This window comes from Bos taurus, chromosome 16, assembly GCF_002263795.3.
Source record: "Bos taurus isolate L1 Dominette 01449 registration number 42190680 breed Hereford chromosome 16, ARS-UCD2.0, whole genome shotgun sequence".
In the NCBI taxonomy this organism is placed as follows: Eukaryota; Metazoa; Chordata; class Mammalia; order Artiodactyla; family Bovidae; genus Bos; species Bos taurus.
In genome coordinates this window covers 48237292-48525649 of record NC_037343.1, presented here as the reverse complement: position 1 = coordinate 48525649, position 288358 = coordinate 48237292, and the positions used below count along the sequence as shown (strand labels likewise).

Sequence of the window (288358 nt, the reverse complement as noted above, 5' to 3'; positions counted from 1 at the left end):
AACAGTTAGAACTGGACATGGAACAACAGACTGGTTCCAAATAGGAAAAGGAGTACGTCAAGGCTGTATATTGTCACCCTGCTTATTTAACTTATATGCAGAGTATATCATGAGAAACTCTGGGCTGGAAGAAGTACAAGTTTGAATCAAGATTGTTGGGAGAAATCTCAATAACCTCAGATATGCAGATGACACCACCCTTATGGCAGAAAGTGAAGAGGAACTACAAAGCCTCTTGATGAAAGTGAAAGAGGAGAGTGAAAAAGTTGGCTTAAAGCTCAACATTCAGAAAACGAAGATCATGGCATCTGGTCCCATCACTTCATGGGAAATAGTTGGGGAAACAGTGGAGAAACAGTGTCAGACTTTATTTTTTGGGCTCCAAAATCACTGCAGATGGTGATTGCAGCAATGAAATTAAAAGATGCTTACTCCTTGGAAGGAAAGTTGTGACCAACCTAGATAGCATATTCAAAAGTAGAGACATTACTTTGCCAACAAAGGCCTGTCTAGTCAAGGCTATAGTTTTTCCAGTGGTCATATATGGATGTGAGAGTTGGACTGTGAAGAAGGCTGAGTGCCGAAGAATTGATGCTTTTGCACTGTGGTGTTGGAGAAGACTCTTGAGAGTCCTTGGACTGCAAGGAGATCTAACCAGTCCATTCTAAAGGAGATCAGTCCTGGGTGTTCATTGGAAGGAATGATGCTAAAGCTGAAACTCCAATGCTTTGGCCACCTCATGCGAAGAGTTGACTCATTGGAAAAGACCCTGATGCTGGGAGGGATTGGGGACAGGAGGAGAAGGGGACGACAGAGGATGAGATGGTTGGATGGCATCACTGACTCGATGGACATGAGTTTGTGTAAACTCCAGGTGTTGGTGATGGACAGGGAGGCCTGGCGTGCTGCTATTCATGGGGTCGCAAAGAGTCAGACATGACTGAGCGACTGAACTGACCAATATATATGTCTCGACTCTATGTATCTTCATCTATATATGATTTTTAAATTATCAGATACATATATCATATATGTATATCTCTATATACATCTATCTCTATCTCTATATATGTATATTGTGCTATGATTAGTCTCTCAGTCATGTCCAAGTCTTTGTGACCCCATGGACTGTAGCCCGTCAGGCTCCTCTGTCCATGTAACTCTCCAGGCAAGACTACTGGAGTGGGTTGCCATTTCTTCCTCCAGTGGAATCTTCCCAACCCAGGGATTGAACCCAGGTCTCCCACATAGCAGGCACATTCTTTACTGTTTGAGCCACCACCTTGGAGATACACACACACACACACACACACACACACACACACACACACACACATAATACCTATTTATATAAATTGGCAGCAGGAAGGGCAGGTGGGGGTCTCACATGGGAGCTTCAGCCCACAGGCAGAGCTGCCTCTTGCTCAGGGTGAGTCCAGTTCTAGTCGTGAAGGCTTTCAGCTGAAGGGACCAGGCCCACCCAGAGCACAAGGGCCATCTCCCTGATGGAGAGTCACCTCACTGAGGGGGTCAGGGAAAGTCTGGTTCTGGTCATGAAGGCTTTCAGCTGATGGGACCAGTTCCACCCAGAGCAAAGTTCAGTCTCTCTGATGGAGAGTCACCTCACTGAGAGGTCAACCACACCTACAAGACGCCTTCTCAGCAGCACTCTGATTAGTGTTGGGTTGAATCACTGGGAACTTCCACTGGAAACTGACCATCAGACTACCCATCACAGGAATGAATAGCTCTCTCATTAGGCTAGAGAGAGTGGTAGGTGTGTTGGAAAGTTAATTATGAGAAGATAATTTGGGGAAGAATTTCTATTAACTTTGCAGAATATTGGGTGTGTTACAGATATCTCACTAAAATCAACACCAGCTACCCAGGAGCACAGACCCGTGCATTAGTCCATGCGTCATGACTACCCACGCATCAGGCACTAGTTCATACACCCACAAACCAGCCCATGAACCACACACTCACAAGTGAACCACACACATCCACGTACCCATGCAATATGCACTAGCCTATGCACCCACACTCTAGCGTGTTCACCGTACACTCACCCACGCATTATGCACTAACGCATGAACTTACATGTCACACACTGGTCCACGCACCTGTGTGCTAGCCCATGAAACACACACTGTCCTGTGCACCACTGGCCCCATCCTCCCCTGTGCTGCCTGTCTTGCTGAACAACCCACAACTCTAGGAGGGTGACCCCCTTTCATCCCCATTTTCCTGATGAAAAAACACAGGTACCGTTCATACTGTTCATGGGGTTCTCAAGGCAGGAATACAGTGGGGTCTTACTGAGGTCTTGCATTTAACTCGTGACAGAGACAGGACTTGAGTCCAGTGTTTAATCTCCCTTTCTAGAGACTTCCCAGTGATCTCTGTATTTTGAGTCAATCCTGAATTATTCTTGAGAGGTGGTAAGAGTCAGCGCCGATGTTGCCAACATCCACCTGTGAAGTCTGGACACGTCGGTTTGCCTCCCCAGGCCTATTGCATCATATGGAAAATGGGGGCACACACTCCGTTTTAGCCAGTGCCTACTTGCTAGAGAGCTTGAAAGTCTAGAAGGCATCTCATATGCAGATATATTTCTGTAAACTGTACAAAATGGGAGGGATTCATTTTCCTTATTTCTCATCTGAATAATTTTACTAACCACTCCATCTGTGTTCAGCTTGGCTTGATGAATTGCCCTGTGTTAACAGGCAGCAAGAGTTCCACGGCACATGCGCACAATTAAAAAAATGCCATCTCTAAAACGCCTTTATTTTCAGCTAAGGTTGGAGAGAAAACCTCCGCCATGCACTTTTGGGCTCTTTCCCTCTCTCCCACGTGTCCTAGAACTAGGGGCTCAGGGAGAATCCTGAGCAGAGCCTGGTGGCCTTTATTACTTCTTGTCCTGGCTCAGAGCCCCATTCCTAGGAATCTTCCCTTCCTGAGCTCAACCACAGCATCTTGCAGAGACCCCTGTTTAGAATCTCACCATCAACAGGACTTGTGGGGATCTTGTCTCCACCATGCCTCAGGGAGCCTGCCACCCTTGGGTTTCCCTCTCCTGGGCTTGGAGCATCCCATGTCCAAGGTTTGGGACATTCCCTCTTCTCTCTAGTCATAGTCTGCAACATCTCCCCTTCCTTCCAGGAGAACACAGCCCCGCTGGGCTTCCACCTTCAAGCCTGCTCATGCTAGCATCCCCCATTGCCCTCCTTCACAGGACTGCTCCTCAGGAGAGGAGCTGGCATCCTTAGAAAAGAAAGGGATGCTTTCTCCTCCTGTTTCCTTTCCTCCTTTCTCTCTTTTCTTGCTTAGTCCAAAACACCTCTTCTTTTCTTCAGTGGGCAGCCCACCCTGTCACATCTCTTGGCGTAGACACACAGGCGTAGAGAGCTGCAGAGGAGGCAAGGTCTGCTCACACGCACCATCTCTCACCCACGACGTTTGGGGTGGAACCTGAAAGTGAGGATGAAGCCCAACTGAGGAGTTCTCTGAGGAAGCCTGTTACTATGGAAACTCCAGCTTGGCTTCCTATGCAAATACCTGTCTCCCTTGAAATCTGCCTGACAGTGATGCTCAGCAGAAAATGTGAAACACGGTGAAACGGCTTTGTAACTTTCATGGAGGGACCGTGCGAGCCGTGCCTGTTAATCATGCACGCACACTCACAGGTGCGCCTGGTGGACACGTCTGCAGGTAATGGCTTTTCGACAAATCCCCTTCGACTCTTATTTTTTTCCAAGGGAAGCTTTTTTTTCAATAAATAGAATAAGAGGAGGAGAGGCAGTTTATTTAGAGCTGGCTGCTCCGGGCACCCATTAGTGGAGCCCTCACTGCAAAACTTCTTTCTCCTCATTAGTGTGACGGGAACAAGACCTCGGGTGCCACCTGGCCTGCCTCCTGGGCTCGGGTAAATCCCTTGGGGCCGTCTCTAATCAGTGAAAGGCATGTCAGGAGCCCCGTGTTAGCACGAGCCACTCTCCCTGGGGGCTGCCATCTGAGACCCCCTGGGGGCTCGCCAGGAGGGAGGGACCAGATCCGTGTTCAGTCTCTGGAAGGGAATCTCTGCAAAGCTCAGAGACATGGGACATGGAGTTTAGGTCCTGAGCCCCCCAAGGCTTCCAAGGAGACAGAGAAGAAGCACCTGGGGCCAGATGACCTCTCTGTGCAAGGTCACTGAAGTTTGTCACTGCGCTAGAGGAGGAGACCAGTGAAGGGGGGAGGGGCGTGAAATTTTAGGGAACAGAGTGGAAATCAGCCAAAGGGAGTGACATAAACAGGGGAGCTCCGAGGGCCTGTCCAGACGGAGGTGGCTCTGTCATCAGGACCCTGGGCACGCCCTGGTGAGGAAGCTTCCAGAAGTAGGCTGGGACGCACTGGGGCCTTTAGGCCCACCCTTTAGGGTCTGGGTCCTTCCCATTGGGTGAATAGAATGTGAAGGCATAGCCTGCGGGGTCCCAGAGTCTGAGGCAGTTCAAAAGTCAGACAGACAGGAAATGTGGAGGGGGCTGTGGGGTGGATGGCACAGGGACCTGGGTGTGGGGGCCAGGGAGGGAGTCTGCCTGGAGACCAGGAGGCAGGTCCCGGCAGTTCTGCGAGTCTGTGTCATTCTTGCACTGACTCTGTAGTGTGGTCCCAGATCCGTTTACGGATGAACAGACTCAGGCTGGAGGAGGTGGGGGCATGCCCTGGATGGAAGAGAGCAAACAGCAGCAGCCCTGGGAACCTCCCTAGTCCTTCCCTGAAATCCCCTGGGACAAAGCAAGGGGGTGCTAATGCCTGGGAAGGGAGGGGCCGGCCCTTTGGGAACCAGTTAGCAAGATCGGAGCCATTGCTGTTGCTCAGTCACCAAGTCGTGTCCAACTCTTTTCGACTCCATGGACTGCAGCACACCAGGCTTCCCTGTCCTTCACCATCTCCAGGAGTTTGCTCAAACTCATGTCCACTGAGTCAGTGATGCCATCCAACCATCTCATCCTCTGTCAGCCCCTTCTCCTGCCCACAGTCTTCCCCAGAGTCAGAGTCTTTCACAGTGAATCAGCTCTCTGTCAAATATGTCCCCCTCCCACACAGGCCCTAAGCCTGCCCAGGCTCCTCTGTGGTGAATGAAGTGGCAGGGGTGGGTTACCTTGTGGGTGGAATTGTGTCCCCCCCTGAAAACTCACATATTGGAGTTCTGACTCCAAGGACCTCAGAATGTGACCTGACTCGGAGAAAAGGTCCTTGCAGATGTAATTGGTTGAGTTAAGATGAGGTTGTACTGGAGTCAGAGGCTCTAATCCAGTGGAACTGGGGTCCGTGTGAAAGTGGGGCTGGGACACAGATGCTCACACAGGGAGATGCCGCAGGAATGTGACGGCAGACACGGGGTGTTGTATCCACACGCCAAGAAGCACCGAGGATGCTGGCAGAGCCCTGGGAACTGGGCAGGGGGGAAGCTGGGCCCAAATCCTTCCTCACAGGCTCAGGGGAGCCGCCCTGTATCTCGGGCTTCCAGCTCCCAGAGCTGGGAGGTGAGTTTTCTCAGGTTTGAGCCACCCATCTAGGGGACTCTGCTGGAGAGAGCTGACATGAGACCTGGAATGAACCCAACCTTTCAAGGTTGGTGGTTGGACCACAGTTGCGGAAGGACACGCTGGCATCACTAGCCATCCCTGCCCCCCAGTTTCCATGGGGTTAGGAGTGGCAGTAAGGTCACAGGCTGGGCCTGGGGAGGAAGTGGGCAGCCAGGCTGCACATTGCTCTCTGGGCCCCCAGGACTCCACAGGTGACCATGGACCATGGTGCTCAATGGGGCTGTGGGCTCTCTCCCAGCATTTCCCCTTTGGTTCTCACCACAGCGTGGCAATGCTGGGAAAGATTGAGGGCAGGAGAAGGGGGTGGCAGAGGATGAGATGGTTGGATAGCATCACCGATTCAGTGGACATGAATTTGAGCAACCTCCAGGAAAAACAGGAGCCTGCTGGGCTGTGGTCTGTGAAGTCGCAAAGAGTTGACTTAGCGACTGAATAACAGCAATATGGCAAAGAAAACAGAAAAAAGTGATATCATGAAGACCCGAGGGCCTTGCTCCCACAGCCGCAGAGCAGAGAAGGGATCCTGCCTTCTAGGGGTGCAACAGCCACCCCCGGCACATCACACCTGCCACTCTGCTCTCCCCAGGTCTCTACTGGAAGGCGAGAGCCTTACTCAGTGACATTTCTCCAGGGGAATTTCAACTGATGAACTGTTTGGTAGGTAAAATTCACTTCCTCCATAATTGAAAACCCAAACAGAAGTGATTATAGGCTGATTTGTAGCAATTTGGCAAATTTAAGGAGTGCACCATTCTGCTGGAACAGAGGCTGGCGCTGGGGGCTCTGCCTGCTCATGATGGACTCAGGGACTGCTCCAGGGCCAGTCTGGATGAGAGAGGTGGATTCCTGGAGGGCGCCGTGTGGCCCCCTGGCTGCAGGATTCCATGGTTAGGGAGGTGCTTTAAAACTCAGAGCCAAGACTGTGGCTACCATGGACACACAAAGGAGCTGTCTTCAACCACACTGAACACCCAGGGTTTGTTATTCATACCTCTCTCTGCCCCCAAACACATACACACTCACCTGTGCACACTCACACACATACATGACACACATATGAAAGCCCACATCATGTACATGCACATACCACACCCCAACCACACACACACACACACATACCACTGCGCACATCATATACATGCACACAGACACACATGCACACACACACACACACACAAACCCCATCACACACACACTCATGCACACACACCTCTTCTGCCTCCCTGCTCTTACTCCATGTTGTTCCCCCACGATATTCACTCAGCTCTGTGGGATCAGGACCCCCATGTGGTCCCAGGGATGCAGGGTGCTGGTGGCATGGCCTCAATTTACTGGGTGTTCCTCACATGACCAGGACTTTGTCACATCAGCTTGCTTCAGCCCTTCTCCAGGAAGACAGAGGAATCTGTGTTTTTGAGATGCAAAGTGGCCTGTCCACGGTCTTGCAGGGTCGTTCAAGGTCAGGCAAGGTTGCGCACCTCCTTGGCCCAGTGCCAGGATCTGCGTCCCGTCAGCCTACCTTGGAGTGCCCTTACCCTCCAGGCTTGCTGAGTCCCCAGGCCCATCCTTCCACTTGTTATTTCAGTTTTCCAAGAAACATTGCTGGGGAAGCCAATTTGCTCTTGGGGCTTGGGTGTTTGGTCCCTACTGGGTCCCATCCCAACTCTTGGCTGGAGGGGTCACTAAAGTCTCACGTTCCTGCCTTGTCAGCCCCAGTGGACTCGGGCAATGGCATTACTTCCGCAGTGTTTACAAGTGTGTCACGAGGTCATGGTCTAAAACCGAGAAATTAATCTGTAAGCAGAGAATTCTAAGTTCCGAGAGGCCTGGCCATAAAGTCTGGAAGACAATGGTTGATATAACGACTGTAGGCCTTCCTGTCTAGCTCCCAGTATTAGAATACTCTCACTCCAAATGGTCCTCCTTCTGGGCCCGCAAAGGTGCCAGGCCTTCGAGCGTCAGTGCTGTCCCCACGTGCCCACCTGCCTACAGGCTCCCCAGCGTTCCCCCAAGATGACACCCTGCATCATTCTCCTTTTTCAACCCAGGATGCCACCTGGAACCAGTCCCATGGATATTAGACCCTGCCTGTCACACATTTGGACAGCAGTATACTAAGCATGTGCCAATCGAGGGCACAGAAGTGATTAAGAAGAGAAATCGAAGTGAGAATGATTTTTAAGAGCTCTGCATTGCTGAAGTCTTGGTCTTCAGTTTGGTTTCCAGTATATATTATGCAAATCTCTCCCTCTCTCTGTCCCTCTAATGGAAGAGTCTGGCTGGGTTCGCCTGGATTTTTAAAGTGGAAATTTAAATACAATATCTGAAGCTTTTAGCCTTACTTATGGCAACACAAAAAAATCCAATTATCAATTAGAACTGATAATGCTTTATAGACTGTTCTCTTTATTAGAGCCATATTGCAGCTAATTCAAGAGAACGATTTCTCGGAAATGTCCCTGGGTTATGGTTTCGCTGACTCCATTTTGCAGAAGATTTAAGATTTCGACAAGAGCCAGCCTGAGCATGCAGCAGGGCCCTCCACCACCATCCTTGGGTGGCCTGGTTGGCTCCTGACTGGGGCTGGAAAGGCGACTGCAGACGGGCCCTGAGGATGAGCCTGGCCCTGAGGATGAGCCTGGCCCCAGTTAGGTGGTTCAGCAGCCCCTGTATGTGTTTGGTTTAGGTCTTCCATCACTGAAAGGTGCACCCCTAAGTATCTGCCAAGAGTCTACAAAAACAGGAGGAAGCTGCATCCTTCCTGGCTTTCCCACCAGCATCTAGGACACCAGACAACTACACCCAAGCTCTCAGTGGGACACATCAGCAAACCCACCATTCCCAGCCCCTCTGCTAGGCCCACAAGAATCAGTCTCACAGCATGTGGCGCTGCCTCTGAACTTCTCCCAGCTATGCTTGTCTTCCTGTGGGCAAACCTAACTCAGCACCGGGGCCAGCAGCATCTGCTCTGCACAGGGTCATCCTTCTAGGATGAAGCCATCGGGGAGAATGGCTGGTTTACACCCCAAACGCAAACCCTGCTGGACCAGTGGACAGAAGCAGTAAGAAAGGAACTTGTCTGGGAGCCATGCCTTTTGGGAAGACCTTCCCCTTGCCTCCTTCCATGTTGGTATCTGACACATCCCTGGCAACACCCAAGGGTACGTCATTCCTGGTTTCTGGTGGAAGAACCCTTAGGAAGGCTCAGAGCTTGCTTCGGATGTCAAGCAGGACTCAGACTCACATTTTCTCTGCGCGGAGTCTGGACTCTCCCAGGAGGCCCAGATGCTGGCAGAGATGATTCCCTTTCTGAGCGGAGTGTTCTGCTCATGGCACCTCCGTACCAGCCCCAAGGTCTCGGCTGAGCTCTTGGGTGACCCAGAGTCACGTCCACATGTCTATAATCATCGGCGCTGATGGCTTTGTCTCCACTGTTGTTACATGACTGATTGGTAATTAGGCCTGAGCTTAAATTAACTCACTGTCCTCAAAGCCCCGCACAGCCACCCCTCTCCCCCGCCCAGCCAGCCTGGGCTCATTGGCTGGTGGGTGGTGGGTGAGTCAGCTTCCGAGGGGAGACAAAACTTAGTTCATTCACTCACTCATTCATTCAACACACTGTCACTGTGTTCTAGGTCGATATAACCTCTGTCGTTAGGACCCTTAGAAGGTATGAAGTGTCATCCTGCCCATGAGGTATAAGAGGGGCTGAATCTTGATCTGGGGTTCTCCCACCTCCCCAGGTCCCCCACCAACCCCCACGCAGGACACTCAATGGTGGTGGCTGTGAGGATGGTACAAAACCTGATCTACTTCAGCGGAAAGGGGAAGTTGTTAAATTCAGCCAACATTGGCATGGTGTGCTGGGTGTGGCAAAGCCAAGATCAAGACCAACCCCACCTTCCAAAGTGATAGGCTGAGGAGGGGACCCTTGAAGACTGTTACCCAGCAAATTCCATGGTTGCCCAAGTCCAGGGTTGTTTCCTGTGCAGCCCTGCAGTGGGATCTCCACCAAGGGGAGGTCTAAAGACCATGCCCCTCTTCCTGGGTAGTCTGTGGTGTGGTTCTCTCCTTGCTGGGGGGCCCAGGGAAGACACTCAGACTTTGGCTATTGGCAGTCTTAGAGGGCAGGAATGAGAATGAGTTTGTTATTATTGAAGCTTCAATCTTAGGCAGGTCCCAAGGAATCTGAGCGAGAAAGGAGGGGGCATAGGGAGTCTGGGTGACAAACTGCAGAACAGGAGGGGTCGACCAGGAGGTGGCAGTCCTCTGCTGCCACAGATGTGAGCGCCCCCTCCCCACCTTGTCCTCAGTGCTGGTGGGGCTGCTGTCCCTGTGATCAGGGTCAGCTCACTCACCAAGACCAAGGGGGAAAATAGACTTAGGCCTTGGGAAGTGTAGCGAGAGGACACACACCTCTTGATCACACATCAGTCACACACCTGGCCTCACATAGAGCAGATGGAGAAAGCTTCTGCATGTGGAATGGAGGCTCAAGTCCTAAGGGCATTTGTTCTAGAGGACCAGCCAGGGTCGTTCCTCCAGCCTTTGGAACTTTCCTTGGAAAGTGGAGAGCAGAAGGATGCTCTATGCAAATCCTGCTGTGTTTCTGCTCAAGGCAACCAAAAAGGCACTTTTGCCTCTTAGTGAAAAAGTTAGTAGTGAGGAAGGAAGTTGGTGCCTGAAAACTTGCCTTCAGTTGATGGAGAGCTTCATGCATGTTCTGAAAACTCCAGAGGTGAAGCCCTTTCATATAAATTTTCTTTGTGAATTTTCCACAAACCCCCCAAGCTGATCCGGCTCTATCCCAATGGATTTTAGGTAGATCTTCAACTGCCCAAGTTCTCTGAGCTGAGAGGACCTTGGGGGCTTCTATAAGATGGGAGGTCATGGCAGGACCAACGAAGGAAGCCCTAGTCTGTGAGAAGATGGGCTTTCTCTCTCTTTAGCCCAGGGGTCTGTCCTGCTACAGTGGTAACATGCCCGTCAAAGCTTCTCCTCTGAGTAAACACACACCACTTAATAAAGAAAATGTGGTACATATACACAATGGAAAGTTGTTGCTGAATATTGTCGTGTCTGACTCTTTGTGACCCCATGAACTGCAGCCTACCAGGCTTCTCTGTCCTCTATTATCTCCCAGAGTTTGCTCAAATTCATATTCATTGAGTTGGTGATGCCATCCAAAATCTCATCCTCTGTCGTCCCCTTCTCTTTCTGCCTTCAATCTTTCCCAGCATCAGGGTCTTTTCCAAAGAGCTGGCTCTTCACATCAGGTGGCCAAAGTATTGGGGCTCAGCTTCAGTATCAGCCCTTCCAATGAATATTCAGGGTTGATTTCCTTTAAGATTGACTGGTTTGATCTCCTTGCAGTCCAAGGGACTCTCAAGAGTCTTCTCCAACACCACAGTTCAAAAGCATCAATTCTTTGGTGCTCAGCCTTCTTCATGATCCAACTCTCACATCCATACATGACTACTGGAAAAACCATAGCTTTGACTAGACAGACCTTTGTCAGCAAAGTTTTAATACACTGCTCTTTAATACACTGTCTATGTTTGTCATAGTTCTCCTTCCAATGAGCAACTGTCTTTTAATTTCATGACTGAAGTCCCCATCTGCAGTGATTTTGGAGCCCAAGAAGATAAAATCTGTCACTGTTTTCACTTTTCCCCCTTCTGTTTGCCATGAAATGATGGAACCGGATGCCATCATCTTAATATTTTTAGTGTTGAGTTAAATGGAATATTATTCAGCCAGAAAAGGAACAAAATATTGCAGCAATATGGATGGACCTAGAGATGATCACACTAAGTGAAGTAAAGTTATGACCAACCTAGATAGCATATTGAAAAGCAGAGACATTACTTTGCCAACAAAGGTTTGTCTAGTCAAGGGTATGGTTTTTCCAGTGGTCATGTATGGATGTGAGAGTTGGACTGTGAAGAAGGCTGAGAGCCAAAGAATTGATGCTTTTGAACTGTGGTGTTGGAGAAGACTCTTGAGAGTCCCTTGGACTGCAAGGAGATCCAACCAGTCCATTCTGAAGGAGATCAGCCCTGGGATTTCTTTGGAAGGAATGATGCTAAAGCTGAAACTCCAGTACTTTGGCCACCTCATGTGAAGAGTTGACTCATTGGAAAAGACTCTGATGCTGGGAGGGATTGGGGGCAGGAGGAGAAGGGGACGACAGAGGATGAGATGGCTGGATGGCATCACTGACTCGATGGACGTGAGTCTGAGTGAACTCCGGGAATTAGTGATGGACAGGGAGGCCTGGCATGCTGTGATTCATGGGGTCGCAAAGAGTTGGACACGACTGAACGACTGAACTGAACTGAAGTGAAGTAAGACAGAGAAAGATAAATATCAGATGATATCACTTATATGTAGAATCTAATTTTTAAAAAATGATACAAGTGAACTTATTTATAAAGCAGAAACAAACTTACAGATTTTGAAAACTAACTTATGGTTACCAAAGGGGAATTGTAGGGGGCAGGAATAAATAGGAGCCTGCGTTGAACACACACAAACTACTCTATATAAGATAATCAACAAAGCCTTACTATATAGCTCAGGGAGCTCTGCTCAATATCCTGTGATAACCTATATGAGAAAAGAAACTGAAAAAAAGTGGGTATATGTATACATACAGCTAAATCACTGTGCTGCATGCTAAAACTGACACAACATTGTAAATCAACTATATTCCAATAAAATTAAAAACAAAACCCAAATTGAAAAGAAGGGAAAAGAGTCTGAAATTGCAAGCTCATGGCTTTCAGGTATCACAGGGGACCTGGGGGACTTCTGGGCACAGTGAGTTGGGGGAGGGGCCTAAATGGACACAGACCCTCAAGGCAAGGAAGAGGGCCATGGAACACACCACACCTGGGAAGGGACCCACACGTGGCCCACAAGCTGTGGTCAGAAGGGTAAGGGAGCCAGGTTCAAACCAGATTCATCACTTGTAGTTGCAATGGCAGCTCTCACATCAGCCAGTAGAGGATGAATAAATAACCCAGGAATGCAGAAATTCTGCATGGAGACCCAGTGGCAGTTTCATTGCCTCAGGATTAAGGGTAGAGGTTCAGGTAAGGCAGAGACCAGGGTGTCTCTACCTTAATTATCATCCCCCAGTCCCCAAGGTCACAGAGGTTACATCCACCCATTTTCATCTAGAGACAGTTCCAGAAGCCAGATGCTAACAGGTGAGTAGGGGAGATGCCTTTGAAGGGCTCCCTAATGAAGACTTCAGGAGCTGTTTTTATTTAGAAGTGCAATTCGTCTGATCAGGCCAAGGAGGGCCTGGAGGCAGGCAGGCAGGGCATCATTGCTCCCAATTACTGCATTTGTTCCTTTTAAGCTGGTGCTGGGACCCTGACTTTAAGCGAAGGTCAGAACCTTCAGTCCTAAGAACCTCCCAAGACATGCCCAGCAGGACAAGAAACTCTAATGAGCTTGTGTTGTTGTGTCTTATTCACCAGGAACAGAAGTCATTTCATTCTCTCCTTCAGGATCAGGATCATTTGAACCCCATCTCTTGCTTCCACGTCCCTCCTGGGGGTTCAGAGATGCTCTGAAGACTGGCTTCTTGATGTGGAGATGTGGGGCTATTGGTTAACCTTCTCCCCAGGTAATGTGTTTCTTTGTGTTGAGCCTGGGCAATCTGAAGAGCATGTGGTCAGCACTTTCTCTTCATGACTGTTTGCAAGATAAGTGACTATAGGGAGGGTCAATGGAGGCTCTTCCTCAGAGTCAGCATGAAAGCATCAAGGAGGCAGCATGGAGGTGGGGTGGGGCAGTGAGACCTTAATTTGACTCAAAGGCCTGGGTAGAGATGTGGAAAAGCCAGTGCATCCTCCACACAGACACCCTCATCCTGGCTATTTCTAGACATCTGGCAGGAAAGCAGGTTAGAAAGCGCCCCTCTTCCAAAGCTGTGGTTTTTCCAGTAGTCATGTATGGATATGAGAGTTGGACCATAAAGAAGGTTGAGCACCAAAAAACTGATGCTTTCGAATTGTGGAGCTCAAGGACTCTTGAGAGTCCTGTGGACTGCAATGAGATTAAACCAGTCAATCTTAAAGGAAACCAGCTCTGAATATTCATTGGAAGGACTGATGCTGAAGCTGATACTCTGATTCTTTGGCCACCTGATGGGAAGAGCCAACTCATTGGAAAAGACCTTGATGCTGGGAAAGATTGATGGCAGGAGGGGAAGGGGGCGACTGAGGATGAGACAGTTAGATAGCATCACCAACTCAATGCATACAAATTTGAGCAAACTCTGGGAGATAGTGAAAGACAGGGAAGCCTGGCATCCTGCAGTTCATGGGGTCGCAAAGAGTCTGTTGTTAGTGACTATATAACAACAACTCTTTCCAAAGCCAAAAACAAGACGCTGAGACCTTGAGGCACAGGGCTAGCCTGGGGCCTCTGTGCCTTACAGAGTTTTGAGGCTAAGATGCTTGATCTCCAGACAAATGGATTAGTTGTGCCTTTCTTATTGTCTTAATTTCACTTTATTTGAAATGTGGACTAACGGGACCCAACCATACTACTCTAAGGTATGGCACCTTGAGATACTGAACATTTTAAGAGAAGAAATTTGAGAAACACCAGGGATATAAAGGACTCTCTGACCTCCCCCTGAAGCAGGTCAGGAATTCCTCCTGTGCTATGTGCCCTCCCAGGCTGAGACTGGAATGTCTTCTTCTCCAAGACAAAGAGATGTCAGGAGGAATCTGAAGGTGCAGAACTCCCTAAGGCCCCCAACTGGTTCCCTCCCCTGAGCTCAGAGCCCTTCATGTTTTCAATGACGTCTTAGCCTTCATTAAACCTGGTATCTTATACTCAGTGGTTACTATGCACGTGGATCTTCATTTCCTCACGGAGGTTGTCATGTCACATAATACTAATATTATGCACACTTGCATGCTTTTCTCTTGTTAATCTTCATTCAGACCTCAGCCAAGAACCAATCTAAAAGATAGAAGGAGGTTTTTTTTTTTCCTCTCCTAGGAATGTGAAGTCAAGTGGGCCTTAGAAAGCATCACTATGAACAAAGCTAGGCTCGTGGAGGATATGGAATTCCAGTTGAGCTATTTCAAATCCTAAAAGATGATGCTGTGAAAGTGCTGCACTCAATATGCCAGCAAATTTGGAAAACTCAGCAGTGGCCACAGGACTGGAAAAGGTCAGTTTTCATTCCAATCCCAAAGAAAGGCAATGCCAAAGAATGCTCAAACTACCGCACAATTGTACTCATCTCACATGCTAGTAAAGTGATGCTTAAAATTCTCCAAGCCAGGCTTCAGCAATAGGTGAACCGTGAACTTCCAGATGTTCAAGCTGGTTTTAGAAAAGGCTGAGGAACCAGAGATCAAATTGCCAACATCTGTTGGATCATCGAAAAAGCAAGAAAATTCCAGAAAAACATCTATTTCTGCTTTATTGACGATGCCAAAGACTTTGATTGTGTGGATCACAATAAACTGTGGAAATTTATAAATTCTGAAATTTATAAATTTTTGAAATTAATAAATTCTGAAAGAGATGGGAATACCAGACCACCTGACTTGCCTCTTGAGAAACCTATATGCAGGTCAGGAAGCAACAGTTAGAGTTGGACATGGAACAACAGACTGGTTCTAAATAGGAAAAGGAGTACGTCAAGGCTATATATTGTCACCCTGCTTTATTTAACTTATATGCAGAGTACATCATGAGAAACACTGGGCTGGAAGAAGTACAAGCTGTAATCAAGATTGTTGGGAGAAATATCAATAACCTCAGATATGCAGATGACATCACCCTTATGACAGAAAGTGAAGAAGAACTAAACAGCCTCTTGATGAAAGTGAAAGTGGAGAATGAAAAAGTTGGCTTAAAGCTCAATATTCAGAAAACTAAGATCATGGCATCTGGTCCCATCACTTCATGGGAAATAGTTGGGGAAACAGTGGAGACCGTGACTGACTTTATTTTTCTGGGCTCCAAAATCACTGCAGATGGTGACTGCAGCCATGAAATTAAAAGATGCTTACTCCTTGGAAGGAAAGTTATGACTAACCTAGACAGCACATTAAAAAGCAGAGACATTACTTTGTCAACAAAGGTCTGTCTAGTCAAGGCTATGGTTTTTCCAGTGGTCATGTATGGATGTGGGAGTTGGACTGTGAAGAAAGCTAAGTGCTGAAGAATTGATGCTTTTGCACTGTGGTGTTGGAGAAGACTCTTGAGAGTCCCTTGGACTGCAAGGAGATCCAACCAGTCCATCCTAAAGAAGATCAGTCTTGGGTGTTCATTGGAAGGACTGATGTTGAAGCTGAAACTCCAGTACTTTGGCCACCTGATGTGAAGAGCTGACTCATTGGAAAAGACCCTGATGCTGGGAAAGATTGAGGGCAGGAGGAGAAGAGGATGACAGAGGATGAGATGGTTGGATGGCATCACCAACTCAATGGACGTGGGTTTGGGTGGACTCCGGGAGTTGGTGTTGGACAGGGAGGCTTGGCGGGCTGCGATTCATGGGGTCACAAAGAGTTGGACGTGATTGAGCGACTGAACCGAACTCAATTGAATTGATAGGGCTAACTGTTTTCCTCAACCAAGAACCTATCTAAAACGATAGAAAGAATACATATATTTTTTCCTTCCCTATAAGGCTCCATGTTTCCCTCTCATTGGTTGTTTATTTTCTCTCTCTCTCTCTCTTTTATTTTTACTGCCCAAGAATCAAATCTGGGCCCCCTGCATTGGAAGCATAGACTCTTAGCCACTAGACCCCCAGGGAAGTCCCAGGGTTATTTATTCTCTTAAATGGTTTTTTTGGCTCTGTCCTTCCTATAGCTGGGATGGATGCCACTTTTTCTTAAGGAGAAGGACCACACTTCATGCTCAATAGGAGGTGGCCGTCATGCCAGACAAAGCTGCACACACCCTGAGAAGCCAAGGTTCCCATCACAATAGGCTCCTCACTCAGGTGGGGGTCTGCGGGAGCATTACTAAGTTCCTCTGTCCCTTGTGATCTCACACACTGTGGACATAATAGCATTAACCTGCATCTCATGGGTCTATGTGGAGTTAATGAGCTAATGTACCGAAAGTATTGAGATGCAGCTTGGTGAGAAGTGGGTTTGGGTTTTTGATTATTGCCCTAAGATCGGACAACATTTAATTAGCTATTTTAGAAACAATTGATGCACGCTAAAGAAAAAGATTATTCTGACACTTGTTAAACCCGTAAGGCAGACTTTATGCAGAATCATTGAGAGACAGTTCTAGGGAGCTCTGCCCTGGGGAAACTGAACTCACCTTGTAACACAGGAACCAGATGGGGGCAGTGGGTGGTGGGGTCCATGGTGGAAACTTATTAAGAGGGAAGGGCAATTCTCTGCAGAATCCATCTAACAGGATTCTTGCTGAAGGCAGGCCAGGGTGAGCAGATATCACTGGGGGATGAAGAATGTGATTAAAGGTAGAGAGTGGGGGACCTGGCTAAACCAGTTTGATGGGATTCTTGCTGAAATTGAGTCCTGCACATCTTGTCATATACATGATATTCTTTGAAACAATTTGATGGCTTCCCAAAGTCCTTGTAATAAAGATTAATAACTCCCCTGCCAATGCAGGAGACATAAGTGACTTGGGTTCAATCGCTGGGTTGGGAAGATCCCCTGGAGAAGGGCATGGCAACCAACTCCAGTATTCTTGCCTGGAGAATCCCATGGACAGAGGAATCTGGAGACTAAAGTCCACAGGCTATCAAGGAATTAGACAGGGCTAAAGCAATTGAGCATGCAAGCACATACTGTGGAATATTTAAGTTGTTTTGATTTTTTAAATACTATAATTAGTGTTTGAATGAGCATTGTTGTAGCTAAAAAATAAAAAGATAGGAAGTTCCAAAGTCATGACCTCATTGTAGGGAGGGAACAGAGGGGCCTGCTGAGGCCTGGTCAGAGGGAGATTCTTTGTCAGACAGAAATCTGAGTAGTTATCACATATTTCAGAGCAAATACTTGGCATCAGCTCTGTGCAGCTCTTAGTTTATTTTGTAGCTAATGATTCTTGAGTACCGCATTGTTGTTCAGTCACTAAGTCAAGTCCTACTTTTTGCGACCCCATAGACCAAAGCACGGCAAGCTCCCCTGTCCTTCACTAACTCCAAGTTTGCTCAAATTCATGTCCATTGAGTCGGTGATACTATCTAACCATCTCATCCTCTGCCAACACCTTTTCCTTTTGCCCTCAATCTTTCCCAGAATCAGGGTTTATTCTAATGAGTCAGCTCTTCGCATCAGGTGGCCAAAGTATTGGAGCTTCAGCTTCAGCATCAGTCCTTTCAATGAATATTCAGGGTCGATTCCCTTTAGTATTGACTGATTTGATCTTGCAGTAGAAGGAATTCTCAAGAGTCTTCTCCAGCATCACAGTTCAAAAGCATCAATTCTTTGGTGCTCAGCCTTCTTTATGGTCCAACCCTCATGTCTATACATGACTACTGGAAAAACCATAGTTTTGACTATATGTACTTTTGTTGGCAAATGATGTTTCTCCTTTTTAATACATTGCCTAGGTTTGTCATAGCTTTCCTTCGAAAGACCAAGAGTCTTAATTTCATGGCTGCAGTCAACATCCACAGTGGTTTTGTATCCCAAGAAAATAAAACTAGTCACTGTTTCCACTTTTTGCCATTTATTTGCCATGAAGTGTTGGGACCGGATGCCATGACCTTAGTTTTTTGAATGCTGAGTTTTAAGCCAGCTTTTTCACTCTTCTCTTTCACTCTCATCCAGAGGCTCTTTGGTTCCTCTTCACTTTATGCCATTAGAGTGGTATCAACTTTATATCTGAGTATCATCTGCATCTCTTGAGCACCTACTGTGTGCCAAATCCTTGCTTGAGTGCAGCCCTGCTACATACATTGGCTGTTTGCTCCTCTCTGAACCCCTGGAGGCAAGTCCTGCATGGTGATGTCAGGAGACTGAAGTCTGAAAGGGTTAATTCACATTAGAAATAACCTGGATTCAATCTTCCTGATCTGAAGTCCTGACTTGGAAAATCAGACAACCCAGCAGCCCTTCCTCCTTCTGACCTGGTGGACTTGAAAATAGGTCTCTGAGGACCTGCAGTGTGCAGGCCAGCTGGTGACTGCTGCAAAGAAACAGGTTTCTGAGATCCCATCCTTTTGGAAAATGCTGGACTAAACAGAGCTCTTTGAATCACATGTGTATTCACCTTTACTATCCTAAAGAGCCTGGGAGAGGGTTGAGATGTGGGGTTTTCATATGGAGTTGACTACAGAACATTATTCTTACGGGATCACCTCTTCACTGACTTTCAAAGGAAAATGGTTGGAAAGTATTGTCCTGAATGCCCTCAAAGGCCCTCTGCAACCATCAAGTCTTTTTGATCTGATAATTCCAGAAGACTGAGTAGCACCGTGCGCCTAAGGAAGTATACATTAAAAAAAGAAAAGGCCTTTCTTGCCTACAGACAGCATGTGGGTATGTGTGTGTGCTCAGTCACTCAGTCATGTCCAACTCTTTCAGCCCCATGAACTGTAGGCCACTAGCCTCCTCTGTCCATGGGATTCTCCAGGCAAGCATACTAAAGTGGGTTGTCATTTCCTTCTCTAGGGGATCTTCCTCACCCAGGGGTTGAAACTGCATCTCCTGCACTGCAGACAGATTCTTTACCATTGCACCACTTGGGAAGCATAGATGACACAGGGAGGGTAAATGAATGATGGTCTTTCCTGGTCCCTTCAGTGTGTCTGAATCTGGGCAGACAATCCTGCAGAGCCACCACCTCCTGTCACTCAGACAAGATCCATCATCCTTGGCATTTCAGCCTCTCTGCTGGGCCTTTGAAAAATTGGCCTGTGCTAACTGTTAGAGGCTACGACTTCCGTCCTCTTCCCCCAAGCAGAAGACAAGGGCAGTTGCCTTCACTTCACAGCAACAGTTGTCAGAAAGAAAGACAGCTCTTCCCCAGGATGCGGACTCTGCCTCTCAGGCCCCAGAATCTTCCATCTACAGGAACCACTCAGAACCATTTGACAGTTGAGTGCCTGGGATCTCAAAGAGAAAATCTGCTTGAGCTATGCAGGATGGAAAGACATTTATCATTCTGGCAGGAACCCAACTATGTAAATCAGGAGGTGCTCTGCCCAGACCCTTTGTTGTTATTCAGTCGCTAAGTCATGTCTCGCTCTCTGTGACTCCATGAACTGCAACATGCCAGGTTTCCCTGTCCTTCACTATCTCCCGGAGTTTGCTCAAATTCATGTCCATTGAGTCAGTGATGCCATCCAACCATCTCATCCTCTGTTGCCCCCTTATTCTTTGCCTTCCATCTTTCCTGCCACCGGGGTCCTTTCCAATGAGTTGGCTCTTCACATTAGGTAGCCAAAGAATTGGAGCTTCAACTTCAGCATCAGTCCTTCCAATGAATATTCAGGGTTGATTTCCTTTAGGATTGACTAGTTTGATTTCCTTGCAGTCCCAGGGACTCTCAAGAGTCCAGCAGCCTTGGCACACTACAGAAAAATAGATGAGATGATGAGGCATAATGTATGTGTGTTAACGTGCATGTGTCTGTCAATCAAATTAGAAGTGATCACATACATTCCTGGTAACCAGTGAATGAAATAACAAGCTTTCCTCATCCCTAGTGGCCATATAAACTGATTTGGTGTGGGAGTCAACTGATAAAGATTTTATAAAACCTCATAAAAAGAACAGTTAACATTTATCAGTCACCAGGTTGAAATCTAAGTGTTGTAGACACTTTGAAGCAGGGACTCCCTCAAAATTTCTCTACATGGTGGATATAGCGTCATCTTTATCCTCACCTCATGGATAGAGAGACAAAAGGAAAGTGTTCAAGTAATTAATTGGTCTGAGGTTACACAGCTAGTAAGTGACAGACAGAATTTGAACTCAAGACATATAGCCCCATCCACCTCACTCTACTGCCCTGCGTGACTCACTCAGTGGTTCCACGTTTATGAAGAAGCCTAAATACATATTCATACGGCTTATTTGACACTAAGATGTTCATCGGCTTATCTATGATAGTGAAAACTCAGAAGTAGGTCAATGGAATAATGCTCTTTCATTTTTTAAAAATCAAGATTTCAGGTTATAGAAGTCAAAATGTACACAAACACATTCATCTGCAGTGCTTGCTTAAATCTTACTGAAAAGGACAGTAAGTGGAAACTCACATGATTGTGAGGACAATGAGAAGAGAAAGGCAGACAATACATTATTCTGGATCCTGAGAGGCAGAAAGAAGTGTTTTTCAGCTCAGCCATCCAAGAAAGCAGAATCCAATCAGCATTATAGGAGTCACATAAGAAAATACGGAAGACTGATGGGCATTGTAGGACCTTCAATGGATACAGGACAGAATGCTCCTGAAATTGCAGGAGCAACATGGAGGTATGTTGAAGATGAAGGTTGGTTGATGGTCCATTTGAAAGTGTTTGAACCACTCCCTCACCCAGAGCTGCCTCCCGCAACTCAGTGTGCTGAAAGACTGATCTCCACCACCCTGGCAGGAGACTAGAGGTCTATTTTTTAGATAGAAGCTCAATAAAAGCACGAAGATGCAATGAATGGCCAAGTTAAAAATGTGATAATTAACTGGATATTTTGCCCTGGTTGAATTCCTGGGATCCTCATGGTCAGACCTCTCCCTTCCAGGCAGGAGACTGGAAGACTATTCTTTGGGAAATCTGACCAGCTGAAGAGGAAAGCCCTAAAGACAGTAACAACAGAATCTCCTCAGTGAAATCCCAGGAATATCATGCCATTGCAAGACCACAGTTGACAACTGCCACAATTACTTAGATTTTCCACTCAGTTTTTGAGGGCTTATCTATTAAATATGAAAAGCTTTCAAGATCACCAAATATTTGGGAAAAGCTTGTAATGTAGACAGATACCAAACAAGCCAACAGTACCCCAGAAGGGAAACAATTATGTAAGACAATGAAAACCAAAGCCAAATAAAGAGGAAACATGTCAATAATATCCCCAGGGTTATAACAGAAGATGCTACATCTATGAAATAAGAACAGGATGCTATTAAAAAGGAATATTTAGAAAAGAGAATGAAACAAAACAAACAGTGTTTAGGAGGACATTAAAAAGATAAAGGCAAAAATCAAAACTCAGAAGAAAACTTCTAAGATAAAGCTAAATAAATCTGCCAGAAATGAGCAAACTGACAAAGTGATTAAAAAAGAAAAGAAAATTGAAGACACAGAAATAGAAGGGAAAGAAGGATGAGAAGGGAAAAGGGGAGGACAAGAGATGGGGAAGGAGGAAGAGGGGGGAATAGAAGGTAGCAGGAGGGGAGAGGAAGAAGAGGTTAGAGAAAGAGAGGACAGATCGAGGGGACACTAAATCATAAAGAATAGCAAAGATACTGGTAATTATGTAGTAATTCTATGTGCCTAAAACTATTCCCAGAATTGCCTGTTAACTTAATAATTAACTATTAACTCATATAACTGTAACAAAACTCTTGTAGTAGACATTATTTTTATCCTATTTTAGAAATTAGGACACTAAAGCACAGAGAAGCTAGAAGACTGAGTACCCGAGGTCCCTTAGCTTGTAGAAGTCAGAATGAGGATTTGAACTCGGGCAGACTTACTCTCTCATCGAAGCTCTTAACATCCTGACAAGATTGTCTCTCAGTAAAAAAGCTTCATAAAATTCAAGAATTACTTAAAGTTGTTTTTCAGATCTGATGTTTCCAAATTAAAAGGACCTTTGAGTGTCTGTGAAAATAGGTAAAAAATTATCCTTGTTAATTTATAAAATCATGGCACTGTGGGACTTCAGAACCCTGAGGAAAAAGTTGAGATCCTAAAAGCTATGAGAGAAAAGAGAGAGGACAGAATGAACTGCCTGTATATCAAAGATTAGAATGACATCTGACTTCTGAAGAGCAATACTGGAAATGAGAAGAGAATGGAATAATGCAACATCTTTCAGTTCAGTTCAATTGCTCAGTTGTGTCTGACTCTGCAAGCCCAAGGACTGCAGCACCACAGGAAGCCAGGCTTCCCTGTCTATCATCAACTCCCAGAGCTTGCTCAAAGTCATGTCTATTGAATTGGTGATGCCATCCAAACATCATCCTTTGTCATCCACTTCTCCTCCTGCCTTCAATCTTTCCTAGTATGAGGGTCTTTTACAGTAAGTCAGTTCTTCACATCAGGTGGCCAAAGTATTGGGGTTTCAGCTTTGGCATCAGTCCTGTCCAATGAATATTCAGGACTGATTTCCTTTAGGAAAAGTCTGTCACTGTTTCCCCATCTATTTGCCATGAAGTGATGGGACCAGATGCCATGATCTTTGTTTTTTTGAATGCTGAGTTTCAAGCCAGCTTTTTCACTCTCCTCATCTGTAATTCTGAGCAAAAAATAGTGGAAGAGCAGTCTATACTCAGCCACATGGTCAAGAATGAGTGTAGGGTGACATTTTTAGACACTGAGTCTCATGTCCCTTTTCTCTGAAATCTGCTAGTGGAGGTGCTCCATCAATAGGAGGGAGTCAACCATACAGAAGACGTCATGGTGTCAGGAAATGGAGATGGACACAAGAGAGGTGGGTCCCTAGGGTGTTGTCCCCAGGATGACAGATGTGTGTCAGGACAGTGTTAAGTTAACCAGAACACGCTGGAAGACTGGGAAGATGTCTCCTAGAAGATGAAGGTCACCAGATGCGGTTGAGTGAAATGGCAAGAGATCGTGAGAGATTTTCTATAAGAGAAGGTGGAAAAGTAGACAAACCACAAAAACCAAGAGACAGCATGGAAGATAATTAACTCTGTTGAGAACAAACAGTTGTTTAGGAAAAGAAAAATCATCTTCTGGTGTTCAGTGTATTGGGTTCACACCTTACCATTCATACTTGCATGGATGTGAAGATGTAAATACTGAATGTGGATCTAAGCAGACTGTAACCTCATGGTGGGATGATGAGTAATGGAGGGGTGGGGAGTGGATGTGTGTGGGAGTAAGAAGGATGAGTGGCTGAGCATTTCTTTTTTTTAAATTTATTTTTGATTGGAGGATAATTGCTTTACAATGCCGTACTGGTTTCTGTAATACGACAATGTGAAACAGCCATAAGCATACATATGTCCCCTCCCTCTTTTTTTTTTTTTTCTTTTTCCGGAGCACGAGAGCGCGGCCGAGCGCAGAGCCGGAGTCCCCCGCAGCGAGCCCGGAACTACAATCCCCAGAATGCCTCGCGGATTCGAGACTCGCCCTCTGTCCCCTCCCTCTTGAAACTCACGCTCACCCCCCACCCCATCCCACCCCTCTAGGTTGTCACAGAGCACCAAGTTGTGGTCCCTGTGTTATACAGCAACTTCCCACAGCTATCTATTTTACATTTGGTAGTTTTACAATGCTGCTCTCTCAGTTTGTCTCATCCTCTTCTTTTCCTGCTGTGTCCACAAGTCTGTTTTCTATGTCTGCATCTCTATCCCTCCCCTGCAAATATGTTCATCAGCATAATTTTTCTAGATTCCATATATACATACATTAATATATGATATTTGTTTTCCTGACTTACTTCCCTCTGTGTAACAGGCCTGCTTCATCTACCTCACTAGAACGGACTCAAATTTGTTCATTTTTATGGCTGGGTAATATTCCATTGTATATACGTACCATAACTTCTTTATCCGTTTATTTGTTGATGGACATCTAGGCTGCTTCCATGTCTTGGCTATTTTAAATAGTACTGCAATGAACATTGGGGTGTATGTGTCTTTTTGAATTATGGTTTCCTCAGGGTATATGCCCAGTAGTGGGATTGCTGGGTCATGTGGTATTTTATTTCTAGTTTTTAAGGAATTTCCATACTGCTGTCCATAGTTGCTGTGTTAATTTACATTCCCACCAGTACTAAACAGGGATTCAGTATTTCTTGTTCCTAGTGGTAAGGCAGTCAATAATGATTCAAGTTGAAAAGTCAACAGGTATAGATATGAACAGGTACAGATATTTATGAACATAGGAATAAAAACTAAAAGAAATTGCTAAAAAATGATAAATAAACTTGGGAGTGAAAAGTGGGCAGGAATTTGATTATTGATTTTAATAATAAATCTTATGGAATTAATAGATTTTATAGCCTGGGTCACTTGCAACAATAAAACTCAATTTAAAAAAAAGAAATATTGATTAATATGAATACTATGTAATAACATAAAAAAACATGATGTTGATTAAAAAGCAAGATCCCAAAAGATGTGAGCAGTATGACTGCAACTTTGTGAAAAGTCATAGGAAATGTGGTTGAAGGAAATACACCAAATACTGAGGGTGGGTGGTGAGAGAGTAGAGTATTTTAAAGATTACTTTGTCAGTGATTTCCGTATTTTCTGTACTGTGATGACATCCCTTTTATAATGGAAAGTGGAGAGGAGAATAAGTGGTGTCTGCTTACTTATACACTGCTGGGCGTGGAGTAAATAAGGTCGCTGGATTTGCTTGGAGCCAGCAAAATCCTCTTCTTTATGAAATCTGATGATATCCATGGCAACTCGCTGGCCAAAGGAGCCAAGAGCTTAAACACCTGGGATGGCAGTCAGTACATAGACCTGAGAAGAGTTGGCAAAGGAAAAAGCTGTGACAAAGAATCAAAAGAGAATGCTATGGTAGGTTGCATATGCTGATGACACTTGGCTGGTACCCACCTCCTCAAGTCCTCCCCACTGCCTTGGACCAGCAGAAGCTCCTGGATGTGAACTGTCCTCTTATGTTGCTTCTGGACACATCTTTACTGTGAGAGGACCAGTGTGGGGCAGTCAACAGTGAGTCACCCCTCCCTTCCCCTTAAAGCTTCATCCCACACTCCTGCATCTGAGAGGGGCTGAATCTAAGAAAGACACCTCATTATGGAATGTCTAAGGAGCCTCACCCTCATGGATACAGCTGAAGAATCCTCTTCCACTGACAGGTAATCAGCTCTACCTCCCTGTCTCATCTGTTATGCTGTTACCTTCTTGGGAGAAACTGGTTGATGTTATACATATGGGAGAGACACATTAAAGGAGCAGGTCTGACCTCAGGGTCAAATGGCAGATGAAAATTTTCCAAAGCAGTGAATCTGGAGAAAGCAGATGCTTCCAGTGGTGGCTGGGACGAGCTCACATTGACCTGCAAGGACTGATGGTGAGCATCTCTTGATGTCCTGTGGGTAACTTGGAATTAGCCAATTAACTGCTTGGTGGGAATATTTACACCAGTGTAATGGGGAAACACTACAAGTAAGCTCCCAGGTCCACTGGATTGCTGGCTGGTAAGTGCTCTCTCCTATTATCACTGTGGATCTGGACCCACTTACCTGATGGCCATGAGTGTTTTTCTTGGAAGCAATCAACAGTCCAGTGATGCTGAAATGGTTACACTGTTAGTCCAGAAAGCACGCCAGGGTCTGGACTCAAGCATCCAGAAGGACTTCTTCAGCTGGGAATTGTTAAGAATCTTTATATTTGAAAGAATTGGAAAGGTAAGGAGGGTCTTTACTCCCTGACCATTCTGAGACTCAACTCAGGTTTTTCAGGAATCTCAGCCATAAACACGAGAAAGGGTAAGGAGGAGTGTAGGGTCCACGTCAATTGTCTAATTCAGTGGCAGGACCAAACAAACATTCCACAGCAGACTGTGGAAATTCTAGAGAGCAAGTTTAAATATTGCAATATTTCAGAATTCTTTTTTGTGAGTGTGCTTGGAAGGAAGCTGCAGATCACAGACTATCCATCTCTGCACCCCATTGCCTGGTTTAAATTTTTTTTTTAATGTGGAAAATGAGTCCTGGGTGGAACTGCCAACACAGCAATATAAAGATTGATACCCTCTAGGAGTTTTCATCTCAGAATGCAAATGTTGTCTCTATGAATCCAAAGTATAATCACAGTAAGTGAATGGACAGGGCTAGGTGTAAGAAACACCAAGTCTTGGAGTCAGGAGTCAAGGGGTTCTGTGGGAGACTTTAGATACTCAGGAGGGCCAACCCTGGTGCTTTTGAACCCCAGAATTGAGGCATTGACTAGGTCTCTCAAGGATTTCTCCTTATTGACAGAGGTTCACAATAGTCATGCCTTGAGATAACCTATCATTCATTCATTTTATTCAACAAACACTTACCATCACCTACTTTTTGCCCAGATTTTCTGCTGGCTGTTTCTACAGCAATAGTCTTATTTAAACTTTTAACAGCTCCCTGAGATGGGTACCACACACTCAGGACAAGGAGATGGAGGCTTTGAGCATTGCAGGCCAGCTGACTGACCTCCTTCCTCTCCCCAGGGCATCCTCACCTCCCTCTTCAGCCTCCAGACATGCTCTTCTTTCTATGCTTCATGCTCCTGTGCTTCATGCCTGTCTCAGGGCCTTGGGACAAGCTCTTCTTTCCTTCAGAGGCTGTGTTTTTGCACAGCTTCACAGAGCTGGCTCTCAGCAGAGCATTTGCCCCCTCCAGGCTCCTCCTCCTTCATAGTCTTTCATTCACTTACTCTCTGACCCTGCCCTCCAGGGTATAGACCTTCCACCAACACACACCTCTGCCTCCCCAGACCCACCTGCAGGAGTTGGTAAGGAGAACACACGTGACTCAGGCTATGTTGGATGCACAGTCATGTATGACTCTTTGCAGTCTCATAGACTGTAGCCTACCAGGCTGTGCATGGTCTTTTCCAGGCAAGAGTACTGGGGTGGGTTGCCACTTCCTACTGAGGGGATCTTTCTGACCCAGGGAGTGAACTGGTGCCTCTTCGGTCTCCTGCATTGCAGACAGATTCTTTACTGTTGAGCCACTGGAGAGGCCCCTGGCCCTTCCTGCTACTGCTAAGTCACTTCAGTTGTGTCCAACTCTGTGCGATCCCATGGACGGCAACCCACCAGGCTCCCCCGTCCCTGGGATTCTCCAGGCAAGAACACTGGAGTGGGTTGCCATTTCCTTCTCCAATGCATGAAAGTGAAAAGTGAAAGGGAAGTCGCTCAGTCGTGTCCGACTCTTAGCGACCCCATAGACTGCAGCCTACTAGGCTCCTCCATCCATGGGATTTTCCAGGCAAGAGTACTAGAGAGGGGTGCCATTGCCTTCTCCAAATTAATTATTCAATCATTAATTAATTATGGCCCTTCCTATCCCCTAGTAAAACAGCACATCGTCTCTCAAATCCCACCCCTCCTTGGGTATTCACCTTTTCCTGTGCTGCCCCTGCACATGTCAAATTAAAAAAATGGACAAATGTGCCTGCCTTTTCTCCCACTAAATCTGTTGTCAATCTTAATTCACAGGGTCTCCAGCCACTGAACCTAAGTAGGCAGAGAAGTTATTCCTCCCCTGTGACCACCTATGTGTTGAGAAGTCAGATACTGGAAGCAAGAAGAGAGAGTGTGCAGGATTAAGAAGCAGGGCCCAGAGGATTTTATTTGGTTTGTTTGTAAATAATTCCAGGTTCAACTAAAAGCACTTTGCATCCACATCTGACTTCTCCCCAGTGAGAAGAATCCCTGTGTATCCGGCTCCCTTTCCTCCTCTAGCAGCTCACAAAAGCCAGAGCCTGTGATTTATAAGGACACGATGCTTAATGAGGCCAGAGGTGCTGAGAAGCCACACTTGAACTGTTCGCACAGAGAGCAGGAGGCCAGTAGCGGGCGGTAGAGATGGCAACCGCTGTTTTAACCATCAATATTAGTTAAATTTAATAGTGGGGTCTTATTGACTCTAAGAGTCTTAATTATCGGGAAGAATGGCCCTGTCTGTTAACAGCAGAAAAATGATCAGAACTGAAACCACATAAATTAAATTGTTTGCTTATCCTTTTATAAATAAGATTAATTGGCTAAATGGATCCTATAGGTTAAAAAGGATAAGTGACTGTTTTTTTTTCTCCCGACAATTGCCTTCTTAATACTCTCAGACTTCTGCTCTGGAGGTTTGATGAGGAAACATTCATCAAAGAGTGTTATTGTTATTATGTTTTAATATGTCTCTTATCTGAATTTCTCCCATCTCAGCGCTTTATCTGCTGGTGGGTAGGATGGGGTTTAATGGGCCTGTGGGCTATTAGAATAGGATATTCTGAGGAGGTGGGTGTTATGGAAGTCTCCATGGAAGCTAGCCCCGCAGGTGTGCACACCCACATCCTTGTGTGCACGCGTCCTGGCCTGCACACATCCTAGCCCACACACCTCCTGGCACACATCCTGCCCACGGCCTCGACCAGGATGGGTGGAGCCTGGAAAGACGTAAACCTTTTGTGTGAGCAGATCAGCATCCTGCTGAAACATCCCCCAAAGAGGAAGCCACGCAATGCGTTCCTCCGAACATAAGAGCTGGGACCTTGCTACTGAGACCAAGCTCGTATTGCTCACTGAAGAGAGATGAGGTGGTGGGGCAAGAAATAAAGATACTGTTTGGAAAGGCAGAAGACTGAGAAGATGGTGGACTAGTGATCCAGAGAACCGTCTTTGAGAACTGTCTTCAGGCTTCTAGTTCCAGACGACTAGAATTCAGGTTTTTCATACTAAAAGGGAAGTGGGTGTGGTTAGGTTATTACAAACCTTTTGGTGTTGGAATTCTTTGTTCTCACAGCTCTCCACAGGTCAGATCACCATGTTCCTTTAAACCTCCAGAAAGACAAATGTTATTCTCTATTTTCCAACTTTGTATCTCTCTATGAATGGAAGTGTTATACCTTTAAAAGTCAAAGGTCAGAGCTTTGTGGAGTGGCTGACTTGTATATTTCAGGCTATAGACAGCATTCTTAACTTGTAGCAAAATCAACAGATACCAAGGTTAAAGTGAAAGAGACTGATCTGCTATGGAGTCAGATTTGTTCCTCCCTATTACAGCATTAACTGTAGCCATATTGCTGGCCACTCAGGGATTCAGGTTTTCTGTTATTGCTCTTCCCCATGAGACACCATTGGAGAAGGGGACGACAGAGGATGAGATGGTTGGATGGCATCACTGACTCAATGGATATGAGTTTTGAGCAAGCTCCAGGAGTTGGCGATGGACAGGGAAGCCTGGTGTGCTGCAATCCATGGGGGTGCAGAGTCGGACATGACTGAGTGACTGAACTGAACTGAATGAGACATCAGGTGTTATGACTTGGATGGTGTTCCCCCAAATTTGTATGTTGACAGTTTCAGTCCCTTGGAATGTGACAGTATTTGACGAAGGACACTTATGGAGGTAATCAAGTTAAAATCTGATGCCCTTATAGAAGAGGAGATTAGGATTCTTACCCAAAGGGAGGACCATGAGCAGACATAGGGGAAAATTTGTTATCTATAAGCCAAGGACAGCCTGGCTCAAAAAACTAAGATCATGGCATCTGGTCTCATCACTTCATAGCAAATAGAAGGGGAGAAAATGGAAACAGTGACATATTTTATTTTCTTGGGCTCCAAAATCACTGCAGATAGTGACTGCAGCCATGAAATTAAAAGATGCTTGCTCTTTGGAAGGAAAGCTATGACAAACCTAAATAGCATATTAAAAAGCAGAGACATCATTTTGTCAACAAAGTTCCATATAGTCAAAGCTATGGTTTTTCCGGCAGACATGTAAGGATGTGAGAGTTGGGCCATAAAGAAGCCTGAGTGCCAAAGAACCGATGCTTTCAAACTGTGGTGCTGCAGAAGACTCTTGAGATTCCCTTGGACTGCAAGGAGATCAAACCAGTCAATCCTAAAGGAAATCAGTCCTGAATATTCATTGGAAGGACTGAAGCTGAAGCTGAAGCTCCAGGACTTTGGCCACCTGATGAGTCATTGGAAAAGACCCTGATGCTGAGAAAGATGGAAGGCAAAGGAGAAGAGGGCAACAGAGGATGAGATGGTTAGATGGCATTCCCTTCAATAGATGTGAATCTGAGCAAATTCCAGGAGATAGTGAAGGACAGTAAGCCTGGCATGCTGTGATTGCAATGAGTTGGACATGACTTACCCACTGAACAACAACAACATAAGCCAAGGAGAGAGACTTCAGAAGGAAACACCTCTGCCGACACCTTGATCTCAGACTTCCAGCCCCCAGACTGCAAGAAGTAAATGTCTGTTGTTTCAGGCTCCTGGTCTGTGTTGTTTTGTTGCAACAGACTGAGCCCACTAGGCCAGCAGGTCCCTTCTGATCTCCGCAGGTTTTCTGACGCAGAACTGCTGGGTCCACAGGTGAGGAGGAAAGCAGGTGGGTCCTGCCTGCTTCTTGTCCTGCTGACTGTCTCCTGTGGTCTCAAATTGCAAAGCATTTTTAAGGCTTAGAAAACATTCTTGCCCTTAAATCAAAGCATTATATTTCAAAGGCAATTTGATAAAGCTTGCTTTTGTAGCCTCATGGAAATGTGTCTATGCAAACATAGGAGATCCTTGTCTGAAAGTAATTCTCTCCTGGGTCCTTCAGCCACCAAGGGAATGAAATCAAAAGCTGGGCAGTGGTTCCGAGCTCATCATTTGTCAAAGCAAGGTAGAGCTCAAAGTGGCGGGCTTCTGTGTCCCAGGCTAAATTTAGCTAATCACACCTCTGAATTCTGTTCTCCATCAAGGACCCCCGGCATCCCCTGTGAAAGGACTCACCATGCTGTCAGCAATAATGATAGTTTGTGCTTTTAGTTCCTTGCTCCAGACGATTTTCAAAGAATTCATCCACCCTACTCTGCTCAGGTAACAGTGGTGATTCAGGACACAGCTGATTTGCAGGCTCCTGACCCATCACCACAAACTTTGCTGAAATGGCTCACAGGTAATGCTGGGGGTCTGTATATTTGGTAATGACGGGATGGACAGGGAGGCCTGGCATGCTGCAGTCCATGGGATCAAAAAGAGTTGGGCACAACTGAGTGACTGAACTGAACTGAACTGATAGGCATCACGGAGAAAGCAGGCAACGTGACAACTGAAGGCAAAGAGAAAGTAGATAAAAATACCATTAATTATCTAAGTGAATCAATACAAAGTGACCACAGCAGCTACATTAATTTCAGAAGAGTGGGGTGGCCTTTTCTTTGCTACTTTTCCTTCCATTCTGCGTGTGTATTTTACGGGGGAGTATGGAAATTTCTTCTCTCCTGGTGTTCCCTTTCATAGTGACAGGTAGAAGTGACCTTCTCCAATATGGACTCAACCTTAATCCTAACATCGCTTTTTAATTGTTTTAATCATTTGAATCATTTCTTAAATGACTCAGAATATAGGCAGGGAGAAATATGATATTCAGTGTTCCCCCTCCACCACCACCAAACACACACACTGTCATTCTCCCCACGCATCTCGACTCCTATTGTGCGGAAGTAAATGTGGAATCTGAGCTCTGGTTCTAGATATGTTTAATTATCCGTGTGTTTGCAATGATTCTGGCCAAAAGAAAAGTGTTTTACAGCCTTAAAATCTAAACTAAATGTTTCCAGGGACTGGAGGATGTGAGCTGAGGCCTCAAGGGAGACTCAGGTGACCTAGGGGGTCAAAGAAGTCTCTGGAGCTGCTGCCCAACCAGTGACCCCAACTCCTCTGCCCCCACACTGTGGCAACACACACCAAAATGATATGCAAGGGCAATGGAGATGTCTGTGAAAGGGCATGTGGGTCCTGCGTGTGGCTCATGTTCAATCCATCGAAGACTCCTGTCTGTCCAGGGACCTGACAGCCCCCAGCTCTACGGGCTCTGAGTCCTCAAGGTCAGGGTGACTGTGGCCATGCCAGCCAGCCCACACAGGCACCCTCTGCAAGGGGCCACCGTCCATTTGCCAGTTTCTTCTCTCAGCAGTTCTAAGCTCCTGCATGGTTCTGGGGATGTCAGGATGGTGGAGATTCCATCTCCATTCTCAAGAAGCTCAGCGACCCATGGGTGGCAGGAAGGATGCATGTCAGGGGCGTGATCATGGCTCCATGGCTGTGTCTCAAGGTCCAACCTGGCCAGGCCCTGCCCCTCCACTCCCCTGTGGTTCCCCGGCTCCCTCTGTGCAGCCACTGGCTTCTCCCTACTGTCCCAGGTACCTCTCGCTCCCTCGGTCCCCAGAGGGGCTCCTGGCCAGCCCCCTCCATCCTCTAGTCTTGGGGTTAGATGTTCTCTTCTCAGTGACCATGATGCAGGTCAAGCTGTCATAACAAGCATCACATGCTGGGCAGCTTGAACAACAGAAATTTATTTTCTCCATTTCAGAGGCTGGGAGTCTGAGATTCAAGTGTGGCTAGGTTTAGTTTCTTCTGAGGCCTCTCCTGGGGATGCAGATGGCCGTCTTCTCCCTGCGTCCTCACATGGTCATCCTCCTGTGTATGTCTGTGTCCTGCTCTACTCTTCTTATAAGGACACTGGTCCTATTGGTTTAGGACCCACTCATATGCCCTCATTTTACCTCATTGTTGTCCAGTCGTTCAGTCATGTCTGACTCTGTGACCCCATGGACTGAGCATGCCAGGCTTCCCTGTCCTTCACTATCTCCCTGAGTTTGCTCAAACTCATGTTCATTGAGTTGGTGATGCTATCCAACCATCTCATCCTCTGTCACCTGCTTCTTCTTCTGCCCTCAATCTTTCTCAGCATCACGGTCATTTCCAATGAGTTGTCTCTGCATCAAGTGGCCAAAGTATTGGAGCTTCAGCTCCAGCATCATTCTACCTTAATCACCACTTAAAGGCCCCATCTCCAAATGTGGTCATGCTGGGGGTTAAGTTTTTGTTATAAGGATTTGGGGGAAACTCAAGTCTATCCATTACAACCACGTGATGCACAGATAGAGCATCACTGCTCGGGCACCCCACTCTCTCATCCTAGTTCCCCTGCCCCACTGTGGCCGTCACCCCTGATCTGCCGCACGACTCCCTTATTTGGCATGTCCTGTTCATGGTCAATCTTCCCGTGTGTGTGAGCTCCAAGAGGGGAGAGGTATTGCCAGTCCCCTCCCCGCCCCCTCTTCCACCCCCTGCACTGTGTTCCCTAAGCCTTTCTCCAGGGTTTGGCTGGTAGCTGGAGCTTAAAGAATGAAGTAAATGCACAAACTCTTTTTGGAGAGAGGAGGCAGGCTTACTGGGAAGCAGACTCAGAAGAGGCTCCTTAGCCTGAGTATCCTTGAAGTCCTACAGACACCTGCCAGAGGAATCGTGAGCATTTAGAACAAGAGGGCAACTTGACCCTGAGAGGAAGGATTGTAGAGAATGTGCTGGAAATGTGGGGTTTGGCACAGAGACAAGACGGGGGCCCTGGGGACCTCATCAGCAACAGCCTTGCACCCCTCTCCTGTCCCCTCCTCTCCATTTGAAACTAAGCCCCTTTAGAGTTGGGGAAGGACTGTGTGTGGGATTCCGGGAGAAACCCTGAAGCGCAAGTCCTGATCCTGTGAGTAAGCCAGGCTTTTCCCTCATTGACTGACATCTCCGTGAAAGTGAGCGGGGACCCTGCAGGGCTCCTGGGCACAAAAGTCTTTGTGTGCCACTTCTCTTGATTACAGGAAATAGGCTTCAGTCTTCATGACCTTCCCTGAGTTCCAAAGGGCAGGTTAGAACAGTTGCTAATCAGGGAAGGGAGAGGATGCAGAGACAAGGGAGGAGCAGTCAAGAAACAGTAGTGCAGCCTTGGGGCAGAACCTGATTCCCCCTCGAGGGAAGCACACAGCAATATCTTTGTGCTGTTTTGCAGATACTAAAACCCCCATCAGATGGGAGAAATCACAGACCCCAGGTTGGTTGGAACCAAAAGGTTAATGGTGCTGACTTCTGACTACCTCACCTCCAGCCAACCTCACCTCCAGCCAGTCTGAAGAATGTCCACAAGCTGATTATGCCCTCTTTAACCATGACTATAAAGCTCCTCACTACCCTCTCCAGGCTGGGACTCGCAGTTTTGAGGGCGTTAGATCTCTATGACCCCCTTTTCCTGGCAAAGCAATAAAATTGTCTTTTCTACTTCACCCAAAACTCTGTGTCCAGGAATTATTTCAGGGTTGGGGTACAGAGGCTGGATTCAGCTTCACCAGGAGACACCACTGTCCCTCTGCAGAGGGCAGCCAACTGGGATCTCTTGTGGAGCATTAACTGGGGTGGTGAAAAGGGAGAAATGAAATTAAAGTAAAAAGCCTGGGAGAAATCAGGCCACATATCTACTTACTAGCTTGGCAAATCTTTTGAAGCCTCAATTTTCTCATCTTTAAAATGGGGATACATTTCCAATTGAGGCTTTTGAATTGCAAAGGCTGGAGATGACTCATGAGAGTCCCTTGGACAGCAAGGAGATCAAATCAGTCAATCCTAAAGGAAGTCAATCCTGAATATTCATTGGAAGCTTAAGGAGAAGCTCCAGTACCTGATGGTCACCTGATGTGAAGAGGTGACTCACTGGAAAAGACCCTGATGCTGAGAAAGATGGAAGACAAAAGGAGAAGAGGGTGGCAGAGGATGAGATGGTTGGATGGCATCATGGGCACAATGGACATAAACTTGGGCAAACTCGGAGATAGTGAGGGACAGGGAGGCCAGGCGTGCTGCAGTCCATGGGATCGCAAAGAGTCGGAGATGACTTAATGACCGAACAACATTTCCACTTGTCAGTTATCCATTAAAAATGGATGACATGAGTAACATGGAGATTTACAATACCATATGTAAAATAGATAGCCAATGGGAACTGGCTGTATGACTCAGGGAACTCAAACAAGGGCTCTGTAACAAGCTAAAGCATGGGATGGGGAGGGACATGGGAGGGAGGTTTGGGAAGGAGGGGACTTAGGTGTACCGATGGCTGATTCTTGTTGATGTATGACAGAAAACCACAAAATTCTGTAAAGCAATTATCCTTTAATAAAAAAGTTTGACAGTCGCTTCCCAGGTGGCGCTAGTGGTAAAGAACCTGCCTGCCAGTGCAGGAGACGCAAGAGACACGGGCTTGATCCCTGGGTGAGGAAGATCCCCTGGAGGAGGAAATGGCAACCTGACTCTAGTATTCTTGCCTGGAGAATCCCACAGACAGAGGAGCCTGGAGGGCTACAGTCTATGGGACTGCAGAGAGCTGGACACGACTAAGTCACACACACACACGTATACTATGTTACTTACCTTCCCCCATAAATCGGAATGGAAGCACACTCTAGTGTATTATAGTTTGGCATTTAGCGTCTTTTATTTACTATTGTGTTAGTTTCCTCACTAGTTAGTTTTCAAACCACAGTTTAAATGGGAACGTCACTGAAAGTTTCAGCTGTTTCTCTATCGCTGATTACACGGATGAGTAGTGGGTGTTTTGTTTTCCCAAGGGATGCTACTGCGAGAACCCACCAGTGTAAGTCTTTGCACAGATAAGAACATGGCTTCAGGATGGATTCTCAGCAGGAACCTGCCAGAGGAGATCTTTCTGCTAAATGGTCTTCTACAAAGCGTTCGCTGATTTCCATTCCCACCAGCAGGGCACGGCAGTGATATCTCACCCAGGCTCTTCAACACTGAATACTATTTTCCTTTTTTAGTTTCTTTGTTTGTTTTGGCCAATATAAGTAAAGATTCGGTGATCCTTTTTCATTTACTTTCCTGCAGACTTCCAGGGGTTCACAGAACTCAGTGACTGGACCCGCCCCCGCCCCCCACCCCTCGCCACCCTGCTTTGCTATCCACTGCTCTCTGGCAGTGCTGGGCATTCTTAAGCATTCTGGCACCTTCTAGGTCCTGTCTAGCATCTCCACATCTTAATGTTGCTTTGAGGGTTCTGAACTCTATTTTCTGCTCTCTGGCCAAGTCTCTGCTATCTCCTTGACTCAAGCCCCCTCTGCCCTTCCCCTGGACTTCTGCCATACTTCCTTATCCAGGTGCCCACATCCATCATGCTGGCTCTCAGAGCAGCTTTCCCCTCCCCCACTGCCCTGTTGTCTACCTATAACACAAATCTTATAGCATTTACAAGCCGCTGCAATCAGCAATGCTTCCACTTTGCTCCTGGGCTAAAGATGAATCCTCATGTGTCCTCGTGGTCCTGCAGTCAAGTGCCTCCTCCCTTCTCATTCCTGCTTTCCTTCAACCCACCTGTTGTCATACCCTCCCGCTCCATCTCTCTCCCACCATGCTCCTTCCCCCTCCCCCACCACCACGTCCCTGACTCCATCCTCACTTCCGGTCCAGTGCTGCCTCCATTACATGTCCATTCTCAAGTTAACTCCCCACTCAGTCCTCAGGTTCAGCTTGGTACCTGGCAGATGCTTCTCTCCTATTGGTGAGTGAATAAATGGATGAGTAAATGAATTTCTGGCCTTGATTATGTGGTTGCAATATATTGCACCACAAAAAGCACCTTCTGGTGCTTCCTCAGCTACCAGAAAGAAAAGCCATCTCTTATGGGTTGAATTGTGTCCCCCCGAAAGATATGTTGGGGTCCTCACCCCCAGGACCTCAGAATATGACCTTACTTGGAGATGGAAGATGTAACCGGTGAAGATGAGGTCATCCCAGACCAGGGTGAGCCTAATCCAATTTGACTGATGTCCTTATGAGAAGAGAAAACAGACCCTTGGAGGGAAGACGGTCATGTGAAGATGGGGCAGAGCCTGGAGTGACGCCTCTAACAGCCCAGGGATGCCAAGAAGCTGCGAGAGGCCTACAGATGGACTCCTGACCTCCTGAGTGCTGAGATGACCCATTTCTGTTGTTTCAGGCCACCTAGTTGATGTTTGTTAGGCTGCCCTAGGACTTTCATACCATCCTCCCTCAAGTGGCCATGTACACATGTATTTGGGAACAAGAAGGCCATGACTGCGTTCGGGTGCTGGGAGGGGACCACAGGAGTCAGGGCAGGAGGGCCCATCTCTGGAGCTCCTACCAGGAGATGGAAATGAAAACACAGCTGGTCTGGAACAGAAGGTTGACCGGGTCACTGGGGGCCCAGGGCCACTTCCTTCCAGAAGACCGGGGATCTGTCCACTGTCTCCAGGACCCTGGGCCTACAGCCTGCGAGACAAGGGCTGTCTGTTCCCCCTTGAACGCTGGAGCTGGCCCCGGTAAGGCTGCCGGGCGGATGCAGAGGACAAGGCCCATCACTGTGCCTCCCTGCGCCTCCTTCCAGAGCGGCGACAGGCGGTGGTTTTATGTCTTTGTGCATTTGCATTCACGGATGTTGAAAGAGCCCACTGCAGAAACGCATATTTAACTGCTGCGCACAATGTGTTTTATTGGCCGTGTAGGCCCTTTTGTAATATCCTCTGGAAATTCATATTAAAGGAGATTTCAAACCCCAATGACTGACCTGCAGCCCTATGGTCCCTGTCTGTGAGAAGCCTTTATTTAATAACAAAGCGTCTTATTTAAAGTCGGGCCTATTGATGAGATAGCCCGGGAGGCGCTAGCGTTTCGGGAAGGCAATATTATATGTATTATTGGCAGAATCAACCGCTGTGCCTCTGTCGGGCCAATTTCCCTTTTATGTTCTGGGCGCTTAAAAACCCTTAGAAGACTCTCGTGTACTTTCCAGCAAAAGCGTGTCGCAGATTTCTGCCACTTTTGAAAACCTGAAAGTCTATGTAAATCATGTCCTGAAGCAGCCCTTCAAGCTGAAAGTGGAAATAATGCACATTTGGTTAGAAAGACGTGTTCTCTTAACTCAGTACAAGACTGTGAATGAGGGGATGGAGGTGAGCCGGCTGCAGAGACTGGTATCCACTGGCATCAGAGGATGCCCTGATGTGGGAAAATCCTACACACATCCCGTGTCAGGAGAATAGAGAGGAAGGGCAAAAAGTGGCTTCCTCTTACAATATGGAAGGAAGAATAAGGGGGGGTGTAAAAAAGGGTTTCTACACAGTTCCTATGACCCTGCCCATGAAGCCCTGGTGCTATGCACAGAACCCTATCTCCCCAAATTTATATAATTAAGTGCTAACCCCTAAAGTGTGAACTTGGAGACAGAGCCTCTAAGGAAGAATTAAGCTTAAGTGAGATCATAAGGGTGGAGCCTGAACTCAATAGGATCAGTGTCCCTCTAAGAAGAGACCCCAGGGACTTCCCTGCTGGTCCAGGGGTTAAGACCTCACTTTCCAGTGCAGAGGGTGCTGGTTCGATCCCTGGTCAGGGAATTAAGGTCCCACATACCTTGTGGCCAAAAAAACAAAACATAAAGCAGTATTGTAACAAATTCAATAAAGACTTTAAAAATGGTCCACATTAAGAAAAAGTCTTGAAAAGAAAAGGAGAGACCTCAGACAGTCTTCTCCATCTGCCCCCATGTGAGGACACAGTGAGAAGACAAGCTATCTGCAAGCCAGGATAGCTTGGAATCTACCAGCACCTTGATCTTGGATTTCCAGACTCCCAAACTGTGAGAAATAGAAGTCTGTTGTTTAAGCCTCTGGTCTGCGGCATTTTGTTATGGCAGCCAGAGCAGACTGAGTGATGCCAGGTCAGGCCTATGGCCCCCTCGCTGGTGCCCACCCACAGGAAACCGGCTTTAATCCCGACAGCATGCATGGCCATCCTTGAGCTCTATCCAGGACCTCATCTTGGGACCCTGCAGCAAACAGAAGCCCCCAGTAGACACAGACGGTGGGGTGAGATTCCACAATTAGAGCCTAGCTTAGCATATCCAGGACTTCTGTGTCTCCTTTCATTTGACTGAATACAGAAGGGGTCTGGCCTCCAGCAAATGCCCTTCCGTTCCTCTAAAAGGAGTTTGTTTAAGCCCAGAGAGTCAAAAAGTCAACAAGGAAGGAAGCAGAACCAAAAGGGCATGAGGGCTGCCGGGCTCTTTCTCTATTTCATCTTTTCTGTAATTATGCAGGAAAGCGATGCTGTGGGCTAAGGCTTGGTCTGTCCTGAATAGTTAATAATGCCTGTGATTCACCCTCCCTGGCTGCAGTTTAAAAATGCAGAGTATGTTCAGGGACAGTGACCCCCTTGACCTACTCGCCAACAGAAAAATGAGAACAAAGTAAACGTAATAGAAACTCCTGCTCCAGCACAAGTCTTCCTTGTTCTGAGCCCAGATCTTGAGCTCTTGTGTGATCAGGGCTCTTTGATGAGAGTCTTACTGATGATGGAGGCCAAGAACCCATTTGGGCCCTGCAGCATCTCACCTATCAGGACTAAGTCCATGGGGCAGGTGTGGGTTAGAGCTTTTCCTGCAGGGAAGGTAATAGTTAGCATCAGTAATGCTATCTTAATACAAAGGCCAGGACACAGGGTTGCTTGATTATGGGGCTCTGAAAAGGGAAAGTGTTAGTCGCTCAGTCGTGCCCAGTTCTTTGCAACCCCATAGATTGTGGCCTACCAGACTCCTCTGTCCATACAAGTCTCCAGGCAAGAATACTAGAGTGTAGCCATTCTGTTCTCCAGACAGGATTCTATGATGAAATAAAAAATATATTTCATGTTTGTCTTTGGTTCTTGGCAAGCACTTTAGAAATCTCTGGACTGTCTTAAGTGAAAGGAGTTTGGGTTTATAATGAGGTGATGGAGGTGGGCCCCTGGATAGTTTCACATAAGGACTGGTCACCAGAAAGACCAACCAAGTGATTAAAGGACTGGGGCTTTGAATCAGCCCAGCTTCCAGGAGGGAATGATCCTGGGGATTGCATTTAATCATGGGGCCCATTATTTAATCCATCTGTTCTATGTAGCAAAACTTCAATCAAACCTCTGGGACACTCAGACTCCAGGCAGCTTCTTAGTTGGTGGACACATTGATGCACCAGTTGCAGGGACACACTTGGACTCCCCAGGGAGAGGGTCCAGAAGCTCTGAGCTCTGTCCACAGACCTTGCCCTTTGGGCCGCTTTAGCATGCTTGTCCCTCTGTGTGTCCTTTTACAATGCAGTGCAGTGCTTTCTTGAGTTCTTCCACTAGTGAATTATCCAATCTCCTCTGAGGAGGGGTCTCAGAAGCCCTTGAACTCATAGCCAGTCTGTCAGAGGTGCGAGTGACCTGGGGAATCCCCTTGGAGTGCATTTGAAGCTGGAGAAAGCCAGCCCTTCATCTGTGGGGTCTACGCTAAGCTGGATGGTTCGAGTCAGAACTGTGTTGCTTTCCACCCAGTAGGGGTGGAAACAGTACAGACTCAGAGAACAAAGGAAGAAAGAAAGCTGTGTGGGCATAAAACACAGAAGGGCTTGACTTCTCTGAGGGGCTGCTGCCCTCCCTCTTGGGGGTCTTCGCTCTGCAGAGAGGGCGGGGTTGCCTCTCTGCCATTTAGGAAGTCATCAGCCATCATGTTTCCCCCTTGTCTGAGCCGTGCCATTGCAGGGCAGGAAAGTCCTCAAACTGTTGTCACAAAGAAACAGTCCTGGAAAACCAGTTCTGCCCCTGAAGGCAGGAGGCGGGACAAAGAGAGACAGTCTGTGTCTACCAGCCAGTGGTCCTCATGGGCCCTGGGAGCTGACTGTCTGGATGACACTTGCTTCTGAGGGTTTGGGAGTGCAGACAATAAGTGCTTGCCTGAGGATTTCTTGTAGAATTTTAAATAACAAATATTTAAACGTCCACCACTGCATAGGGGCAGGTCGTTGCTTACAGCTGGGTCGAAGCCCAAGAGGGGAATGGGCGGGGGCTTATTCCTGACAGCCATTGTGGCTAAGGCTGGAGCCAGGCAGCTTCGAATCCAAGCTCTGCTTTTTTGTTGCTGATGACCTTGAGTCCTGCTCCGAACCTCGGGGCGGTGGGGGGGGGGTAGGGGGCAGGCCATATCTAATCACTATAATGTGGTCAGTAATAACATCTCTTACTAAGTAGTGTTTTTTCCAAGACGGGGTGAGATGACAAGAAAAACTTCCAGAACTGGCCTGACATACAGTAAGCACTCACTAGATGTTTTGCTTGCTTTGTCTTTGTATTTAAACCAGGAAGCCCATATGGTCATCCAACTCTGCATCTCAGTGTTCAGCTACAGAACTTGTAGCTGAAATACAGAACACGCCAGCAGAGCACAGAGAGCCCTAGGAAATGGGCGGCTGGTTCCCACATGACTTCCCACAGCCGGCAGGAGACATTGAGGGCATCCATCACTTTTACTCCCTCTTCGAATTCTTGCACGAACACTCCCCATAATGCACCCGCCGTTTGAGCTGCAAGGCGATATTTACAGGTCCAATAAAAGCTGACAGAAATGGAAGCCGCGGCAACAGGTGCAGACTTAACCAGTTCGCTGCCAGCTCCCTTCTCCTCCTCTGGTTTCAGCCCCGAAGCTCAGGGAGCTTCCTCACTTCACCTCTTCTTTCTGGGCAGGGACTTAGCTTCTGGGGAAGAGCTGCCACCTGAGGATTCCTGAACCACAGGCCAGGGTGACCAGTTCACGAATTCCTTCACAGTCACAGGGGAGAGAACATCTAATTCTTTACTACATCAATAAATTCTGTGTCCGATTTATCTTCCATAGGGCCAACATTAATATTTAAATCCTCCATGAATCATAAATCTATCATCCATCAAGAAAAAGCAGTGCCAGGAAATCAAAAAAGACCTCATTAGCTGAGACAGAATGAGTCCCAGGGACCCTTCACGTGGTCAAACAAACCATCTATAGTCAGATCATTGTTCTAATGGGCCCATGGCGGCCTCGGATCAGCCTTCTGAATCTAAATTGGCCTGTGATGGGCTTGTGATCACCATCTGGAATGACTGGGGCAAACGGAGACTCAAACTATCCACACAGGAAGATGGGTAAGGAGGTGTGTGAGAGCTGATGAGCTAGAAGGAGCCTGATTCACAGCCCGGGAGCTTAATGGGTTCTCCAGGTGGGTCCTCCAACCTTGCAGCTAAGACAGCATAGCCCCCACCCTCTGCTGGGTACCTGTGCAAGAGAAGGCCTGGCTGGGGGGCCACCCAGTGGGATTTGCATTCTCCTGGGAATGGACCAGAGCAGGTCCAGTGAAACACTTCCATGGGGACTCAGAAGAATGATGTCAGGTGTGGTCCATGCAGGAGGTCCCATCTTTGGGAATTTCCCCCAGAGGTCATGGACCCTTTCCTTGGATGCAATCGCCATGACAACAGAGCTTCAGATTTTCACACTGGTCTTGTGAAATTAGGCCAAGACATCCAGGCTGATTGTGGGGAGGAGTGGGTAGCTGGTTCCTGGGTTACCTGTGGGAGTCCCATATAGTGAGTCAAAATGTACCATCTGAATAGAGCATGCTGGCCTAGTTTTCAGGGTTGATGGAATGGTCAGCCCAGACCTAGGACCCTTCTGAGAGTAGCCACTGAGTGTTGGGGAAATCAGTCCTGCTCATCTAAAAAGCGAGATTTGTTCTTGTCTTAGGGACTTCCTGCTTCCAATACCTGCTCACAAAAGTTCAAGAAGTCCAGGTTTTCATACTTCAAAATACGTAAATGTTAATCATGAAATTCCAGCAGGCACATTTACACTAATGGAATGAAGTTGGTCACACCTGGAGAAGTTATTATTTGTGGTTACAGGTATGTGCTCAACTGTGGGATCATGGCCCCCTGAATAGATTTGTGATCGATCTACCTTTCAAAAATGTGATATGAAATGATTATCTGCCGTTACTAATAAATATTCCCCCAGTTTTACTGAAATATGATTGACATGTAACATTGTCTAAGTTTAAGGTGTACAATATGAAGATTTTATGTGTATATACATTGCAAAATGTTCACCACAATAAAGTTAGCTAACTCCTCCTACTCACATAACAATCTTTCTCTTTGTTGCAAGAATATTAAAGATCTCCTCTTTTATTAAAAGGACTTTGCTGATAGCTCAGTTGGTAAAGAATCTGCCTGCAATGCAGGAGACCCTGGTTCAATTCTTGGGTCAGGAAGATCCCCTGGAGAAGGGATAGGTCACCCACTCCAATATTTTTGGACTTCCCTAGTGACTCAAAAGGTAAAGAATCTGCCTGCAATGCAGGAGACCTGGATTGAAGCCTGGCAAGCTATAGTCCCTGGGGTTGCAAAGAGTCAGACATGACTGAACAACTTTCACTTTCACTTCTATTAAATAGCAACTTTCAAGTATCTTATACAGTATTATTAACTATAATCACAACACTGTACCGCAAATCCTCAGAACATTTTCATCTTATAACTGGAGATTTGCACATTAGCCCAGCGTACCCCAATATCCCCACCCGCTCACACCCTGGTAAGCACCACTTTACTCTCTGTTTCTATGAGTTCAGCTCTTTTATTCCACCCGTAAGTGACACCATATAGTATTTGCCTTTCTCTGACTTATTGCATTTAGCGTAACGCCCTCAAGGTCCATCCATGCTGTGCAAAGGGCAGAATTTCCTTCCTTTATGGAGTAATATGGAGTAACAATATGAATAATATTCTTTTGGGCTTTCATGATAATTCTGTGGCAAGGAATTCACCTGCCAAACAGGAGATGTGAGTTTGATCTCTGGGTCAGGAAGATCCCCGTGGAGAAGAAAATGGCAACCCACCCCAGTTTTCTTGCCTGAGAAATCCCATGGGCAGAGGAGCCTGGTGGGCTACAAGTCATGGGGTTGCAAAAGAGTCGGACACAGCTTAGTGAGTAAATAATGAAAATATTCTATCATATATAGAGTTCACATTTTCCCTATCCAATCATCTGTTGATGGTCACTTAGGATGGACACTTATCTCTTAGAGATAGTGACTTTGGTTCTTGTAGGTAAATACCGAGAAGTGGGATTGCTGGACCAAATGGTCTAGTCTCTTTCAATATGACTCTTCTCCCAGGAGAGTCACCCTGAATACCCATGGTGATAAACACAATTTTCTGGGGGGATGCTCTCCAGCTTTCACTGGACTATAAAGGCCCTTACTGTTTAGACTTTAGGTGAACATACCTAATAAAAGAGATGTAGGAGGTGCTTACTCACAGGTTAAAAATAACAAAAATAAGCGACAGGTATTTACTGTACAACACAGGAAATTATGTCCAATATCGTCTAATAACCTATAATGGAATATCACCTGCAAAAAAAAATGACTCACTATGCTGTATACCTGAAACTAATGCAGTATCATAAATCAATTATACTTCAATAAAAATTAAATTAATAATAACAGCAAAGGAATTGCTAAATACCAACCAGGGCCCATGACAGAAAGTAAAATAAAATCACAGGTGAGAAATGAGGAAGGAAGTCCAAGGGAACATGGGGAGAGTGAGAGGGTGCCTTTTGTGGGGCTAGGACCAGAGCCTGAGGAATGGCATTTGGCATCCTCAGGGAGTGTCAACTTAGGAAAAATGCACAATGTGAGAGCTGCAAGTTTTATTGGTGGCAAAATGAAGAACAGCCCAGGAGACAGCACCTTTCACACAGCTCTGAGAAACTGCAAAAGAGGCAGGGGGAACAGTCGGAATATATCTGATTTTGGTGAAGGGGGAGTACATTCAACTAAGCACATCTTTTTCCAGAAAGTTTCTACTAGTCTCGTGAAGCCTTCGCTAGTCAGAAGGAACAGTGTCACCATGATGGATTTTAGTGCCTTTCTAGATATGAGGAGATACAAGAATTGGGCTCATAAAATCAGCTCCTGAGATATCTATCTGAAGACCTGCCCTGCCAGTTTTCCCTGAGCACAGAGTGCCTCATCTCTGGTGCCCACCCTGAACTCCTTCAGGGAGTGTTGAAATCAGCAGTTGCAGCTGCACCTGGTTAGTCCTTATGGAGGTAGTTGACAAGTGCCAGTGTGTAGTTGACAGGGGCATCAGAGACTGTGCTGTGCGGACAGGACAGGGGCTCCTGAGTTTGGCCTGGAGCCAGGAAGCCTGCCAGCCCTGCGGAGGGATGAGGAAGGTGCTGGGACTGGACAGTAGCTGGAAAAAGCAGCACCAGTGAACACCGAGACCCCCAGACCATGGTCACACAGGGTGTGGTGTTCATGTGCACCCTCGGTTTTGTTGCAGACACCCAGGGAGAAATTAATAGAACTTTCCGTCTGGGTCTGAGTGGGTAAGGGATTTATTTGTGTCACACAACCAAAAGTGGGGCAGGAGTGGCCACAGTGGGTCATCGGGAGCCCAACAAGATGAGAGCCCACTCTCAGATGTCCCTTACCCACCCATCTCTGTCTGGGTCTGGGTGGCTGGGCCAGTGGCAGTTGCTGGCTGTCTGGGAATGAACATGCTTGAGAGAGCTGATTGCCAGCAGACCTCAACCAAGTTTCTGCTGGTAAAGAGAAGAGAGGGAAAACCCAGCAGCCCCACCAAACTCCAGGGAAAGATCCCCAGAGAGAAGAGACCCGGGTCCAAGACCAGAGCCTGCGGGTCCGATGAGCACCAAATCAGCAACGGGAAGTGGAGATGATAAGAAAAGAGGAAGCGATTTCAGGATGCTGTATAATTCCAGGGGGTGTAAGAAGTGGGGAGAACCAAAGAAAGCAAACATAGCAACAGGCTGATTAGCCACAGACTGTTACCTCTGGAAAGAGACTCTAGCAGACAGACTGACTCAGCTGACAGTGAACAGGGAAATTAGAGAGATGGCAGCTTGGAGAGAGAGGCAATCAGAACCTGCTAGGAAATGGGGAAGGACAGGATGAGAGACTCATGCATTTATCTAAAGGTGTATGACGGAGAGAAAGCATTTGAAGTAAAAAATCACTGCCTGTTTTCAAAAGTGATGGAAGAAGTGAGAACTCAGATTTATGAAACCCAAAAGTGCTGAACAAAAGAGATAAGACAGATGCACACATGCACACGTTATAGTAAAACCACTGCTGACTTTAAAAAAAAAGAAAGCATGACACGAGTATCGTGAATTAAGTTTTCGTTGGGGCAAAAAGAGTTCTATAGCTGGGGACAGCACCTCAGATAGCTCCTAGAAACTTCTCCAAAGAGGCAGGGGGAGGTTAGTATATATGTGATTTTCATGAAGAGGGTACACTCAATCAAGCATATATTTTTTGCAGAAACTATTTGCTGGTCACAAAGAGCAGATGTCACCATGAAGGAAATTCCTGTTTTTCTATATATGAGGAAATGCAAGAATCGGGCTCATAAAATTGGCTTCTAAAAATATCTACCTGAAGACATATCTGCCAATTTTCCAGAGCGCAGAGAGCCTCATTTCTGTTCTCCACCCTGAACTCCTTTCAGGGGTTGCTGAAAATCTGCAGCTGCAGAAGCCCCTGATTCAATCCTTATAAAGGTAGATCACTGTTGTTTAGTAGCTAAGTCATGCCTGACTCTTTTTCAACCACACGGACTCTAGCCCACCAGGTTCCTCTGTCCATGGAATTTCCCAGGCAAGAACACTGGAATAGGTTGCCATTCCTTCTCCAGGGGATCTTTCCAACCTAGGGATCAAAACCACATCTCCTACACTGGCAGATGGATCCTTTACCACTGAGCCACCATGGAAAGTCACAGAGCTACATAGATGGCAAATTCCAATTTGTAGTTGACACTATCAAGCCTCAGTGATCCAGAGAAAGCTGTAAAATCCTCATATCTTCATGGAAAAAGGGAAAAATCCTAAACTGTACCAGAGGCAAGAAAAAAATAACAAAAGAACAGTAATAATATTGAAGGGACAACCTCCCTTAGCAGCATAAATAGTGGAATGCAAGAAAACAAGTCCTTAAACAGGGAAGGAAATAACTATTAACCTAGAAATTCTACATCTTGTTATATACCCTTCAGACAATTTCAGATGCAGATTGTAAGAGTTCACTACTCATTGTTTGCTGGTCAACAACCCTTTTTGAGAGAAGTATTAAGGGATACACCTAAACAAGTAGGAAACTAAACCCAAAGGAAGAAGTAAGAATGCACAAAAACCTATGTAAATAAAGTTGTCAACACATTGGTAACTCTATATAAAGAATAATATTAAAGAATAAATGGAGGGTTTAAAAACAAGATGGTACTGAAATATTAGCCAACAGAAACATGAAGCGAGATGTTAAGACAGTTTGGAACTGAAGTATTCTAACTCCTGGTGACATATAGAAATGTTGTTTAGTGTTACCAGGCTTTGGTAATAGACATGTTAACATTTAATATTGAAATCATTAAAGAAAATATTTTTAAAAAACTGTAGAAAATGTAAGTATAAAACCAATGGATGGGGAAAAAGAGAAATAAAGAAAACTGTATCTACACAATAGGAGATATGAAAGGAAAGAAGAAAGAAAATTACTGTTCTAAATAATTTCAGTGGTGTGCAGTCATCCTTAAAATGTGTTAGACAGATTTTTATTGTTTGGTATTTTTTAAAAAATAATCCCCTATTTTTAGCAAAATGTGTCCTAAATTCCTGGCTCACTCCGTCCTCCTAAAATGACTCTAGATTGGGAGGGAGTGAGCAGCAGTTACTTTGTGGTCTAAAGCAACTGAATGTCAGCCTTCGTGAAGCCCCTCCCCTGTGACACCAGGGGGCCACCTGACCTACCTGCCTGCCCAAATTTTGATGTCACCCCCTATGGCTAGGCTCTTTGATCCATGTATTGACTCAGCCACAGATTTTATTAAAGATCACAAGAATGCTTCATTTCATTAAGTGCCTCCTAAGTGTCAGCCATGTTCACATGTCATCCATTTTTTCACTGGCAAATGCTGACAAGGAAATTATTTACACCATGATCTCATTCGAAAGCATGAATGTGCGTATTTGTGTGTGAGTGACTCAAATGTGTGTCTACTTAGAGAACAGAGTGAAACAAAATATATCAAATGTCTAACAGTAGTTACTTCTGTCTGGTGGGGTTTGGGGTCAAATTTTAAAAATTCATTTTCGTTTTATAATATTTATAACTGTAGAAGACTCTTGAGGGTACCATGGAAAGCAAGGAGATCAAGCCAGTCAATTCTAAAGGAACTCAACCATGAATGTTCATGGAAAGGAGTGAGGCTGAACCTGAAACTCCAATACTTTAGCCACCTGATGCAAAGACCTGACTCGCTGAAAAAGACCCTGATGCTGGGAGAGATTGAGGGCAGGAGGAGAAGGGGGCGACAGAGGATGAGCTGGTCAGATGGCATCACTGACTCGACGGACATGAGTTGGAGCAAAGAATCCCTAAGATTGAAAGGAGCAGGTATGGAGCACATGCACAGTAGCAGCTCATGACACCTTGCTTAACCATACCCTCAGGGAGATAGTAAAGGACAGGGACGCCTGGCCTGCTGCGGTTCACGGAGCTGCAAAGACTCAGACATGACTTAGCGACTGAACAACGCCAACAATATTTATAACATGGATGCATCATAGAAAATGAAGACGATACAGGAAAAGATGTATAATTTTAGAGGATCTAGAGTAACAGAGATTGCTGGATAGGGTCCTTCTTAGACAATTTTGCAGAGTCCTGCTTCTTAATTCTTCCTCTGGGAGACAGCCCCGCCACTATCTTTCCCCCAGGAGCCAGTTCTCCTCCAAGAATCCCGAGAAGCCACGCTCCAGGGACGGCCTCCTGGCCCCACTGGCTTCTCGCTTTTGCTCTGTGGGCTCACCTCAGGCATTTGCTGGCACCTGCCCAGGTGAGCAGACACGACAGAGCAAAGAAGTTGCGAATGAAGGGTGAGAACACAGAAGAGGCATCGTTCCTCAGTGTGTGAGAGAGAGAGACAGTGAAAGAGAGAGAGAGGAAGAGGGTGTGAACCAGGAACTGGGTTCAGGCTGATTCATCTGGACAGAAGGAGGGCATCTTTTATCTCCAAGGACCATCCATCTGGCTATTTTCACAGACACTTAATTCCCCTGAGAGCAAGGCAAATATTTTACCATTCATATATATATATATATATAGTCTGGCTTTAAAACCTAGAAGCCAGGAAACCTAAGCTCAGGCTGAAATTTCCTTTGCAAGCAGGTCTTGGGCCGTGCAAATGACATGAATTATACTCACCATTACCTCAAGACACACTGCTCCGAGTTGGCATAAAATTGCCCATTTCCTGCAGTGATATAAGGGGCCTTATTCTGGACGCTGGGTCGATACCAGGAGCTCCTATTTCGTGCCTGACACATTGGTCATTCTAATCACCGGCCCCCTCATCTGGGCCATGCCCCCCTCTTCTTTGGCCATATTTTTGACTCTGCAGTTTTCACCGCCTGGGTCCTTTGGAGGGATGCATATTATTCAGAAAAGTCAAGGGCCTCATCCCTCTAGGGCATGTCAAGAAGTGGAGGAAACTTTATAAGCAGACAGAATAAATAACAGCATGGTAAGGGCAGTGGTGAGGTGGTGAGGGCTTGGGAGATGTAACTGAGCAAGTGCCAGTGTGCGTGCACATGAGTGTGTGTGTGTGTGTGTCTGTGCATGCACCCCCCTGCCTCCCGCCCAGCACACAAGGAGCCCTGCTTTTCTCCAGCTGCCTGATAGCCAGTGGACTCTCCAAGCAAGAATACTGGAGTGCGTTTCCTCCTCCAGGGGATCTTCCCCACCCAGGGATGGAATCCGTATTTCCAGTGTCTCCTGCATTGGCAGGTGGACTCTTTACCCCTGAGGCATTGGGCAAAGGAGAATTTGTTCCACTTCGGTTGATACAATAGGAACCCATCTTAGCGTGATGTGGTGCTAGAGGTAAACAATCTACCTGCCAATGGAGGAGACACAAGAGATGTGGGTTTGATCTCTGGGTCAGGAAGATCCCCTAGAGATGGGAATGGCACCTACTCCAATATTCTCACTTGTAATATCCCAGAGGAGCCTGGCGGGCTACAGTCTGTGGGGTCACAAAGAGTGGGACACAAATAAGAGGCTGAGCACCCAAACTTGTCTGGAAGAGACAGAGGAACAGAACAGGAGATGGATGGAAGTGAACGCAGGGAGCACTCCGCAACCCACACACGCCCCTCAAACACCTTCCTCAGTGGACCGAGCCCTCTGAGTCACACCCATCCGATCGGGTGTTAGAACTTCCCATCTGATTCCAGACCACCTTCCTTCCAGCCCCACAACGGCTGGGGAGCTGCAGTCCTCCCCACATCCATATCCACAGCAAATTGCAGGGCTTCTCCAGCGTGAGGAGCCGTATCTGTTGTAGTGTGTCAGGAAAATCCCCTGAAGAAGGGAATGGCAAACCACTCCAGTATTCTTGCCTGGAGAATCCCATGAACAGAGCAGCCTGGCAAGCTACAGTCCATGGAGTTGCAAAGAGTCAGACACGACTGAGTGGCTAAGCATACCACTTGCGCTTTTCCCAGCTATTTGACACGGTTTACAGGCACTGCCCTGTTTATTATTTTATTGCTTGCTTCTCCATTGAGGTTTGGGCTGTCTCGCCCCCACCCTGGCTCCTACGCACTCACCTGGTCATGGCAGGTGAGTTAGTTTAACCATGGCTTTTAGGGGCATGTATATTGCACAACAACAAGACTGACTATGCTCTGATAATTCTTCAACCTGAGAGAGGTTACAGGCAAAGCTTCAAATTACTGTGGCCATTTTATCCCCCAGGAAGAGCTGGGGGTGGTGCTGAGAGGTACAAGGGAGAGGAGAAGAGTCCACTCCTGCAGGTCAGAGATTGACGGTCGGTAGTGGATTGTGGGTCGCTTGTTGGGGTGGGCTGAGGGATGCCCCTCAGTGGTCCCCACATCCTAATCTCCCAAATCTGTGTTACCTTATGTGGCAAAAGGAATTTTGCAGATGTGACCGAAGGATGCAAAAGTAATCAGAAGGGTCTTCGGAAAATGGAGATGGAGGCTAAAATGATAGCGGAAGGAGGTGGAGAAAGATATGAAGCAGGGTGCGACCCTGCTGGCTTTGGAGATGGTGGGAGAGGCCATAGAGCACGGAACTAGGCTCTAGAAGCTGGAAAATGCTGGGAACAACCTCCCCTGTGCCCAGCTGAGCTCCGGAGGGAGTGTGGCTCTGCTGACATCTTGATTTGGGGTCAGTGAAAAGGATTTTGGATTGATGACCTCTGGAACTGTAGGAGAACAAATGTGTGTTGTTTTAAGCCACCAAGTTTGATCTATTACAGCAGCTACGGGGAAAGGAAACCACAAGCTTTTTTGGAGGAGGTACAGCCTTGGAAACAGCCTGGAGCTGGAGGCGGGGCTGCTGGCAGCTCCGGATAGTTTTTGTGTCTCTCTGCTTCCTGGATGTCACCGTGGTAGAACGGCTCTGGCAGGGGTGTAGCTGCTCAGTGACAATCTGGTCTCTTTGGGATGCTCAAAGAATTATAAGGAAAAGCATCAGGGGAGGCAGCATCCCCACATCTGACCCAGAGCAGGTGGGTGATGCAGTTGGCTTTTTCCTGCATCTGCTGCTGCTGCTAAGTCGCTTCAGTTGTGTCTGACTCTGTGCGACCCCATAGACGGCAGCCCACCAGGCTCCGCCGTCCCTGGGATTCTCCAGGCAAGAACGCTGGAGTGGGTTGCCATTTCCTTCTCCAATGCATGAAAGTGAAAAGTGAAAGTGAAGTCGCTCAATCGTGTCCGACTCTTAGCGACCCTATGGACTGCAGCCTACCAGGCTCCTCCGTCCTTGGGATTTTCCAGGCAAGAGTACTGGAGTGGGGTGTCATTGCCCTCTCCTGCATCTGAGACATGACCAATTTCCTTTCTCAGCGTTCCTAAGCCTGGCTCCCTCCTGCCCTCACCGCACCCTTCACCCACAGGTCAGGCCCGTGGAAGGAAAGCCTTTCACGCACTCCGTCTCCACCCAGCATCCAGACACCAGCATCCTGTGCCCCTCCTGCCCCCTTCCCAAGCACACTTCTGACTGCCCACTTGGGCATGCCTGTTGCTTCTCAGTAGACCCTTTATTGTAACCCAGAAAAGCATCTCAGAATGTAGGTTGCTGGAGAGACATCATCCGAGATAAAGTCTGATGGCGTCAGGCTGCTTTTTCCAGCATTCATCTTCCAAATGCCATTAATCAACCTGCTGTCCTCAGGAGTGCAGACAGCACACGGGTGCTGGCTTCCATTAAGCACATCACCACCTGCCTGGGCTACTTCCTGGGGTGCAGCGTGGCTTCAGTTCCATTAGATCTAATTTGGGGAGTATACAGGCATGGGGGATGTCTTGTACCCCTGAGCTCTGCCTCAGAAGGCTCTAAGCACCTGATTTGCTTGCTCTCAGACGACTTGGAAGCTGTGGGATGGGGTCACACAAGGTCCTTGGGTGGAGAACAAGGTCTGGCCTGGACAGACAGCAGGGGACAAGCCAGGCATGGCCTGTGGGCTCCATACTCTCACCAGGGTGCTGAGTTCCAGGAAGAGCAAATTTCCTTGACTGATTAACCCTGGGAATGGATTCATCAGTCAGTTAACCCTTTATCCAGCCAATGCCAGGTGCTATCTGCAGAGGTAAGACAACTTTTGGGAGCCAGCACCCCTAATCTGGAGGCAGAGGGGACTTTACAAACAGACAGACCACCAGGAAATTGTTCTTCCATCAGGAGACAGCGTCCATGTATCCAGATCCTCACAAAGACCCCCATGGGGTAGGGGACTTCTGTGATCTCTTCATTCTGAATCACTGAGTCCTAGAGGAGGACACCTGAGCCAGAAGTGATTCAATCAGTGCTGTTCTCAGATGCATCCAGAGTACAAACCAGAGAATCTGTTGGTATAAAAGGAAGAGGCAGAGGAATTTGGGGCTTCGTTGGTGGCTTAGGCGGTAAAGAATCTGCCTGCAATGCAGGAGACCTGGGTTCAATCCCTGGGTCAGGAAGATCTCCTGGAGAAAGGAATGGCAACCTACTCCAGTATTCTTGCCTAGAGAATCCCATGGACAGAGGAGCCTGGTGGGCTATAGTCCACGGGGTTGCAGAGAGTAGGACACGACTGAGCAACTAACACTTTCACTTTTCAGAGGAATTCAACTTAGTGTTGTTGTTAAAGTTATTCTTGTCATTTGTTGTTATTAGTATTATGTATAATCATTCCCGGTATACAGCCTCACGATTTTGAGTACCATTTGCTGTTGTGGAAATCTATTAAAACTGACTTTACGATGTAGCACAGTGCGTAGGACCACTCATATTCCCCTGCAGGGGATGAAGACAAAAACCACCCTCATGTTATCAGATGAGCCTGTGGCTTCATACATGATTTCCAATGACAGGCACATCAGAATCCTCAAATCTCCAAGATTCCACTGCTCAGACAGGAAATGGTTAGATTCCCAAGGAATGGCTTCACCCCAAAGATGCCACATGTTGTTTCTGAATATGCCTGCCTGATGAATTATGAGCAGGGGTAAAAAAAATGATTATGATTAATACATTGTTTAATTCTACATATGGATTATAAAGAAGAAATTTAATAAGCAGGCATTTCATTATTTAATCTTCATCCAGAAAAAGTAAATATTTAAGGTGCCCACAGACTTATTTCCTTGTCTGGAAGACCAGGTCACTTACAGGTGGACATGTATCCTGGACACTGAGTGTCAAGTGCAGAGGTCAGGTGACGTCAGGGTTGGCTGAGGCCAGACCCTTCCGGGGGCACCAGGGTGGGAAGGGAAAATGAGCACAAATCAGGAAAGGGTTTCTGGAAGAAATGACCTCTGAGCTGGGACTGGAGACGAGTCTGGGTGAAGAAAGGAGCAAAGAGAGAGTTCCACCACGAAACAAGGCAGGGGATTCCACATCCTCTGAGACTCTGGGGTCCTGACTCAGGGATGCCCCAAAGCATAAGCTTGCAGAGACTGATGGAGCAGGTGTGAGGAGCCTTGTAGGCTGGGCGGAGGCATGCGGGATGTTTTCCGTGGGCGAGGGTGGTTGACAGAACACTCCGTGGCTCCTCCTCCCTCCAGGATGTCACACATGTGGTTTTGGTTCTTCTTTGAAAATCACACTGAGGTGGGAACTTTCAGATGAACAATGATGAAAATGCTCAACATAAAATGTCCTGGGCATTGTCTGGGCTCACACACCTCTGTGAGACGGTTTAAACAGGTCAGTTTCAGGTTTTAGGGAGAAGTTTGGATTTGAATCGCAGCGGGGTGGGTTGGGTGGGACAACAGAGTTAGGTGGGGTGGCAGAGGAGAGAGTGACCTCAGGAGAGTGGATACCTTGAAGAGCAGGGTGAGTGAAGGCACAGGGCAGGGGAACTGCTGGGAAGTGGCAGGAAAGGGTGTGAGAGGCCTGGTGGCAGGAAAGGGTGACGTCCCGATACTTGACATGCACAAGCCTCACCTTCATGGCTCTGGGGCTTCCTGTCCATTTCAGCATCTGTTTACCCTGGGCCTTGGGCCAGGCCAGAGAGTGGGATTCTTAGCGGGGGCCTTGGGTCAGAGGATATCAGTTTGGCCCCCGGGGGCCTGGATACTGGGCAGTTCAGGTCAGCCCTGTGTGTGCTCCATGCCTACAGGATAGACCCCCAGGATAACCTCCAATACCAAGGCACCATGGGCTTTCCTGGTTGTTGACCCTTCTTATGTGTGGTCACACTTCCTTGCTAGGCAGATGCAGCTCTGTCCACACAACAGCACTGGGAGAGGCCAACCAGAAGCCTGCGTCTGTTTTCTCTCCAACTCCATCCTGCATGCCTCTGCTCCTTGCTGGTTTCAGTCTGTATCCTTTCTCTGTAATAAACTGTAACTGTGAGCACCGTGGCTTTGTTTGAATTCTGTGAGTTCTTCTGGGGAATCATGGAACCGGGGGGTACAGTGGATCTTCTTTACAAAGGAGAGTACTACAGGCACAGTCCTCTTGAGGTCACACCATAAATTACTAGATGTGGGAGAGAGTTGAGTGGCTTTGGAGGAAGCCTGGAAAGGACATGGCAGAAAACACGGCTGCAGAAACAGCAAAGCTTGGCGCGACCAAGGTCTCCATCCAAGTCCCCTTTTCTGCCCCCACAGGTCTTGCTGCTGCACCTATTTCTGGACAAGCCCTGATCTTTCTCACCTGAATCACTGCTTCCTTGTATCCATTCTCTTGAGTCTCCTCCTCTGCCTTTCTTTGGCCAAAGGATTTTTGCTCCTGCCTCAAGAGTCAACCTATACATTTCACTGTGAATGCTTCTCTGACCCACCAACCAGCAGAAAAATAGTTTACACTTAATTCTATGATAGCATCTTCCTTTGCTGCCTTGCATCTTAAAGAGTGGGCTTAATCACATCTTATTCATCTCTGTAATCCTATCATCTAGCCTACTCCCCAGCACAACAGAGATCTGGATTCCTATGTGGTCAGTCAAACAATTTCCCAAATCCCAGAACAATTTCCTTTACTCATGATTTCAAGAAAATATTAAACAACAATCTTGGTTTGGTGTTTTAATCATGAAAAGCCAATGTGTGAATGTGATAGAAGGGCCATTACAAGTTGAGAGCTTGAATTTAAAATGCTACCCAAATTGCAGGGCACCTATTTGTCATTTCCCCATTCTGGCCACCAGTTTCTGTTGGGGATTTCCATCAGGCCAGGGTTGGGAGCTATAAGACCTATGCACCACCATTCTCATCCTGTGCTGATGGAAGGCATGACTAATCATGTCATGATTAATCACCCACCCTCATGTCTTTTCAAGCAGGAGAAACACACTTGGTGTGGAAATAAAGCCTATTTGCCAGCCCAGGATTAGACCATCCCCAAGGTTTTCTCCTTCAGTTTTTCAATCCACTGTGCATGTTTTCCTGAATTCAGCAATGATACTGAAAATGGAAAAGCAGTGGGTAACGTGGGCTCCATTTGAGTCAATAAACAGCAAAAACTCTGCCAGAAAATTCCCCATGGTTATGTCAAGAGGTCAATAATGTTGATCTACAATTCATCTAGTCATCACTGGGCAGAATTGTCAGGCCATGGAGTAAATCATCTGAACAGGAAATTCCACAGTACTGCCCGCACCTGTTATGGGCTGACTCGTGTTCCCTCTGATTTATATACTGAAGACCTAACAGCCAGGATCTCAGCATGTGTCTGTATTAGGCGACAGAGCCTTTAAAAGATGGTTAAATAAAAATGAGGTTGTGTGGGTGAGCCCTAATGCAAGCCAACTGATGTCCTTACAAGAGGAGGTTAGGACAGAGACCCTGAGGGATGACTATGTGGGCCCTCGGGGAGGAGACAGCTGTCTACATGCCAAGGAGAGAGGTCTTAGGAGAAACCAGCCCTGCAACACTTTGATCTTGGAATTCCAGCCTCTAGGATGGGGAGAAAGTAAATTTCTGTTGTTTAAGGCTTTCAGCTTCCCAGGTGGCGCTAGTGGTAAAGAACCTCCATGCTAATGCAGATTTAAGAGATGAGGCTTTGATCCCTGAGTCCAGAAGATCCTCTGGAGAAGGGCATTACAACTCACTCCAGTATCCTTGCCTGGAGAACCCCATGGATAGAGGAGCCTGGTGGGCTATAGTCCAGGGGGTCACAGAGGGTAGGACATGACTGAAGTGATTTAGCACACAAGCCTTTCAGTTGGGAAACCACAGGCAGCTAATACAGAGCTCATTTCCACGATGGGATAGCACTGTCATGGGTGGTGTCTGGGTAGAGAACGTGCCAGGGGCTGTCTTCTCTTTCTCTGCCACTGTTTCCAAATCCCACCTTCTGTCATGAGGGACTGTCTCAGCAGGATGGGGAGGGACACAGGTGGGCTCCTGGATCACATCTTGAGGGGTTTTGCTGGAAGTTTCTTATCATTCAACACCTCATGCTCACCTACATCAGTCCGAACTGGAGCAGGAGGCCTGATGCCTTCATCAGCGAACAGTCATGTCAGCTTAGCTCAGTTTCCTGAGCTAAGAAAGTTTTCAAGTGACTCCTGAGCAGAGTAATTTCATTTGCTGTGAAGTAAAGTTAGAAGTAAATTGCACTAAATTAATATTGATTCAAATTAAGCCATTTATCTCTTTATGCATTTCAACTCCACAGCAAATACAATCATTGCTCAAACTCCTCCACGGCAAATAAAATTACATGTTAAATTGCATCTCGCAGTGGTTTTCCTTTTCTGGGAAACAAACAAAAAAATACACACGTATGCACGTAGTCCAAAGCTTACAGCTGAACCAGACACGGTTTTCCAGCTGACTGAAATCGGAGGGGAAGAGAAAGCTCACTTGCGCTGTTCACAGTGATGAGAGTTGCAAGGTGGCTGGATTATTTCACCTTAAGATGGAATGCCTGCCTTAATTGCTCCGAGAATGGCTCCCCTAGTTCTGGGGAGGCTGCAGGAGCTGTGAATTTGTTTCCAGACGCAGGCAGCAGTATGCTGAGCGCACACCTTCTGTGGATGTGTCTCCCAGGTGGCCAGTCTCTGCTTCCCCTGCCCTCCTGCTGGTGTGCTAGTTCCATTTGCTTCTCGATTCCTCTTCAGGGCAGAGATACAGAAGGGGAGAACAGCTCTGCAGGGAACGCTGGACCAAAGACCAAAACCAGAGACCAAAACCACAGGTAGGAGGCAAGTCCCAATACCGGTTTCCAGAGTTGGGCACCAGAAATGCACACGTGGGCATACACGCATGCACGTGCTGACCTGGCCTCTGCCCACCTGAAACCTGGGATGACACCAGTTGGTGTGGGATGCTGGTGCCATGCCAGGCTGTCCCTGCTGCCCAAAGCCCAGCCAGTGGTGACATCCCAACCCTCTCCTCCTCGCTAGTGAACAAGTGGTTGTGACTTATGGTAAGTAAATATCAGGGGCATGTTTAAGTGACAGGCTTTCAGCTCTGCAGGGAATAAAAATATGATCCTCCCAAAGAAACCTGTGGATCCCTGGATCATGCTCTCAGTGAGTTTGTCTCCTCACTTCCAGGACTCCGGCCTATAAACCCCCTGCCTCAATGCCCCTGGCGGGGAACTGTGCACCCTCCTTGCTGGTAGCTATGGCAACAGGAGGCTGGTCTGGGTCCATTCAGGCAGCTGTAAAAGGGCACCTGAGACGGGGGCTTATAGACACGACACTTACTTCTCACAGCCCTGGAGACTGAGGTCCAAGATCAAGGAGCCAGTAGGACACATGTCCCCACCTGGTGGAAGGGATGAAGGAGCTCTATGGGGTCTCCTGCACCAGGCACCTGTCACCTCCCTAAGGCCCCACTTTCTGATACCATCACACTAGGGCTTAGGTTTCAACAAATGCCTTTACGGGAACACAGTTGTTCCATCCACCGCCAGGTGAAATTGGGGGGCCCTGAGGCTCCACCGGGACCTACCAAGCTGGGAGCCCGTCTCCAAGCAGATAGATGCATCGAATTTCCATCAGAATCAGAATCTTTTGGTTAAAGGGGGTAACTCATTTCGTAAGATGGGTGTTTGAGGTGGTTACTCATCTTTACAGATCAGAGGAAAAGAACACGCAGAATCTGCATAAATATACAGGAGCAAATGCCAAGATTTCCACCTCATTCTTTAGCCAGCAGGGCTGCATGGACAGATGGCCTGACCCGCTGGCCACAGCTGGGGTCTCTTAGAGGTGACCATCAGGCAGGAAACCTGCCACAAGAGTCAGTCCTCTGTGCTGCTGCCCTACTGGAGAGAGAAAGGCTCAGTTAGCGTATGTTTCCCTTTGGGTACACCTGCCTATCTTTCTTTTTCTTTCCTTTCTATCTTTTGATTTTGGGCTTTTTAAAATTTTTCTTTAAAAGACTGCTTTGGCTTTTTTTTCCCTCTTAATAATTTTAATGAATTAATTAATTTTTGACTGTGCTGAACTGAACTGTGCTGGGTCTTCACTGCTGTGAAGGCTTTTCTCCGGTTGTGGTGAGTGGGGACTACTCTCCAGTTGCAGTGCTCAGGCTTCTCACTGTGGTGGTTCCTCTTGTAGAGGAGTACGGGCTTTAGGGTATGCAGGCCAGAAGGGTATGCAGCTTGAGAGCTCTAGAGCACAGACTCAGTAGTTGTGGTGCCTGGGCTTCACTGCTCAGCAGCATATAGGATCTTCCTGGATCAGGGACCGAACCCATCTACATTGGCAGGAGTTGCCATTGCAATTGTAATTGTCCCCCATTAGCAGGCAGACTCTTTACTGCTGAGCCACCAGGGAAGCTCTGGCTTTTATTTTTAAAACTGAATTTTACCAATAGCAATAGGAGAGAAATTCATCAAGTGTGAACTACTTGGTTTTTCTCTCCAACAGGAGACTCAGGGAAAGGCATTGTGGAGACCTGAGAGGAAGGTTCCAGAAGGGGGGCGGGGTAGCTGGAAGAGGTGGAGGCAAGGGAGACACACCTGGTGGTTGCCCAGGACAGTGAAATCCTTTTCTCCTTCAGACCAGGCTTCAGTCCACTAACTCCTCAGAGACCCCTTCTCTGGGGACGTGACCTCATCTCCTGGGTGTGTGATACCAGCAAACATTCACAGCACAGTCATTGAGGGTTGGAAGCTGGGCTCCCTCCTCCCTGTCCCTTTGGAAGAGCCGTGGATTAGTCACTGGGCCCCATCACCAATCCCTGCAACAGAAGGCGCCTTAGGCAACAGAGCACACGCTCCCTGTTCTGGAGGCTGGAGGTCTGAGATCCCAGTGCGACAGGGCTGGCTCCTTCTAAGGCCTCCCTCCTAGGGGTCAGATAGCCCACAGCATCTGGAGATAACTCCTGGTGCTCAACTATTCCTCCAGGGAAGGGAGCTGGACCAGGAGGGGAGGGGTCTGATGTCACTCTCAAATGCTAAGTTGGGATCTGAACAGCTCACAGAGCCAGCCACAGACCCCACTTTCTACTGCTGAGGAAGCAATCAGTCCCGTGGGCTGCCCACATGGGACCCCATGAGGCCACAGGAACACACAGCAGTGGTGACCTCGTAGAGGCGCTGGAGGGTCAGGCTTGCTGGGCTCTCTCAGCTCTCCAGAGGGCACTCCTCAGAAGTGCCATCTCTGTGCTCACAATTGAATGAAAGAGTGCGCTGCCCATATATCCTGGGTAAGTGGCCTTTAGGGTACGTGGCCTTTAGGATAAGTGGACATGGAAGAACAATAAAAATATTTCTATCTTCTACTTGCAAGTTCTTCCCATGAATGGAAGCCATCCACCACCAGAAAAACATGAGACATCCAACCCAGTCCTCCAGGAGCCCTTTCTCAGAGCAAGACCTGTTGGACAAGAAAGCTAGCAATGGGGTCTTTTTTGTTTCTTCAAAAACGAGTCACATTGGGGTGACTCTTTACCTTGTTGAAACACCCGCTTGATTGTTTCAGGTTTTATCTGTTGACCCAAGCTCTCTGCAGGTCACAAATCCATGCTGCTCAGATTCTTAGCCTTAAGGGAGGGATGATGCAGAGTGCTCAGGAGCCCAGGAGCCACAGAGGTCCACGGAGGGCACGTGATCTTGCAGAAGCCGTCAGCAAGTGTGTCCCCTCTGGGTCCCCCTGTAAGTGCTCACACACAGGAGATGGGGAGACACTCTGAAACTACAGAAGTGCTGGAGATAGGCGCTCCTCCATGTCTGAGCGACAAGGAACCTGTGGGACTGCCCACTGCCCCAATGCCACCTGAGTGCGAGGATGGAGTGACCTTTAGAATGTAAAGTAACCAGCTTATAATAAAAGCCAGTTCACACCATTGACTTATGAGTCCAGGCCTCCAGGACTCTGTTACCTCTTTCATGTCAGTTCTGCTGGTTTATTTCATCCACTCACTGGCCTCTGAGCTCTTCCCTGAACATACCCGGGGGTTGGTGGGAGACATTCATCCTCCAGGTATTTTCTCTGGCATTTTCTCAGAGTCTCCCTGGACCCTGCACACAAACTTGCAACCTCCTGGCCTCTGGCACCTCCCTGCTTGACTGCTTTTGTCTCCTCCTTAGCACACATCACGTTTTAACCTCCTATGTATTCTGTGTCCTTACTTTGTTCAATACATCCATCTGCCTTACTAGAGGGCTTCCCTGGTGGCTCAGATGGTAAAGAATCTGCCTGCAATGTGGGAGGCCTGGGTTTGATCCTGGGTTGGGAAAATCCCCTGGAGGAGGGCATGGCAACCAACTCCAGTATTGTTGCCTGGAGAATCCCCATGGACAAAGGAGCTTGGAGGGCTGCAGTCCACGGGGTCGCAGGGAGTCAGACATGACTGAGTGACTAAGCACAGAACAGCCCTACTAGAATGTAAGCAAAGGAGGGCAGGAGGTTTTGTCTGGATTCTCCACAGCTGTGTCCCTGGAACAGTGCCTGTCACAGGGTGGGTGTCCGTTAACCCCTCAAAAGGACTGAGAGCACCTGTGAAAAGGCAAATAGAGAGATGCCCTGGGAATAACAGAGGATGCGGTTGCTGACAGACACAGTGAGGGATCCCTCGTCTGCCAGGCCTACTGGAGACGTTGCTTTTCCCTTGAGGAAATATATTCTGCTTTTCATCGCATAGGTGAGTTGGAAAATATGATTTTTAAATACAGATGCTCAGTTTATAGCCAACTTTATTGGAATATTTCTGTTCAGTAAATTAATTTGCATCACAGAGCATTTTAGTGGCTAGATGGGATTTCTGAGAATACTTAGAATTCTGTGGGCGGTCTTGTACTCGCTTAGATGTACATTGATGGCTATATTTTTCTTTTGATGGGCGAGATCGTTGTAATCACAGCTTGGTCATGTACAGACAAGAACGTTGGTATAATTGGGCTTCATCAGCCATTGTGGAGGATTTGGGATTAGACTGGAGATTGAGGGGATGTCTGGGGTACATCAGTGTCTCTCCCTGGTCAATTTGTCCAATGTTAATTGGCATCGAGAGAATCACAGCCCTTAAAGAGTCTGATGAGAGTGTATAAACTATTTCCTCCTAATATTTTATGCCGAAAGTTGATGGTGCAAAATTTAAGCTCCCTGAAGCCTAACAACTCGTTTGCAATAAATTCTAGAAGGAGAAAAATAATGACTCCAGGGTGTTACCTCATCCCATCTCAGCATAATTTCTTTGCTCTTCCAAACCATGGCTGTGGGGATGTATGCACAAGGCCAGGGATGGTCAGCAGGGCATCTTCTGGACCACAAACCGAGTCCCATGTCCTTGTTTCTAATGTTGAACTGACTTCCTGAGAACAAGAGCTTCATCTTCTGGGGGCCCAGATGAACACTGCCCAGCATCTGTTCGTGGGCACGTCCTCTGCATTAATGGCCGTGACTGGGAGGGGTGGGGCAAAGGGATGGGCTGTCATTTGGAGCCTTGCGATATGAAGTCTCTGCAGCCAGATCACTGCATTGGCAGGCAACCCATAGAAAATGGGCTTCCTAAATTATGCCACACAACTGGTATTTTCACACTTTTTTCAAATGTAATTTCAAAATTAAATTAGGCTGGAGGCAGACAGGAATGCAGTGGGCACTGCTCCCCGTGGACCACAGCCAGGTTCCTCTCAGGCCATGTAGAAGGGAAGGGAACACATTAACTTTCTAGAATCCCAGAACTGGGCCTGTGTGAACTGATTCACTCCCAGCTGCCTCTGATGGAACTTTCCTGCCTTTCCCAAGGACATGGTCAGGCAGCATCTGTAGGGCTCCCAGGGAGTCCATCCTCTCCTGGTGGTCACAGTTGGCAAGGGGCAGGAGGGCAGGGACAGGTGACAGGGGAAGGGGGAGCTGAAGGCTATCTGTGTCTGAGCCTAGATTCCCTTGACTCACCCTCTCAGGCTTCACTTTCCTTACAGGGTCTTGCCTGCTTGCTAAGACTTTGTCTTAGGAAAAGAAAATCTTTACAAAGAGGTAGAGTGTCTCCTCAAAGCTTGCACATGTTTTCTCCTTGGGTGACCCTTGTCCACCTTACGCATCATGAGTCTGGGCACATAGTGGGAACTTTGTGTGTTAAAGGTCATTCCACAGACAGCCTGTGAGCTCTTCCTCTGTAGACAGGAGTGCTGGGCTGTGTGGGGGAAAGAAAAATTCACCCCTTATAGATCCTGACCCCAGGAAGCTTTCAGCAAGGAGGGAGATATAATACAGGCTCTTCAATTCTCAGCACAAGGCAGAGTACCCAGTACAAGGCTAAGCATCCAGCTGAGGACATGGTACCCAGAAAGGACAAAGTACCCAGCTCAGGACGAAGTACCTAGCACAGAATACTCAACACAGGGCAGAGTACCAAGTACAAGGCTGAGCACTCAGAACAGGACAAAGCACCCAGCTCAGGACAGATACCCAGCATAGGGCATAGCAAACACCAATCAGGACAGTCTCTGCCATCATGGCCTCATGTGGATTTGCACCCCAATAGGGGACAGAAGCTGTGCCCAGAGTGCTCAGAAGACAGTGCTGACTCTTGAAGACGGCCATCTGCAAGACAAGGAGAGAGGCCTCAGAGAGACAGCCCTGCCCACACCTTGATTCCCAAAGCCCAGCCTCCAGGACTCTGAGAAAACGAACGTCTGTTGTTGCTGCCACCTCGGCTATGGTACTTGTTACTGCAGTTCCAGAAAACAAATACAGTGAGTTATACATGGGTGTCAATGGCAACCCACTCCAGTACTCTTGCCTGGAAAATCCCATGGACGGAGGAGCCTGGTAGGCTGTAGTCCATGGGGTCACAAAGAGTCGGACACTTACTGAGCGACTTCACTTTCACTTTCATGCACTGGAGAAGGAAATGGCAACCCACTCCAGTGTTCTTGCCTGGAGAATCCCAGGGACGGCAGAGCCTGGTGGGCTGCCATCTGTGGGGTCGCACAGAGTCGGACACGACTGAAGCGACTTAGCAGCAGCATACATGGGTGTCAGTTCCCACTGGTTTCCCTGCAAAAACCATCTAGTACCTTCATCAAGGCCAAGAGTGACCCGCCTGAGGGCAGCCAAGATTTGGTGGAGAGTGAGATCAGAGGGCATGTGGAGCGCTCTAACCACCTAACCGTTGATCGTAAATTACTTATCTTAAAGTGACTTCATTACTGCTCTTTTCAGCAAATTCCTCCTGGCCTATGGGCAAGTGCAGTCTAACTTTCACCCAAGTCTTCATCTCTACTGTTGAATCTTAGGACACTGCCTGGGGATTGAAGGGGGCTTTACTCTCGTTTTACAGGGAGGAAGCTGGCTCATGGAGTGGCCAGGGGCATACCCGAGGTCATGGAGCATCCTTCAGCAGATCTGGATGGAGCTGAGTGAGGAGAGTGTCAGTGAGGAGGGTGCCAGGACACAGAAAATGCTCCAGAAGCACTCGGCCAGCAAGAATCAGACTGGGAGGGAGGGAGGAGAGAAAGAAGAAGGACGGAGGGAAGGGAGTACTCTTCCCCCAGCTCCAAGTTATCAGCTATGCATTTGCATTGCTGACTTGGAAGAAAGACTAAGGTTTTTGCAGAGACCTTAAAGGCAGTTAAGGGCCTGGTCTCCAACTTCATTAGCTGTGCTGGACTAGCGGGAAGCACAAAGTGCACTCCTAGACAAAACAGAGGGCTGGCCCCTTTTCCTGCCACCTCCACTCGAGTGCACAGCACACACACACACACACACACACACCATGTTGCCCCTTCCAAACCACAGTCTTCCAGACTAGCTTCTTTCCAGATACCGAGTCTACCTGCCCTGTTGACACAGGTGATGCTATGAAGACGGAGTGTCAGCTGTGATCTATATGAATTACAGCTACATCTGCTTTCCTTACTGGCCAAAGGGATGAAAACCCCTCTTCTGTTCGTTTTTAGTGCCTGCCTAGCATCCAGCTCATTTCCCAGCATGCAGTAAGCAAATTACAAACACACATGTAGTTTAAATTGAATGAAAACTTTTTCCAATGTTCATCAGCATCACTAAGGGATCCCGACACTGGGAACTCCATGAGTCAGGGGTGGAGAGGACTCTGGTTTCAGAATATCAGAGTTATGGGGCCTTGGCAGCTCATGGACCTCCAACCTCCTCAGAATCACTAGCCTGTTCCTGGGGTTCCTATCCCCACTTAATTCTCCTTTTTGACTAATAATTTATCAAAAGGCTTGAATAGGGTCTGACTGCCACCTGGTTTCCAGCAGCAGTGGGTTCTTAAACAGCATTCAGTGCTTATCTTTGTGAAAAAAAATGGGTAAGGGCTTTGAACATTGATTTCTACCTTCAGGCTAAGGTTATTTCTTTGAGGAAACGATGGTAGAATAAAGGATGTTTTGATCTGTTTTGCATTCTCCTTAAAAAATAAAAATCACTCCCCAGGCTTGACAGCTCATTCATTACACCCATCCCTGCCCTCGTGAGGCAGATACCCAAATGAAGAAAGTCTCTCTGCTACACGATGCACTCCCCTCACTCTGAAAAGGCTGTGGGGAGGAGGGTGCCTGGAATCCTAGTGACCAGGGCATGTCAGGATGGAGGAACACACAGCTGCAAAACAGGCAGACCTGGTGGAAACCCTCCATCTGCTGTTTCCAACTGTGGAACCTCAGCTCAGAGCTTAATTTCTTCCCTGGCTTCTGTTTGTGTGTGTGTGTGTTACTCGCTCAGTCCTGCCCAACTCTTTGTGACCCCATGGACTGTAGCTCACCAGGCTCCTCTGTCCATAGGATTCTCCAGGCAAGAATACTGGAGTGGGTTGCCATTTCCTCCTCCAGGGGATTTTGCCAACCCAGGGATTGAACCCAAGTCTCCTGCATTGCAGGCAGATTCTTTCCTGTCTGAGCCACCAGGGAAGCTTAGCTTCTGTTTATTGAGGCCAAAATGGGCAGGTACTTGTGCTCGGACCAGCCCAGCAAGGCTGCTGAGACCACATATATGGAAGAGCCTGGAACACAGTAAGTTGCTCTTCATACTGTTGTTTATGTTACTATTTTTAACCTTGAAGACACTGGGGCCGAGGTAAGAGGTTGATCCACTCGAGGTTTTGGGGCATACCAGAGGTTTGGGTGCAACAGGCAGGTGCCGAGGCAAGCCTAGAGAAAGGGTTTGGACTCATCATTTAAATGAGTGGGTGTGAAGTGCATACGAAGTCCCCTGGCCGTTGTCCCAGTTAAGCAGACATGCTGTTTATTAAGGGAGCAGTGATTATGTGGATCCTACTGTATTAATAACAATAAATCTAAGTGATACCCTCCTTCCCAATGCTCTCAGTCTGTGCATTAACTCTGCACCACCCTGTGCACAGAATAGAGCAGTTCAGTTCAGTTGCTGAGTCATGTCCGACTCTTTGCAACCCCATGAACTGCAGCACACCAGGCCTCCCTGTCCATCACCAGCTCCTGGAATCTACCCAAACCCACGTCCATTGAGTCGGTGATGCCATCCAACCATCTCATCCTCTGTCATCCCCTTCTTCTCCTGCCCTCAATCTTTCTCAGCATCAGGGTCTTTTCAAATGAGTCAGCTCTTTGCATCAGGTGGCCAAAGTGTTGGAGTTTCAGCTTCAACATCAATCCTTCCAATGAACACCCAGGACTGATCTCCTTTAGGATGGACTGGTTGGATCTCCTTACAGATTAAGGGACTCTCAAGAGTCTTCTCCAACACCACAGTTCAAAAGCGTCAATTCTTCTGCGCTCAGCTTTCTTTATAGTCCAACTCTCATATCCATACTTGACTACTAGAAAAACCATAGCCTTGACTAGATGAACCTTTGTTGACAAAGTAATGTCTCTGCTTTTTAATATGCTGTCTAGGTTAGACCCCCATCAACAAATTCTTTCCATCTCACCCAGGAAACTACCTCTCTGTTCACAACCAGTGGCACCGTCAGCTTGGAATTGAAAGGCAACAAGCCAGTCTATTTCTGATGACATTTAAAGGTGAGCTTGGACCAGCTCGTTATGGAAACGAGACAAAGAGGGAGGGTGGAGGCAAGATTGGGCGCCGACTCCTTTCTAAAAGTTGGGCTGCCTTTCATCTGCCTCCCAGCCACATTTCCATCAAACCCAGAAGTGTAGGAACTGATTTGTGTTTTGAATCAAGACAGTAAATGCTTTATGGCAGACACTTACTTGCTTATTCATTAGATTTGCATTTACATAAAGAACATTTCTCTAAAAAAAAAAAAAAAAAGTGGAGCTGTTCCCTATTAAAATTTTTTAAAAAATGGCAGCAAGTTTAGAAATAATAGAAGATTGTGTTGTGTTCTATCCTTAGGAGAGAAACTATGCAGGAAAGCATTCTGACCAGAGGAGCGTAAGGCGACCAGAGGCTGGTCCAGGGATGAGGATTCAGTGAACAGGTGCTGGAACCACTTCTACTGGAGTACTTTATTGCAGCTAAATGACAAACGGGAGTCTCCGCAATATGGCTCAGCAGCCCATGTCCAGCCCCAGAAGTGGACAACCCTGGAAAAACTGGACATGGGCAAGAAAGAAAGGTCAGGGGCTTCCCTGGCAGTCTAGTGGCCAAGACTCTATGCTCCCAGTACAGGGGGCCCAGGTTTGATTCCTGCTGGAAAAACTGGATCCCGCATGCCACAGTTAGACTTGGCATAGTCAAATAAATAAAATAAATATTTTTTTTAAAAAAGAAAGAGAGATCAAAGGGAGTATGCCAAGATTTCCACCCCTCCTTTTCTCCTTCCTCTTTCTTTCTTTTTTTTTAAATTTTGGATTTACAGTAGGAGTTGGAGCTGCCATTGGTGCAGGTAGAGAAAGGGGTGGGACCCCGAGTGGAAATGTCCAGAGGTCAGGGTGGGACCCAGGAGGGAGAGAATGTGGTGGACACCTGTCTCTAGGATGCCTTCAGCAAGGGTTACAGCCGAAGGTGCCACTGCAGGAGAGAGAAGATGGCAGTTGCTGTTGCATCTCCTGGGGCCCTGGGTTTCCAAGGAAGGGTCTGTAATAACCTTGTAAAAACAGAGAAGCAGGAGAGGTGGAGAGGCGGTGGGATTCCCATCCCTGAGCCTGCTGTGCTGACTCACGTGGGTGCTGCCTGGGCTCCTTTTATTTATGTGGAGCAAGGGTGAGGGCATGGGCAAGAAAGAAAGGTCAGCCTCAGGAGACTGATCCTTAGTTCACTTTGCCTTAGACCATTCATCTTAAAGGTGACTCTGAACAGAGAGCAGTTGGGAAGTAGACAGAAGGAAGTTAAGCAAAAGAATTGCTGTTTTTTAAAATAATGATCAGTTTATTATCATAAGTGTTAGTAAATTTTCGACAAGTGTCATGAAGACTAAAGTAATTAGTTGGACAAGTATATTGTTTATATACTTCAGTAAAGCTTCCAGTCACAGGTAGCCAGTGGGATTGGAGCATGAATAGGAAGTGGGTAAGTAGGAGAGGTGAAGCTGGGAGAGGGGGTGTCCAGAGTGGGTCATCAGGAGTGATTGTCATGGAAGACAGTCATGGAAAGGACCTTCCAGGAAAAGGTGACAGCATGTGCTAAGGCCCTGGGGCAGAGGGAGCTGAGCTTGTTAAAAATGGAAGGAAAATGAGCAAAGGAATTGAATAGACATTCCTCCAAAGAATTTGCAGGAATGGCAATAGGGCACAGAAAGAAATGCTGAACATGACTAATCATCAGGGAAATGCAGATCAGGACCACAGTGAGATGTCACTTCCCACATGTTGTGATGACTATCATTAAAAATCAAAAGATAGCAAGTGCTGGGGAGGATTTGGAGGAAAGGGAGCCCTCAGGCACTGTTGGTGGGTATCAAAATTGGTGCAGCTGCTCTGGAAAACACCATGGAGATTCCTCAAAAAATTAAAAAATAAAACCACGGTATGATTCATCAATTCCACTTTTAGGTATATATCCCAAACGATTAAATCAGGATCAAAGAGTTGTCTACACTGCAGCACTATTCCCAATAATGAAAATTCGGAAACAACCCCGATGTCCACTGACAGATGAATGCATAAAGAAAATGTGATACGCAATAGAATATTATTCAGCCTTTAAAACACTGAGAAATCCTGATGTTTGTGACAGTATAGGTGAGCCTGGAGGGCTTTATGCTAAGTGGAATAAGCCAAATAGAGAAAGACAAATACTGTAAGATCTTGCTTATATTTGGAATCTAAAACAGTCAAACCCATAGAAGCAAGAGGGTAAAGTGATTGCCAGGGGCTGGGAGGAGGTGATGGCCAAGGGGTACCAAGTTCTAGTTCTGTGAGATGAAAAGTCCCAGAGATTTATAACACTGTGTTTAGAGTTACCAATACTGTATTGTAGACTTCAAAATATATTAGAGGGCTAGATTTCATACTGGGCTGAAACTCCCATTTTTAGCCACCTGATGCAAAGAGCCTAATCATTGGTAAAGAGCCTAATCATTGGTAAAGACCCTGATGCTGGGAAAGATTGAGGGCAGGAGGAGAAGGGGGCCACAGAGGATGAGATAGTTGGATGGCATCACTGACTCAATGGACATGAATTTGAGCAAACTCTGGGAGATAGTGAAGGATGGGGGAGCTGCAGTCCATGGGGTCACAGAGTCGGACATGACTTAGTGACTGAACAACAACAAAGATCTCATATTAAATGTTCCTACCCAAAACAAAAACAAAAGCTATAAATAAAGAACACAGGAAATTTTTTGAAGTGATGGGTGTGTTTGGTACCTTGATTGTGGAATTGGTATCACAGGTGTTTACTTCTGTCCAAACACATCAAGATGAATGCAATTGTTTGTATATCTTTCTTTATGTATACTTTTGTTTGTACACTTCAATAAATTGTATGATTCAGTAAAGCTAAAGGCCCCCAATCACAGGCACCCAGTGGGATTGGAGCATAAGTAGGAAGTGAATGAGTAGGAGAGATGAAGCTGGGGGAGGGACAGGCCCCTCGATTCCTGTGAGGAATGTGGATTCAGGTCTAAGCTTGCCTCGGCGGGAGGAATCGCTGACTGTGGTTGAAAAGCAGGAGCCGCCAGCTGGAGGAGGAGATAATGAAGACACAAGACTAAGACTGCTGTGGGCCAGGAAGAAGAAATCTCTGGAAAGGCAATTAGGAATTTCATGGCCTTTCGGTAAATGGGCGATCATCCCTTCCTTTCAAAGCAATCGCTCATAAAATTAGGCCTAAAAGAAAGCGGGAGAGATGGAATGCAAATTGGTTTTCAGAGAATGAAACCTTGCTGTTCTGGTGCAGAGAGGTGCTGCTAGGATGGGTCTTCGGCAGGAAGCAGCCACGGGTCACGCCAGCAGCACATTTGCGATTCTGAACCCCCTCTCCCCTGCTCTGCACTAAATTCTTCACATGGAACTCTACCTCATGCTCCAAGATGGACTATTACCTCCAAACAGGTAATGCATAACAATCCAGCTCTTCAACGTGAGCTGCACAGCCCTACAGGTAACAAACAAGCTGCTACCTGGTGTCGCTCTGCAAATATGTGACAGAGATAGGATTGCTTAGTCAAGGTCAGGCCATGGTCAGCCTTAAGTATTCAAGGCCAGGAAGACAAGCCCAAGGAGAATAGGAAGGCATCTGTGGGGAGACAAAGTGATGCCATCCACACTCTGCCCCAGGGACTCTGCCGTGGGGACAACTGCTTGCTCACTAGGGAGGAATTTTATCCCTGGACACCTGCAGTGCACTGACCATTCTTTTGCTTTTAATAACCTGGGCAAACCACCTCCTTACCCTTGCAGCCTCACCCTCAGGAAGGACTGGAGGGACCTGGGGGAATCGGGGATCTTTCAGAAAAGTGACCCTCCTGCTGAAGCCTGGAATGCTACCACCAGCCCTCTGTGCCTTGAGGCAAGAGTTTTGTCTCTTCACTGCCTGCACTCAGAGGAGAGGTGGTCTGTTAAGTCTCTGACATTTCCCTGTAAATGCTTTTATCCAGTAGAACACAGCCTTGAAAGGTGGTGCTTGAGAGTCCTCTTTGCCTAATCAATTGTTCTTCCAAGGATAAATTGCTGACACTTATAAGAAATTAGACCCCAAGCAGATACAAATTACCATGTATAAAGTAGATAAGCAACAAGGATATATTGTGTCAATACAGCATGGGGAATACAGCCATAACACTCTGCACAAACACTGAACCACTACACCCTACACCTGAAACTAACATAATGTTGCAAAGCAACTATACTTCAATTAAAAAAAAAAAAAAATTGTTCTTGCATCCTGGTAGTCAGCCCTGTTTTATGCTTCGGGTCTCCCACTTGCCTGGTCACTGAAGAGTATATGAAGGTATTCCCTTCTTACAGATGGCACAACCAGGAGGGACGCAGCCTGGACAGACTCTGGTGTAGTGGGCTCACAAGCTCAGGGTGTCCTCAACTCCAGCAGGCATCTTCCAGATCCCATCATTGCATCCATAGTGTCGGGGGCTTGGGCTCGACTCCAGCCACTCACTCCCCCTTTGCTGGTCTCAGGGCGTAGTGTTACTTCCAGGACCTGCCCTACCAGCTACTGCACCAAATGGTCCCTGACTTTCTCTTCCATCAGCACCCCATAACAGCACTCTCTTTATTTAACAGGAGCATCTGTCCCTGATAAGTCATGGAGCGGTGCTGGGACACCTGTTGGAGGGGACATAGGTAAGGCACATATTCCCCTTTTGTGAAGGAAATTTGCTAATGTTAATCTAACTCTAACCCTAACCACAGGGTTAATCTAATCTAACCACAGGGTTAACCTAAACATAGCCCTGAGGAGTTTACAGGACAATGAAGCAAAGCCTCCGGGAAACAGGGACAGAATAAATGCAGAAGCAGCCACAAAGCCTCCGAGGGTTTGAGAAGTACCAGCATTTGCCACTCTAAAATATAACTCTGGCACATGGACAATTTTGAGCTAAAAGCCAATGAGAACCAGCACACGCTAAAAGCAGTCCACAGATTCCCCCTTTTGTAAAGAAAACTTGCTTATGTAGAGGACATCACCGTTTGTGGAGATATATCCCCTCTGCACCTGGAACAGGAGGGCCCTTTACAACTTTTATCCTGGAGAAGGCACCAGCTTCATCTGCACAATGAACCTCAATGAAGAGCACTTGTTTACCAAACTTTCCCCAGTCACCCTACCGCAGCTTGACTCCCCTGTCCAGAAGCCCCAAACTCTTTTAATTTTGTTAGTGTGAAGTCCAAGTTCTATCTGTCCCTTTAGTTCACTTATTGGTGGGTGCTCCCGGATGTTATGCCAAAGGCACATGTTAATATACTTCTGCTTGTTTTTCTCTTATTGATCTGACTTTGGTCCACCCCACTGTGGGTCCTCAGTCGGAGAACCTAAGATATGTAGATTAAAAAGTATCTTCCACCCTCAACCCCTCCTGCACAGACTCATATCCCCACTTCCTTCCCCTTCAAGGCATCCTTGATGTAAGGTGCACACGTCGAGCTCATGTGTCCAAGATAAAGATACTTCCATCTCTGCATCTCTGGGATGTACCTGCAAGACTCCTTCCGATCTCCTTGACTTCCACCAACAATCTCATGAGGAATTATTTGCCCCATTTGAGAGGAGACAGAGGATCCAAGTGATTATATACTGTATACCTCTTTTGAGACCCTTGGAAATGAGATACAGCCAAATGTAAACTCCTTTCCAACCAGCTCCAAAGTGACTCATCCAGGTCCACCCAGCTCATGCGTGGCTGAGCAGAGACACCCCTGGGATGTTTGAACTTTTGTTGCCCTGCAGTCCTGCAGCTTCTGGACTCCACCCTCCCTGGGAGTGACAGACCCTTTGCAAGAGGTGACCAGGCGCTGTCTGCAGTGTGCACACAGGCTTGTCTTTACCTTGGCATTCCTTCCCCCCACACAGTGACCCCATCACCCCCACACACCATGTTCTTTCTCCTCTGGCAGAAGAAGCGAAGGCTCAGATGAGCTGTGATTTGTGACTGGACAAGTTTCAACAACGTATTTCCAAATCAGATGTTTCATCTACTCCATTTATCCTGAATTCCATGATGTTCAGAGCCTAACAGTCTTCAGCTTGGGCAATTGACGCATCTAAATGGACTATTTGGAAGGAAGCTTCCATATGACCAAGTGCAGCCAGAGCACCAGCAAGTGGAATATGCAAACATATGGCAGAAGGAGAGGAGCAGATTTCCAGCCATATTACAAGCTCTGCAACAAATGGGGCTCTTGCAAGGGACAAAACACTTATCGTTTTTGTTCATGGTGGACAGCCTTTGGGGCAGAATAATGATAACTGTCCCTGGAATATTGGTTCAAGGTAACTCTTCCAGGTGGTGTGGTGGTAAAGAATCCACCTGCTGATGCAGAGGATGCAGGAGACACGGGTTCGATCCCTGGGTTGGGAAGATCCCCTGGAGGAGGGCATGGCAACCCACTCCAGTATTCTTGTCTGGAGAATCCCATGAACAGAGGAGCCTGGCAGGCTACAGTCCACGGGATTGCAAAGAGTTGGACACTACTGAGAGAATGAGCAGCACTCAGCTCTTAAACTAGCAAAGCTCTTGAATATTAACATTTCATATTTATTTTCATATAGACTTCTTTTTAAATTAAACACTACAGTCAGTCCTAAAGGAAATCAACCCTGAATAATCACTGGAAGGACTAATGCTGAAACTCCAATACTTTGGCCACCTGATGTGAAGAGCTGACTCATTGGAAAAGACCCTGATGCTGGGAAAGATTGAAGGCAGGAGGAGAAGGGGACAACAGAGGATGAGGTGGTTGGATGGCATCACTGACTCAATGGGCACGAACTTGAGCAAACTCTAGGAGATAGTGAAGGAGACGGAAGCCTGGCATGCTGCAGTCCATGGGGTCACAAAGACTCAGACATGACTGAGCTACTGAACAGTAACAGTATTAGTTGTATGTCTGGTAAAAATTATGAGCCTGGGCATAGTTCTGGCTGAGGGAAAGCCCAGCTCTACTGAAGACAGCATCAGCGGGAAGATGATGGTAGAAGCCAGGGGTGAAGTGCCCTGTGCTACCAACACCATGCCCATGTGTCCTAAAGTTCTCTCTCTGGTTGCAGACATCCTTGGATCTCTGAGCAGTTGAGGGAGAAACATGATAGAATGGGGTTTTAGGATGATTTCAGAACCAACAGATGGTATTCTGGGGGGGCGGGGGGCAGTGCCTCCCTCAGAGCCTCCTGCTGTTGTTAGAGGTCTGTTCAGAGCACAGAGGCATTCCACAGCCAGAGCAAACTTCTCCAAGATGGGACTGAAGGCTGTCTGAGGGCTGGTGGGGGGAGACCAGGGTGTGGCCACGGGGTCTGTGTTAGTCAGAGTCCTCCTAATAAACACAAACAGTAGGGGGTCTGTATCAGCATCTGTATCTGTATCTCCAAATATGTCTCCTTCTATCATCTCTCTGAGATTCTGAGACAGTCAAGTCCTAAATCGGCAGGGCAAGCAGGCAGGCCAGAGACCCAAGGAACACTGATGACGTCGTGGTGTTTCAAAGGCCATCTGAAAACTGTAATTCAAAAAGATACATGCACTGCTGTGTTCACTGCAGCAGTATTCACCATAGGCAGGACAAGGAAACAAGCTAAACGTCTGTGGACAGAGAAATGGATGAAGAAGGTGTTGCACAAACACACAGGGGAGCACTGTGCAGCCACAAAAAAGAAGGAAGTGATGCCCTTCGCAGCAGCATGGGTATTGCCAAACTCAGACTTCAGCTGAAGAAAGCAGGGAATACTAGACCATTCAGGTATCACCTAAAGTAAATCCCTTATAATTAGTGGAAGTGACAAATAGATTCAAGGGATTAGACCTGATAGAGTGCCTGAAGAATTATGGACAGAGGTTTGTGACATTGTACAGGAGGCAGCGATCAAGACCATCCCCAAGAAAAAGAAATGCAAAATGATTGTCTGACGAGACCTTACAAATAGCAGAGAAAAGAAGAGAAGCAACAGGCAAAGGAGAAAAGGAAAGATATACCCATTTGAATGTAGAGTTTCAAAGAATAGCAAGGAGAGATAAGAAAGCCTTCCTCAGTGATCAATGCAAAGAAATAGAGGAAAACAATAGAATGGAAAAGACTAGAGATCTCTTTAAGAAAATTATAGATACCAAGGGTACATTTCATGCAAAGATGGGCACAATAAAGACAGAAATGGTATGAACTTAACGGAAGCAGAAGATATTAAAAACAGGTGGCAAGAATACACAGAAGAACTATACCAAAAAAAAAAAAAAATCTTCATGACCCAGATAACCATGATGGTGTGATCACCCAGCTTGAACCAGACATCCTGGAATGCAAAATCAAGTGGGTCTTAGGAAGCATCACATGAACAAAGCTAGTGGAGGTGAAGGAATTCCAGCGGAGCTATTTCAAATCTTAAAACATGATGCGGTGAAAGTGCTGCACTCAATATGCCAGCAAATTTGGAAAACTCAGCAGTGGCCACAGGACTGGAAAAGGTCAGTTTTCATTCCAATCCCAAAGAAAGGCAATGCCAAAGAATGCTCAAACTACTGCACAATTGCACTCATCTTACACACTAGGAAATTAATGCTCAAAATTCTTCAAGCTAGGCTTCAACAGTACGTGAACCACGAACTTCCAGATGTTCAAGATGGATTTAGAAAAGGCAGAAGGACCAGAGCAGATTGGCCAACATCTGCTGGATCATTGAAAAAGTAAGACAATTTCATAAAAATATCTACTTCTGCTTCATTGACTATGCCATAGCCTTTGCTGTGTGGATCACAACAAATTGTGGAAAATTCTTAAAGAAATAGCAATACCAGACCACCTTACCTGCCTCCTGAGAAGTCTGTATGCAGGTCAAGAAGCAACATTTAGAACTGGACATGGAACAACAGACTGGTTCCAAATCGGGAAAGAAGTACATCAAGGCTGTGTATTGTCACCCTACTTTGGAATGCGTGTTCTTGCATCCCACTGTTGAGTTAGCATTTAAGGAATCCCATCATTTTTAAAGGCTCCCAGATGATTCTTACACATGCTGTCCATGGACTTGAGCTTGAGAACCACTGTTCTGATCCAGTCCTCTCTTTAAGCAGTTGCAGGAAGAGAATCTCCTCCATGACTGGGAGCACACTGGGAGTACAGGGTCCTAGTCCCAGCAATATCACCAACTCCTTACTCACAACGCTTTGATGAATGACTGGTGGATGGGCCAACAGTGTGGGTGAGGGATTTCTCAGCCTTGTCTCCCCTGGCTTCTCTAGAAAACAGGCTCAAAGCTGGGCTCAGGGACCTTGGGGAGGGGACCAATGTCTTTACCTTCAAGAAAGATGACTGGTGCTGACATTCCCACATTTTTCTCTCCTTATCCAAGCCTCCTGCCATTTTGGAGGACCACAGCTGGCTACTGACTTCTCCCTTACCTTTTCTTGCATTGTTTCTTCTTAGATGAGATTCAGGTTAAATGCACTTCCAGGTAGGCCTGGGGAGGAGAGCATCAGCTCCACTTTACTCATTAGAGTAAAAACATAATCTCATAAAGTCCTAAGGACAGCAAGGACAGCCTCATGCAACTCAAGTATCCATCTGTTGACCCTCCCTTCCCCTCAGGCAGAAGAAGGACCTCAGCCCACTGGATAGGGTCAACCTGGGAGCCCTAAGAAGCAGCACTGCTGTTAGACGTATGATTACTATGTCAATATTACTACCACCATTTAGTTAAATTAAATCTACTCTTCAACTATTTTTGTAAGAAATCAATATATGGCACATGTATCTCTCTTTGTCCTGTCTTATTCTTTTCTATTTGGATACACTTTAATCATTCCATATAATTCAAAAAGGAAATCGAAAATGAAAGCTGCCAGGATTAATTTGTCACCAATCAATTTTCTCATATTTGGGACAATCACTAATGCATCGGAGCCCACCCACTCTCACCCTCCCCACTTGTCATAATGGACTTTGGTCGATATGACTTTTGATGGCAAAACTCACCCTCTGTGACCTTCTTGTGAGCCCTCCTGTCATCCTGTCTGTGGCAGAGACAGTAAATGGTTGTGATAAGCTATTTTATGTTATGATGTGCATTCTTTAATCTGAAATATGTTTGCTCCCCCTGCAAATCCCACTGCAAAATGAAAGTCACTTTTCTTCATTGATCAACAAGAGCCTTTACTGACAGTCACAGTGCCAGGAGCAGGAGATATGGATATGAATGAGCCACAATCTTATCCATGGTCTTACTGGGGGACAAGAGGAACTCTGCAATTCCCAGTGTAGAGAGGCCTGTGCTAGGGATACACAGCTGGGGCTTTGGGAGTGCAGAGGGAGAGCCCTGCCACCAAGGAAAGGATGGCTGAGGAAGTGTTTTATGGGGAACTGTAGGTTAACCCAGAAGGACCTTCACATCTGGCAGTGGAGGTTGGCCAGTGGGGAGGCTTCATAGCACAACATGTCCTACGACTCTGAAGACCTGAATTCAAATCTTAAACCCATAATTAAGCAGAATCTCATCCCTGACTCCAAGCACATTAGGAGTTCAGGGTCCTGGAAGAAGTTCTATTACTAATGTCTCACTTGGGGCTTTTTGCTGAATGGTTAGTGGATGGGCCAAGAGTGTGAGTGAGGGATTTCACAGTTTTGCCTCCCCCGATTCCTCTAGACAACAGGCTCAAAGCTGGGCCCAGGGACCTTGGGAATGGGGGACAAATGTTTTTGCCTTCAAAGAAGAAGAAGAAGAAGACTGGTGCTGACATTCCCACAAGCCTCCCGCCACTTTGGAAAACCCCAAATTGGTAACCACTTATCCCTCACTTTATCTTGCATGATTTCCTCCTTAGCTGGGATTCAGTCCAAATGATTTGTGATGCATTGTACTTCCAGGTAGACCTGGGGAAGAGAGCATTAGCTACACTTTAATCATTAGAGTAGTGAAATGATCCCACAAAGTCCTAAGAACAGTGAGAACAGCCTCATGAAACTCAAATGTCCATCCCTTGGCCCTCTCCTCCCTTCAAGACTTTAGCACCATGGATGGGGTCAGCCAGGGAGACCTAAGAAGCAGCATTGGTCTTAGTTATATGATTACTATATTCCTAAGCCTCAACTTCCTCATGTGAAAATGGAAATGGTAATTTTACTCTCTTGGCAGAGTTGTGATGAGGTTTAAATGAGATAATCCATGCAAAGCTCAAAACCTAGTACACGTCCGGCAGACTCTCAATGCGTCAACTGTCACTGCATCATCACAGGCTTTGTCTCCATCATCACAGGCTCTATTTCCATCATCACTATGGCTTCCATTGTCTGCAAACCCCAGTCCCCCAAAACAACATGACAACTTGAGAAATCTTGTACATAGCACCCAACCTGGCCCTGTGTCAGGTTAGGGACATGGTTACCTGGCAGATGTGCCTTCTTCATCCAGTTGATAACACTTGCCTTTTAATGTACCATCAACAGAGAAAGGGCTACTAGGAGCTCCTCATTACAGGACTGATTTTGGTAAATGTTCTGTACATGCTTGGGAAGAAAGCACCTGCTCTGTTTGTTGGATACACACTCATGTACCACATTCATCAGTGACATTATTTAATTTTTTCTTCCTTTAGAAATTTTGCCTGCTTTAGTCATAATTTTGGTAAAGATCCAACAGGATTGTGGATTTACCTATCTCTCCCTATAATTTCATCAGTTATTGCCTTATATGGTTTGCAGCAATTTTATTAGGTGAATACAAAGTGGAATTGTGATGTCTTCCTGGGAAATTGACCAATATATCATAATGTATTAACTCTATTTCTTTTAATGTAGTTTGGTATTATATGCTATTTTTTCCTGACATTAATATATCTATCATACATTCTGCTGCTGCTGCTGCTGCTAAGTCACTTCAGTCGTGTCCGACTCTGTGTGATCCCATAGACGGCAGCCCACCAGGCTCCCCCGTCCCTGGGATTCTCCAGGCAAGAACACTGGAGTGGGTTGCCATTTCCTTCTCCAATGCATGAAAGTGAAAAGTGAAAGTGAAGTCACTCACAGTCGTGTCCGACGCTCAGCGACCCCATGGACTGCAGCCTACCAGGCTCCTCTGTCCATGGGATTTTCCAGGCAGGAGTACTGGAGTGGGGTGCCATTGCCTTCTCCGATCATACATTCTACTGGTTCTTAATTGCATAGTCTAAATTTTTCCATCCCTTTGTTTCTAAACATTTATCCTCATTTTTAAGGTGGGTTTCTTATAAGCATAAGTTTGAATGTCTTTTTAAAAATTGGATCTCACAATCTATATCTTGCAAATTTAGTCCATTTACATTTGTTGTAATTACAGAAATATAGCATTCATTTCCACAATTTTACTTTCTACAATTTGTGTACTTTTACTACATTTCCGTCCTTTCTTGCCTCTCCTTTTTTGAGTTTTGTTTTTTTTTTTTCTAGCTGTGTGACTTTGGGCAAATCGCTCAATCTCTCAGTACCCTTATCTATAAAAGTAAACATGGTAACAGGGGCCCACATCAGTGAAACATTTTAAGGATTACATGAGATCCTATATGAAAAATTTTAGAGTAGTACCTAACATCATTAGCATAGTCTTTGCACTTTAGTTTCTTATTTCTCTTTTTCCTTTTTTTTTTTTTTGGCTTAGAATTTATGTACCATTTCTACTCTTCCAGTAGTTTTCCTTGGAAATTCATCATGAACACTTAATAAAGCCTAAGGCAACATTTCAACCCCCAAGTAACCAAAACAAGAGCCTGAAAACCGTGCTGCTTCTGACCTTGACATTTCTACTCAAAATTCTCATGAATTAGAAATATTATTTTATTCAAATACTTTTCCTATTAAAAATTATTGTGCACCAACTCTGTGCCAGACAGTGTTCTGGGCTCTGAGGGTATAGATAAGGCTTTTTGGATTTACCCGTTTCATTCTTCACCATCCCTTCTGGTGCTCACACCTTCTTTCTGGAATCATTTTCCTTCTCTTTACAGTATAATTACTTCCCAAGGTTAAGTGGAAAGGTGGTAAATTCACTTTATTTTTATTTATTTAAAATATCTTTGGGCTTCCCTGGTGTCTCAGTGGTAAAGAAACCATCTGCCAATGCAAGAGACATCGGTTCAATCCTAGGTCAGGAACATTCCCTGGAGAAGGAAATGGCAACCCATTTCAGTATTCTTGCCTGGGAAATGCCATGGACAGAGGAACCTGGTGGACTATAATCCATGGGGTCCCAAAAGAGTCAGACATGACTTAGTGACTAAACAACAACACTCTTTTTTTTTATCTTTTGCTGAAATCATAGTTCTAGTCTAATGTTAAATTTCTCTCAAGGGTTTGAAGGTGTGACTCCACTTTCTTCTAGTTTTCATTTTGCATTTTGAGATCTTTTCTGTCAAACAAATTGTCACCCCTTTACAGATTTTTTTTTTCTCTTTGGATATTTCTTTAAGTTTTGCATATTTCTGTTTGGTTATCTCTACTTTTACCACAAGGTGCCCAAGAGAGTGGATTTTTTTTCCACTTATTCTTGCGAGGCAGTGTGCTTCTTACATCTGTGGATTCATATCTTCCAAAAATGCTGTAAAACACTTGGCTATTGCATCTTAACATATTATCTCTTCTCATTTTGAGGTCTTTTCCTCCTCTGGAACTCCAGATAGATTTACACTGAAGTCTTCCACTCAACTGTCCATACCTTTTGATCTTTCTTGTTTCTCTTCTTTTTAATTCTCCATGGTATATTATGGGTTATTGCTTGAGGTCTATCTTCCTGTTCATTAATTCTTTCCTCAGTTGTGCCCAGTTTGCTTTTTAACAAAGACACTAAATTTTTCATTTAAATAATTTTACCCTCAATTTCAAAAAGTTCTGTTTTTTTGCTCAGTCTACCTGTTGCTGCTTCCTCATTTTGCAATTCTATTTTCATTTTTTCTTTAAATGTTCCTCACACTGTTATCTGGTACTCTTCTCATAATAATTTTAGCATTTCATTTCTTGGGGAAATAAATCTGGATGCATTGTTTTTGCAGATTTTTATTCTTGGTAGATTGTCCTGGTGATTGTTGATCATGAGATCAAATCAGTGAACCTTCCTGTAGATACCTAAATGGAGAATTTTTTCCTCAAAAGAGGATTTTTATTCACTTCGGCCCTAAGTCTGTGGAAGCCATCACTCATGGTTGCTCTATCTTCCTTCCACAGCTCCAGGCTTTATGTGGAGTCTTGGAGTTAATTTTTCTCCTTGTTCTTGGCTTCCTGCAAGGAAGCTTTGCTACACACATGGTTCACAGCTCAGGGGTTTTGCTTTTCTAGTTCCCCCTTTTAAGTCCTCTTTAAGTTTTCCATGCAAACCCAGTGAGGCAATAAAAATTATGCTTTATGCAAGAACCAATTGTTTTGTAGCTAAGAGGCTCCCAAGAGTATCTCTCCATTTCTCATTGTCATAATCCTTGACTGAACATTAAAGGGAAATGTAATTATGAGTATGATGTCATTGACAAAAAACCAGTAATGTATCACATTTCAGATGATTCCAAATGAAGCTTTGGTCTGTTTCTCTCTGCTCACACTTTCTTATCACCCATTACACAATATCATGATTTAAAGGTGATCCTACAAGGCTGTAGGATCCACTAGGAAGTAAAGTGTAGAAGGGGAGGACTTCTCCCGAGTTATTCACCAATGTTTCCTCATCATATACAGCAGTCTCTGGCACATAGTAGAAGTTCATTAAATATTTGTTGTCTTCTGAATGGATATCAGGTTGACTTTCAAAGACTTCTTCCAAATTAAGAAGAAAACTGAATTCTCATGTGCTATCTTCCCATGCCCACTGCCACACACACACACAATGCTAGTATTTGGGAGAATCTGGGCGTAATTTCAATAGCTTTTTGACATTCTGCATGTCTTGTTATGTCTGTCTGCAGGCTGTGCACACCCACAGGAGAGGACCGGCATTCTACTGTGAGATGTGACTATTCCTAGGCCTGTCTCATTGGGAATGTCTTCCACATCAAGTCACCACTTGTTTTTCAAGTCTCATCTGGAGCAGAGGTTCAAAATCACCTGGAAGACTTGTTCAGACAGAAATTGCGGGCTCAACTCTGAGAGTTGCTAATTCAATAAGTCTGGAGTGGGGCCCAAGAACTTGCAATTCTAGAAGCTTCTGTGCCACCACTGGCCAGTGTCCACGCATTGAGAACCCCTAATCTAGGGTTTTCTCATGTAGCCATCCATTGGGCCATCTCACTCATTTGGAGGTGTCTCCAACTGGAGTCTTAGAAACCTGTGTAACTCCCAACAGGAAAAACAATGCTTGTTCTTTTCTATACTTTCTGTAATGGGGGCATATTTACTTTGTACTTTTAAAAAATCCAACTAAACATGTACTAAACACACACATATCCACAGCACGAGACCCTTCTGGATCATTCTAAATTCCGTCCATGGTTGTGCCTTTACTGAAAATTAACTTTAAAACAAAGTGCCAAAGCAAGAACAGGAGAAGCAAGTTTGATGGGTACAAATTGCAAGTTCTCATATGCAAATGCATAATAATCAGTTGTTTCAGCAGCACATCTTTTATCCCGTCCCTTCTGGAAGGCTGACACCTCCTGCCTTGTTTTGTTGAGAAGATTGATGGTCTAGGGTAGGGATACAGACAAAGCTCTCAGTGTTCTCTTTCATCCGCTGCTCATCCCAGAGCACAACCACTGTAATAAATGCAGTGTAAAAGATGGGGTGTCAGCATAATTAGTTCTTCAGCAGAAAGATAGTTGGTGATTTATAGACAAGCGTCCATGCATCCCTTTGTTCTTAACCTAAAGTCAATAGCAAAATGAGAAAGTCCAGTGGAGATTCATGGACAATCCAGTTTAGTTGTCTTATAGACAGAGTATCACATGTCAATATAATATTACTATCATCCAGAAAAAAAAGAGGTATTATAAAAACCTTGCCTCATTTTTCTTTGATCATTTACTGTATCTGGACCCTGACACATTAGCAATGCTGATCAGAAGTTGTGTCTCTCTTTTCTCACCAGGCCTCCCTTCCTTCTTTTGCCAAATTGAAGACTCACCTGTACAGAATGCTCCTCCCTGTTGGCACAGAATGTGAAAGTGCTGCCCATACACTGGTTGGCTCCTAGGGGCCACAATCCACGGTGCCTTCTATCCATGCCGTGCTGCTGAAGGCCATGCTCTCCCCTCCCTCTGGCTGAGATGAAAAAGGTTTTAAAGTGAAGCAGCTCAAATCCAGGCTGAAGCCATGAAGGGGACTCTGAGCAGGTGAAGACACTTTCTCCCTCTGCCTTTCCCTCTCCCAGCCCAAGGTCTCTTGCCACAGGTACACAGTCAGGGGTGTTTGGGGGCAGTCATTGCTGGGTCCAGAATTTGCATGTATGCTGGTGCAATCGGGTAATAAGACCAAAAAAAACCAGCCCACCAAAATAAAACTTTTTATTCACTGGAAAGACTGATGCTGAAGCTGAAACTCTTGTACTTTGGCCACCTGATACAAAAAGCCAACTCATTGGAAAAGATCCTGGTGTTGGGGAAGAATGAAGACAAAAGGAGAAGGGGGCAGCAGAGGGTGAGGTGGTTAGACAGCATCACTGACTCAATGGACATTAATTTGAGCAAACTCCAGGAGATAGTGAAGGACAGGGAAACTTGGTGTGCTGCAGTCCATGGGGTCCCAAAAAGTCAGACATGACTTAGTGACTGAACAGCAATAACATCAATGATAAGGCAGAAACTGGAGAATGTAGTTTAGGGTTACAGCCACAGGGACATCTTGATTCTCAGCCTCCAAGTGAAACTTACCTACCCCTGGGTCATCACAGGCAGCGCTGTAAATGGAGCAAGGTGAAGACAGAACTAAGCCATCTGAGCCACTTCCTTTTCCCAAACTCACCAGTGATTGTTGTCTAGGGGTCAGGGGAGGCCATGGGTATTATTGTCCTTTCCCAGGGAAACATGAAGCCAAGAGAAGAAGGTTCTGCTTCACCTACAACTTCTGATATGGACTCAAGATACTATAACAAGAGGGTCCGTCTTATGAGTGGTCATGGGGTCATGTGCTGAGTGGTAACTGCTGGCATCCAGCTAAATGCCCGGCAACTCACATTTGTAGAGACATCCATAGGGTGTCACCTCTTCTGCCAAGAGAGCTGGGGCTGGGCAGAGCTGCTGCGGGCCATTTCACAAAACGAGGCACACTGTCCTGCCTTTCTCTTGCATGGTAACGATGTGGGTTGAGGCAGAGGTCTGGTGGAGGAGGGTCACAAAGACTTCCTCTATTCCTAGTGCTGGGGATGCACTGGTCCTTCTGTGCAAACAGGAGCCTCTATCAGCAGAGAAGGGAAGATTAGGCCCAGCCCTCTGTCTACACATTCTCCCTCGAGGCCCCTGCCAACACAAACTAGAATCAATGTCCCTCTCAGGTTCCCTATCCTAACCCCCTTGGTCCCTTAGTCCAGCCCATTCATTTTCATCTCAAAGGAAGAAAAAGTCTCATTTGCCTTGACTGGTGTCCACTGAGCCTCTCGTGTACCAGATTAGTCTTTTTTTAGGGCCAGAAGAGAGACTCCCAACGTTTTCTGAAATGGAAATAGAATTCCCAAGAAAGAAAGAGTGATGGGGAGGGGAAGCTGTGCAAAGGAGAAAGGAGGGGGTCCAAAGGAGATCTCCATCACCAGGCGAAGAGCTTCTAGAAAGCTGGGCGGTGCAGAGCAAGCCTGGCTGAGACTGGCAGCTGCCTCCAAAAACAGACCAGGAGACCTTTCTTCTTCTAGAACTGTCATTCTCTGAGGTCATATACAGCCTCCAGCATCCTCTAGGCTCCCCTCTCTAAACCCATTCATAGTAGGGGAAGGTAGCCTTTCCAGGGGGAAGCTTTGAGCATCCCTCTGGGATGTTTAGCAGTCAGGGTGTATGAGGGTGTGGAGTACAGTGACCAGGAGCACTCCAGAGGGTCCCTTCACTTCTTTACAAGGAAGGGACTTTGATCTCCTAGGCCATGTTCATGTCCTAGGAACCCACACTTTGATAAAGAACATGCACTTATTTAGTATTCATTTGGTTGCACCAGGCCTCAGTTGCGGCATCTTCATTCCAACACACGGTATCTTTAGTTGTGGCATGTAGTTCCCTGGCCAGGGATGGAACCCAGGCCCCCTGCACTGGGGTCCCGGAGTCTTAGCCACTGGACCACCAAGGAAGTCGCTGAAAAAGAAACTAGAATGATGGAAGAGGAAACATGTTGAGAAAAAAATAAAAAGGCCTCCTGGTTTTCTAACACATCCCCAAATCCACACTTTTTTCTTACTTTATGTCTTCCTTATAGCCCTTGCTTTGTGGATGTCCCAATTCATCATTTTCATCCTATCCGTGATGTGGCACCTGGAGGAGGAGACTCCTCAGACTCTCACAATTCAGTGTTTGTGCAGATCACTGGACGGATTTATGTCTTTAATTAAGGCAGTCTTTCTGGGAAAGCACTGGTTAAACCGCGGAGCAGATGTGGCATTGCCCATAGGAGGGTATGCTTTTCCGTTTAATTACAGCTACAAGAGCAGCAGCGAAGCAAGTATTTTCCGTGGATTCAGACAACTGCTGAGGCTGTAATTTAGGCATCCTGATTGTGCTGTTTGTCTCCCCACACTGTCCTTGGGCCTTTGCCTCGTGGTCAAATACAAGTTTATAATCCACTTCCAACCAGATTGCATGCAAGAGAATTATAGGCATTTTTCTAAAATAAAAAACACATCTCCATATATAAGGACAATTGCATTCCTACTAGCTCACATTATAGTAATAGTGGGAAACAGTTTCTATTATAAGTTTCTTTTTGATCGATGTAACTCACTCTGAAAATGTCTTTGGGGCCTAAATCATTTCCTGTTGGTCTTGGCCAGAAAACAAACTCTTCTTCTTTCCTTTTCAAAAGCTTTTAGAACTTAATCCACTTAGCCATCTTGGGAATAATAAAAAGCCAGGGGAGGAAAACAAACCACAACGGTCATGATTCTGTTGACTCACAGCATCATTCAGGAGCGAGCCAGAACTATAGCTCTCAGCGGTGACTGGGGGGAGTGGATCCCAAAACATGGGAAACAGCAGAAGTCCCATCTGAATAGAGAACCACAAAGCTTCTCTTGAGGACTTGAACATGCTATGACCTTGGGCCACAGTACATAACAAAATTCCGATCTTATCCTGGCTGGCCCCATGCACATCGTTTGACCAAGTTAATTCCTTATTGAAATGAACACATCCTTCTTATCTCACCAGAGGGAAAACACATGCTTTCTCTCATCTTACACCAGGGTTAACGACCCAGATGGGATAAAGGCATCCTCGGCTGACCGTGTGGCTGACATTCGTGTCTCTGCTTCAGTCAGTTGGTTTCATCTTCCCTTTGATTTCACATCACGCACTCCAATTAAATTTCACCAATATATTTGGACCTGCTTTTTAAAATGATTTTATTTATTTATTTATTTTTGGCTGTGTTTTCACTGCTGCATGGGCTGTTTTCTAGTTGCAGCGAGTGGGGGCTACTCTCTTGCTGTGGTGTTCAGGCTTCACATGGTGCTGGCTTCTCCTGCGGCAGAGCAGGGGCTCTAGGACACTTGGGCTTTAGTAGTTGTGGCCCATGGGTTCAGTAGTGAGGCTCCCGGGCTCTAGAGCGCAGGCTCAGTAGTTGTGGCGCATGGGTTTAGTTATAGGACCCGCTTTTACAGGTAAGAAAGTGTCCTAGGAACAGACCAAGAAGCTCTCAGGAGACTTGCTGTGTTTGATTTAGTCGCTAAGTCCTGTCCAACTCTTTGCGACCCTGTGGACTATAGCCCGCCAGTTTCCTCATCCTTGGGATTTCCCAGGCAAGAATACTGGAGCGGATGGCCATTTCCTTCTCCCATGGATCAAACCCATGTCTCCTACATTGCAAGCAGATTCTCTACCACTGAGCCACCTGGGAAGCCCTGCTGGAAAACTGGAGTGTCTGTTCAAATCAACCTTGAGGGTACACTCCCAAGATTTTTCCTGTTGAAATTTAAGATGAAGGTCAAGTCTTGATTGCAGTCTTTGTCACTAGCTGAATGGAAGACAGACCTAAGAGCCACCTGACCAATCGCGTGAGTCACGAACTCCACAATACCCTTCCTTGTTACAGAGTTAAAAGTTGCATCACACCCCACTCTCCTAATTGCAGATGAGCTCTGGGAAATTGATGCTAGCTTAACATCCTACCTGTGGATTCCATTTTCATATCAAGAAGGGACAGACTCTGAAGTATGAAACCTACACATTCTATGCACCATATGTAAGCTGATGTCACTGCAAATGTTCATTGCATGATCTGAGAAGTGAAATACATGTACATTGTTTTTCAGTTGCTAAGTCATGTCTGACTCTTTGTGACCCCTTGGACTGCAGCATGGCAGGCTTCCATGTCCTTCACCATCTCCTGGAGTTTGCTCAAACTCATGTCCACTGAGTTGGTGATGCCATCCAACCATCTCACCCTCTGTGACCCCCTTCTCCTCCTGCCCTCAGTCTTTGTGCACATACCCATAACAAGCACCTACAGCATGCAGGTACCCATAGCTTGCACCCACAGCATGCACACACCCTCCTGAGGTGCTGAAGATATTCTCAGAACACTCTGACGTCTGAGTCCCTGCCTGCTCGCTCCCTCCCTGACCCACAATTTTTTCCTCGTGGTTATTCCTTGTGCAAAATTAACTTGCACAAGACCGTTTCCCATAGGTCTTGGAAAAGCTATTTGTCACAGACCTGCGCCTATGATGTCTAAGATGACCCTGCTGGCTTCATTACCCATGAAAGATAAGCTTGGAGCTAGTTCCCAGTGGGGCGCCTTGGCAGGTCCCCTTGGGGATCAGTGATAACTGTCTTCAGGTTGACAATCTATTTCTGTGGAACAAAGCAAGGAGACTTAAAATGTGTGAGCTTTAAATCTGACACTCCCTTGCCCTTGTTTGTTTTTGAGAAGCACCCGGTTCTTGTGGATGGGCTCCAGGGCTGGAACCGGAGACCTGAGTTCAGTGCTCATCCTTGGCCGAGTCTGGCTTCCTCAGCCATGAATCAGAATTGGACATTGCTAGCTTAGCCATGGGAGGGGCCAGGCAGGAGGGTGCTTTAATCTGAAGTTGTGTCTCATGTATTCTATTCTTAAGCACTTCTTATAGTTCATAACCATCACTGTAATTGGTTCCTAGTGATCAATGTGAATGTTCCTAGGACCCAGGAAAGGGGGAGACACAGTGTCCTGGGCTTTGTCTGATCCAAGTGACTTTAAATGTTGGGAGAGATGGGACAGGACAGCAAAGTTGTTTGGTCAGTTTTTCTTCTTGTTGAAGTATCTTTATGCACTCTCTCAGGCTTCCCAGGTGGCTCAGTGGTGAAGAATCTGCTTGCCAATGCTGGAGACCTGAGTTCGATCCCTGGGTCCAGAAGATCTTCTGGAGAATGAAATGGCAACCCACTCCAGTATTCATGCCTGGAGAATCCCATGGGCAGAGAAGCCTCGCGGGCTGCAGTCCATGGCATTAAAAAAAAAACTCAGATATGACTTAGCCACTAAAAAACAACAATGCTCTCTCTCAGTTGAATGAGCCAACACACACAAGAACATAAAGGGTAGAAGAGATTGGATTTGAGCCCAACTCAGCCCTCCTCATTCCCAGGCCAGGGGTTTGTCCGTTAGAGCCCACCTGTGAGCCAGCCTCTGAGGTTTTCACAATTTACCTCCCCTCCGAGGTCTGGGAGAGACCCTGCACCCTCCCTGTGCTGAGGCCCAGCTCTCTAGGAGAATTCTTAGAAGTTTCCGTGTACTTAGAAGTTTCCTTGGGAAACACATGTAAATCCACATTCTGCAACTCTGGCCCATGAACACAGCAAAACATGCTGACTATGCCTCACTGGGGGCTCAGGCAAATGCAAGAAGTCCACCCTTTTATGGGACACATCTGTCAATTAAAGTCAATTTTCCCCATGGAAACTGACTGGCAAATGAAAAAGTGAACCACACACTAGAATTATTTTACCACAGCAATTGTTTTGGCACCAAGTACAGAGAACCACAACTTGTAAACCCAGCCAAGCTCTGACCCACAGACACTACCTGGGTGCCAGCCAGCAGGCTCATAAAATGCCCTCCAAAGCCCTAATTAGTACAACTTTGTCCAGCTCAGGATCTACTGGTGCTAAGCATGGAAATGCTTATTCTCTGGGAATTAATAAATGAACACCTGATAACAACCAGGAGTAATTGCTCTACCACCAAAATCTAATTTCTGTGAAAACACAGATTCCTCAAGCTTATGAAGCATCAGGAACACAACAGGTCCAAGGTCCAGGTTAAGACTGTGCCCAGGACCCTGATGATGGTTGAACAGGAACAGTCCTGCATCCTTCTAAGACCGTGCCCCCAGCCATGATAATGGTTGAACAGGAACAGTCCTGCATCCTTCTAAGACCGTGCCCCCAGCCATGATAATGGTTGAACTGGAATAGCCCTGCATCCTTTACAGCCTGGATTAATAGTCCTGTTAATGAGGAATGTAGAAGATGGAAAGGAGTCATCCTACTGGACTCCATGGCATCAGGAGACTTGTGCTCAATGGTTGAACTAGAGCAAATTGTCTCCCTTGTCTCCAGCAGTAGAAATGACCAGTTAGTCCCCTGGGAACTCCCATGCTTGGCCCAGAAACAAGAGTGATGTGAAGCTCACTGGCCACAATTGAGCTTCCTGTGCCGAAGAAGAGAGTCTACTCGAGTCCTGAGACACCCATGATGGTTAATTCCAGGTGGCAACTTGACTGGTCACTTCGCCCAACTTTCAGTCAAACACTAATCTAGATGTCTTGATGAAGGTATTTTTAAAGCTATTAACAGGGTGCTTTTGAACTGTGGTGCTAGAGAAGACTCTTGAGAGTCCCTTGGACTGCAAGGAGATCCAACCAGTCCATTCTAAAGGAGATCAGTCCTTGGTGTTCTTTGGAAGGAATGATGCTAAAGCTGAAACTCCAGTACTTTGGCCACCTCATGTGTAGAGTTGACTCATTGGAAAAGACTCTGATGCGGGGAGGGATTGGGGGCAGGAGGAGAAGGGGACGCCAGAGGATGAGATGGCTGGATGGCATCACTGACTCGATGGATGCGAGTCTGAGTGAACTCCGGGAATTGGTGATGGACAGGGAGGCCTGGCGTGCTGCGATTCATGGGGTCGCAAAGAGTTGGACACAACTGAGCAACTGAACTGAACTGAACACTTAAATCAATAGCCTCTGAGTAGAACACACCTTGGAGAAGGCAATGGCACCCCACTCCAGTACTCTTGCCTGGAAAATCCCATAGATGGAGGAGCCTGGTGGGCTACAGTCCATGGGGTCGCTAAGAGTCAGACACGACTGAGCGACTTCACTTTCACTCTTCACTTTCATGCATTGGAGAAGGAAATGGCAACCCACTCCAGTGTTCTTGCCTTGAGAATCCCAGGGACAGGGAAGCCTGGTTGGGCTGCTGTCTATGGGGTCGCACAGAGTCAGACTGAAGAGACTTAGCAACAGCAGCAGCAGAACACACCTTGGATTTGTCTTGAGGCTCAGCTGGTAAAGAATCCACCTGGAATACAGGAAACCTGGGTTCAATTCCTGTGTTGGGAAGATCCTCTGGAGAAGGGAAAAACTACTCACTCCAGTATTCTGGCCTGGAGAATTCCACAGACTGTATAGTGCATGGGGTTGCAAAGAGTCAGACACAACTGAGTGACTTTGACTTTCACTTTCAGAACACACATCCTTCATAGTGTGAGTGGGTGGGCCTAGTCCAATTTGTTGAAGGCTTTGGGAGAAAAAGACTTGGGTTCCCCAAGGAAGATGGCCTTTTAAAAACATTATTGAAGTATAGTTGATTTATAGTTGTGTCAATTTCTGCTGTACAGCAAAGTGATTCAGTTATAGAATATAATATATATTCTTTTTCATATTCTTTTCTATTAATGATTTATCACAGGGTATTGAATATAGTTCTCTGTGCCATATAATAGAACCTCACTGTTTATCCATTCTATATAAACCAGTTTGCATCTGCTAACCCTAAACTCCCACTTCATCCTTCCCACACCACTTTCTCCCTTGGTAACCACAAGTCTATTATTTATGTCTTTGAGTCTGTTTCTGTTTCATAGATAAGTTTATTTGTGTTGTATTTTAGCTTCCACATATAGTGGTATCATATGATATTTGTTGTTCTCTGACTTACTTCATTTAGTATCAGTTCAGTTCCATCGCTCAGTCATGTACAACACTTTACGACCCCATGGACTGCAGCATGCCAGGCCTCCCTGATCATCAGCAACTCCTGGAGCTTACTCAAACTCATGTCCATTGAGTTGGTGATGCCATCCATCCATCTCACCCTCTGTTGTCCCTTTCTCCTCCTGCCTTTAATCTTTCCCAGCATCAGGGTCTTCTCCAATGAGTCAGTTATTCGCATCCGATGGCCAAAGTATTGGAGTTTCAGCTTCAGCATCAGTCCTTCCAATGAATATTTAAGACTGATTTCCTTTAAGATGGACTGGTTGGATCTCCTTGCAGTCCAAGGGACTCCAAGAGTCTTCTCCAACACCGCAGTTCAAAAGCATCAATTAATTCTTCAGCACTCAGCTTTCTTTATGGTCCAACTCTCACATCCATACATGAATACTGGAAAAACCATAGCTTTGACTAGACGGACCTTTGTTGTAAAGTAATGTCTCTGCTTTTTAATATGCTGTCCAGATTGGTCATAGCTTTTCTTCTAAGGAGCAAGTGTCTTTTGTTTCATGGCTGCAGTCACCAACTGCAGTGATTTTGGAGCCCAGAAAAATAAAGTCTCTCACTGTTCCCATTGTTTCCCCATCTATTTGCCATGAAGTGATGAGACCGGATTCCATGATCTAGTTTTCCGAATGTTGAGTTTTAAGCCAACTTTTCCACTCTCCTCTTTCACTTTCATCAAGTGGCTCTTTAGTTCTTCACTTTCTGCCATAAGTGTGGTGCCAACTGCATATCTGAGGTTATTGAGATTTCTCCTGGCAATCTTGATTCCAGCTTGTGCTTCATCCAGTCCAGCATTTCTCATGATGTACTCTGCATACAAATTAAATAAGTAGGGTGACAATACACAGCCTCCAAAGCTGCCTCAGCAGTCCTGATGCCGCTAGTTCGCATCTGTATCTGTATTCTTGTCCTAGGGCCATTGTGACAGTGTCTCACAAGCCAGGGGGGCTTTGAAAAATGCAAATTTGTTCTGTCAAAATTCTGGAGAGAAGAAATGTAAAATCCAGATGCTGGCAGCCATCTTCCCTCCAGAGGCTGTAAAAAGAGTCCATTCCTCACTTCTGCTTCCTGGTGACCCAGGTGTTGCTTGGCCTGTAGCTGCATCCCTCCATCCTCTGCCTCCGTCTCCACATGGCCTCCTCCTTTTTCTGTGTATTTCTACTCTGTGTGTCTCTTATAAGGACACTTGCCACTAGATTTAGGGCTAGATTCTTGAGAGTCCCTTGGACTGCAAGGAGATCAAACTAGTCAATCCTAAAGGAAATCAACCCTGAATATACATTGGAAGGACTGATGCTGAAGCTGAAGCTCTGATACTTTGTCCACCTGCTCGGACACTACCTTGCAGAGGCTTCACCTGTGACCTGGCAAGGAGACCACTCTGCTCTCTCTCCCTGCTCTGCGTTTCCTCTTACCCACCACATAAAACACATCACCTAATCACTCAGCTGGTTCTGTCTGAGTGGGTGCTCAGGCCTGGGGGGCCAGGAGGCACTGGGGAATAATGAGTGTTCCCCCCTAGCTGTTCCCGGGGGGGAGAGGCTGCACCCTCCACCCCAAACCAGTGCCTTGATGGCTTCAGCTGGGTAGCTTCATCTCCAACCTGAGTCCACAGGAGTTTTAGTGGGAAAATGCCAGTGAGAAGGTGGCAGGATGACTAGAGCTATCCTGCCTCCTTGTCCTGCAGTGGACTCTGAGAAGCCTCCCCCACCTCCTGTCCTGCATCATCAGCATTTGCCCAAAACTGTTTCCACCACACTGGTCATCCCAGAAACCAGAAACTTAGGGGCTTCTTGCTGAAATGATCTGACTAGTCTCCCCTGGCTGCCTTCCCTGAGCTCTGCCTGGCCCACCTGCCCCTCAGTCCAGGTGGGGTCCTGCTCATCCCTGCCCTTACTTCTGCCTTCAGCAAACACCCTTTCCTCCCAGGCATGCTCTTCCTGCCCTGGAGTTTTTGTGGTTCAGTCTCTCCGCTGTGTCCAATTCTTTGTGACCCTGTGGACTGCAGCATGCCAGGTTTCCCTATCCTTCACTAACTCTTGGAGTTTACTCAAAGTCATGTCCATTGAGCTGATGATGCCATCCAATCATCTCATCCTCTGTTTCCCCCTTCTCCTCCTGCCCTCAATCTTTCCCAGCATCGGGGTCTTTCCCAATGAGTAGTCTCTTTGCATGAGGTGGCCAAAGTATTGGAGCTTCAGCTTTAGTATATTAGTCTTGCCAATGAATATTCAGGGTAGATTTTCTTTAGGATTGACTGGTTTGATCTCCTTGCAGTCCAGTGGACTCTCAAGAGTCTTTTCCAGCACCACAGTTCAAAAGCATCAATTCTTTGGTGCTCAGCCTTCTTTATGGTCCAACTCTCATATCCATACATGACTACTGGAAAAATCATAGATTTGACTAGATGGACCTTTGTTGGCAAAGTGATGTCTTTGCTTGTTAATAGGCTTTCTAAATTTGTCATAACTTTTCTTCCCTGGAGACCCACCAGCATCCTGTCCTTCTGAGGGTCCCATCAGCTATCTTCCTCCTTGATGGCCTTCCAGCCTTCACCTGCCTTCTGCAGCCACAGGAAGTGGCCTCTTATTTTCTCTCTCAGCTCAGTGCTCTATTTTAATGCTGTTTGATGTTGTGCTGATGTCCACTGGCTGACAACACACCCATATCTAAGCCTCCTCTGCAGGCAGCCAAGGTCAAGTTCATGGCTGTCTGTGCTCATCGTGACACATGTGTCCCCAGGGTGACAGGGGCACATGGCCACCTGCACCCCACAGTGACAGTAGAGGGGACAGAAATGCATGGGTCTCTCTCATGTTCTCGGCACCACGCTGGGCATTTCCCCGATGTTGTTGCTTCTAGCACATGGAAGGGGGAAGGGTGCTTGATCAGGGACCTTGGTTACTGGAATGCTTTGAGCTTTCAAGACTAAGCTCTTCCAAAAGCAAGACATTTTCACCAAGAAGTACTACAACAAAACCCAGGGAGCGAGGACAGAGGTCAGGAACCTGGACAACTGACTGGAGTGCGATGGTGTTCTGGGTCCCTTTGGTCCTTGAAGATGGAACCTGTCCTGTCCTGTGGTTAGAACCAGGATGGAGTCCTGGAGATGTTTAGTTCAACTTCTCCAGAGGCTACGGATGACTCTAGGAGCAACCATTTTCAAAGTTCTTTGGCATTATTTTAGGTGTGGCCCTTCTATCATGTCTCTGACTCAAGGAAGGAGAAAACTCGAGCTTCCTGATGCCCGAGAGATGCTTCGTAGGTGTCTCTGGTTCCAGGAATCCAGTAAGATATACCTGTGTGAATGAAAAGTGGTGCTGCAGTATCAGCAGACAAAGGATGCTGCAGCCATCAAGCCACTGCCACCACCCCCCGCCTGCGCCCCGACCCCCCACCCCCCAACGCATCTCCCTCCCCGCTACCATGATGAGCCCTGAGGGGACTCAGAATGGAGACAAAGAAGCTGTCAACTGCCAAGCCCTCAGCGGCGGCAACCACCGCTAACAGTGCACCCTGTGGGGACTCAGGATGGAGAAAGAACAAGACACTGGCCCTGGAGAGCTAAGATGCATATCAAAGGAGTGAGCCCAATGAGCCCAGACTCTTGCAACTTCCCATACATAGAAAAGCACTGGGGCTTCCCAGGTGACTCAGTGTTAAAGAATCCGCCTGCAATGCAGGAGACACAGTTTCGATCCCTGGGTCGTGAAGATTCTGTGGAGTAGGAAATGGCAACCCACTTTAGTGGGTTCATTCCTGCCTGGGAAATCCCATGGACCAAGGAGTCTGGTGGGGGCTACAGTCCATGGGTTGCAAAGAGTCAGACACAACTGAGCAACTGAACAAAACCAGCAACAAGTGATATATCCCATCAATCAAGTGACTAGCATAGTTTACCTCCTGAAAATCTAACTGTTCTCTCTCTTAAAAACAAGAACAAAAACTAAAAACAAAACAAAAAAACTCTTTTAAAAAGAAAACACTAAACTCATTAATCTGAGACGTCTAGTTTTCTTTAGCTAGCAGTAACCTTTTGATGTTCTGACTAGCTGGTCTTTGCCGCAAAAACTCCTGTGTATCCTGTCTCCTCCCTTACCTCTCTGGAGCAGTCCTTCAGAGCCATTTTTGAGAGGCTGCCTCCTGGGCTTAAACCCTCAGAAAATCAACCAAATAAAACGTAATTCTCAACTTTCAGGTTGTGTACTTTTTTCCCTCAGTTGACACCTGGTGCCTTCGAAGCAGAAGCAAGCCTGGTGCAGGTGCAGAAGAGTGTCCACTTGGACAGCTGCTCGTCCATCCGCCCATTCATCTTCCCAGGAAAACTCTGGTTCATAGGGTAAGTTTCTGGAGACACGCTAGAATCCTGACTTATAGGCTGACCCTGACACCCATCCCAACCCAAGCGTCTGCCCAGAAGGGCTGCTGGCTAAACACAGCTGACAAACGCACACCCAGGGCATCAGGAAGGGAGAGGCTCGACAGGAGGGCTTGGCTGCAATCGCTAGTTGCTGTTTGGCTGGAAGAAGAGAGCGTCGACAGTGGAGACGGAGATCCTCAGTTACTGAAATGATGCAGCCTCTGGTCCCTAGGACCACTGGCAGCAGTCAATTAGAGCAAAACCACTCTGGAAAGCAATTAGAGAAGGGAGCCCTGGGGAGCCCCCAGCCTGCGCCCCTGGGAACCGCCTGTCAAGACCCCAAATGATGTGCTGTCCTTCCGAGAAACCCTAGAAAGAAAATGAGCTTTAATCATCCAACCCCTTAACATTAATCACCACCCATGAATAGTACAGACCCTGCCAAAGTGGAGTCACTCTCAATCACACAGGCTAAATAAATGAATAATTATAGGAATAAATGCTGTGATTAATACCAGTGTGTTAGGCACACGATGGCTCCCCTCTGCTCCCCAGTCTGACTGCAGAGTCCCCAGGACTCCCATGGGAGGCGACACAACCTCACCCACCAGGCTTGCCCTGGGAGGTCCTCTTCGCATTCTGCCAAGACATCTGAACCAAGTTGCATGTCCTAGTGGATCAGGAGAGGCCGTGTCCCTCCTAAGAGGCTGAGAGGACCTGGAGGGCAGCTGGAGGGCCTCCCATGACCAGGGACACATGAGAAATGGGGTGCAGCAGCACCCCCTGTGTGGTCCAGGAAACTTATGCTCTCCTGGAGCCCCTGGCCTCCATCGTACCCCAGGCCGCTGGGTTTACCTCTGGGGAGACCGAAGCCTGGAGAGCCACCGTGCCTCTGCAGGGAATGGGGGCGTCAGCGGGGCCCACCGACGTGCCCTCACAACAGCTGAAATCTCCCGTGTGTGCCGCCACTTGCACGCCCTCCATCCAGAGCCTCTACATCAAGTAAAGATGAAAAAAAGGACGATTTTCTTCTCCTGCTCTTTCTTATTGAAGTAATCAAGGGGTGGTGTGTTCAAGCCACTGTTTACCCAAAGGAATGAGCAGCGATCAATATTAATACCTGGACACCTACACACTAATCTTTTCAAAATGTCACACAAAAACAAGGCATCAAGAAACTTTATTCTAGGTGTTTGCCAGCCAAGGGGGTGAATCTCAATCTCTCTCTCTCTCTCACATACCTCCTAACACCCACATACTTCTAAAGATGACACCTGCACAGATGTCAACAATCCACGTGGAATTCTAGATTCTTTTCACTTGGAAAGGCCAGTGTGAACCCACAGTTAGGACCTGAGGGCAAAGGATTGAAAATGCTGAGGGAGTCAGACCCTCCCCTCCCTGGTGTTGGGGGGGCCATGGCCACAGCACCAAGCTGCCCGCTGTCAACACTATTTAAGGTGACTCCTCTAAACTCCACACTGCTGTTTTGTTATTAATTGATTGGAAGCTTAGATCTAAACACAGAAGCTGCCGAGGGGTCCTTGTCTGAGCTTGCAAGCAGTTTGTGAGTCGTGCTTAGGGTCCATGCCTAGAAGATCAGTCTGAAATTGGGGTCCAGTGCGCACCTGGAGGCCCTAGAGCTGATGCCCCAGGAGGCACGAGTCCTGGGAGCGGTTTGTGTCCTTTTTGGAAGCCCCTAAACACAGTCTTAGGGGATCAGCTCTCTACTTCCTTGGCCTGATTTCATTCATCAAACACCGCTCCTTCCTGTGTCTTGTGAGAGAGGATTAGACAGATGGAGAAGCAGGCTAATGGCCATACACCTGATGTAGGGACCACATGCTGCCCTGGGTCCCTCTCTCGTCTCTGTAATTCACACAGGAATTCCACTTCCTTCAAGACAATGGAAAACAAACCCCAAACGCACCTCTGAGAAAATGATAGTCAGAGCCAGAGCTGATTAGCAGTGAAGCATGAAGGAATCCTTGTCAAACCACTTTGAAACCAGCAGAGCTCTTTCCTCAAGGAAATCATGCATGGAAACAAAACAAGGCTGATGTTCTATTAGTACCAGTCTATTTTACAAGTCTCAAATTATTCCGTCTCACTGTCTTCAAGCAAAATCAATAAGAATTGAGAATCAGGAACACCAAAATTGCAACTGAAACCTGTAGAAAGAAAAAAAAAAAAAAAAAACTCTTACAAGAACCTTAGTTTTCAATATTTTGGGGGCAAAACGTTAAATTTTTGATTTCTGTATATAAGTTGTAAATAGAGACAATTTTTAGCCTCTAATTTTCAAGATATTTCTCCTATAGGCTGATCTAGAAGCTTGAAAGCGGAAAAGCAGTAAATGTGGGTCTAGTGTTGAATCACTGAGTCATAACAGCTTACAAGCTTTATCATGAACTCTAAAAAGAATTGGGCAAGAGGCCTCCACAATTTATGACAAGCTCTAAGATGAGTCATCAGTCCCCTGTGACTCCTATGCTCAGCACACCCCCTGTCTCTTGTATTTCCCAGTGCCCCTGGTGGGGCTGCAGATCCGGGGTGAGATGGAGAAGAATCTTCCTTGGCACAGTTTTACAAGGCTGAGCTTGTATCATCCTGATTCAGAGATACAACTTCCTAATCATTGACATTGCATACACAATTCAGATGTGTGCACAGGCAGAAGAAAGTTCATCCCCAATCTGCCGAAAAGGTATTCATCAGTGCCAATAGTTTCCATTGTATTAATAATACAGCATGTAGGAAATGATGTCTGTGGTTTAAAATGTCTATGTGGCTTAAAGACCTTCTTGAGTACTCAGTAGCTCAGTCATGTCCGACTCTTTGCAACCCTATGGACTGTAGCCTTCCAAGCTCTTCTGTCTATGGGATTCTCCAGGCAAGAATACTGGAGTGGGTTGCCATTTCCTTCTCTAAGGGATCTTCCTGGCCAAGGGATCAAATCTACATCTCCCGATCTCCTGCATCTCCTGCATTGGGAAACGGATTCCTTACCAGTGGGAAGCTCTGGCTTAAAAACCATTTCACTCAAATTGTAAATGCTCTAAAAGGTCTTCTGAGCCCCAGACAAAAGCAATGAAGATCAAATTCTCCTTGTAGCGATTCCCAGTCTTGAGGTACAGTGCCAGGAGGCTAGGTTAAGTCCCATTGCCACCATCCAAGGTTGTTTGCATCTGACTTTGTAGTTAAGGAAACCAAGACCAAGAGACATGCAGTGAGGGTGCAGGAAAGCTCAGGTTCATCTGTCTCTCAAGTCCTCATTCCTTTCAATGTGATGAACATATGGAGAAACAAAGAGGCTTCTAGGGGCTCTCAAGCTGGCCCTAAAGACTTCTTCCACCACCATTTCCACCATCATCCCTTGCATCTCCCTGCTTTTCCTTCCCTCACATCCAAAGTCCTTACCCCTGAGTATCTACCTGGATTTCTCAGTTGGCCCCTTCACCCTGGGCTCACATGTGCCTTTTCAAGGAGCCTGACCCTTGACACACTATTTGAAGTCACCCCTTCCCACATACTGCCTAACACACAGCATTACTGTTAATCATCTATCTATACCACAGTCAAGAAAGTTCTGTTTGTGGCCTAAAATAGCTTGGTGTGGTTCATTTTATGTGTCAGCTGACTGGGCCAAGGTACCACCGATGTGGTCAAACATTATTCTGGATGTTTCTAGAAGGATGTTTGTGGATGAGATGAGCATTTTAATCTGTGGACTCAGAGTGATGCAGGTTGCCCCACCCCCACCCCCGCCCAGTGTGTATGGGCCTCAACTAATTAGTTGAAGATATAAGCATACCAAAAGACTGATCCTCCCAAACAAGACAGAATTCTGCATCAGGCAGCTTTTGAATTCAAACTATAATGCCAGTTCTTTCCTGAGTCTCTAGCCTGATGGCCAATCCTGCAGTTGTTGAAACTTGCCAGCATCCATAATCATTTAAGCCAATTCCTTACAATATATCTCCCTGTATGTAGACACGTTCTGTTGATTCTGTTTATCTGGAGAACTCTTGCTACACAGAGCTCACAGTTGTTTGGTGAATGAAGGAGTGAAGAAATGAATGAGTGACCTTACAGAAAATCTGGTCCTGATGACTGCATCATGGGCAGTCCTAGAGGGAGATAGCCAGCATCCTTGTGGGCCTCTTGGTCCTTTCCTGTTAACCATGTGAGGACTTCCCCAAACAATGAACCCCACAAATTTTAGGAGTTCATCACCCAGAGCAGCCACCTTCCCTCTTTCCTCTGGAGAAGCATTTGAGCTTCAGTGTGTCCAGTCTTGTGTGACCAGATTCTCCTTCAAAGTGAAGAAAGGCAGGGTGCAGGGTCTGGAGTCAGGAGATCCAGTGACCCTCTGTGACCAGACACTCAGCCACTCTGAGCCTTCATTGTCTCAAGTCCACAGTGGGAAGAGTGGTAACCCCTACTCCTAAACTGTCATGAATTATTAACAGTTTCATATGCACAAATAGTTAGTGGAACTCCCATTGCAGTAGGCTCAATAGCAGTGAATACAAAAATACCAGCCTTTGGGTAGCTAATTAACAACAGAAATTTATTTCCTACAGCCCTGGAGTTGGGAAGCCCAAGATCAAGTTGCTGTTGGATTTGACATCTGGTGAGCGCTCACTTCCTGATTCACAGATGGCCATCTTCTCACTGTAAAACTCACATGGTGGACAGGGTGAGCTGCCTCTCTTGGGCCTCATTCATAAGGGAACTAAACCTAATCACCCTCCAAAGTCGCTATCTCCCAACATGATTACCTTGGGGATTAGGATTTTAACACATGAAATTTGTTGCACATAAACATTTCTTCTATAGCAATATTGTAAATAAAATGGAATATATTGAGCATACAAGCAACATATCCAGTCCTCCTGCACTAGACTTTCACAATGACTGTCTGAGAAAATCTTTTAACTAAGGATTCCACACTTGATCATTCATTTGTTCATTCATTCATTTACTCATCAATGCATTCATTCCATCTATTCATTCATTCCTTCAACTGAGTGTCTACTCTAGCATCAGCTTGGCTCATGGCTAAGGAGGAATCTGCCAAGGGCATGATCTACTGAATCTCATCTTTAGGAAGGTCGTGGGCAGGTGGCACAGCACTAAGGGGCAGGATGGTGTTGCTGTGCTCTGGGCAGGCCTGGGGGCAAGAAGAGGGACCCTTGCTGAGGACCAGAGCTCCAAGATGGCCAGCCAATATGAGCCCAGCCTTCCTAATTAGATAGCCACTGACTGCTGCCCACTGACCATTTTCTGGTGCTCAATTATAAAGATTGATGATTTTTGTAAAGCCCACCCCTCACTCAATTCTTAAAATGAGAAGCTCACACTTGAATTCAGAAGCCTGGCATCATGCTGCCCCTTCAGCCATATTCTTCAACCATCTGTCTTCACAAGCCTTTGGTCAGATTCACCGTCGGGACCCTGGGCATCGTCAACACACCCATCGTCCATGACTGTATGGTCTCCTGGCTCATGAGCACCAGGGCTCCCCTCCCATTCCCTCCCCTCCCCTAACTTCCAAGGGCCTGAGCTGCACATACATCCTTCTTTTTTGGTAATTTTAAAATTTTTATTTGTTTTTGGCAGTGCAGGGTCTTCGTTGCTGTGCAAGCTGTTCTTTAGTTTTGGCAATCAGGGGCTACTCTCTAGTTGCCGTGCACAGGCTTCTCACTGTGGTGGTTTCTACTGCTGCAGAGCATGGGCTCTAGGGCATGCAGGCTTCAGCAGGTGTGCCTTTCAGGCTCTAGAGCACAGTCTCAGTAGCTGTGGCACATGGGTCTACTTGCTTCGCAGCATGTGGGGTCTTCCCAGACCAGGGATTGAACCCATGTCTCCTTCACTGGCAGGCCAATTCTTTACCACTGAGCCACCAGGGAAACCCTCACATTCTTAACTCAAAAGCGTCGTCAACTGTATGAATGCTCAGAACCAACAAAATGAAGTGCTTGACAACATGCATTGCCCACAGTTAACATCACAGAAACATTCATGACTGTCTTTCATTTCCTCAGATGAAATAAAATCTGAAGCTCCATCCTGCATCTCGAGAATTACTGTCATCAAGGCTTCCTTGGTGGTTCAGATGGTAAAGAATCTGCCTGCAATGCAGGAGACCTGGGTTCTATCCCTGAGTCAGGACCATCCCCTGGAGTGGGAAATGACAACCCATTCCAATATTCTAGCCTGGAGAATTCCACGGACAGAGGCGCCTGGAGGGCTACAGTACATGGAGTCGCAAAGTGTTGGATACGAGTGAGTGACTAACAGGCTCTTATGGGTGCCACCTCCTGAAACTGTAACCGTGAAATGCAGTACATTTCCGGGGTCTGAAGGGAGTCTTAGGAGCCTGAGTTCCCTAAGTCCGCCATCCTGACATGATTGACATTGACCAAGAGTGGCTGTGCTTTATTATTTTCTATCTGATTGTTTCAAAATGGTGCAGCTGCCTTTAAACTTTTTGCGTTTCCTGTTTTGGGTCTCTGTGTTTATCCTTTGAGACGACCTGGCTAATGACTCCTATTTCACCTCCCTCTTTCCTTTTAGAAAAAATGAATCTCATAAAAATCACCAGACTGGAGACTGAGCAAACTCATTGGCATCATAAAATTTTGATTTAGAGGTTTAGCAAATGTGAGGGAACATTTTTCTGTGCCCTTCTGATGTGTGCAAACTATTTTTGGCATGTGGATATTTACATAATATTGCCAGACACAGGCTTATTCAGCTCCCCCCCACCCTTTTGAAATGGGAAATTATGAGTCAAGTCAGGAAGAAACAGGTTCTGAGTCAGAAGACACGGGTTCACCAAGTCAAGCAATTCCAGATGATATTCAGGCACAAAATATTGTAATCAGGTGGCGAGATCAGGGTGAAATACCAACACCCAGAAAAGAAATATGGTTGTGCCCATCACCTGGAAGTTGGTGCTACCCCAAGCTGGATGGAGCAAACTTTGATCATCATTTGAGTGGCAGTAAACATCAAAGTTATGGCTTTTCCAGTAGTCTTGTATGGGTGTGAGATATGGACCATAAAGAAAGCTGAGCACTGAAGAATTGATGCTTTTGAAATGTGATGCTGTAGAAGATTCTTGAGGGTTCCTTGGACTGCAAGGAGGTCAAAGCAGTCAATTATAAAGGAAATCAACCCTGATTACTCAATGGAAGGACTGATGCTGAAGCTGAAGCTCCAATACTTTGTGGCCATCTGGTGTGAAGAGCCGACTCATTGAAAAAGACCCTGATGCTGGGAAAGACTGATGGGAACTGGAGAAGGAGGCAGCAGAAGAAGAGATGGTTGGATGGCATCACTGACTCAATGAACATGAATTTGGGCAAACTCCAGGAGATAGTGGAGGATAGAGGAGTCTGGTGTGCTGCAGTCCATGGGGTTGCAAAGAATGGGACATGACTTAGCAACTGAACAACAACAAAATTGCCTTGAAGTTGGGCGGTGGGTAACCAGTGGATCATGGGAGGCTGCAGGCTGCTGGTGGGGCTATGGGACCACTCTTTGTCCCCTTCATAAGCCCTGGGAGGGGATGCATGCACCATGGGACACATTCTGGGAAATTACTACTCAAAAATTTATGCCCAAATTGTGTGAAGCACATCCAGAAGTGGAGATTCAAGCAACTGGTATAAAAAAAAAAAAACCCAGAATGTCTACAATGGAAGAATGAGAATCATCTCAAGATGAAGGGAGCCTGCAACTGGAAGATGAGATCTAGGATTTGTGGAAAAGAAGAAAATGACATTTATGTGGGTTCCACGAGAGCAGTGGAGAAGGCAATGGCAACCCACTCCAGTACTCTTGCCTGGAAACTTCCATGGATGGAGGAGCCTGGTAGGCTGCAGTCCATGGGGTTGCTAAGGGTCAGACACGACTGAGTGACTTCACTTTCACTTTCATGCAGTGGAGAAGGAAATGGCAACCCACTCCAGTGTTCTTGCCTGAAGAATCCCGGGGATGGGGGAGCCTGGTGGGCTGCCATCTATGGGGTCGCACAGAGTCGAACACGACTGAAGCGACTTAGCAGCAGCAGCAGCAGCAACAGCATGAGAGCAAACCTGGAATGGGTTTGGATGCTTGTAACCAGTTTGGGTGCAACAAGCTTCTGATGAACTGTGAACTCTGCTTATTGTGGGTTTGCTATGTGCCACGGTTAGCTGTTGACTTATATTATTTCACTCTCATTAACCCATTTTGCAGATGGGAAACTGAGGCAAAGCCAGGTTTTTGCTACTTGCCTAAGGCCAATCAAAAGGTAGAAACAGAGTTCAGAGCCAGAAACTCTGCATTTCATGCTGTGTAGTCTGGTTCTAATTTCTAAATCATGGCTGTGTTCTGCAGATGGAAACTGGGGCTCAGAAGATCCAGTGGCTTGTTTGCAGCTTTGCAATGACAGTGAGTAGTGGTGTAGTTCCTCAGTCGTGTCCAACTCTCTGTGACCCCATGGACTGTAGCCCGCCAGGCACCTCTGTGCATGGATTCTCGAGGCAGGAATACTGGAGTGGGTAGCCATTCCCTTCTCCAGGGAAATCTTTCCAACCCAGGGATTGAACCCAGGTCTCCCATGTTGTAGGCAGATTCTTCACCATCTGAACCACCAGGGAAGCCCAGCAATGACAGTGAGGGAGACTGGGCTCACACTCTGACTGACTCCACCATTGCTGCTGTTCCTGGGGCACCCTCATCCTCCCTACCCCAAGCATCTGTCAAACACTGTCTGATGGCCTCCCCTGAGGGCTGGCTGGGTAGCTGTTTGAGTGGGAAGGCATCCTGTTGGCATGGACACCACCCTAACCATGCTGTCTGCTCCCATCTTCACTGCAGGGCCCCTCAGCTGCCCTTACAAGCATCCCGCCTTCTTGCTATCACGTTCATTTTCTTCATTATACTTCAAATTGTGCGATCCACATTGCACTGTCTCACCATTGATTCAATGGTTAAATTAGCTGCTATTTCTCTCTCCTGCATTACAGGCTCAGAATAATTTGTTTATGAATCAAATGCTCTGTGGGTTCGAAAGGAAAGCTTAGTATGCATTCATTACAGCTGAGCCATAATCACCCTAAATCACAGGAACCTCAGTCCCAGGCAAGGCGTGAGTCTTGCTTGGTGCGGAAGCCCATCTTTTACCTTCCGAAGCACACTACTCAGGCCTGAATTTTCATCAAAATTCATGGAAGGGTGTGCAAAGGGGGAGCAATAAGTTTTAAAAATCTGTAGAGTAATTTCAAACTGATGCAAAAAATTTTGTATACATCTTACCCTCTAGATGATCTTCAGAGGGCACCAACCACAGGTCTACCCACCTAGCCTCCAGCTTGGGTCAGTTTCAACAGGCATCTCATGTACAGATAAAGATAAATGTGGGTGAGCTCAGAGCAATTGTCGGTAAGATGCTCCACACCTCTCCTCCCATCTGGGGCCTCGTCCCAGCCCCAGGAAATGCACAGGCAGGCTCACACCATGACACTGCACCCAACTGAATCTTTTTCAGAAGACCCTTCAGGCTCCCCACAGCAGATACTGGCACATCCACACCAGGGCTCTGCTCCCAGTAGATGGCGGTGCTTGCAGGACTGAGTCCAGACCCACAGGGCCTCTCACATCAGACCCTGCCTTTAGGAGGTGCAGGGCCTCTGCCCCACGGGCCTGCTTTTCCTCATCCCCTGCGGTCCCCACCCTAACCATCACCTCCCAAGCCAGAGATGGGATAGCAAGTGGCAGAGAGCACACTTCCTGGTCACTTGACATTTTAACAGGATAATTCTAGGCTCCCAGTTATGGTCCCTGCAATGGACTGAAAGTTTGTGTCCCCCCAGTATTCGTATTTTGAAACCTAATTCCCAAAGTGATGTATGGGCATGGGGCCTTGGGGAGGTGCTGAGGTCATGAGAGTGGAGTCCTTGGGATGGGGTTAGTGACCTTATAAAAAAGACCCCAGAGAGCTCTTTTGCCCCTTCCACCACATGGGTAGACACGGTAAGAAGGCAGCCATGTGGAAAAAGGTTCTGACCAAACACTGAATTTGTCTATATCTTGATCTTGGACTACTAGCCTCCAGAACTGTTGATAAATAAATCAGATTTATTAAATATTTATTAACAGATGAATATATATCTGTTGTTTTTAGAGTGAACTTATGGCTACCAAGTGGAGTAGATGGAAGAAAGGGATAGTTTGGGAGTTTGGGATCAATGTATACACACTGCTATAATTAAAATGAATAACCTATACAGGATTTGGATATGTCAAGGACTCTTAGTTTTTCTTGTTCTTGGCTGCTATTTCAACGAGCCAATTTATTTGTTCAGTTATTTCTCTCAATGCTGACCAATGTAATTGTTATGTGGTAGTATTGCAGGATGGAGAAGGCAATGGCACCCCACTCCAGTACTCTTGCCTGGAAAATCCCATGGACGGAGGAGCCTGGTAGGCTGCAGTCCATGGGGTCGTAAAGAGGACTGAGCGACTTCACTTTCACTTTTCACTTTCATGCATTGGAGAAGGAAATGGCAACCCACTCCAGTGTTCTTGCCTGGAGAATCCCAGGGACGGGGAGCCTAGTGGACTGCCGTCTGTGGGGTTGCACAGAGTCGGACACGACTGAAGCGACTTGCAGCAGCAGCATACAGGACCTACTGTAGAGCACAGGGAACTCCGCTCAATGCTGTGTGGAACTCTGGATGGGAGGAGAGTCTGGGGGAGAAAAGACATATATATATGTATGACTGAGTCCCTTCACTGTTCACCTGAAACTATCACAACAGTGTTAATTGGCTATGTCCTGATACAAAATAAAATGTTTTAAAAATAAATAATTGTCTGTTGTCAATAGGGCACCCAGTCAATGGTGTTCTGTTATAGCAGCCAGGATGGACCAAGACAGTGCCCTCACCCTCCAGTGGGTCTCAAACAGGAGACGCTGGACTCCGAGGCAGATGAATGAGGGGAGATTTCCAGGTGACCTTGCATTGGGGAGATCCTAAGATGCGTCTCATGTTGCTTTTCCTGAAGGTGGGTCTTGAGTTATCCCCAGGAGCATTAGGAAGCTGGCATAGGGTGAGCCTCCTATGAGGCTCTGTGAGTCCGTTATCAGTCTCTTCTCTCCTAAAATGCCAGACTCCAATGCTGAGACTGAGGGGCTAGTGACTTAGATCGGGCTGACTCAGTGGAAAGGCCGGAAGATTATAGGAAGTTGAACTTACCTGGAGGGCCTCTGTCTGTGGATGGTGATCCCACAGCTGAGATGGGCCTGCACCCTGGGGCACCCAGAGCTTCCTGTGTTTTCTCCAGAGCGTTTTTCCTTCCCAATAGGAAAGAAGACTAAAGCATCTCAAACAACACTGCTGGGAATACCAAGAGTAAAACTCCCAAAGCCAGAAGCTCAGGAAATTTCCACTGTGCATGGCAAACACTCCCCATCAGAAATTTTATTTGCAGATTTTATTACAAACTAGTTTATGACACAAATGCTGCAATGCCAAGGAAGTATAAATGAATCAGAACCCACTTATGTGTTTCAATGGTGAAATCCGTGCCGTGCCCGTCTTTATTGCCGTCCATTTAAAACAAAGCTGGATCCATTATGATCTTACAGAAACACACTTTTCTCCTAATCTCATGGACAATATTCTACTTAATGAAATGTCTGAGCTAACTACATCATCAGATTCTTGACTGTGACTTTGCGTGGAGAGAGAGTCTTCATCTGTCTTTGGAAATCATAATAGAAACTCTGGAGTCAATGTTCCAACTGTTATGGTAAGCAGTGGGCACAGAGGCCATGCTGGCCAACAATATGGGACTCTTGGGGCTAAGGATCAAGAGCTTAAAAAAAGCTTAAAAAAAAATTATTCTCCTGGAGGCCGGAAATTTTCTCACCCTCCTCCCCAGCCAGGCCATTCATTCCTCTTCCTGAGCTGAATGCCTCCATGTCTCTGTGGGCTGTGATTCACAGCCAGGGCTGACACTCAGGGGTGAGTCACCTCCAGATCATGGGGGTGTGTGACAGGGTGACATATTTGTGTACAACACCCAAGTGCCCCTGACTGAAGAAGAGTTTTCCTAATTACTATCCTCCCAATCCCATTAAAAAATGTAATGAGGGCGATTACAGAAACTCTTTAAGGTAAACCTAAATGAATGAATTTGTTTAAACTGTTAATGAACTTTCAACTCTCCAAACTGGTAAGCTTTGGTTCTGGAATCACTAATTGCAGCATCGATGGGAGCTGAGGATGGGTGGCCGTTCTGACAACCAGACGCTTAGCTGGGGGACCAGCTCATTTATTATCTGTGTCCCTGGGAAGCAGTGACCAATTACTCCATCTGCTCAACACCTCCCTTCCCTAAACAGACAAATTAAGCCCTAGACCAAAGTCCCAAGCATCAGACCCAGGTGCATGCAAGGTGGCCCCCTGCCTAGAAAGGGTCTGTAAATGCAAAAGCAACCAGAAAGTGGTACCTTGGGGAAAGGGTCGGGGGGTGGAGGGGATGCACCATGGCTTGTTGGCAGGGAGGAGGTCCAGAGTGCTCTCTTATGTTCAAAGAGACTTGCTCTTGCCAGTGGCCACACCGTGGAGGTACTGGATGGCTACCCTCGGGGCTGGTGTCCTGGGACCCCTCTGGATGCCCCTTGGAGCCAGTATCGTTTATGCTCCATGGTCTCCACTCAGAGCAAATGTTCATCGTTTCCTTGATCCTGTTCTGCCCCATTTTTACACACAAGGATTTTCAATACTCTCCAAAGCACTCAAGTCTACAAACATGATCCTTGACCTTCCTGAGATGGGCTTCCATTTTACCAGAATTTGGGTCAAGGGTAATTTGCTTTCCTGCTTCTTCCCCTTAGATTTCTCTTTCCTCAAACTTACCCCACCCATTCTGGACCTTGGAGTCACCACCATCGCTGTTGTCCCTGTGAGCACATCCATCCACCTCACGGAGGGCCTCAGCTCTCCGTCTGTCTGTCTGTCTGCAGGGCTGGGTGTGCACGGAGTGTTCACTGAGGACTCATGAATGAAACTCTCTGGATTACTCAGAAAGGCATCACCAAGAAGCTTAGGAATGCTAACTTTTAGTGGACCCTAAGCCACTTCTGAAGTTTAATGTGTCAAGAAGTATGGGCAGAACTGGGAATAACTTAATTGTCTGTCCAAAGGACTCTCAACTTGACACGGGTTGAGTCCCCAGAGTGCTCTTGGTTTTTGGTCACTTTGAAGGAGCCTGCTTGAGCTGACTGACGGGTCATCAAGATTAATAAATACAGAGGTTTTGGCTGATGCTCAGCCACAGAAAAGTCACCTGGAATTGCTCTTTCATGACTGATTAATTAGGGAAAAACTCAGGGGCGCTAATTAACTGTTGAGTGTTTTCTGAGCGTTAACATTCATGGTATGCAAGTGTATCAATTTCTAACAATATCTAACAAGATCATTTGAAAGTGAGATTCTCCTGAGAAATGCAATCATGGTTTGGGGAAAGTGCAGGGCCCCCTTCAGTTTTGTACAAACTCATATAAATCAACAGAAAGTTTGTTACCAATTGTACTAATGTTCTTCAGTAAACGAACAGATTGGCCAATAAATATGCATTAGATGTAATTCTATCTACCTGTTGCATTTCATCCCAGAAGCAAGGACCATTACATTACGGAAGTTTGATGAATGCTTTCTCGTGCTCATATGACTTGGAAATGAGTGAGTTTGCCCAGTTGTGGGGAGGGAGCTACACGTGAGGCTCACGGCTTCCACGTGGAAAGCTCTAAATTGAAATCTGTACCTTTAGGGATTGTGAGACCAAAAGGAAACTGTTGGGCCCCCAAGGAACCGTTTCCCACCATAATGAGAATTTTAAGTGGCGTGTTTAAATTCTTTGAAAAGCCTTTCAGAAACGTGTGCAAATGATGGTTTCTGAATTACCAGCAGAGATGCAATTAAATTAGAGAGAGAATATCTCCTCGTTCTAATTTCCCAGCCTGAAGACCCTTCTCCCCCTACCCCAGGAGGAGAAGGGCACATCCCAGCTATAAGCAGCCCAGGAACCTAATCGAAGGATTCTTCAAGTGGCCCCAGATGCTGAATTGAAGCCCAGAAGGAAGAGATGCACTGTGGGAGAGCACCATGTAAAGGTGGCAATGGAACCTGAAAATAAAGGGTCCAAGGATCCGCCTTCCAATGCGGGGTTCGGAGGTTCAATCCCTGGTTGAATTAAGATCTCACATGCTGTGGGCAACAGAGCCTGCTTGCCACCACTACTGAGCCCAGGAGCTCCAGAGCCCACAGGCCACAGCTGAAGCCCACATGCAACAAAGATCCTGTGTGCCACACCTAAGACCCAACAGAGCCAGAAAAAAAAGAGAGAGGGAGAGAAAGAAATATCTTTATAAAAAGAATCCAGAGAGAGATTCCCCTGGACATTTCCTTCCCAATGCATCTGCCTCTTCTTCACCTAGTTACAAGCTAACTAACCCTGGGGAACTGTCCAGCATTAGCAGAACCCCCTCACTCTACCCACAAAACTGGGTAGTTATAACAACCATTCACTGAGTATGTACCAGTGTGGAGCTCCCTCAGTCCTACCCGGGTCACCCACTTGCATCTTCAGACTCCCCTGGGCAGTGCATACTTTGAGTTCCCCATGAGATGGAAGGTGATGAATCTGAGAGGCTGGATTTAGAGCATGATGGTTAAGAAAGCAGGAGGCAGCCTGCCTCTTGGGTTAGCTTCCTGCCTCCATCAGTTCCCCACTATGTAGACGGGTTACCTATCTGAGTCTCCTTTACTTCACCTGTAAGTTGGGGATAATAGGATTACCTGTCCCAGAGGATTGTTGTGAGAATGAAATGTGTTCATCTATGCCTTGCATGGGCTCCACAAAAGTGCTCACTGTTACAGAGGTTTAGTGATGTGACCATTACAGAAAACCCCATACGTATAAACCTTCAAGTTGTGAATGTTCAAATATGCAAACATGTGTTCCATCAACGGCTAGTGTGAGTGAAATTGCAACTTGCCCTCCATCTCCTATTGCTGATGATCCTTCACCTCTACCATCTCCTACCTCCTCTCTTTCCTCCAATCAGTAACTCTTCTTGCCAGTTCACTTGATGCCAGCCCTGTATGCCAGCTGTTGGGCTGTACTGGTATACTTTTCGAGGTACTGTACTATAAAATTAAAAATATTTTGTGTGTGCTTGTTTTTAATGGATTATCTATGTGAAAAGTATTATAAACCTATTACCATACAGGACTATACAGCCAACTGTGTTAGTTGGGTACCTAGGCTAACTTTGTTGGACTTATAAACAATTTGGACTAAGGAATGTCCTCTCAGAATGGAACTCATTCAAACAGAGGGGACTTATTGTGCAAGTAAGTGTGGAAGCTGGGTTCCTACCAGATGTGAATCCACTTCATGTTGTACATTAAGAAAGGGAAGGTTGAGAGAAAAATGTTTTCTGACTTAAAAAGCCTTTGCTGGATGACTGGCTGAAGGATGGTTGAAAATGTGGATGGTTAGCTGCAAAGCTGTGGTAGTAAAAAAAAAACAAAAACCTTTTTATTTTGCATTTGAGAATAGCCAGCTAACGATGTTGTGATAGTTTCAGATGGACAGTGAAGTGACTCAGCCATACATATACATGTATCCATTCTTCCCCAAACCCTCCTCCCATCCAGGTTGCCATATAACACTGAAAGAGTTCCATGTGCTGTACAGGAGGACCTTGTTGGTCGTTCATGTTGATTTTAGCGATGTGTACATGTCCATCCAAAACTCCCTAACTATCCATTCCACTTATCGTACCACAGCAACCGTAGGCTCATTCCCTAAGTCTGCAAGCCTGTTTAGGTTTTGTAATTAAGTTTATTTGTGTCATTTCTTTTTAGATCTGCATATAAGGGATATCATACAATAGTTCTCCTTCTGTCTGACTTACTTCACTCAGTATAACAATTGCTAGGTCCATCCACGTTGCTGCAAATGGCGTTATTTCATTCTTTTAATGGCTGGGTAAGAGTCCATTGCATATGTGTACCACATCTTCTTTATCCATTCCTCTGTCAATGGACGTTTAGGTTGCTTCCATGTCTTGGCTATTGGTAATAGTGCTGCAATGAACTTTGGCCTGCATGTATCCTTTCAGATCATGTTTTTCTCTAGATACATGTCCAGGAGTGGAATGGGTGACTATCTACAGGACTGTTGGTTGCTTTAACTTCCCAAAGCCCAGAGAGTGAAAGATATGGTCATGATAAGGGTAGTTGGTTCAATAAGTGTTTGGGAATCTGACCTGAGTTGAGACTCAGCAGAATGTACAAGGCTTTTTGCAGCCCAGTACCTGCCCTGCCTCTGGTGCTACCATAGTCCCTGCTCTGAGCCCCACTTATGCTGACCCAAACAGCTGCCAGGTCCCATCCCCACGAAATGATGTGATGGGGGAATAACAGCCCCCAGGTTTAGGTTCTAATATCTGGAACCTGTGAATGCTACCTCACTTGGAAAAATGGTCTTTGCAGGAGTGATTTACTTAAGGATCTTGAGATGCAGAGATTATCACAGGTCATATAAGTGGGTCCAAATGCCACGCAGGTGTCTTTATAAGAGGGGGCAAGAGGGAGGCTTGACACATGCACAGAGGAGGAGCCACATGACTATAGGCACAGAGATCGCCAGCAGCCATCAGGAGCTGGAAGACGCAAGGAACAGATTCCCCTCTAGACCTTCCAGAGGGGGTGCAGCCCTGCTGACAACTTCATTTTGAGCTTCCGGCCTCCTGTAAGCACAGAACTGTGTGCTGTTTTAAGCCATCAGTTTGTGAGAATATGTCACAGTAGCTCCAGGAAACTAACACACATAGGTCTTTCCACTTTTCTGCCTTTGATCAAACTGCCTTATTCTACCCAGAAATCACTTCCCATTCTCCTATGTCTAAGTGGTTCCTTCAAGTCCTTCAAGGCTCATCACCACCTCCTCCAGAAAGCCTTCTAAGACTATGCCTTCTGCTCTTTACCCCTCTTCTCTTTCCCCATCACAGCAGCACTGGATGGCCATCATCTCTTTGCTTGTGTTTCTTCCTGACTAAACCAAGGGCTCTTTAAGGTTGGGGATTACCCTTCCTGCCAGTGGCATGTGACTGGGGAGGAATGATATGTTTTCTATTTGTTATTAAAAGTCCCCTTTTCAGGGGTGGGATGGTAAGGGAGATGGAGGGATGTTCAAAAAGGAGGGATATATGTATGCCTAAGGCTGATTCATGTTGAGGTTTGACAGAAAACAACAAAATTCTGTAAAGCAATTATCCTTCAAAAAAAAAATTAATTAAGAAAAAGGTCCCATCTTCAAGATGGAGAGGTGCAGCCACTCAAGGGGTGCACAAGATTTCCAGGGGTCTGCACCTCCACTGCTCTAGGGTACTAGTAGGGCTAGGTTCCTTACAAAGAGACCACAGGTAGAGGTTAGCTTCTCAAAGCCACTGCCAACTATGAAGACTGGGGTTGGGAGACACTACCAGGTCACAACGGGAACCATAGAAGCCCTGGAGAAGCTCCTGGGGGTCTTCTAAGAGTGGAGTTCAGTGCTTCATATTGAGAATGCAGGTTCAGCTCACCAAGGATCCACTGTAGCTTCTTCCTGTGCTGGGAATAAAACAAACATCCCCATCAGTGTGGAGGTTACAGAAAGGGGCAGGAATGACCCTCACCATCACGGCCGCTCAGTAGGCATTGAATTGGGACTTGGATGAGTCACTCTGTACCCCAGGCAAGGTCATTCAGGCTAGTTGGGCCTCAAATGCCCTGCTTCTAAATAAGGGCCTTGAACTTGGTGGTATACACATCCTTTCCAACTCTTAAATGAGATGACATTTAATGAGGGCCTCCAGTGGAACAGTGCTGTATTGTTGATGGATTTGGCCAGAAGCCAGTGATATGTGGACTTGCTTCGGCATGTCCTGGCTGTGGCCTCCACTTGGCAGCTTCTAGACAAGAGATAGCAGTGTGTCCCAATGTATCGGGTGTGGCTTTTTCTTCCAGCATAGAAAAGATTCTTGTCTGCACTGCTCTGCTGTCAGGGTGCCTGCCCTCGCTCTGACCATCATGAATCTTTTTATTTTTGGTTTTTGGTCATGCCACACAGCAAGCAGGATCCTAGCTCCCCTGACCTGACCAGGGATTGAACCTGTGACTCCAGCAGTGGAAGTACAGAGTTGCAACCACTGGACCACCAGGGAAATCCCTGACCGTCATGAATCTTAACTCCATGGGATGGTCTGGGCAGAAGGAAAATATCAGGGACCCCTCAGAACATGATAACTGAGATCTCATTATGGAGGGATTCAGGGCTGGGGTGTTATTGGGTTTGGTTTTCCTGGCCCAGGCTGCATCCCTCACTGGCTGTTGGGTTCTGAAGACACTTTAATGATGTTTGATGCCTTCAGAAGTAGATGAGACTCCAACTGGACCTGAATAATTAGGGTGTGGAATTAGACTAAGAATCGGAATTGTAGAATTAGAATAGAATGGGATTCCGCACCCTCTAAGATGACTGTGACAGGGCAATGACAGTGGTGGAGCATATGGTCTGAGTCACTGGTTCTATTCTTGCTGGCTGTTATCGTTATCGTTGGGTGAGTTATCTCACTTCTCCAGGACTCAGTTCCCCAACTGAGATGTGCAAGAAGCCATAGTAATTGCCTTATTGGGGTTGTGGTTAACCATAAAATGCCCCTTCTCCTGAAGATATTCACGTCAAAACCCTGAATGTTACTGTATTTGCAAAGTCTTTGTAGATACAAGTTTAGGATCTTGAGAGGGGATTATCTTAACCCAGTGGGTCCTAAATGCAGTGGTAAGTGTCCTTACATTAATTAACAGAACCACAGAGGAAGACAGACAAGCAGACACAGAAGGCAGAGACTGGAGTGATATAGCCACAAGCCAAGGATGCTGGCAGCCACAATTGATTCAGATAAAGTAAATGGAAATCACCAATGACCTCTTTCTTACTTTACTAAATAAGTACGTCAAATGTCTATTCAATGCCTAGTGAAAGTTGCTCAATCGTGTCCGACTCCTTGTGACCCCATGGATCAAACCCAGGTCTCCAGCATTGCAGGCAGGTTCTTTACCAGCTGAGCGAATATCTAACACTGTGTTAGTTTAATTTATGATATAGTATTAGTTTTCCACAAGTCCATTCATTAATTTAATGAGTATTTTGTGAGCACTGACCACATGCCAATTATAATTCTAGGTTTTGGGGATGGAACGGCAAACAAAATACACAGAACTATACAAAGCTTCCCATGCTTGGGGAGTTAACTTTATTCTGAGGAGAAGAGGCAATAAGCAACATAAATGGGTAAAATAATAAAATGTATTAATGTGGTGGTAATGAGTATGGAGAGAATAAATAGAGATGGTAGGACTTCCTTGGTGGCTCAGACAGTAAAGAATCCGCTTGCAATATGGGAGACCTGGGTTGGGAAGATCCCCTGGAGAAGGGTATGGCAACCCACTCCAGTATTCTTTCCTGGAGGATCCCCATGGACAGAGGAGCCTGGTGGACTACAGTCCATGAGGTTGAAAAGAGTCTGACATGACTGAGCGACTAAGCACACTGTAGCACAGTACAGGAAAGCCTCACCAGGAACCTGACCACTGACCAAGGTGCTGAAAGTGAGAGGGCAAGGCATGAGGAGCATCTGGCGGAAGGGCCACCCAGACTGAGGCAAAGTTGGGGGAGGCATAGAAAGCACAAAGGTCAGCAGTGAGGTGGGTGAGGGGATTCAGATAGGGATGAAGTCAGAAAGGAAAATGGGCCATGGCGTGTCCTTGGGGTTTGATTCTGAGCTTGTTGGAACCATCTATAGGGTTCAGGCAGAAAGGGGACTGGACCCCACTGTGTTGATGAATGCATGTTCTATTTGGGATGAAACTAGAGGGGAGTAGTGGTGAGAGAAAAACCTGAAAAGGGGCCATTTGGGTGGTCTGGGGAGATGTGATGGGGAGTCTGGCCTCAGGATAGCCAAGTTGAACAAGGATGGATCCCTTTATCCTAGAACTGGGAGGAAGCAGCCAGGGAGTGGAAAGAAACTGAGGAAGATGCGGTATGAGTGAGCCAACTGACAAGTGTGTTCCTAGGAAGGGTAGGAGACTTATGAGGTCAAAGACTGCCACAGGTCAAGGAAGGTTAGCCCAGGAACTGGTCACCGATCAGTGTACTTCAAGAACCTCAGAGAGGGACATGAAACTGAATGCCAATTCCCCTTTTTGGTGACAGCACCTGGATTTTCCTTGAAGGGAACTCCAGTTCCTTAAGACATGCATCTCTGTGGAGCTGTCACATCAGTCAAAAGCCTCCTGTGTCCCTTGGCTAATGCAGGGCATGGGGTCCAACTTCGACATACCTCCTCACCTTCTCTCTCCTGGAAATTCTCATCTTCCACTAGCATGAAAGTGAGACTGTTATTCACTCAGTTGTGTCTGACTCCTTGTGACCCCATGGACTGTATCCTGCCAGGTTACTCTGTCCATGGAGCTCTTCAGGCAAGAATACTGGAGTGGGTTGCCATTCCTTCTCCAGGGGATCTTCCCAACCTAAGGATTGAACCCGGGTCTTCTGAACTGCAGGCAGATTCTTTACCATCTGAGCAACCAGGAAGCCCACTGGCATAAGGGAAAACAAATCACACTACAAAAAGTCATACTTAATCCTATCAAGAAGCACATGAAGCTATTAATATTTTCCATTCATTCATCCTTCTACTTCCTTAAGTTTGGGTGAACTCCAGGAGGTAGTGAAGGACAGGCAAGCCTGGCATGCTGCAGTCCACAGGGCCACAAAGAGTCAGACACAACTGAGCAACTGAACAACAACAACCATTACTTCCTTAGGGCTGTCCTAATTCCTGGGTATTAGAAGAATTTCTCCTTGATTCTACTTTCCAGTGTCATTCCAATGAATGTTCTCCTTGAAGCTCAGACTTCTACTTGGACAGATAAGGAGACCTCTTAGATTGGTTGCATGCCTGCTGATCATCCACCAAATACAAACTTGGATTGGGAGTGAGATCCTGAAATTGAGAATTGCATCAATGGCCACAGCAAAAGGACAATTCTGTTGGATAATTTCTGCAGTTTATTCTTATTAGCAAACCTAAAAAATCTCATTTTGTCTCTGCTTTGGTTAAGGAACAAAAAGTTGAATGCTAAACCACATGTCCCTGCACTGGTAGCACTGGCGTGTTTACCCTGACTTATCCATCCTTCAGGGACAACATTCTTCTGGGATGGGTGAATTTACTCAAGTGTAGTTTAAATAGTGCCTGTCATCTACTATAAGTCTGTTCCACACTGAGAACCCCAAAGAAGTTGCCTATCTCAGATTTCTTAATCATCCATATTTATATGTACTCAAAACAATATTTGACTCACATCATCCTTATTTCTGTCTCTGAACACCACTAGTGCACACACAGGCACATACATGTGCACACGTGCACACACACACACACTCCTGCATCCACAAACACATGCACATGTACCATACACACCACCCACACCCCTGAGTTTCCTGATTATTCACTTACTTTTTTGGTGCGCTTTATTGTCTAAAAGGGCTTCCCTGGTGGCTCAACTGGTAAAGAATCCTCCTGCAATGCAGGAAACCTGGGATTGATCCCTGAGTTGGGAAGATCCTCTGCAGAAGGGAAAGGCTACCCACTTCAGTGTTCTGGCCTGGAGAATGCCATGAACTGTATAGTCCACGGGGTAGCAAAGTGTCAGACTAAGAGACTTTCACTTTCATTGTCTAAAAGGTCCCAATTATCCCCTCACTTGATAAAGTTAGAATTCATGCCTTGAGTTGCCAACTTTGAAAGGAAGAATGGAAGACAAAACTTTTGATTTGGCTCTGTTCCTCTCCCAGTTTCATCACGCATGCTAAATTTTTAGTGTCGACATTCTCATTTAGGGGGAAAATCATTGGTTTGGCTTTTTAAAAACTATCAGATGTTTTATAGACCTTCTAATGGCATGTTTGGTGTGAAATTAATTATCAACGATGCAAAGAGTTTTAAATTAGATTTTCTCTGTTCTTCAAGGCAAACAACTGATTCTGCTTTTGTCACTAATATAAGGTTCTCATTGCTGCCTTTTTTCCCTCTACAATGAAATGATAAAACAAATCTTCAACTTATTTTAATGTGCTAATTGGGGGTTATTACAGCTCATTTTATTTACATTGAAATAAAAAAGCACCGATTCATTTTCTTTGCACAAATAACTTAGAAAAGATTCTAATTGCCTCCTATACAAACACATATTTGTAAAGAGAAATGGTATATAAAACTAAAAGCCTGGGAAAAATTTTTGTTTGGGCAACAATCTAAATTGAATCCATGGTTTTCCAAATAGATATCTAATGCCTTTAATGGTTTCCCTTTCAAACGGCTAATTCATATGGGTGATGTTCCATACTTTGCAAGAAATAAATGCTGGTAGGAGGTAGAAAAATGAATGGATATGCAAGCATTTCAGAGCTTTCTGGGTGTCCCACTCAATATTAAGTGTTTGTTTTGTTTTTTTTTGGTAATAGATGAACAAACCAGTGTTAGTCACTCAGTTGTGTGTGACTCTTTGCGACCACATGGACTGTAGCCCACCAGGCTCCTCTGTTCATGGAATTCTCCAGGCAAGAATACTGGAGTGTGTAGCCATTCCCTTCTCCAGGGGATCCTTCTGATCCAGGGATCAAACCCGTGTCTCCTGCATTACAGGCATATTCTTTACCATCTGAGCCATGAGAGAAACCTGGACACACCAGAGTGTAGATTAATTAGAAGCTGCAATTTATGCTATTGAGTCCCACACCCATGGACATGAGAAGATGCATGAATCCAGTCCTTTATGCTCACCTTTGACCCTCTTACAGATTCATCCCTGTCAATCTCCCTTCCGGTCCTTCAAATCTCAGAATAATCTCTCAGGTTTTAAACATGCCATAGCTAATTATTGTGTGGGATGACAGATGCAAAGACATATAATTAGAAAATAATTATCAGATAATGCTTCTAATTAATACTTCAAGTCAAGCAAATACTTGTGGGAAACACTCAGAAGTCACCAGCTTCTGCAATTACATTTTCTGCCCTTGGACTTATCCTTCCTACCTTTTGCCTCTTTCAGAATTAGAATCTTTATTTACAAGGCTGGGGGAAGTCCTGCTCCTTATGCTGTGCTTTGCTTGTATAGAAAAGGCGGGAAGTAATGCTCAAAATTCTCCAAGCCAGGCTTCAGCAATATGTGAACCGTGAACTTCCTGATGTTCAAGCTGGTTTTAGAAAAGGCAGAGGAACCAGAGATCAAATTGCCAACATCCGCTGGATCATGGAAAAAGCAAGAGAGTTTCAGAAAAACATCTATTTCTGCTTTATTGACTATGCCAAAGCCTTTGACTGTGTGGATCACAATAAACTGTGGAAAATTCTGAAAGAGATGGAAATACCAGACCACCTGATCTGCCTCTTGAGAAAATTTGTATGCAGGTCAGGAAGCAACAGTTAGAAACTGGACATGGAACAACAGACTGGTTCCAAATAGGAAAAGGAGTATGTCAAGGCTATATATTGTCACCCTGCTTATTTAACTTAAATGCAGAGTACATCATGAGAAACTCTGGGCTGGAAAGAAACACAAGCTGGAATCAAGATTGCTGGGAGAAATCTCAATAACCTCAGATATGCAGATGACACACCACCCTTATGGCAGAAAGTGAAGAGGAACTAAAAAGCCTCTTGATGAAAGTGAAAGTGGAGAGTGAAAAAGTCGGCTTAAAGCTCAACATTCAGAAAACTAAGATCATGGCATCTGGTCCCATCACTTCATGGGAAATAGATGGGGAAACAGTGTCAGACTTTATTTTTCTGGGCTCCAAAATCACTGCAGATGGTGACTGCAGCCATGAAATTTAAAGATGCTTACTCCTTTGAAGGAAAGTTCTGACCAACCTAGATAGCATATTCAAAAGCAGAGACATTACTTTGCCAACAAAGGTTCATCTAGTCAAGGCTATGGTTTTTCCAGTGGTCATGTATGGATGTGAAAGTTGGACTGTGAAGAAGGCTGAGCGGTGAAGAATTGATGCTTTTGAGCTGTGATATTGGAGAAGACTCTTGAGAGTCCCTTGGACTGCAAGGAGATCCAACCAGTGCATTCTGAAGGAGATCAGTCCTGGGATTTCTTTGGAAGGAATGAGGCTAAAGCTGAAATGCCAGTACTTTGGCCACCTCAGGTGAAGAGTTGACTCATTGGAAAAGACTCTGACGCTGGGAGGGATTGGGGGCAGGAGGAGAAGGGGATGACAGAGGATGAGATGGTTGGATGGCATCACTGACTTGATGGATGTGAGTCTGAGTGAACTCCGGGAGTTGGTGATGGACAGGGAGGCCTGGCGTGCTGCGATTCATGGGGTCGCAGAGTCGGACACGACTGAGCAACTGAACTGAACTGAACTGAACTGAACAATGACATGCAAACATGGTCTTTGCAGACTCCCTGACCCTCCAGCTCCCTCTTTCCCATCCTGACTGCAGAGGACAGCAAATGTCAAGGGGCTGACACTGCTAGGGGCTCCTACTCCAGGCCAGCAGCAGTTCCAATCTCTCATTCACTCCTCGTGACTCATGACCTTGTGGGATGTAACTTGGGTTTCTCACTTTGAAAAGCAAAGCAGTGAATGGTTCCTGCCTTTCCTTGTGGGAATGATTGGTTATAGATTTATGAAAGAAAACTTGTAGTGGACAGAGTCCAGTGGGCAAGGAAGACACATGTTAGCACTGTTGCCATGGGGGTCAAGGCTAACACAGTGAAGGCAAGAGACTGAACTCAGGTCAGTTACAACAGGAGACTGGAAAAGGGGTTTAGAGCCAACAGGAGGGCAAAGGGGTCACTGGATAAAAATATCATCAGGAGGACCTTGTTTGGACCTTGAAGAAGTGGTTAAAACCACATTCTTTCTTAGGTGGGCCTCAAACTAAGACTCAGATTGGTTTGAGCCCACAAACCCTGACCAGGAGGGGACTCAAACACATTGCCTTTTAATTAAAACTGCACATTTGGTGTCAGGACTTACTGAAGCTCAGATTCTTCTGTCTAGTCACAGAAAGAATTCAGTATGAGGCCAAGTGATAGGCAAAGAGTAAGTCTGTTAACATGGGACACTTGTGAGATATACAAGCAGGGAGGCAAGGGAATGTAGCCCTGAGAACAACGAGGGTTACATTTTTATAATTTTTTAAAAAAAGGAGGTGAGAGGAAAGAAGACCACTATCTTCCTCATTCTTGGGCAGATGTCAAGGCTTACATCATTAGTTTCTCCTTTGACTCTATATGGTTTAACTGGGACTATCACAGTGTGATTTAAATCATATGTATATTAGTGAAAGGGGCTTCCCTGGTGGCTCAGTGGTAAAGAATCCACCTGCCAATGCAGGAGATATGGGTTCAATCTCTGGATGAGAAAGATCCCCTGGAAAAGGAAATGGCAACCCACTCCAGTATTCTTGCCTGGGAAATCCCATGGACAGAGGAGCCTCAAGGGCTACAGTCCATGGAGTCTCCAGTCGTGAGACATGACTTAGTCACTAAACTACCATCACACCACTCTATCTCTATCATGGGGATTCTCCTAGACTGCCTAAGCCAGACTCTTGCTAAAACTAAAGTTTGGTCAAGAGAATTCCTTATCACTGTGCGGAGAAACCTAGAAGCTTGTTGGGGAGAAAGAAAAGGTTACTGGGAGATGTTTTAGCAATATTCTTACCTTGGCTCAATGAACAGGCAGAGCTTCACGTGGGAGAAGGTGAGACATAAACTGACCTCCTTCTAGGATTGCTAGAACATCTAGCAAGAAAACAGGCTTGACTGACAGCCCTATTGTCTCATATTGTCTTCCCTATAAACTGGAGTTCCTGAGAATGGGATGCCAAGACCAGTGTTCACTCAGGTCTGCAGAAGAGGGGCTCTGGGCTCCTATCCGCACCTTTCCAAAGCCACTCTCTGGCTCACTCTTACAGTAAGGAAAGGTGCTCCTGGGGATGTAAGCATCTTGCTAGGGTTGGGTCACAAGGCACTGCCAGGATGGAATTTGGACGTGGTGGGGTTTGGATCCACCTTGTAAAGGATGGGTCCACTCCCCCACACAGTTCCCCACCTGACCTTGGTCCCCAGGATCACCCCTTTCTCTCAGTTCCCAGATATGTGAGAAGTGTGACTATGAACATTCTAAAAGAGACCTTAGATATTGGATAACAAAGTCTCTGTCTGGCTGACTTTCATTTCCTTCTCATCTGTTTTGAGACAGTGGAACGTTCCACACTGCTGGGACCCTGGATGCCCCCTGCTCGGATCCAGCATCTGTGTGTTCCATCTCATTTCACAAGCATCCTGACACAGAGCCTGCAGTGTGCAGATCCCCCTGGGGCTCAGGAGGAGAGGCGGCCGGCTGTGGGAGGATGGGAAGAGGAAGATTGACCATCAAGGGAATTAATCATACCCAGACTGAGTGAAGGGGCTGCAGGGGCTGCTGCCTGCGGACTGGCTCAAAGGCTACCGCCTCACTTGTGTGACACCAGATGCTGTTCTCAATCCTACTGTTAGTGCGCTGCAGGAATGAGTGAGCAGTCAGCTTAGAACTTGAGTTTAGAGTTTCTTTTGCCATCATCCTGGGAGGAATTGAATCTGCTATCTCCTCTAGCTGGTTGGCCCCATCTGGTTGCATCTGCTCACAACCTACCTAGACACTGCAATTTCCTATGATCTCCCAAAGAGCACAGTGTCGAACCAGAGGGTCCTTTAAATCCCCAGACATACCAGGCTTATGGCACCAAACACCCCCTAACTGTGTTCTGCCTGAATACCTCTATCTCCAAGGAGACACCCTCTCTTCAAACACTGAGTCCCAGCTGAGATCCATGGAGCAGATTTGAAGCTATCTCATTTTGCAAATTCCTATGAAGGGTGGGAGAATATGATACCCCCAAATATGCCCTTTTGGCCTAGAATTATTTTGAGCTAAAGGCACTTGAAAAATAGCAGGTGCAAGAAAGATGCTCTGAACCCCTTTTCTCCCTGAAAGCAGGACATAAAACTCCTAAGTGGAAGATACACTGTCTGTATCAAGAGGAAAGAAAAGTTCTTATCCCCAGAGATGGGAGTTGAGGATGAGAGAGAAATCTGTACAGATTTGTCAGAATGTCTCCCGCCATCCTTGAGTCTCCCCCTCTGTTCCGATTTCTTTTCTGCAATCATCCTCTTTATTCAACCTGGTTTATGGGCACTAAGTTTTATCCTCTTCCTTGGGTCTTCATTTTCCTGTGGGGGCTCCCCTGTAAATGTGAACATCTGTATGCTTTTCTCTTGTTCATCTGCCTTATATCAATTTAAGTCCTAGGTCCAGCAGAGACCAGAGAGGGAGGAGGGCAATTTTCGCTGATCTTCTACCTTCCTTGGTCTTCTGGGGCATTCACTCCCACTTCCCCCATGTCCACTCCTTACACAGCCTCGGTTCTTCAACTGATTCAACTCTGTTTGAAGAGTAAGGCAACTTGAACTTGGCCTGTATCACTCATAGCTGAACACCTAATAGGTATTTTTAAAAATATGTTACTCAAGTCTCATAATCTTGGGAGAAAAAAAAAATGATGCCGAAAGCTCAACTTCTCTATGCTGCTGCTGCTAAGTCGCTTCAGTTGTGTCCGACTCTGTGTGACTCCAGAGACAGCAGCCCACCAGGCTTCCCCGTCCCTGGGATTCTCCAGGCAAGAACACTGGAGTGGGTTGCCATTTCCTTCTCCAATGCATGAAAGTGAAAAGTGAAAGTGAAGTCACTCAGTTGTTCCCGACTCTTAGCGACCCCATGGACTGCAGCCTACCAGGCTCCTCTGTCCATGGATTTTCCAGGCAAGAGTACTGGAGTGGGGTGCCATTGCCTTCTCTGTAACTTCTCTATATTCAGGTGTCAAATCAAATGTCACAGACAGAGTTTCCAGTGAAGTAGAAAAGGGTAGCTTTATCACTTTGCCAGGCAGACAAGGGGGGCCATAGTGGACTCAGGCACTCAAAACCGTGTGTCCCCACTTGGGAAAGATAGTAAGTTTTATATTAACTGTCCAAAGAGGGCATGATCAACTTGTGGACACTCTTCTGATGGTTTGTGGTGAGATAAACAGGGGGCTCCATGTTGTCAGCTTTCAGGTCCCACTGGCCTGGGGTCTACATGCTTGTGGGCAGTATTCCATTGTTAATTGTTAATTTCTCCCAACTGAAGGGGATTTCAGTATCTGTAAAATAGCTCAAAGATACTGTTGTGTGTATCCATTGATGGGGAAACACAATCTTGTGCCAAGGCTGCTCTTAACTGCTTCTCCCTGGTCTCGCATCCCCTCCCTTCCCTAATTAACAAGTGTTTGAGTCTGCCCATTGGAACTCAGGGAAGGTCATGGAGGCTGAATGAAGGCTGTTCCCTATAGTCAAAGAAATGGGGGACACAAAGGCCTTATGCCCAGGAGCCCCAGAGGGCCCTGCACGCCTCCAAAAATACCCCAAAATGCTAATAATCCCCCGGTTTCTTGATTATTGTCCTAGGATGCTGCGCTGAGGAGGGGAGCATGAGGCTACATCGTTGGTCCATCTGGGAAAGAATTTTGCTGTAAACTTGGTGAAAGGCTACTTCCATGGTCTGTGTGGCACCAGCAGATAAGGGAGACTATTAGCAAAGAGCCCTGGCCTCCTCTGATTCTTACTGTTTGGAGAGATGGTAGCACTCGGAGCGGATGGCTGATGACTGGTGAGGGCCACAGATTCTAAGGAGGTAAAAACAGCTCAGTTCTAAAGCCCTCTCTTCTTCCTTCTCCTTCACCTAGCCCTGCTTGATCTCAGCACAAATCCATCCTTCATTGCCTGGACGAGAGATCTTATTAAACACATAATGAGTCAGCAGAGGTTACCTTGAGCAGAGATCAGAGACCACTGGCTGTATATCTTCATTTTAAAACTGCAGCCCCGGATGCCAGCTGTATCAAGAATGTGATTTTCTCCCCAGGACCCATAGGGAGAAAAGATGCTGATGATGTTCCAAATGTTGCTGGTGCTCTGGCCCCAGGAGACAGCCCGCAAGGAAGGGCCATTTGCTTTATTGCAGGGAGCTGGGGATGGGGCAGCTTTCCGAAGTGGGAACAGCTGTGTCTCCCACCAGATGTGAACTGTCATATTGGTTCCCCCACCCCACTTCGTTCCAGGGACCTCAGGCTATAATTAATTTCTGAATATGGCAATAAATCACAGCTTTGGAAATTACAGAAGACTTTCCTCTCTTTTCCAAATGGCTCTGCTGCTTTCCTTCCTGTTTCTCCCCTTTCACCGTGTTCTTCTAACCACCTAAAATGTGTGCAGACATCTCAGGAATCAACGCCGAGAACAAATCCGTGTTTTAGTCTATAGCATTTGGAGTCGGAAAATAAAAATAAAACCCAAAATAGCATCCATCAGCCAATCTGGGTCATCTCAGTTTGTGTTGGATCTGACGTTTCCCTCAACGCTAAGATGCAGAGTCAGGAATGACTCTCCACTGCAAAGTCAAAGGCTTCACTCCAAGCAAAAGCTGTTTATTTCCATTTTTAAGAGGCACACTTTGCATATAAAAGCATCCATCGCCCAATCTCTGCTCACTGTCGTCTCTTGCAAACGGGCCTCTGTAATTGATGAGGAATAATAATAATAAAAAGAGTGGGAGAGGCTATGCATAAAACCCTCTGTGTGGAAGGGAAAGATGAAAACAGAGAACAGCCTCTGGGCTAATCCGTGCGCTTTCAAAACTGCTATTTCTTTTGTTTTCTCCCCCATGTCCCCTCAGCGCACCCAGATTTAAATCTCTCGCCTCTGCAGCTTCAAGCAGGGGAACAAATATGCTTGGTTCTCTTAATGAGAAAGCCCCAGCTGAGGAGCAAGGCAAAGGGAAACAGAAAATTCCAGATTAAACCTGAGATGACAGTTGAGCAAGAAGCTGGAGCAACTCTTGACTTGTCACCAACTCCTCTTCAAACCTTACCTTCATCTAAAAAGTCTGGGGTGCTAGAGGCAACAGGTAGCAAGTCAGGTAGGGGGACACCCTCTGAGGGAAGTTTCATTTGACACCAAGGTTGGAATCTTGGCTGCCTCTCATTGAAGAGCTGTGTGATTTGGGCAAGTGGTTTTAGCTCCATGGGCCTCAGTTTCCTCATCTATAAAATGGGCCTGAAAAAGAGCATCTCTCCTTAAAAATATTTTTGAGTGTGAGGATGAAAATAAATGACCCAGGTCAAGCATTCAGGGTCTGTGCTTTTATTATTTTAAGAAAAATGGTACAGATGAACCTATTTGGAGGGCAGGAATAGAGGTGCAGATGTAGAGAACAGGTTTGTGGACACAGGGCGGGGATTGCGGGAGAAGGAGAGGAGGGTGAATTGAGAGAGTAGCATTGACAAATATACACGATGTGTAAAATAGATAACTAGTGGGAAGCTGCACAGGGAGCACAGGGAGCTCAGCTCGGTGCTATGTGCCGACCTAGAGGGCTGGGTGGGAGGGAGGCTCAAGAGGGAGGGGATATATATATGGCTCAGTGGTAAATAATCCATCTGCCAATTCAGGAGACTTGCAGGAGGCACAGGTTTGATCCCTGAGTTGGGAAGATCCTCTGGAGAAAGAAATGGCAACCCACTCCAGTATTCTTACCTGAAAAATCCCACTGGCAGAGGAGACTGGCAGGCTGCAGTCTATGGGGTTGCAAAGAGTTGAGCATGACAGAGCAAATGGGCAATAAGCACATGGCTGATCACATTGTTGTACAACAGAAACTAACACAACATTGTAAAGCCATTATAGTCCAATTAAAAAAATTAAAATACTATCAGCCCAATACTACTGACTCATTGGTAAAGACCTTGATACTGGGAAAAATTGAGGGCAGGAGGAGAAGGGGACAACAGAGGATAAGATTGTTAGATGGCATCACTGACTTGATGGACATGAGTTTGAGCAAGCTCCAGAATGATGGACAGGGAAGCCTGGCGTGCTGCAGTCCATGTGCTCACAAAGAGTGTGACACAACTGAGTGACTGGACTCAACTGAACTGAACCAGCCCTATGGGGTTGTAGGCTCCAAAACATTACCCTGGTAGATCTGGTCCCTCCTGGCCCTCCAGGGAACCATGAACTTTGGTCAAGTTGGCAAAGCCACCTGAAATAACAGTATGACAAAGGAGGACAAGGCAGGATGCTCATACACTGTCAATTCTGGAAGTGTGTATTATGGAAATTTGGATGAATATCGAGGGAAGCTTTCTAGAAGAGGCAGGTGCCTGATTTGGTCTAATTCAGGAAAGTGTTTTCTAGCTCTACTTAAACTGCGTTCCTGTGTTGATTTCTAAGCAGTACTTGGACAAGCCGGGCCTCTCCTGGGGCGCTTCAGGAAACTCTCTCTTAAAACTATGAAACTGCTCAAGAAGTTAGTGGGGATAAAAATATCTGGAGACACTCCCAGGTGTGTGCTAAGTCACTGACAGCCCTTGGAAAGTTGCTGGTTTGCTGTCCTTGCCTCCAGAAAATGATTGATGATTGCATGCCAGGAACTTACTCTTTTGAGTATGGGTAGTTCTGGAAGGTTATGGGTCTTAGTGGAAAGGCTGTAAACTGAGACATGTGGGTATGCATTCTGCATCCCATCTTTGCCAAGGACCAGCTGTGGACCCTCGAGCACGAGGCTCCCCATGTGCTGTTGGGGACCCACCTGCTCACTCAGAGGAGTAGTTGAGAATTGAGATGGAGGATGCTTGAGAATCTGGCCCTCAATGGGATGGCTGTCACTTTGCTTCCTTCCCTGACATTTGTTACAACACTCTCCCAGGTGTCCAACCCTCCAGGGCAAGAGAGAGCTCTGGTGTTAACTCTCAATTACTGACATGATAAAATGCAGTTAGTTTTCCTCTTGCTATGAATTCATCTCATGATTACAGGGCTGTTTAAAACAATGTGTGTATAATGAATGAACCTTCCATTAGTGTGCATCTCTGCTTAGGTGTAAATATTTGAAACACAGCTGCGTGAAATGGAAATTAAATGACATCATTTTGGGTGAATTTGATGCTGGAAACTGGGGGATATGCTTCATCCACATCCAGCAGGTTTTATTGGGGACCTACTGTGTGCCAGACCACTTTCCCAGGGGCTAGAGATGCAGGGACAGATATAACTGACAGCTCCTTGGCAGCATGGCATGGATGATGCACGTATGTGAAGCCTGGTTCTTGGCAGGTGTGCTATCTTTGCTAATGGACAGGGTGGCACCTTGCCTCTCCCCCCAGCCTCACATTACCCTCTCCTAGTTGGCTTCCATCCCCAGCTGCACCATCCAGGCAATTTTGGTTGAAGCCACCAGTTATCTTCAAATCTTAAATCCAAGGTATGTGTCTCAGACTTCATCACACCCCACCTTTCTGCATTCATCACATTAAACTATCATCATCTCCTCAAACTGACAACCCCTCTGGGCTCTGGGCTGCCATACCCTGCAGGTGTGTGTGCGTTGACTCAGGCCCAGATGACCATCTCTTCTCATTGCCCCCAGCCCCCTGGCTCTCTCACCCACACTCGCGGCTTTGCCAAAACTGCACACGGGCATTTCTGAAAGCTGCATCTCTAGCTCCCGTGACTTCTTTGAGCACCAAGACCACATGGCTGATGTCTCCTTGACCAAGAACCTCCAATACACCACCGAGTCAAAAAGTGAAGAGCCCTTACTTATTCAAGAGGACAAATCACCATGAACCTAGGAAGTAAACCAGAAATCTAGGAATCCTGGGACTTTTCTGGTGGTCCAGAGGCTAAGACTCCATGCTCCCAGTGCAGGGGACCCGAGTTCAATCCCTGGTTGGGAAACTAGAGCCCACATGTGGCAATTAAGAGTTTGCATTCCACAACTAAAGATCCTGTATGCCCCAAAGAAGGTGGAAGATGCCAGGTGCTGTGACTAACACCCAGTGCAGCCAAATAAATAACGTGTTAAAAGAAAAAAAGAAATCTAGGAACCCCTCGCCCAACTCTCTCTCCTCACCTCCCCATCTAATCCATCACTGAATCACCCCAATTTTATCTCCAGACATCCTGCTGTTCATACAGCTTCCTCTGTCACCAGTGCCTGTACCCAAAAGCCACTGACCTTGTGGCAGGGGCCCTTCTCTGAAGTTTTTCACCCACTCTTCCCTTTCAACTCTCGTTATTCTTTCTTTTTAAGACAAATTACAAAGGGGGCAACTAGATACCCAAGAAACAGATTTTGGCCAGGGTCTTAGAGGGCCTGTCCCTCCTTCATTCCTTCCCCAATCATACTCTTGCTCCTTTGCAACAACAATTCTCTTGCTTTTATCTATTGCCTTGCCACCCACATACAGAGCCCTATACCACAGAACATAGATTCCACCGGCTACTGATCATACATAAAAAGAATTAGACCTCATGGGTTTTCTGTGACTTGCTTCTGTAGCTTATCATTTCTTGGTGAGTGTTTTTGGCTGTAACATTCATTTCCATTTCAAGTACTCCTTGATTCACTTCTCTGCCACACAGCTGATAGACATCCAGGGTGGTGTCAGTTTGCTGCTCTGAAAATTCCTTTTGCGGGTCCCCTGTATAAAATGTATAGCCCCCAAGAGGAAATGGGAACCCCTGCAACTCCTCATCTTTCTCATCACCTCCCGTTGTCAGGTCTTTAAGCTTTTACCCTTCTGAGGTCTGCAGTGTATCTTATTGTGGTTTTACTTTGCATTTTCCCAATCAGTAATGAGGTTCAGGGTCACAATGAATGATAGTCACTCAGTCGTGTCTGACCCTTTGCAACACCATGGACTGTAGCCTGCCAGGCTTCTCTATCCAGGGGATTTCCCAGGCAAGATTACTGTAGTGGTTAGCCATTTCCTTCTGCAGGGGATCTTCCCAGCTCAGGGACTGAACCCAAATCTCCCGCATTGCAAGCAGATTCTTTACCATCTAAGCCACCAGGGAAGCTCCTGGTAATCGGGTTGGTGGATTTTTATTTACTTTTATTGACCAACTGCATTTCATCATTTTTGGCATGCCTATATAATGCCTGTGAGGCTTTTGGTGCTTTTAATACTGTAGATGCTTTTAATTTTGTGCATATTAAGATGTTATAGCATCCTAAAAAAAAGTCAAGAGAACAATAACAAAAGAATCTTTCTAGCTGGGAAGAGATTGCCCCTTCTTGAGCCAGCAGATTCACAGAGAGAGCAAAGGACCCAGCAGGGAGCAGGCCTTTGATATGCAAAGTGACTAACCCAGAGCCAGACCTTCTTTCTCCTGCCCAACATCCCAGGAGGCAATATTCCTGCTGAACTGTAGTGCTTTAATCAAAGGAATATTGCTAGGCACCAGGTAACTAGAGACCACCCCTATAGCCCAAAGCTAGCCAGAATTATTCAGATGTAGCCAGTCCTAAGCTATTCATCCTATTCTGCCTTTTTTGCAGAAACCCCAATAAAGACCTTACCTAAATTCTCCCTGGGACTTCTCTGGTGGATCAGGTGGTAAAGAATCTGCCTGTAATGCAAGAGGAGGCCAGGCTCCATCCGTGGGTCAGGAAGATCCCCTGGAGAAGGGAATGGCAACTCACTTCAGCATTCTTGCCTGGAGAATCCCATGGACAGAGGAACCTGGCAGGCTACAGTTCATGAGACCACAAAGAGTCAGACACAACTGAGCCACCAACACTTTTTACTTTCAAAAAGCTCCCCACTCCCACTCTGCTCCTGCCTTCTGCCTCCTGACCACTTTGGTGCTTCCGCATGTGGCCCCACGTGGCATGCTAGCTCCTGCGTCTAGGACTCCTAAGTGTAATAAACTTTGTTTTTTTTTCTGGGTCTCTCCTCTGCCTCCTCTTGTGGCATATCCAACTGACTATCCCATAAAAGAAAACAGAACAGTGGCTGTGGATGAAGCTTGATGGGCTGTCCATCTTCTCCAGGTTGATTCCTACAACCTCTCACTATCATCCCATCACCTACAATTTGGCACGTGCCATCTACTTTTTCAAGGATTAAATCATGTGCTGCTGTAGCTGCTGATTTTTAACAACCCCTGAAAGGAGTTTAGAGTGGAGATCAGAAAAGAGGCCCTGTGTGCTGGGGACGTGGGCGAGTGGAGGTGGGACTGACAGAACAGGTCTTCAGACAAATATATTTAAGAGCTGATTTTATGAGCCCAATTCTTGTATCTCCTCATATCAAAAAAGCACCAAAGTCCTTCATGGTGACATATGCTCCTTGTGGCTAGCAGAAACCTTCTGGAAAAAATATGTGCTTGATTGCATGGACTCTCCCTTCACCAAAATCACATGTATACTGACCTTCTCACCTGCCTCTTTGGAGCAGTTTCTCAGAGCTATCTGGGGTGTTATCTCCCTGGCTGCAGCCCTCATTTCGCTTCCAATGAAACATGCGTCTCTCACGTTGTGTAGTTTTTTTAAGTTATCATCATCCCATAAAAGAATACAGAACAGAGGCTGTGGATGGGTCCTGATGGATCATCCATATTCTCTCAATCATCTGGACAAGGACTCTTCCATCAGGTCCAACTCTTTGGGACCCTCTGAACCGTAGCCCACCAGACTCCTCTGTCCATGGGATTCTCCAGGCAAGAATAATGGAGTGGGTTGCCATTTCCTCCTCCAGGGGATCTCCCTAGCCCAGAGATCCAACTGGCATCTCTTGCATCTCCTGTATTGGCAGTCAGATTCTTTACCACTGAGCCACCTGAGAAGCCCCTTATCTGGACACTAGTTCTCTGTTGATGAAACAACAACAAAAACAAAACAAACAAATGAAAAAACCTCCAGATATATTATTTCTGATACCTAATTTTAATATTATCAAATTTATACATCCTGTATTTCATAGTTAGTGCTGTTGACAACATGTTTTTAAAAAAGTGATCCTTTTTCACCATTTGTGATAATTCTTGGTAAGGCAAATTATCCCTCCTTGTTCTTCAATAGCTTCATCTGTTTCATCCTTCCCTGCTGTTGTTGTTGGCTTTAATGTGTTGCTTTTTTTATGCCTATGTCAATACAACACTATCTTACTCATTTTAAGATTGTTGTGGTAGATTGTGGGAGTAGCAGTCCCCAGTAGATCAGTCCACTGTTCACTTGTCTGTTTTCATCTCACGCCGTGGCTTGCTCTGGGCAACGGCTCATCAGCAAATGGGACAGAGAGACTAGATAAGTGCTCCTTCACTGGGGCTTAACCCAGTCATCAAAGATGACCATGGCATGAAGGACCACAAGGAAGGAATGGTTGGGCCATGCCAGGCACTGCAGCTGACCCTTAGGTAAGCACCTCCAAATGCAGCCAATGAGATGAGGCAAGCCTAGCAGCACTGGTGGGTCATTTCACAGAGCGGGAAAAGGTTTCTCTTGTTTTGGGGTGTGTGGTTGTCAGCAGTAGATAAGTGATACAGTGGCCTTGCTGTTCTTGGGTCCCTGTGCTTCTGTCTGGACCACAGCCTCCTCTCCAGGTGCAGCCCTACCGTCCTGGTGTGAACAACTGACATCTCTGCCAGAACCTCTCACTGCTGCCTCGGTGTCTACCTTGCCTCATCCAATCTATTGAAATTCAAAGCATAGAAAAATACATAGAAAACTGTCACAAACTCCTTTGTATTCAGCATATTTTTAGAATGTCATTTGCTGTTTCAATTCAAATTGTTTTGAACATAAAAGCAATAAAGTCCCTTTGATTCCCCTTGAATCCATTTTCAGAATCATCCCCACCTTTCCTCTCCACAGGAAGTATTCCAGTAGGAACCATGATCCAACTCTTTGTAGTGATTAAGACTCTCCCCTTGACCAAACAGTGGGCAGCCTCTTTAAGCCTTGTCCTCCACCTGGCCTCATCCTTGGGCCCTATCTTCAGTCTGCTAAGTGCAGTGGTAATAAGAATCCTGATGAGTCAATTAGGTGAGAATGCTCCCACCTTTGGTAGCTGATTACCTTAGTCTGCCTTTAGCAGAAATCCTGTTAAATCACTCTAGCAAGAACCCCTCCACCCTAATGTTTTTGTTCTTCATAATTTTCCATCCACTCACACCTACACCCGCATCTTAGCTATAAATCCCCACTTATCTCTTATATTTGGGGTTTAGTCCAACCTTTCTCCTATATTGCAATAGTCTTCAGTAAAATCTTCCTTACCACTGTAACAAGTCTCAGAATGAATGTTTCTTTAACAAATAACATCCTTTTAGTCAAAGCTTTTATATGCCTACTATGCACACGCTCCAAAATCACTGCAGATGGTGACTGCAGCCATGAAATTAAAAGACACTTACTCTTTGGAAGAAAAGTTATGACCAACCTAGATAGCATATTCAAAAGCAGAGACATTACTTTGCCAACAAAGATCTGTCTAGTCAAGGCTATGGTTTGTCCAGTAGTCACGTATGGATGTGACAGTTGGACTGTGAAGAAAGCTGAGCGCCGAAGAATTGATGCTTTTGAACTGTGGTGTTGGAGAAGACTCTTGAGAGTCCCTTGGACTGCAAGGAGATCCAACCAGTCCATTCTGAAGGACATCAGCCCTGGGATTTCTTTGAAAGGAATGATGCTAAAGCTGAAACTCCAGTACTTTGGCCACCTCATGTGAAGAGTTGACTCATTGGAAAAGACTCTGATGCTGGGAGGGATTGGGGGCAGGAGGAGAAGGGGATGACAGAGGATGAGATGGCTGGATGGCATCACTGACTCGTTGGACGTGAGTCTCAGTGAGCTCCGGGAGTTGGTGATGGACAGGGAGGCCTGGCATGCTGTGATTCATGGGGTCGCAAAGAGTCGGACATGACTGAGGGACTGAACTGAACTGAACTGAACTGATGCACACATACATACACATGTATAATGTTACAAGATGAAACATTTTTAGCATTATTTTGTATAACATTTTTATAAGGTTGACAATTCTGTATATGTCAGTCTATTAATATTATGCTTCTGAAAATTCAACTTCATTTTTTGAGTTGATTCAAGCAAAACACAGTCATCTTCCCAAGGACTGGGCAGTACTCCATCATAAGACTACACTATAATGTATTTACATACTTCTCAGTTGGTGACATTAGGTTTTTTCACATTTTCCCCTCTAATTGACCTCATCACAAAAGAGATCTTTGCATACATCACCTGCTGCATGCAAGTAAGTGTTTCTTGTTGTTCAGTTGCACAGTTGTGTCTGACTCTTTGCAACCCCATGGACTGAAGCATGCTAGGCTTCTCTGTCCTTCACCATCTCCCAGAGCTTGCTGAAACTCATGTCCACTGAGTCAGTGATGCCATCCAACCATCTCATCCTCTGTCATCCCCTTCTCCTCTTGCCTTCAATATTTTCCAGCATCAGGGTTTTTTCCCAATGAGTAGGCTCTTAGCAGCAGATGGCCAAAGTGTTGGAGCTTCCGCCTCAGCATCAGTTCCTACAATGAATTTTCAGGATTGATTTCCTTTAGGATTGACTGGTTTGATCTCCTTTCAGTCCAAGGGACTCTCAAGAGTCTTCTCCAACATGATTCAAAAACATCAGTTCTTCGGTGCTCAGCCTTTTTGATGGTCCAGCTCTCACATCCATACGTGACTGCTGGAAAAAACCATAGCTTTGACTAGACAGATCTTTGTCAGCAAAGTGATGTCTCTACTTTTTAATATGCTGTTTAGGTGTTCTGTCATACCTTTTCTTCCAAAGAGCAAGCGTCTTTTAATTCCATGGCTGCAGTCACCATCCACAGTGATTTTGGAGCCCAAGAAAATAAAGTCTCTCACTGTTTCCATTGTTTCCCCATCTTTTTGCCATGAAGTGATGAAACTGGATGCCATGATCTTAGTTTTTTGAATGTTGAGTTTTAAGCTAGCTTTTCCACTCTCCTCTTTACTTTCAACAAGAAGCTGTTTGGTTCCTCTTCACTTTCTGCCATAAGAGTGGTATTATCTATAAATCTGAGGTTATTGATATTTCTCCTGGCAATCTTGATTCCAGCTTGTGCTTCATCCAGCTTGGCATTTGTCATGATGTACTCTGCATATAAGTTAGATAAGCAGGGTGACAATACACAGCCTTGACATACTCTTTTCCCAATTTTGAACCAGTCTGTTGTTCCATGTCCAGTTCTAACTGTTGCTTCTTGACCTGCATGCACATTTCTCAGGAGGTAGGTAAAGTGGTCTGGTATTCCCATCTTTTGAAGAATTTCCCACAGTTGTGATCCACACATTCAAAGTCTTCAGCATAGTTAATGAAGTAGAAGTAGATGAAGTTTTGAAATCCTCTTGCTTTTTCAATGATTCAGTGGATGTTGACGATTTCATCTCTGTTTGTCTGCTTTTTCTAAATCCAGCTTGAACATCTAGAAGGTCTCAGTTCATGTACTGTTGAAGCCTGGCTTAGAGAATTTTGAGCATTACTTTGCTAGCATGTGAAATGAGTGCAATTGTGTGGTAGTTTGAATATTCTTTGGCATTGCCTTTCTTTGGGGTTGGAATAAAAACTGATGTTTTCCAGTCCTGTGGCCACTGCTGAGTTTTCCAAATTTGCTGGCATATTGAGTGCAACACTTTCACAGCATCATCTTTTAGGATTTGAAATAGCTCAGCTGGAAGAGTTTCTAGTGTAGGATATAAGGAAAAAACAGCATTTCTGGTCTTGGGGTTACATACCTCAGTCAATCCTAAGGATATTACAGAAATATATTATTATTATATTTATTGAAAGGACCAATGATGAAGCTGAAGCTCCAATGTTTTGGCCACCAGATGTGAAGAACTGATTCACTGGAAAAGACCCTGATGCTGGGAAAGATGGAAGACAAAAGGAGAAGGGAGGTGGCAGAGGATGAGATGGTTAGATAGCATTATTAACTCAATGAACATGAATTTGAACAATATCCAGGAGCTAGTGGAGGACAGAGGAGCCTGGAGTCCATGGGGTCACAAACAGTCAGACATGACTTAGCAATTGAACAACAGATCTCAGCTTTCCTAGGCAATGCCCTGTGCTCTCTCAGAGGGTAATCACTATGTCGCATCCCACCACTACAGCTGAGAGTTCTTGTCTCTCAACATCATTGCCAACACTTGATATTTTATGTATTTTATTTTAGTTTACATGTTTTATTTTATAAAAATAACTTCCTTTTGAGGTTATTTAAGGAAGAACCAATGAATATAAAAATCTCTTGGTCTTTATATGACTGAAACACATGTGTGAATATTCTTATTCAGCTTTCACGCTTGAATCACAATTATTCCAACATTGAAATCTAGATTGATTATGATTTCCTCTTTGTCTTTTGAAAATCTTTTACCTTTCCAAGATTTTGTGGCATTTATGTGCTCTCATTCTAATTGCTATTCATTTATACATAATTTTCTTTTCTTTCTGGAAATTTTTAAAATTCCCTCTCCTGTTTTTTAGCCTCCTGAAATTTCATTACACTTTCTAGATTTGGATTTGTTTTTATGTCTTACCCCTACAACACCTAAACTTTTTTCATGATCTCTTTTTAAGCTTCTTTTAGAGTGTCAATCTTCATTGTCAATCTTTATTATCTCTTTGTTAGCAATCTCATCTCTTCCCTTTTTTCCCCTTCTCTTCTGTGCAATATTTATCCATTTATAACAACATTTATCCATTTTATAACATTTTAGCTGATTTCATTAATGTTCTCTTCAGCTCTATCTAGTTTCTTGAATTCATTCATCGAGTAGATTTTTTCCCCCATAGCTTTGTTTTTTAGACTTTCTCTTTGGTTAATTTCAGAACTACCTTTCTAGGTTTCTCACTGTCTGATTTTGCCAGCAGCTGCTAGTTATTCCTCTTCATGTCTTATGCTCTCCAAAAAAATTCCTAGAGCAAATAGATGAGTTCATTAAAGTGGCAAGATACAAAGTAAACATGTAGATGTTAATTGTATTTTTATATATTAGCAATGTGTTATACATGGACACCAACATTTAAAATACAATGCAATTTATAGTTACTTAAAATTAAATATTTAGTTGTAACTCTAACAAACCACATAGAATTTGTTTACTTAAAACTATGAAATGCTGATGAAAGAAATCAAATATCTAAATAAATGGAGAGAGATACTGTGTTCACTAACTGGAAGATTAAAAACAGTAATATTTCCATCCTTCCTTAATTGATACACAAGTTTAGCATAATTCACATAAAAATCTAGCAAGAAAAGACAGCCTTCAGAATGGGAGAAAATAATAGCAAATGAAGCAACCGACAAACAACTAATCTCAAAAATATACAAGCAACTCCTACAGCTCAACTCCAGAAAAATAAATGACCCAATCAAAAAAATGGGCCAAAGATCTAAATAGACATTTCTCCAAAGAAGACATACAGATGGCTAACAAACACATGAAAAGATGCTCAACATCACTCACTATCAGAGAAATGCAAATCAAAACCACTATGAGGTACCATTTCACACCAGTCAGAATGGCTGCAATCCAAAAGTCTACAAATAATAAATGCTGGAGAGGGTGTGGAGAAAAGGGAACCCTCTTACACTGTTGGTGGGAATGCAAACTAGTACAGCCACTATGGAGAACAGTGTGGAGATTCCTTAAAAAACTGGAAATAGAACTACCTTATGATCCAGCAATCCCACTGCTGGGCATACACACTGAGGAAACCAGAAGGGAAAGAGACACGTGTACCCCAATGTTCATCGCAACACTGTTTATAATAGCCAGGACATGGAAGCAACCTAGATGTCCATCAGCAGATGAATGGATAAGAAAGCTATGGTACATATACACAATGGAGTATTACTCAGCCATTAAAAAGAATACATTTGAATCAGTTCTAATGAGGTGAATGAAACTGGAGCCTATTATACAGAGTGAAGTAAGCCAGAAGGAAAAACACCAATACAGTATACTAACGCATATATATGGAATTTAGAAAGATGGTAACGATAACCCTGTATACGAGACAGCAAAAGAGACACTGACGTATAGAACAGTCTTATGGACTCTGTGGGAGAGGGAGAGGGTGGGAAGATTTGGGAGAATGGCATTGAAACATGTAAAATATCATGTATGAAACGAGATGCCGGTCCAGGTTCAATGCACAGTTTTTAAAAAATAAAAAAATAAAATGAGACTTGTAAATGAAAAAAAAAAATCTAGCAAGATATTTTTGTAGATATAGAAAAATTATTTTAAAGTTTATACCCAAAGATAAAGGAGCTTTTGTTGTTCAGTCATTAAGTCATGTCCAACTCTGCGTGACTTCATGGACTGCAGCACACTGGGCTATTTTATCCTCCACTATCTCCTGGAGTTTGTTCAAATTCATGTCCATTGAGTAGGTGATGCTATGTAACCATCTTATCCTTTGCCATCTCCTTCACATTTTGCCTTCAATCTTTCCCATCATCAGGATCTTTTCCAATGAATTGGTTTTTCAAATCAGGTGGCCAAAGTATTGGAGCTTCAGCTTCAGCATCAGTCCTTCCAGTGAATGTTCAGGGTTGATTTCTTTTAGAATTGACTGGTTTAGTCTCCTTGCAGTAAAAGTGACTCTCAAGAGCCTTCTCCAGCACCACAATCTGAAAACATCACTTCTTCCTTGCCTTCCAATCCCAAAGAAGGGCAATGCCAAAGAATGTTCATTTGCACTCATTTCAAATGCCAGGAAGGTTATGTTCAAAATCCTACAAGCTAGGCTTCAGCAGTACATGAACCAAGAACTTCCAGATGTACAAGCTGGATTTAGAAAAGGCAAAGGAGCCAGAAATCTAATTGCTCACATTGACTGGATCATGGAAGAGGCAAGAGAATTCCAGAAAAACATCTAATTCTGTTTCATTGACTATGCTAAAGCCTTCGATTGCATGGATCACAACAAACTGTGGGAAATTATTAAATAGGTAGGAATACCAGACAAAGGAAATATAATAGTTAACATAATGTTGAAAATGAATAATAAAAAGGAAAGATTGTCTATTCAATGTCAAGACTTATTATATAGCTATAGTTATCTAGAGTAGGTGGTATTGTCAAGGTAGACACATAGAGCAATGGAACAGAACAGAAAACTGGAAGTACGTCCAGAAAAATATTCCAAATTGACTTTTGAAAAGGGTGCAAAAGTGATTCAATGAAGGAAAGACAAACTCTTCATCAAATGGCATTTTCAAGCATTGAATTGCATCTCCCCAGTAAAGGTTTGTGGCAATCTTCAAACTCAGCACCTCTGACTGTGACCTTATCTGGGGAAAAGGTCTGTATATAAGTAATCCAACTAAAATTAGGTTACTAGGGTGATTTCTAATTCAATATGACTGGTGTTATTATAGTAAGGGACATCTGAACACAGAGACAGCCAGACACAGAGAGACAAGGAAGTCAAGAAACAGAGAGAGGCCATTTCTCTGAAGATAAAGGCAGAGGTCAGGATGATGCTTTTATAATCTAAGGAACATAAGATCACCAGCAACCCCCAGAGTCTGGGAGAGAAGCCTGGATAAGAGTCTCTCTCCTTGACTCAGAAGGTGCCAACCTGGCTGCAACCTTACTCTTGGACTTCTGACTTCCAGAGCTGTGAGAGAACAAATGTCCACCGTTTAAGTCACCCAGGGTGGGGTGCTTTGTTAACAACAGACCCCTCACCTCCCAGAAACTAATACAGTAGTGGAACAAGTAGACATCCACAGTAGAAAAAAAAAAACAAAGCTTAACCCAAGTTTCACACCTTATACAAAATTAACTCAAAATGGATCATGGAATCAAATGTAAAACTATAAACCTTTTAGAGAAAAGCACAGGGAAACACTTCAGTGTCTAGGACAGCCAGAGAGTTCTTAGATTTGACACCAAAAGCATGATCCATAAAAGGAAAATTGGATAAATTAGACTTAATCAAAATTAAAATCTTATGCTCTGTGAAATTCCCTGTTAAGAGGATGAAAAGGCAAGTTACAAACTGGTAGAAAATATTTGCAAACCACATATTTGACAAAGAACTAGTATCTAAAATACACAAAGTATTCTCCAAAGTCAATAGTGCTTGGGAAAAAAAAAAGCAATTCAATTAGAAAATGGGCACATGCCATGAAGAAAGATTTCACCAAGGAAGTTACACAGATGTCAAATTACCACATGAGAAGATGTTCAACATCATTAGCCATGAAAGGAATGCAAATTAAAATCTCAAGTTGATAACACTACACACCTTTCAGAATGGCTAAAAGAAAAAAGAAAAAAAAATCCACAACTCCAAATGCTGGCGAGGATGCAGAGAAACTTGATCACTCACATTGTTAGTGAAAACTGAAAATGGGACACTCACTCTGAAAAAGCTTAGAATTTTCTTTACAAGCTAAACATGTAAATAGCATAAAATCTAGCAACTGCACTCTTGGGCATTTATCCCAAAGAAATAAAGACTATGTTCACATAAAAACATGGGCAGAAGTGTCTATTGCAGCTTTAATCCCCTAATAACCCCCAAACTGGAAGCAATCCAATGTCCAATCTCCTTCAATAGGTAAACGGCACAAAATCTGTAGTACAACCACATCAGGTAATACTACAAGCAGCGGAAATGAACAGACTATTGACACACTCAGCTGCCTGCCTGAATCTCCAATGAATTATGCTGAGTGAAGGAAGCCAGTCCCAAAGGTTACATATTTTATGGTTCCATGTATGTAATATTCTTGAAATGTCTGTGGTTGCCAGGGGTTGAGAAGGAGTTGGAGATCTGAGGGAGGTGGATGTGGTCATAAAAGGGCAACAGTGTTAATGTCCCTGTGGAGGTGGAATGTTCTGTATTTTATCAACATCAATATTCTGGTTGTGACACTGTCTGGTAACTTTGCAGGATGTTACCATTGTGGAAAACATGGGGTGTCTGTGTATTTGTTCTTACATTCACAGGTCAATTATAATTATGTCAAGATGAAAAGTTTAATTTTAAAAATGAGGATATTTATGACTCTCCATTGTGTAAAACCCTGTGTGAGCTTCCTACTTGCCTGGGCAAACATACTTGGCTATTATCATGACTCAAGATTCCTGTGATCTTGTCTCTACCCACCTTCACCCTCTCTCAGAATTTCTGGTTGCTGTCCATGCTCTAACCACACTGCCCTTCCTCTCCCTCCATCCTCAAATGTGCCGTGTCTTTCTTGCCTCAGAGTTTGCAATGCCCTCCCCTCTTCCTGAGAGCTTATGATGTGTTACACAGTGGATTATTCACTTTAGAGTGACAATTTTTGAACAGTGAGCATCCAGGAGCACCTGCAATGTACCAGGTCCTGTTCCATGAAAACAGGAAACAGCAGTGAGCAACATAGCTGAAATGCTTGTCACCACATAGCCCATCTTCTGAGTTGTCCATTGGTGTCTCTGAGGAGGGCAGAAGATGCAGGACAGCGCAGGATAAATATATTCCATGCAATATTGGAGATATACTAAAAGTTATTTGTTATTTATCTGAAATTCAAATTCAACTGGGTGTTCTGTACTTTATCTGGCAACTCTAAAAGGTAAGACCTTCTGAGAAACGTCATGAAATGTGTCTTTAACCCAACTGTTCAGGGGCTGAATGGAAGCATTCATCCATCTCTTCCTGTCCCCATTAGTGAAGATTGCCTTGTGGTATGTTAAGTCCTCCATACGTCTAGCTGTCTACAAGGTGCAAAATAATTATACCAAAAAAGTGTTTATTTCTTGTTCTATAACGAAAGTCTCTCATGCTCATCTGCACCTAGCAAGTCCATGGTCAGTACGTGTTCAGTGAACCAATAAATGAATCATTGAGACCTACACCTGCTCTCTATCCTTTCTAGGGATCTGTGTGCTTCAAACGTCTCTTAGATCCTATAACAGGCCCTCTTGGCTTCACTTTTCTTCCAGCTGCTGCAATGGGGACGAGTTTTGCCTTGTCTTGGCTGGCTTTATGAAAGTGCCAGCACCTTGACTGAGGCCCATGGCACACTTGCACTGCCATCCCCAAGGTTCTCTGATGCCCAGTGGGTGTGGGAACCCTGTGTAAACCTGATGCATTCTCTCACTTCAACAATCAGAAGTGTGGAAGAGATACCATGCAATATGGAACACTTGTCTGATGAGGACAGACACCCCTCCACTCAGCCCCTGACTAGGTGGTTCTAAGACCCAACTCATCAGTTCAGCTCAGTCACTCAGTTGTGTCTGACTCTTTGCAACCCCATTGACTGCAGCACAGCAGGCTTCCCTGTTCATCACCAACTCCTGGGGCCTACTCAAACTCATGTCCATTGAGTTGGTGATGCCATCCAACCATCTCATCCTCTGTTGATTCTTAGAAGATCCTATTTGTTGGGGTTGTCAAATAAAGTACAGCATACCTGGGTAAATTTGAATTTCAGTCAAAGAAATGGTGGAAGTGTAGCCTAAATATTGCATGGGATATACTTATGCTAAGAGATGTATCTGTCGTTCATTTGAAATTCAAACTTAGCTGGGCAGCCTGATTTTTTATTTGCTGAATTTCATAACTAGCATGTGTTTTGTGTTGGTTCTTCCTCCTTTCCTGGTCCTCTCTCCCTCTACCTGGAACCACAAATAAATTACTCCCACTGAAGATGGTCAATACCAAAATAAGATTGATTATATTCTTTGCAGACAAAGATGGAGAAGCTCTATACAGTCAGCAAAAATAAGACTGGGAGCTGACTGTAGCTCAGATCATGAACTCCTTATTGCAAAATTCAGACTTAAATTGAAGAAAGTAGGGAAAACCACTAGACCATTCAGGTATGACCTAAATCAAATCCCTTATAATTATAGAGTGGAAGTGACAAATAGATTCAAGGCATTATATCTGATAGACAGAGTGCCTGAAGAACTATGGATAGAGGTTCATGACATTGTATAGGAGGCAGTGATCAAGACTATCCCCAAGAAAAAGAAATGCAAAAAGGCAAAATGGTTGACTGAGGAGGCCTTATAAATAGCTGAGAAAAGAAGAGAAGCTAAAGGCAAAGGAGAAAAGAAAATATATACCCATTTGAATGTACAGTTCCAAAGAATAGCAAGGAGAAATAAGAAAGCCTTCCTCCATGATCAGTGCAAATAGAGGTAAACAATAGAATGGGGAAGACTACAGATCACTTCAAGAAAATTAGAGATACCAAGGGAACATTTCATGTAAAGATGGACACACTAAAGGACAGAAATGGTATGAATTTAACAGAAGCAGAAGATATTAAGAAGAGGTGGCAAGAATACACAGAAGAACTGTACAAAAAAAAAAAAAAATCTTCATGACCCAGATAACCATGATGGTGTGATCACCCACCTAGAACCATACATCCTGGATGTGAACTCAAGTGGGCCTTAGCAAACATCACTATGAACAAAGCTAGTGGAGGTGATGGAATTCCAGTTGAGCTATTTCAAATCCTAAAAGATAATGCTATTAAAGTGTTGCACTCAATATGCCAGCAAATTTGGAAAACTCAGCAGTGGCTACAGGACTGGAAAAGGCCAGTTTTCATTCCAATTCCAAAGAAAGACAATGCCAAAGAATGTTCAAACTAGTGCACAATTGCACTCATCTCACACTCTAGTAAAGCAGTGCTCAAAATTTTCCAAGCCAGGCTTCAATAGTACGTGAACCGTAAACTTCCAGATGTTCAAGACAGATTTAGAAAAGGCAGAGGAACCAGAGATCATATTGCCAACATCCATTAGATTATTAAAATAAAACAAGAGAGTTTCAAAAAAACATCTGCTTTGTTGACTATGCCAAATCCTTTGACTGTGTGGATTACAACAAACTGGAAAATTCTTCAAGAGATAGGAATAACAGCCCACCTTACCTGCCTTCTGAGAAATCTGTATGCAGGACAAGAAGCGACAATGAGAACTGGAAATGGAACAACAGACTGGCTCCAAATAGGAAAAGGAGTACTTCAAGGCTGTATATTGTCACCCTGCTTATCTAACTTATATGCAGAGTACATCATGAGAAATGCTGGACTGGATGAAGCACAAGCTGGAATCAAGATTGCTTGGAGAAATATCAATAACTTCAGATACTCAGATGACACTACCCGTATGGCAGAAAGAAAAGAAGAACTAAAGAGCCTCTTGATGAAAGTGAAAGAGGAGAGTGAAAAAGTTGGCTTAAAACTCAACATTCAGAAAACTAAGATCACAGTATCTGGTCCCATCACTTCATGGCAAATAAATGGGGAAATAATGGAAACAGTGAGACTTTATTTTCTTGGGCTCCAAAATCACTGCAGATGGTGACTGCAGCCATGAAATTAAAAGATGCTTGCACCTTTTAAAAAAGGTGCAAAAAATTTAGAAAAGCTATGACCAAACTGACCAGCATATTAAAAAGCAGAGAGATTACTTTGCCAACAAAGGTCCATCTAGTCAAAGCTATGGTTTTTCCAGTAGTCGTGTATGGATGTGAGAGCTGGACCATAAAGATAGCTGAGTACTGAAGAACTGATGCTTTTGAACTGTGGTGTTGGAAAAGACTCTTGGGAGTCCCTTGGAGTGCAAGGAGATCAAACCAGTCCATTCTAAAGGAAATAAGTCCTGAATATTCATTGGAAGGACTGATGCTGAAGCTGAAACTCCAATACTTTGGCTACCTGATGCGAAGAGCTGACTCATTGGAGAAGACCCTGATGCTGGGAAAGATTGAAGGCAGGAGGAGAAGGGAATGACAGAGAATGAGATGCTTGGATGGCATCTCGGGCTCGATGGAGATGAGTTTGAGCAAGCTTTGGCAGTTGGTGAAGGACAGGAAAGTCTGGTGTGCTGCAGTCCATGGGGTCACAAAGAGTTGGGCACGACTGAGAGACTGAATTGAACTGAACTAAAGCCTTTGTCTCAGGCTAAGACATTCTTTTTGTGTTTTCAAAGAAAGAATTTTTTTTTTTAAGTCAGCCAATCTAAAAATGAAGAAAACACTCTTTAATGATCTGGGTCACCATGGTCTAAGTTAAGGGAATGCTGCCCACCCCCAGTCCCCCCTGAGCTCCCCAAATTTCCTTCTGAATCTTTATATATATATATACTTTTTGAAGTCTGAGGGATATTAACTAAGAAGACTAGTACTTAAGTATAAGCCTTTAAAAAGTCATTTGACCTGGTTAAGTCACCTGTGCCCTACTTTGGCAAAATGTTTTTGAAGTCTTCAGCTCAATAGTAACAAATCTTCCCTTCAAAAAAAAAAAAAAAAGCCCCATGAAGAAGGAGAGGGTAGAAAAGCATTATCCCCCTGGTGGGCTAGTTTCAGCTTCAACAACTTCCTTTATTAGTGATAGACTAGCCTGTGCTTACATAATACAGCAATTACTCAAAGGGCTTCATTCAGAGACAAATTCAGCTACAGACAATCTCCCAGGTGAGAGGCTAGTCTTCAAACATCTGCTTTCAGATAAGTGATCTGCAAAGCCTGTGTGTGTGTGTGTGTGTGTGTGTGTGTGTGTGTGTGTGTATGCGAAATCGAGTTTGCTGCAGGGGAGGGGGAACAGTAGTTATCAGGAGCGATTTCCTGAATTACAAGGTAAGTCAAGGACAGAGGAGTCAGATGTCTTAATAAGAAGCAGGATGGTTGAGGATGGTCAGTCTTTCCTGTGTGTGTATTTTTGTTACTGTCTATGTTAGTGCAATAAAGAAATAGAAAGCTTCTGTTAGACTCAGAGATAAAGCCTTTTCTACTCATCATCTTGGGTGAGAATGTTTTGTTTTTGACAGATTCATGATGTTGTACCCATTCTGCTGAAGTGCCAGGTGGGACTCACAAAATCATTTCCGTTTAATGGAAAGCCAGTTTTGAAGGGCTTCAGAATAAGGGGGCATCATCACCCACCCATGTAACAGGGACTGGTTCATATCCCAACCCTGCTAAATGTGGTCTATACTCCAAAGGCTTCCATGCATCACCGTGTAGACACAGGAAATAGGGAGGGGGGCAGGCTAGCTGCATGAGTCTCCAGGTGGTGACGAGGATGCACTCCCAGCCCTGAGACCCCTCCAAGCCCCTGGATCAGGCTCTCCCAGGGTGGTCCATGACTCAGCATCTAGATCAGCTCTTCGGAAGGACAGGGTGTGCTGCATAGTTTGCTAATCACCCACTTAAAGGCTAGAGACCTCCTCCTCATTTCTGTCTTTCCTCCCTTTGGAGTCACAGTGGCTAAAATGTCTTCTGTCCACATCTACCTTTATACCTGTTTCTCTTGGCTTCCAGTCTTTGTATGAAGAGGATGGAAACTATTTCAGGTGGCTGACTGCCCTCACAGTTCCATCCTCAAAGACCCTCTACGTCAGCCAAAGCCTCCTCAGTTCTATTAGAGACAAGACTGCTCCTGATTGGGTCCCTTCTGTTTTTGGTCCCTCTGTCTGCGGCTTTCTTGGGTCACCCACCAAGCCTGCCCACCAACCCAGTGCCTGGGGATGAAGCCCATCAGCAAGGTCTCAGTTCTGTGTCTATCTAAAGCCTTGCTATCACTGCAGCTGTTACTTTTTATAGCTTCTTTGCCCAAGTCTTTGGGTACCACTGAGAGAAGAGTCACCAGGTGTGCCTCTAACTAGCAAAATTAGGAATCATTCAGTGCTTTGATGGAGCCAATTAGCTTCCCAGTATGAGCGTCAAGATTTTTTTCTAATTAAGGCAGGAATGTTTCTCAGTCTATAATAATCTCATTTAAAGTGTGTCTAAAACACCTAACGTGCCTTTGTTTAGGAACATCATTCCTAGGCATTCTTTAACTGTGTGAAAAGAGGTGGATCACTGGGATGCTCACTGGTTGTTCTAGAGACATGTCTGCAACATTGATGTGGGGCTGTGGCTTTGTAAGAAAAATGATCTGTTCAAGTTGAGTCTGCATATTTGTACCCTAAAGTCCTGCTCATTCATAGAATGAGACTTGCACCTTTAATGTCAAAGGAACAAAGACATCCTTTGGACAAGTATAGTAGGTCTCTTTTTCTCAGACCTCTACCTCCCACACACTATGGAGGGATAGATTCAAATTTGACAAATTGCAAAATCTAGGCTGAAGGGTCTCCCAAAGCCCAGAAAATGGAAGATCAGTGACTAAATATATTCTTGAATCCCATTTCAGCAGAGCTCCGTGCAATCCAAGACTCTATGGACTGTAGGAGCCAACAGAGTGAGAACTTGGGTATGTTGTGACCGCTGCTGATCATCTCCAGCACCTGGGACAGCAGCCAGTGCTTGCTTGTTGGGGGCTGAATCATGTTGCTGTTTATAATAGATAACCAACAAGGACCTACTGTAGAGCACAGGGAGCTCTGCTCAATGTTATGTGTCAGCCTGGATGGGAAGGGATTTTGGGGGAAAATGGATGCATGTATATGTATGCCTGTATATACCCACTTCAGTATTCTTGGGCTTCCCCTGTGGCTCAGCTGGTAAAGAACCCACCTGCAATGCAGGAGACCTGGGTTCGATCCCTGAGTTGGGAAGATCCTCTGCAGAAGGCTACCCAATACAGTATTCTGGCCTAGAGAATTCCATGGACTGTATAACCCATGGTGTTGCAAAGAGTCAGACATGACTGAGTGACTTTCACTCACATATACATATACATATATATGAAGCTACCTGGAGCTTCCTTGGTAGCTCAGATGGTAAAGAATCTGCCTGTAGTGTGGGAGACCTGGGCTCAATCCCTGGGTAGGGAAGATCCCCTGGAGGAGGAAATGGCAAACCACTCCAGTATTTTTGCCCAGAGAATCCATAGACAGAGGAGCCTGGTAGGTTGTAGTGCACAGGGTTGCAAAGAGTTGGACATGATTGAGCAACTAACACACACACAAATATGTATGCCTGAGTCCCTCTGCTGTTCACCTAAAACTACCACAACATTGTTAATCACCTAAAACTACCCCAATACAAAATAAAGAGTTTAAATAAAAAAGACTTATTTGAATGAAATTTTGATCTTTCCAGCAAAACACAAGACTAGTTCTTGTACTGTATGAGTTACCTCTTCACAAAACCCTGTGACACATGTTTCTGATTTCTTACATGTTGTTCTTTAGTTGCTAAGTTGTGTCTGACTCTTGTGACCCCCTGTCCTTCACTATCTCTTGGCCTTTGCTCAAACTTATGTCCATTGAGTCAATGATGCCATCCAACCATCTCATCCTCTGTTGCCTCCTTCTCCTTCTGCTTTCAATCTTTCCCAACATCAGGGTCTTTTCCAATGAGTTGGCATTTCACATCAGCTGGCCAAAGTATTGGAGCTTAGCTTCAGCATCAGTCCTTCCAGTGAATATGCAGGGTTGATTTCCTTTAGAATTGACTGGTTTGATATCCTTGCAGTCCAAGGGACTCTCAAGAGTCTTCTCCAGCACCACAGTTTGAAAGCATCAATTCTTCAGCATTTGGCCTTCTTTACGGTCCAACTCTTACATCTATAACTACTGCAAAAAAACGTAGCTTTGACTATATGGACCTTTGTCCGCAAAGTGATATCTCTGCTTTTTAATATGCTGTCTAGGTTTGCCATCACTTTTCTTTGAAGGAGCAAGGACTTCTTACATAGAGCTTTCTAGCTCTAGAAAGCTAGAGCCCTTTGGAAGAGATGTAGCTTATCCTGTATGCAATAACCATTTTCAGTCTTTAAAACAATCTAATCTAACTCCTTATTTTTGTTCCCATCAATTCCATAGTTGTGAGAACACTCTTTATGCAAGCTACAAAACCCAGGAAAGTCATCTTCCTTCTGGTAAGGGGTATCCTCTCCCCATCGTGAACCCTCTTACATAGTGGAACAATTGTATATTTAGAGACATTTCACATCTGCCTCTTTCCTGACCAAACTATCATTTTAAACAAGTTCTGTGGGCAAGTGGGGAGAGGAGCTGGCCTGACTTACTCATTTCCTGCCCACGTTTACTGAGGGAGGCAGGTGCTGATGAATGGTCAGCAGGAAGTAAACCAAAGGACCGGGGTTTGGCTCCCTGGTGTGAAGTCTCAGGTCGTTCAAGGTGTTGGAAGCAATTCTTTAGAAGATGATGCCATTGTCCATGCAGGGCTCATGTCTCACTTTTCTTTGCATCTCGGGGTCAAGGACTTTTTTGTTTTAGCAAATGTTGGTTGAATGAATGAGAAGGCTCCTCAGATGGTGTGTAATTAGAAAAGTCACCGTCATCTCTCCTGTTGTCTATAAATATTCCATCAGTGAGAAAAGACGTAGCCCCAGGGAACAACAAAATGAGCTGGCATGGAAACCAAGCAGCACTTTTCGGAATTCAGTAGAGAGAAGCCAGAAGCCACTTGCTCGGGCAGTCAACAGGGATACCTGAGAGCTTATGCCCTTTGCAACTTGGAAAACAAAACAGCAAACCTTGGAGATTACAATAAGAATCCCTCTGCAAATAACCACTGAGAACACTAACGGGAGGGGAGTTTTGGCTCCTGGTCTTGGACAGGAGGAGCAGGATGGGGAAAAGAAAGAGAGAGCAAAACCCTCTTAGATCAGGAGGGTGTGTAGCCCAGAGGGCTGTCATTTATAAGGAAACATTATCTCCTGATCCATATGTTCTGTTTTCTATTTAGAGCTAATTTGCTGCAGTGTGTACCATGCAGCCCTGAGGGATGGGCTGCCTTTTGGGCACCTGCCAGTCAGCCCCTCACCGCCCAGTTTACTGAATTCAGATCCACTGGCACGGATCTGAAGCAGCACAGTTGGGGCTGGTGGAAGTTCTCTGCAGTCTCCCGAGTTGCAGGCTACACCATACACCACTATCAAGTGCTCTCTCCATGCCACAGGGCCGCCTGGCTCCAGAGTCCCTTCTGAAGAAAGGCCACAGGTCCCACTTGGAGGTCATATCTTGACCTCTCTATTTCTCTCTTGTGTTAGTTTTCTATTCCAACATAACACATGACTACAAAGATAGAAGCTTTCTCCAAAACCCAAGTGTTGTCTTGCAGTGTCCATGGGTGGGGAGTCCAGGCACAGCTTGACTGCATTCTCTGCTGGGGGAGACACAAAGTCTTAATGGAGGTGTCAGCTTGGGCTGTGGTCCCATCTGAAGCTCAACTAGGGAAGGACCCATAAGCTCATGGTTGTTGCAGCTCCTTGAAGTTCATGTGACTAAGGGCTCTTTTTCTTGCTGGTTGTCAGCACCTCACCAGATGCGTGTATGCTCAGTCGCTCAGTCGTGTCTGACTCTGCAAACCCATGCACTGTAACCTACCAGGCTCTTCTGTCTGTGGGATTTCCCAGGTAAGAATACTGGAGTAGATTGCCATTTCCTCGTCCTGGGGATCTTCCTGACTGAGGGATCAAACCCACATATCCTGTACTGACAGGCAGATTCTTTATCACTGAGCCATTAGGGAAGCCCTCTCACCAAGTGGCTATCTCCAAATAGTAGCTCACTGGTGGTTTGTGTCTTCAAAGCCAGCATGTGGGAGTGTTCTCAAGACAGTGTTACAATGTAACAATTGTAAAAATTGTGGTAATGTAATCGCATGTCTCATCACCTTTGCATATTCTATTGGGTGGAGACAGGCCATAGATTCCACTTACATTCATTGGGGGTGTGGGTATCCCTCACAGACGTGATCATGAAAGGTGGATCATGAAATCCACCTTAGAATTTTCTTGCCGTCTGTCTAAATCCCATTCTTTGATTTTTTAAACCTTTTTTGGGATGTGAACCATTTTTAAGTCTTTATTGAATTTGTTATAATATTGCTTCAGTCTTTTCATGATTTGTTTTCTTTTTGTTTATTTGTTTGGCCCCAAGTACATGAGATCTCTCCCCAACCAGGAATCAAATCCACACCCTCTGCATTGAAAGGTGAAGTCTGAACCACTAGACTGCCAGGGAAGTCCCCATCCCTTGATTTTAAATTCTCCCAAAACCCCCACATTTAAACTCCAAAATTTCAGACTTGGATATTAGATGCCTGTTCCATATCTTCTTTAGCAATATAAAAGCAAGATTGAATTTAACACATTCATGACACAGTCCTGATTACTAAACCCTCAAAAACTGGTCCTCCTATGAATTCCCTCATCTCCGTTGATGGCAGCGCCATCTTTCTGGATTTTCAGGCAAAAACTAACTTTCATTCTTCTCCCTTACACCCCACAGTCCATCTGTTGGCAATCCCTGATGTATCTACCTTGAAATTGTGTCCAGACTCTGAACACATCTCATCCTCTGCCCTGTTGCTGTGCCAGGCCCTAATCAGTATCCCTAGGTTTCACCTAGACCAAGAACCTCCCAATTGGATTGTGTTTCTGTGTTTGACTGTCTTGTAAGTAGTTTAGTCAGAGCGATTCTTCTAAGGGATTATCCTCTACTCACCACCCCAATGGTTTGCATCTCAATTAGAGTTAAGCCCAAAGCTCCTACTATGATCCACAAGGCCCCAGATGATGGGCTCCTGGCTATGTCTGTGAATTTAATCAACACAACCTTTCCATTGTTTACTCCTCTCAAATCTCATTCACCTTCTGCTGTTCCTCAGACACATAAAGCATCCTTTAGCCTCAGGGCTTTGCACTGGCTCTCCCTCCACTGCAAAGTGTGTTTTTCACGTATTCCAAGAAATTCCCCAAGATAGTCCACATATCTCCTTTCTTCCTCAAACCTCTGCTCATCCCTGACATTCTGAGCAGCACCTCCCTGACTCTATCAGACACAGGAGCCACTCCCACGCCAGCCTGGTACCTCCTACCCCTCTTTCTCTTCTCAGTGATTCTCCATAGAAATGATGGAATACATGTTTATGCATTAATTTGTTGTCTGCTTCCCGCATTAGCATGTAAGTTCCACGTCTCTTTGAGCTCTCTCTTCAGTAGGCATAGCTCCCTCCCTACTCAATAAATGCTGATTGTATGAAAGAATGAATGAATGAATGGGTCCTCACTGTCACTAACTTTGCCATTGTGCCTTGGGACACAGGGAAATCCTTTTACCTACCCTCTCTGTGTGTATGGGGTCTCCACCTCAATTATTTCTGCCTTCAATGAGCCCTCATTTAGGCCTTTCCAAGACTGGGGTCCATGCTGTCTCTTTGAATTAACAGAGCTTTTCCTTTGGCTCTTGTTTTCCCCTCTACTTGTTTGGAAAGTTTCAGAGCACACAGCAACGTCAGGCCATTATGCTGGTATGACTAATATTTCATCCTGGCAAAGGCGTAATTTGCAGGAAGTGATGCTCCCTCCCCACGTTAGCCTCTAAGCAAAACAACAAAATGACAATGGTGAAGCCTGTGACAATGGTTATGGAGATGAGGAAGAGCCTGCCATGAAACAGAGCCTTTCTGTAGATGCAAATTCCTGCTCCATTGCCTGCCAGCCATCTGACCTTGGCCGAGCTGCCTGCCCTCTCCAAATCTCATTGTCTTCATACACAAAACAGGAGAATCACACCACCCCTGCCAGACTATTATGAGCAGAACATAATTTAATGGATTCTTAAATGTCTACCACCGTGCCCAGCATGTAGTAGGAACTCAACAAATAGCTAAAATTAGCCTTCGTAGGAGGCTGACAAAGGCTTCCACGTTGCAACATGGTACAAAGGAACGGAGTAACAACCACCCTTTTCCTTTTAAGAGCATTTTCGCTTTTAAAATCACTTTGGGCCACCGGGGCAACTCGTTAGTTGTAGTCTACTCTGTCACCAGGGAGCCAAGCATTGAGGTAATCTGATGGCCATCTTGGAATCTCAGAGAGTTTTCTCTGGAACATTCCGCCTCAACCAGGAGAGGGTACACTGTGCTGTTGCCTTTCAGGTGCTCGGTTGTGTCCAGCTCTTTGAGACTCCATGGACTGCACCGGGCCAGGCGTCCCTGTCCATCACCAACTCCTGGAGCTTGCTCAAAGTCATGTCCATTGAGTCAGTGATGCTATCCAACCTTCTAGTCCTCTGTCACCCCCTTCTTCTCCTGCCTTCAGTCTTTCCAATCATCAGGTCTTTTCCAATGAGTCAGCTCTTCACATTAGGTGGCCAAAGTATTAGAGCTTCAGCTTCAGCATCGGTCCTTCCAGTGAGTATTCAGGGTATGCTTTGTTAGGGTGTATTCAAGTTGGACTTTCAATTTAACTTATTTATTTTTCCAATGTGGACCATTTTCTAAAAATGAATTTGTTACAATATTACTTTTGTTTTATGTTTTGGTTTTTTGACTGTGAACCATATGGGATCTAGCTCCTGGAGCAGGGGTTGAACTTGTACCCCCTGCATTGAAAGGTGAATCTCCAACCACTGGACCACCAGGAAAGTCCCTCAAGTTGGACTTTTTATTTCTTCTAAATATTTACTGCGCTTTGAATAGCATGATTGAATTTAAGAACAAAGACAGGGAGTGAAGGGATTTTTTTCAACAAATCCTTTTTGCCTCAGCAAACTTAGCAGAGACATTTCTGAATCCTGACAACTCTCAAAATCTTAATTTGGGAGGCAAGCTTTCCAGCAAGGTTGATGTGGCCTCTTGTAGAAACAGTCAGAACGAGAAAAATCAGATACAAAACCTCCCTTTCCATCAACTCCCTCCTGTCCCCAACTCAAGGTCCCTGACAACCATTGTTCTAATTTATGAAAATATCACTTCCTGACAGAAAGAAGACTTTCAAAAGATTCAAGGAATTCATGATCTTCACTGGACCTTATATAACAACATTTTAATATTTGTTACCTCTACTATAGCAGCTTAAAGGGGTTAAACTCTATCAAAACTGTGTGAGGATTCAAAACTCTAAGCACAAGATGCCAGTGGGAGAATGTTGCTTCCTATAGAACCCAGAGTAGTTTATAGCTTTGTGGAGCTGAGGCACTGGGGTCCCCCTCTTTCTTAACCCAGAAGGATGCTTCGTTGTAACCACCCACTCCATTTTTCTTCATTTTCTCAAACCTGGCATAGGTCCACCTTAAATTAATGTTAAACAGCTTTATTAAGGCAAATTGACTTCAATTTCAAGGCTCTCCAGGAGCTGGCATGCATTAGTAGGCTCCAGTGGTTTCCAATAGGTTCCAAAAGCATTTTTTGTTGTTTTAAACTTTGGGGAACATTGAGGCTAGGGATATTAATACACAGGATGATTAAGCTACTGTTTCCTTTGTCAGTGGTTTAATTGTTCACAGTAGGACTGCTGCTAACAGGTGTGTTTCAAGTCCCATCTCTTCCCTCACCACACTTTGCTGCTAGCTCATTCTGAGATGTAAAAATCATATCAGCACAGAACTTCTTGTTCTGCTCAAGAAGAAAGGAGTCTGTACTGCAGCAGGACGGTGGACCCCACAGCGTTCTAACAACTGCACATCCTCATTTTCTCTCCATGAACAGACGCAGGCCAAATTCTCTTTCCTTATTGAGTGATTAAGCCACACACAGGATGGCAGGATTGCAGAGGACCAGTGAGCAAGAATTTCAGGATCTCATGCTGCATTAGGAACAAAGCATCAAATCCAGCAGAGAGGCCTCATGGTCTAATCGAAGTCACTTTCCCAATCAGCTCAGAGTCCTGCTGGCCAACCACCATGCTGCATTAAGAGTTCATCAGTCTAGCTAGATGTCTTCAGTGAAAAGGGTGTGTGTGTGCATGAGTGTATGTGTGTGTGTGTGAATGTGTGTGTTTACATGGATGAATGGATGTATGTGAGTATGTGTAACTGTGCCTAGGTGGATAAATGGATGATGGATGGGTGGATGGATAGATGGTTCTATGTGTGTGTATGTGTCTTGATGACTAGATGGATGGATGAATATGTTAGTGTGTGTGTGTGTATCTATATACATGGAAGATGTATCTATGTAGATGGAAGACGGACTATATCTGTATAGACGGAAGATGGAAGATGGAAGGGTGAATGTGAGTGTGTGTATGTATATATGTGTACAAGAATGGATGAATGGATGGGTGAACATGATGGACATGTGTATGTGTGTGTCCATGTGTGTCTGTCTATCTGTCTGGGTGAATGGATGGATATGTGCACATGTGTTTGTGTCTAGATGGATGGACGGGCGGGTGTGTGTGTGTGTGTCTGTTGTGCGCATATAGAGGGGTGGATAGAGAGTTGCACATGTGTGCATGTGTGCTCAGTTGTATCCAAGTCTTTGTGACTCCATGGACTGTAGCCTCTCAGGCTTCTCTGTCCATGGGATTCTCCAGGCAAGAATACTGAAGTGGGTTGTCATTTCCTCCTCCAGGGGGTCTCACTGACCCAGGGATGAAATCTGTCTCCTGCATCTCCTACATTGGCAGGTGGATTCTTTACCGCTGAGCCACCTGGGAAGCCGAGATAGACAATCAAATACACACGAATGAATATGTATGTACCCCAAACACACACTAGCTTTCAACTTTATTAAAAAACCCATCACGTATGGGCCCCCACAACAAGATTTGCACACTAACAGTCCTCACAGAACTGAGAAAACTATCTGAGGACTGTGACACTCAAGGAAGCTACTGAGGTTGCCCCTTGCCTATGTACAGCCCCCTGGGTACCCGTTTCTAAGTAATACGCTTTCCAGAAGCTCACATCATGCTGGGGTCAACACAAGGCCCAACTTCCTTTCTTAATTAGCAAGTTGAATGTGTTCTGTGGTCATTCCCAAATTTCCCTAACTTGTTATCCTAATGAGATTTGGGCTATGAGATTATTGGAAGAGCTGGAAAAGCTTCAGAGGCACACCTCCCAACAGCAACAAGGGTTGCAGGTCTTCTGTCACTTGCTGCTGTGTCTTTGGCTGTAACCTGGTTCCCTCTGTATTCAGCCAACCAGTAGCTCAGGGTGATTGCTGGGCTCCAGCCACACATAAGCATCCCATCCACCTCACCCCCAAGGGACGGCACCACCATGAGGGCTCACACTTTCTCTGACAATGACCTGAGAGGGGAATCAACAAGCCTGGGCTGGCAGGGCTGGGGACTGCCCTCTGGCCAATCCCAGGGGCACTCCTGAAGGACACCCCCACTGAACTCTCTATCACACCTCAGGTAAGAGTCTAGAGGCATGGTCTGGATCAACTGTGGAACAGGTTCTTTCTGGAACCCAGCAAAATTGGAGGATCTACCATATACGCACTGGGTGAGCATCCTTAGAGCTCAGAGAAGTGTTACAAAACATGGTGAAGCAGCTTCTGGACCCAACATGCTTACAGTCCAAATGGAGGTGGAGGCACCATGTAACCACTCATGAAAACATTGCCTGAGGGTACAATCCTGAGGGTGCACTGTAACTTCAGTAAAGGAGGCAGAGGAGGCACAAAGAAGGCGGGGTCCTGCAGCAAGGGTTCATGGAGGATCTGGCATAAAGGAATTGGACACCTTTTGAGCAGGTGAACAGGTGATAGGAAGGCACTCAAGAGCAGGTGTAGGGAAGCCATCCCCACGACATCTTAGGGTAGCACCGAGGCTGTTTGCCTGAGCTCAGGGAACTGGAAAGGGAGGAGGAGGGAGAGGAAGAGGGAGAGGAGGGGAGAGGGAGGGAGAGGGAGAAGAGAGGGGGAGGAAGGGGAGGAGGGGATAGGTGGAGGCTGCAGAATGAATGGGAAATGAAGAAATAGAAAATGAGACTTTTCCATCAGCCTCATTTCAGACCTTTCTGCACATCAGCATGGCAGCACTGAAGATGGGAATCATTCACCATTCCTGGATGAGTCCAGCTTTCGCTCAAACATATTTCAGTCACCCTCACAGGTGAGCAGCAATAGACATAGGACTCTGAATTATTCTTTCATCATGCAAAGCTGCTTCCCTAAGGAGCCAAAGCTACACCCACAGATGCTTACAAGTGCCCTCTGTGTCTCCAAGGGCACAGCTTTGGGGGAAAAGACTTGGAAACAAATGAGCCCCAAGCAGACCACCCCCTGCTCCAGACCACTGGGCCCTCCTGCCAGCCTCCTGCCAGCCGTCCCCACCCTTGCCCACCATCAGTCCTCTCCCAACCCCTGTGTGTTTCTCTGCCCCTGCAGGTGTCTCTTTATAAGGAAACCAACCTGCTGACATTTCCCAGCTCACATTCACAGCTTCTGCTTCATCATGCATCCCCTCCTCAGGATCTGGGGGCCTGCAACTGTAGCTTTCCCACCCAGATTCCTCTCTCTCCTCCTTTCCCTGGCTGGCTTAGCAAGTTTTTGCACCTCTCCCCACCCATCATCCCTCCATCAACTTGGTTCACTGTCAACAACCCGGAAACTTCAGTCAGGAACTATAATCTGAACACACAGAGTGCAGAATGTTATCTTGCTCTCTGCTTTGAGGATGGATGACTGATGGAAGCCAAGGGCTGTTTCTTCCAGAATGCTCTGCACACAATCATAAAAATAGCCCAGCCCACTTTGAAACAGTATCAGCTCCCTTTCTTACAGATTTCAGGCACCACCTGGAAAGATGTGATGTTTCTCCTCAGAAAGCTGATAGGCATCTAGAACTGAGACCCATGATTGCCTGAGATGAAATCTGAGGGTGAGAAGGGGACAGGACCGGGCAGCAAGCTTTGGACAAGCTCCTCAAATGAGCCTTGCGCACCAGCTGTCAGATGTGGACTTTGGAAACAGCAACTCAGGGAAGTTCCCTGGATGTTCTGTCTTAATCCATCAGACAGTGGGTAGCTGGTGAAGGATTTGTACCATATAAATTAATTTCCATTTCCTTCTCCAGGGGATCTTCTCCAACCAGGGATCGAACCAGTGTCTCCTGTGTCTTGTGCATTGGCAGGCGGATTCTTTACCACTGAGCCACCTGAGAAACCCTATTTCTATTAAAAGGTTTGCTCAAAATCTCTAGTTAGGGGACTTCCCTGGTGGTTCAATGGCCAAGACTCTGCATTTCCAATACAAGGGTCCCAAGTTTGATCCTGGGTCAGGGAACTAGATCCCACATGCTGCAGCTAAAGATCTTGCAAGCCACAACAAAGATCAAAGATCCATCATGCCACAACTAAGACCCAGAAGAGACAAATACATAAATAAATAGATATTTTTTTAAAAAACCACTATTTGTGCTGTATTTTTAAAGACTCATACCACACTTAGAACTGCAATGATTTTACTTCTTGAGTCTCTTTTATTTCTCAGAGAAACACACTCATCTTACAATGAAAATACACTCAAAGGTACAAAGTTGTACAAATAGAGTCAACTGCATGCTAAGTTGCTTCAGTCATGTCCACCTCCGTGCCACCCCATGGACTGTAGCCCGCAAGGCTCCTCTGTCCATTGGATTCTCCAGGCAAGACTACTGGAGTGGGTTGTCATGCCCTCCTCCAGGGGGAATCTTTCCAACCCAGGGATTGGACCCCTGTCTCTTGGGTCTTCTGTATTGGCAGGTGGGTTCTTTACCTGGGAAAAGAAAAGTGTCACTTGGGAAGCCCACGAACAATGTCGATGTGGAGGTCAATTTCTCAGATGTTTCTTCCACCTGCAGAGACGAGTCTACTTATTTACAGAACAAGGAGCCCAAAGGAAGGGACCATCACCTGATCTGTCCCTGGTGTCATCTTTTCTCCTGTACTCCAGCCTTCTTGTCTCCCAGCAGTTAAGACTGACAATTACCATTTAAGAATTTAACTAGTTCAGTGACTCCCTTGGTACTTAGCAACCTTCTCCTTCCGACTTTAGGCTTCACTTTCTCAAGACAAATACTCTGAGTTTATAAAATGGATTCTCAGGGGCTAGATTTTAATCTACATACTTGTGCTTTAAATCAATAGCCTATACCCAATTTAAGCTCATTGCTTTATTAGCTGCCATGTAATATTGGTCTGCAGCCCAGTGTCAGAGCTGACAGCTGATGTTAAAGAATGCTCAGAGGTTTTAGCTTTCTTTTTATTTTTTTAAAAGTTCTACAGCTGTCTGTCATGTGACTGGAGAGCTAATAACTTTCAGCCGCAGTATCATCCTCTCTAAGTTCATTTCAATACCAAAAACCAAAATGCACTATTAAAACTCATTACCATTTCTATCTCTAATGGTGCAGATTCCATTTCCTATGATTTTATTCTCATCTAAAAGCAAATCGTATTTGCATAAGGAAAAGGAAAACTCAGATTTTTTCTTTCTTTTAATTAAGAAAAAATATACATAATGGATTCTAGGGGGGAAAAAAGTGCCACCCAAACACATCCGTTGAGCAAATCAAAATCCCCCAAACCTGATGTTATGGACTGAATTATGTCTCCACCAAAATCATATGTTGGAGCCTTAAATACCTGTACTTTCAAATGTAACCATATTTGGAGATCAGCTCTTTATAGAGATAATCAAGTTAAAATGAAGTCATTAGGGTGGGTTCCAATTCAGTGCGACTGGTGTCCTTATGAGGAGATCAGGACACAGACACTCACAGAAGGATGGCCACGTGAGGATACAGGGAGAAGAAGGCGATCTGCCCACCGAGGAGAGAGGCCTCGGGAGGAACCAGCCCTGCCGACACCTGGATCCTGGACTTCCAGCCTCCAAGACTCTAGACAACACATTTCTGTTGTCTAAGCCACTCTGTGTTACTTGGTTACAGCAGAGGTTACTGAAATATCTGAGATTTCCTGATTGTGATAGTAAGAGTGAAAAGTGAAGTGAAAGTGTTAGTCACACAATTGTGTCCAACTCTTTGAGACCCCCATGGGCTGTAGCCCTCCAGGCTTCTCTGTTCATGGGATTGAAGAATACTGGAGTGGGTTGCCATTCCCTTCTTCATGGGATCTTCCCAACCCAGGAATTGAACTAGGGTCTCATGCATTGCAGGCAGATTCTTCACTGTTTGAGCCACCAGGGAAGCCCAATGGCAGCAGTAGGTAACATTCATTTATGAGAGTTGGACTGTGAAGAAGGCTGAGCACCGAAGAATTGATGCTTTTGAACTGTGGTGTTGGAGAAGACTCTTGAGAGTCCCTTGGACTGCAAGGAGATCCAACCAGTCCATTCTGAAGGAGATCAGCCCTGGGATTTCTTTGGAAGGAATGATGCTAAAGCTGAAACTCCAGTACTTTGGCCACCTCATGCGAAGAGTTGACTCATTGGAAAAGACTCTGATGCTGGGAGGGATTGGGGGTAGGAGGAGAAGGGGATGACAGAGGATGAGATGGCTGGATGGCATCACTGACTCGATGGACGTGAGTCTGAGTGAACTCTGGGAGTCAGTGATGGACAGGGAGGCCTGGCGTGCTGCGATACATGGGGTCACAAAGAGTCGGACACGACTGAGCGACTGATCTGATCTGATCTGATCTGATCTGCCAGAAAATATCCTAAGTGTTTTCATGTGTCATCTCATTTAATCCTAACCCCATGAAGTAAGTGTCACTATTTTCCTCAGTCTTGCAGATGAGGAAACTCATCCCAGGGATGCTGAGTCATTGGCCATCCCATTACTGGACAGAACCAGGTGGCTGATCCAGAACCCTTAACCAGGAAGCACTAGCAGGTCACTCTGGAATCTTGAATCTTGCTGGATATGAAATAAAATCATGAAGCCAAGAGCCTGGTTCCATTAAAGCTCCATATCTGAGCACAGTGCTTTTGTTAATGACTAGCCACCCCAATACATACACACACACGCGCGTGCACGCATGCACACACACATTTCCTCCAGAACAGAGATGAGCTGATAGATAAGCTGGCAGAAGAGGGAGGGGCACCTTGCATTGCCATCAGCTGCCCCAGGGCTGGCCTGCCTATTTTTCAGAAAAGCAGGAGAGCAAGGGGCTTGGACAGAGAGGTAAGGACCCAAGAGGAGTCAGGGCCTCCAGGAACCTCAGAGATGTGGCAAGGAGCAGATCACAAGACCTCAGATCACAACCTCAGAGATGCTGGCAAGGGCAGGATGCCCAAGGCAGCAAAAGATAGACAGAAACCTGGAGAGGGGCAAGTTCCAACTTCCTTGAAACTGAGTTTGGGGAGCCCTGTTGTTGTTGTTCAGTCCCTAAGTCATGTCTGACTCTTTATGATCCCATGGAATGCAGCATGTCAGGCTCCTCTGTCCTTCAGTATCTCTCAGAGTGTGCTCAAATTCATGCCCATTGACTCAGTGATGCTATCTAACCATCTCATCCTCTGCCACCACCCCCTTCTTTTGCCCTCAATATTTCCCAGTATCAAAGTGTTTTCCAGTGAATCAGCTCTTCGCATCAGGTGGCCAAAATATTGGAGCTTCAGCTTCAGTATCAGTCATTCTAATGAATATTCAGAGTTGATTTCTTTTAGAATTGACTGGTTTTATCTTCTTGCTGCCCAAATGAATATTCCTAAGAAAATTAAGAAGATAGAACAATAGAGAAACCCATTCAAAAAACAGACCACTTCTATGATGGAGAGTCAGTTGTTCCATTTAACGGATGAAGCAACTAAGGAGTCAAGGTTGGACCATCTGCCCAAAGCCTGTGTCTGGGAAGCAGCAGATCTTGGAAGTGAGACTATGTGTCTCCTCCTAGAGTCCACAGACAACAGGTCTGCTGTCTCCTTAACCAGACAGGGGACAAGCACAGAACCTGGATGGGTAGGAGATAAGGAACCCTTGAGTTCTCTGTCATGGCAGGTCTGCACTCCTCTCCCCTCATCCAGAATAATAGTGTGCACCCTGGAACATGGCCCCCTGGCTGGTTAGCTCTCCAGTCTCCTGTGCCTTTAGAAGCAGCCATGTATAGTATGATACATCCTGATTCCAAGTTGTGCCTTCAAGGAAGCTACCGCTCCTTGCTTCTCTCCCTGCCACCAATTGAGGACCAGAGGATCACAGTGACATTGGATGGATGCCCGGTAACAGAAGAGAGGTTTGAGTCCTGCACTTTGTGGGAAGGAAATGTATGAATTCTTATTTTGGCCAGTATTATTTGGCATCTCTTGTTTACAGCAGTCAAGTCAAGATCCAAATGCATCTATAAAGACATCGGGGACACCCTCCATCACTTTTCCTTTTCCACTTTTGAAAGTTGTGAGGCTCTCCTGTGCACTTATAAAACAGCATGTCGCTTTCCAAAGCTAAAATGATTTGGAGCAGAAAATGCTTCCCCATTTTGTCTCTCCAGCCAGTTAACAAATCTGGCAGATGTCCCTGAATTACAGTAAAAATGCTGGATCTACAGAGTAAAACCATCTTGGCATCATTCCTCGGAAGGAATGCATGTGTCTCCTGGAAACCCAGGACTCAAAGGATTTCTCTGCAGGTTCTCCATCACATGTCAGCTTCACTCTTTCTGCCATAAACTGCCGTGATAAGGCTGTAAAAGGAGAAGGTAAGAGGCGTTTTCTGAGAGCAAACAAGGATGAAGAGAACTTGACTGGAAAGAGGGAATGGCTCCCCAAAGAGGCAAACTCAGGGAGCGGAATTGATGGAGACAATTGAAGATGCCAGGGGGCAAGATAATTGCAAAATGCATTGTGGTTCTGATAACAAACAATTTTTAGCAGGGAGGGTTCAGGAGTCCTGAGCGGCTTGGGGAAATCAAACTTAAGAAAACCAAAGCCTTGGAAACCATCATCATGATGAACCCTGGAGTCTGCCCTCCTCTGAAGTTCGAAAAGCGGCTGAAGGACAATCGGGCCCAGGCAGCCCCAGGCCATGACTCTTGGCTTTTAAGGCTGGACTGGACTTTTTCAGAACAAAAAGATGCTCAGCAAGGTCAAGGGACAGCACCTAGAATTAATACCACAGCCCAGGCAAAAGTAAGGAAGATGAAGTCACCCAATACCTGCCAGACAATGAAGCTCAGCAGAAGCATGGATTAAAATAGACTCAGGGAGCAATGTCCTGGAGACTCTTGCATGTGTTCACTGGGAGAAACATACAAAACCATATTGGGCTATAATATACAACTATATTGGGAATATATATATTCTTGCTGCTGCTGCTGCTGCTAAGTCGCTTCAGTCGTGTCCAACTCTGTGCGACCCCAGAGACGGCAGCCCACCAGGCTCCCCCGTCCCTGGGATTCTCCAGGCAAGAACACTGGAGTGGGTTGCCATTTCCTTCCCCAATGCAGGAAAGTGAAAAGGAAAGTGAAATCGCTCAGTCGTGTCCGACCCTCAGCGACCCCATGGACTGCAGCCTTCCAGGCTCCTCTATCCATGATATTTTCCAGGCAAGAGTACTGGAGTGGGGTGCCATTGCCTTCTCCGATCCTGAAAGCTGGTGGAAATAAATACATACCACCATGTTCTGGACAAAATAAATACATACATGATTAAATATGTAGTTGTTAGATGGAGATGGTGCCATGAAGGCAGGAGGCAGGAAAGCAGACAGGGAAGGCCATCTCTTGAAGTTCAAGTTGAAAAGCCTCATGGAGAAGGCAAGATTGAACCAAGAAGATGCCAGCTTGGGTCCCATGATGTGGAGGAAAGATATGAAACAGCATGAGGAAAAGCCCTGAGATGGAGGTGTGCTGGGAACATTGGAGGAACAGCAAGAGGCCAGCAGGTGGGAGCAGAGTGAGCAATTTAGAAAGTAGCAGATGCCAAGGTCTATGGATGGAAACCCGGGAGCTTGGAAGGCAGAGGAAGCAGGTGGTGTTTGGAGAGCTACCACCTCAAGGAACTTGGCTTTAACTCTGTTGTAAAAGGATCTTTGGGCTTCCTAGGTGACTCAGGGGTAAAGAATCCGCCTGCCAATTCACGAGACACAGGTTTGATCCCTGATCACCTGGAGAAGAAAATGGTAACCCACTCCAGTATTGTTGTCTGGAGAATCCCATGGACCAAGAAGCTTGGCAGGCTACATACAGTCTAAGGGGTCGCAAAGAGTTGGAGATGACTTGGTGACTAAGCAACAGCAACAACAAACAAGGGTCTTCAGCAGAGAGAATGCATGAACAGAAGGAGAGAAACATAGGTGTTTATCATGAAGACCCAAGGGAGAAGTAATGCAGGAGCACCATATTGCGGAGGAAGGGTAACTGGCTCAAAATATTAAAACTGGACTTCCCTGGTGGTCAAGTGGTTAAGACTCTGAGCTTCCACTGCAGGGAGCACAGGTTCGATTCCTGGTCTGGGAACTAAGATCCCACATGCCACACAGCTTAGTCAAAGAAATAGATCCTTAAAAAATATGCAATACTAAGTGTATTATTTATGGACACGTGTATATTTAGTAATTCTCTAAAGAAAAGCAAGGGGCCAATAAACGTCATGGAAGAAATTCATCTGGGAGGTAAGGCTGGGGTAAAGGAAGGATCACCCATGCAGTGGGGGACTATTCATCCTGCTTTCGGGAAATTTCTTTCACTATTCTTAACATGTCAGGTATATTGCATACGGTACAGCATGTATGAGATTTCATAATTAAAAATGACAGTGTCATTGGTTGAAATCTCCAGGTACCTAATGTTTCTTTTAATGTAAGAACATAAAACTCAAAAAAGGAAACTAGAAAGTATATGAATTCATGCATACCTATGGACATAAAATCAGGGAGTCAGAAAATATAAAAATCATTCAGTTTGACTATATGAGCATTAAAAGCACATGCAAAGTCAAATGATGAGAATGAAACAAAAAAGACTGGAACTCCTGGGAGTGATGAACCCCTTTCTGTGGCAGACGAGTAGCCCCTCTTCACATCTCAGGAGCAGCTCACACGGCCGCCTTGTTTGCCCCTGTGCCGTGCTCAGCTGTTGAGTTGTGTCCAACTCTTTGAAACCCCGTAGACTGTAGTCCTCCAGGCTCCTCTGTCCACAGGACTGTTAGGGCAAAAATACTGGCATGGGTAGCCATTTCCTCCTCCAGGGGATCTTCCTGACTCAGGGGTCAAATCCACGCCTCCTTAATCTCTTGCCCTGCAGTCATCCTCAGGCATCTTTACCCACTGAGCCTCTGGGGAAGCCCTGTTTGCCCCCGGTATCTTGGCAAATCCTGGGATGAAATGTAGTCATTGCTACTCAGGTTTTTGAAGGCATAGGAAGATGGGCTTGTCAAGAGATAGATCTTGCAAGGGACACTTAAAAATTACCAAGAATCAGCATTCAGCAAAATTCAAGTTCCATAGAATTCACTCTGGATTCAGCTCACCTTTTTATAACTATTTCAATGCCTTTTTGGAGACTAATATGAAGGACTGGAAGATGAGAAAATACATTAAGCTGATAGATACTGTCAACGCTTTATTGATACACAATGTTCACTTTAGAATGAAGCCTCTCCAGAGTAAAAATCTTTATTTCAGAGAACGTATATTTGGAATATTAGGACAGAGCGCCAGAGTGGAGTGGACATTCACAGGGTTTGAAATTCTTCCAGCTCATGTTGTTCCAAGATATGGGTATACTCCTGGCTCTTCTGTAACTTAAGCCAATAAGAGATGATTTCTCCCAAGTCCAGACTCCTCTTTAACTGGAGAAGGGGGTTGCTATAAATATTATTTGATAAATGATGTCAAGTTTTAATAAAAACAGATGTCACAAACTTTTAAGTGCTTTCATGTCTGGGTCCCTGGGATTTGCTCCAGTTTCATATTGCCAACTCCAGAATGCAATTACCTTATATGATAAAGTGAGGTCCCAGCTGAAGAAAGGTCCTGATTGGGGATTGTACCCCACAGCAGAGAACTGCCTGCTCAGGGAAATTTTGCAAGATGTGGTTGTGGTCCACAAAATCTTTTCAGAAAAAAAAAAAAGATTCAATTCAGGAGCATCTTTGCCTTTGTTCTGGGTTTCCCTGTTGCCTCAGATGGTAAAGAACCTGCCTACAATGCGGGAGACCTGAGGTTGATCCCTGGATCAGGAAGATCTCCTGAAGAATGGAATGGCTACCCACTGTAGTACTCTTGCCTGGAGAATTCCATGGGCAGAGGAGCCTGGCAGGCTATAGTCCATGGGGTCGCAAAGAGGGGCACAACTGAGCAATTAACACCTGCCTTTGTTTTGCAATATTAGCAAAGCTTTTCTGGCCAAACACTCCTGAAATATTTATTCATAAAACATCATGAGTTTCATAAATAACTTTGTTTTCACTGGTTCTATTTTGTAAGATGCTAAAGATAATCTTGGTAAGTAAATAAAACACAGTTTGGAAATTTTTGCCTCTTTCAAACCAGATGGATTAAGCCTATTCAAGAGGCTGAAGAGAGAAACATTTGGTGTGCATCTTGGCTTATATTCATGTGGTTTCACACTCACAGCGTAAGCTCCACATCCGGTCATGGTGGCCTCGGGCCAGCTACGTAACCTGTCTGAGCCTTCATTTCCTCATCTATAAGTAGCTGTGTAATAGTGGTGCCTCCCTATAAGATGATGGAAATGCCAGATGATCCGAGGGGGCTTATGAAGTGCCTGCCATGGGGTCTGTTGACGATAGCACTTGACTCAGTGAGCAAGTACTGGGTCTGAAGACTATTTAGGTTGGCTGCCAGGTGAGCACTGCCAGCCTCATCAGACAGGCTTAGTGGGGCTGGGAACAAAGCAGAACTTGCAAAACCACAAGCTTATGTGACATTTTGTTACTAAACAGCTCCCCTCCCTTCTCCTCCACATGTTTAGTTATTGTTTTCATAAGAGGGAGATGTTTGTCAATCTTTCTTTCACTCAAGAAAATGCAATCAACAGGCCTTCTGGCATCCTGCCTTGGATATTCTCAATCTACTGGCAGTTATTGTTCCTATTTTTCCTTTAAAAAAAATTGAATGAAAGAGACTCCTCTACATGATCTCTTTGCATTATTTCATTTTACAGAATTGTCTTGAGGTTCCCAGTTTTTAATATGCGTGATGACAATTCTTTGTGCATTTCTACACACACATACACACACATATATGTTTCAACATAACTGCAAGCTTAACTTTCACTTTTTTATCTAGAGTCTTTTCATTTTTCAATTTTTCTGCATATCAACCTCACTTCCCCATAGGTAACTTGGTGTACATCCATTCACACTTTTTTTGTGTGTTAAGGTGACCATATCTGTGTTTATGTTTATACTAATACATGCAAAACAATAGTGAACTCTCACAGCGTATGTACTATGCTCTTGACACTACTTTCTCTCCACTCCCACTTAATCCTCAGAGCTCTTAGAAGTAGCTGCCACATTATTCCCATTTTTACATGTGGGGAATCAGAGGTACAGAGAGGTTAAGAAGGTGACCAACTTCACAGAAGATTTAAATACAGGCTGGCAATGTGACTACAGGTCCTTGATCTAGAGGAGTTCTAGGTAATTGCTTATTTTGCAAGTTGAGGTGATGCTATGTAAACTCTTCGGAATCTTGCTCTTAACATGCCACAAAACATTGCAAAAATCTGTCTAATTGAACTCATTATTTTTGATGGCTGCATGATATTCCACATTATTCTCATTTCATAATAAAGCCTCTGAGCATTTCCTTTGTTTAAAGCTTTTTTGCCCCTGTATACAACACTGCAAGTGAAAAGTGAAAGTGAAAATCACTCAGTTGTATCTGACTCTTTGCAACCCCATGGACTATACAGTCCATGGAATTCTCCAGGCCAGAATACTGGAGTGGTTAGCCTTTCACTTCTCCAGAGGATCTTCCAAACCCAGGGATCAAACCCAGGTCTCCTGCATTGCAGGTGGATTATTTACCAGCTGAGCCACAAGGGAAGCCCATATACAACACTGCTGAAAAATAAATATCTGGAACATTGCCTTAGGTAATGGTGCTTCTGTTTCTCTGAGACAATTTTTTAAGAAATATGAATGACACCAAAACTGACCCCAGAAGAAATAGAAAAGCTGAATTGTCTAATTGACAAAGAAAAGATTGTAAAGGCAATTGAAAATGTACTGTTTGTAAAGAAATGAGTTCACAGTATAAGTCTAACTAATATGTAAAGAACAGATAATTTTGGTATAATTTACACTTTTAAATGTATATGGAAACAAGAGAAATGATCAATTATAACATCCTGGTTACCTCCAGCCTCTGTGGTGCCTTCATGCAAATTAGAAACGTCTACCCAACCTGCTCCTCGCCAGGCACCTTTGTGTACTTCATAAAGCACACAGCTCCTCCAGATAGTGCAAAATGCAATGCAAAGAAAGACAATTACAGGCCAGCTCCATTTATCAGTGTAAATTGACTGCTCCAAATGGTGTTTTGAGAAATTCATATAGCTGGTGATATATCAAAAGAATAAAACTCAAATTTGTGTGGCAAAAAAAATACATGCATAATGACTAGGAAAAAAAAGAATAGAACTCTATAATCAAGCAGGGTATGTTCTTAAAATGGAAACATGCTTTATATTTTGAAATTTGCTACCATGATTTTTTTTAACTTATTAAGGGAAAAAAAAAAATGTGAAAAGATCCTAAGAAGACATTTGATGAAATTTTAGTGATCACTAGCAATAAAAATCCCAAGTAAAATATAAATAAAAGAAACAATATGACAAAGTTTATTTGTTCAAGACAAGCATCAGAAATCATTTTGAATGGTGAATAACTGAAATGGTATGTATTAAAATCAGGAAAAAGACAAGATAGTTGTTATCATCTTTGTTATTGATCATTCTTCAAAGTTTCAGAGAATGTGAAGATAAAAGAAAAAGGTAAAAATCAGGATAAAGAAGAAATTGCACTCTCCTTCCCTATGTTATAATTGCATATCTATAAAACACAAGAGATTTGGGGGGAAAAAAGTTAGTGTTAGTAAGGAGTTTTTATTAGATGCACAAATAAAAGACAAATAAAGGAAAAAATTAGTTTTTCCTGGTCTTATAAATAATTTTAGCAATAGAAAATTACTGTTGTTGTTCAGTGGCTAAGATGTGTCCAGCTCTTTGCAACCTCATGGACTTTGGCACGCCAGGCCTCCCTGTCCCTTGCCATCTCCCGGAGTTCACCCAAGTTCACGTCCATTGAGTCGGTGATGCCATCCAACCATCTCATCCTCTGCTGCCCTCTTCTCCTCCTGCCCTCAATGTTTCCCAGCATCAGGGTCTTTTCCAGTGAGTCAGCTTATCACTTCAAGTGGCCAAAGTATTGGAGCTTCAGCTTCAGCATCAGTCCTTCCAATAAGTATTCAGGGTTGATTTCCCTTACGACTGAAAACAGAAAATAGAACTTGCTATATACTAGGCATGCTCTGAGTGCTTAAATGAGTTGATTCTCACCACAAAGCTAAGTGGACACAATTATTATTCCCATTTTCAAGATAAGGAAAGAAAGCACAGGGAGGTGAAACACTGTGGTCCAAACCAGACAGTCATGGAGGAGTCAGATAGGAATCTAAACAGTTTAACTCCAAATGTGCCTTTAGCCAAATCCTTTTGCTGCTTCTCACAGCAGAATAGAAATGGGTTAATTCAATTCAAACAGAAAGAATCTGCATGCACATTGCTAAAAAGTTTTGTGGTCATATTTATCTTCATTATAAACATACACACACATATTCTTTAACATAAATCATAAATGAATAACAGAATCATGTTATGCATGCTGAAGTTTTAAAATTCTCTGTCTTTCTCTCGATCCCTGTCTCTTCCCATCTCCTTTCTCTCTTTCCCTGTCACTCTCTTTCTCTCTCTCTCTCTCCCTGCCTGCCCTCCCACCATGCTACTGCCTCTACTTCCATTCTCCTTCTCCATCTACCATAATTACACCACTTCCAAATTATGTTAACCTATGTTTGTAGATTAACGTCCATTCATAGTTCACCACTGACATACAGTTACAAAAAAGCACACATATTTTCATACATACTAAAATTTTGTATGTTTTCTAAAATGATGACTTTATAACTAGTTTATTCTTTTAACCTCTGAATAACATTTCTTATTTTGTTAATGTAATGGTTACCATTTTTCATCCATTCATTCCTTTCTTTGGAGGCATTAAACTGTTTATTTTTTTCCTGGTTTTTAACCACAGGAATAAATCTACAGAATCTGCCTATTTTCTGTCTACATATACATATCTATTTGTATCTATCATCTATAATAATTACATATTATATAATTATGAATATATAACTTTAGGTACCAGCTTTTGTAGTTTTAGGTGATAGGATGGAATCTATATGCTTAATTTTAATTAGTTTTGTCAAATGCTTTCCAAATAGCTGTTAAAATGTACATGTCTATTAGAAACTGTTAGGAATATGTTCTCTGAAGTATCTTGCCAACAGTAAGTGTTTAAGTTCTCATTAATTTTTACAGTCAGATTGTTGTAAAGATATACCTCCTTTTGACTTTAAATTGTCCAACTGCTGATGAGTAAGAGAGTCTTTCCCTATTTATTAATTATTTGCATTCGCTCATCATTGCATTGCCTACTAATATACTTGGCCCATTTTTGGTTGTCTTCCTGTTATTTGTCAGATATTAGAGACTTTTATATTATACTTATTAACACTTTGTCTGTCATAGACACAGTTAGTATTTTAGAAATCTGTTTTTATTTTTAATTTCTTGCCAGCAGAAGCTTTTTAAAATTTTAATAAAATCTATATTTTATCTTATAGCTGCTGGGTTTCTGGTTCTGCTTAATAAATTCTTTCTTTCCTCTAGAAGTTTTACAGATTTGCAGTGGTCATTAGTGCGTTCGTAGTTCATATATTTTTGTGGTATAAAGAAGGAGCTGAGCTTTATTTTCTTCCAGAAAGATGGCAAGTTGCACTAGCACCATTTATTAATCCATCCTCTTCCCAGGAAAGCAAAATGTTCCCTACACTGAGATTTGCTTTTGGATTTTCTATGCAATCTCTCCACCAGAGTAAACTGTGTGCAGTCTGTTTTGGTATTTGAAAAGGAGAGGTAAGCGCTGTTGGTTTTTCTCAGTACCAGTTCCTTCACATGAATTTGAAGGATATTTTTCTTCTAACTTCCAAAAAAGCTCCCACGACCAACCAACCAAACAACACAGAGCACAGTCTGTCTCTCTGTTTCCCCACCGGCCTCTCTCTCTCCCTCCCTCCCTACTCCTCCTCCTCCCCCTCCTCCTCCTCCATTTTCTTTCCCTCTTTTTCTTTCTCTCTCTGTCTCTTCCCTATAAAAGTCCTGTCTTTTTTTTATTGTTTATTTCCTTCAGGTGTTTTCACTATAATAAAGAAAAATTATTGTTTTCTATAATTCTCTTTTAGCAACCCATTTTATCAAATTTCTTTCTTAATTCAAGTACTTTGTTTACTTAACTATTAGTATCTTCAATATTTTTTTTACTATGCAGCCACATCTGCAAAATAAACAAAAAGGGATAGGTTTATCTCTTTTCTAATGTGTGTGCTGATTTTTTTCATTTTCTTATATCATCACTGCCTTTCCTACAATGACAAAGCAATGTCGAATAATAACCGTGCTAGTGAAAATTTCTTAGTTACCAATTTTAAGATAAACAGATGTAGTGTATGTCCATTAAGGGCAATATTTGTTGTTGGGTTTGAGCTTCCCTGGTGGCTCAGATGGTGAAGAGACTGCCTACAGTGTGGGAGACCTGGGTTTGATCCCTGGGTTGGGAAGATCCCCCTGAAGGAGGGCATGGAAGCTCAGTCAAGTATTCTTGCCTGAAAAATCCCATGGACTGAGCAGCCTGGCAGGCTACAGTGACAAAGAGTCAGACACGACTGAGCAGGTACACTTTCTTTTTTTTGGTAAATACTTTTGTCATATTTAAATAGTATTTGTTTAGTTCTTCTACTAAGAGATTTTCATTATCAATGGTATCTAAATTTTAATAATTGCCTTTTTAGTATCATTGATTTGATTATAATTCTTTCCCTCCTTTATTTTCTAATAGAATTGATTTTGTTGAATTGAGTTTGTAACATCCCGTCAGACTTTCATTGCTGGAACAAATCTCATCTAAATTATTTAAAGTAAAGTAAAATAAAATACTTATCTACTTGTTGATTTATTTTTATAGTATCTAATTGTTTATAATTTATATTTCTGTAACTTCTAATGGTGAATAAAATTGGACTAGATTCTTCTCTTTAGAGCTTATCTTCATCATATTCAGCATAATAAGTGCATAATAAGGTCACTTGGCTTTACTCTGTCCATCTTGCTTTATTTCTTTTACTTTATTTCCTTCTTACATTTACATTTTATGGTGTTATCAAATCACTGTTGACTTCTCTTTCCCCTCGTTCACTTGGGAGTTGTATTTGTTTTTTCTAATTTAATTTTTTTGAAGTATGATTGATGTACAATGTTATACCAATCTCTGCCTTACAGCAAAGTGACTCAGTTATATGTGGAATCTAAAATATCACACAAATGAATTTATCTACAAAACAGAAATAGACTCACAGACACAGACAACAGACTTGTGGTTGCTAATGGAAGCTGTATTTGGATATCATATTTGGTCCTTTTAATATTAATAAAAGCCCACTTATTAATAAAAGTGAATAAAATCTCACTTCCCTGTAGCCATATCCAATAGCACTTCCATTAAGAAATGTGTAACACAGCAGGGTCCTATGGGGCCTTTATGGGACAGACCCCTCCCCCATGTCCTCTGCCTGCCTATAAAAAACCTTTAGCCAAATAATAAATTTAATCAGAGAAATGAGAATATGTATAAATGAAGGAAAACAGTCAAATAAAACAAATTAATAATAATTTAGCCATTAAACAAAGTCAAGAACATTTAATTCCTCCTCAAGGGCTTTAGATTGTATTCTGAGCCATATCCTTCAAGATGCTTTACAGATACTAAAACTCTAACTAGGTGCAAGAAGTTAATTATGTGATGACCAACTTGTGGGTATGTCGTAAATTGCTACAGTTCTGAGAACTGGCCCCAGAGAAATGGGAAAAAACTGACTCTGGAACTGAAGGTGAACTGCACTTAAAACAATCAAGATGACACTGATCAGACCACCATATGACTAATTTCAATATGACCATCAGAGCTAACTTTGGTATTCTACATTTAAACCCCAACCCCTGCCTGTGCACTCTTGAAATTTCCCTTTAAAAACTCTTCCTCCTGGTGGTCAAGAGGGAGTTGGTTCTTTGGGACATGAGTCCACCTTCTCCCCAGGATTGCTGGCTTCCTCAATAAAGGTATCTTTCCTCTTACCCAACACTTGTTTCTTGGTATTGGGTTCTTGAGCAATGAAGAGCTGAACCTGAGTTCAGTAACAGATGGAGTCAGTGTTCACATCCTCTTCCATCTGAATTGGACTCATGACTTCATTCAACCAAGACAGTAGGGCAGCTGATGTGCCAATTATAGAGTTGAGGACTTAATAATCTTCGGGGCTTCTGCCCCTGCAATTTTGTCCCTGCCTCTGTGTGTAGAAGCTTCAGCAATGCTCTTTAAGAATGAGACACCCTGTGAGAACCTTCATGCACACGGAAAGGGAGAGATACAGGGATCCCCGGTTCCTATGTAGCCACACCAGTGACCCCAGTCAACCTAAACAAGTCATGAGAAATGATCATTGTTTTAAGCCATTACATTTGGGGCTGCTTGCAGCAAGAGGTAACCAGTTCCACAGTATTTTTCCATCTGCTATATTCATAATCAAACAAGCATTTCCTCATTATTGTATGAAAACAAGGTACCAGCTATTTTCTTCCACCAAAGTAGTATTACCCCATCTGACGAGGCAGATGTGAAATTCAAACACATTGATTTCCACCTTCTCCCTTCCCCTCGGATCTGCCGAGAGAGCTCCGTGGCAGTCTGTAAGTATGTTCACTCCAGTCAGCAAGCATGTCTTTTCTATTTCAGGATTCATATTTGGCAGTTATTTTACTTGCTTTACACATTTCCAGTCGCTTATCATTGTAGATTTACATTTAACTCTGTGTGTGTGTGTGTGTGTGTGTGTGTGTGTGTGTGTACTTTCAAGGTTTTTGTCAGATTTAATATTAAAAACCTCAGATAGAGTCTCTGAGTCCCAGCATGCTGGAGCTCTCTCTCACCTGTCAGATGAAGGGTTTCAGGTTTCCTTGGGGCAGTCCTTCTTCCTCCATATTTCATCCATGTTATTCTAGCCTTTAGTTTCCTCAGAAGCAAAAGAAGAGCCTGATACTAACCATCTGTCTTCCTCTTTATTTTGTGAGTGTTTAATTGGAGTACTTCTACTCTACCTAGGCAGGTAACAAATGCAGAACTATATAATCTCAAGGGCTTGATTAAATGCAGAAAAGGACATCTCAGACTGTCTTGGGGCTACCCGAGAAGGGACTGTCATGGCTGGCTTCTTCAGGCAGATTTCAAAGAATGAGCTGACTATGTTAACATTGCAGGTTGACTTTGTGACAGAATGAATTATAATATGGCTCAGAGGTCATCCTCATGCTACTGAGCCATGCATAAGTACATTTTTGTTGTTCAGTCACTAAGTCGTGTCAAACTCTTTGTGACCCCATGGGTTGCAGCACACCAGGCTCCTCTGTCCTCCACTATCTCCCAGAGTTTGCTCAAATTCATTTTCATTGAGTTGGTGATGCTATCTAACCATCCTAGGTAATTTATAATATACAAACAGAGAAGTGCAAAAATATCATTCTTTTAGAAGATGGTATAGAATATTCTCACACATAGAATGAGTCAAAGCTTCTGTAATTTCTAGAAGGTTTATTGATGTACCTTTGGTATCAAGCTCTTTGATTACCTGGAATTGATTTGGGGGTATGGTGTGAAGTGAAAGGGAGTCAGTTCAGTTCAGTCATTCTGTCGTGTCCAACTCCTTCTGACCCCATATACTGCAGCATGCCTTGTTTCCCTGTCCATCACCAACTCCCAGACATTGCTCAAACACATGTCCATCAAGTAGATGATGCCATTCAACCATCTGATCCTCTGTCATCCCCCTCTCCTTCTGCTCTCAATATTTCCCAGCTTCAGGGTCTTTTCCAATGAGTCAGTTCTTTGCATCAGGTGGCCAATGCATTGCAATTTCAGTTTCAGCATCAGTCCTTCCAAAGACTATTCAGGACTGATTTCCTTTAGGATGGACTGGCTGGATCTCTGCAGTCCAAGGGATTCTCAAGAGTCTTCTTCAACACCACAGTGCAAAAGTATCAATTATTTAGTACTCAGCTTTCTTTATGGTCCAACTCTCACATCCACACATGACTACTGGACAAACGACAGCTTTGGCTAGATGGACTTTGTGGACAAAGTAATGTATCTGCTTTTTAATACGCTGTATAAGTTTGTCATAGATTTTCTTTCAAGGAGCAAGCAACATTTAGTTTCATGGCTGAAGTCACCATCTGCAGTGATTTTGGAGCCCAACAAAATAAAATCTCTCACTTTTTCCATTGTTTCCCCATCTATTTGCCATGAAGTGATGGGACCAGATGCCATGACCTTAGTTTTTTTCCATGTTAAGCTTTAAGCCAGCTTTTTCATTCTCCTCTTTCACTTTCATCAAGAGGCTGTTAGTTCCTCTTCTCTTTTTCTGTAAAAGTGGTATTATCAGATATCTGAGGTTATTGATATTTCTAACAGCAATCTTGATTCCAGCTTGTGCTTCATCCATCCTGGCATTTTGCATGATGTACTCTGCATATAAGTGAAATAAGCAAGGTGACAATATACAGTCTTGACAGACTCCTTTTCCAATTTGGAACCAGCCCGTTGTTTCATGTCTGGTTCTAACCTTGCACAGGTTAGAAAAAAAAATGCAAAAAACAAAGTGATTGTCTACGGAGGCCTTACAAATAGCTGAGAAAAAAAAAGAGAAAAATGTGAAAGGCAAAGGAGAAGTATACAGTTTCTTGACCTGCATACAGATTTCTCAGGAGGCAGGTGAGATGGGCTGATATTCCCATCTTTTTAAGAGTTTTCCACAGTTTGTTGTGATCCACACAATCAAAAGCCTTAGCGTGATCAATGAAGCAGAAGTAGATGTTTTTCTGGAACTCCCTTGCTTTTTCGATGATCCAACAGATGTTGACAATTTGATCTCTGGTTCCTCTGCCCTTTCTAAATTCAGCTTGAACATCTGAAAGTTCTCAGTTCATATGTTGCTGAACCCTAGCTTGGAGAATTTTGAGCATTACTTTGCTGGTATGTGAGATGAGTGCAATAGCACAATAGTTTGAGCATTCTTTGGCACTTCCTTTCTTTGGGATTGGAATGAAAACTGACTTTTTCTAGTCCTGTGGCCACTGCTGAGTTTTCTAAATTTGCTGGCATATTTAGTGCAGCACTCTCACGGCATCATCTTTCAGGATTTGAAATAGCTCAACCGGAATTCCACCACCTCCACTAGCTTTGTTCATAGTGATGCTTCCTAAGACCCACTTGACTTTGCATTCCAGGATGTCTAGATCTAGGTGAGTGATCACACCACCGTGGCTATCTGGGTCATGAAGGCCTTTTTTGTATAGTTCTGTGTATTCTTGCCACCTCTTCTTAATCTTTTGCTTCTGTTAGGTTCGTACCATTTCTGTCCTTTATTGTGCCCATCTTTGCATGAAATATTCCCTTGGTATCTCTAGTTTTCTTGAAGAGATCTCTGAATCGATCACTGAGGAGGGCTTTCTTATCTCTCCTTGCTATTCTTAGGAACTCTGCATTCATCTGGATGTATCTTTCTTTTTCTCCTTTGCCTTTCACATCTCTTCTCTTCTTTTCTCAGCTATTTGTAAGGCCTCCTTAGACAACCATTTCGCTTTTTGCATTTCTTTTTCTTGGGGATGGTTTTGATCACGGCCTTCATTGTTTTCCTTCACACACGGTTATTCAGTTTATCAGTCCAATTGTTTATTTAATGGATCCAGGCCACTAATTGATAACCTAATTTTTCCAGTCCATTAATTGAAGGGCTGTGATTCTGGACTCTTTTCTGTTCTATTACTGTATACTTGTCCAGGAATACTATACAGATTTAATTACTATAACTGTTAATAAGAATCATTGAGTTTATTCTTCAAGGTAGTTTTGGCTATCATTAGGCCTTTGTGTTTTCATATAAAATTTAGAATCTGATTATTCATTTTCCCTTTCTCCTTGATATGTTTGGTTTTAAATCAGCCATGTTGCTACTTATTTCCTATCTGTCCTATTCTTTGTTTTATTTTCTTTCAGATTATTTGAGTATTTTTGTGTTCTCATTGTATCTCCTCTATTAACTTGTTTCTATACTTCATTTTATTAATTTTTGTTGCTTTTGTTGTGGGATTTGCATATTTAAGTCTTCATAGTGAATCTTCAAACAATAGTATGCCACGTCACATGCACTGTAAAATCTTTACAAGAATATATTTCTCTTTCTCTTTATAGTTTGTGTTGTTGTATATTTAAATATATGTATGTTATAAATACATTTTTTATTATTCTTAAACAACTTTTCTTTAATGATATTTAAAAATGAGGAAAATGTCTTATATTTACTCACATATTTACCATTTCTGGTACTCTACTGAATTTCTTTGTGCAGAGCTAAATTTCCTTCTGGTACCATTTCATTTTCTCCAAAGAACTTCCTATAACATTTCTTGTATAGTGATGAATTCTCGCAGCTTTTGTTTGTCTAAAAATGTCTTTATTCCTGCCTAGACATTTGAAAGACACTTTCATTAGGCATAGAGTTCTAGGTTGACAGACTTTTTTTTCTTTTAGTATTTCAAACAAGTGGCCTTGTCTTCTAGCTTGCACAACTTCTGACAGAAGTTTGCTTACATACTTATTTTTATTCCTCTTTACCTAACATATTTTACATAACATTACATATTTACCTCTTTACATAACATTACATATTCCTCTTTACGTAACACCAGCCTTCCCTGGTGGCTTAGATGGGAAAAAAACCTGCCTTCAGTGTGGGAGACCTGGGTTTGATCCCTGGGTTGGGAAGGTCCCCTGGAGAAGGGAAAGGCTACCCACTCCAGTATTCTGGCCTGGAGAATTCCATGAACTGTATACTCTGTAGGGTTACAAAGAGTCAGCCATGACTGAGAGACTTTCACTTATGTAACATATATCTTTACTCCAACTGCTTTTAAAATTTTCTCTTCATGGCTGTTCTTCAACAATTTGATTATAATGTACTTTAGTATGTCCCTGGGGTTCATTGGGACTCAGAATTGTGGAATTTTGGTTTTATCATATTTGGAAAACTTTCACTATTTTGTTTTCAGATATATTCTCTCCTTCTTTATCATATATCTACAATTATATTAGATAATTTGGTATTGTCCATAGCACGGTTGCTTTGTTAATTTTTACCTTTTTCCCCCCTTTCCTTTACTTGTGCTAGTTTCTATTGCTATGTCTGATTTTTTAAATCTAATTTGCTATTTATCCAACCTAGTATATCTTTCATGGAAGTTATTGTGTTTTTCATCTCTATAGCTTAAATTAGATTTCTTTAAAAACTTTCATGCTTCCCCTCCTTGTAACTCCTTCATTCTTGAGCATCTGTAGCATACTTAAGTAGTCATTTTTAGTCATTTTAATGTCTTTATCTCCTAATTTCAACATCTCTATCACTTCTGCCTTTGAACTCTGTCAGGGTGTCTAGAACAGAATGCAGTCTAACTTTATTTCATTTGTGTTCTGAAACAATCATGTCTGAGAACGCTACCTAATGCTGTATATGTGACAGTGTCTCTTCACTCTGGTTGGAAGAAACACAAACTATTTCCAGCCTTGTGTGTGTTGCAAGAAGGTTTTAGCTTATTACTTTTTAGTTTCATTTTTTTCTTTCCCTCTTTCTCTCAGCCTTATGGGGTTCCATTCCACACGTATGCCAGTCTGCACTCAGATGCATATCTATGGGACCTTCTGCAGATCTCTGGGTCTCTCTATCTCTCTCTCTGCAGCTACCTCCTCTCTGTTGTCCTGCCTTACTATTTCTAGCTGTCTCAGCTTCTGTTAACTCCAATTTCTTTATCCTCAATTCAATGAGCATGTTGTGTTCTATTTGGATTGACCCTTCCTGTACTATTGACTGGAAAATGCCTCAGACTGTGCTGAGACCATGCTGGCACAATCCCATGGCTTACTTTGTTTCCATTCTCTCAGGGATCTCAGCCATGTGCTTCCTGTGTCCAATATCTAAAAATTGTTCTTTCATTTATTTTGTCTTTTATGACAAGAGGGAAAATTCTTGTAGTAGTTAATTAATCACTGTCAGCAATGGAAAACCCATCTTATAATTTTCCTGTCTTGTAAAGTTCCTCTATGGTTTTGGCATCAAAGTTATGCAGATCTGATAACCAATTTTGATGGTGTTCTGTTTTCTCGGTAAAAGTTTGCACAATATTGCAGTATTGGAGCTATTTCTTTCTTAAATATTTGGAAGCATTTACTGTTATAGCCATCTGGTCCTGGACTTTTCTTTGCAAGAAAGTTTGAATTACTGATTGAATTTTTTTCTCAGTTATACATCTATTAATATTTTATTTTTATCCTTGTGCTATGCTATGCTATGCTATGCTATGCTAAGTCACTTCAGTCGTGTCTGACTGTGTGTGACCCCATAGACGGTAGCCTACCAGGCTCCCCCGTCCCTGGGATTCTCCAGGCAAGAACACTGGAGCGGGTTGCCATTTCCTTCTCCAATGCATAAAAGTGAAAAGTGAAAGTGAAGTCGCTCAGTCATGTCCGACTCTTAGCGACCCCATGGACTGCAGCCTACCAGGCTCCTCCATCCATGGGATTTTCCAGGCAAGAGTACTGGAGTGGGGTGCCATTGCCTTCTCTTATGATTTTCTTGTCTTGTAAATTTCCTCTATGGTTTTGGCATAAAGGTTTCTCCTTTGGCACAAGATTTCTCCTTGTAAATATAGTAAATTTTGCTTCTAAAGAAATTCTTCCATTTAATCTACATTTTCTTATTTATTGGCATAAAGTGGCTCAAAATATTTTATTTTTATTTTTTGTAAGATGATCTTTTCTTTCAATCTGATAATGGTGATTGTGCTTTCTTTATTCTTCTCAATTAATCTTGCTAGAGATTTATTCATTTTATTAGTCTTTTCCAGTAACTAATTTTTGTCATTGTTGATTTTCTTTCTCTATATGTATACATGCACATGATGCATGTATTTTTATTTTTATAATTTTTTCTATTTCCTTCCATTTTTCTAACTTCTTGATATTGATACTTAGATCACTGATTTTCAATATTTATGGTCCATCTAGTCAAGGCTATGGTTTTTCCAGTGGTCATGTTTGGATGTGAGAGTTGGACTATAAAGAAAGCCGAGCACAGAAGAATTGATGCTTTTGAAACTGTGGTGTTGGATAAGACTATTGAGAGTCCCTTGGACTGCAAGGAGATCCAACCAGTCCATTCTAAAGGAGATCAGTCCTGGGTGTTCATTGGAAGGACTGACATAGAAGCTGAAACTCCAATACTTTGGCCACCTCATGCGAAGAGCTGACTCATTTGAAAAGACCCTGATGCTGGGAGAGATTGAAGGTAGGAGGAGAAGGGGACGACAGAGGATGAGATGGTTGGATGGCATCACCGACTGGATGGACATGAGTTTGAGTAAGCTCTGGGAGCTGGTGATGGACAGGGAAGCCTGGTGTGCTGCAGTCTATGGGGTTGCAAAGAGTCGGACACGACTGAGCGACTGAACTGAACTGAACACCTTAAACCAACTGGTGGCCATGCTTATTCTGAACTGGGGTCAGTTTGATAAATGCTGGTCAATTTCTGTTTTATTCTTAGTTTTATTGACTAGATTGCAGAAGTCCTAGTGAAAATTTGGTATGCTTACTACAAACACCCTGTCAAGTCTTGAAATTTACCTTTATCTCCTCACCAACAAGAGAATGTCAAAAGATCTGATCAGTTGCTTATCCTCTGGCTATTTTCTGTTAGATTCTCATCTTCTGGGCCACTGCTTACAAGTTGGTAAAGATCTCAAGGTGAAAAGTAAAAGCAAATACTCAGCCCCTTCCCACTACGTTTCCCTCTTTGCCATTATTTTTGCTCCTCAAGTCCTGGTTCCCTTGGTAGCTCTGCAAGAACTTCCCTAAATATATTTATTAATTTTATTAATTCAGCTTTTGTAGTTCTCTGTGGGAGCTTTGTCTAATTCAAGCTTGTGCATTAGAGCCAGAAGGCAAATCTCTTTTTTCTTTTTTGTCTATTTTATTTTTCCTCATTGAAAACATGTGATTTTTTTTTCTTATCCTTGGAACTAGGAATTTTACAAAGAGTATTTTCTTTTCCATTAATCCTACTTAGAACTTATTAACTTTTAAAATTTGATCTCCTTAAATCTTTCTTTAGCACATTCATTCATTTAATAAATAGATCAAAAATGTCCAGCAATCTTACTTCTGGGAATATGCCCCAAAGAATTGGAAGTAAGGACCCAGATATTTGTATACCCACGTTCATAGCAGCATTATTTATAATAGCCAAAAGATAGAAACAATGAGATATTATTCGGCTTTAAAAAGAAAGGAAATTCTGACACATGATACAACATAGGTGAACCTTGAAGACATTATGTTAAGTGAAATAAGAGACACACAACAGAACAAATGTGTGATGATTCCCCTACATTAGTACCTATGGTAGTCAAAATTCAGACTGAGAGAAGAATGCAGGCTGCCAAGGACTGGGAGAGGTGGGACGAGGAGTTCATGTTTAAAGCAGACTGTTGCAGCTTGGCAACCCACTCCAGTGTTCTTGCCTGGAGAATCCCAGGGATGGGGGAGCCTGGTGGGCTGCCGTCTATGGGGTCGCACAGAGTCGGACACGACTGAAGCGACTTAGCAGCAGCAGCAGCAGCAGCAGTTTCAGCTTGGGAAGGTGAAAAAGATCTGGAGATGGATCTTTTTGGTGAAGATTGTACAACACCATGAATGTACCTAATGCTGCTGAATTGTATACTTGAAATGGCTGGTATAATCAATCTTATGCTATGGATATTTCACCACAATAAACAATTGTGTATGTCAGGATCTCACCAGTAAATAGATGTCAAACTTGAGCTGGGGGTCAGGGAGATTAAGGGAGCATGTACAAAGGTGAGGCAAGATAACAGGAACATGGGTTGTGGAGTATGGGGATTTTGTTAGCACCACACAGCTGGAGAGGTGAATTACAGGAACCTGAAAAGAGCTGTATGGAGAAGACGCCCTGGCAGTAGCTACTGTCTCTTTGGCCAACTTCCCTCTGACCTGCTGCTGCCCTCCCCACTCCTTGGCAGAATCTAACAGGAATAAGAGAAGCAAAAAAAAGAGAGAGAGAGAGAGAGAGAAAGAAGGATAGAAAAGATCTAAGGATCATGTATTCGTTTCCTCCAGGTCAGTTTCCTGGAAAAGAGAAAAGTTGGGCAAAGGTGGAGGGCATATTGGGGAAAGAATGAGAAGAAATCCCGCAGAATAGATAGTTTCTGGACACCATTGCCTCAGGCACTTAGGTCAGAGCTATGAATGAAGCAAAGATTCCTCATGATAAACACCTTCCACCTGTCACCTGGAAACTGACTTCTATGACTTACATAAGAATTATTTTATTATCTTCTTTTGCCTGATTTTGTTCTTTTTCTGGAACTCTCAGTATTCTTATATTACTGTTTTGGATGGATATTCCACATCTCCTGCTGTTTTTGTTAGTATTTCCATTTCTGGCTTTTTGTTGGGTCTTGAGAAATTCCTTTCATCTTATAGCCCAAGGGTCGGGAAACTTTCCTGAAAAAAGTCAGGTGGTAAATATTCTAGGCTTTGTGGGCCATGCAGTCTGTCCCAACCACTCAAATTTGCTGTTACAATGCAAAGGCAGACACAAACGCATGTCCATAAGTTGATGGACATGATGATGTTCCCATAAAACTTTATTTACAAAAACAGATAATGGGCCATATTTGGCCTGTGACCCCTACTATGTGACCTCTCCTTTAGGCCACTAAGTTGGGTTCTAAATTTCATCTACAGAGTCATCTAATTAAAGAAACATATTATGTTAATTTGTTGTTTTCCAGAAGGTCTGCTTATGGTGTAATTTAATCTTATTGCCCTTTGTTGTTTTATGCAGCTTGCTCTCCTGTGTCTCAGCTCCCTAGACGCCACCAATCTGGGGTGCTCTGTTTCTTCCTCACACTGGGTGCAGATCTTTCGGATGCATTATTATTTTTCTTTAACAGCTCATGGCTGCAACTGCTGGGCAGCAGGTGGCAAGGCATCAGCTCCCTATCTGGGAACTAAGCACAAAGGCAGGGCTCTTTCATCCCAGCCTACTTGGGCTCCAAGGTTGGAGTTTCTGGGGCTGCAGTCCCTCTGCCCTTCGTTTACCTGTTCCCCAGCCCTTTGTGGATCTGGGTGCCAGCACACCCAAGGGATGACACACCAGGCTGTAGCTCCTCCTTCCTCTAAGGAAAATGTGCTGATCAGTCCTCATCCCAGGGTCCCTCTGATGGGCTCTTGTCAGCCTAGAAAGCACCATATTCTGCACAACTTATCACAACCAAGAGCCCCAAGGCATCCACCTTGGTTTCCCACTCCAGGCTCCACATACCTGCCAGTTGGGAGGCTTCAGAAGTGGCCTTCTGCAGCTGGATATCAGCTGGGATGGAGAAATGGCAGCAGGAGAGATTCCTACATGGCAGATGTAGAAATTATGTAGATGGCCATCATTTAATGCCAACATTAACACCAAGGTGTTCAATCCGTCTAAACATTGTGACTTTTCAACTGGCAGAGGCCAAAGTTATTCAGAGCCAGAGTTTTTGGTCATCAGCATGAAGAAACAAGGACACTGAGTGAATGTGGTAATGAGGTTCACACAGAAGAAGCCAGGTCCAGACAGTGAATGTGTATCCTCTCCAGTCAGCCTGAGGGATGTACAGAGAATGATCCTGGAGAAAGAACATTCCTGAGCAGAGCTGCATCTCAGATAGGTAGTTTGCCCACCATGCCACTGATGGATATCAGGCCATGTGGCTGTCATGCTCTTTCCGTGACATGAGCATGACCCTGGCTATGGTAGTATTAGGGCTAAAAGTGACCTTGGAGATCATCAGCCACATCTCTCCCAGTCCTCTGGTACTTTTCTCTTCCATCTTCTTCTCCCTCTACACACACAATTCTCTAGAGCTTCTCAACACCGTGGGGTGGCCAGTATGGACTCTTAGCTTCTACCCATTTAGAAATAAGTCATGCACACAGGAGCAATGCTGCTGCTGAAATAACAAAGGACATGGCAGCAAAATGATTTCTGGTTCACATTATCTTTAGAGAGTGACAGATGCCCAGGTTTCTGACGTGGGTGTTTATCCAAGAAGACATTAAAAGACTAAATATGACTTTATTTTTGACAACAGACTCAATTCCCCATTCAATATCAATATGCTGGCATTATTATTATTTTATGAAAACAATAATTCACAGTTTGCTGAGAGAGAATAACAGTATTGATCTTCTGAACAGTGCATTTTATTTTCCATAAAATTTTTATGGAGCATGACAAGTCGTGTGCTGGCTCTGATCTCTTCTGCACATTAGCGTACAAAGCTTTTGCAGATGAGGGCTGTGTTAATAAAACCAGCTATGATGGTTTAAGAACAAAAAGTAAACATTTCCCCACTGGAGTTTTGCTCCAAGCTTATTAGTTTTTTGAGGTTTGTGAACTGACCTACAAAGAAAACCGTAATCTCTCCTTAGTGAGCAGAGAGAAAGCAGTGTGTTAGCAATCACCAGTAACTCTTTCTCAGAGGCTTCTTAATAGTATTACAGATAAACATTTCAGAAGCAGTTGAGCAGAGCAAAGATGTGGGGTGATTCAGACACACCACAGCATGTCTCCCTACTCTGAGATAATATCTGTATTCATATAAGAGTATTTCTAACACTGCTCAGAGAGTGATGTACTTAGAAATACTTCTCCAAAGATCTTAAAATCATTGCAATTCTCTCATTTCATTAATTTCAGCTTAGAAATTGTTATTCTGACTGGTCCATTGGCCATCAGAGGATGGGGCTTTTTGGACGATCTTTCTTAAGTCTCCATGCTCTATATTGTAAACTTCAAGGATTCACTGCTGTCATTAGACATGATGTGTTTTCATAGCTCTCTTTCTCAAGAACAAAACAACAACAACAAAAGGGTTACCAGGTCAAAGTCTTTGTCTGACTGCATATAGATATGTCCCCAAACAAAAGCATTTATGACTAACATCTGGAGAAGGATCATGAGTTTAATGGCCTCTTTAGCTGGTCTCCTGCACCCTGTCACAAATATAAATGGCGTGTGTGTGTTTTCCAAAAACAGTCAATTCTCTGACACCAGCTGTGTTTCCAATAATTCAATTCACTTCTGTAACTAACTACCTGGAATTACTCAGACCCTACAGGTTTGTTGTTGTTCAGTTGCTCAGCCGTGTCTGACTCTTTGCGACTCCACGGACTGCAGCATGCCAGGCTTCCCTGTCCTTCACCACCTCCTGGAGCTTGCTCAAACTCATGTCCACTGAGTCAGTGATGCCATCCAACCATCTCATCTTGTCATTCCCTTTTCCTCCTGCCTTCAGTCTTTTTCAGAATCAGGGCCTTTTCCAATGAGTTGGCTCTTCACATCACGTCAACAAAGTATTGTCTTAGGGACATACCGTACAGGTTAAGGGCTTAATTCCACAAGACCTCCCCTCACTTCAGATCTCAACTGCAAATGGAGTCCTCAGGTGACATGAACTTCTCCTGAGCAGAATACAAATTTGGGGATTACTACAATGCCCTCTCAAACTCAACAACTTGCTAGAACGACTCCAGAACCCAGAAAAGCACTATACTTGCTCCTACAGTTTTATTATAAAGGATACAATTCACGAACAGTTCAATGGGAGAGATATAAGATATAAGAGCAGGTGGCCATGGAGCTTCCATGCCCTCTCTGGGCAAGTCACCAACACTTTAATGTGTTCATTGATCAGAAGGTCTCTGAACTTCACTTCCAATTTTTAAATTGAGGTTTCATTAGATAAACATGATTGATTAAGTTATTGGCCATTGGTCACTGAACTCAATCTCTAGCCCCTCTACCCATGGGGTTGGACTGAAAATTGTAACCACTAATCACTTGGCTGATTTTCCTGGTGACCAGTCCTCATCTATGCTGTCTAGGGGCTCATCATGAGCCATCTCTTTAGCAAACAAAAGATACTCTTATTAATCAAGAGTTTTAAGATCTCTGTATCAGAAACTGGATAAAAAGGCCAAATATATATATATTTTCTATACCACAGTCTTCCAACATGTCAGGAGGAGGAACAGGAAAAGGCAGTATCCATCTCAGCCTCAGAAGCATGTTATCTCCCTGAGTATAGTATTATAAAACATACACACACACCCAGGCATTAGCACTCTGCTGGACACAGAAACTGTCTTCATGTCATCAGATGAAATCAGGGTAAGAGAGATCCTTATGGGTTCTTGAGCTGAGCCTACTTCTGTCAAGGAAGCCATCAGTCTTCCAGTATCTTTCATTCTCTCTCCCCTATAGGAGTTGTAATTAATACAAAATGAACTCTAACCTGACTCCATTTTTTTCCCACAAAACTCCCAGAATAACAAATTCACTCATCTTTTTCTGATTATTAAATTATGTCATTCAAGAGATTAGCCTCAAGCATCTGTAGAGCAAGTTATTCTGGACTGTGTGGAAAAATCCCACAAGTCACTTCCAAAGCTGTAACCTACTCATAGTGAGACATGGAAAGGCTTTTATGAGATGGACAAAAGGTTCTCACCAGGTTGCTGTTATTATTCAGTTAGTCATGTATGACTCTGTGATCCTGGGGACTGCAGCGTGCCAGGCCTCCCTGTCCCTTATTATCCTTGGAGTTCACTCAAGTTCATTTCCATTGAATTTGTGATGCCATACAACCATTTCATCCTCTGTCACCCTCTTCTTCTACCATCAATCTTTCCCAGTATCAGAGTCTTTTCCAGTGAATTGGCTCTTCACATCAGTGGTCCAAGTATTAGAGCTTCAACATCAGTCCTTCCAATGAGTATTCAGGGTTGATTTCCTTTGGGATTGACTGGTTTGATCTCCTTGTTGTCCAGGGGATTCTCAAGAATAGGCAGAAAGTGAAAAATCCCATAGCACCTTGAATTTTTAGTCTCAATCCTCCAGAGACTTGACACAACCCAAGTTGGCAATCAGGAGACCTCCCCAACTGGAAGTCAACTGCTATGCACACTCTAAAATCCACTTCCAAGGACTCCTCCACTGTGAAGCTTGTCCTGAATCCCCTGGCTGAAGCTGGATGTCTACCCTCCCCTTTGTCCTTCTCACTGTCTTCCTCTTTATAATGGCCAGATATGTGTAGGTACTCACATATCTGGCCATTATAAAGTACTCACATTACAGATATGTGAGTACATTACATAGTACTCACATATCTGGCCATTATTTACATTATTTACTCACTCTCTCTGGACTGTGAGCTGCTTAGGCACAGGACTTATCACATTTGCTCTGCCCCTTGAATGCTGGTAGTGAAACTGAGGATCTGGAAGAACAGAGGGACATGTGGAAACAGGTGAAACCCTTTTCATCACCATTCTTGACCATCTCTTGTGATTGCTGGCACTGATGAGTCTGCTCTGCAATACAGATTGACTCATGAAACAGGTTGAGGATATTAACATTCTGTTGGAAATTTGCAAGTGTGTACAAAATACTGAAAATAATCAGTTTGGGGAAAACATGGGTTTGAAAAACAAAGCTAATCTAAACATCAAAACAATGTTGACTCAGAAGAATGAATTTATTCTGGAAGCCAGCTATTTCAGATTTAATTGTGTTGATTTGTCACTTTTCACCCTCATTTCCTTTTCCATGGTGCTTTGCTGAAAAAAAAAAAAAAAAAGGCTCAGTGATGCCTAGGTTTTGATTTATCTTGTATGGCAGAAGACCCCCATGCTTCCAAACAAGAGACTCACAGATAACTCTTACTTCAAGTGCAATTAGAAGGACCTGAACATCCCGTTTGAAATTTCATCCTCATACTTCAAAGAAATTAGTTTGATGAATGATAGCGATGGAGTGAAGCTAATAACAAAAATAATTAATGCTGGAAAATACTTCATAGGCACAGAAATTGCTCATGTGCCTTCTTTATATTGAAAGAAAGTCAGAAAGGGAATAAACCAGGAAGCCAAATTGTACATCTCAGCTCCCAGCAGTTTTCCCACAGCAGCATAATTAAGAGATGCCTCCTGACACCTCTCTGCTTGGACCAGCATTTGTAAACAGTGAGGCCATTTAACTAAATTCACATAATTGCTACAGAAAACATGGCCCAGACTTCTAAATATCACCAGCACTCAGGAGGGAATAACAATCAAGAATGATGAAAGGTTGGGTGACGTATGTGGGGAGAAAGAGGTTCTTCATCTCCATATGTCATTCTTAAACTTACTCCACCAAACTCGGCAAGGTTTTCAAGGGGGAATTTCAGATCATGTTGACGAGGAAGATGTGAATTACTTCTGTTCTACCAACTTAAGCTGCATGGCTCCAATAGAGTGGGGGCAGCTGAGCACATAAGCACTTGCAACACAAATTCCCACTGTATTCTCAGAACAATCTGAGGGGCAATTTACTCTCATGCCCTAAAGAAGTCTCAGGACCTCTTCTTCAGCCTTCATTACAGACTTCAGGTATCTCCAATCTCTTGTAAAATGTTCTAGTTTCCTGAATCCCTGATACTTTGTTAAACTGTTCTCCACCTTCAAAGCCCTAGTCACTCACTCTGATTGACCCAAGTCTTCGTCTCCTGGCCCACTTTTTGTATTTATCCTTCATCACAAATCCCATCCAATCCACTTACCTCTGTATCCCTTGCCTTCTGTTACGGACAGCATTGTGTCCCCAGCACCCTCTAACTCTTAGGATGAAGCTCTTACCCTCCCCTCATCCCCTGCAATGGTTCTGTATGTTGAGAGAAGACCTTTAGGGAGGTTAAATGAGGACATAAAGGTAGGGCCCTAATCTGAAAGAATGTGTGAAAGTGTTAGTCACTAAATCATGTCAAACTTTTCTGCCACCACATGGACTGTAGCCTGCCAAGTTCCTCTGTGTATGGAATTCTCCATGTAAGAACAGTGGAGTAGGTAGCCATTTCCTTCTCCAGGGGATATCTTCACTACTCAGGGACCAAACTGGGTCTCCTGCATTGCAGGAAGGTTCTTTACCATCTTAGCCACAAGGGAAGCCCATCCTGAAAGAATGGATGTTCTTATAAAAAGAGAGAGAGAGAGAGAGAAAATACTCCAGTGTTCTCTCTTTTACCTCTCACGCACAGAGAAGAGGCCACGTGAGGACACACCAAATAGGTGGCCATCTGCAAGCCAGGAAGAGAGTCTTCACAGGAAACCAGCCCTAACAGCACTTGATCTGGACTCTGACCACCAGAGTTCTGAGAAAACAAATGTCTGCTTTTAGAATCCTCATCCTGTGATCTTGCCATAGCAGCCAAGCTGATCAGGTCTCTTTACTTATATTCTCCAACCATTCTTGGCTTGTACCTGATTTTATCCTTTAGGCATTGTCATCATTGGATTTATTTGGACCCAATCACTCTCAAAACTCTCTCTATAGTCAAAGCCTTTTCTATCTTCCACCTCCTGTATTCAATGTGCCTCAAGTTCTCAACAGAACCTCTGGTCTACTTACCATTCCCAATTCCTCTCAACTCACTTTCCTCTCCCTTCTTACTTTTCTCTCTCTTTACAGATTCCTCAGCACACTATTTTATTAACAATCTTACCAATGCCCTGAACTGTCTCATCGTTGGCCAGAGAGCCCCTTCTTTTGATGCCTATGTCCTTTTGGAATGAACCATGGGTCTTTGAAATCTTTCTTGCTTTCAAGAATAAGGTGTCCCAGACATGTACAAATGTTTTCTACTTCATACCTGGAAATAGTCATTTCTGTAAGACTATCTGGTTCCTTTTAGGGGGAAACGTTAGCTAGCAACCACAATCTGTGTGGCAGAATGTTTCTTACTTTTGGGTCATCATTGCTCCAAAGCTCTTTCAGTGGACAAGGTCAGAAAATGCATGTTTTTGGAAAGAAGAAAAAAAAAGAAAAAACATACTTTACACTGATCCGTTCAGTTCAGTCACTCAGTCATGTCCAACACTTTGTGACCCCATGGACTGCAGTACACCAGGCTTCACTGTCCATCACTAACTCCCAGAGCTTGCTCAAGCTCATGTCCATCCAGTCAGTGATGCCATTCAACCACCTTATCCTCTGTTGTCCCCTTCTCCTCCTGCCCTCAATCTTTCCCAGAGTCAGAGTCTTTTCCAATGAGTCAGTTCTTTGCAAGAGATGGCCAAAGTATTGGAGTTTCAGCTTCAACATCAATCCTTCCAATGAATATTCAGACTGATTTCCTTTAGAATGAACTGGTTGGACCTCCCTGAAGTCCAAGGGACTCTCAAGAGTCTTCAACACCACAATTCAAAAGCATCAATTCTTCAGTGCTCAGCTTTCTTTATAGTCCAAGTCTCACATCCATACATGACTATAGGAAAAACCATAGCTTTGACTAGACAGACTTTTGTTGGCAAAGTAATGTCTCTGCTTTTTAATATGCTGTCCAGTTTGGTCATAGCTTATCTTCCAAGGAGTGTCTTTTAATTTCATGGCTACAGTCACCAACTGCAGTGATTTTGGAGCTCCCCTCCCCCAAATAGAGTCTCTCACTGTTTCCAGTGTTTCCCCATCTATTTGCCATGAAGTGATGGGACTGGATGCCATTATCTTCATTTTCTGAATGTTGAGTTTTAAGCCAACTTTTTCACTCTCCTCTTTCACTTTCATCAAGAGGCTCTTTAGTTCTTCTTTGATTTCTGCCATGAGGGTGGTATCATCTGCATATCTGAGGTTATTGATATTTCTCCCAGCAATCTTGATTGCAGCTTGTGCTTCATCCAGCCTGGCGTTTGTCATGATGTACTCTGCATGTAAGTTAAATAAGTATAGTGACAATATACAGCCTTGACGTACTCTTTTCCCGATTTGGAACCAGCCAGTTGTTCCATGTCCAGTTCTAACTGTTGTTTTTTGACCTACATACAGATTTCTCAGGAAGTAAGTGAGGTGGTCTGGTATTCCCATCTCTTTCAGAATTTTCCACAGTTTGCTGTGATACACAGAGTCAAAGGCGTTGGCATAGTCAATAAAGCAGAAATAGATGTTTTTCTGGTACTCTCTTGCTTTTTTGATGATCCAATGAATGTTGGCAACTTGAGGTTCTTACACCTTTAAAAAATCCTTCTTGAACATCAGGAAGTTCATGGTTCACATATTGCTGAAGCCTGGCTTGGAGAATTTTGAGCATTACTTTACTAGCGTGTGAGATGAGTGCTATTGTGCAGTAGTTTGAACATTCTTTCACGTTGCCTTTCTTTGGGATTGGAATGAAAACTGACCTTTTCCAGTCCTGTGGAAACTGCTGAGTTTTCCAAATTTGCTGGCATATTGAGTGCAGCACTTTAACAGCATCATCTTTTAGGATTCAAAATAGCTCAATTGGAATTCTATCACCTCCACTAGCTTTGTTCATAGTTATGCTTCCTAAGGCCCACTTGACTTCACATTCCAGTGTTGGTGATCACACCATCATGGTTACTTGGGTCATGATGATCTTTTTTGTATAGTTCTGTGTATTCTTGCCACATCTTCTTAATATTTTCTGCTTCTGTTAGGTTCATACCATTTCTGTCCTTTACTGTGCGCATCTTTGCATGAAATGTTCCCTTGGTATCCCTAGTTGTCTTGAAGAACTCTCAAGTCTCTTCCATTCTATTATTTCCCTCTATTTCTTTGCACTGACCACTGAGGAAAGCTTTCTTATTTCTCCTCACTATTCTTTGGAACTCTGCATTCAGATGGGTATATCTTTACTTTTCTCCTTTGCATTTTACTTCTCATCTTTTCTCAGCTATTTGCAAGGCCTCCTCAGGCAACCATTTTGCCTTTTTGCATCTTTTTCTTGGGGATGGTCTTGATCACTGCCTCCTGTACAATGTCACGAACCTCCTCTGTAGATTAGATCTGTCTATCAGATGTAATCCCTTGAATCTCTTTCTCACTTCCACTGTATAATCATAAGGGATTTGATTTAGGTCGTACCTGAATGGTCTAGTGGTTTTTCCTACTTTCTTCAATTTAAGTCTGAATTTTGCGATAAGGAGTTCTTGATATAAGCCACAGTCAGCTCCTGGTCTTGTTTTTGCTGACTGTATGGAGTTTCTCCATCTTTGGCTGCAAAGAATATAATCAATATGATTTCAGTATTGACCATCTGGTGATGTCCATGTGTAGAGTCTTCTATTGTGTTGTTGGAAGAGTGTGTTTGCTATGACCAGTGGGTTCTCTTGGCAAAACTCTGTTGGCCTTTGTCCTGCTTAATTTTGTACTCCAAGGCCAAATTTACCTGTTACTCCAGGTGTTTCTTGACTTTCTGCTTTTGCATTCCAGTCCCCTATAATGAAAAGGACATCTTTTTTGGGTGTTAGTTTTAAAAGGTCTTGTAGGTCTTCATAGAACCGTTTCAACTTCAGCTTCTTCAGCATTACTGGTTGGGGCATAGACTTGGATTACCATGATATTGAATGGTTTGCCCTGGAAATGAACAGAGATCATTCTGTCATTTTTGAGATTGCACCCAAACACTGCATTTCGTATTCTTTTGTTGACTGTGAAGGCTACTCCATTTCTTCTCAGGGATTCTTGTCCACAGTAGTAGATATAATGGTCATCTAAGTTAAATTCACCCATTCCAGTTCATTTTAACTCACTAATTCCTAAAGTGTCATTTTCACTCTTGCCATCTCCCATTTGACCACTTCTAATTTACCTTGATTCATGGACTTAATATTCCATGTTCCTACACAATATTGCTCTTTACAGCATTGGACTTTATTTCCATCATCAGTCACATCCACTACTGGGCATTGTTTTTGCTTTGGCTCCGTTTCTTCACTCTTTCTGGTGTTATTTTTCCATTCCTCTCCAGTAACATATAGGGCACCTACTGACCTGGGAAGTTCATCTTTCAGTGTCATAACTTTTTGCCTTTTCATACTGTTCACATACAGTGTTTTACACTGGTACTTCGTATTCAAATTGAATCCACTGGTTTCTAACATGTTAAATGTTACCCCTTTCCATCTCCACCCAGTTTCATTGGTAAACCCTATTTTGTTTCTGCACACCTTCTGAAAAGTCTGTTTTTACTTACTAAGTCAATTTATTTACACACATGCATATTTACTCCTCCATCCATTTTGATCTAGTTTACCTTCCACCACTCAGAAAGCTAGTTTTTATTATTTTAACCATGCTCCTCAAGCCAATGGACCACTTCTAATTTTCATCTCGTTGGAGTATTTAGTGCTACAGACCCTCCCTTCTTTCTGAAACATCCTCTGTTAATTAGATTTTTCTTTCTTTCTTTTTCTGTCCTTGTAAAATTCTTCTTTTTCTCCTCAATTTGCCATGAAATGTTGGAAGTACCCAAGATTTGTTACCAATTGCCTTGCTCTCTCTCACCAGTTCCTCTCTCCAGAAGAGCTCAGGCATGCCCACAGCTTCAATGCCTCCAAATTTGTTTCCCAGATCTCTTTTTTTTCACTCCATACACATAGATCTTTCTTCTCATGATGCACAAAGACATTTCAAACCTACCATGTCCAAGAGTAGCTTGATTCTCTGCTCTACCACCAAGAGCCAATAGCACTGTTCATTTTCCAAATAAATGGTATCATCTCTCCTGATGCTTAAACTAGCTTCAGCTTGGTGACTTCAAAGGATCCTGGCTTTGGATTCATCTTCATGCTTTTGAATCCGAGCTCTATCACTTATTCACTGTGTCTCATGGTTTTTATTTCTAAAATGTGGGTAACAATTGATCTTACCTCATAGGGATCTTGTGAATATTAAATGATACAACACACTACATGTTACATGCTCACCATAAATCTGGCACATGCTAACCTGTGGCTCAATGGTAAGTAATCCACCTGTGATGCAGGAGATGCAGGTTCAATCCTTAGGTGGGGAAGAGACCCTGGAGAAGAAAATGATAATCTACCCCAGTATTCTTGCCTGGAGAATCCCAGGGATAGAGAAACCTGGCTGGCTATAGTCCATGGTGTTGCAAAGAATCAGACACAACTGAGCAACTAAACAACAACAACAAAACACTCAATACATAACATATGTTGGTACCTTGGCCACCTCTCTCTCCTTTACCCTTTAGCTACCACACCTAACTATCTATCAAAACAAGTATTTCTTACAACGATAGACTGGGCATCTCATTTGTGTCTGTGCAGGATTCTTTCCAATATCTCCTCCTACTCTTTCTCATGGGATACTTATTACAAGAGTCTCCTATACTAAAGACCATGTCAAAGATATGGGAAGATGACCTACGAACTCATCAGAGGCTGCTGAGGAATGTGCTAGAACTATCAGGAAAGAGATGATTTTCATTAGTTTTATTGTGGCTCTGAGTTCAAAAACTGTAAGTCTGATATGGATTCAGATAAGCAGTCAGTTGTCATTGAATGCCATGAAAATGGAATGATTCTAAAAAGAATAAAGCCAACACTGAAGAAAACTGAGAGATAAAAATAGAGAACTGAAAATAAATATTAACTACATTTAATATAAATCAGTTCAGTTCAGTTCAGATGCTCAGTCGTGATCTACTCTTTGAAACCCCATGAATCGCAGCATGCCAGGCATCACTGTCCATCACCAACCCCTGGAGTTCACTCAAACCCATGTACATCAAGGCAGTGGTGCCATCCAGCCATCTCATCCTCTGTCGTCCCCTTCTCCTCCTGCCTCCAATACCTCCCAGCATCAGGGTCTTTTCCAATGAGTCAACTCTTCGCATGAGGTGGCCAAAGTACTGGAGTTTCAGCTTTAGCATCAGTCCTTCCAATGAACACCCAGGACTGATCTCCTTTAGGATAGACTGGTTGGACCTCCTTGCAGTCCAAGGGACTCTCAAGAGTCTTCTCCCACACCACAGTTAAAAAGCATCAATTCTTTGGCGCTCAGCCTTTTTCACAGTCTAACCCTCACATCCATACATGACCACTGGAAAAACCATAGCCTTGACTAGACGGACCTTTGTTGGCAAAGTAATGTCTCTGCTTTTGAATATGCTATCCAGGTTGGTCAGAACTTTTTTCCAAGGAGTAAGCATCTTTTAATTTCAGGGCTGCAATCACCATCTGCAGTGATTTTGGAGCCCAAAAAAATAAAATCTGACACTGTTTCCACTGTTTCCCCATCTATTTCCCATGAAGTGATGGGACCAGATGCTATGATCTTTGTTTTCTGAATGTTGAGCTTTAAGCCAACTTTTTCACTCTCCTCTTTCAACTTCATCAAGAGGCTTTTTAGTTCCTCTTCACTTTCTGCCATAAGGGTGGTATCATTTGCATATATGAGGTTATTGAGATTTCTCCCGGCAATCTTGATTCCAGCTTGTGCTTCTTCCAGCCCAGCATTTCTCATGATGTACTCTGCATATAAGTTAAATAAACAGGGTGACAATATACAGCCTTGACGAACTCCTTTTCCTATTTGGAACCAGTCTGTTGTTTCATGTCCAGTTCTAACTGTTGCTTCCTGGCCTGCATACAAATTTCTCAAGAGGCAGATCAGGTGGTCTGGTATTCCCATCTCTTGAAGAATTTTCCACAGTTTATTGTGATCTGCACAGTCAAAGGCTTTGGCATAGTCAATAAAGCAGAAACAGATGCTTTTCTGGAACTCTTTTGCTTTTTCCATGATCCAGCGGATGTTGGCAATTTGATCTCTGGTTCCCCTGCCTTTTCTAAAACCAGCTTGAACATCAGGAAGTTCACAGTTCACATATTGCTGAAGCCTGGCTTGGAAAATTTTGAGCATTACTTTACCAGCATGTGAGATGAGTGCAATTGTGCAGTAGTTTGAGCATTCTTTGGCATTGCCTTTCTTTGGGATCAGAATGAAAACTGACCTTTTCCAGTCCTGTGGCCACTGCTGAGTTTTCCAAATTTGCTGGCCTATTGAGTGCAGCACTTTCACAGCATCATCTTTCCAGATTTGGAATAGCTCAACTGGAATTCCATCATCTCCACTAGCTTTGTTTGTAGTGATGCTTTCTAAGGTCCACTTGACTTCACATTCCAGGATGTCTGGCTCTAGGTGAGTGATCACACCATCGTGATTATCTGGGTCGTGAAGATCTTTTTTGTACAGCTCTTCTGTGTATTCTTGCCATCTCTTCTTAATATCTTCTGCTTCTATTAGGTCCATACCATTTCTGTCCTTTATCGAGCCCATCTTTGCATGAAATGTTCCCTTGGGATCTCTAATTTTCTTGAAGAGATCTCTAGTCTTTCCCATTCTGTTGTTTTCCTCTATTTCTTTGCATTGATCACTGAAGAAGGCTTTCTTATCTCTTCTTGCTATTCTTTGGAACTCTGCATTCAGATGCTTATATCTTTCCTTTTCTCCTTTGCTTTTCACTTCTCTTCTTTTCACAGCTGTTTGTAAGGCCTCCCCAGACAGCCATTTTACTTTTTTGCATTTCTTTTCCATGGGTATGCTCTTGATCCCTGTCTCTTGTACAATGTCACAAACCTCATTCCATAGTTCATCAGGCACTCTATCTATCAGATCTAGCCCCTTAAATCTATTTCTCACTTTCACTGTAGAATCATAAGGGATTTGATTTAGGTCATACCTGAATGGTCTAGTGGTTTTCCCTACTTTCTTCAATTTAAGTCTGAATTTGGCAATAAGGAGTTCATGGTCTGAGCCACAGTCAGCTCCTGGTCTTGTTTTTGTTGACTGTATAGAGCTTCTCCATCTGTGGCTGCAAAGAGTATAATCAATCTGATTTCGGTGTTGACCATCTGGTGATGTCCAGTGTAGAGTCTTCTCTTGTGTTGTTGGAAGAGGGTGTTTGCTATGACCAGTGCATTTTCTTGGCAAAACTCTATTAGTCTTTGCCCTGCTTCATTCCGTATTCCAAGGCCAAATTTGCCTGTCACTCCAGATGTTTCTTGACTTCCTACTTTTGCATTCCAGTCTCCTATAATGAAAAGGACATCTTTTTTGGGTGTTAGTTCTAAAAGGTCTTGTAGGTCTTCATAGAACCGTTCAACTTCAGCTTCTTCAGCATTACTGGTTGGGGGCATAGACTTGGATTACTGTGATATTGAATGGTTTGCCTTGGAAACGAACAGAGATCATTCCGTCGTTTTTGAGATTGCATCCAAGTACTGCATTTCGGACTCTTTTGTTGACCATGATGGCTACTCCATTTCTTCTGGGGATTCCTGCCCACAGTAGTAGATATAATGGTCATCTGAGTTAAATTCACCCATTCCAGTCCATTTCAGTTCGCTGATTCCTAGAATGTCGACATTCACTCTTGCCATCTCTTGTTTGACTACTTCCAATTTGCCTTGATTCATGGACCTGACATTCCAGGTTCCTATGCAATATTGCTCTTTACAGCATTGGACCTTGCTTCTATCACCAGTCACATCCACAGCTAGGTATTCTTTTTGCTTTGGCTCCATCCCTTCATTCTTTCTGGAGTTATTTTTCCACTGATCTCCAGTAGCATATTGGGCACCTACTGACCTGGGGAGTTTCCTTTTCAGTATCCTCTCATTTTGCCTTTTCATACTGTTCATGGGGTTCTCAAGGCAAGAATACTGAAGTGGTTTTCCATTCCCTTCTCCAGTGGACCACATTCTGTCAGATCTCTCCACCACATCCCGCCCATCTTGGGTTGCCCCACGGGCATGGCTTAGTTTCATTGACTTAGACAAGGCTGTGGTCCTAGTGTGATTAGATTGACTAGTTTTCTGTGAGTATGGTTTCAGTGTGTTTGCCTCTGATGCCCTCTTGCAATACCTACCATCTTACTTGAGTTTCTTTTACCTTGGGAGAAACCAAGGTAAGAGACCCCCCCTTCCCGCCACACCCCCCTCCAGGGTCTTCTAATTTTGAGACCAAAACAACTTGCCTGGAAGCACATTTTTCACAAACAAATCAATCAGTCCAAAGCCCTCCTCTCCATCAACCTCCTTTATCTAACTTTTATATGCCAAGCCCCTACACTAAATCCGTTCAGGGCCAGTTATCAGATAACCAGAAACCACCTCGATAGCCCAGAACCCTTGAGATAATTCAAACTATCCAATCCTAAAATTGTAGGCCATTCTTCATCCATTTCTTGTGTAAATTGCAATTAGGGCTCTAAACTATGCAGTGCCCTTGCCCCTCCTGCCTCCTGACCAACTCTGGTGCCCATGTGGCCCTACATGGCATGGGGTGTGTCAAATACCTGCTGGCATTTGCCAAGAGCAATTGCCAGTGACTGATAAACAGCAACTAAAGCATTTGCTCTCTGCCTCTGCTGAGATTGAACCCTGTGACCTTCAACACCCCCTGAAGGGAACTCAGGGTAGAGAGTGAGGCTCTCTGTCCTCCAGAGAAACTGGTAGAACAGGTCTTTAGACAATTAGATATTTTCAGGAACTGATTTCATAATCCCAATCCTTGCATCTCTTCATATCTAGAAAAACACTGAATCCCTTCACAGTGACATCTGCTCTTTGTGACTAGCAGAATATCTTTTGTAAAGTAAGTGCTTGATTTCACTGAACTTCCTTTCACTGAAGTCTTATATGTTGACCTTCTCCCACTACCTCTTTGAAGCAGTTCATCAGAGCTATCTGAGGTGCTGTCTCTGAGGCTGCAGTCCTTATTTCACCCCAAATAAACTTAACTCGCAACTCTCATGTTGTGCATTTTTTTAGTTGACATGTGGCCCCTCCTCTTGGGAATAGTGAGTAATAAACTCTTCTTTCAAAAACAGCTGTCTCTGTATGTGTCTGTCATCTCACAATTGATGAAAACAAGTTCTAGGGATTTCCCTAGCAGTCCAGTGGTTAAGACTTCACCTTCCCTAAGATTTGTGAGTTTGATCCCTAGTTGGGGAGCTAAGATCCCACATGCCTCTTGGCTAAAAAACCAAAACATAAAGCAGAAGAATTATTGTAACAAACTCAGTAAAGACATTAATAAAGGTCCACATTAATAAAATAAAGGTCAAGGTACCATCAAAACAGCCACATCTTCCTGCCTTTCCTTAAACCCAAAGCTCACTGATACCTGTGCCCTCTGCACCCCAGTAAGGCACCAAACATTAGCAAGACATGCAGTGAGTTCATGCTTCTGAGCCTGGGCTTCCTTATTTACAAAGAGTTGTCAAAGGATCTAAGGGAGGACAGGAGAGAATGCCTGGGACAGACAAGGCCAAGGTTTAGGTGGCCTTGTGGTGGTTGTTCTGTTCAGTCACCAAATCATTGTCAAACTTTGTGACTCCACGGACTGCAGCACACAAGGCTTCCTGTCCTTCACTATCTTCTGGAGTCTGCTGAAATTCACATCCATTGAGTCAATAATGCCAGCCAATTGTCTCATCTTCTGTTGCCCCTTCTCCTCCTGTCCTCAATCTTTCCCAGCATCACAGTCTTTTTCAATGAGTCAGCTCTTCATATCAGGTGGCCAAAGTATTAGAGCTTCAGCTTCAGCATCAGTCCTTCCAATGAATATTCAGAGTTGATTTCCTTTAGGATTGACTGGTTTGATCTCCTTGCAGTCCAAGGGACTCTCCAGAGTCTTCACCAATACCACAGTTCAAAAACATCAATTCTCCAGAGCTCAACCTTCTTTATGGTCCAGCTCTTACATCCATACATGACTACTGTTGGCAAAGTGATGTCTCTGATTTTTAATACACTATCTAGGTTTGTCACAGCTTTTATCCCCAAGGAGAAAGTGTTTTCTTAATTTTGGGTCTGCAGTCACCATCCATAGTGATTTTGGAGTCCAAGAAAATAAAGTTTGTCACTGTTTCCATTGTTTCCCCATCTATTTCCCACGAAGTGATGGGACAGGGTGCCATGATCTTCATTTTTTGAATGTTGAGATTTAAGCCAGCCTTTTCACTCTCCCCTTTCACTTTCATCAAGAGGCTCTTTATTTCCTCATCCCTTTCTGCCATAAGAATGGTATCATCTACATATCTGAGGTTGTTGATATTTCTCCTAGCACCAGGGGAAAGGCCTTGTGGTAGAGTCAAAGAAAATCATGAACTCCATGTGTAAATCAGTAATTTGATGGGTCTTGAATTTATGAATGAATGAATGAGTCTGTTGTTTTCCTGGTTCCTGTGAAAAAATACCTTCCAGTGAAGTTTTTTCTTCTGCTTCAGTTTTTGAATTCTAGTTTCATGCATTCAATTCAAAGGACTAAGATAATAAGTACACCGCCAATTATTCAATTCATCCAACAGCTTATATGGTAATGATTCATTATTTCATTCAGCTGAAATGGTGCAGAAGTATACAAAATTGACCAGCAGGTGAAAGGGTAGAAGGAATTACTAGTAAAGCTTGCCACTTAAGACATACACCACCACCTCTCTCCTGTCTTTCTTTCCTATGGTGTTACTCTTACATAAGTGGTTATTACCACATGAAACACATTGAGATTATTTCAATTAATTGTGTTTGCTATATTGTTTCAAAAGATTATTCTACCACTTGCTAGCAATTAAACAGGCTTTTATGTTAAGTATGCCGCTTGAGGGTATTTTGAATAGGACTGCAGATACAGTAACTGAAATTAAACTTCCACTTGGAAGAAGTCTGTCCTTTGAAAGTCAAGTATCTTTGAGGTGGTGATTTAAAAGAGTTTGAAAAGCATGAATAATAACATGAATTAGTTACTAGGGTGACCAGAGACTTCTAAAGCTTCAAATTCTTCTCCTTCTTAGAATAAAAGAACATTTTCCACCTTGCAAGCATAGTCTTACCAAGGAGAATCAGAGGGGTTAATGATAGGTATTTTCTGCCAACAAAGACTTACTGAGGGCAAACACTGGTTTGTGGTATTGTGTTGGTTCTATAGAAGATACACAGTGGTGTCTCCAGTGAGGAGGAGATATTTTGACACTGGTTCAGTTCAGTTCAGTTGCTCAGTCGTGTCCGACTCTTTGTGACCCCATGAATTGCAGCACGCCAGGCCTCCCTGTCCATCACCAACTCCCGGAGTTCACTGAGACTCATGTCCATCGAGTCAGTGATGCCATGCAGCCATCTCATCCTCTGTCGTCCCCTTCTCCTCCTGCCTCCCATCCCTCCCAGCATCAGAGTCTTTTCCAATGAGTCAACTCTTCTCATGAGGTGGCCAAAGTACTGGAATTTCAGCTTTAGCATCATTCCTTCCAAAGAAATCCCAGGGCTGATCTCCTTCAGAATGGACTGGTTGGATCTCCTTGCAGTCCAAGGGACACTCAAGAGTCTTCTCCAACACCACAGTTCAGAAGCATCAATTCTTCGGTGCTCAGCCTTCTTCACAGTCCAACTCTCACATTCATACATGACCACAGGAAAAATCATAGCCTGACTAGACAGACCTTTGTTGGCAAAGTAATGTCTCTGCTTTTCAATATGCTATCTAGGTTGGTCATAACTTTCCTTCCAAGGAGTAAGCGTTTTTTAATTTCATGGCTGCAGTCACCATCTGCAGTGATTTTGGAGCCCCAAAAAATAAAGTCTGACATTGTTTCCACTGTTTCCCCATATATTTCCCATGAAGTGATGGGACCGGATGCCATGATCTTCGTTTTCTGAATGCTGAGCTTTAAGCCAACTTTTTCACTCTCCTCTTTCAACTTCATCAAGAGGCTTTTTAGTTCCTCTTCACTTTCTGCCATAAGGGTGGTGTCATCTGCATATCTGAGGTTATTGATATTTCTCCCAGCAATCTTGATTCCAGCTTGTGCTTCTTTCCAGCCCAGCGTTTCTCATGATGTACTCTGCATAGAAGTTAAATAAGCAGGGTGACAATATACAGCCTTGACGAACTCCTTTTCCTATTTGGAACCAATCTGTTGTTTCATTTCCAGTTCTAACTGTTGCTTCCTGACCTGCATACAGATTTCTCAAGAGGCAGGTCAGGTGGTCTGGTATTCCCATCTCTTTCAGAATTTTCCACAGTTTCTTGTGATCCACACAGTCAAAGGCTTTGGCATAGTCAATAAAGCAGAAATAGATGCTTTTCTGGAACTCTCTTGCTTTTTCTATGATCCAGTGAATGTTGGCAATTTGATCTCTGGTTCCTCTGCCTTTTCTAAAACCAGCTTGAACACCTGGAAGTTCACGGTTCATGTATTGCTGAAGCCTGGCTTGGAGAAATTTGAGCATTACTTTACTAGCATGTGAGATGAGTGCAGTTGTGAGGTAGTTTGAGCATTCTTTGGCATTGCCTTTCTTTGGGATCGGAATGAAAACTGACCTTTTCCAGTCCTGTGGCCACTGCTGAGTTTTCCAAATTTGCTGGCATATTGAGTGCAGCACTTTCACAGCATCATCTTTCCAGATTTGGAATAGCTCAACTGGAATTCCATCATCTCCACTAGCTTTGTTTGTAGTGATGCTTTCTAAGGCTCACTTGACTTCACATTCTAGGATGTCTGGCTCTAGGTGAGTGATCACACCATCGTGATTATCTGGGTTGTGAAGATCTCTTTTGTACAGTTCTTCTGTGTATTTTTGCCACCTCTTCTTAATATCTTCTGCTTCTATTAGGTCCATACCATTTCTGTCCTTTATCGAGCCCATCTTTGCATGAAATGTTCCCTTGGGATCTCTAATTTTCTTGAAGAGATCTCTAGTCTTTCCCATTCTGTTGTTTTCCTCTATTTCTTTGCATTGATCACTGAAGAAGGCTTTCTTATCTCTTCTTGCTATTCTTTGGAACTCTGCATTCAGATGCTTATATCTTTCCTTTTCTCCTTTGCTTTTCACTTCTCTTCTTTTCACAGCTATTTGTAAGTCTCCCCAGACAGCCATTTTGCTTTTTTGCATTTCTTTTCCATGGGGATGGTCTTGATCCCTGTCTCCTGTACAATGCCAAACCTCATTCCATAGTTCATCAGGCACTCTATCTATCAGATCTAGGCCCTCAAATCTATTTCTCACTCCCACTGTAGAATCATAAGGGATTTGATTTAGGTCATACCTGAATGGTCTAGTGGTTTTCCCTACTTTCTTCAATTTAAGTCTGAATTTGGTAATAAGGAGTTCATGATCTGAGCCACAGTCAGCTCCTGGTCTTGTTTTTGTTGACTGTATAGAGCTTCTCCATCTTTGGCTGCAAAGAACATAATCAATCTGATTTCAGTGTTGACCATCTGGTGATGTCCAGTATAGAGTCTTCTCTTGTGTTGTTGGAAGAGGGTGTTTGCTATGACCAGTGCATTTTCTTGGCAAAACTCTATTAGTCTTTGCCCTGCTTCATTCCATATTCCAAGGCCAAATTTGCCTGTTACCCCAGGTGTTTCTTGACTTCCTACTTTTGCATTCCAGTCTCCTATAATGAAAAGGACATCTTTTTTGGGTGTTAGTTCTAAAAGGTCTCATAGGTCTTCATAGAACCATTCAACTTCAGCTTCTTCAGCATTACTGGTTGGGGGCATAGACTTGGATTACTGTGATATTGAATGGTTTGCCTTGGAAACGAACAGAGATCATTCCGTCGTTTTTGAGATTGCATCCAAGTATTGCATTACGGCCTCTTTTGTTGACCATGATGGCTACTCCATTTCTTCTGAGGGATTCCTGTCCTCAGTAGTAGATATAATGGTCATCTGAGTTAAATTCACCCATTCCAGTCTATTTCAGTTTGCTGATTCCTAGAATGTCGACATTCACTCTTGCCATCTCCTGTTTGACCACTTCCAATTTGCCTTGATTCATGGACCTGACATTCCAGGTTCCTATGCAATATTGCTCTTTACAGCATTGGACCTTGCTTCTATCACCAGTCACATCCACAGCTGGGTATTCTTTTTGCTTTGGCTCCATCCCTTCATTCTTTCTGGAGTTATTTCTCCACTGATCTCCAGTTGCATATTGGGCACCTACTGACCTGGGGAGTTTCTCTTTCAGTATCCTATCATTTTGCCTTTTCATACTGTTCATGGGGTTCTCAAGGCAAGAATACTGAAGTGGTTTGCCATTCCCTTCTCCAGTGGACCACATTGTGTCAGATCTCTCCACCACATCCTGCCCGTCTTGGGTTGCCCCACGGGCATGGCTTAGTTTCATTGAGTTAGACAAGGCTGTGGTCCTAGTGTGATTAGATTGACTAGTTTTCTGTGAGTATGGTTTCAGTGTGTCTGTGCTCTGATGCCCTCTTGCAACACCTACCATCTTACTTGGGTTTCTCTTACCTTGGACGTGGGGTATCTCTTTACAGCTGCTCCAGCAAAGTGCAGCCGCTGCTCCTTACCTTGGAGGAGGGGTATCTCCTCACCGCTGCCCTTCCTGACCTTCAACGTGGGATAGCTCCTCTTGGCCCTCCTGCGCATGTGCAGCCACCGCTCCTTGGACATGGGGTTGATCCTCCTGGCTGCTGCCCCTGGCCTCGGGCATGGGGGCCTGGGGTAGCTCCTCCCGGCCGCTGACCTCGGACTTGGGTAGCTCCTCTCGGTAGTCACCCCTGACCTCGGACGCGGGGTAGCTCCTCTCGGCTGCTCCCTGACTTCGGACTTGGGGTAACTCCTCTTGGCCGCGGCCCTTCGGGCATGTTAGCATGTATCAAAACAGGGACATGGGCCAATCGGAACACACACACAGGCCTTATCACTGAAGCAGGTTTCTAGAGATATACCTCTGGGCAAGGATTAAGTCTGGGTTAGCTGGATGCTGGGGAGACCCACACATGGCATATCTCCGTTATCATTCAATTCAAAATATAATTTTAAGAGTAATTTCCTCTTGACCTATGAATTATTTAGAGATGAGTTGTTTAATTTCTAGGCAGTAGGGGATTTTCTACTGACTCTTAGCTTAATTCCATTGTGGTCAGATAATGTACTCTGAATTATTTTAATAATTTAATCTTATGAGATTTCCTGAGGCTTCTTTATGGGGCACCATATGGTTAATCTTGGTAAGTGACCCCATGCACTTGAAAAAGAAATGTGAATTCTGTTGTTGGGTTCAATGTTTTCTATATATCCATTGGATCTTGTATTGGTTGTTCCATATAGACATATTTTCTTCCCAGGTTTTATCTTCTCATGTTATTCATTACTGAGTTTGTCAAATTGTCCACATTGGTTATGTGTTGATCTTCTTTCTTCTCATTCCAGCTATTGTGGATTCATATATTCTGAGATTATTGGGTACCTGTGTATTTAGGTTTGTGATAACTTTAAGTTTGATTAATCCCTTTAACATGATGAAATGTCTTGATTTTTAGTGGTACTGTTGCCTGAGTTTACTTTGCATAATGTTAGATGCAGCTCTATCAGCATTCTTTCACTGATATTTTCAAGGGTTAGTCTTTCCCTATTATGTTTACTTCAATCTCCATGAGCCCTCAAGTTTAAAGCATATTGCTCTTGTAAGTAGCATATAAACTTTTTTCTAGTTTGATGATCATTATCTTCACCTTGCTTGAGACATGGAGTCCATTTATATATGGCATAGTGACTAATACAATTGGATTATACCTGCCATCCTACAACTTACAATTGGACTTGATTAATATTCCTTGTTTCTGCTTTCTGTGTTACTCAGAATTAGTCAAATATTTTATTAGTTCTTCCTCTTTCCCCCTAAAATTTTGTTATCTCATAGAATGAGTGATACAGCAAATAAAGACTCTTGGAATAATACTTAGAGGGAAATTTCTGGCCTTAAATATATATACTGGAAGAAAAGAAAGGTTGAAATGCCAAAGATCTAAATTTCTGTCTGAAAAAGATTTAGAAAAGAAGATTAAGTCAAAGCCAAAAAGAAAGTAGAAGAAAGGAAGTTTTAAAAAATAAGTGCTGAAATCACTAACTGAAATCACTTATTTTTTATCACTAAGGAAAAAACAAAGTAGAAAAAAAATAATGCAGTCAAATCAAAAGATAGTTACAAGACATCAGAGAAAATAAGAGTGATGCCATAAGTCCATTAGCCAAAACAAAGGAACAAATGCAAAAAAAAAAGAAAGAAAAATCTGGAAAGAACTCAAAAAGTTAGAATCAATTTTTTGAAACTCTAAAAATGAAATGAAAGCCTCTGGAAACCATGGTAATGCTTCACTACAAAAAGCAAAACAACCTCTCCAAGAAACAAGCAAACAAAAACAACTGAATCTCAGCAAAAATAGCACACTTTGTGGTGTTTAGTTTACCCTGATGCCATCTCCTGCTCATTCAGTGGTAATTCTAAAGAAAACAGTTCACAATACTGGTACAGGTACCAGTCAGTACCAGAGGGAGTTGGAAAGACCTTATCCTCAAGGAATTGCAATTGTTTGTTTTGACCCCTCCGTTGGCTCCCTGGAAAACTGGCTCAAAGGACTTGTCTTTGTTTGGAGCTTCTTCCAGTGCTGAGGTAGAAACTACAGGACTGCTGAAAACTTTTAGAGGCAGATGAATTAATTGCTGATTTCATTGCTGAGGCAATGAAAAGAGCCTACATGGGCACATGTGACAAAGAATACAGACTTTAGAAAATTGTTTCATTAAGATCACTAAACAAACAGATAATTAAAAGAAAGTACTACAAAAAACACCAGTGCAAACCCTGGGGAGGGGACAGAGTCTGAATTAGAGACTTGTCATATTATAATATCCAAAACATCTGGTTTTCAACAACAACAAGTATAAGGGATCAATAGAAATTAAAAAGAATAGTTCATACATTGGAAACAGCAATTAATAAACACTTGTCCCTGAGTAAAGACATTGAAACTATTAGAAAAATATTTAAATGAACCATTTAAAATATATTGAAAGAATTCAGGGAAATCATACATAAATAACCAATGAAATATATAAAAATAATGTTTCATCAAATAGAGAATATCAACAAAGAGACAAAAATTATAGAAAAAATCAAATGGAAATTCTGCAATTGAAAAAATAAAGAAGTGAACACAGCCTCAGAAAATGGGGGACACCATCATATGTACTATTATTTACACACTAGGAGGTATAGAAAGAAGTAGAAAAAATGTGGGAATAAGTAATGGCCCAGATTTCCAAAATTTGATGAAAAAAACGTTAATTTACACATATAAGAACCTCTAAGTCTGATAAACTCAAAGAGATTCACACCAAGGCACATTATAATTAAATCATCACATACAAATTATTCTCAATAAGATTACAACTGATTTCTCATCAGAAACCATGGAGGCCACAAGTCATTGGAATGACATATTCATATATTCCATATTCAAACTCAGAATTCTATATCCAGCAAAATTATCTGTGAAAAATGAAAGAGAAATGAAGACATTCCAGATACACAAAAGCTAAGAATTTCTTGCTAGCAGTCCCAACATACAAAAATACTAAAGTTAGTTTTTCTTAGGCTGAGAACACACAGTGATTCAAATCAAGGTAAGAAAAAACCCAACAACAGCAAAGAGCATTAGTAAAGTTATGTATGTAATTACAAAACAAAAACATGAAAGTAAATATTTCATCTCTTCTCATCCTTTAATAGTTTAAAACTGGTTGCTTGGGGCTGGTGCACTGGGATGACCCAGAGGGATGGTACGGGGAGGGAGGAGGGAAGGGGGTTTGGGATGGGGAACACGTGTATACCTGTGGCGGATTCATGTTGATGTATGGCAAAACCAATACAATATTGTAAAGTAATTAGCCTCCAATTAAGATAAATAAATTTACATTTAAAAAATAAAATTAAAATGTAAAACAGAGAAAAAAGCTCAAAAAAAAAATTAAAGCAATTGTAAAAGTCATGTATATGTGTAAGACTATATGTTATATATATAATTGTATTACTAGATCTATAAAAACATATAAAGGTAATTCATTTAACAATAACTATGCAAAATGATGTGGGTGAGAACAAAGATTCACTGAAGTAAGAAAATGATACCAGATGATAACTTGATCTACAGGAAAATAAAAATAATCAGAATGGTAAATATGAAAACTCTATATTTATAGAGTTTTATAATTTAGAGTTATGTAATTTTATTTAGAGTTATATAATTTTATTTTTTAAAATATAAATATTATTTTCCTTTTTTTCCTCAGTTTCCATAATAGATATAAAATTATATAAAGTAACAACTATACAATGTATTGCTGAGTTTTTAAAATATATAGATGTAACATGTATTATAATGATTGCACAAAAAGGGACAAGTGAGAATATAGTTAAATAAGAATAAAATTTCTAAATATCACTGGAATTGTTAGCATAAATTTGAATCTGATTCTGATAAGTTATCATGAATATAATAAGCCCCAGAGTAACCACTAAAATAATTCTCAGAAACATAGTGAATCAAGCGCTAAATGAAGCAAAATTTTATACTAAAAATTATTCACTTAATACAAAAGAAAGTAGTACATAACGAATGAATGAATGAACTGTTTTAAATCCTAAAAGATAATGCTGTTAAATCACTACACTCAATATGCCAGCAAATTTGGAAAACTCAGTAATGGCCATTGGGTTGGAATAGGCAGTTTTCATTTCAATCCCAAGGAAAGGTAATGCTGAAGAATGTTCAAACTGTTGTACAATTGTGCTTATTTCCCATGCTAGCAAGGTAATGTTCAAAATCCTTCAAGCTAGGCTTCAACAGTAAGTGAACTGAGAACTTCCATATGTACAGGCTGGATTTAGAAAAGGCAGAGGAATCAGAGATTCAAATTGCCACCATTGCTCGGTTCATAGAAAAAGCAAGGGAATTCTAGAAAAACATCTACTTCTATTTCATTGACTATGCTAAAGCCTTTGACTATGTGAATCTCAACACAATGTGAAAAATTCTTAAAGAGATGGGAGTATCACGTCCCTCAAATGCACAGTTAAGTATTAACTGCAGGGTTTTAATTTGTTGTACCTGTCACTTCCAGAGTGTTCCCTCTTCTTTGTTTATTTTGGCTTCCTCTGTTTGCAAGTCTCTTCAGTGTCTAATTTCTGCCCTGACACAGGAGGGCAAAGGTGGCCACTTATTTAGTCTCACTTGTTCAGTTGTGTTGTGTGTAGGGATGGACACTGGGCATACACACCAAGGACCCAGAATTAAAAGAGACACATGTACCCCAATGTTCATTGCAGCACTGTTTACAATAGCTAGGACATAGAAGCAACCTAGATGTTCATCAGCAGACAAATGGATAAGGAAATGTGATACATATACAAAATGGAATATTACTCAGCTATAAAAAAAGAACACATTTGAGTCAGTTCTAATGATATGGATGAAACTGGAGCCTATTATAAAGAGTGAAGTAAGTCAAAAAGAGAAACACCAATATAGTCCATTAATGCATATATATGGAAAGAAGGTAATGATGGCCCTATATGCAAGACAGCAAGAGACACAGATATAAAGAACAGAGTTTTGGACTCTGTGGGAGAAGGCGAGGATGGGATGATTTGAGAGAATAGCATCGAAACATGTATATTACCATATGTAAAATAGATGACCAGTGCAAGTGTGATGCGTGAAGCAGGGCATTCAAAGCCATTTCTCTAGGAAAACCCAGAGGGACAGAGTGGGGAGGAAGGAAGGAGGCAGATTCAGGTTGGGGAGCCACATGTACATCTGTGGTTGATTCACATCAATGCATGGCAAAAACCAACACAATGTTGTAAAGTATTAGCCTCCAATTAAAATAAATAAATGAAAAAAGAAAATAAATTTTTTTTTAAAAAGGAGATGAGAATATCAGACCACCTAAACTACCTCCTGAAAAACCTATATGTGGGTCAAGAAGCAACAGATAGAACTGGATATGAAACAGCAGACTGGTTCAAAATTGGGAAAGGAGTATATTAAGGCTGTATACTGTCACCCTGCTTATTTAAGGTACATGCAGAGTACATCATGAGAAATGGCAGACTGGATGACTCACAATCTGGAATCAAGATTGTCGGGAGAAATATCAACAACCTCAGATATGCAGATGATACCTCTCTAAAGGCAGAAAGTGAAGTGAAACTGAAGAGTCTCTTGATGAAGGTGAAATAAGAGAGTGAAAAAGCTGGATTAAAACTCAACATTCAAAAAATCAAGATCATGGCATCTGGTCCCATCATTTCATGACAAATAGCTGAGGAAAAAGTGGAAGCAGTGACAGATTTTATTCTCTTGGGCTCCAAAATCACTGTGGATGGTGACCGTAGCCTTGAAATTAAGACACTTGCTCCTTAGAAGAAAAGCTATAACAAAACAGTGTATTAAAAAGCAGCATCACTTTGCCAACAAAGATCCATATAGTCCCAGATATGGTTTTTCCAGTAGTCATGTATAGATGTAAAAGTTGGACCATAAAGAAAGCTGAGTGCCAAAGAATTGATGCTTTTGAACTGTGGTGTTGGAGAAGACTCTTGAGAGTCCCTTGCACTGCAAGGAGATCAAATCAGCCAATTCTAAAGGAAATTAAGCCTGAATACTCATTGGAGGGACTGATGCTAAAGCTGAAGCTCCAATACTTTGACCACCTGATGCGAACAGCTGACTCATTGGCAAAGACTCTGATGCTGGTAGAGATTGAAGCAGGAGGAGAAGGGGACAACAGAATATGAGATTGTTGGATGGCATCACTGAGTCAATGGATGTGAGTTTAAGCAAGCTCTGGGAGATGGTGAAGGTCAGGGAAGCCAGATGTGCGGCCGTCCATGGGGTCACAAAGAGTCGGACATGACTGAGCAACTGAACTGAGCAACAACAAAAGACAAACATTAGAATCAAATGTATAAATAGGTTAAGAGAAAAAGCCTAGAAACTTATATATGTGCAAATAGCAACAATAAGAAAACTTGAATGACTATACTAATGTCAGCCAAAATTGACTTTAAAACATACAATTTTGCTAGATCTAAAAAGGAACATTTTATAATGATAAAAAATGAATCTGTAATAATAGATATAACAATTATAAATATATATGCACCCAAGAGTTGAGCCACAGTATACAAAAAGAAAACAGTGACAATATTGAAAGAAGAAATAGACAAACCAACAAAAATAGTTGAATATTGCTCTTCAAATAATGAATTGAGCCAGTAGTAGGTCAACAAGAAAATAGAAGACTTGAACAAGAATATATGCCCACTAGACCTAATGACATTGTAGAGAACTCCACCTTCAAAAAAACAGAATAAACATTCTTCTCAAGAGCACATAGAACATTCTTCAGAGTAGACCATGTGTTTGGCCATAAAACAAAAATCAATAAGTGGAAGAGGGCTGAAATCATAGCAAATATGCCTGCCAATCATAATGGAGTATAATTAGAAATTAATAACAGAAAGAAAATTTGAGATTCACAAATATGTGAAAATTAAAGAGCACAAGAATAAAAAAGTTTAGTTTAATATCTAAGAATTAATTGTCATAATGTACCATATCAATAGACTAAACAATATAAATCACATGATCTCAATAGACACAGAAAGATTTAACAAAATTCAACACTCTTTCATGATAAAGACAAAACAAAATTCTGCACACTAGGAAGAGAAGAGAACTTCCTCAACGTGTTAAAAGTTATCATTAAAAAACTCTACATTAAAAGTATACTTACTGGTGAAAGACTGAATTATTTTCCCTAAGATTGGGAAGAAGACAAATTTTTACTCTTGTTATTTCTAGTCACATTTTTATGGGGTGTTCTAACTGGGAAAATTAGTCAACAAACAGAAATAAAGGGCAATCAGATTGGAAAGGAAAATACAAAATTATCCCTATTTGCAAATGACATGACCTTGTATATAAAATACTAAGGCATACACTGAAAATTTATTAGAATTAATAAAGGAGTTCAGCAATACTTCAAGATGTAAGAAAATCAATATACAAAAATCAATTGTATTTTATGTGGTATCAATGAAAATACGAAAAAATTAATTAAGGAAACAATTTTATTTACAGTAGCATCAAAAAGAATAAAATTCTTTAGAATACATTTATGCAGTAAAGTGATAGGCTAATACTCTTAAAAGGTCAGTTTTCATTCCAATCCCAAAGAAAGGCAATGCCCAAAAATGCTTATACTACTGCACAATTGCATTCATCTCATATGCTAGCAAAGTACTGCTCAAAATTCTCCAAGCCAGTCTTCAACAGTACGTGAACCATGAACTTCCAGATGTTCAGGCTGGATTTAGAAAAGGCAGAGGAACCAGAGATCAAATTGCCAACATCCATTGGATCATCGAAAAAGCAAGAGAATTTCAGGAAAAAAAACATCTATTTCTGCTTTATTGACTACATCAAAGACTTTGACTGTGTGGGTCACAACAATCTATGGAAAACTCTTCAAGATATAGGAATACCGGACCACCTGACCTGCCTCCAGAAAAATCTGTTTGCAGGTCAATAAGCAATGATTAGAACTGGACGTGGAACAACAGACTGCTTCCAAATTGGGAAAGGAGTACATCAAGGTTATATATTGTCACCTGCTTATTTAACTTACATGCAGAGTACATCATGAGAAATGCTGGACTGGATGAAGCACAAGCTGGAATCAAGATTGCTGGGAGAAATATCAATAATCTCAGATATGCAGATGACCTCACCCTTATGAAAGAAAGTGAAGAGTAACTAAAGAGCCTCTTGATGAAAGTGAAAGAGGAGAGTAAAAAAGTTAAAATTAAAACTCAACATTCAGAAAACTAGGATCATGGCATCTGGTCCTATCACTTTATGGCAAATAGATGGGAAAACAATGGAAACAGTGACAGATTTTATTTAGGGGGACTCCAAAGTAACTGCAGATGGTGACTACAGCCATGAAATAAAAAGACACTTGCTCCTTGGAAGAAAAGTTATGACCAATCTAGACAGCTTATTAAAAAGCAGAGACATTACTTTGCCAACAAAGGTCCATCTAGTCAAAGCTATGGTTTTTCCAGTAGTCACGTATGGATATGAGAGTTGGACTATAAAGAAAGCTGAGCACCGAAGAACTGATGCTTTTGAACTATGGTGTTGGAGAAGACTCTTGAGTCCCTTGGACATCAAGGAGATCCAACCAGTCCATCCTAAAGGAAATGAGTCCTGAATATTCATTGGAAGGACTGAAGCTGAAACTCTAATACTTTGGCCACCTGATGTGAAGAACTGACTCATTGGGGAAGACCCTGATACTGGGGAAGATTGAATGTGGGAGGAGAAGGGGACGACAGAGGATGAGATGGTTGGATGGCATCACTGACTCTATGGACATGAGTTTGAGTAAACACCTGGAGTTGGTGAAGGACAGGGAAGCCTGGTGTGGTGCAGTCCCAGGGGTCACAAAAAGTTGGACATGACTGAGCAACTGAACTGAACTGAATACTCTTAAAACTTCAAAACATTGTTGAAAGAAAATAAAGATCTAAATAAATGGAAAGACATCCATGTCATGACTAAAAAGGTCTCAATATTGTTTAGATGGCAATATTTTCCTAATAGATCTACAAATTTAATGTAATCCTCATCTAAATTCCAGCTGACTTCTTTGCAGAAATTGACAAGTTGATTCTAAGATTCATATGAAAATTCAAGGGCCCCAGAATAGCCAAAACATCCTGAAAAAGTAGAATTGTGTTACGGGATTCACACTTCCTAAATTCAGAATTTACTACAAAACTATAGTAATTAATGCAATGTGGTACTGGCATAGAATGGGCACTTATTAATAATATAGAATTGTGAAAAACAAAAAGAGCCTTCACATTTTTAGTCAACTGACTTTTAACAGGAATAACAAGATTAAACAATGGGGAAATAATAGTCTTTTCAATAAATTGCACAGAGAAAACTGAATATACATATGTAAAAGAATGAACTTTCACCTCTACCTCACACCATACACAATAGTAAATTCAAATTGAGTCCTAAATATAAGAGCTGAAACTACAGACTCTAAGAATAAATCTTCATGACTGTGAATTGGACAATATTTCTTAGATGCATCACCAGAAGCACAACCAAGCAAAGAAAAACACAGGTAAAATAAACTTCATTAAATTAAGAATCATTTTCTTTTCTTCAAAGAACACCACCAATTAAGTAAAAAGACTACTCATAGGATGGCAAAAAAATTCAATTTAGACTTAAGATGAGGGATGAAAAACTTTGAGTTTACTTGAGACCTTTGAATTTTACCTGCTGCTGCTGCTGCTGCTGCTAAGTCACTTCAGTCGTGAGTTCCTACAAAACAACAATGGTTATGAAATCCCCCCACCATTTTGTATTTCAGGAAATGGTTAGCTACAAATAACCACTCTTTTCCATATGACTTAGCTAATACTTGAAGAAAACCCGCTTGTTTATTAATGACAAGGCTAGACACAGCCCCTCAAAACTGTCATTTGTTTTCTTATAAATAATTGGTTAAACTGTTTGGCCACACTGATTAATCTGGGTTTAATGCTTGCTAACTTTACTTGATTAAATTTGAATTAGGCTTCTCTCCTCCTGACGACCCTGAGCCTTGACCCATCCGTGAGCTTAGACAAGCACTGGAACATGCACAAATCCTTTTTGAGAATTGACTGACCTCAGACACAAACATTTCAAGCTCAACTGTCCAGTCAAACCATCTGCTCATCTCAGTCTCCACAACTGGCTTTTTCTATCTTTGCCTACTCCTCCCTGTAAAGTAAATCCCTTTCTGCCTGAGATGCTTTAAGATTTATGGTCAGAGAATTTTTCCTATTATAATACCTCATTTGGGCTTCCCTCATAGCTCAGTTGGTAAAGAATTCGCCTGCAATGCAGGAGACCCCGGTTCGATTCCTGGGTCAGGAAGATCCACTGGAGAAGGGAAAGGCTACCCACTCTAGTATTCTGGCCTGGAGAATTCCATGGACTGTATAGTCCATGTGGTCACAGAGTTGGACACAACTGATTGACTTTCACTTTCTCCCATTACAAAATTAATAAAGTCATTCTACACTAATGTCCAATCTTTTATTTTCTTATTGACAAATGTTTATATTTAGAACTCATACAACTCAATAATAAAAAGATAAATAACCTAATCCAGAAAATGGACAAGAAGCCTAATAAATATTTCTCCAAAGAAGGTATACAACTGGCCGGTAAACACATATTGGACTTCCCTGGTTGACCAGATGGTAAAGGATTCACCTGCAATGCTGGAGACCTGGCTTCAATCCCTGGGCTGGGAAGATCTCCTGGAGGAGGGTATGGCAACCCACTCAAGTATTCTAGCCTAGAGAATCCCCATGGACAGAGGAAACTGGCGGGCTATAGTCCATGGGGTTACAAAGAGTCAGACATGACAGAGCAACTAAGCATTTATTTACTAAGCACATTAAAAAGATGCATGCCATCATTACTTATATGGGGAATACAAATCAAAATTATGAAAAAATATCATTTATACCCTTGAGATAGCTACAATCAAAAGCTAGATAATAATAAATGTTAGTGGCAATGTGAGGAAATCCAAAACCTTAGACACTGCTAATGGGAGTGTAAAATGGTGTAGCCACTTTAGAAAACAGCCTGATAGTTTCTCCAAAAGTTACACATGAAAATTGCCATATGGCCCAGCACTTGCACTCCTGACTATTAACCAAGAGAAATAAAAATGTGCATCCACCATAACACAAGTGTGTTTATATCAATATTATCTATAACAGCTAAAATGTGGAGCCCACATAATGTTCATCTACAAATGAACGGAGAAAATTAAATATGCGATGTGCCTATGATGGGATATTGTTCAGCAATAAAAGGAAATGAAGTACTGGTACATGCTACAGTGCAGATCAACCTTGAAAAAATTACATGATATTAAGTAATTTCATGGAGATGGCTGGATGGCATCACCAACTTGATGGACATGAGTTTGGGTAAACTCCGGGAGTTGGTGATGGACAGGGAGGCCTGGTGTGCTGTGATTCATGGGGTTGCAAAGAGTCAGACAGGACTGAGCGACTGAACTGAACTGAACTGAAGTGAAAGAAGTCAGTCACAAAGGAAAACACATTGTATAATTACATTTATATGAACAGTCCAAAACAGGTAAATCTATAGAGAAAGATTAGTGGTTGCGTGGTTGCTTAGGGCTCTGTGGTATAGGGGTGGGGTCTGGATGGAGAGTGGGAAAATGGGAAAGTGGAGAGTGACTGCTTGTTTGTACAGGATCTCTTTCATGATGATGAAAAGGTTCTAAAATTGATTATGGTGATGGTGGTACAACTCTGTGAATATAAAAAAATTGAGTTGTATAAACTGAAAGGTGGATTTTATAGCAACTGTATTGTATATCTATAAAGCTTTTATGAAAAGCAGGAAGTAAGGGAGGGAAGGAGGAAGGAACAAAGAAAAATGATAGAAAATGATGTACTGTGAAGACAATAATCCAAAGAGAGCTGAAGTGGCTATTTTAATCTCAGACAAAGTAGGCTTCAAAAGAAGAACTAATACCAAATATAAATACAGACATTAAAAATGATTAAAGGGTCAATTTGCTAAGAATATTTGACAATCTTAAATATGCATGTACCTAACAACAAAGCTTGAAAACACCTAAAGAAAACTGGTAGAACTGAAATGAAAGTTAAGTAAATCTATAATTAATTCAGAGACTTCAGTCTTCTTTCCTAGAAACTGTATTGAATTGTTCATTTTTGTCTTATTCCTTCTACAAAGAGAAAGTTTTCACTAATTCACCACTAAGCATAATGTTCATAGTAAGCAGCATTCATCAGATAAAGGAAGTTCCATTCTTTTTATCATCTACTGAGAGTTCTTTACGAATGCGTGAGTATGTCAAGTGCTTTTCTTGTCACTATTGAAGTGAAGGCATAATTTTTCATCCTTTTATGTAAATGTAGCAATTTTTATTTATTGATTTTTTCAATATTGCATTCATATACTAAAATCCAGTGGTTGGTGATGTATTATCCTTTAAAAAATGCATTTATAAAGTCAATCTGGTATTATTTTGTTTAAAGATTTTTTTTCATCTGTGGTCATGAGGGATAAGCCTATAATTTTTCTTTCTTACATCATTCTTGTCAGGTCTGTTGTCAAAGGCATGCTAGTCTTATAAAACGAAAGTGAAGTGTTCTTCCTTTTTCCATTGTTTGGAAGAGTTTGCATGAAATTAGTGTTATTTTTCCCTTAAATATTTGGACGAATTTACCAGTGAAGTCAGTTGTGGCTGAGACATTCTTTGTGGAAAGATACTGAATAATTAACTCAATTCATTTAATTGACATGGGAATGCAGTAAGAGAAGCATGGTCTTTTCAATAGCTGGGGCTCAGTCAAGTTGACATCATGTGGAACAAAATAGGCTTTCATCTCTAACTCACACCATGCTGAAAAATCAATCCCAGATGCATTAGAGTCCTAAATGTCCAAACACATCTCTGTAAACATGGAATACTCAAAGATCTTCTTACTATGAAATATAAAAAGCACTAAACATGTTGGGGAAATGTGATAAAATTATATAATATTAAGATTAAGGTCATATGTTCAACAATAGCACTGAAAGAATGAAAAAAGCAAACTACAAAATGAGAGAATATATTCTTAATACATATGTCTTTCAAGGGCCTCATGTCTAGAATAGATAACTAACTTCTAAATATCCACTGGACAGACAACCCAATAGAAAAATAGGAAATGCCATGAACAGACACTTCCAGAAGAGAATATCCACGTGGCTGACAAACATGCAAAGATGCTCAACTGTATTTGTTATCAGAAATGAAAACTCATACCACTATGTTATCAACTACACCTACAAGAAGGTCTCTAGGAGGAAGACAGGTAATATATAAAGATATTCAAACTAGTATATCTGAGTGAAGAGAATAGCTACACTTAAGAACATGTTGGGGCAGTGCATTCAGGCAGAAGTCAAAGAAGGTGGCAGAGGCTCTGATGCAAAGTAAGCATACGTGTTCAAGGAGCCAACAAGTCCAGTGTGGCTACTGTGGTGAGACACCACCCACAATGAGAGGGGATGAAGTCAGAGGGGCAAGGAGAAACTTGATCACTAAAGGCCTCAACCAGGTTTGGATTTTATTCCAAATGAAATGGGAATTCATTGCAGAGTTTCAGGAAAGAGAGTGACATGGTATTTACATTTTAAAAGAGATCTCTGCTGAGTGAGGAGAATGGATTACTGGGGCGGAAGAGAATATGTGAGACCACTTAGGAGGCTATTGCAGTTTATAAAATTAAAAAAAAAAAAAAAGACCAGTGAGAATGTGGTGCAAACAACTCTTTCACCGATTAACAGTCATCAGTTCAGTTCAATCACTCAGTCGTGTCCGACTCTTGGTGACCCCATGGACTGCAGGACGCCAGGCTTCCCTGTCCATCACTATCTCCCGGAACTTGCTCAAGCTCATGTCCATGGAGTCGGTGATGCCATCCAACCATCTCATCCTCTGTCATCTCCTTCTTCTCTTGTCTTCAATATTTCCCAGCATCAGGGTCTTTTCTAATGAGTCAGTTCTTGGCATCAGGTGGCCAAAGTACTGGAGCTCCAGCTTCAGCATCAGTCCTTCCAATGAATATTCAGTACTGATTTCCTTTAAGATTGACTGGTTTGATATCCTTGCAGTTCAAAGGACTCTCAAGAGTATTCTCCAAAATCACAGTTCAAAAACATCAATTCTTTGTCACTCAGCCTTTTTTATGGTCCAACGTTTACATCCATACATGACTACTAGAAAAAGCATAGCTTTAACTCTATGGATCTTTGTTGGCAAAGTGATGTCTTTGCTTTTTAATACGCTGTCTAGGTTTCTCATAGCTTTTCTTCTAAGGAGCAAGTATCTTTTAATTTCATGGCTGCAGTCACCATCCAGTGATTTTGGAGCCAAGAAAATGAAGTCTCTCACTGCTTCCATTGTTTCCCCATTTATTTTCCCATGAAGTGATGGAACCAGATGCCATGATCTTCTTTTTGAGTTTTAAGCTAGCTTCTTTCTGCCTTAAGAGTGGTGCCATCTGCATATCTGAGGTTATTGATATTTCTCCCAGGAATCTTGGTTCCAGCTTGTGCTTCATCCACTCCAGCATTTTGCATGATGTATTCTCCATATAAGTTAAATAAGCAGAGTGACAATATACAGCCTTGATATACTCCTTTACCACTTTGGAACCAGTCTGTTGTTCCATGTCCAGTTCTAACTGTTGCTTCTTGACCTGCATACAGATTTCTCAAGAGATGGGTAAGATACTCTGGTATTCCCATCTCTTTAAGAATTTTTCACGATTTGTTGTGATCCACGTAGTCAAAGGCTTTAGCATAGTCAATGAAGCAGAAGCAAATGTTTTTCTGGAATTCTCTTGCATTCTTATGATCCAATAGATGTTGGCAATCTGTTCCCTGGTTTCTCTGCCCTTTCTAAATTCAGCTTGAACATCTGGAAGTTCTCAGTCCACATACTGTTGAAGCCTAGCTTGGTGAATTCTGAGCATTACTTTGCTGGCCTGTGAGGTGAGTGCAATAGTGCAGTAGTTTGAGCATTCTTTGGCATTGCCTTTCTTTGAGATTGGAATGAAAGCTGACCTTTTCCAGTCCTGTGGCCACTGCTGAGTTTTCCAAATTTGCTGGCATATTTAGTGCAGCACTTTCACTGCATCATATTTTAGGATTTGAAATAGCTCAGCTGGAATTTCATCATTTCCACTAGCTTTGTTCATAGTGATGCTTCCTAAGGCCCACTTGACTTCACAATCCAAGATGTCTGGCTCTAGGTGAGTGATCACACAATCATGGTTATCTGGGTCATGAAGATCTTTTTTTTTTGTATAGTTCTTCTGTGTATTCTTGCCATCTCTTCTTAATATCTTCTGCTTGTGCTAGATTCATATCATTTTTGTCCTTTATTGTGCCCATCTTTGCTTGAAATATTCCCTTGGCATCTCTAATTTTCTTGAAGAGATTTCTAGTCTTTTCTATTCTATTGTTTTCTTCTATTTTTTTGCATTGGTCATGGAGAAAGGCTTTCCTATCTCTCTTTCCTCTCTCTCCTATCTCTCCACTCTTTGGAACTCTGCATTCAGATGGAAATATCTTTCCTTTTCTCCTTTGCCTTTCACATTTCTTCTTTTCTCAGCTATTTGTAAGACAACCGTTTTGCCTTTTTGCATTTCTTTTTCTTGGGGATAGTTTTGATCACCGCCATGTGCAACGTTGTGGCTTCCCTAACAGCTCAGTTTGCAAAAGAATCTGCCTGCAATGCAGGAGACCCCAGTTCAATTCCTGGGTTGGGAAGATCCCCTGGAGAAGTGAAAGGCTACCCACTCCAGTATACTGGCTTGAAGATTTCCATAGACTGTATAGTCCAGGGGGTCGCAGAGAGTCGGACACGACTGAGTGACTTTCACTTTCACTCACTTTCGTGTGCAGTGTTATGAATCTCCACCCACAGTTCTTCAGGCATGTTGTCTAGCAGATTTAATCCCTTGAATTAATTTGTCACCTCCACTGTATGATCATAAGGGATTTGATTTTGGTCATACATGAATCATCTAGTAGTTTTCTCTACTTTCTTCAATTTAAGTCTGAATTTTGCAATAAGGAGTTCAGCATCTGAGCCACAGTCAACTGCTTGTCTTATTTTTTCTCACTGTATAGAGCTTTGACTGCAAAGAATATAATCAGTTTGATTTCAGTATTGACCATCTGGTGATGTCCATGTGTAGAATTGTTTCTTGTGTTGTTGGAAGAGGGTGTTTGCTATCTCTTTGCAAAACTCTACTAGCCTTTGCCCTGCTTTATTTTGTACTTCAAGGCCAAACTTACCTATTACTCCAGGTACCTCTTGACTTTCTACTTTTGCACTCCAGTCCCTTATAATGAAAAGGATTTTTTTTTTCATGTTAGTTCTAGAAAGTCTAGTAGGTCATCATAGAACTGTTCAGCTTCAATTTCTTCAGCATTAGTGGTTGGGGGCATAGACTTGGATTACTGTGATATTAAATGGTTTGCCTTGGGAATGAATAGAGATCATTCTGTTGTTTTTGAGAATGCACCCAAGTACTGCATTTCAGACTCTTTTCTTGACTATGATGGCTACTCCATTTCTTCTAAGGGATTCTTGCCCACAGTAGTACATACAATGGTCATCTGAATTAAATTTGCCCATCCTGGTCTGTTTTAGTTCACTGATTCCTAAAACGTTGATGTTCACTTTTGCCATCTCCTGTTTGACCACTTCCAGTTTACCTTGATTCATGGACCTAACATTCCAGGTTCCTGTGCAGTATTGTTCTTTACAGCACCGGACTTTACTTCCATCACCAGTCAACCTTGTTTTCACTTTGGCTCCGTCTCTTCATTCTTTATGGAGCTATTTTTCCACTCTTCTCCAGTAGTATATTGGTCACCTACCAACCTTGGGAGTTATTTTTTCAGTGTCATATCTTTTTGCCTTTTCATACTGCTCATGGCTTTCTCAAGGCAAGAATACTGAAGTGGTTTGTCATTCCTTTCTCCAGTGAACCGCATTCTGTCAGAACTCTCCACCATGACCCATTCATCGTGGGTGGACCTACACGGCATGGCTCATAGTTTCATTGACTGACAAGGCTGTCATACTCACCTTTTAAAAAATGAAATTTAAAATGTTAGTTTCACCTACTCATTTCTCAAAAATTTAATTTGTACAACCACTTTGGAAACACTGTGTCCATATCTACTAAAACTGAATATGCAGTTGATTCTTATTATTTGCAGGTTCTGTATTTGCATATTGATATACTCTCTAAAACTTATTTGTAACCCCAAAATCAATGCTTATGGCCTTCCACTGGCATTCATGGACATACACAGAGCAACTGAGGTAATTAAGACTATGGTCTGCCATCTTGCTTCAGCTCTCGTGCAGTAAACAGCTGTCCTTTTAATGGACTACTTAGTGTCATGTTTTTTCACATTTTGGTGCCCTTTGTTGGTGTTTTTGCTTTAAAAATGCTCCCAAGCATAGTGTTGAGCCCTTTCCAGTGTTTCTAAGAAGGTTTGATGTGCCTTATGGAGAAACAGATGTGTTAGATAAGTTTCATTCAGGCACCAGTCATAGTGCAGTTGGCAGTGAGTTCAAGGTTAATGAGTTAGCAGTATAAATTAAATCAGGTGTCTTTAAACAGAAACACACATAAGACAAAGTTATGTATTGATCAGGTGATGAAAATATTTTAACATGTGGCTCACAGGAACCTAACCCTGTGTCTCCCCTAGGAGCAATGTCTCAGTATTTGATAATTCAGTGTTTGCAGTTACTTTGTAGGACAGGTTCTGTGAATAATGAAAACTTACTGTCTATCCCAACAATTCCACTCTTAGTCTTGTACTCCAAATAGATATAGACATATGTTTTCCCCAAAAGACACACACAAGAATGTTCACAGCAGCATTATTTGCAATAGCCTCAGCCTGAAAATTTCCTCAGAGATCATAGCAATAACATAATTTTGGTTCATTCCCAGAGAATGAATAAACTCCAACATTCATAAGAAGGAAAAATCTTATAGATAAAATGTTTAGTGAAACAAGTCAGATCAAAAGAGTATATAGCATAAGGTTCCATTTATAGAAAGTTCAAAAAATAGGGCAAAGCTAATCAATAATGCTAGAAGTCAAGAGAGTGTTTCCTCATGAGTGGGTGGGTTGATTGTGGGGGTTAGTGACTAAAGGAGAATGAGGAGATTTCACAGACATCAACAAAGTTCTGGTTAATGACTGAATGCTGATTACACAGTATCTCAAATTTTTCACATCTATTAATGAGTAAATCAACAACTGCAATGGGTGTTTTTCTCCTTCCAAGATAAAGAGAATTATGAGCATTGAGCTACTTTCACTGTTTTGCTACCCTAAGCTGTTCACAACATTATTCAGCTCAGTCTGTATGTAGGTGGGCGTTACTATTCATCTCCCTCAAGGAAGGACATTCCTTGACTAGTTCATGCCTTTATAACGGAATACTTTTTGGTTTTCCCAGCTCAGGTGCCTCTTAAAAATGATTCAGTCTACACTGTAGATATTAATTACAACCACACACTTCTAGTGTAGATGGATTTATCACTCAGAAACATGAGCTGGCAGAGTGGAGCAAGTAATGTGTTTAATTTTGCATAGTACCTAACAGCTCTCTATGTTTAATTTCTCTTTGCTACTTCTCAGTAAATTTTATGAAATGATGCATTTGGCATCTTATTATAGAGACATCCCTAGTGTGTGATAAATAATATATTAGCAGGCACCCTTGGCCTCTTTGTAGATTGAATATGGAGGGGTAGAGGTAGCTGGGAGGTGGAAATAATTAGCCCCTTCCAAGTATCAGAGAATAAAAAGTCATAATATGTTCTTTAGTTTTCCCAGACAGTTCTAGAAACATCATGGAGTGTCCAGATGCATGAAGACAGATGTCTTTGTCATGTTGACGTCAGTTTCTTGTTCTTTAGACACTTTCAAGATCTATTTATGAATTTAGGCTCTCTTGGGACAGAAACTTTTCCTGTGTTGCTAATCAGTGTATCTCCAGAGCCTTGAACAGAATCTTGAATGTGGTAAAGGACCCATCAACTGTTACTAATTCTATCTAAAGAAGGGAAACAATAAAATAACCACCTTAACCTGAGAGGAATGCCAACATACTGCCAGGAAGGCAGACATGTAGAATGAAAAATAGGCAACCTGGCCAGTTATCCAATTCATTCCTGTTACTCCAGCTTACAAAACTGGATTTGATGAATCACAAAGGCAGAGTCCTCTTGTTCTTCCCAGGAAAGGGTCACTCATGCTCCATCAAAGTCAGAACCATGCATCTCAATGTTTTTTGTGACTCCTAATGTTTCTTTCTGTTTAGGCAGAGCTCACAAGTCCCTGTAAGTCTACCTATATTTAAGAAAGTCTCATGTGCTACCCAAAACAGAACTAGTGAAGATATCTACCCAGATCCAGAAGTTTGGAATAGAACTGCTAATGTGCATCAAAGTGCACATCAATGGGCTTGTTTATTCACCTGTCCTCCCTGCGACCTCTTCACCATCAAAGACCATCAAAGTTGATATGATGTAAATATAATGCTTGCCAGACTGTCCAATCTGTGGACTTTGATGAAATAATTGCCCCATCAAGTGAATTACCCTTACCTGGGAAGTGGTGGTTGACAAATACCAGGAGGGATTTTCAAAAAATAGAAAAAAACAAACACTTAAGTGACTCAGAACTGTTCTACACTTTACCATTTCTTCTTCTTCTTCTTTTTTTAATTTCTCCCTGAGAAACCTGCCCTCATCTATTTGCCTACTTTGGCATCACCAACTCAATGGACATGAGTTTGAGCAATCTCCAGGAGCTGGTGATGGACAGGGAAGCCTAGCATGCTGCAGTCCATAGGTTTGCAAAGAGTCGGATACGACTGAGTGACTGAACTGAACTGAACTGAAAAAGAGTTAAATAGGTACTAGGAACATGAATTTCATTAAAAAAATAAAAAGCCTCCTTAAACCAAAATAGTTATATCTATGAAGGTTATATTAAGAAAAAGTAAAACTTGAAAATTGGTTACAAAGGTGGGGGCAGGTGACCCTTTTGTTAGGGGAAGGACTGACTGAAACTGCCCATCCTGGACAGGCAAGACAGCGACCCCTTGCATGAGTTTTCTTTAACAGAAAGTCCTGGTAAGGAATGTGGGAACAACAAGCTACTACCAACCAGAAGAAAGTGGGAAATGTCAAAAGGAAAGAGGAGACTCCAGTCCATGTGTCCTGTCAACCTCCCAGAATTCTTTTTGGAATTTACCTTGGTTGAGTGAGTGATGCACAACCAGGAAGCACCCTGAGTCAGAGCAGTTGACCAGAGACAGTTCAGAAACTAACTTAATTACCATAAAGCCTGAGACTGCGAGCCATGTGGCAGAGCAGTTCTCCTGAGTTTTCTTGTCCTGCTGTTCTCTGCCCTTGCACCCCTTTCCAATAAACTCTCTTACTTTGTCAGCTTATGTGTCTCCTCAGACAATTCATTTGTTAGACAAGAGCCCACTCTCTGGCCTTAGAAGTGAGTCAGGAAATAGATGGGTTCCAGGTCAGACATTTACAACTGGCCTGTTTGCATTTCATGGAGCACAAAGATGTGAGCATTTCTTAGAAGAAGGCAATGGCACCCCACTCCAGTACTCTTGCCTGGAAAATCCCGTGGACGGAGGAGCCTGGTGGGCTGCAGTCCATGGGGTCGCTAAGAGTCAGACACGACTGAGCGACTTCACTTTCACTTTTCACTTTCATGCATTGGAGAAGGAAATGGCAACCCACTCCAGTGGTCTTGCCTGGAGAATCCCAGAGACGGGGGAGCCTGGTGGGCTGCCGTCTATGGGGTCGTATAGAGTCAGACACGACTGAAGCGACATAGCAGTAGCAGCAGCAGCATTTCTTGAGACAAAAAAAAATAGGTGGGGTCCAGTTAAGGCATTTACAATCAGGCTCCTGTTTGCCCTTTGAAATAGAAGTCACAACAGAAACAGGGTAAATAGCTAGTCTTAAAATGGCAACTCACTCCAGTACCCTTGTCTGGAAATCCCATGGACGGAGAAGGGGGTCTGTCAATGGGGTCACAAAGAGTAGGACACGACTGAGTGACTTCACTCACTTGTCCCTTGTAAACACCTTAAGGTAAGAGTCATGGCAATAGTCAAGGTAATAGTCATGGCAAGGACAAAGATGGACAAAATCCTGTTAGAGTAAAAGATTAAGGGATCTCCACTCCCCTTTTTTTGGGATAAGAGAGACACTACACATGTGCAGAAAGGCTCCTTGTGGGTCAAAAGTCAGGGGATAAAGCCAGGCGTTAATGAGTCTTGCTCCTCCCAGAAGACTCCACTTTGAGATGCACACCCAGGGGAGGCTCCCACGGTAGGTCAGATGTGGAAAAAGAAACCAGATAATTGGCCTGAAAGAAGACAAAGACCCAGAAGAATTGACCTAATAAATGACTTGACTGCCCCCTTACTGTGCTCCTCACAAGGGGATGCCCACATCCTTTCTCTTCGGCAGTGAATCTCTGCCTTGTTTCTGTATCATCTAAACAAACTGCTTCTCTGTGTGCTCTCCCTCTTGTTGTGCTATGTTTCTGACAATAAACTTTGTACCTGCATTTACAGCTTCTGCCTCTGTGATAATTGCATTTTTCACTGAGAGCAAAGATCCATGGAAAATAGCTTCCAGCCTCTAGCCCTTGCTGGTCTGGTGGCTAGGAATACTGGCTTCCCAGTTTGAATTCCTGGGCAGGGAATTAAGATGTCCCTTTGCACCACCACTCACTCCTGGCTTGCTAAGATTAGAAGGGGTCCCCTTATCTGCAACACTTGCAGTGTCACTTTGGGGGATTATAGTAGGCTCAGTCAAAGATATTTAATTATAATTTGCCCTCCAGCTGTGGAGCCACCAGACACATGTGGCTATTTAAAATTAAACTTTAATCAAATTAACTTATTAATTTCATAATTGATAAAATTCAGAAAATTAAACTTCAATTTCCAAGTCACACTAGCCATATTTCAAATGCTCCCTAAACTCATGTGACTGTGGCTGGTGTCTTATACAATACATAGGTCTTTTCCAGTATCACAGAGGGTTGTATCAGATGGTATTGATTCTAGGGAAATATTTGTGTTTTAACCTTGCTCAGTTTCTGTGAAGTTACATTGTAATCCAGAGATTTGCATTGTATATTTCAGGCCTCAAAGGTGATGATTTTATTGTTCTATAGAGCATTAACTGCTTTTGTTTTGTAAACAAAGAATGTTGCCTGCACTTTCAGTACTGTAAGGATCAAGTCATTAGCCACTGGAGCTGCCAACTCACAGTGCACCCTGAGGAACATTCAAGATGGAGAAACACAGGAAGCATCCTGTGCTTTGAGTTGTAGTCTTAAGTCTTGTCCCACTCTTTGTGACCCCATGGACCACAGCACACCAGGCTCTCTGTCCTTCACTATGTCCTATCGTTTGCTCAAATTCATGTCCAATAAGTCAGTGATTGTTTCTAACCGTCTCATCCTCTGTCACCCCCATCTCCTTTTGCCCTCAATCTTTCCTAGCATTAAGGTTTTTTCCATGAATTGGCTCTTCGCATCAGGTGGCCAAAGTATTGGAGCTTCAGCTTCAGCATCACTCCTTCTAATGAATATTCAGGACTGATTTCCTTTAGGATTGACTTGTTTGATCTCCTTGCAGTCCAAGAGACTCTCAAGAGTCTTCTCCAGCCCACAGTTCAAAAACATCAATTCTTCAGCACTCAGCCTTCTTCATGGACCAAGTCTCACATCCATATATGACTACTGGAAAAACCATAGCTTTGACTAGACAGATATTTTTCAGCAAAATGATGTTTTTACTTTTTAAAATGCCATCTAGGTTTGTCATAGCTTTTCTTCCAAGGACCAAGTGTCTTTTAATTTCATGGCTGCAGTCACCATCTGCAGTGATTTTGGAGCCCAAGAAAATAAAGTCTGTTACTGTTTCTAGTTGTTTCCCCATCTATTTGCTATGAAGTGATGGGACTAGATGCCACAATCTTAGTTTTTTGAATGCTAAGTTTCAAGTCAACTTTTTCACTCTCCTCTTTCACCCTCATCAAGAGGCTCTTTAGTTCCTCTTCACTTTCTGCCGTTAGAGTGGTATCATCTGTTTACCTGAGGTTGCTGCTTTTTCTCCCATAAGTCTTGATTCCAGCTTGTGATTCATCCAACTGAGCATGTACTCTGCATATGTGGCTCAACTAATAAAGAATCCGCCTGCAATGCAGGATTGAAGCCAGCAATGGATTGCTCTGGGTTGGATCCCTGGGTTGGAAGATCCCCTGGAGAATGGAAAGGCTACCCACTCCAGTATTCTGGCCTAGAGTATTCCATGGACTATATAGTCCATGAGGGTCACAAAGAGTTGGAGACGACTGAGCAACTTCCACTTTCACTCTGCATATAAGTTAAAGAAGCACAATGACAATACACAGCCTTGTCATGTTGCTTTTCCAATTTTCAATCAGTCTGTTGTTCCATGTCTGGTTCTAACTGTTGCTTCTTGACCTACATACCAGGCTTCTCAGGAGACAGGTAAGGTAGTCTGGTATTTTCCATCTCTTCAAGAATTTTCCACAGTTGGTTATGATTCACACAGTCAAAGGCTTTAGCATAGTCAGTGAAGCAAAAATAGACATCTTTCTGGATTCCCCTTGCTTTTTCTATGATCCAGGGAATGTTGACAACTTGATCTCTGGTTCCTCTGCCTTTCCTAAACCCAGTTTGTGCATCTAGAAGTTTTTGGTTCATGTACTGCTGAAACCTAGCTTGAAGGATTTTGAGTATAACCTTACTAGAATGTGAAATGAGTGCAATTGTATGGTAGTTTGAACATGCTTTGAATACCTGTCCTAGATAGTTAAGATCCATATCTAAAGAATAACTTTAGTGAATTCAGATTCTTGCATCTTCCCATACATAGAAAAACACTAAAGTCATTCATTTGAAATGTCTGTTCTTTTTGATTAGCAGTAATCTTTTGATGTTCACTTCTTCACTACATGTTTACCACTCCTGCCCTCCCCAAGGCAAGGGGAAAAAATCCTCATATACATCTTATCTCTTTAGAACAGTTCCTCAGAGCTATGTGAAAGACTGCCATCCCAGGCTATAGTCCTCAGCAAGGTCCCCCCAAATAAAACTAAAATCCTGACTTCAGGTTGTGCACTTTTCTTCAGCAAATAGTCTCTAACTTTTCTTATTGTTTTATAAAATTCATGTGTGTTAAATGTCATATGAATCAGCTTTACCATTGTCTTGACTTCTTCAACAGGAAATGTGTTAAACAGTGGTCCTTTTCAAATTTTTTATTTTTTAATTTGTGGAATCTTGCTTTACAATTTTGTGTTGGTTTCTGCATGCAATAATGTGAATCAGTCATAACTAACAGTGGTCTTTAACATGTGTTCATTTTATGTTACTATAAGGCTCATGTTTTTAATATATTGAAAATTAAATATTGACAGTAGATTAACAACTTCATAGACCAGAGTGAGTGTCAATGCACAAGTGCACGCAATAATTCTAAGGGAGGGTGTTTCCAAATTTTCTGAGTCAAACCCTGGAAGTCAATGCCTTTCACTCACATTTTCCCAGTGAGTGAGGAGAGTGGAAATGCAAGCCTATGTCCTCCCTACCAGGGTCCCATTCATAAAGCAGCTCCACTCTCTGGCAATTCCAGGATTCATGGAACATCAATATTCCGGAAGCAATTTGTGCCTTAATTTACAATGACAGGGCATTAGCCATGCACATTCAAAGCATACGGCCATGTCTCTTTATTTACCAAGATGCCAATTAATTGCGAGCCTTCACCCCAGAGTACCTTGATTTACACTGAAATTCTGTGTGTACAGAAAGGTAATAGGCTTATTGGGGAAGTTGATTGGAGACCAGAAAACGCCACCTACTTTTAAGAATTCATAGACTTACAAGTAAACCTTGTGGGAGAACTCAATAAATGTGATTTGTTGCTGTGCTATTAGTATTTCCAGAATCTCAATTTAGAGCTTTTCCACCCAATTACTACAGAATGGTAAGGATCTTTTAGGTTCCCATGGACTTTGAACTGGCCCCAAAGGTTGTCATGCTCATCCTATAGTTTTCAAGATTTAGTTTATTGCCCAGAACAGACTACAGGGTCATCTAAGCAACAGTCTATAACAGGAACCATTTTGTTTGCCCATATGCCCTGTCTTTGTATCTCCCCATTTTTATTATCTTTAATTTCCATTCTCTGAAGCAAGTCTCAACATCTTCATTTAACAGAACAAGGGAAGGAGACATTTGTGCAAGGTCACGTCAGATGCAGGTCGCCCATGCCTTGTGAGTAAAAAACAAATGCAGACTTAAATTAGGGAGACTATTCTAAAAGGATCAGTGTGAGAAGGAGAAAGGTCTATTGCAGCGGGAGCAATACCCTCACTGTGAGCTCTGCAAGTATCTCAAAGGCCAGGCAGGATAGGTTTTCCTTTCATGAGGAAGTGTCAACAGGACAAGAAAGAAAGGGGTGTGGGAGGGAGGGATTAAAGGGTGGCTGGTGGGACAGTGGATCAGAGACTCTTATACACTGATGCCAGCTTGTTTCCAGGAAGGACTGTGGGCTGCCTCAGGCTGAGTCAGAGGTCAATGTCCACGGGTCCAGAGGAAGGAGACAACTTCAGTTAAAGTTTTACTAACAAGCATTTTATATTTTTTGATCAGTGGACACAGATAAGCAAGTCATTTGTGAGGCAAAGAGTGGGAATTTGGAGGGTCTACGTCAGGCCTCATTTTAGGTAAGCAAGGGGGTCATCAAAGTCACGTGGGAAGAGGGTCTTTGCAGCGAGCCACTTCTAAGAGCACAGAAGGCTCAGGTTGGGCCTTTCTGAAATAGTCACTGTTTACCAGAAACACAGTCTGGGATCAACTCTAAGGCTCTCACAACACAGCTACATTTCATTCTGATTCTCTAAGGCAGTTCTTAACCCTCCCATTTACAGAGAAGGAAGAGGAGCCTCAGACAGTCATGCAAAGATACACACCTGGCTCATATCTCATCTGGAATTCAGACCCTAAAGTCAGCACCCTCTGATGCGGTTCTAAGCTCCACATCCAGAGTTTTAGGAATCAGAGGAAGGGCAGCAGGGGCAGATGTTAGCAGTAGGGTGGGCCTTTGCTCCTTTCCATGCCCCCACCAGCTTTCTCCATCTCTGTCTCTATTTGTTCTCACCAAACCATCTCTCCCTGCAAAGCCATGATGGCACCTTTGAGCTGTCTGGTGTTTGCTCCACTGCACCCAATTTGCTGTATTCAATTGGGACAAAACATCATTATTCGTAAGCTACACCAAGAAAGATCCAGGCAATGTTCTCCAGAAATACATCAGTCACAGTCCATTTAATGCCAGGAAATCAAGTTTGAAGACACTATAATTATAATCATTGCTTTTGGATAGTTCTGTGCTACTATATGCAAAATCTATAATTCCCTTGGCAAGATGGCAGAACATGGTACAGAAACCTGAATCTGAACCTATGGCAGGAAAAGCTACCATGCTGGCCTCATGGGAGACACTGCATTGCTCACCTTCCAGAGCAGTTGTTTGTGGATGGATGAGAGGAGCCTATAGATACACAGGTCAAACCTGGTGGCCATCCACCCAAGAGCATCCATGAAGCACCCTGTTTCCATTTGGTGACTTCATGTAAAATGTGGTCATCCAGGCTTGAATCTTTTCTCTGATAATCTAGAAGAAATTGTTGGTGAGGAAAAATGTTTTTCTCCTCTACCCTTCTAGGCTTGTGGCTGGAGTTTTGTAAATGAGACTGGCCAAAGACAGATAAGCAAGAGAAAAATGGAAGTTTATTAACAAATGCATTGTGTGTGTACATGAAAGCACCTAGTGAGAACTAGCTCAAAAATGTTGTTAAAACTTGTGAAACCCTATTCTTTCTTGGATGGGACTTGAACCCATGGTCCCTGATTTAGGAGGGGACTCAAATCTACTGTCTTTTAATTGAAACTGTTAGATAGGTAGAATAGGGAAAAGGAGTCCAAAATGCTAGTGGCTAAAAGACAAGGAAGGGAAAAGCCCGCGAAAATAGAACAAAGGAAGGTCAAAGGAAGATCCGAGGACCAGAGTGAAGACTTCAGGTAGAACAAACAGCACTCCTGGCTAAGCCCAATGTGCATAGGGCAGGCTCAGGTGGAGGAAAAAAACATATAAAAGGAGGAGCCGAAGAGCTTCCTCCCTCTCTTTCTCTCTCGTGTGCGTGCGCTCTTTCTCTCTCCCTCTCTCACTCTCTCTCTCCCTCCCCCGCGTGCTCCTCCACTCTCTTCTCTTCTTCTTGAGTCTTTGGGTTGGCATGCCCTCATGCTTCGAGGATGGATTCTCCTGCTATCTACTAAATAAAATAGAGCTGTAACACTGATTTGCCTAAGAGCTGTAGCACGGTTTGTCCAAGACCGGAGAGCTGTGACACGCCGAGGGCTTTAATGTCCGTTGCTCCAAATCTTTGTTGTGATGAGACAAAGAACCGAGGAACATACACTCGCGTGACAAACCATTCACTTGATGTCAGGACTTACTGAAGTTCAGACTAAAAAAGATGCACAACAAGAGAGTTGTGAGTAAAGTTTTTTGGGGGGCAAAATGAAGACTGCAGCCTGGGAGAGGGCACCTCAAATAACTCTGAGGAACTGCTCCAAAGAGGCAGTGGGAGAAGGTCAATATATAAGCTTTTGGTGAAGGGGGAGTTCAATGCAAAAAAAAAAAAAAAACCCACTTACTTTACAAAAGATTTTCTGCTAGTCACAAGGAACTGTGACCGTGAAGGGATTTAGTGCTTTTCTAGACAAGAGATGCAAGGATTGGGATCCTGAAATCAGTTACTGAATTCAGGATCTGTCTAAAGACAAATCTGTCTAAAGACCTGTTCAATCAGTTTCCCTGGAGCACAGAGTGCCTCACTCTCCACCCTGAATTCCCCTCAGGGAGTGTTGAAGGTTGGCAGCTGCAGCCAGGTTCAATTGAACAGGATTCAATCTACACAGAGGCAGATGGCAAATGCCCTTGTTGTATTCAGCCACTGGCAAATTCTCTTGGCAAGTGCCAATTTGTAGTGGACACCAGTATTCTTGCCTGGTAAATCCTATGGACAGCCTATGGATTGCAAAAGAGTCATACCCTGCTTAGCAACTAAACAGCAACAGTAAGCTCTTCCTTTAAGAAGGAGAGGTACACATCTCACAAATGTAAATTTCCTTTACAAATTCAAGTTTCCTTTAACATAGGAAAACTTTCCCCCCAGTTTTTTATAGAGTTTTCTGCATGTTCCAGTTCTCAATAAACTTCAGCTCAAAATAATCTACATAGATACACTAAAAATAGATATATTTGGGGATGACACACTTTGGTATCCCTTCAAATTCAAACATTACAGAAATCTAATGCAACCCTATTATGGGTTGAATTTTATCCTCTGAGAAATTAAAATCCTCAGAATTTCAGAAGGTGAGTTTATTTAGATATTAGGTCTTTACAGATTAAATTAAAATGAGGTCATTAGGATGGCCCTGACTTGTCCTTAAAAAGAGGACATGTGTACAGAGACAGACTCACATAGAGAGGGAGATGATGTAAAGAGATACAGGGAAATGATAACCATGGAAAATGAAAGAAGAGATTGTGAAACCATGGAACTCAGATGAGGACTTGAATTCATGGTCTTTTAACTGAGATCACACATCCCATTTCAGGACTTAATGAAGCTCAGGTTCTTGATGTCTCACTATAGAAAGAATTCAATGAGAGACAAAGTGATAAGTAATAATGGATTTATTTAGAGAGATACACACTCCACAGACAGACTGTGGGCCATCTCAGAAGCCATGAGTAGCCCTGATATATGGGGTGGTTAGTTTCGGGGACTATAATTTCATAGGCTAATGAGTAGCAGGAGTATTCCAGCTATTTTGGTGAAGTGGTGGGGATTTCCAGGAGTTGGGCCACCGCTCACTTACTGACCTTTACAGTCAATTGTGGAACAGTCATGGCACCTGTATGTCATTTAGCATGCTGATGTATTAAAATGAGCTTACATTGTGGCCCAAGGTCTAGTGAAAGTCAACTTGGCTGCAGTCTTGGAACCATTTGGTTCTCATCACTTTATGTTGTTGCCTAGAGCTATGTCATTCTTTCAACGACTGTGTCCTGTCCTCTCCCCTCCTGTTTCAATGGGAGTTACCCTGCCATTAGCCAAGAAATGCCAAAGATCACCAGAAAACGACCAGGATCTGGGGGAGAGGCAAAGAAGAGACTCCACCCCCTTACCTCCACAGCTACAGAAGGAACCAAACCTGCTTACACCTCAGTCTGAGACTTCCAGCCTCCAGAACTGTGAGAGAATAGATTCCTGTTGTTTAAGCCATCTACGGTGGTATTTTTTTTATAGTAGCTGAGAAACTGATGAAAACCCCATCACAAAAGGGAGTGTAAAGAAAGAATGTTGGTGAATGTCTACATTATATTTTGATTATTTGAGCAAGTGTCTATGTTTGTCCAGAAAAGCCTTTCCCTGGCAATAGACATCACTGTTAAGAAAAAGATGTGCTAAAAGCCTGGGTGACAGTGTATCCAGGGGCCTCTGGGGCTCTAGTCACATAGACCAGCTCACACTGGCCAACGCAAGTCTTACCAGGATGTGGACAGCATCAATCAAACCTGCTCTCCAATGTTGCCCATAATCACAGCCACCAAAACAATCTCCTGAAATCCTAATTATCTTTCCTCATGTGCGAATTTTCCTTTCCAACAGTAGCTAAATAAATTGAACATGACGGACAATTTGGCTTACTTATTTTTAGAATAACCTGTTCTTTAACCTATCTTATGAGGCTTCATTTATATAATCACTCTGTGCTTCCCCCAATAGAGCACCTTCCGATCCTTAATTACACCCATAATGACAACCCATGGCACAGTGACAATTACTCTAGGGGCTGCTTCAACTGTGTTTCTGTCACAGTCCTTTATCTCTTCTGGATCCTGGGGGCAAAGTCCCTGGAGATACTCCCCAAAGGAGCTTTGAGCTTCCATCTTTGAGGGACAGAGACGTGTCTTGAGGATCACCCATTTATATCCCTGGGAATTTTCACTAGAACCTTTGCCCATTGCAATTTAATCAGTAATTTCATGTCCCTTCTTACAGCTTCTCTGGATTATATTAATAACAGCATGTTATTAGAAATACAGGATTCCCTGGTGGCTCAAATGGTAAAGAATCTGCCTGTAATGCAGGAGGCCTGGGTTCAGTCCCTGGGTTGGGAAGATTCCCTGGAGAAGGAAATGGCAACCCACTCCAGTATTCTTGCCTGGAGAATCCCATGGACAGAGGACCCTGGTGGGCTACAGTCCATGGGATCTCAAGGGGTTGGACACAATTGAGTGACTAACTTTCACTTTCATTGTAAATACAGGTCCCATCTCAGCAACCTCATACAGGTCCTATAAGCTTTGTCTGTTTTACTGACTCATCAGTCTCCTGAAGGCTTTCCTTGTTCAGAGATTGGCATGCCCCAACTGTCCAACTCTTTTTCTTCTGTCTCTCAGAGGTTTGCAACACATCCTGCCAGTGAGCGCTTTTGTAGCTCTTTATGTGCATAGGGTGATGTCTTCCCAGATGTTTTTGGAATGCCTCCGTGGCTCATTCTGCATCCACAAGCCCCAGATGGGCTCTGTCTATGCAAAGTGCTCAGTCCTGGGGGAGACCACTGTGTTCCCATTCAAACAGTCAGAATTTTAAGTGCAGTCTGTGCTTTACAGATTGTTTCTCTATCTGCCTTCCCTCACCAGCATATCTTGTGGCTCCCAAGGATGGATGAATACAGACCAGCAACTGAAAGATTTAGTTCACTTACCAATGAGATGCTCTTCTTATGGCTAATAGGAAATGCTGTGAAAAGATTATTGCTAAAATAAGTGAATTTCTCAGTGAAAATTCAGAGAGACATGGAGGTCTTGAAATTATTCTGAATGGAAGGAAAAAGAAGTCATTATTATCTGGGAGAACTCAGGTGACCTACAGGTTCCCCGTGTCAAGTGCCATGGCACAGAGTAGGGACTTTCCCCTCCCTCTGACCATCCTTTCTGCCTCCCATCCCTATGTTTAGCTTGGGAGCATTGTACTCAGCCCATCACAGCTTCTATTCACACACTCCCTTCTGTGCATCATTCCTCCATCTCACGTTCTGCTGTGCTCACTGAATCAGCACACACTCACCCATGATCCCTCTGTACTCTGTATGTACTCACCCTGAACATCCAACCTGCTTAAATAGCAAAACCTGGTCAATTTCTCCATATTTTTCCCCCCTTGAGATTTAAATTCTGCTTTCAATAAATCAAGTGGAAAAAGGAAATGTACTTTCTCTTCTGATCAATTCTGAAGCTGGTTTGGACTTCAGAGACAAAGTTCTCATTCCCAGAGGATGAATTTGGTTGTCTCAGAGATTAACAGATACCACTCTAATGGCAGAAAGTGAAGAGGAACTAAAGAACCTTTTGATAAGGGGAAAAAGGAGAGTGAAAAAGCTGCCTTAAAACTCAACATTCAAAAAACTGAGATCATGGCATCTGGTTCCATCACTTCATGGCAAATAGGTGGGGAAAAACTGGAAGCAGTGACAGATTTTATTTTCTAGGGCTTCAAAATCACTGTGGATGGTGATGGCAGTGATGGAATTAAAAGACACTAGCTCCTTGCAAGAAAAGCTATGACAAACCTAGACAGCGTATTAAAAAGCAGAGACATCACTTTGCCAACAAAGGTCTGTATAGTCAGAGCTATGGTTTTCCTAGTAGTCATTTACAGATGTGAGAGTTGGGCCATAAAGAAGGCTGAGCGCCAAAGAATTGATACTTTCAAACTGGTGCTGGAGAAGACTCTTGAGAGTCTCTTGAACAACAAAGAGATCAAACCAGTCAATTCTAAAGGAAATCAATCCTGAATATTCACTGGAAGGACTGATACTGAAGCTCTAATACATTGGCCACCTGATGCAGAGAACCAATTCACTAGAAAAGACCCTAATGTTGGAAAAGACTGAGGGCAGGAGGAGGAGGGGACGATAGGGAATGAGATGCTTAGATGGAATCACTGACTCAATGGACATGAGTTTGAGCAAACTCTGGGAGATAGTGAGGGACAGGAAAGCCTGGTGTGCTGCAGTCCATGGGGTTGCAAAGAGGTGGACATGACTTAGCAACTGAACACCACCAGAGATTACGAGACATATCATCAGGTGTTTTTACTTTTGCTTTCTTTCTTCTTGTCTGCTCCTGTGCACCCCACTCCCAAATTCATCCACCTCCATGCCACTGTAATCGATTTCCCAGGGCCCATATCTGGTCCTGTTTCAACACCTGGATAATTAGTTACCTGCTGCTCTCAGGATAAGGGCTCAACTTCCCAGCATGCACCCAAGACCCTTTAAACCTGTTGTCTTGCTCTTGAACCTCAATTGGGTTAATTCCTCAGTAAAATACTAGAATTATTGGAATGACTGTAACTTTCTGGAGAGTAAAGAATCTAATTTTGGTCTTTGTCCAAAGCTACTGTAAGGCATCTTTTATTGTTGTTTAGTCACTAACTTGTATCTGACTCTTTGCTACCCTATGGACTGTAGCCCACATGGTTTCTCTGTCCATGGGATTTCCCAGGCAAGAATACTGGAGTGGGTTGCCATTTCCTTCTCCAGGGGATCTTCCTGACCCAGGGAATGAGCTCATGTCTCTTGCATTGAAGGTGGATTCTTTACTACAGATCCACCAGGGAAGCCCAGAAGGCATCTCTAAGTCTTTGAAATGTCCTCTCTAATAGGAGTATTTTTGTTCACCTGTGGGCCTTGGCCACTGGACAGTTAGCAGTATAATTTATGATGGGGGTTTGGATCTTGTAGTGTCCACTCTACTCCCAGAGGACCTGGAGGCTAAATGTCAACCATGTGTGCAGTTGACCATGGTGCCACCATAAAGACTCTGGATACTGAGACTGAGTGAGCTTTCCAGGTTGGCCATACTCTGTATACTCTATACATGTTGTCATGTGTTGTTCCCATGAGGACCTTGTGTTCTCCATGACTCTACAGTGAAAGGATACATTTAGGACTCTGTTCGACTCTGCTTCGTGTGTCTCTTCTTGTTGATCTAATGGATGTCCTTTCTCTGTAAGAAAGGAAATCAAACCAGTCAATCCTAAAGGAAATCACCCCTGAATATTCAATGGAAAGACTGATGCTGAAGCTGAAGCTCCAATAGTTTGGCCACCTGATGCAAAGAACTGACGCACTGGAAAAGACCCTGATGCTGGGAAAGACTGAAGGCAGGAGGAGAAGGGGATGACAGAAGATGAGAGTTGGGTGGCATCACTGACTGGATGGACATGAGTTTGAGCAAACTCCAGGAGTTGGTGAGGGACAGAGAAGCCTGGTGTGATGCAGCCCATGTGGTCGCAAAGAGTCAGACATGACTGAGCGACTGAACTGAACTTTCTCTGTAATAAACCATAACCATGTGTATTACAGCTTTCACTGTGTTATGTGAGTTCTTCCAGGGAGTTTTGGGACTAAAAGTGGTTCTGAGAAATCCCTGAACTTGAAATTGGTGTCATAAGCGGAGGTGAATGCTGAGGACCCTGAAATCCACTCTATCTTAACATACACAACAGCTGTTTGACTGTCCCATTTCTGCTTTTGCTTTCTCTCCCTTTCTCTCTCTCTCTTTGTCTCTCTCCTTTTTATTCACTGATGGAATCCTTTTTAAATTTAAAGACATACTGCACTGGTGTAGTTATATATTGCTTTCATCTGGTAATGAGGGATAAATGAGGGACAGGTCAAGGCTAACTCATAAATGCTTTATGGCCTTGGTTTTCCCCTTAGTTTAAAAAGAAAGAAAAAAAGAAAGATTGGACCCAAGCAGCGATTCTCAATGGAAGACCCTGTGTCAGGATTCTGGGTGAGAGGAGCAGACAAGAAGTGAGGTGTCAAACTATCTTGTTTGATTCCACTTGGTTCTTTGAAGTTTTGGCCGAATTGGAGGCTGTGGGGAGTAACTATTCCCTCATGAGAGCAGAAAAGTTAATAATTTATCAACTTCCATGCACATTCTCATTAACTCCAGATTAATTTAGATTAAAAATATCTGCCTCATAATATGAGATAATTTAACTTCCTACTATTTCCTGCAAGTCATCTCTTTTGCATTTAAGAAAGTGTTGTTGTTGTTTTCTGAAATTCTACAAAAATACAAAACTGCCATGAAATGTGTCTGTTCTGCTGCCTCCTTTTGGCCAGATCAGACTATCTGTTGCTCATCTGGAAAGATAGTTTTAATAAATGCTTTCCAAAGAATGCTCAGAACAAAGCCAACTCTGAATGCTCACGCGAAGCACTGCTGTGTTTATGCAGAAACCCAGTCCATGGAACTAAACACATCAGCCCCTCCTCCCAAGAGGAGAACCCAACTGTCCATATGTTGGTGCCATCAGAAACGCAGATACCACCATATGTCACCAAAGATGGTACTGATACTGCCCTTGGCCACGTTCCTCATGCTTGCTGCTGATGTATTTCCCGAGCACAGGCATTTTCAAATCAACTACTGAGGAGCCGGATGACAGGCTCTGATGCCATCAGAAGATTCCAGCTCCAGTCAGGTGTTTGGAGCCAAAACTCAGTCCCTGGTAGCCCATGTGGCTGAGTCCACAAATTGGTTCCATCAGCAATTTAAGCTCTGGGAGAACATCTGAACCTACTTTCCTTTCAAAAACTGGTAGTCCTCTGATGCCTTGGCATACAAATGAGTCAGTGCCAAGGTTGGTAGTGAGTGCCAGTCCCCTTTTGACAGGTAAATTAATATTCATTATTCAACAGGGGAGAAAATGCTGAGTTGTTTACCACTGGTTCATTAGTTTTAGCCAAATAAAGGATAAACATAATTACTCTCATAAACTACTATGACAGAGCCTAAAAATTATAGGGGTAAAAATGGATGCCTTCAGGAAAACCTTTGAAAAATGAGTCCCTTGGGTCTTGGCAGGTGAGTAGGAATAATCGTTCTCATCTCTACCAGCACCTGCCAATTGCATCTTGCTTTGTACCCAGACAAAAAAGTTTGCCAAGAAAAGCTCTATTCTTACATTTTCTATGGCCTTTGTCTTCTCTGATGAGTATTGGAGACTTTATATTACTTGTTAACTTTTGCATGGTGTATGTGGAGGAGTTAACCCTGCTGTATGAGCAAGCTTTCTGATTAAGCAGAAGGTGACTCCTGATAGCATCTTCCTTGGAAGACTACATTCCCACCTCTGTGCTTCTGGTAAGGTTTTCTCTTCCAATTGTTTTTCTATCATCCCATTCTGTTCTCTTTCCCTGGCATCTACAATTTCACTAACTAAAGGCTTGAGGTTCTGCTTTTGAATGAGTCTAAGTCAGTCTTCTGTGTTACAGACTCAATGTGTTCTCCCGAAATTCATATTTGAAATCCTAAGCTCAAGTATGGGTATAGTTGAAGGGATGCCTCTGAGAAAGTAATTAAGGTTAAATGGGGTTAGAAGGGTTGGGCTCTGATCTACTAGGAAAAATGACCTTGTAAGAAGAGACACCAGAGAGTTTTCCCCAAATCTATGAACTAAGAAAAGGTCATGTGAAGACCCTGAGAGAAGGCAGCTGTCCACGTCAGGAAGAGAGCCCTCACCAGAAACCAAATATGCTAGCCCCTTGATCTGGTACTTCCAGCCTCCAGAATTGTGAGAAAAGACATGTCTATGCAGTCTATGATATTTCATTAATGCAGTCTAAACAGGCTAATAACACACTATAGATCTGGGAATTATAACACACACATACACATACATGCACAAACATGCACATATGTGTGTACATACATCCTCTTTTATCATTTTTACCCCATTGCCCTGAAGTTGTTTTTTTAGGAAGTAGTTGATAAGGATACTAGTGACAATGACTATGTGAAACAAGAAAATGTATTAAGGTCAAGAGCTTTAAAATACTTACACTATTTATTATCTCGTTTAGAGATCCTGGATTCATACAGTCATGGTCTACATGAGAAAGTCAGGTTTTGAAAGATGAACTTCAGTGAGCAAAATATGTATATAATATATATATTATATAATTCATTTATATTTATATATTTTATTCTTCAATTACCTATTTTCATTCAGCATTCTGTTTAAAAGATTTACCTGTGATTTACATACCAATCTATTTTAATTCATTTTTAATGATGTGAAAAATCTCATTTTTTCTATGCTAAGATTTATTTTGTTTCATCCCCAGTGGACATGAGAGCCTGTCCAGTTTTTACTCTTGCAAGCAAAGCTGCAGTGGACACTTACCCAGCTGTGTTTCTGATCTGAAATTTTCTCTAGGGGATAGGTGAGATAGCACGCCTTTGTATTTCTGTATCACTAGCGCATTGTCCACATACAGTTAATCAGATCAGATCAGATCAGATCAGTCGCTCAGTCGTGTCCAACTCTTTGCGACCCCATGAATCACAGCAAGCCAGGCCTCCCTGTCCATCACCAACTCCCGGAGTTCACTGAGACTCACATCCATCGAGTCAGTGATGCCATCCAGCCATCTCATCCTCTGTCGTCCCCTTCTCCTCCTGCCCCCAATCCCTCCCAGCATCAGAGTTTTTCCAATGAGTCAACTCTTCGCATGAGATGGCCAAAGTACTGGAGTTTCAGCTTTAGCATCATTTCTTCCAAAGAAATCTCAGGGCTGATCTTCAGATAATACTCAAGTGTAAAACACCAATGTGCAATTCCCAGAATGATGCTCCCCAAGTGCCTCCTACCCCATGTTCAAATTGCCAGTTCTTGGGAATCAGTACTTAAACATTAGAAAGCAGGTGGATTGCTGCTGTTAGCAGTGCCAAAGCCAGTGTTTCTATTGAACTGGATTGTGTTTGTAAACCTGTCTTTTTCGGTCACAAGTGTTTGCTGTGGGATCTTGTCAAAATGGGGAGATTTCGTGAAGTATGTATGCAAATGTGGTAAACGAAATAAAGAACACATCTTTCAGTCTTCTGTTTTTTAATGTAATCAACATAACAATTGTTACACTAAAAAATGTGGAAGTAAGCAAAACGAAAACAAAGAATCGCCTTCTGAGCCGCGGAAGCAGGTGTTTAGGCAGCAAAAGTCTGTGTTTGCATCACAGGATGCACCTTCCACCCGCATCAGAACACGTTTACTCTCACTGTCTGTGGACAAAGCAGACACACGGGGTGTGTTTGTGTGTGTGTGTGTGTGTGTGTCCTCTCACTCAATCATGTCCGACTCTTTGCGACCCCATGGACTGTGTAGCCAGTGGGGCTCCTCTGTTCATGAAATTTTCCAGGCAAGAATACTGGAGTGGGTTGCTATTTCCTTCTCCAGTGGAACTCCCCAACCCGGGGATCGAATCTGCGACTCTTATTTCTCCTGCATTGGTAGGTGAATTCTTTACCACTAGTGACATCTGGGACTGTGTAAGCATGTGTAATTTAGAGATCCAATGATGGATACTCAAAATGAGAGGTGAGAAAATGAAAATTAGTCATTTGAAAAACACAAATGATGGGTTCTTTTGGCCCATTCATGCCAAGTAGTAAGTTTTTTTATGAATCCGCTGCTCTCCTCCCCCAGGTGTGTGACCTGGCGTGCTACCAGATCTTTCTGTACTCTATACCTTTTATCTGAAAATCAGGTGTAAAATTAGCACTTGTTGCATCTGCCCTTTGGGGAATGGAATGAGTAGAAGAAAACCCTTCAGATAATTCCTGGTACATATCAAGTGCTCAATAGTGAGGATGAATAAGCCATGGCAACCTCTGAAAAATTATCATATGAAAATTGTAATAACTAATGCTGATGATCATGACCTTGTTCCATTGAATAAAATACTCAGTATTTTATCTGAAGATGAATGGTGAATAAAATATAACTCAATAATTAGAGATGAAAATATAAATATAGATATATATCATTATTAAAATGTGAATAGCAGTATAAAAATAATTGTGACCTTGATTCATTAAGAGAACAATAAATCATGTTCATAATGCTCAATGATTTCTCTGAAAACATTGGTAAATGTGATATAGTAAATGTAAAATGGTAAATGTGATATTTTGGAATCATTTGTATACAAAAATACCATACAGGATATATACTAATGTGCTGGATTAATTATGTTATCATTTCCAAAATCTGTATTCACCAAGTGTCTTAAATTTTGCATGAAAAATTATGTTTGTGTTAAGTATGTTTGATCAATGTTGGCTTCAGTTCAGTTCAGATCTGTCGCTCAGTCGTATCTGACTCTTTGCGACCCCATGAATCACAGCACACCAGGCCTCCCTGTCCATCACCAACCCCCGGAGTTCACTCAAACTCATGTCCATTGAGTCAATGATGCCATCCAGCCATCTCATCCTCTGTCGTCCCCTTCTCCTCCTACCCCCAATCCCTCCCAGCATCAGGGTCTTTTCCAATAAGTCAACTCTTCACATGAGGTGGCCAAAGTATTGGAGTTTCAGCATCAGTCCTTCCAGTGAACACCCAGGATTGATCTCCTTTAGGATGGACTGGTTGGATCTCCTTGCAGTCCAAGGGACTCTCAAGAGTCTTCTCCAACACCACAGTTCAAAAGCATCAGTTCTTCAGTGCTCAGCCTTCTTCACAGTCCAACTCTCACATCCATACATGACCACTGGAAAAACCATAGCCTTGACTAAACGGACCTTTGTTGGCAAAGTAATGTCTCTGCTTTTCAATATGCTATCTAGGTTGGTCATAATTTTCCTTCCAAGGAGCAAGCATATTTTAATTTCATGAGTGCAATCACCATCTGCAGTGATTTTGGAGCCCAGAAAAATGAAGTCTGACACTGTTTCCACTGTTTCCCCATCTATTTCCCATGAAGTGATGGGACCAGATGCCATGATCTTAGTTTTCTGAATGTTGAGCTTTAAGCCAACTTTTTCCACTCTACTCTTTCACTTTCATCAAGAGGCTTTTTAGTTCCTCTTCACTTTCTGCCATAAGGGTTAAAGAAAGTTAAATAGGGATTTCCTCTTTGTGTAATGAGTTTGGAAACTAGATCTAATTTTTCTTGCTAAAAACAAATAGAATTTCTGAGAAAATATGAACAGAAAATTTTAAGCTAACAATGCAGTAAGGAATTATGGAGCTAAAATCTAGAAGAGGAAAGAAACCCATAAAGGTAACCCTGGAATTTAGAATTCCTTTTCCCCAGGAGATGGCTACTGATTTGGAAAAAATAGCTGAGAAGCTAAGAAGCTGTACAACATTGTTAAGAGGCACAAAGAACTAGAGGGACAAATACTGCAGTTGAGAGTCCGATGTAGGGAGCCCTGGTAAAACCACGTACTTAGTGTTGAGCCTCTATAGAGACACAGAAAGAAAGATAGTGCTAAGTCGTGTCCAACTTGCAATCCCATGAACCGTAGCCTGCCAAGCTCCTCTGTCCGTGGAATTCTCCAGCCAAGAATACTGGAGTGGGTTGCCATTTCCTTCTCCAGTAGAGACACATGCTAGCAGTAAAGGGAGGAGGGGTGGTAAATACATTATTTCTCTCAAGGACCAAACCTTGCTTTCATAGTATCTTAAGTCTCTGAAATTAGACTGAGATAGGTCCTGATGGCCGGTGTCCTGAGCGGCTTATCAGAAGCAGTATGCATCTAGTACACTTGAAACTAACACAACATTGTAAATCAGCTGTCTGCCGATATAAAATAAAAACTAAATTAAAAAAAAGAAGCAATAGACCTCTCTGGAGAAAATGCAGAAAGGAGATCAAACCAGGCAATCCTAAAGGAAATTAATCCTGAATATTCATTGGAAGGACTGATGCTAAAGCTGGAGCTCCAATTCTTTGGCCACCTGATGTGAAAAGTAGACTCATTGGAAAAGACTCTGATGCTAGCAAAGATTGAGGGCAGGAGGAAAAGAGGGCGACAGAGAACAAGATGATTGGTTGGCATCACCGACTCAGTGGACATAAGTCTGAGCAAACTCTGGAAGATAGTGAAAGACAGGGAAGCCTAGCATGTTGCAGTCTATGGGGTCACAAAGAGTGGGACATGACTTAGCTGCTGAACAACAGCAATACATCTCTGTGGGTAAGTTAACATTGTTAAAGCCATAAGTTATGTCTATAATGTTTTTGGACACAACTTCCAACTCTTAGTTAAAAAATAACCAGATAGAGAAGTCCAGACAACACTAATGAAAACCAAGAGACATAACAGATATTAAAAAAATAGACCTATAGAGGGACCAGAAACTGGAAACATCAGATGCTAAGTTTAAAAGGACCATAATTATTATATTTAAAAATATAAAATGGCAAAATTGAAAATTTGGCAATGAAATAAAGATCATGAGAAAGTATAAAATAGAAACTGAAAAATACAATGATTGATAGTCAAAGCTCAATGGACAGATGGGCAGATATAACAATAGGTAAAAAACACTTGGAAAGAGAACTAGAACTTTGGACTATTCATCAGAAGAAAAACATCCTGGATGAAATATAAACAGTGACAATGTGCTTAGTCGCTCAGTTGTGTCCGACTGTCTGGGACCCTATGCATTGTAGCCCACCAGGTTCGTCTATCCACGGGGATTCTCCAGGCAAGAATACTGGAGTGGGTTGCCATGCCCTCCTCCAGGGGATCTTCTGAACCCAGGGATTGAAGCCAGGTTCCCATGTTGCAGGCATTCTTTACCGTCTGAGCCACCAGGAAAGCCCAATGCAAAAGAGACGCTAAGAAACATAAGAAAAGTCCAGAGAATTTATTTGAAATTACAGTCCCAGAAAAAGAAGAAAGAGAGCATACGGTAGAAAAGACAGTCTAGGAATTTTCTAGGACTAATAAAATACATAAAGCTATATTTCCAAGAGGGCTTCACTGGTGACTCAGTGGTAGAGTCCACCGCAGGAGATGTGGGTTTGGTCCCTGGGTTGGGAAGATCCCCTGGAGAAGGACATGGCAACCCACTCCAGTATTCTTGCTTGGGAAATCTCATGGACAGAGGAGCTTGGCGGGCTACAGCCCATGGTGTCACAAAAGAGCTGAACGTGACTTAGAGACTAAACAGCAACATTTATCCAAGAAGCCCATACACCTACAGAAGAATAAATAAAAATGAAACCACACACAGATGCAGCAAGATAAAGACTGCTATCATCTGCAGACAAAGAGTAAAATCTCAAAAACAGTCAGAAATAAGAAGCACATTCCATTCAAAAGAGCAAAATTAGACTTATAACTCATATCACAACAGAAACAATCATAAAGAGAAGACAATGCAATGACATATTCATTCAAAGTGCTGAAAGAAAATAACTGTCAATCTAATTCTATGTGCAACGCGAATATTTTCAAGAATGAAAGTGAACTATTTACAAACAAGTAAATATCAGGTAATCCATGTTTAGCACACTTTAATTAAAGGATAGAAATGTAGACATAAAATTAAAATACACAGAAACAATAGTATAAAAGTTAGGAAAAGGACAAATGTTAAAGTATTCTAAAATCCTTGCATTGTCCAAGAAGAGATTAAATTGCCAAGTGATATTACACTTTGATAAGTTAATAATGAAAAATGTAACCTCTAAGGTATCTATGAGAAGAATAGTAAAAGAGTTTTTGACAACTAAACAGAAAAGGAGAGGTGGAAAGAAATGAGATGAAACTGTTTCATAAGTCCAAAGAAAGACAAAAAGAGAGAACAAGAAACATAGTCAGGACAAGTAGAAAGTAATATTAATATGGTTCATTTAAAACCAAATGTCTAAATTACATTAAATGTAAATGGACTGTATGCTTTTATAAAAATAGCACCACAATGCCTATAAAAGTCATAAAAATAAATAAGAATACAGAAAGCTTGAAATAAAAACATTTAAGAACATATACCATGCAATATTAACAAAATAAATTTTGTGAAACTATATTACTATCAAGCAAAGTAAACTTTAAGGCAAAACACACTGCAAGAGACACACAGAGACATTTCATTAAGAGAAAAACACCAGCTTACAATCGGAGTATAAACACTCACTGATGTATATTTAAATATTTTTAAAGCAAGATGAACAGAATTACAAATAGAAATTCAAAAGTTTATAATCACCTTGACAGATTTTGAAAACTTTTTTAGTGGCAACCCACTCCAGTACTCTTGCCTGGAAAATCCCATGGGTGGAGGAGCCTGGTAGGCTGCAGCCCATGGGGGTCACGAAGGCTCAGACAACTGAGTGACTTCACTTTCACTTTTCACTTTCATGCATTGGAGGAGGAAATGGCAACCCACTCCAGTGTTCTTGCCTGGAGAATCCCAGGGATGGGGGAGCCTGCTGGGCTGCCCTCTTTGGGGTCACACAGAGTTGGACACGACTGAAGTGACTTAGCAGCAGCAATAAAGAATAAAAACAAAAATGAAGATAGTCAAGACATTCTTGAAGAATAAAAAATAGAGAAATTGTTTTACCAACAGTTAAATGACATTACATTTGTATAAATTATATAATTTAATTATGTACCACGACTTATTAAGTTACAGTTCTTAAGACAGTGTGGTACTTTGACTCAATGACGAAAAAATAACCCAGTTAAATAGAGTAGAGTCCAGAAACAGATTATAAATATATGAATACCTGATTTACAGAAAAGATGGTGGTGAAGTATAATGGGAGAAAACAAGTGTTTTCGTAAATGATGTTAGGCCAATTGGATTTATATATGGAAAAAATGCAAAGTCTTATGTCATGCCACACAAAAAAGTAAATTTCAGATGAATGATGGACCTAAATGTAAAAGGCGAAATAGTATAAATTTAGAAAACATTGTTAGGATATGTTAATGAATAGGATAGAGAATTTTTATTAATAAAACACAAATTCATTCAATATAAAAATAATGAATAAAAATGGACTATATCAAAATTAAGCTCTTCTTTTCATCAAAAGATAATGTTGAGACTGAAATAAGTCACAAAAAATACAAATAATGCTGACAAATCATACAAAAATAAAGATAAATAACCCAATAAAAAAGATACAAGTGACTTGACTAGATATTCCATTAAAAAATTCTAAAGATTCAATTTCAACAGTTAGCAGCTAAATGAAAATTAAAACCACAATGTGATATTACTTCTTACCCATCAGAAAAATGAAAATTAAAGTATCCAACAGTATCAACTCAAACTGTCATATAGTGCTGGTGAGAGTGAAAGCTAGTTTAGACACTTTGGAAAGCTCTTGGGATTATTAAGTTAGACATATCTGATAATCTGGTCTTCCCAGGTGGCACAGTGGTGAAGAATCCACCTGCCAATGCAGGAGGCATGGGTTTGAGTCCCGGGTTGGGAAGATGCCTGGAGTAGAAAATGACAACCTGATTCACTATTCTTGCCTGGAAAATCCCATGGAGAGAGGAGTCTGGCAGGCTACAGTTCACAAAGAGTTGGACATGACTGAGTGATTGAGCACACACAAATCTGATAATCTAGCAATTCCTCTCCTAAGTATATGAACAACAGAAACACATTTGCATGCTTAGGAAGAGACAGCTACAAGAGTGTTCACAATAACATTTGTCACAATAATCCCTAAATGGAAATGATCCGAAAGTTTACTGATTTTAGAATGAACAAATAAATCAACAGTGGAATACTGTATAGCAGAGAACCTGAATAAACCAGGATCCATCCAACAAATGACAGACATGATGTTGAAAAACAGAAGCAAAACACAAAGGACTGCCTCATGCTTTTTATTTATATAAAGTTCAAAACTGAAAAAAATTCTCTATGGTGTTAGCAGTGATGACAGTAGTCATCTTGGGGAAGACTTAAAAGAAATGAGATGGCAATTGAGAGGGAGCATGAGGAAGCCTCTACATTGTCTGCAACATTATGTTTCTTACAACTTGTATGATGATAAATTAGACATTCACTCAGTGATCATTTGTATAGATATAACTCAAATTTTCTGTACTGTTTGATACAAGACTTATATTTAATTTTTCAAAAGTTCTATTTAAGGGAGAAAGTAGAGTTACATAAGATTTTTCAGTTTGGGAATTCTGAGATACTTTAACAGTACACAGCCTTGATTTACTCCTTTCCTAATTTTGAACCGGTCTGTTGTTCCATGGCCAGTTCTAACTGTTGCTTCTTGACCTGCATACAGGTTTTCACAAGGCAGGTAGGTGGTCTGTTATTCCCATCTCTTTAAGAATTTTCAACAGTTTGTTGTGATCCACAAAGTCAAAGGCTTTAGTGTAGTCAGTGAAGCAGAAGTAGATTTTTTTTTCTGGAATTCTCTTGATTTTTCTATGATCCAAGGGATGTTGGCAACTTGATCTCTGGTTCCTCTGCCTTTTCTAAATCCAGCTTGAATATCTGGAAGTTCTTGGATCATGTACTGTTGGAGCCTGGCTTGGAGGATTTTGAGCATTACTTCGCTAGTATATGAGATAAGTACAATTGTGCAGTAGTTTGAACATTCTTTGTCATTGCCCTTCTTTGGGATTGGAATGAAAACTGACCTTTTCCAGTCCTGTGGCCCCCGCTGAGTTTTACATATTTGCTGGCATATTGAGTGCCTCACTTTAATAGCATCATCTTTTAGATTTGAAATAGCTCAGCTGGAATTCCATTGCCTCCACTAGCTTTGTTCACAGTGATGCTTTCTAAAGTGCACTTGACTTCACATTTCCAGGATGTCTGGCTCTAGGTGAGTGATCACACCATCATGGTTATCTGGGTCCTTAAGATCTGTTTTGTATAGTTCTTCTGTGTATTTGTGGCACCTCTTCTTAATATCTCTGCTTCTGTTAGGTCTCTACCACTTCTGTCCTTTATTGTGCCCATCACTGCATGAAATGTTCCCTTGATAGCTCTAATTTTCTTGACGAGATCTCTAGTCTCACCCATTCTTTGTTTACCTCTCTTTCCATTGATCACTTAGGAAGACCTTGCCTCTCCTTGCTATTCTTTAGAATTCTGCATTCAGGTGGGTGCATCTTTCCTCTTTTCCTTTGCTTTCACTTCTCTTGTTTTTTTCAGCTCTTTGTAAGGCCTCCTCAGACAACCATTTCGCCTTTTTGCATTTCTTTCTCTTGGGGATGGTTTTGATCACCACCTACTATACAGTGTCATGAACTTCTGTCCATCATTCTTCAAGCCCTCTGTCTTCAGATCTAATCCCTTGAATTAATTTGTCACTTCCACTGTATAATTGTAAGGGATTTGATTTAGGTCATACATTAATGGCCTAGTGGCTTTCCCTGCTTTCTTCAATTTAAGTCTGAATTTTGCAATAAGGAGTTCATGATCTGAGGCACAGTCAGATCCCACTTTTGGGTTTGCTGACTATATAGAACTTCTTCATCTTCGACTGCAAAGAACATAATCAATCTGATTTCTGTATTGGCTATCTGGTGATGTCCATGTGTAGAGTTATCTCTTGTGTTGTTGGAAGAGGATATTTGCTATGGCCAATGTGTACTCTTGGTGAAATTCTGTTAGCTTTTGCCCTGCTTCATTTTGTATTCCAAGGCCAAACTTGCCTGTTATTCCAGGTATCTCTTGACTTCCTACTTTTGCATTCCAGTCCCCTGTGATGAAAAGGACATCTTTTTTTTGGTCAATTTCTGTTAGTTCATAATTGCCCATAGCAATCCTTATGCTGTTATGGCTATTTCTAGGAATCAACAGGAATAAACATTATTTGACAAATGTATGGAAACCATGCTAAAATGTTGTTCTTGAGGTTGACAACTATAGCATTTAATAGCCAGAATGCAGCCTTTGTTCTTATAACAAAATGACCCAAAATAAGAGTGGTGTGCTTACATAAGATAGTTCACAATTCTCAAAAGTTCTAATGGCAGTTCAAAGCTGATATGGTGGTTTCTCTACTCATCAAAAACAAAGGTTTATTCTGTCATATTGTCCCACCATCCTTTCTATATGAAGCTTCTTACTCACGGACTATGAGGGCTATTGGAGCTCCTCCCATTACACATCCACCTTCTTGTAGTGTGATGAGGAAAATGGGAAAAGACAGGAGTGCATATCCCTCATTTTTAGGGCATAGCCTAGAATTAGCATATATTATTTCCACTTTCTCACCATTAGTTAGAATTCAGTCACAGGGTAACACTTAGCTGCTTATTGTTCCAGGGAGGCTGGAAGCAGCGTCACTGACAAATGAATATAGATTTCTTTTACTAAAGGGAGACAGGATAGGTATTAGGGGAAAGGTCCTTGATCCTTTCCTAACTAAATGCCTCTAGAGGAGGTTTTAAGACACTCCCTTTTACTGATAGATCCTATGAACAGTGTCAGTGATGAAGTACAGAGAAATCAGAACATTTTGTTGCTGTTGTTCTGTCCCCACATCATGTCCGATTCTTTGTGACCCCACAGACTGTTGCATGCCAAGCCTCTCTGTCCTCTGCTATCTCCCGGAATTTGCTCAAATTCATGTCCATTGAGTCAGTGATGCTATCTAATCATCTCATCCTCTACCACTCCCTTTTCCTGTTGCCTTCAATATTTCCCAGCATCAGGGTCTTTTTCAATGAGTCAGCTCTTCACATCAGGTGGCCAACGTATGGACGCTTCAGCTGCAGCATCAGTCCTTCCAATGAATATTCAGAGTTGACTTCATTTAAGATTGACTGGTTTGACCTGCTTATAGTCCAAGGGACTCTCAAGAGTCTTCTCCAACACCACAACTTGAAAGAAATTCTTCAGTGCTCAGCCTTCTTCATGGACCAACTTTAACATCCTTACATGACTACTGGAAAAGTCATAGCCCTGACAATATAACTTTTGTTGGCAAAGTGATATCTCTGCTTTTTAACACACTGCCTCAATTAGTCATAGTCATAGCTTTTCTTGCAAGGAGCAAGCATCTTTTAATTTCATGGCTGCAGTCACAGTCTGCAGTGATTTTGGAGCCCAAGAAAAGAAAACCTGTCACAACTTCCAAATTTTTACCTTCTATTTGCCATGAGGTGATGGGACTGGATGCCATGATCTTAGTTTTTTGAACATTAAGTTTTAAGCCAGCTTTTTCTGCTCGTTAACCTTCATCAAGACATTCTTTAGTTCCCCTTCACATTCATCCATTAGAATGGTATCATCTGCATATCTGAGGTTGTTGATATTTCTCCCGGCAATCTTAACTCCAGTTTGGGATTCATCCAGCTCAGCATTTCACATGATATACTCTGCATATAAGTTAAATAAGCAAGGTGACAGTATGCAGCCTTAATGTACTCCTTTCCCCTATTTTGAACCAGTCTGTTGTTCCATGTCTGGTTCTAACTATTGTTTCTTGACCCTCACACAGGTTTTTCAGGAGATAGGTAAGGTGATCTGGTGTTCCCAACTATTTAAGAATTTTCCCTAGTTTGTTCTGAGTCACACAGGCAAAGGCTTTAGCATAGTCAATGGAGCAGAAGTAGATGTTCTTCTGAAACTCCCTTGCTTTCTCTATGATCCAACAAATGTTAGCAATTTGATCTCTGTTTCATCTACCTCTTCAAAACCCAATTTGTACACCTGGAAGTTCTTGATTCACATACTGCTGAAGCCTAACTTGAAGGATTTTTATCATAACCTTGCTAGCATGTGAAATGAATGCAATGGAAGTTAGTTTGAACATTCTTTGGCATTGCCTTCTTTGGGATTGGAATGAAAATTTTTTCCAGTCCTGTGGCCACTGCTAAGTTTTCCAAATCTGCTGACATGCTGCATGCAGCACTTTAACAGCATCATCTTTTAGGATTCCAGCTCTGCTGGAATTCCATCACATCCACTAGCTTTGTTCATAGTAATGCTTCCTAAGTCCCATTTTACTTCACACTCAGGATGTCCAGCTCTGGGTGAGCTAACAGGAACAATCATGGTTATCTGGATCATTAAGACTTGCAGAAATGAATAATGATGGCCAGTTTCACTGGCATTATATCAATAGGACTTTAATTATTTCTTATTTTTAGAAGAAGGAGGGAATCTGGAGAATCTTCCACCTTTGACACAACACCTAAGTAGCTGATTGACCAAGAAAGGGCTGCAGATAATGTTTGACCCCATGGCCAATAGGTGTTGAACATCTGTGTGAAGTCATGTAGCATGTTGCAAAAACAGGAGTTTTGAGATCAAAAAGACCTGGATGCAAACTTTGCTTTGCCACTGCCTGCAACATGACAGGGCATAATCTTTTGAACAAAAGCAAACCAAACTCCACCAATGTCTGAATTTTCATTTTAGTGACCTTTCATTGATACCAGTTGCCTCTTCCTATGAATCTGATATCAATGTGTAAATCTTGCTTCTCAGGAAACTTCACTGCCTGCAAGACACCTAATTAGCAGGTGCACTTTGAAAGACCTCTAACAAAAGCCTGTGTATGTATCTGAGCACAAGTACTCTCATTAGTGAAGCTGGGATGGGTGATTATTTATATCATTTCTATAATTTAAAATTCTGAAAGCTAATTACAATTATCCCTCAGTATTTCAACATGTCGGAACTGAAGATCTTAGCCTTCTTCACAGCACTGTTCTTTCCTCTCTTCCCATTCTGATCTCCTGAAGGACCCCACTGCTTTCCTTTTGAAAACTCTACAGTAGCTCTCTAGTCCCAGAATATAGTTGTTTCTTTTCCATATATTTCCTTGAGTTCCCAGCTGTCAGAAGCCTATTTGTTTGTCATCTCTGAAATGGGAAGGGGAGAGATAACGACTGCTTTATCCCAATACCTTTGTTATCCTAATAGATATTTGAAAGATGGAAGACTTGGGTTGCAACTGGTGTGCTTGTGTCCTGATTCATCCCTCAACTTGTTCTTATCCTTTGCAAGAAGACCTCGTCAGTGCCACCATCAGGGCCTATAGGTGTGTCTTGTAAACTCTGCATGTAATTCATAGCCATTAGTTCCAGCAGTGGATCAAACAGGGAGTAAAACCAAAATATCAGAAGTTCCATTTAATTAAAGTAACCACATTGAGAAGACTCATCAGAGTCTCTCTTGCAAGTAATTACCAAACCCTAGATGAAGCAACAGAGAAAGTTCCATCTGGAAGAGGCTTATTGATTACATCATCATCATCATCATGCCACCGCCATCATTATAATTATCTCAACACATTGGCATTGGAGTCTCAGCACAACACCTCACTCTAGGCATGGGAGTTCATGCTCACATGGAAACCATCCAGGCCTGCTTCAAGCACCGGCCATATGCCATTTCACAGAATGGGAAGCCTTCTGGAAATTGTTCTGTAGATTGAATCTCAAAGGCTCCAAGGAAGCTGACTTTTCCATCCATTGTGCCTGCAGGGGCTCATGGTTTAAAATGACATCTGGTGAGGAGTTTTTCACTAAAAGACTTTGGATAGTGCTAAGAAGGAAAAAAATTAGGCCACTACCAAGAACTCGCTTTGATTATCAAAATTTTTCTAGAATCAGAGAAAAAGTTCTCCACTCTCAAAGCTGAAGATAGTAAATTGGAAACCATCATCTCTGGATGAACTTCATAGGTTCACTAAAATTTAATAAGCTTGGCCAGAATCACTAGCAACATTTGACTATCTGCTTCCTTGCATTATCAACTAGAAAACTGGACAGCCATCTCTTTAACATGGGGGCACCTTTTGTCAGGAAGAGACATGTCCTACTCTCCCGAGCAAGAACTGCAGTTCCCCTAAAGTAAAAGGACAGAACTGGGGAAGATCGAGGTTGCTCTGTCAGTGACATATACTCTGGCAGGTGTTGACCACAGGTAGCAGGCTCAAGAGATAATTTCATCTCAGCCTAGCAGAGCTGCTTTACAAGAAAGACACTGAGAATTTGACTATAATCCACATTCATTTTCCTATCTTCCGTCTGTACTTTAGAGGATGCATTCCAAATTGCACTCAAGTAGAGAGAAAATGGGACCCAAGGCAATATAACATGCTTCTATGCAAATACCAGTCCAGTAAACATCTCACCAGGTATTAGCACAGATATGGGAAAAAAAAAAAAAAAAAGATTTTTATTACAGTTTACAAGTGTTCTGTGCCTCCCCTTGATAGCTTACGGTGAACAGATTTGGATTTGTCATCTCCAAAGAAGAAAATTTAGCTTCAAGATCAAGGATCAGGCTTGATCACTCAGGGCTCTTGAGTGGCAGAAGTTTTATTACAGTGAGAAAGGACAGAGAAAGCTTCTGACATACACATTAGAAGGGGGTGGAGAATGCCCCACCTCCTAGTGTTATCAAGGGAGCTATATACTTTCTCAATTGGTTATTGCAGTAAATCAAAAGGATGTCTCAAGATTATAAAGGTCTTACCAGACCCACACAAGAGAAGACTCTACACATGGACATCACCAGATGGTCAACACCAAAATCAGATTGATTAGATTCTTTGCAGCCAAAGATGGAGAAGCTCTATACAGTTAGCAAAAACAACACCAGGAGCTGACTATGGCTCAGACCATGAACTCCTTATTGTCAAATTCAGACTGAAATTGAAGAAAGTAGGGAAAACCACTAGACCATTCAGGTATGACCTAAATCAAATCCCTTATGATTATACAGTGGAAGTGAGACATAGATATAAGGGCCTAGATCTGATAGATAGAGTGTCTGATGAACTATGGACAGAGGTTCGTGACATTGTACAGGAGACAGGGATCAAGAGCATACCCATGGAAAAGAAATGCAAAAAGGCAAAATGGCTTTTGGGGAGGCCTTACAAATAGCTGTGAAAATAAGAGAAGCAAAAAGCAAAGGAGAAAAGGAAAGATATAAGCATCTGAATGCAGAGTTCCAAAGAATAGCAAGAGAGATAAGAAAGCCTTCCTCAGTGACCAATGCAAAGAAATAGAGGAAAACAACAGAATGGGAAAAACTAGAGATCTCAAGAAAATTAGAGATACCAAAGGAACATTTCATGCAAAGATGGGCTCAATAAAGGACAGAAATGGTATGGACCTAACAGAAGCAGAAGATATTAAGAAGAAGTGGCAAGAATACATAAAAGAACTGTACAAAAAAGATCTTCATGACCAAGATAATCACAATGGTGTGATCACTCACCTAGAGTCAGACATCCTGGAATGTGAAGTCAAGTGGGCCTTAGAAAGCATCACTACGAACAGAGCTAGTGGAGGTGATGGAATTCCAGTTGAGCTATTCCAAATCCTGAAAGATGATGCTGTGAAAGTGCTGCACTCAATGTGCCAGCAAATTTGGAAAACTCAGCAGTGGCCACAGGACTGGAAAAGGTCAGTTTTCATTCCAATCCCAAGGAAAGGCAATGCCAAAGAATGCTCAAACTACCGCACAATTGCACTCATCTCACATGCTAGTAAAGTAATGCTCAAAATTTTCCAAGCCAGGCTTCAGCAATATGTGAACCGTGAACTTCCTGATGTTCAAGCTGGTTTTAGAAAAGGCAGAGGAACCAGAGATCAAATTGCCAATATCCACTGGATCATCAAAAAAGCAAGAGAGTTCCAGAAAAACATCTATTTCTGCTTTATTGACTATGCCAAAGCCTTTGACTGTGTGGATCACAAGAAACTGTGGGAAATTCTTCAAGAAATGGGAATACCAGACCACCTGACTTGCCTCTTGAGAAACCTATATGCAGGTCAGGAAGCAACAGTTAGAACTGGACATGAAACAACAGACTGGTTCCAAATAGGAAAAGGAGTACGTCAAGGCTGTATATTGTCACCCTGCTTATTTAACTTATATGCAGAGTACATCATGAGAAACGCTGGGCTGGAAGAAACACAAGCTGGAATCAAGATTGCCGGGAGAAATCTCAATAACCTCAGATATGCAGATGACACCACCCTTATGGCAGAAAGTGAAGAGGAACTCAAAAGCCTCTTGATGAAAGTGAAAGAGGAGAGTGAAAATATTGGCTTAAAGCTCAACATTCAGAAAACTAAGATCATGGCATCTGGTCCCATCACTTCATGGCACATAGACGGGGAAACAGTGGAAACAGTGTCAGACTTTATTTTGGGGGGTTCCAAAATCACTGCAGATGGTGATTGCAGCCCTGAAATTAAAAGACGCCTACTCCTTGGAGGAAACATTATGACCAACCTAGATAGCATATTCAAAAGCAGAGACATTACTTTGCCAACAAAGGTCCGTCTAGTCAAGACTATGGTTTTTCCAATGGTCATGTATGGATGTGAGAGTTGGACTGTGAAGAAAGCTGAGTGCCAAAAAATTGATGCTTTTGAACTGTGGTATTGGAGAAGACTCTTTAGAGTCCCTTGGACTGCAAGGAGATCCAACCAGTCCATCCTAAAGTAAATCAGTCCTGGATATTCATTGGAAGGACTGATGTTGAATCGGTTATAGCATCCAACCACCTCATCCTCTGTCGTCACCTTCTCCTACTGCCTTCAATCTTTCCCAGCTTCAGAGTTTTTTCTAATGACTTGGCTTTTTGCATCAGATAGCCAAAGTATTGGAGCTTCAGCTTCAGCATCAGTCCTGCCAATGAAAATTCAGGATTGATTTCAGGACTGACTTGTTTGGTCTCATACTGGTTGGATGTATGCTATTATAATTTCTGCAATAACCACAATAATGTGACTTCCAAAGCATGAGGGTGGAAGAAAAGAATGAGAAAACAAATCAAGTCAAAATATGCTTTAAAAAAAGAAACTGAAAAGGAAAATAGGAATATGAGAAAAATATGAAGAATAAAATCATATAATGTGAAATTAAAATATATCATCTTTTACAATCCCCATTAAAACTATTGTCATATTTGCTGTTCATGTGACATATCTAAAATATAATATTATAGTAAATTTAAAAGCAAAAGGGTAAAAAAAAAAAAGCATACTTGACAAACACTAACAAATGAAAGCTAATATCTTTTTTTTTTTTCTTGGCCACACTGCTCAGTGTGTGGAACTTCCCCATTCAGGGATCCAACCCATGCCCCCTGCCATGGAAGAGTGGAGTCTTAATCACTGGGCCATCAGGGAAGCCCCTAGCATCACTGTTTTAATATCAGACAAACTGGACTTGAAGGCAAAAGCTAATACCTGAGAGTAAGTTACTCATAGTGACATGTGATTTGATTGACCAGGAAAGCATGAAGATTCTAAGTAGATACACAGCATATACACACAGGTCACAATACACAAAGCCAAAAATAGAAAGAAAGAAAAGAAGTAAGGAAGAAAGAGGAAAAGAGAAGCACGTAGATACAAAATCACACTAGGAGACTTTTAACACTTCATTTAGGAATTGATAGAATAATCTGACAAACAAAATATGTGTATAGTAGATTTGAATTGGCTGATATTAAACACCTGACCTAATTGTCATATAAAATACTGCACTTAAAAAAATACATAGTCTTATCAAACACACTAAGTAGTAAACCCAATCCCAACAAATGGCAAAGAATTAACATCATATGAACCACATATGTAAATAAAAATAACAGGAATTGATTCTTAAAGATAGTTATGAGAAATCCTATGTGTCTGGATATTTTAAAACTCCATTCTAAATAACTATTTAGTTATACACTAAGTCATAATAGAAAGTAGAAGAAATGCTGACTAGGAAAATAAAAATGGTACATATTGGTACTAGAGCCAAAATAAGTAGATGTAAGATGATAATAAAGATAAAAGAAAAACTGAAAACTAGAAAATAAAATATGGTGACAACAGTGTTAACAACTGGTTCTTTCATGAATCTAATAAAGTTGATAAATTTTTGACAAGATTTATCTTAAAAAGGGAAAATGCACAGATAAAAGATATTAAGGATGATGTTGCAACATAAAGACTAATAAGAAGACACTGTGAATAAATTCATGTGCACCACATTAATAGATTAAAAGAGAATAATCATAAGATTGTCTCAATAGATGCAGAAGAAAGGTTTTCAATACTTTTAAACATCAATTCATGGCAAAACTTCATTAGAAACTAAGGAAAGGGAACCTCTTTAATTTGGTAGAATATAAGCAGAAGATATTAAGAAGAGGTGGCAAGAAAACACAGAAGAACTATACTAAAAAGATTTTCATGACCCAGAAAATCATGATGGTGTGATCATTCACCTGGAGCCAGACATCCTGGAATGCAAAGTAGAGTAAGCCTTAGGAAGTATCACTATGAACAAAGCTAGTGGAGATGATGTGATGGAATATCAGTTGAACTATTTCAAATCCAAAAAGATGACGCTGTGAAAGTGCTGCACTCAATATGCCAGCAAATTTGGAAAACTCAGCAGTGGCCACAGACTGGAAAAGGTCAGTTTTCATTCCAATCCCAAAGAAAGGCAATTCCAAAGAATGCTCAAACTACCACACAATTGCACTCATCTCACAAGCTAGCAAAGTAATGCTCAAAATTCTCCAAGCCAGGCTTCAACAGTATGTGAACTGAGAACTTCCAGATATTCAAGCTGGATTTAGAAAAGACAGAGGAACCGGAGATCACATTGCCAACATCCATTGGATCATTGAAAAAGTAAGAGAGTTCCAGAAAAACATCTACTTCTGCTTTATTAACTATGCCAAAGTATTTGACTGTGTGGATCACAACAAATTGTGGAAAATTCTTCAAGAAATGGGAATACCCGACCACCTGACCTGCCTCCTGATAAATCTGCATGCAGGTTAAAAAGCAACAATTAGAATTGGACATGGAACAACAGACTGGTTTCAAATCAGGAAAGGAGTACCTCAAGGCCATATATCGTCACTATGCATATTTAACTTATATATGCAGAGTACATCATGAGAAATGCTGGAATGGATGAAGCGTGAGCTGGAATCAAGATTGCTGAGAGAAATATCAATAACCTCAGATATGCAGATGACACCACCCTTATAGCAGAAAGTTAAGAAGAACTAAAGAGCCTCTTGATGAAAGTGAAAGCTGCTGCTGCTGCTAAGTCGATTCAGTCGTGTCCCACTCTGTGCGACCCCATAGACGGCAGCCCACCAGGCTCCCCCGTCCCTGGGATTCTCCAGGCAAAAACACTGGAGTGGGTTGCCATTTCCTTCTCCAAAGCATGAAAGTGAAAAGTGAAAGTGAATTCGCTCAGTCTTGTCCAACTCTTCTCGACAACATGGACTGCAGCCCACCAGGCTTCTCCGCCTGTGGGATTTTCCAGGCAACAGTACTGGAGTGGGTTGCCATTGCCTTCTCTGAAAGAGAAAGAGGAGAGTGGAAAAGTTGGCTTAAACTCAGCATTCAGAAAACTAAGATCATAGCATCTGGTCCCATCACTTCATGGCAAATAGATGGGGAAACAATGGACACAGTGACAGACTTTATTTTTTGGGGCTCCAAAATCACTGCATATGGTGACTGTAGCCATGAAATTAAAAGGCACTTGCTCCTTGGAAGAAAAGTTATGATCAACCTAGACAGCATATTAAAAAGCAGAGATTGCTTTGCCAACAAAGGTCCATCTAGTCAAAGCTTTGGTTTTCCAGTAGTCATGTATGGATATGAGAGTTGGACTATAAAGAAAGCTAAGCACTGAAGATTGATGCTTTTGAACTGTGATGTTGGAGAAGACTCTTGCGAGTCCCTTGGACTGCAAGGAGATCCAACCAGTCCATCCTAAAGGAGATCAGTCCTGGGTGTTCATTGGAAGGACTGATGCTGAAGCTGAAACTCCAATACTTTGCCCACCTGATGAGAAGAACTGACTCACTGGAGAAGACCCCAGTGCTGGGAAAGATTGAAGGCGGGAGGAGAAGGGGACAACAGAGGATGAGATGGTTGGATGGCATCACTGACTCAATGGGCATGAGTTTGAGTGAACTCCAGGAGTTGGTGATAGACAGGGAGGTCTGGCGTGCTGCGGTCCACAGGGTCTCAAAGAGTCAGGCATGACTGAGTGACTGAACTGAACTGACTGACATTTAGAAACATAGTTCATCAAATTTCATTCTTAATAATGAAACATTAAAATCAGTTTCTTGGAAGTACACCAGAAGATTCACTATTGTGTTTAACATTGTCTAAAAGGTTTTAGCCAGTTCAGTAAGGCAAGAAATTACAACATAAAAAGTGGAATGAAAGAAACAAAGCTTATTTTCTACTACAGTTGCCCTGTAGGAATGGAATAAACTCTGGCCAGCTAAAGAACGTCCACTCACCATTCAGCTCTACAAGGGCTGAGTCATTAGCCACTGCAGTTGCTGCCCTTCAACACACCCTGAAAGGAATCTAGGGTAGAGGTCAGGAAGGAGGCTTGCTGTGTTCTGGGAAAACCAGAAGAATAAGCCTTTACATAGTTAGATATTTTTAGGAGAAAGTTTTATGAATCCAATTTCTTTCATTTTCCCATACTTTGAAAAGCACTAAAATCATTTACTAGAACTGATCCATAGCTCAGATGGTAAAGAATCTGCCCACAGTGAGGGAGACCTGAGTTCAATCCCTGGATCAGGAAGATCCCCTGGAAAAGATAATGGCTACCCACTCCAGTATTCTTGCCTGGAGAATCCCATGGACAGAGCAGCCTTGTAAGCTACAGTTCTTGGGGACAACACAACTGAATGACTAACACTTCACTTTCAAGGTATCCTTGGGCTTCTCAGGTGGCACTAATGGTAAAGAACCCTCCTGCAATGCAGGAGATATAATGTGATGTGAGTTCCATCTGTGGGTCAGGAAGATCCCCTGGAAGAGGGCCTGGGAACCCTCTACAGTCTTATTCTTGCCTGCAGAATCCCGTGAATAGAGGAGCCTAGTGGGCTACAGTCTATGGAGTCACAAAGAGTTGTATGCAACTGAAGTAACTTAGCAAGCAAGGTATCTGTACCTTGTGACTAGCATTAATCTCCAGCCAAGATGTGTGCTTGGTTCCATGTACCCCTTCTCAAAAGTCAGATGTATATTGATTTCACTTTTCCCCTCTTCAGAGCAATTTTTCAAAGCTATCTCGAGGCTATAGTCCTCAGCATGTGTGTCCTTGAGTGTTCAGTTGCTCAGTCAGGTCTAATTCTTTGTGACACCATGGACTGTAGCCCACCAGGCTCCTCTGTCCATGGAATTTTCCAGGCAACAATGCTGAAGTGTATTGTCATTTCCTACTCCAGGGGATCCTCCTGACCCAGTGACTGAACCTGATTCTCTTGAGTCTCCTGCACTGGCGGGCAGATTCTTTACTACTAGGAAGGAAGATTCTTTACTAGTACTGGGAAGCCCATAGCCTCAGTAAGTCCCTCAATAAAACTGGAACTCACAGCTCTCATGTTGTGGGTTTGTATTCAAAATTTGTGTTATGGAGACAGATGACACCACACATATGCAAAAAGGGAATGAAAAAGATTATTATTCACATAACAAGACTTGCTGGTGAGAACAGAAAGGAGTTTTGGGGGTTTTCATGGTGTTTAGGTGGTGGGGCCAATCTGAAAGTTTCCATGTGCATGGCCTGGGGCTTGAATGGTTCAAATGTCATGCTTGACCACACAGGCTTTCTCATTAGCTTGCTCAAATGTGGGGCAGAAAGAAAATAGAAGGAGACTACAGAGCTGACGGCAGTCAAACATCAAAAACAAAGACAGACTCTTTATTATGCTATCTAGAGATAATATTACTGAAATGAAAATGAAAACATTGCAGATTAAATGTCAAAATTATCAGAAAAAGAGTAAAATTACTAGGTAGACAATCTATAGACAAATTCAATTGTATTTCTATAAACTAACAGCAACAGGTAGACCTTTAGCTAGAAGATTTACAACAGTATCAAAAACTATCTAGAGATGAATCTAACAAAAATATAGAAATTTTCAGAGAGAAATTTACAGAATATTAATAACACTTATTTTTACAAATTTCAATAACAGAAAACTCTCAATTCTGCCCAAAATTAAATGAAATTCTATTCAAAAGAGTGAAAGCCTATTTTGAAACTTTATTTACAAGAGCAGTGGCTGTTTCATTCTTTGGTTAGCTGACACATGTTCATTTTATAGAACCATTGGTTTCAGTTGAAATTTGTTGCATGGCTCCACCAAACTGTGAAAATGAAAGTCACTCAGTCGTCTCCGACTCTTTGCGACTCCATGCACTATACAGTCCATGGAATTCTCCAGGCCACAATACTGAAGTGGGTAGCCTTTCCCTTCTCCAGGGGATATTCCCAACCCAGGGATCACATCCCGGTCTCCCGCATTGCAGGTGGATTCTTTACCAGTTGAGCCACAAGGGAAGACCAAGAATACTGGAGTGGGTAGCCTATCCCTTCTCCAGGGGATCTTCCCAATACAGGGATCGAACCAGGGTCTCCTGCACTGCAGGTGGATTAAACAGACAGAAGTCCTGATAAGCATCATCAGATCAGATCAGATCAAATCAGTCGCTCAGTCGTGTCCTACTCTTTGCGACCCCATGAATCGCAGCACGCCAGGCCTCCCTGTCCATCACCAACTCCCGGAGTTCACTCAGACTCACGTCCATTGAGTCAGTGATGCTATCCAGCCATCTCATCCTCTGTCGTCCCCTTCTCCTCCTGCCCCCAATCCCTCCCAGCATCAGAGTCTTTTCCAATGAGTCAACTCTTCGCATGAGGTGGCCAAAGTATTGGAGTTTCAGCTTTAGCATCATTCCTTCCAAAGAAATCCCAGGGCTGATCTCCTTCAGAATGGACTGGTTGGATCTCCTTGCAGTCCAAGGGACTCTCAAGAGTCTTCTCCAACACCACAGTTCAAAAGCATCAATTCTTCAGTGCTCAGCCATAGTTCCTACAAAATGTTCAGGAAAACTGAGCATGCACAAATCTTCTGACAAAGTTTAGATCACAAACTCTTGCACATGTGCAACAGAAGATATTGACCTAAAGGAAAATGCACAATAGGAAAATTGTGACTTTAAGTTTATTTCAGGGTCTAACTGAGGACCATAGTCTGGGAAACAGCCTTTCAGATAATTCTGAGGAAATGCTCTGAAGATGCAGGGAAGAAAGCAGTATATATGAAATTCTTGGCTATGAAATACATGCAGTCAAACATACATCTTGGTAAAAGATTACTGCTCATCAAAAAGAACAGATACCTTGAGTTAATGATTTTAGTGCTTTTCTGTGTAATAGAAGATATAAGAATTTGCGGTCATTGAAATTTTTCTTGAGCTATGCATCTTAACCATCTAGGGACTATTTATGCAAAGCACAGACTGCCTCATCATATTTTTCTCATCCTGAACTCCCTTCAGCAAATACTAACAGTGGGCAACTGTAGTGGGCTGCAGTTTTCTTTTTTAATTTTTATTGTGTAGTTGCTTTACAGTGTTGTAGTAGTGTCTGCTATACAGCAAAGTGAATCAGCTATACACACACACACACACATATATATATATCCTCTCTCTTTTGGATTTCCTTCCCATTTATGTCACCACAGAGGACTGAGTAGAGTTCCCTGTGCTATAAGTAGGTTCTCATTAGTTATCCATTTTATAATTAACTCTTTGTATAACTGGTTGATGAGTGACATTCTTTGTTCCTTTATTTTTTTTCTTTCCACCAAAGCATATCCAAACCAGTCTTTAACACCATTGTCCATAATAGTGAAAAAGTTGAAATGATCCAAAGTCCATCAACTGTAGAACAGATAATTAAATTGTGTATTCTCATAGTGAAATATTCTTGGTGAGCACTAGAGTCAGCTATGCTGCCTTGTAAGAGATCATTGTACACTTTTCTTCCCCAAATCTGCTTGGAAGAGCTTTACATTACACCGCAGAAATGGGAAAATCATATTAATCTTTGTTCTTTAGAGAGCCTGTTGTTAAACATTCACCAGCACACCACTGACTGTACAGTAAGGGTGACAGAGTGTGCACCAGCATCGTTAAATCTCTGTATTATGTAAAAAAAGAACAGAGTTATAGAACAATGAGCAGTGTTATCCTACTTATCTAGTTACAAAGTTGACGAAAGTAAGTATAAGAATACCAGTAAATTAAGGGGGAAATATCAAGGGAATGATTCATAGTAAATTTTGAATGTGATAATTCAAGGAGGTGGATCCACGGGATTGAGAAGAAAGCACACACAGGGAGGAAGTTTGGTTCGTGATTCTGATCTGTTTCTTGACCTCAGTCATGGGTCAATGAATAGACATTTTATAATAGATCTTTTAATTGTTCATACATATTTTCATCTGTTCTTTGATGGGTAGGTATGGAACTTTTATTCATTCACTTATTTCATAAGTTTTATGTGAAAAAGTAAAGTTAAAATCAGCACAGGGGAGGGACTTTCCTGGTGGTTCAATAGTGAAGACCCTGAGCTCCCAATGCCGGGGGCACTGATTCAATCTCTGGTCGAAGAACTAAGACCCTGCATGCCACAAGGTGCCGCCAAAATAAATAAGCCAAAAGGTATGTCAGAAAATGGAAATAAAATGAAATGGTTAACTTAAAAATAAAATCAGCACTGGGGAGAAAAAAGAGCAAAAATGACACATGGGAAGTCAAGTGAATGAAAAGGAGGGAACACTGGATTTAGTTTCCCAGAATGCAGAGAAAGAAGACAGATGGAATGAGGAAGAATATGATGATGGACACGCCACCCAGATAACAGATGTTGTGGTTGTTCCCTGTGAGTGCAGGGCGGGAGGGGGAGAGAAGACAAGACTCACTGGTGGGAAGAAATATTTAAAATGGAAAATTTCTATGTTAAAACCAACCATCTGATCAAGCAGCTCAAAGGACTGTTTCAGACAAAATTAATGAAAAGTTATTTATATCTAGATGTACCTAGGGAAAAATTATTGTTTTTAAGTGGGTCAAGGATAAAAGAAGAAGAAAAAGTCACATTGGGTGCAATCTCTTCTCTGTTCCGTTTCTTCTGGCACTAGTTCTGCAGTGTCCACAGGGTTTTGAAGGTGAACGTTTGTCCCTCTGATTTGTGTCTAATGGAGCTGTCTTACATGCATTAAAGCAATCGAAAGATACCTCGAGATCGATAAATGCTCAGGAAATATATTATTCTCATATAATGTATTCAATCAGACAACCAGGTAATAATCATACTGCAAAACTCAAGAAAGAGGAAGCACTAGCTTTAAAGAAATCTGTTTTCTTAACAGCAAACTCAGAAGGCAAAGTGAGATTATGCTATCTTATTCTTCATCTTCTTCTACAAGGCATCAAAATATCTAACCTGTAGGATATGCTTTATTCCACAGGACAGATGGATGCTTGTGAAATTTAAAAAGCAAATAAATAAATAAAAACATTTGTTTTTAATGATACAAATGAACTTGTTCATAAAACAGAAACAGACTCACAGATTTAGGAAACAAATTTATGGTTACCAAAGAGAAAGATGGGAGGGGGGATTAGGAGTTTGGGATTAACAGATAAGCATTACTATAAATAAAACAGGCAAACAAGAAAGATCTACTGTATAACACAGGGATTTCTATTCAATATTCTGTAATAACCTATATGGGAAAAAACAATCTGAATATATATAACATAACTGTATATATGTGTGTGTGTGTGTATGTGAATTACTTTGCTGTATACCTGAAACTAACACATTTTAAATCAACTATACTCCAATAGAAAATAAAAAATTTAAAAACCACCTGTTTTGTTCTGTTCTCACATTTACTAAACACTATATAAATTTATTCCCTTGTTTTTATTTTCCAGCTCTGTTCTGTGATTACCAGGGTGGCACACAGACGTCTCAGAGGTGCTGCAGGTTTAAAACTTGATAAAAGCAAATTGTGCATTCAGATGCATTCTGTGCCAAAATTTATCTTAACGGTGACATGCCCAACGCATTACCTTGGATAATGACCTCAGAACAAGCTGAGAATTGATCTGCTCTCCACATCCTCATGCATTTAAACTTCTAAGTGCGTCACTGACCTGGCAGGTTGTACCGTGCAAGCGTCCATTTACAATTTGGGAAATCTCATGTTCACTCTCACAACACCATAGCACATGTGTGTTTTGAGTGATGGAAGACTCATGCTTGACTGGGTCTATTTCTGACTCTGTGTTACCACAGGCCACTTGGGAAATACCAAGTGTAGCTCATTACATCAGAATTATATCATATTATAGATATTTTATCTTTTTAGCACTTACTGTAAATCTTAGGTGCTCCTCTGTTGCTTTTTATATTCTCTTGAAGGAATATAAGAAGAGACAGGATTTGTGGATTCGGCTCTGAAACAAAAACTGTCTGACAACTCCTCTTTTTAAACAGCCAACAGATGTGCTGGGGAAATGCATGTGAATTTGTTATTTGCAGTGCTCCTTGCCTCTGAGGCAGATGAGTCTTCAACAGATTTAATGTTTGCTCAGTGTAAATAGTCATGCTCCGGTGGTAGCCTTTAGTAGTAGATGAGTTTGGGATGCAAAAGCAGAGAATCAGAGTTTTGACGATCCTATGGATGGGTTTGGCTCTGGGGAGATGGTGGAGGTGTCTGCTAGGTGGCGGTGGGGTGGGAAGAAGTGAGAGTAGGGAGGACTTTTTATATTTATAAAGGGCAGAATTATGGATGCCTTTTTTCTTTTTTCTTTTTCATGCTTCTCTGGACTTCCCAAAGTTTCTATAATGAGCATGCACTGCTTTCCTCAATCATCAGATATACTTTGCAAGCAGTATACAAAATTATGTATAGCCTGTGTGACCCCAAGAACAAAGAGTATGGCTTGAATCAGCCATGGAAAACATTGACTCAGAACAAAGTCTGGCTGGCATTGGCTAACCCAGCTTCAGCTCTCAGGAAGTCAGCTCAAAATTGAATGGGGCCCAGTAGGGCTCTCAGGCATGGAGGCCTTTCTGTCCTCCATTTCTTACAGACAGGACTCCAGCCTCCACGATCTTCCTTGAATTCCAAAGGGCAGAACAGTTGCTAATCAAGGGAAGAGCAGCCACAAAACCTCCTGAGGCGAGAAAAAAGTGACCAGAGAAGCTCATCCAGATTGGAAGACACAGCTACCTGAAACCCTGTTGTTGTTTACTCGCTAAGTTGTGTCCGACTCTTGTGGCCCTATGGATGGCAGCCTGCTAGGCTCCTTTGTCCATGGGATTTCTCAGGCAAGAATACTGGAGTGGTATCCATTTCCTTTTCCAGGGGACCATTCTGACCCAGGGATCCAACCTGGGTCTCTGCATGGAAGACAAATTCTTTACCACTGAGCCACCTGGGAAGGGTACCTGATACCCTGCACACACCCTAATCTTGTCAGCAACCCCACCCTTTTGAAACTTTGCAGAAAAAAGATGAATGTAAGAGGGTTAGTGCCTTGATCCTTATCACATACTCCTGCTGTATTATATAATCTCTCCCAACAACAACAAAGCTTACCATGTTCCCTCTTTGACTGGCAAAGACATAAAGCCACTCTTTCTTTACCCTCTACAAGTCTGTTTCCATACTTCTGTCTGGCATCAGCACACAGAGACCCAAGATTTCATCATCAGACTCAGAGGCGTGTGGGCTCCAGAGGTTTGTGAAAGAAGTAGCTGTGTCCTCCTAGTCTTCTGTACCATAGATGGCCAATGCCGTTACCTTCTGAGCAGGCACTGCCTTATTCACCAGTGTACAGGTCTTCCACTACTTATGATGGGATTGTGTGTGCATGTTTAGTCGTGTCTGACTCTTTGTGACCCCATGGACTGTAGCCCTCCAGGCTCCTCTGTCCATGGGTTCTCCAGACAAGAATATTGGAGTGGGTAGCCATGCTCTCCTCCAGGAGATCTTCATTTCATCCCAGTGAACCTCTTGTAAGTTGAAAATATCATAAGGAAAAAAATGTATTGAATACACCTAATCTATTGAACATCATGGCTTATCCTAGACCACCTTACATGTTCTCAGAGCATTTACATTAGCCCTATAAGGGCTTCCCTGGTGGCTCAGACAGTAAAGAGAGACTGAAACGTGGAAGACCCAGGTTCAATCCCTAAGTCAGGAAGATTCCATGGAGAAGAAAATGGCAATCCATTCCAGTATTCTTGCCTGGAGAATCCCATGGATGGAGGAGTCTGGTGGGCTACAGTCCATGGGGTCGAAAAGAGTTGGACACGACTGAGAAACTAACACTTTCACTTTCATAGTTGAGCAACATCACATAACAAAACGCCTATTTCATAATAGAATGTTGACAATGTCCTATAATTGAGTACTCTACTGAAATTGAAAAACAGAATGGTTGTCTGGGGATAGAGTGATTCTAAGTATATCAGATTTTTACCCTCAGGATCTCGAGGCTGACTGGGAGATGAGACTGCCTCTGCCCAGGACCACAAAAGAGCATTGTGTCGTGTATGGCTAGCCTGGGAAAATATCTACATTAGAAGTTTGAAGTACCGTTTCTACTGAATGTGGATTGCTTTCACCTCATCGTAAAGTGAAAAGAAAAAACTAAATCGAACCGTTGTTATGTCAGGAATGGTCTATATTCCTAGGGCCTAGCAGAGTCCTTCCTGCATAGCTGCTCTTCAGTAAACATTTTTTGTAAGTTAAAGGTAATTTTCAGAAAGATAAAATCATGACCCACCTACAGGTATAAAAATGAACGCTTGGTAACAATTCTGCTTTACTCATAATGCAAAACTAGGTGGATGTTATAACCAGTTGAAAGGGAAAGTCAAAACAGCACAAATTTATATCTAACAAGGGAATGTTGAAGTGAGTTGTAAAGAGAGACAAAACTGTTTTTCAAAGAAGGAAGAAGTCATTTTAAACCACTATCAGGAAGAATAGCATTTATATATCTATCACTTTCTCACAACTTACAAATGGTTGCCAGATAGTTCAGAGATAATGGGCAGGGCTAGAATCTGATAACCCAGAAGGGCATGATACAGACCATGCAACTTTCCACTGAAACACATTTTTACCCCTACAAATGAATGAATCACTGATGTCATCTTGACAAGTAGAAAAGATAGAACATTAATCAGTAGAAATATCTTTAAGTCAGTGCCGGGAGCCGGCATATTGCATATTGAGTGCATATTGAGTGCAGCACTTTTCAGGATCTGGAATAGCTCAACTGGAATTCTATCACTGCCGGTAGCCAGCGTGAGGAGCTCCGCCCATGACAAAGGTCATGAGGAAGGAGGCTCGGCACACGCAAAGGCAGGATCGAGCTTCAGGAGTCCCCCTGGAAATTCTCGAGCATATACCCCCAAAACCAGAGTCTGCCTACTTTCTGCTTTGAGCTTTCACCTACACCTCTGACTTTACTGGGGGCTGTCCCCCACTACCTCTCTCTGAAAAAAGAGTTAGCTTACAGTTCCAGTTAATAATTCCTGGGTGTGACAGTGTTTAACCTACAAACTCCTTTGGAAATCCTCTAGCCTCCCTGAATAGGTTTTTCCGGCCACATGTGATTGTTCAGAGCCTCCCAACTGTGAGAGGCAGGAGATGTTCTAAACTGTCTAAACACAGATTCTTTTGAGATTGATTAGAAATTGTATTGGTGAAGGGATTTTCGCTTGTTGGGCCAAGGTTTGCTGCTAAGTTTCCATATCCCTTACCTGCTGTGTCCCTGGCAGTGTATTGATTTATATAATTGGTGTAAGTAGTAGCTTTAATGTTTGTAACGTGGGACCCTTGAGTTAATTCTTTTTCTTGTTATAGCCCACCACATTTTTGCACTGTAGGAATGCAACTTTATCTAATGCTTTTGGAGGGTGGCTCCTGACCAATCACCTTTAGAGAAAAATAAGTTTTCTGAAGAAAGGGTCTTAAAATGTTAACAGGCCTCCGGGCCAGAAGATGATGCAAATCACCTAAGCTTTTGCATATGATATGTTTGCAGGAAGAAAGCCTGGCTTGCTGCCTGACTCTACCCCTTCCCCCATTATCCTCTATGCATAACTTAAGGTATAAAAACTACTTTGGAAAATAAAGTGCGGGCCTTGTTCGCACCATGTCGTTCTTTCTCTTACCTTCTGGCTGAATTATTCAGCCTCTTTTCTCCACTGAATTTCCTCACTGAGCTATCCTTATTTCAGCCTCTTTTCTCCACTGAATTTCCTCACTGAGCTATCCTCATTCTATTATTCTTTATATCCTTAATTAACGTTTAATTAAGCAATTGTTTCCTGATCTTCGCCTACGCCATCTCTCCTTCGAATACCCTGGATCAGCCGGGGCTGGTCCCCGGCAAGTCAGGTTCCTGAGTACAGATATCAGTGATCACTTGCATGACAAAGCAATGTGTTCCCAAGTTATGTGTCTGTACATCTGCTTTGTGAAGGCAGAGGCGCTGGGTTCTGCCCTTGTTTGGTATCCCTGTGCCATAGGGAACCATGGCCGGGCAAACTCTGCCCTGAGGATTTTGATTACATGCTGTGAGCGTTTCTGTTTAAAGAGGGCTTATCTGTAGCAACCTGCTACTCCAGAATTGTACCTTATATTTGTTAAATTTCACAGGCAACCATGGCTTCTACTCCCAATGTGCTCACTTTACAAGGTAGAACGGGTCCTGATGCTCTTATTCGTAACTGCTGGAGCAGGAACTGGCAGGGAGCCCGACCCTGACTGTGATATTTTCACCACCTGACTGATTACCTGGCATGCTGTTCCCACATTTAGGCTGCAGTTAGCAACTGTGCATTGTCTGTGTGGCTGATCCGGAAGTGAGAGGAACTCAGCCCCACTCAGCACTTGTGTGTTCTGCTGGGAGTGAAGGCTCTTTGCAGGCAAGGAGGGGAGTGGTTCCAAGCAGAGTTTGTTGGGGAATAATTTGAATGACATCCTTCGTAATGAGTAGAATTCAGTAGCAACTTTATTTAAAATAATAAAACATGAAAAGCTTCTGTTCACTCATTAAATGGTTAAGAAGTACCAAGCAGTGTGCTAATGGTATCATATATTAATACAATATGTCATGTATAACAAAGCTGGGAGTTTTGTATTCACCCATCCATCCATTCATCTAAATATCCACCTGTTCACCCATCCATCCATGCATCCATTATTTATCAAACACCAGTCTATGGACCAAGAGTTGTACTAGCCACACATTAAGGTGAACAAGACAAACAGATTCTGCCCTCAGGGAACTAACTCAATCCATCAGCAAATCTGATCAGCTCCATGTTCAAAATATGTTTAAAATCCTACCACTTCTTGCTATCCCATTGCAGCCCCCTTCCTCGGACATTCACAATCCTTACACAGACCTGCGGGATCTCCCAATTTTACCCTGCCTTGTTCTCCCTCACTTTGTTTGTTAAAGTCTCTCTCTTTCCTCAGTCTGCTCCAGAAATGCTGGACTCCTTGTTGAGTTACTTTCAACATATGAGATATGGACTGCCCTACAGATTTTGCATGGACTCCTTGTCCTCTCTTCTTGGACCATTTTTATCCTAGATAACAACATTGCATACATGATCACCTCCAAAGGCGTGAATCTTTTCTAAATTGTCACTTTTCAATACCTTAACAAGGGCAACCTGAGTCCCATCTTCAGCACTCCTAAACCCCCTTACTCAGCTTGACTTTGCCTTTTATCCATTTGAGACACACATTTATTTAAATTGTGCTTCTCTAGGTCTATTGAGATGCAAACTCCATGAAGACAGTGACATTTGCTTCTTTTGTTTTTTGATGTGCCTCAGATGCTCCTAACAATGCAAACACAGGATAAAAATTAACAAGTCTGCTGAATGGATGGATGGATGAGTTAGTGGATTAATGGATGGATGGATGAGTTTGTGGATGGATAGATGGATGGATCGATGAACAGATAAACAGGTGGATGGATGAACAGTCTAAGCAAGGAGAGTTAAGCTAGCACAGTAGTTTTCAACCAGGAGCAAATTTTGCCTTGGGGGGAGACGAAGGATATCAAAATACTCTGTCCCAAAATATGCCACTTTGGTATAAAGATTACTCTAAGCTAAATTCATTTGAAATTAAACAAATAAAGAATTCTCCTTGGCCTGTGCTCTTATCTGACTAAAAGCAACTTTGGGGAAATAAGGCTGCTATAAATTCTTCTTAAGGGTGGATTACTCCCAAAGGGAGAACATAAATAAAACTTATCAAAATCTCTTTTACAGGAGATTTTTATGACCCTGAAGAATATGGAAAAACCACTCATACTTGTATAGATAAACAATATCTTAAATTTCCTTATTTGCTATTAGTTCTCTTGAAATTCCATCTATTTTCCCCCAAAAAAGTATTTTTTTTTCTTGTAAGTGCCATTCACTGCTCGCCTTCAATTAGGATAGTATACAAGCCCCAAGTTCAATAACTCCTTTGAGTTTCTCATCACTAAATTCTCAGTGTGTATGCACTTTGCATGTATAAACTTCTTCCCCATATATCTATCTTTTGTCAATTTAATTCAAACACTTCAGGTAATGAATCTAAGAGTAGTGGAAAGGTTTTTCTCTTCCCTAACAGTGATATTTGACAATTTATGGAGACATTTATTGTCTCTTGTGATAACTACAGGTGGAGTGGGAGCTGGATGGTGAAGTTTAGTGGCTTTGAGCAGGGAAGGCTGCTAAATGTCCCACAATGAGGAAGACTGCTGCTGCTGCTGCTGCTAAGTCGCTTCAGTCTTGTCCGACTCCGTGCAACCCCATAGATAGCAGCCCACCAGGCTCCCCCGTCCCTGGGATTCTCCAGGCAAGAACACTGGAGTGGGTTGCCATTTCCTTCTCCAATGCATGAAAGTGAAAAGTGAAAGTGAAGTCACTCAGTCATGTCCGACTCCTAGCGACCTCATGGACTGCAGCCCACCAGGCTCCTCCATCCATGGGATTCTCCAGGCAAGAGTACTGGAGTAGGGTGCCATTGCCTTCTCCTATGAGGAAGACAGGCTTGCACAAAACAAAGAATGATGCAGAACAAAATGCCAAGAGCGCCAAGGTTGAGGAACCCTGAGCTAGTTGTTATAAAAGATGCTTTAATATTAACTTTATTGTGGTAAGATTACATAATGTTAATTGCATCCATTTTAAAACTTTCAGTTTGAAGGGTTTTGACCAATGAGTTGTTGCTCAGTTCCTAAGTCGTGTCCAACTCTTTGCAACTTTATGGACTGTAGAACATCAGACTCCTCTGTCCTTCACCATCTCCTGGAGCTTGCTCAAATTCATGTCCATTGAGTAGGTGATGCCATCCAACCATCTCATCCTCTGCTGCCCTCTCTTCCTCTTGTCTTCAATCTTTCCCAGCATTAGGGTCTTTTCCAATGATTTGGTTCTTCCTACCAGGTGGTCAAAGTATTGGAGCTTCAGCTTCAGCATCAGTCCTTCCAATGAATATTCAGGATTGATTTCTTTTAGGATTGACTGATTTGATCTCCTTACAGTCCAGGGGACTCTCAAGAGTCTTCTCCAGAACCACAATTTGAAAGCATCAATTCTTCAGCCCCCAGCCTTCCTTATGATCCAACTATCACATCTGTATATGACTACTGGCAAAATCATAGCTTTGACTATATAGACCTCTGACTCTGCTTTTTAATACACTGTCTAGTTTTGTCATAAGTTTCTTCCCAAGGATCAAGTGGCTTTTAATTTCATGGCTACAGAGATTTTGGAGCCCCTCAAAATAAAATGTATCACTGTTTCTGCTTTTTCTCCTTCTATTTGCCATGAAGTTATGGGACTGGGTGCTATGATCTTAGTTTTTTTGGTTATGTTTCAAGCCAGCTTTCTCACTCTCCTCTTTCACCCTCATCAAGAAGCTCTTTAGTTCCTCTTCACTTTCTGCCAGTAGAGTGGTATCATTTGCATATCTGAGGGTGTTGATAATTCATCCGGCAATCTTGATTCCAGCTTGTGATTCACCCAGCCTGGTATTTTGCATGATGTACTCTGCATATAAGTTAAATAAGCAGGATGACAATATACAGGCTTGTCATACTCCTTTCCCAATTTTGATCCAGTCCGTTGTTCCATGTCCAGTTCTAACTGTTGCTTCTTGGTTTCTCAGTAGACAGGTAAGGTTTCTGACAGTCTCATCTCTTTAAGAATTTTCCAGTTTGGTGTAATCCACACAGTCAAAGCCTGTAGTGTAATCAATAAATAAACACGGTTCTAGTTCAGATTTAGAATATTTTCATTTCCCTAAAATGCAAACTTGTCAATACCTCCCCCTCCCCAGGCAACCCTGATCTGATAACTATCATAGCAGAGTTCTCCTATTCTGAAACTTCTTATAAATACAATCATCTCTGACATCTCTTGTTCAAAATCATATATTTGAGATTTGTCAATATAGTGACATGTGTCAGTAGTTTTTTTTTTTTTTTTTTTCTTTTTTTTAATTTCAGATATACACATGCTCCCCATCCTGAACCCTCCTCCCTCCCCCCTCCCCATACCATCCCCCTGGGCCTTCCCAGCGCACCAGCCCCAAGCATCCAGCATCGTGCACTGAACCTGGACTGGCATCTCGTTTCATACATGACATTTCACATGTTTCAATGCCATTCTCCCAAATCTTCCCACCCTCTCCCACAGAGTCCATAAGACTGTTCTATACATCAGTGTCTCTTTTGCTGTCTCGTATACAGGGTTATCGTTACCATCTTTCTAAATTCCATATATATGCGTTAGTATACTGTATTTATGTTTTTCCTTCTGGCTTACTTCACTCTGTATAATAGGCTCCAGTTTCATCCACCTCATTAGAACTGATTCAAATGTATTCTTTTTAATGGCTGAGTAATACTCCATTGTGTATATGTACCACAGCTTTCTTATCCATTCATCTGCTGATGGACATCTAGGTTGCTTCCATGTCCTGGCTATTATAAACAGTGCTGCGATGAACATTGGGGTACACGTGTCTCTTTCCCTTCTGGTTTCCTCAGTGTGTATGCCCAGCAGTGGGATTGCTGGATCTTGCTGAGCAGTATTTCACTGTATGAATATATCACATCGCCCCACTCCCTGCTAATGGATTCTGGAATTATTTTCAGTTTTTGGCTATTGAAAATAAAGCCACTTTGGGCATTTGTAGAAGTCAATATTGTGGAAATTCATTTTTATTCTCCTGAATCAGTAGCTTTAACCACATATGAAACTGCTAAATGGTTTTATAGTGTGGTAGTACTACTGTATATTCCCACTAGCAATCCATGAGCATTCTTGAAATTGTGTATTGTGTTAATATCAGTCTTTCATTTGAGTAGGTTGTGGTATTAACAGGAGTTGAATTGGGGCATTTACCAAAGTTTTGGTTACATCAAGTGGATTCAGATCTGTCTCCCCAGCAGACCTTCATGACCAAATGCTGAGATGCCCTTACATCTCAGAACTATAACATTTTGGGCCTGCTAGACCTTAAGGCTTCCCTCAGCTCTTCAGTAGTTTTCAAGAAAAGTCTGAAATTGGAAATTTCTTAAAGTCATTTCACTTCCTTCCTTATTTAAATGAAAATGGAATCACCAGTTAGAGCAAACTTTAGCACATTTAATGAGAATAGAGGTGCAGAATGTTCCACACACTCAGAGAAAGGCAATTAACCAACTTGGGGGTGGCAGGGGCAGAGAAGTTCCCTCCTTTCTGGAGAAAGATAGGATCAAAATCATTAGTAGAAAGTATTCAAAGAAGGAGAGAGGGAGCAGAGTGCTTCACACCAAGGAATCAAGAGCAGGGGACAGTAAAGAACAATGGGGACAATGAAAGAATGCAGTCTTTTTAGAGAGTATGCTTTAAAGATGGGAATGGCCAAAAATGATGCTGTTTCTACAGTAATGGGTGTCTTCAAGTCATGCATGCGGCTGTCAAGCATTTGAAATGTGACTGGTCCAGAGTGAGATTTGCTGTAGGTATATAGACACACTGAATTTCAAAGTATTACTAGAAGATAAAAGGATACAAAATATCTTATTAATAATTGGTAAATATGTTGAAATGATAATATTTTAGATATATTAGGCTAAATAGAATATATTACTAAAATTAATTTCTCCTCCTTCTATATACTTTTTTTCCATGCAACTATCAGAATATTTTAAATTGTATTTTTGGTTTACATTCTATTTTTATTACATCCTGCTGGGCTAGAGAGTGATGCAGTGCTAGATTATGATGGGCCCTAAAAGTCATCCTAAGAGGTTTGAATGATGTTCAGCGTAAATGGGAATGATATGACCAGATTGATGTGTTTGGATTTCAGAGGATTAATAAATATCTCCTGTTTTCCTGAATTCTGAATCAATTTGAAAGTCAGTGGCAAAAGTCAGACAGAAGGAAATAAATATCTTAGTTTTATTACTAGTAAATAGCTGGACCTGAGAAATAAAACTTTAGATCTATAGCACAATGGATTTGCTAACCATACGTCAAAGGATTACATTCTCCAGCTAGAGCCTGACAGTGGCAGGATCCCTCTACATGCTATGAGAATAGTTGTTTTCTGTGAGCAGAAAGATCCTAAAGAGTAGAGAGAGGGGATCAGGCCCTGTTCCTTCTTCTAAACTCACCAGTCAGATAACCCATTCTCAGCCACCTGGGGATGAGGAAGAAAGGGACCAGGAGAAGCCTGGGATTGGGAAGTGCCTGTGCCTGCGTGCGTGGTCAGTTGCTTCAGTTGTGTCCAACTCTGTGTGACCTCATGGACTGTAGCCTACCAATCTCTTCTGTCCATGGCATTCTCCAGTCAAGAATACTGGAGTGGGTTGCCATACTCTTTTCCAGGGGATCTTCCCAACCCAAGGATGGAACCTGTGTCTCTTACATCTCCTGCATTGGCAGGTAGATTCTTTACCACTAGCATCACCTGGGAAGTGCCCAGTGGTCCAATTTTTCTCTAGATCTTGTCCAGTGACATTGTATTAGTTGCATACTGCTGCTTTAACAAACAGTTACTCACTCAGTGGCTTAGAACAATACACAGCTGTTATCTCATAGCTCTGTAGGCCAGGGCCAGACTTGGATAGACTGCTTTCTCTACTCTGAGTTTCAGAAGGCTGGAATCCAGAAGACTGAGAAGGATCCATGTCCAAGTTGAGTCAAGTTGTGGGCATAATCCAGTTCCTTGCTGTTGTAGGACTGAGATGCCTGTTTTCTGGATGCTGTCACTGCCACCACCAGCTTCTAGAAGTCTCTCTAGAGTCTTCGCATGTGGCCCCTCTATCTGGCAGCCAGCCTCAATGCATTAGCCTTTCTCTGCTGGGAATCTCTGTGAAATCCCCTTCTACTGAATTGCTCCTGAATTCCTTTTCTTCCTCCTTTTGTGGGCTCCAGTGATTAGCTTGATCCCATTCAAATAATCCAAGGTAATCTCCCCCTCATAAGGTCCATAACCACAATCACATCTGCAAAGTCCATTCTGCCATATCAGTTCAGTTCAGTTCATTCCAGTTGCTCAGTCATGTCTGACTCTTTGCGACCCCACGGATTGCAGCATGCCAGGCCTCCCTGTCCATCACCAACTCCCGGAGATTACTCAGACTCATGTCCATTGAGTTGGTGATGCCATCCAACCATCGTTCTGCCATGCAAAGTGACATATTTAAAGAATTGGGGTATTTGGGGAGGTGTGGCTATCTGCTGTGTAGAGGGGTTGTTATTACCCTGCCTGCTGCAGATATTAAATAAAACATAGAGGCATCCCACTTTTAAACACACAATTCCTCTATTATTAATTTCCAGAGTAGTAATTATAATTCCATAGAGTTGAGTGGAATTATAATTCCTTCAAGTCACTCTGGCCACCTGATGAGAAGAACTGACTCATTGGAAAAGACTCTGATGCTGGGAAAGATTGAAGGCAAACGGAGAAGGGGACAACAGAGGATGAGATGGCTGGATGGCATCACTGACTCAATGGACGTGAGTTTGAGCAAGCTCCGGTAGTTGGTGATGGACAGGGAAGACTGGCATGATACAGTCCATGGGGTTGCAAAGAGTCAGACATGACTGAGAGACTGAACTGAATTATAATTCAAAGTTATTTTCCTTGCTTCAACGTCCTACTATATAAAATGGGAAAAATACTAAAGTTGTTATAATATGTGTCTTGTGGTTGCAGTAATGCCAGGCACATGTTAAGTGCTCAATAAATGTATAAACCATTATATTATAAAGAATGGTAAGTTGCCTAGATGATAGGTTACCAATGTCTGCACCAGCAGGTAACCTTAAAATTCTTCATAGTTCAGACTAACACATAAGACCTCAGAGTCTCAAATCAAGTCCCTACAGGAAATGCCAGTCTCCAACTGCTATCTTGATTCCCAAGTGCCTAACATTGCCTGGCTTTCAAGCTTTCCAGGCAGTGTGCCATATTTTGACATTTTTGGGAACCAACTGAATCACACCAGTACCATGTTTGGGGCGAGTATCAGTCTATACATTTGTAGATCAGATCATAGTGAAAAGTTAAAGTGAAAGTCACTCAGTGGCGTCTGACTCTTTGTGACCCCATGGACTATACAGTCCATGGAATTCTCCAGGCCAGAATACTGGAGTGGGTAACTTTTCCCTTTTCCAGGGGATCTTTCCAACCCAGGGATCGAACCCAGATCTCCCATATTGCAGGTAGATTCTTTACCAGCTGAGCCATTAGGGAAGCCCAAGAATACTGAAATGGATAGTCTATCCCTTCTCCAGGGATATCTTCCCAACCAAGGAATTGAATGGGGATCTCCTGCATAGTTGATTGCTAAATAGAGGGATGAAGTTAGAATACTATGTAAAACAGTTTCCTATCACATCAAATTTTCAGCACTATTCAGCAATAACAACAGCTAAATGCACACCTGCCTGCTAAGAAAAGTCCCCATGAGATAATGCTCTGTGGAACATGATGTGTATTTACACTGGCCTGTCCTTTGGTCCAGGTTGGCCATGGGACCTGCCCACTTGGAAGCTCTTCTTGCTAGGTTCTCCCTAATGTGTGTAAAGCAGCATAGGACCAGGAAACCCTCTCAAAGGTGGGACCTGTTTCTGCACCTGCCTCTTCTGAGCCAACGTTCTCAGCAGCTTTGGCCCCATCACCTCCATCTATCAAACTACCTTGATCTTTTTCATTAAAGACTGTATTTGCTTGAGCACTTCTTTACTTATTAGGCACTCACATATCATATCAGCTATGCAAGGGGCTTTTAAGGACTTGTATTGTTTTTTACTGATGCTCTGCTTATAAGATAGCATAGGTTTTGGATAGCTTTTGCTGGATCCTAATGTTGCCATTAGTGTGTTCCCACCAACCCCACAAGTTTTTAGAACGTTAGTTCCCAGGGATATATATATATATATATATAGTGTTTTGGTAGATTGAGTTCTTTATTAAAAGTACTTGCTGCCCCTCCCTACTGCAGCTGTTGCTTAGGAACAGCTCTCTGATGTCCCTTCCTGTGAGATGAAGCAAGGATATCCCTATTGCTGCTAGACTTGGTCATGTGACTTGTTTTGATCAATAAAATGTGACAAAAAGTAATGTACCCATAAATCAGATCTGGATAAAAACTTTAAGAACTATTTAGGAGTGGTATTGCCATTCCTCCTTTTACTTTGCTCTAAGCCTGAGAAGTGGAATCTAGACCAGGAAAGTTGCCTGAAAACACACAGATGATCTGAAGCCAACCTACAGAAAGCCATGAAGGTGAGTGGGAAGAACTTTTGTATCCATAACCACTGAGACATGGGGACTGTTTGTTACTACAGCAAAACTGATTAAAGCTGATAGATGCACACTTCATCAGGAATACCTGTAATTACTTAGTTCCAGGGTAACTAATGGTAGGCATCCCCATGCATAGGGTGAGACTTCCACCACCTGGCAGGGAGCAGACATAGGAACATTCTCTTCAAACAGTGCTAGGAGCTGAATTGTGTGACCCCCAAATTTTTATGTTGAAGCCTTAACACCCAATGTGACTACATTTGGACATATGATTTTCAAGAGGTAATTAAAGTTGAGTGACATCATCAGGGCAGTGTTTTTATAAGAAGAGGGAGAGATAGAGGCCTTCTCTTGTCTTACACCCACAGAGGTAAGACCATGTGAGACACAGGCAGAGCCAGCCATCCACAAGCATCACCAGGAACCAGTTCTGTGACACCTTGAACTTGGACTTCCAGCCTCCACAACTGTGAGAAGACAAATGTCTATTTTTTTAAAACCCCCAACCTCCCTGGCCCTCAGTCTGTTATGCTCTACTGTACAGCCCAAGCTGACTAATCCAGGCAGATCTCCAAAACAGAAGTGAGGAGAAAGATGAGGCGATGGTTCTCGGCACCTTACCCAAACTCACTAATAGGGGAAGCTCCTCACCCCCCAACCACTAATACCAAAGAAGCTGAAGTTGAATGGCTCTATGAAGACCTACAAGACCTTCTAGAGTTAACACCAAAAAAAGGATGTCCTTTTCATCATAGGGGACTGGAATGCAAAGTAGGAAGTCAAGAGATACCTGGAGTAACAGATAAACTTGGCCTTGCAGTACAAAATGAGGCAGGGCAAAGCCTAACAGAGTTTGCCAAGAGAATGCACTGGTCATAGCAAACACCCTCTTCCAAAAACACAAGAGATGACTCTACAAATGGATATCACCAGATGGTCAATATCAAAATCAGATTGACTGTATTCTTTGCAGCCAAAGATGGAGAAGCTCTATAGAGTCAGCAAAAACAAGACCGGGAGTTGACTGTGGCTCAGATCATGAACTCCTTATTGCCAAATTCAGACTTAAATTGAAAAAAGTAGGGGAAATCACTAGGCCATTCAGGTATGACCAAAAATCAAATCCCTTATGATTATACAGTGGAAGTGAAAAATAGATTCAAGGGATTAGATCTGATAGACAGAGTGCCTGAAGAACTATGGATGGAGATTTGCTACATTGTACAGGAGGCAGTGATCAAAAAAATCCCCAGGAAAAAGAAACGCAAAAAAGCAAAATGATTGTCTAAGGAGGCCTTACAAGTAGCTGAAAAAAGAAGTGAATAGCATAGGAGAAAAGGAAAGATATACACATCTAAATGCAGAATTCCAAAGAATAGCAAGGAGAGATATGAAAGCCTTCCTAAGTGAACAATGAGAAGAAATAGAGGAAAACAATAGAATGGGAAAGACTAGAGATCACTTCAAGAAAATTAGAGATACCAAGGGAATATTTCATGCAACGATGGGCATAATAAAAGACAGAAATGGTATAGACCTAACAGAAGCAGAAGATATTAAGAAGAGGTGGCAAGAATACACAGAAGAACTATACAAAAAAAGATCTCAATGAACCAAATACCATGATGGTGTGATCACTCACCTAGAGCCAGACATCCTGCAATGTGAAGTCAAGTGGGCCTTAGGAGGCATCACTATGAACAATGCTAGTGGAGGTGATGGAGCTCCAGTTGAGCTATTTCAAATCCTAAAACATGATGCTGTGAAAGTGCTGCACTCAATATGCAGGAAATATGGAAAACTCAGTAGTGGCCACAGGATTGGAAAAAGTCAGTTTTCATTCCAATTCCAAAGAAGGGCAATGACAAAGAATGTTCCAATTAGTGCACAATTACACTCATCTCACATACCAGCAAAATCATGCTCAAAATTCTCCAAGTTAGACTTCAACAGTACGTGAATGGAGAACTTCCAGATGTTCAAGCAGGATTCAGAAAAGGTAGAGGAGCCAGAGATCAAATTGCCAGCATCTGTTGGATCATTGAAAAAGCAAAAGAATTCCAGAAAAGAGTCTACTTCTACTTCATTGATTACGCTAAGGCCTTTAATTATGTGGTCACAACAAACTGTGGAAAATTATTAAAGAGATGGGAATACCAGACCACCTTATCTGCCTCCTGTGAAACTTGTATGCAGGTCAAGAAGCAGCAGGTAGAGATAGAACTGTAACAACAGACTGGTTCCAAATTGGGAAAGGAGTACGTCAAGGCTGTGTATTGTCACCCTTATTTAACTTATATGCAGAGTCCATCATGAGAAACGCTGGGCTGGAAGAAGCACAAGCTGGAATCCAGATTTCTGGAAGAAATATCAATAACCTCAGATATGCAGATGATACCACCCTTATGGCAGAAAGTGAAGAGGAACTAAAAAGCCTCTTGATGAAAGTGAAAGAGGAGAATGAAAAAGTTGGCTTAAAGCTCCACATTCAGAAAACGAAGATCACGCCATCTGGTGCTATCACTTCATGGCAAATAGATGGGGAAACATGCAAACAGTGTCAGACTTTATTTTTGGTGGGCTCCAAAATCACTGCAGATGGTGACTACAGCCATAAAACTAAAAGACACTTGCTCCTTGGGAGAAAAGCTATGATGAATCACCTAGACCATGTATTAAAAAGTAGAGACATTACTTTGCCAACAAAGGTCCATCTAGTCAAAGCTATGGTTTTTCCAGTAGTCATGTATAGATGTGAGAGTTGGACAATAAAGAAGGCTGAGCACTGAAGAATTGATGCTTTTGAACTGTGGTGTTGGAGAAGACTCTTGCGAGTCCCTTGGACTGTAAGGAGATCAAATCAATCAATCCTAAAAGAAATCAGTCCTGAATATTTATTAGAAAGACTGATGCTGAAGCTGAAACTCTAATACTTTGGCCATTTGATGCAAAGAACTGACTCATTAGAAAAGACCCTGATACTGGGAAATATTGAAGGCAGGAAGACAGGGGATGACAGAGGCTGAGATGGTTGGATGACAGCACCAACTCAACGGACATGAGTTTGAGCAAGCTCTGGGAAATGGTGAAACACAGGCAAGCCTGGTGTGCTGCAGTCCATGGGTTCACAAAGAGCCAGACACAACTGAGCAACTGAACAACAATCTTTCCCATCTGGTGAATGTGTAGACATTGAGGGATCTGGGATATTAATTTAAGGAAGTTCCCCATGAAATCATGAGGAATGGGCAACAAATGGGGCCACACCATCAGGGTAAGGCAGGAGGGATGTGACGGCAAATGATAAACATTCAGCAAACATTTATTAAATACCTACTGTGTGCTAGGCTTTGGACTATACCAAACAAAGACATTGGCCCTGCCCTTACAAGCTCACAGTCTAGCTGAAGCAGATGAACAATCATAAATACAATGGCAAAGCACCAGGGAGGCATTATGGAAGAAAGGACTTTTGTAAGAATCAAAGCACATCTAACTAATCCTTATGTTGATGAATGCCAGTGAAAATGTAGTTCATAGATGGACTGAGAGGTTGAGGGGTGATGCATCACAATGCGGACAGGTTGGACTGGGAAGAAGCAATGCACGGCCCCAGGTGGCAGACAGATGGGTGTGATGGACACCACGAGAGGGACACAAGAGGAGGGATGGGCTCTTGGAAAAAGACATCTTACTCTTGGACTCACAACCCCCAAAACCTGTGGCACTGACCACTAGCAATGCTCTTAGTTTGGCAGGTTTGGTGGCGAAGACAATGCTGTTGTTCTCACCAGCTGATACTTCTTCCTGGCCTCCAGGGAGGAAGTACTCCCGTTGCCTTAGTTGTGGGATGCATCCACATGTCTGAGTTCTGGCCCGAAGCTATGAGTTGCCCTGATGGCAGCCTCTGCAGTCAACTGCTTGAGCTGCCATAACAAAGTAGCATATACTGGGCAGTTTAAACTACAGAATTCAATTCTCTCCTCTTCCTGGAGGCTGGAAGTCCAAGATCAAGGTGTGGGCCAAGGTTGGTGCCCTGTGGCCTGTCTCCTTGTCTTGCCAATGGCCTCTCTCCTTGTCTTGCCAAACTTGCCAATGCCCATCTTTATGTCCTCACATGGTCATGCCTCAGCGTGTGTCTGTGTCCTTATCTCCTCTTCTTATTAGGACACCACTGTTTTTGAATTAAGGCCTACTTGCACATCTTCAGGCTTCCCTGGTGGCTCAGAAGGTAAAGAATCTGCCTGAAATGCAGCAGACCAGGGTTCGATCCCTGAGTCAAGAAGATCCCCTGGAAAAGGGAATGCCTACCCACTCCAATATTCTTGCCTGGAGAATTTTATGGACAGAGGAGCCCGGTGGGCTACAGTTCATGGGGTCACATAGAGTCAGACACTACTGAGGGACTAACATATAATGACTTCATTTTAGGTTAATTGCTCTCCCTCTGTCTTTCTACTGTAAGTCCTTGTTGGTTATCTTTTTAAAATATAGCAGTCTATACATGTTATTCTCAAATTCCCAATCTATCCACCCCCTGCCCTTTCTCCCTAGTAACCATAAGTTCATTCTCTAGGTGAGTTAGACAGAAAAGACAAATACCATGATATCACTTATATTCAGTATCTAAATAATAACACAAGTGAACTTATTTAAAAAACAGAGTAAAACTAAATGCCTCTTTAAAAGCCCTACTTCCAAATACAGCCATATTCTGAAATAGTGGGGTTAGAACTTCAGCATATAAAATTTGTCATTTGTGGAAAATACAGTTCAGCACATAACAACCATTTTCTGGCTTGACTTAAAATATCTTGCTTGATCATCTAGCCCTGTCATCCACTGCTGTGGTGAATTTGAAGAATACTGTTACAAATGACACATCTATAAGATGAAAAAGTGTACCAGGCATGCACAGTTTCATATATATCAGTCTTTATTGGGTTAACTGACAGTGATGTTTTTGTCTGTTTTTTTTTTTTTTCTTACTGCAGACTAGCTTAGCCTGCCTGACTTACGGAGATGTACACGTCTATAACTCAGAAGCTGTCTGGGTTGAATTACAGATCTGGGTGTCCTCAATAATACAAATGAAAATTAAAGCCATTGGAGTAGATGGAATTAGCCATCCAATGATCATTGCAACAGAAGTAAGGAGAAGAGAGTATTTTGAAAGAGAGTGAATGTTCCAGAGTGCCAGGTTCCGCTTGAGCAAGACTGAGAATTGAACTGCAGCTTTCACGAAATTCGTATTTGGCAAGTGCAGCTTCAGCGAGGAGACAAGAGTGGCAGCCAGATTTCTGACGCTTAAGCTTGGATTGGAAGGTTGAGAGGAAGGCAGAAGAAAGGAAGCAACTCATGGAAAAGAGTGATAGCAGAGGGCATATACTTATGGAAATGACGGAGAAAAAATGTGAGTCCAGGGGATTTTATTTAAGGTTAAACTTTCTCAACTTGTGCTGAAATGTTGATGAGAAGAGGCTTGGTTAAAAACATAGAAGGGTGGGATTAATTAGAGATTAAACTCCTTGAGAAAGTGGAAGTAGAGAGAAAATAAAAGCCAGAGGAAGAGCGGAGGGATTAATTTTGAACCTGTAAACAGCCACTTCTTTCAATGACTTAAGAGCAGGAACAAAGGGAGAAGAGGGTGTGGGTGGGGGAACAGGGCTTGCAGAGTTGGTAATAGGAGAGGGAGTTCCCATCCCCTGATCTATTCACATATTGTCATCAGCATCTATCCAGTCCCAGGAACTTGCGTAATGACGATGAGGTGAGAGAGAGGGAGCTGATAAGGGAGGGGGCAGGCAGGAAATGCAGGTCAGGTAATGAGTCTCAAGATGCCAAGATTTGCGTTTATCTCCCTGATGTAGGATTATCTACTCTGGGTCCAGACGAGGAAGTTAAAGAACTGACACACAAACAAGTCGCCAGCTTGTTTGTGGAGTCAGGAGTCAGGAGTCAGGAGTATCCTTGTCTTCCAAACCGGGCTCTGTGTCTCTAAAACCTAATGGTATTCCAGACACTCAGAGGCAGACAGAAGCCCAGAGTGTGAGACCACCCTAGACAGAATGGCTCCTTCTGCTTCTTCAACCATCACTCATCCCAGACTGAGACCTTTCTGTGGTTCCTGTCCCTCCCTCTCTTTCCCCATTGCCACCACCTGGTCTATCCACTAGGCTTCCTGCACTTTTAGCACTGCTCTGAGAAGGATGAGGGAGGTCTCTGCTTGGGGAGATGAAGGAGGAAGGAATGTGATCCAGGTGGAAGGGTCAGTTCGGGTCAGTTCAGTTCAATCGCTCAGTCGTGTCCGACTCTTTGCAACCCCATGAATTGCAACACGCCAGCCCTCCCTGTCCATCACCAATTCCCGGAGTTCACTCAGACTCATTTCCATCGAGTCAGTGATGCCATCCAGCCATCTCATCCTCTGTCGTCCCCTTCTCCCCCTGCCTCCAATCCCTCCCAGCATCAGAGTCTTTTCCAATGAGTCAACTCTTCGCATGAGGTGGCCAAAGTACTGGAGTTTCAGCTTTAGCATCAGTCCTTCCAAAGAACACCCAGGACTGATCTCCTTTAGGATGGACTGGTTGGATCTCCTTGCAGTCCAAGGGACTCTCAGGAGTCTTCTCCAACACTACAGTTCAAAAGCATCAATTCTTCGGCACTCAGCCTTCTTCACAGTCCAACTCTCACATCCATAACATGACCACTGGAAAAACCATAGCCTGAAGACGGACCTTTGTTGTCAAAGTAATGTCTCTACTTTTGAATATGCTATCTAAGTTGCTCATAACTTTTCTTCCAAGGAGTAAGTGTCTTTTAATTTCATGAGTGCAATCACCATCTGCAGTGATTTTGGAGCCCAAAAAATAAAGTCTGACACTGTTTCCACTGTTTCCCCATCTATTTGCCACGAAGTGATGGGACCAGATGGCATGATCTTCATTTTCTGAATGTTGAGCTTTAAGCCAACTTTTTCACTCTCCTCTTTCACTTTCATCAAGGGGCTTTTGAGTTCCTCTTCACTTTCTGCCATAAGGGTGGTGTTATCTGCATATCTGAGGTTATTGATATTTCTCCCGGCAATCTTGATTCCAGCTTGTGCTTCTTCCAACCCAGTGTTTCTCATGATGTACTCTGAATATAAGTTAAATAAGCAGGGTGACAATATACAGCCTTGACGTACTCCTTTTCCTATTTGGAACCAGTCTGTTGTTCCATGTCCAGTTCTAACTGCTGCTTCCTGACCTGCATATAGGTTTCTCAAGAGGCAGGTGGACGGGTACTGGCACTGAAGGTAAGGGGCTGTGTGTGCCTGTGGACTCCAAGACTGTCCCCCCAGTCCCTGCTCCCTTTTCACTTTCCTCCCAACCCTTCCAGCTTGACAGAGGTGGTCTCAGTATTTATGTGCCACAAATGCACCTTAAGAGCAGATATCTACCTGGCTTTGTTCAAGATGGCTGTTATGGACTGAAATATTTGTGTCACAACAAATTAATATGCTGATGTCCTAACCCCCGAGGTAGTGGAATTTGCAGATGTAATCTTTAGGAGGTATTGATGCAAAACTAATCAGTCGATCTAAGAAAGAATTGGAAATTTTTATTTGAGCCAAATTTAAGGATTATAATCCAGGAAGAGCATCTCAGAAAGCTCTCAGGACCATTAGAAGTCAGGAAACAGTTATACATGTTTTTTTGAGACAGAGAGCTGAGCATTAAATCACATATTATTGACAGTTTGCACAATCTAGATCTAAGACTCATTGTGGCTCCTTACAAGATCAAGAAGGAATGTTACATTTTAAGGCATTATCCTTTTTTAAATCTTTTTATTTTGTATTGTGGTATAACTGATTAACAGTGTTGTGATAGTTTCAGATGAGAGGCAATGGGAGTGTGGGGGAGAATGGATGCATGCATATGTATAGCTGAGTCCTTTTGCTGTTCACCTGAAAATGTATTATCTTTTTGGTGCTGGGAGAACATTGCTCTTCATGGAAGAGCAGGTATTTCTGCCAATGTGGGAGGTTGGTCAAGTCTAATGCAGATACCTGATGCATAGTAGAGAGAAGGAAAAAAGGCTGAAGGGCAGAGGAAATGTTTTAGGTTTA

At 43.3% G+C, this 288358-nt stretch overlaps 1 long non-coding RNA gene across 1 annotated transcript; it reads left to right on the top strand.

Annotated features, from left to right (window-relative positions):
• The first annotated feature begins 97173 nt into the window (after positions 1-97173).
• LOC112441789 (uncharacterized) lies at positions 97174-100719 on the top strand. Its single transcript, XR_003029654.2, has 2 exons — positions 97174-97299; positions 100426-100719. It is a non-coding gene; the product is annotated as an uncharacterized lncRNA (long non-coding RNA).
• The last annotated feature ends 187639 nt before the right edge of the window (positions 100720-288358 follow it).